Source organism: Sturnira hondurensis, unplaced genomic scaffold, assembly GCF_014824575.4.
Source record: "Sturnira hondurensis isolate 20B ecotype Veracruz unplaced genomic scaffold, ASM1482457v3 Scaffold0021214, whole genome shotgun sequence".
Classification (NCBI taxonomy): domain Eukaryota; kingdom Metazoa; phylum Chordata; class Mammalia; order Chiroptera; family Phyllostomidae; genus Sturnira; species Sturnira hondurensis.
In genome coordinates, this window is record NW_028093845.1 from 7703225 (window position 1) to 7990608 (window position 287384).

At 42.0% G+C, this 287384-nt stretch overlaps 3 protein-coding genes and 1 non-coding gene across 10 annotated transcripts; 1 reads left to right on the top strand and 3 right to left on the bottom strand.

The window, feature by feature from the left end:
* Positions 1–488: 488 nt before the first annotated feature.
* Positions 489–49936, bottom strand: HADH (hydroxyacyl-CoA dehydrogenase). The gene is made up of 8 exons (XM_037031910.1): positions 49695–49936; positions 25934–26062; positions 23010–23167; positions 17399–17525; positions 14252–14341; positions 10376–10448; positions 2490–2606; positions 489–1307 (listed from the first exon to the last, which is right to left on the bottom strand). The coding sequence occupies exons 1-8, from the start codon at positions 49824–49826 to the stop codon at positions 1189–1191; spliced, it is 945 nt and encodes a 314-aa protein (XP_036887805.1). The 5' UTR covers positions 49827–49936; the 3' UTR covers positions 489–1188.
* An 8987-nt stretch (positions 49937–58923) lies between these two features.
* On the bottom strand, positions 58924–91445 carry CYP2U1 (cytochrome P450 family 2 subfamily U member 1). Of its 6 annotated transcripts, XR_005064461.1 has the most exons (7): positions 90792–91443; positions 81666–82301; positions 79576–79737; positions 77704–77871; positions 76775–76949; positions 59859–59949; positions 58924–58938 (listed from the first exon to the last, which is right to left on the bottom strand). XR_005064461.1 is itself a non-coding variant. In XM_037031906.1 (6 exons), the coding sequence occupies exons 1-6, from the start codon at positions 91279–91281 to the stop codon at positions 59943–59945; spliced, it is 1638 nt and encodes a 545-aa protein (XP_036887801.1). In that variant the 5' UTR covers positions 91282–91443; the 3' UTR covers positions 59829–59942. The 6 variants fall into 6 exon arrangements, 5 of the variants coding, with proteins under 5 accessions (XP_036887801.1, XP_036887803.1, XP_036887800.1 ...); XM_037031906.1 differs by lacking the exon at positions 58924–58938 and having other exon boundaries at positions 59829–59949; XM_037031908.1 differs by lacking the exons at positions 58924–58938; positions 59859–59949 and adding an exon at positions 69917–69935.
* On the top strand, positions 73122–73227 carry LOC118977190 (U6 spliceosomal RNA). The gene has a single exon (XR_005064470.1). It is a non-coding gene; the product is annotated as a U6 spliceosomal RNA (small nuclear RNA).
* Positions 91446–107885: 16440 nt separating the features above from the next.
* On the bottom strand, positions 107886–191677 carry SGMS2 (sphingomyelin synthase 2). 2 transcript variants are annotated; one of them, XM_037031856.1, is made up of 7 exons: positions 191449–191677; positions 163814–163950; positions 130164–130851; positions 126596–126713; positions 121489–121642; positions 113863–114029; positions 107886–112598 (listed from the first exon to the last, which is right to left on the bottom strand). In XM_037031856.1, the coding sequence occupies exons 3-7, from the start codon at positions 130616–130618 to the stop codon at positions 112395–112397; spliced, it is 1098 nt and encodes a 365-aa protein (XP_036887751.1). In that variant the 5' UTR covers positions 130619–130851; positions 163814–163950; positions 191449–191677; the 3' UTR covers positions 107886–112394. The 2 variants fall into 2 exon arrangements, with proteins under 2 accessions (XP_036887751.1, XP_036887750.1); XM_037031855.1 differs by lacking the exon at positions 191449–191677 and adding an exon at positions 191097–191352.
* Between the last annotated feature and the right edge of the window lie 95707 nt (positions 191678–287384).

Consider the following 287384-nt stretch of genomic DNA (forward strand, 5'->3'; position numbering starts at 1 on the left):
AACATTTTTAAAAATAAAAAGGATTTAAAAGCGAACAGTTTACCTTGGCATGGGGATGTGAAGTACAGCACAGAGAATGCAGTCAACGATACTGTCATAACTGTGTGTGGTGCCAGGTGGGGACCAGAAACATCGGGGGAACACTGTCAAGTATGTGACTATCTAACCACTATGCTGAACACGTGAAACTAATACAAAATATTTTTAAATGTGAACAATAATTGAAAAATAAAAGTCTTTTAAAAACTTTAAGAACTAGACGTAGATCATGTTCACATTATTTCTCCTGGCAAAAACCCCAGAGTGACGCCTGTGGTCAGGGCCACAGCGAGTAGCCCCGCCCCACCTCCACACCACGGCCGCTTCAAACAGCCGCCACGCACCGAAGAAGATGGGGCAGAGTCTCGCCTAAATTACCGAACTTTACTTTTATAACTATTTAAGTATATTACTTTAAATTATACATGTTTATTTCATTTCAAAATTTCACAGATTAAAAGAATGTATTTATTGGAGTCAATTTATAGGGCAGTTTGCAGTAATAATTTCTCATGGAAAAAAAGAGAGAGACAGACCATAATTATTCTGATTCCAGGTGTGGATGAGACCTCTTCCCACAATCCAAGCACATGGAAACACTCCTGCCAATCCAGCAGCGCATCTTGACAATGAGTTGAGTAGAGACAGGAGACTTAGGTCAAGCCCAGAATGTATGGGAAGGCCTGAAGCTGCAGGTAGCAAACATTCTCATGAGGCACATACAATGCTGCTCCCTACAGCACTTTAGACAATACCACGGACACGTCAACAGCCATGCCCCCGCGTGGCGGTGATGCACCCGGCACGCTCTTGGAGGAAGTGCTTTCCCCTCCACAGGTGAATGTGTTCAGGCAATGAGTTATGAAAATGATGAGGTTCAAAAAAAATGTTTGCTCCAAGGCACCAAGGGTGTAAAGCTTTTTCGAAAACACAAAGAAATGAACAGACTAAAAAAAGGGCATTCATTTTCAGTGGAGGACTCTGCTATATGTAAATAATTATGTCAGACAGATTATAATCAAAATGCACATCTAACAGACTATGCTGTGTAAGAGAAATGTCTGACCCAAGAGCATTCCCGCAGGCACTTGGGGCAACTGCTGGTACGAGCTTACAGAGTTCTTCTCGAAGCCAGAGAACCTGGACTCGTCATTTGTATTTGTAAAATCCTTCTCCAGTCTTCTTGCCGAGCTTGTTCTCTGCTACCAACTTATTCATGCATGTGCTGGGCTGAAACAAGGGGTTCTGCGTGTCCATCTCATGCCAGCCTGCGCAGAGGAGGGGAGAGGGCTTAGGATGAAGTGCAGGGTTAATTTTCACATCTCAGCATTCCCAGGGCAGGTCCAGAGGCAGGGCTTGAGGGGAAGATTCCTACTTTGATGGGGAAGACCCCCTGGGCACGGTGCCCCTCGGGCCAACTCAGCAGAGACAGAGGGAGGCTGAGCTGGTGCAGGCCCAGGAGGCCCAAAGGAGGAGTGCTGCCTGTCCCCAACCCCCATGCCGCCGAGGCCTGGCTCTGCCTCGATCCTCCTGAAATCCCAGGTTCATCTGCAGCTGTGGCCCTCACTGGCACAAACAACTTGCAGAACATGTCAAATATCTGAATTTGCTGCTACTGGAATTTTACATCCTCTCAAAATTCTAAGGGTCATGCTCCAAGTACAACCTTCCTCACTCCTCCCAAACACGTAAGTTTTCTTTGTGAAACTTGGGAGTATGAGCCACATTCAACTTCAGTGGTGCCGTTTCAACAATTATTTTTACCCTGCCTTCAGAGCCTCTAGAGTAAAATGGACACTTTTTAAAAACTGGTTTAAAAAACTTTTTTTAGAAACTGGTTTTAGAGAGAGGAAGGGAGAGGAAGAGAGAGAGAGAGAAGCATTGATTTGTTGTTCCACTTATGTATGCATTCATTGGTTGACTTTTGTAAGTGCCCTGACCAGGGACAGAACACACAACTTTGTTGTATGGAGATGAAGCTCCCACTGAGCCACCTGGCCAGGGCCTAAAATGGACACATTAAGAAAGATGGTTATGTATCCTGATTGCGGAAGAGGTTACACTGATCAGAGTGTGTGGGAACAGGCGCAGTGCACCGGTGTCCATCCCCTGGTTTCCACACTGTACCGCGGTCACGTAAGATGGGGCCATTGGGCAGTACTGGGAAGAGGGGTAAACAGAACCTGTCCACTTTGTGTTCGAAACTTCCTGTGGATATAATTATTTAAAAAGGAAAAGTTAAAAACAAAAAAGGTACCCTGTGAGCAGACACCAGGCAGTCACATTTTTCCTTCTCCTACCATTTATCTATTAACTTGAAGCTAAGTCCTTTCCAAGACTTGGAAAGTCTCCTGAGACCCTAATAATTTGTTTTAAGTAGGCATTAGAAGTCATAGTGGAGAGAGACTACCTCAACTCGGAGAAAGACAACAGAGAATTCCAAGTCCTACCGTCCATGATGAACTTCGTAGTATCCAGCCCGACGTAATCCAGAAGTTCAAAGGGGCCCATGGGATACCCGGCCCCCAGCTTCATAGCAGTGTCGATGTCTTCCTTGGATGCGTCACCTGGGGAGGAGAGGGCAGCCCTCAGTCACCACCGTCTTTCCCACGATTCTCCTTGTCAAGCCGTCAGTTCCAAAATTACTAGTTTGACATATTTGCACATTAAAAAAATATTCAGAGTCAGGATTTCTAGCTTGGGTAAGACTTTGCCAAATAAGTCGCAAGATTTCAAAGCTATTCCACCAGGCTATTCTGTGAGGTGAACTCTGTCTTTGGAAAGATAAAGCCCCAGTGGCCTCGAAACATGAGTTACTTTCTAATGGCTTGGAATTTTCCAACTCTGGAATAATTTACTAAAATATCATTTAAAGCGAGAACAGATTTTTGATTTATGAATGAACTTATTTTTTTTTAAGTTTTGTTTTTGTATTTATTTTATATGTACATTTGTACTTATTATATACTTATCTTTCCACTCTAGCTTTGTTTTACAAGTGATGAGTATTCCTGCAGAATCATATTGACACAAGCTCATCAGCCAAGATAATATTCAAAGAAAAGTCCAACCCCGATTTCAAATGGCGACGCAAGGTGAAAAGAGTGTTGAGAAGACGAAGACAAGGGCCAAGAGGCATTTTTCTTGGAACTTTATCCTAAACGATTGTCCTTGGACCATAAGAGGTTTTTACAGGGAACAACCTGTCCTCTTTCTCTGAAATCAGGAACAGAAGCGTCTCTAATAACTGGCTATCTAGAATTTTGTTCCACAACATAAAGGGGTAATGATACTAAAATATTAAAATACTCAGAGGTGCCCTACCTAATTATTTGAGATTTTGGGGCATGAGAAACAGGAACTACTTAAACATCTATAAAGGCTTTTTAAAAAGCAGATTGAGTACGAAAGTAATGCTAAAGGATTTCAAGCAGTCCAAGGTGATTAAAATACCAATTATTTAATAAGGGTGACATTATTAGTACTCCACTAATTAGTCAGGAGATCCTGCCTGAGAATCATGATTTGAGTTTTAGGTCATAAGAAGGCAAAGAGAACAAAAATGATCACAGGTATGAGCCTTGTCGGGTGTCCTCACTCACTCACTCCACGTGCAATCATCTGTTATGTACCGGACGCCCAGTCTTAGAAGGAGACAGAGAGAACCAAGACGACCACGCATGAGTATAAGTGCTCATGATACAACGGGAAGACTCAGGTGTCAATCAGACATGTCTCCATAGTAAGTGCTGAAGAGTCACACAGCTCTGTGGGCAAAGATGGAGAGGTTTACTCACATTACCATTACGCTACCAAAACCAGCACCAGGCCCAGGTTCTAAAAGTCCCAAAGAGAATCCTAAGGGAAGAGCAGGCAGGGAAGGGCATCCAGGCAGCAGGAACAGCATGCACCAAGGCAGGAATGAGAAATTCCACGGCAATGGAAAAGTGGAATCTGCTCACAGAATTTCATTAAGCCCCAAGGCGTCTACAGCATCAGAGCCGGAATGCTGGAATGAGGAGTGAGCCCGGTACACTCCTGCGGCTCAGCACCTGCCGCCACCTGGGCCTGGTGCCCAGTGTCCGCAGACATCTGACATCTGCTCAGAGTACCACCTCTCTCCACGCATATAAACCAGCAACTGTCAGGGCTCTAGGCCAGGACTCCTGCCAGATTCCTGGTCACAACCTCACTTGTTGTTATCTGATGGTTATTCACTAGGAGCTGTCTCCTCTCAGAGGAATATAGCAACTTACCTAAATTTATTTAATCAAATCTATATTCAAGGACAGGCAACGAATCCTAGAGGCAAGACTGTAATTCTAGATCCCGAGACTCATTTAACTATTTCAAAACAAAAATCAAACACACACACACACACACACACACACACACACACACAAAGACAGCATATCTAAAAAAATAAAAGGTTTTACAAAGTCAGCTCAACTCTAAAATTTACTCTTAGTAATACAGAGGCAAAGAGGCAAAAAAGAGAGAGAGAGAAATAAATAACACACAAAGACTGGTGTGCCGTGTGGGAATTAAATGTGGTATCGCATTTTAAGAACAATATACTTCCTAACCTTCCTTGTATGTTGCTCAGTGAAGCACATCACTGAGAATCTGATACCCTCTCCAAAAAAAATGTATATACACACAAAATTCTGCATCAACCATAAGAGGTTCAAGGGATCCTCCTACCCATTTACGAGCCCTTAACTCTAGATGACAAAGAAAAGCTTCCTCAGTGAACTCCCAGATCTTCTGCATCATGGGAACCTGGGATCCCAGGACTGGCCCCAACATGGCTCTTGCTGGCTCATCAGCGCCACCTACCAACCATTCTTAGCACTAACAACCACCAGGGTCAGCAACAAGGGGCAGAACCTCTACACAGCCAGCATTCTTTTATTCAGCAACAGTGACCTCAGTGCCGGTCCTACACCAGCACTTTGTGGGATAATAAGACGAAGACCCGGATATTGCCACAGAAAAGAGTACAGAAGACAACGGAGAAGGATAGCAACAACAGATTAGGTCCAGCCTGTGGCCTGAGGACACTCCAGAGGGGCACAGGGACAAAGGTGGGGGAGAGGTGTGTGCTGATGAAGGCAGGGGCAGAGGGTGAGGAAAGGTAGGGGTGCTGTACTTGGCAGGTGATGACAGAACCAGGGAAAGTCCTAAGGAGGGAAATGACAGTGCCAGCAGGAATCCAGTGACTGGGGGCACTCCCAGGGTGTCACCCAAGAAGAGCTAACCATGTGGCCCCATCACCCTGCCCTTACTTGACTGACTTGTCAAGTGGCATCCGATGGGGTCAGCTGTCCCTGCACACAGGATGAGGGCGACTGACCCCACCGATCAGGCCGTAACTACAGTAGGAATGAATGAGGACCTCAAGGGCACTGAGAATGGAGGCTCAGCACAGACGACCGAGGGTACAGAACATCAGAGCATAGGTGAGGAGGCAGTAGAGTGCCTTGAGATACCAAGGGCACAAAAGGGGTGTGGTGACAGCTGTCCAGGATGTTTGAGTAGATGACAGCTGAGATGGCCCCTGCTGTGATGCCCACCCCTCGTCCTGAGCAGCCGCCACCCCCCCCAGGGAGCCCTGTACCAAGCCTGTCTGGGGAGCATTCGCCCCACAGGTCTATCAACAGTGCTTGTTACGGGGTGAAGGTCTGTGTCCCCCAAGCTCAGATGTTGAAACCCTATCCCCAATGCAATGATATAAAAAGGTGGGGCCTTTGGGAGGTGATTGGAGTTAGATGAGGTCATGAGGGTGGAGCCCCCATGAATGGGATTAGAGCCCTTTTTAGAGCTTGCTCCTGGCTCTGCAATCTTCACAGGACACAGGAGTCAGCAGTCTGCAACTGGAAGGGGCCCCTCACCAGAATGCAGCTGTGCTGTCACACTGATTGCAGACTTCCAGCCTCCAGAACTGTGAGAAATAAACTTGTTATTTATAAGCCACCCAGTCCTCGGTGTTCTTGCTATAGCAGCCCAAGCTGATCAAGACAGTGTTGTAGGGCATCCTCCTCAAATGAGTTCAGAAAGGGCTGAGCTACAGAGTCACTGACTTCACTGTGCAACTCTGTGCTGGGCCCCGGGGCTCCCCCAGCTGGGGCGGGGGGTGGGGGGGTAGGGCAGACAGAGCAGGCAGTCTCCTCACCTGCTGGGGCAGCAGGCTACTTTCCATAAGCATGGCAGCTACTTTCCATAAGCATGGCAGTGGAGACCAGTTAGAAAAAGGCCAGAGGTAGTGTGAACCTGTCTGCTGCTTGAAGGAGACTCACTGAGACAGGCTAACTAGCACGGGGGAACTGGGGTGACAGGGAGGAATCAAAAGTGACAAATGAAGAGATGTGACAGGCAAGAAAAGGATGATCCAAAAGGGCTTCAGGTTTCAAAGTCGAAGGGATCAGCTAGTCAGTCACTCGATGCAGACAAGTGGCAACAGGGTGGCGGGCGTGCATCTAAACACACCTCTGAGTTGGCTGAAGGAGGGAGAACCATGAGGCGGTGGCAGGGACGTAGTAAGAAGCCCGAGGTGTGACATAAGGAGTTTAGCCGATAATGTGGCTTGCCGAGAGGAAGCACCCACGCCAGACCCAACACCCCGCTGCTCCAGAAGCACATGCTCTGGCTCGGAGGGTCCAAGAAGGCTGTGGGGAGAGACGAAGGGACGGCAATGACAGGGTGCTGGGGGCAGCATCAAATCAGACCAACAGCAGTTCCCCCACGGGGTCAGATGCCCGCTTCCAGCTTCACCTCGCAGGCCACTAGGGACAGTGAGGGTCAAAGGGAGTCCATCTATTTAGAAAGGGACCACTGTGGGTGAGGGGACAGAGACAAGAGGGCTTTCTACTGACAATCAGCTGAAAGGCGTATGGAAACTCATACTATCAAAGTGACAGTACGTTTCAGGGAGAAAAACACCATTAGGAGGTGGATCACCCACATACTACATTCTAACACATTACATTTAAAAAAACAACCTGCCTTTCAAAGTAGGGCAAAACACTTCCCGCTTTCTCTGAGGTGTAATTAGGCATATTTGCTGATAGATAAACACAGAAGTGTTGGTTTGATCTTGAGCAAAACTGAGGCAAATGCTTCCATGAAACAGAAAAGTTTTAATATTTAAAGCAGATTTTGAGAAAGCAAATGTGCTTTCATCTCTCCAGAAGAGCTGGTATAAACGTTTTGTTTCAAAAATGACATTCTTTGAGCAAGCATTTGTGAAGTAACTGAAAACAATTACATTTGTTTTTTATCAAGTCCTATTAAGGTCTGTTTGCCTTTGAAGCAGACGTGATAGTTACCTCCCCAGAGATGTAGTGGGGAAGGCAGGCAGGAGGATACATGACATTCTGTAACCTGGACCAGGTCCAAAGTCTTCTATTTCTATTGACAAGTATTAAGAAAACATTTTGACCTTTCTCAAGGTCAAAAAGCACCACCCACGGCGGCACCATCAGCGAGGCCAGCAGAGCTGTTAGGCAGGGTCCGTGGCACATTCAGCCCTGTTACTTACTTCCTATCCTGCAGCCTCAACTTTATTTTTTCCAAATACATTTTATTGATTATGCTATTACAGCTGTCCCATTTTTTTCCTTCCCTTTATCCTCCTCTGACTTACATCCCACCTCCCACCATCATTCCCCCAACTTAATTCATGTCCATGGGTCATACATATAAGTCCTTTGGCTTCTCCATTTCCCATACTATTCTTAATCTCGTCTATTATTTTTTTTAAGATTTTATTTATTTACTTTAAGAGAGAGGGGATGGGAAGGAGAAAGAGAGGAAAACATCAATGTGTGGTTGCCTTTCATGCGCCCCCTACTGGGACCCTGGCCTGCAAACAAGGCCTGTGCCCTGACTGGGAATTGAACCAGTGACCCTTTGGTTCACAGGCTGGCACTCATTCCACTGAGCCACACCAGCCAGGGCCCCTTGTCAATTTTGTACCTCCAATTTATGCTTTTTAAAAATTATATTTTATTGATTATGCTATTACAGTTTTCCCAATTTTCTCCCTTTATTCCCCCTCCTTCCCGCACCCCCCAATCCTCCAGCATCCCCACCTTAGTTCATGTCCATGGGTTGTACACATGAGTTCTTTTAGTCGTGTTTCCTATAACATTTTTGACTTCTTCCTATCTATTTAATGCCTATTAATTATGCTTCTTCTTCCCTGTACCTCCCCCCATTCCTCCCCTCACTCCCCCACTGAAAACCCTCCATGTGATGTCCATTTCTCTGCTTCTATTCCTGTTCTAGTTGTTTGCTTAGTTTTTGTTTTCATTGTTTTTTTCTTTTATTTTTTTAGGTTCATTTGTTAGTAATTGTGAGTTTGTTGTCATTTTACTGTTCATATTTTTTATCTTCCTTTTCTTAGAGTAAGTCCCTTTAACATTTCACATAATAACAGCTTGGCGATGATGAACTCCTTTAATTTGACCTTATCTGGGAAGCACTTTACCTGCCCTTCCATTCTAAATGATAGTTTTGCTGGATAGAGTAATCTTGGATATAGGTCCTTGCCTTTCATGACTTCAAATACTTCTTTCCAGCCCTTTCTTGCCTGTAAGGTTTCTTTTGAGAAATCAGCTGATAGTCTGATGGGAACTCCTTTGTAGGTAACTGTCTCCTTTTCTCCTGCTACTTTTAAGATTCTCTCCTTATCTTTAATCTTGGGTAATTATGATGTGCCTTGGTGTGCTTCTTTGGGTCCAACTTCTTTGGGACTCTCTGAGCTTCCTGGAAGTCTATTTCCTTTGCCATATTGGGGAAATTTTCCTTCATTATGTTTTCAAATAAGTTTTTAATTTCTTGCTGTTGTTCTTCTCTTTCTGACACCCCTCAGATTCAGATGTTGAATGTTTAAAGTTGTCCTGGAAGTTCCTCAGCCTCTCCTCATATTTCTGAATTCTTGTTTTCTCATTCTGTTTTCTCATTCTGTTCTGTTTCTCATTTTTGAATTATTGTTTTCTCAACCTCTTCTCGCAGTTGGTGTTTATTTGATTGTTTATTTCTTCCTTCTGCTCCAAACCATTGATTTGAGTCCCAGTTTCCTTCCCTTCGCTGTTGGTTCCCCATATATTTTGCTTTATTTCACTTCCACAAGCTTCACTTTTTTCTCTATTTTGCAACCTTACTCAATCATTTCTGTGAGCATCCAGATTACCAGTATTTTGAACTATGCACCTGATAAGTTGGCTACCTCTTTGTCGCTTAGTTGTATTTTTTCTGGAGCTTCGATCTGTTCTTTCATTTGGGCCATATTTTTTTTGTCTCAGAGCAGCTGTTAGGTTGTAAGGGGCGAAGCCTTAGGTGTTCGCCAGGGCAGGGCAACCCAAGTCACTGTATTGTGTGTCACTATTTGTGACGGAAGAGGTCCAAGAAGGAACGGTGCTGCTTGCTCAGCTCTCTACTGGTTTTCAGTCCCTTCCCCTGCTACCCACAAACAAATTGGCCCTTCTGGTGCTGATTCCTGGGTGGGTGGGTCTCTCCCTAGGACCCCGTGGGTCTTTCCAACGAACTCTCCTGTGATGCTGGGAGTTTCTCCCACTGCCGCAACCCCCACAGATTTTTACCACCAGAAGTTTTGAGGTTTTATTTCCCTGTGCTGGAACCCTGGGTTGTGCAGTCTGTCTTGCTCCCCAGTTGTTCTTCCCGGTTTACCCGCACACAAATGTGGGACCACCTGGTCCTCCAGTCACTGCCTTGCTGCAAGCCCTGTCCACCCTGGCTGGCCTGTCTCCACCCCTCCTCCCAGTCTGGATGAATGTTTCTTCTTTAACTCCTTGGTTGTGAGACTTCCATACAGTTTGATTCTTCTGGAAGTTCTGGTTATTTTTTGCTTTTAAATTTGTTGTTGTCCTTCTTTTCATTGTGCAAGGAGACAAAGTATATCTATTTACATCTCCACCTTGGCAGGAAGTCCTAGGCTGTTCACAGCCTCAATTTTAGAACCTTAAGGAAAAGTGAAGGTCATCTGACCCAATGATTTTTACACTATTACTATTATTTTAAGTGATAAATCTTTCAACCAAAAACAGAGACCCAGGCTATAAACCCAGGCGGGAAGTGCAATCGCTCTAGCTGGGACTACAGTGGAGGGTCCTAGAACCGTACCTCAAAGGCCTCACAGGGAACTCGGGGATCCCTGGGAACACAGTGGCAAAGGCAGCAGGGCCCAGGGCGAGGCCAAGTCACGCAGCCAGAGGAGGGAAGCAGGCCCCCTGCCCGCACGGCCCGCCCTTCCTGCAGACCCCGCATGAGGACTCCCGAGGCAGAGCCTCCCAGACCTGCTCAGGACAGCTACCTCGTTCGAACAGCCGGACTGCTTCCATGAGGTACGGCACCAGCAGGCGGTTCACAATAAATCCAGGGGTGTCCTGCGTTAGGAGACAGAAAAATAAAAGATCAATGAATTTTCACTGAACTTTACCCTTTTGTGAAGTTACCAGGTTGTCCCTTCCCACCCGAGGTTATGCTACCCACATTTACAGAGCTATACATTTCCAAAACTGGTTTGCGTTGGGAACAAGAAAAATAGTCTCAGCCCCAAGGAGCCTGCGTCCCTAGCAAACACCCTGTAAGTTGATTGCCATCTGTTTAGTTTCAAAATTTTCCTTTCAGTTGAGTCAGACCCCACCCTGTTCCCGCGCGCGGGCTCTGTGAGCCAACAGCTAACCGCCACATCTGCTTCTGTGCAACACTTGTTTGCTTGCCCCTATATAAGGACTTAGCTGTAAGCACCGCGCGCGACTCTCATTTGCAGCCCCTGCGGGCACCGTGTCTGCGGACACTTTGAGAGTTCGCCCCTGTGCAGGTTAAACTTGGCCAATAAAGTAACATCTTTGAAACCCTGAAAGTCTCCAACATTTGTTCTCGCGGTTGGTGGATGCAACAGTTTGAAGCGACAGCATGGCCTTACCAGGTGTCTCCACTGCATGGATCCTGAAATAAAGGCCAATCAAGGTAGGGGGTCACTGGAGAGCACATCTTCGGGGCAGGCAGATCGGGGCTCAAATTCTAATACTCTGACCATGCACCATCCCGAAATTCAGTTTCACCATCTGTGAGATGGGAGTAATCGTTTCCACGTGCCAAGTTGGGAAGCTACATCAGGAACCACCCGTGCCGGGCATACTGCCCTACACCCCAACGGTAGCCCCTCTCCTCCTCTCCTCGCCCACACTCCTCTCAGGGATCTAATGAAAGTACTGCTCCATCCCAAACAACCCTCACAGGAGCAGCACTGCTTCCTCGGAGCCATTCCTGGGCCATTCAGGATTTTCTCCTGCTTCCACGCACATTGCAAGATGGTCAACCTGGGAACAGGCTCCTGGACAACGGAGCGGATGCCCTGAGAGCCCGATCGCAAGCCTTCACACACACCACCTAGGACCCACCACCCTGGATGACGCCTTCCAAGCCCCTCCACGTGGAAACGCTTCCTCATCTCTCCCGGAGGCCGAGTGTGGGTGTGGATCCAACTGCGGATCTCTCTTCGGGGCCTGTGGGGCGGGCTGCAGTGATACGTATTTTTCGGTGGTGTTTATGTATAGCTGATTCCATCAAGCTAATGCCACCTCCTCTTTTAATAAGGGGCTGTGACCTTCCTGCAGGCAGAAGCCTCACCCCGTGCCTGGGTTCCCTTTCTAACACACATGAGGCAATCCACAACATCGAGTTACAGGTGACCGCCCTGCACTACTCCGGTAGCTAACCCTACTGCACGCGCGGCGTCCACTGAGCAGCAAAGCCACGGGACTGGTGCTTCCTGTGAGACCACCTCCTACCTCTATCTCCCACCAGGAATACAGACAGCCACAAAAAGCCTTTATCAGTTTAACCAAGATTATATTAATGAAACAAGATGATTTTATAACCAGGGCAAAAATGCTTCACAGCTTCAAAAAGTTTACTGTAGAAACTCAAGACAGGGTACGCAAGTACAGGAAGCACATCACATACAAGGTTAGAAGTAAGAAAGCAGCCTGGGAAAAATATCTGCTCCACTTATAATATACACAGTTTTTACACAGATACAGTTAATATTGTCTACATAAAGATCTTAGGAAGAGTACTAAAATTCACAAAATATTTAAACACACTACTAATTAAAGAAACAGTTACTGGAACAAAATAGCATTTTGCCAGTAAGATTTTTGAGAGTCTTTTCCCCCCATTCAGTGCTGCCACGGACGCTGAGGCAGTTTCAAAACATTAGTGGAATGAAAAGAGACATCACTTATATTGTTCGTGCTCTTATTTATTAAATACATTTTGCTGTACTTACTATGTGCCTGGTATTGTTCTAAGTATGTTACGAATATTAGTTCATTTACTCCTCCTATTAACCCTGTGAGACAAGCACCATTGCTACCTTTTTGCGAGGCAGAGGACACTGGGGCACAGAGAGACGAGGTAACTTGCCCAAGGTCACACAGCCAGTAAGTGCCAGAGGCAAGACTTAAGCCAGGTCAGGCTGGCTCTAGAGTCGGGCCTTCCCTGGTTTACACCTGTGAAATCTCACTATGAAAACAGGCCCATTAAGTGCCATTCTTCTTTGTTGGGTGTTGGTAATTGCCACGGCAATCCTATAGTCCAAAACCTGCTTTGTCCCCTACCTGTTTTTGAAATAAAGTTTTATTAGGACTCGGCCATCCTCATCTCAACGTGTTTGTTAGCTGTGCTCTTTTCCACTCCAACAGCAGGGCTGAGAAGCCACAGCCAAAACCATGTGGCCTGCAATACTCACTGCTGGCCCTTTACACGACAGTGTGCAGACCCCGGTCCTACGTGGTTGCCTTATATTGTCTAGACACCTCACCCAGAGTCTGAATCACTGGCCCACAAAGACTCCCAGAGAGTGCTAGTGTCTAGCTCAGAGAAAGTGTTCTGGACGACCTGACAGAGGTAATTTTATGAGACCAAAGAGTTCCTATCCCTGCATCTGCCGTGGCAACCCCAGCGGGAGACAGATCCTTACTCTCCATGAGCTAACGATTCCGCTGCAGAAGACGCGCACTGGCTCGGCCCCGCACTCCCACTTTTCATAACGAGCTTCCGATTTGCTACACACTGAGGCTCTTTCTAACACATTATTACTATGTGCCACTAACACAGCACAGACTGGTAAGAAGGCGCAATTGTAACATCTGGTGAGTAATATGATTTTTTAAAAAGTTCAGATGATGTAAAACCACAAAAATAAACAAACAACGAATGAGTGTTAAAATGATGAGCCCTCCTAATAACACTGCCCGGAATGGGGCAACGGCACCTATTTGTCTGCTCTCTTCGGCTCCCAGGTCCACACCGACAGACACACTTACTCACATGAATCATCACAACACGAGTCTTCATGGTGAACACAACACCGAGTTCAAAGTTGAGAACCTTTTAGAAAGCACAGTGTGCTATGAAAAGAACCACAACAGTGCAGAAGCTTATGGTCAAAAAGCAGGTGACACATTTATGAAAATGTGTAATGGCATTCTGGGACACAACCGCTTCAGCAGAAACACTGCCAAGTCACGCAGAAGTGTGGCCCCTAAACCTGGGGGACCCAGAGAGGAGCTCCAGCAGCCGAGATCGAGGCGGTCAGAGTGAAGCAGTGGACAGCAAGGGGGTCACTTGACATCTAATGGGCGGGCACCTTAGGAAAGGGGGAAGGCCGAGGCCCGCCCTCCGTCTGACTGCGCATCTCACTGGAAACAACACAAAGCACAAGGCGGCATTCCACTGAGAAACAGCTTTTTTAACGCAACCTAGGGCGGGCGGCTGCTCCTCGTTCACCACCCCCAGGCACGTGCGGTGGTCCGGCCCACAGGGAAGCCGTGCTTGTTTGGCAGGCATGTGTACACCAGGCTGTGCCTGACACACCGGGTGGTTCGGGCTCCCTGCGGCCTAGCAGAAGCTGAAGCTGACGGGGTAACAAAATCCATTTACGGAAACACAGCTGCCCATCAGCAGTCAGCTGGGCCCCATTAGGATCCCAGCCTCTTTATGACAGCCTCGGGCTTCCCGGCTGGCAAGCCAGAGGAGGTGCAGCTCGCTGTCACCACGCAGGGACAGGCCTGCAGCCCAAGCGCCCTATCTCTTGCATCATTCTACAGTGTACGAATTCTGCCTGGAGTAAGTTCGGGTCCCAGGAGAAGCAGCCCCTTTCGACCTACTCATTCCCTACCTTGCAAGAAACAGGATGCTTCCCCAGGGCTTTGCTGAAGTCCACCAGAGATTCAAACGTCTTCTGGCTGGTCATTGGTGTTTTAATGACCTGGAAATGCAAAACAGAAAAGAATTATGACCAAGAGTCAGCAAACAATTTTAATAGAACAATTCAAGAAGCACTAACCAAAAGCATCCACAGAGGCAGCAAAAATAGAAAGAAGGATCTCAAGCCAGAAACACACTGCTTACCAAAATGCCCACTGTAATTCAGTGAGGTGCTGCAGAACACACGAAATCAAGGCTTTAAATATAAACGTGTGTGCATGTAGTAATACGGCTTTGCTGCTAAGGCTCAAACCCCAGGGGCGCCACTTGCTGGCCCCGTGACTCTGGGCATGCTCTGTGAAACCGACAGGACACTGAAATCATTCTATCGCAGGGACCTGAGGTGAGGACGTAATTAGTTGGGGAGGCAGAGAATTACGTGCAGCCCCTAACAGGTCTGAAGTGCTCAGGAAATGCTGGCTTTCGCTGGTGTTTTACTTGCTACTATTCACTGCTTTGTAGAGTTAACTGGAAGCCTACCAAAGTAGGATGACTGTCCCAAGAACTCGGCATGGAGTCCTCCCTTCTCTCAGTAGAGAGAAGGAGCCCCAGAACATTGAGTGATTTGGCCAAATCACAGGCCTCCTGGCCCCTGAGTTGAGTGTCTCCCCATTATTCCACCCTCTTGTGCACAGATGCCCCAGAGGCTAAAGGCTCCCTTTGCTTCAGAACATGCTCATCCCAGAGGAGGGGCTCGTGGCTGGGGCCTGCTGCCCACCAGGCACCTCAGGAGGGTGCCCACAGTCCTGTGAGCCCCCCAAAGGTAGCGGGCAAAGGTCCAGCAGCCGGCTGGGATCTACAGGAAACGGTACCATGCCCTGAGTCAGCCCTCAGGAAACAGTAAGATTTACCTGTTAGGAATGAGATTTTGACAAATGGAGAGAGAGCCAGGCAAATGTATACCCTATATATAATTTAAATGCCAGTTAGGAAATTTCAATGAGAGTCAAAACAAACGGGCTTGGCTTTGGCACCAGGCCCTTTCTATGAGCACAGGCAGGGCAGACCAACCCTCCGGCCTCACCTCTCTCCTCTGAAATGGGAGAATGATACCTGACACGTCCTCATAAGAGCACTGGACGGCTTAATGAGCTGGTGTCTGTGCGAGATGAAAGGCACTACACACACGAAGGGCATTATCATTCGCGTCTTACTGTGATCACAGCACGGGGTGTGGCGGTGTGCTCTGGCACCAAGGGAAGTAAACGGTGGGAACGGAGCACAGCACCAGGAGGCAGAGAGCAGCACTGGGCAGCACCGGCCAGACCCTGCTCTGCAGGCGTCAGGAACCGACCGACCGCAGGCCAGGAGTTGCTCCCAGGAGGCGTCAGAAGCCTCGATCAGAGCTATGCAGATGGAGCGGGGGTGAAGGCTGCTAATTACGGAGTTTTAAAAATAATTTGCTGGTTTAAAGAAGTCAATGGTAAAGGTTTTTAACAGAAGGGCTAAATATTTATTCATTCAACAAAGAGCAACATGCTACAGATAATCTGCTTATAGCTCCAACAGATTCTGAAAATATACACGTAGTTCCAAGTAAGAAAGAACCACTCAGACACACGTGCAAGCGCTGAAGTTAAAGAATGAACACTGAACAGAGGAGAGCACTTTTAGAAAACATCTCCTAGAAAATGCTAACATTCGCTAACAAGCATTGGCTATTAACAACCAATGCTCGACATTTCCAAAGACACAGACATTATCAGATAAACACACAGTTGAAAATGACATTATTAGAGTATGAAGTAAATCTACAAAATGTCTTTATCTCCAAAACACATATGCACATAAGATAGTAACTAAAGAAAGTAATTAGTCCCCAAGTCCTGAAATGTTAAAATCCCATTCCACTTCTTTTGCTCTTTTCTGCATAAAAGAGGATAAATGTGGTTTCCTCCACTCCCACGCTTCCCCTCCACTTCATTCTTCAAATTCTCCAAAAACAGCCTTAGGGAAGGGAGTAAACTGGAAGAAGCTGGGGAGCAATGTCAACAGAACAGACGGAGTCCTATCCCAAGAGTGGTCAGAGCTGTCACCTGACAGAAAACTAAGGGAAAATCGTCATCATTAACCTAGAAGGTAACGCTTACGGGGATAAAGGAAGGAAGGGGGCCTGCAGGAGAAGGCAGCAGTGGAGAAAACAGATCCCCAAACACCCTGGCAGGGAGGCCCTCGGAGACCGGGGCCTGCTCCTCGGCTCCCATCCCCCACCCCCCACCGTTGGCAGGTCCCCCACAGGTGGCAGACCAATAAACCCTCAAACTCACAACAAATGCTGCTGTAACAGCTGCTGCTCCTCAGACCCTGTAATTAGCCGCCTGTAAAAGGCAAGCTGCCACATTTCAGGTGCAAACTGTCTATCGGGACTCCATCTCCCTCACGCCCAAGTCTCCAACCAAGTAGAAGCGGCCCAACCAGGAAGCTTCTACCTGGGCTGGGGCAGCGCCCCCTGGCCACTCTCCTCCACCTTCAGGTTTGTGGTCAGGAGGTTTAAGGTTATCAGGAGCTCTTTAACTGGATCACAACACCTAAGAGGTGTGCCTCATCTGGGCACAACACTGAGGCCCTATTAAATGGGGCCAAATTCACCCCAGGAACGGCAGACAGGTGGTACAGTGACTCTCGTGCAACGCCAGGCTGCCTGGTAAGAATCCCACTTCCAGCCTGGAGCAAACTGCCCTCAGCGAGACCATGTGAACACGTGAAGCTCCCCCGAGTCTCATCAAGCCAGGGGTCTTCAGTGCTGCCTTCCCAGTCTGAGGCCTTTCTCTGCACTGCCCATCAGCTATGGCACAAACAAGTAAGTGACATCCACAAAGTTAACAGCCCCCCTAGACACCACGGATCAGAACAGAGGGCTGTGAAAGAACAAAGCACAGGGGCCTTCCACTGGTCCTAAAAGGACAGGCCACGGCCAGAGAATCACAGCACCAGGACAACCTTCCTCCCATTAAAAACCACCCAGTGCAATCCCCAGCGGCAGGGCAGGAGCGAATCAGAGACGCAGGACCGAGAGCTCGCAAAGCAAGCAAACACGCATGAGCGGGCACCCACTGACCTCCACGAGCTTCATCATGGGCACTGGGTTGAAGAAATGGAGCCCGGCGAATCGGTCCTGTCTGGTGGTGGCGTTGGCTATGCTCGTGATCTGCAAAGAGGAAGTGTTGCTGGCAAAGATTGTGTGTCTGTGGAGAGAAAGATGGTCAGTACTGGAATGAGTCCCGTCTTTGGAACGGTCAGGACAACTCTCGGGGACGCTGCGCAAGGCAACTGCTTACTGCCCAGATCTGCAGTCCCGACCCCCGAAGGAAGTCAGAGAAAAGACACTTCTTCCTAAAGGAAGCTGAAATCAAGTGACCTGGTTTGTTTCATTTTAGACTTTCAGATTAAGTGATTTAAGTTACCTATTCCAAAGGTGTATTTAATCTTTGACAATCTTTCCTTAATTTTACAGAGCAAAATTTCTCCTCTCTACTAGTATAATATTCGTGTTATGTCAGGAAAAAAGGAGGCAGCTACTTAACCAACCAGTCACAAGATGAAACTGTAAGTGATCAAAGACTAATGAAAGAACAAAGGGTGCGTCAAATGCACAGAAAATTGTAAAGAAACACCTGGGTTCTGGTAGGCAGATACACTTTGCGTCCCCGTGCAATGAAAAGTAGGAAAAAACAAATTTAAAAACAAAAAATAACCAGAGCTGCCAGAAAACCAAACTTTATGGAAGTGTGAAAGCAAAGGAATTGAAGAAGAAACATCCACACAGACTGGTAGGAGGGGCAGAGACAGGCAGCTGGGGTGCAAGGTGGCAGCTGGCAGGCCCAACAAGGAGGAAGCTTTATTATATTATAGCTTTATCTACACGCTATATTTATCCACACACTAATATATCCTATATATCCTATATTAGCGTGTGGATAAATCAGGAGAAACAACTGGGGAGCAAGACAGACCCCCCCCAACCCAGGGTCCCAGTGTGAGGAAATAAAGCCTCAAAACCCCTGACTGAAAACACCTGAGGGGGTTGAGGCAGCAGCGGGAGAAACTCCCAGGCTCACAGGAGAGTTCGTTGGAGAGACCCACAGGGTCCTAGAATGTACACAAAACCAGCCACCCGGGAATCGGCACCAGAAGGGCCCAATTTGATTGTGGGTAGTGGGGGAAGTGACTGAAAACCAACAGAGAGGGGAGCAAGCAGCACTGTTCCCTCTTGCACCCTCCCCCACAGACAGCGCCACAACACAGCAATGTGGGTTACCCAGCCCTAGTGAACACCTAAGGCTCTGCCCCTTACTACACAACAGGCACGATGAGACAAAAAAAAAAAATAGCCCAAATGAAAGAACAGATCAAAGCTCCAGCAAAAAATACAACTAAGCAACAAAGAGAGAGCCAACCTATCAGATGCAGAGTCCAGAACACTGGTAAGCAGGATGCTCACAGAATTAGTTGAGTACGGTCATAAAACAGAGGAAAAAATAAAGGCTATGAAAAGTGAAATAAAGGAAAATGTACAGGGAACAACAGTGATGGGTAGGAAACTGGGACTCAAATCAATGGTTTGGAGCAAAAGGAAGAAATAAACATTCAACCAGAACAGAATGAGAAAACAAGAATTCAAAAATATGAGGAGAGGCTGAGGAACCTCCAGGACAACTTTAAGCATTCAACATCTGAATCATAGGGGTGCCAGAAGGGGAAGAAAAACAACAAAAATTAAAAACTTATCTGAACAAATAATAAAGAAAAACTTCTCCAATCTGGCAAAGGAAATAGACTTCCAGGAAGTCCAGGAAGCTCAGAGAGTCTCAAAGAAGTTGGACCCAAGGAGGAACACACCAAGACACATCATAATTACATTACCCAAGATTAAAATGAAGGAGAGAATCCTAGAAGCAGCAAGAGATAAGGGGACAGTCACCTACAAAGGAGTACCCATCAGACTGTCAGCTGATTTCTCAAGAGAGACCTTACAGGCAAGAAGGGGCTGGAAAGAAGTATTCCAAATTATGAAAGGCAAGGACCTGCACCCAAAATTACTCTATTTAGCAAAGCTATCATTTAGAATGGAAGGGCAGATAAAGTGCTTCCCAGATAAGGTCAAGTTAAAGGAGTTCATCATCAAGCAACTCCTTATTCTATGAAATGTTAAAGAGACTTAGCTAAGAAAAAGAAGATAAAAAATATGAACAGTAAAATGACAACAAACTCACAACTATCAACAACTGAACCTAAAAAATCAAAAACAAAAGTGAACCAAGGGAACAACTAGGACAGGAACAGATTCACAGAAATGGAGATCCCATGAAGAGTTATGAGAAGGGAGGGGGATGGAGAAGAATGGGGGAAAAGGTACAGGAAATAAGAAGCATAAATGGCAGGTACAAAATAGACAGGGGGAGGTTAAGAACAGTACAAGAAATGTAGAAGCCAAAGAACTTACATGTATGACACATGGACACGAACTGCATGTGGGGGAATGATGGTCAGGGGACGGGTACAAGGCAGAGGGGAATAAAGGGGAGGAAAAAATGGAACAAATGTAATAGCAGAATCAATAAAACATAAAATAGAATAAAAAAAGAAACGCCTGAATTCTCAACTAGAAACATCAGGTAAGAAACATGAATGAAGATCTTTCCCCCTCAAGTGAAAAGCTTTCCTTCCCCACTGAATGGAGACGCAAATGAAAAGAGAAGAGAACGACCTGGTCCAAAAGCAGCTTTAAGTTAAAGGTTACACAAGTAGAACTGGGGAAGGAAAGATACGCGCAAATACATAGTAACTATAGTTCAAGGTAGTCTACTTCTAAAAAAGCAGCACCATTTTCTCTTGTACATATAAAATATTTTTAAAAATACACACTGACTTAAACTGAATTTAACTTTTAAGACCACAATAAAGCACAGTGCCAAAGGCACAACAGGCAAATCTCTAACAGGCAAGACTTCTAGACTTTCCTATGGCGCCACCTTGTGGATGAGTATACACAACACAGCCTGATGCTAATCAGGACCACCAAGGCACCCGTGTCACAGTACAGGAGGCCAGTTGTCCCTTATTGAGCACCTTCGGGGGTTCCTGCTTACTGAAGAGCAATACTGCAATCGGCCTGAAAACAGGGGCAAGTGGGAAGAGGGGCAGGGGAAGAAACAAGTAATCTGGAAAGAGGAGAGTGAGGAGAGGAGAAACCAGTGTGCTGGGTGGCTGGCCAAGAGCCTGAGGGAGGAACCACTTCCCTTTAAAGGCACTGTAACACCCACCTTTTCCAAACAACTTCCAAGTTGGCCAATTTAAAAGCTAGGTAGAGGGGCTTTCCTTTTAAGAAAATGACATTTTTCAAGTTGTTAAATTCTAGCAGTCAGTCAATGGAGGAAATACTGTGAACTACTGCCTGCTATGGAAGGTACTAAGAAAAGACCCCCTACGGTAACAGTGAGTGTGGCCCACACAAACCAGCACCCTGAGCCGTGGCAGCGGGCCTTGTGGGGCTGGTATGACTGACGGGCGACCTGCTGCAAAGGGGAAATGAAGATACACCGACTGGGGGGCACATTTTGTGAAAGGATGAAGTTAAACCACAGCCCAGTCCCATGTGTGCACAACCTGGGGCACTCCCAGCACACTTTACCCGAGGGGAAAATGTCTCCTCCCAAGAGACCGCTACACCGCCCCCTCCAAATCGGTGGAGCTGGCTCTGCTCCTAACAGTACCTCACATGCCTTCTTTCAACTTCATGTGCGGACACAGTACATATACACCCTTGCTGTTTCCCTGAAACACTTGACTTTCTCGGACCACCTTTTGTTTTTCTCTTTCTGACACGCAGGCACATAAAAACAAACAAACAACCACAAAAAGACCGTACTTTTCTCTTAAATATACTGGTAAGAAACCAACAGCATAAGCCTAATAATCATTAGCAATGCCTGCAGGCCTCAGTGTGGAGAACTGTGAAACAGCGGGACCCTGGAGGAGGACTCCCTGGCTGCAGTGTAAGAACTGCAGGTGCAAAGCTTGGGTGAGGCCCCTGCAGCTGAGCTGAGTCCCAGCTCTCCCTCCCCTTCCCGCTCTCATGGATTCCCCGACCCACCCCAGTCCCCACCACCCCCTTTTGTCTTAGACTTTCCATCTGGAATGTTATCACTGGAACGTATTTTGATCTCCGGTTGTAGGGTCTAACTGTAAACATGGCAGTCGAGTATATTTCAATCAAGCTCCTCAGAATGAAAACAGTGCAGAGAAGGGTGGCTGATGCCCAGAAGCAAAGTCACGCGTGCAGCACGCGTAGGTGCCACCACTCCTAGTTGACAGGTTACTGGGGAACCTAGTCTTAGAGAGTTAGAACTGGGATGGTCTCAGAAACTCTTCACCCTTAACCCCTCAACTTAAATGACAGACAATAAAACAGAGCTGGAAGGCTTCATGACAGTCCGCAGTCAGAGGGAAGTGGTGGCAGGTGGCCCCAGGCTCCCCACTTTCCCTATAGCCCTTCCATTACTCAATGGTGACAGAGAGGGCAGTCAGACCAGCCACTGTCACTAGGGAAGGACCAACATTTTGATACAGGCCAAACTCCCGGGTTACACATGCTCCCTTTCCTGGGGCAGATGACTGGTAATCTTAGAGGGCTCCCTGCTGACCTGGGACCCCTACCAACAACAGGGTCTGCGCCTCCTGTCAGGTGTTTCTGTGGCCCCTAAATGCCAGTGCACAGAGCATGAGCATGCAGACCAGCACCGTGCTGGACGGGTGACAAGAAGGTAAGTCCCTTCTCTTTGTTAGGGGCAGGGCCTCTGCAGACACCAGACCATGTAGCTCTGAGGGTTGACACTCCAGCAGAGTGGCTTGCAAGTCTCTCTTTAGCCACTGCTCACTGGTGGCTGCTCCTGAATGACTTTTGTCATATAATCTTATTCTGACTTTCCGTTCCATCGAAGAAGGGAGAAGTGCGGCCAAGCAAGACAGAAGGAGAACATGAATGACTCAGTCAGGTGTCACATTCACCAGAAGCCAAGAGGCAAACACAGCACATGGCTCCAGACTCTGAGCACTTGAGCTGCATGGGTGAGCAGGTTTGCTGACAGTGCACAGGATCCTGAGCCCCGGATACCCGAATGCCTGACCTTCACGGGCTGGCTGTCCTCTCCTGCCCTTTGCCAGAAGCCTAGTAAGAACTTCATGTTCCTTTAATGCTCACAAGACTATTTCAATTTAACACAGATAAAGCTCAAAACAGGAGAGTTCTGGGGAGCTCTGTGGGGACACAGACACCCCCTTCACTTACAACCATTCTATCTGTTCCACCCAAATAAATGGGCACATGAAACTACCCCAAGGTTCCTCAGCAGACACTGAAGGACTGGCCCAAGCCTCCTCCATCCTCTGCCCTGGAAGACCCAAGACCCAGATGCTGCAAGAGACAGGGGCCTGTCCCATGGATGGACCCTCCATCGACTACAGGCAATCCCACCCTGGCTGGGGGACCCATCAGATCAGGAGAGCTCCAGCCTCGGGAAGCAAACTGGGAGTCAGGAATGGAGAGCAGGGCAAAGAGCTGTGGGCTAGAGAAGGGGAAGTGGGCTGCGTGTCAGAAGATGCCTTCCTGGGAGCAAAGCCGGAACACGGGACGGAGCCCTGACCCAACGAGAACATCAGGGGCCACGTACTCAGCAGCAAACTTGTCCAGCCTCTTGAAGAGCTCGGTCTTCACGTTCAGTTTCTCCACAATGGCCTCCACCACCAGGTCCACGCTGTGCACGACAGACGCCGCGTCCGTGTTGGTTGAGAGATTGCTCAGGGCCTTCCCCACAGACTCATCGCCTGCCTATTGCAGAAGGAGAACATTTGCTGAGCTCACTGGAAAATGGTGTGTGATTTGCTGCTTAGGCAAAAGGAGAGAGGAGGGTGAGAACAGGCCCACACAACCCAGACACAACCAGAATGCGAACTGCAATTCTGAGAAATTAAACTCCCCGTGTTTCTGCTTAGGAACAACAGCATCTCCATGTACTTCAGACACCAAGGCAAAAACTCAGCCTGTGAGCAATCCCAGCTGTTGGTCAACCAGCATGTCAGGGATGGGGTGCAATCTTCCGAGCTTCTTGCCAGGGCTGCTCCTGTGACCAAACTGCCTGTTCACGGTACCTGTGTTGGTGTGCTGTCCCTGCTCTCAGAATGACAGACTGCTGTGTTCTGTTCCGTGTAATCTGTCCTCCCAGAAAAGGGTAAAAGCTTAGCCTGAGACCATCCATTAGTCGGGAGGTGCTGGCTATTCCCCTCTCACGGGAGGGAGGGAAGAGCTGAGCAAGGGCAACAGAGAGGGTAAGAAAGCCCAGCTCAGCAGTCATTCATCAAATAATCATCGCCTATCACACGCCAGCAACTGGTGTTTCAAAAACACACCAGACACAGCCTCCGCCTCAAAGGGCTTCAAGTCCTCGGTTTTCCTCGCTGGGCCTCCAGGCTCCACGAACAGCCTGAGGGCAGAACCGGACAATTTCTCTACAATTGCCATTTGGGTTCAAGCTGTAACTTGCCCCACTGGGCACCCAAATGGTCATAATCAGCACAGGCTCCCAAATCCTTGCGAAACAGCCAACTATCCAGAACTGTTCTAAAGAAACATAATGTGAGATGATAGGTAATTTTAAAATATCTATTGGGCCACATTTTAAAAAGGGAAAACAGGTAAAAGTTTTACTGAACCCAATATATCTAAGATATTATCATTTCAAACTATAATATTTTAAAATTTTAGATACTTCATATTTTTCCTATTGAGTCCTTGAAATCTGGTGTTTATTTTACACTTTCAGCGTAACTCAAATCGAACTAGCCACAGGTGACGTGCTCAACAACCCCCTGTAGCTGGCGCTGCTGTTCTGGTCAGCGCAGAGCTACGTGAACATGGTACTCGAACCAGATCAGCCGAAGGCGACACCACGCCCCTCCTCAGAGCACGCCCCTGGCGGGGTGAGGACTCCTGAGCAGCGACTCTCCAGGGGCCCAGTGTCTGCTCAAGGGGGACGGTCTGCAGAACTCCGCAGAGTGAACAAGGGGCATGCAGGTTCCGTGTCTGGGTTCAGACTCGCGGTGAAAACCACATCCATCCCTGTCGCTCTGATGTGTGAAGAGTGACTAGATATTAATAAAATGTCATGAAATAGCACTTTCACACCTGCTATGATGGCTTTTATGAAAACAGATGGGAAATAAGAAGTGCTGGCCAGGACGCAGGGTATCTGGAACCTTTGTGCACTGCTGGTGGGAATGTAAAACAGTGCAGTCTCTGTGGAAAACAGTGTGGTGGTTCCGTAAAAAACAGTACACACAGCACTTCCACAGAACCCAGCAATTCCACCTGCAGACGCACAACTGAAAGGACTGGAGGAGGGACTTGGACAGAGAGCACACGTCCGTTCACTGAAGCATTATCCGTAACAGCCAAAAGGTACGAACAACCAAGTACCGCTGACAGATGAATGGATGCGCAAAATGGGGTGTGCACACGCAGCGGAATGTTATTCAGTCATACACAAGAATGAAGTTCATGGATGAGTCTTGACGAACTATACCAAATGAAAGAAATCTGTCAAAAAAGGACAAATATTGTACAATTTCACTTATATGAGGTCCCTAGAGTAGGCAAAGTCAGAGAGACAGAAAAACGAGAGGTGAATAAGGACTGGGGGAGGAGGGAATAGGGGGCTATTGTTTAATGGGCGCAGTTTTTGTTTGGAAAGATGAGAAGGTTCTGGAAGCGGCAGTGATAGTCCTACGAGTGTGAATGCAATTAAAGTCACTGAGTTAAAATGACTAAAATGGCAAATTTTGTCATATATATATTTTACAATAAAAAGTTCATTAAGGTGACTGGACACATCCCTGCGGACACCTCAGAAGAAAACCCGCACCCTTCTCTGCCCGGAGAGGGTTTCCATTCCAGATGCATGGCAATCGATCTTAAGCAACTTTCACAAGTTGACAGGGGCAAACAAAAATTCACTGGGGTGACTTCTGCAGTATTTCTAATTATTTGTGAAGGTCCAATGAAAAAGTCAATAAACCAGAGTCCCGCACTTCTGGGAGCTCCTCGGGCTCCTGCACCTCTTCTGCTGCCGGCGGTGACGGGACTCACTCCGGGCCTCCCTTTCCAATCAGCACATACACTGCAGGCGGAAGCCCCTACCTAAGCAATCAAGATCTCCACCTAAGTAAACTTTTTATTGTTTCATTCCCTTTTTAACTTGCAAGTACAAAAGTCATCCTCCTGTTTCTCCCTCATCCATCCCTGTAACAAAATAGGTGTCATTCAGTCCCACACTCTCAGCAGACAAAATGAGTTCCCTACCCACAGAAACTCTCTCCTCAGCCTCAAATCCTGCCCAACAATGTGACTATTTACTTCTCCTGTTTTATAACCAGTGTCCCCTGTATGTTTAGTGACTATGTTATATTGGTCTAAAGTTATGGAGAGATGGGTTTTACATAAACGAATAAAAAAAGTAAGCCAAAGTCCAGCCTCTCTCCTTCCCAAGAACGTGAAGCGGTTGGAGGACTGGTCTTGGGGACGCTGATAACAAGAAACTACCTTGGGGTTTTCTGCGAACTTCTTCTTGGCTATTCTCCTAAGGCTCTCTTCAATTCCCTTTTTGGCTTTTGCCAGGATGTCCTCTGTCTGGTCTACCAACACGACTGTGTGGCCAGTTGTTGCAGCAACCTAAAGCAAAAAAAAGAGTAATTTTGTTTAGAAAAGAAAGAAAATATAAAAGTTGAAAAACAGAGGTTCATACTCCACATGAACTTTACCACCGTTCTATTCAACATACTCAGTAAACTTAATAAGCCAAAATTAACCAGACACACAGCTTCTGCTAAGAACACAGCTCTCACCAGGCACTGCTCTGAACCCTTCACACGAATGACCACACATTCCCAAACCCTGTGGTCTAAACCGAAGTTCTGAAGGCCATGCTGCATCTACTTCCGGTACTACCCAGTATAGCATGAAAGCCACTGGCAACACGTGGCCACACAAATTAACTGAAATTAAGTAAAATAAGGAATTTAGTTCCTCCCCCAGCTGCTGTGGCTCAGTGGATTGAGCACTGGCCTGAGAACCAAAAGGTCACTGGTTTGATTCCCAGTCAGGAACAAGCCTGGGTTGCAGGCCAGGTCCCCAGTGGGGGCCACATGAGAGGCAACCACACATTGATGTTTCTCTCCGCCTCCCTCCCTCCCTCCCTCCCTCCCTCCCTCCCCTTTCTCTGTGTCTAAAAAAAAAAAAAATCTTAAAAAAAATGTAGTTCCTCTGTAAAGTCTGATTATCTAATCACTATGTTGAACATCTGAAACTAATACAAAATAACATTGAAAATAAAATGTAATTGAATTTTTTTAAAAATTTAGCTCCACAGCAGCACTAGCCATGTTCCCAGTGCTCGCAGCTGGTTCACAGGGTGCGCCTCCTGCCACCCCCTCATCAGAGCCAGAGCCCCCCGCACAGCTCTCTTCTGCAGCCCTTCAATCACTAAGAGGTAAATGGCACACACAAAAAAAACCTCTTGTCCTCAAGGGTTATCAATGACAAGACTCCCATGAAAGTAGGTCTTCTGCAATCGTCCAATTTAGGGGGGCAATTCTCCTCCCTTCCCCATACTCATCCTGGCTGAATCCTGATGGCACATTTAGTGCCACGAATTTACTTGTAACCAGCTTAGTTTAGCCACCATCAGTGACCATTCAATCCCTGTGTCATCACAGTCTGCCCATGGCTTTGGCCAGGGCTACGGAATAGTGGGTGTGGCTAAAAATGGATCTGGGCACATTGCAGGCAGGTGTAAAAGTGAGTCAGTTCAAGCCTTAAGTAGAGGCACATGTGGCCTGATACAAACATGAATAACACAGGAGGCCAGACACTGAGGTGCGCTTTGGGTCTGAGAAGCCTCTGCAGAACCCGGTGCGTAGGAGAGGGGCACGTCGGAGAGGGGCACGTCAGCTGGAACAAATCTGCCTGGAGATGACACTGAGAAGTGCAGGGGACCTCTGAACAACACAAGTTTGAACTGCACAGGTCCACTTACGTGTGGATTTTTTTTCAATAAATACTGCAAATGTATTTTCTTTTCCTTATGATTTCCTTAATACTTTATCTTACTTATTTCTTACAAATAGAGTATGTAACACATCGGACATATAAAATAGGTATTAATCGATTGTTTATGTTATTGGTAAGGCTGACAGGCTGTTAGTACTTAAGTTTTGGGTGACTCAAAAGTTACATGTGGATCTTTGTGCCAGATTGGCACCTCTAACCCATACACTGTTCAAGAGTCAACCGTATGTGACTTTGGGCCAAGATGGAGGCGAAGGTAGATTCACTGTGCCTCCTCACACAACCAAAATAAGGACAACAAATAATTTAAATATAAAAAACTCCAGGCCTGGCCTACCTAGTCCCAGGTCCACAGCTGCCTGTCTGTGCTCACACCCGAGACACCAGGGATGGAGCGCCACCCACCTGGCCCCTGCACCCAGAGTTCTGCAGGGCCCACTGGCTCTCTAGGAGAAAAGCCCCCCCAGAGGGGAGCTGCAGTCCCCAGAAAGTCTTGACTCAGTGAGGGGCTGAACTACCCGAAAGGGGTGATAAGAGTCCCTAGCATCTAGGACAGCAAAGAGCAAGAAGGTGGGGTGTGAGTTGCCCCTAACTGGTACACCTCAAGGACAGCACAGCTGGTGGACTGAAGGCCAGGGCTGGGTGCAGAAGCGCACTGCAGAACTGGGCTGGAGGCGGGACAACTGCAAAGAATGCGCTCAGGAAGGGAGAAAAGGGCAAACAACCCCTCCTCAGCCTGACACAGGCAGGAAGACCAGCAGCAGAACTGGCCTGACCCGTTTAAAGCCAGCAGAAGGCTTTTTTTCCCTTAAATTCCTTCTTTCTTTCGGTCCTTTCTTTTTTTATTCCTTCTTCCTTCCTGTTTCTTTTATTTTAATTTTTTAATTCCTTCTTCCTTTCTTTCCTTCTATCTTTTTTATCCCTTTTTCCTTCCTTCCTTCTTTTCCTTTTTATTTCTTCCTTCTTTTTAAGAATTCCTTCTTCCTTTCCTTCTCTCTCTTTTTTCTTCTTTTTTTTTCTTCTCCCTTCCTTTCCTTATTTTTTTCTACTTCTTTTCCCACAGGTAAGACAATAAAACCTGGAGTCGAGAAAAGACCAACCATAGTTAGACCTGAACAGGGATCATCCCAACAACAGAGACAGTGAGACAAATTTGACTTTGCTACTCCAAAGAACTTTCAAAACGGGAGCGATGAACACCAGTCCACCTGCTAAAAGAGGAAACCCACCAACAAAGGAACCACCAACAGAAAACAACGGAAGAAGGTGAAGGAGGGAGTGGAAGCCATACTAACCTCAATCTAGGACCAAGAGCAAACAACTGAACAAGAGTGAGAGAGAAGCCTCAAAACCTGTACACACAGAAGAATCAGCTTCAACACAACCTGTCCACACCTGTACAACAGAATACAAGACATGGTAGATGGATTGACCTTCAGTTAACCAGCTGGAGAAAAGGATCTACTAAAGAAAGACACAACAATCAAACCCAAAGACAAATACAGAGCCAACATAAACGACAGCCCAAGACCAGCAAGCTCAGGAGATCAAGGAGACCTCACCACTGAATCTCACAGATCTTCTACTATAGAAGTTCATACCATAAACTCAGGGAGTCAGAACAGATCAATATAAGAAGCTGGTGCAAGCCCTGGCTGGCGTAGCTCAGTGGATTGAGCGCGGGCCTGTGAACCAGACGATGGCGGTTCCATTCCTAGTCAGGGCACATGCCTGGGTTGCAGGCCGGTTCCTTGCAGGCTAACTACCAGCAGGGGACACACAAAAGGGAACCATACATTGATGTTTCTCTCCCTCTCTCCTTCCCCTCTAAAGATATATAAATAAATAAAATCTTTAAATTTAAAAAAAAAAGAAGAAGAAGCTGGGGCAAACAAAAAGAGTCTCACAAACACTGGGAAGACCAAAAAAACAATCAAACAAAAAAACCCACAACAGTCCCCAAATGAAAGAAGGAAGCCTCAGACAGAATGCTAAATGAAATAGAGGCAACTCAACTATCAAATATTGAGTTCAAAGCAATGATTATTAGGAAGCTCAATGAGCTCACAGAGAATTACCAGAAACTACAGGGAAGTTACAATGAACTCACTGCAAACTACATCAACATGAAAAAGGAAACAGAAACTATCAACAAGAGCCAAGAGGAAATAAAGAATACAATTTCTGAGTTGAAGAACACATTGGAAGGAATGAAAAGCAGGATCGATGAAGCAGAAGATCAGGTCAGCGAACTGGAGGATAAGGTAGAAAAAAACACACAGAAAGAGCAAGAAAAGGAAGAGGCTCAGAAAGAATGAAGAGGGATTAAGAGAAATACAATATGAAACATAATAATATCCGAATAATAGAGATACCAGAAGGAGGAGAATAGCAAGGGATAGAAAACCTATTTGAAAAAGTAATGATGGAAAACTTCCCTATTTTGATGAGAGAAAAAGTCGCACAAATCCAGGAAACACAGAGAGTCCCAATCAAGAGGAACCCAAAGAGACCCACTTCAAGACACATCATAACTAAAATGGCAAAATTCCAAGACAAAGAGAGACTCTTAAAGGCAACAAGGGGAAAACCGGAAGTAACATACAAGGGAGCCCAAATAAGACTTGCACTTGACTTCTCAATGAAAATGCTCCAAGACAGAAGAGAATGGCAAGAAATATTCCAAGTAATGAGAACCAGAGGCCTACAACCAAGGCTACTTTACCGAACGAGGTTCTCAATTAAGATAGAAGGCCAAATAAGAACCCACACATTTGCTGCCTACAAGAGACCCACCTCAGGACAAAAGACCTACACAGACTAAAAGTGAGGGGCTGGAAACAAATTTTCCAAGCAAACAGACAAGAAAAAAAAGCTGGGGTAGCAATACTCATATCAGACAAAATAGACTTCAAAAAAAAGGGCCATAAAGAGAGACCCAGAAAGTCACTTCATAATACTCAAGGAAAGAAGCCACCAGGAAGACATTAACATTGAAAATATATATGCACCCAACATAGGAGCATCAAAATATATAAGGAAAATAAAATCTTAGAGGACTTCAAGAAAGATATTGACAGCAAAGCAATTATAGTAGGGGATTTTAACACCCCGCTATCAAAAATGGACACATCTTCCAAACAAAATATCAACAAAGGTACTGCGGCATTGAACAATGTCCTAGATAAAATGGACTTAATTGATATATATAGAGCCCTTCATCCCAAAGAAGCTAAATACACATTCTTTTCAAATGCACGTGGAACATTTTCAAAGATAGACTACACGATAGGACACAAAACAAGCCTCAACAAATTCAAGAAAATTGAAATCATACCAAGCATTTTCTCTGACCACAAGGGACTAAAACTGGAAACCAACCCCAAAGGAAAATACCCCAAACACCCAAAATCATGGAGATCAAATGGCATGCTATTAAACAACAAATGGGTCAAGAATGAAATTAGGGAAGAAATCAAAAAGTTTCTGGAAACAAATGAAAATGAACTCACAACAATCCAAAACTTATGGAACACAGCAAAGGCAGTCCTGAGAGGGAAGTTCATAGCAATACAGGCTTACCTAAAGAAGATAGAGACATTTCAAACAAACAAACTAATCCTACACCTACTAGAACTCAAGGAACAACAACAAAGACAGCCCAGAGCAAGTAGAAGGGAGGAAATAACCAAGATCAGAGCAGAATTAAATGACATACAGACTAAAAGCACAATTCTAAGGATCAATGAATCCAGGAGATGGTTTTTTTAAAAAAAAAATAAACAAAATCAACAAGCCATTAAGTAGGCTCGTCAAGAAATGAAGAGGACACAAATAATTACAATCAGAAATGAAAAAGGAGAGATTACAACTGACATGACAGAAATACAAAGGATTGTAAGAAATTACTACAAAGAACTGTATGCCAAGAAATTTGAAAACCTAGGTGAAATGGACAAATTTCTAGAAAAATATAACCTTCCAAAACTCAGTGAAGAAGCAGAAAGCCTAAACAGACCAATAACAGCAGACAAAATTGAAGCAGTAATCAAAACACTGCAAACACACAAAAGCCCTGGACAAGATGGTTTCACAGGGCAACCATTCTCTTTGTAGAGAATTCTACAAAGCATTTAAGGAAGAGCTAACCCCATCCTTCATACACTATGCCCAAAAATAAAAAAAAAAAATGGAAGACTCCCCAACTCTGTATGAAGCCAGCATCATCCTAATCCCAAAACCAGATAAAGACACAACAAACAAAGAAAACTTCAGGCTAACATAACATCGCTGATAAACATAGACACTAAAATCCTTAACAAAATATTGGCAAACTGCATCCAGCAATACACTAAAAAGATCACACACCGTGACCAAATGGGATTCATCCCAGGGATGCAAGGATGGTCTAACATTCGCAAATCAATAAACATAATACATCACATAAACAAAAGCAAAGACAAAAGTCACATGATCACATTAACACATGCAGAAAAAGCATTTGATAAGGTACAGCATCCATTTATGATCAAAACACTCAGCAAAGTGAGAACAGAAGGAGCATTCCTCAACATAATAAAGGCTACATATGAGAGACCTACAGTCAACATTATACTCAATGGGCAAAAACTAGTATCTTTTCCACTAAGATAAGGAAGACAAGGTTGTCCACTTTCACCATTTCTATTAAATATAGTATTGGAAGTCCTAGCCACAGCAATCAGACAAGAAAAGGAAACAAAAGCATCCAACTCGGAAAGGAGGAAACAAAACTGTCATTGTTTGCAGATGACATGATAGTGTACTTAGAAAATTCTATAGACTCCGCCAAAAAACTGCTCAACCTAATAAATAAATTTGGCAAAACAGCGGGATACAAAGTCAATATCCAGAATCAAAGGCATTTTTGTATACCAACAATGAAACAGCAGAAGCAGAATCAAGAAAAAAATCCCATTCAATATAGCAAAAAGAAAAATAAAATACCTAGGAATAAACCTAACCAAAGAGGTAAAAAACCTATACACAGAAGACTACACAACACTGAAGAAAGAAATCAAGGAAGACACAAACAAATGGAAATATATACTGTGTTCATGAATCAGAAGAATTAACATCATCAAAATGTCCATACTACCCAAAGCAATTTACAGATTCAATGCAATACCTATTAAAGTACCAATGGCATATTTCACAGACATAGAACACTTCAAAAATTTATATGGAACCATAAAAGACCCCAAATAGCAGCCCCAATTTTGAAAAAGAACAAAGTAGGAGGGATCTCAATACCTGATATCAAACTGTATGACAAGGCCACTGTAATCAAAACAGCCTGGTACTGGCACAAAAACAGGCACATAGTCCAATAGAACAGAACAGAGAGCCCAGAAATAAACCCAAGTCTCTACGGTCAACTAATATTTGACAAAGGGGGCAGCAACATAAAATGGGACTAAAAATAGCCTCTTTGAAAAATGGTGTTGGGAGAGCTGGACAGCTACATGCAAAAAAATGAAACTCAAGCACCAACTTACACCATACACCAAAATTAATTCAAGGTGGATAAAAGATTTAAATATAAGTTGTGACACCATTAAATTCCTAGAGGAGAACACAGGCAGGAAAATCTCAGATGTTTCACACAGCAACATTTTTACTGATTTGTCCCCTAGAGCAAGGGACATAAAGGAAAGAATAAACAAATGGGATCTCATCAAAATAAAAAGCTTCTGCATGGCTAAAGAAAACAGTATTAAAATAAAAAGAGAACCAACTGTATGGGAAAACATATTTGCCAATGATACCTCAGACAAGGGTTTAATCTCCAAAATATACAAAGAACTCACACGACTTCACTCAAAGAAGACAAGCAACCCAATTAAAAAATGGGCAAAGGACTTGAACAGACACTTCTCCAAGGAGGACATACAGAGGATCCAGAGACACATGAAAAGATGCTCAATATCTCTAGCTATCAGAGAGATGCAAATTAAAACCACAATGAGATACCACTTGACACCAGTGAGAATGGCTATCATAAACAAAGCAATAAACAAGTGTTGGAGAAGTTGTGGAGAAAAGGGGGCCCTAATCCATTGTTGGTGGGATTGCAGACAGGTACAATCACTATGGAAAACAGTATGGAATTTTCTCAGAAAACTAAAAATGGATCTGCCTTCTGACCCACCAATTCCACTTCTAGGATTATACCCTCAGAACCCTGAAACACCAATCCAAAAGAACCTATGCACCCCAATGTTAACAGCAGCACAATTTACAAAAGCCAAGTGCTGGAAGCAACCTAGGTGCCCATCTGTAAACGAACTGATCAAAACACTATGGCACATTTACACAATGGAATTCTATGCAACAGAAAGAAAGAAGGAGTTTCTACCCTTTGCAACAACATGGATGGAACTGGAAAGCATTATACTAAGTGAAATAAGCCAGGCGATAAAAAGACAAATACCACGTGATCTCATCTTTAACAAGAACCTAATCAACAAAAAAAACAAACAGGTGAAATACAACCAAAGACACTGAAATAGAGAACAGGCTGACAGTGACCAGAGGGGAGAGGAGAGGGAATTTCAGGGGAAGAGTTTGCAAGAACAAGTATAAATGGCACATGGACAATAACAAGGAGGGGGTGGAAATGGGAGGGAGTTGGGGAGGGCTGGAGGGTGGGGGTGGGCTGGGATGAGGGAAAAAGGCAGAAAACTGTACTTGAACAATAACTAAAATAAAAATAAATACACAATAAATTAAAATAAAAAACAACCAGAACTGACAGAAAATTGAACTGTATGAAAGTTAGACAACCTAGCAATTAAAGAAGAAACATTCATCCAGACTGGTGTGGGGGGGGCAGAGACAGGCAGCCAGGACAGAGAGCATGAATGCCAAGGTGGCAGCTGGCGGAACTGGCGAGGTGGTGGCTGGTGGACCAGGTGGTCCCACATTTGAGGGCCGAACAACTGGGGAACAAGGCAGACCCCCCAACCCAGGGTCCCAGTGTGAGGAAATAAAGCCTCAAAACCTCTGAAAACACTTGAGAAGGTTGAGGCAGCAGTGAGAGAAACTCCCAGCCTCACAGCAGAGTTCACTGGAGAGACCCATGGTCCTAGAACACACACCAGACCACCCACCCAGGAATTGGCACCAGAAGGGCCCAATTTGATTATGGGTAATGGGGAATGTGACTGAAAGCCAGCAGAGTGCTGAGCAAGTGGCACTGTTCCCTCTCAGACCCTCCCCCACATACAGCACCACAACACAGCAAGGTGGGTTACCTGGCCCTGGTGAACACCTAAGGCTGTGCCCCTTACTACATAACAGGCATGCTGTGACAAAAAAAAACAAATAGCCCAAATGAAAGAACAGATCAAAGGTCCAGAAAAAATACAACTAAGCAACAGAGACTCAACCTATCAGATACAGAGTCCGAAACACTGGTAATTGGGAAGCTCACAGAATTGGTTGAGTGTGGTCGCAAAATACAGGAAAAATGAAGGGTATGAAAAGTGAAATAAAGGAAAATGTACAGGGAACTAACAGCGACGGGGAGAAACTGGGACTCAAATCAATGGTTTGCAGCAGAAGGAAGAAATAAACATTCAACCAGAACAGAATGAAGAAACAAGAATTCAAAAAGATGAGAAGAGGCTGAGGAACCTCCGGGACTACTTTAAATGTTCCATCATTTGAATCATAGGGGTGCCAGAAGGAGAAGAGAAAGAGCAACAAATTGAAAACTTACTTGAAAACATAATAAAGGAGAACTTCCCCAATTTGGCAAAGGAAACAGACATCCAGGAAATCCAGGAAGCTCGGAGAGTCCCAAAGAAGTTGGAACCAAGGAAGCACACACCAAGGCACATCATAATTACATTTCCCAAGATTAAAGATAAGGAGAGAACCTTAAAAGCAGCAAAGAAAAGGAGACAGTTACCTACAAAGGAGTTCCCATAAGACTAGCAGATGATTTCTCAGAAGAATTCTTGTAGGCAAGAAGGGGTTGGAAAGAAGTATTCGAAGTCATGAAAGGCAAGGACCTATATCTAAGATTACTCTATCCAGCAAAGCTATCACTTAGAATGGAGCAGCAGATAAAGTGCTTCCCAGATAAGGTCAAGTTAAAGGAGGTCATCATCAGTTAAAGGAGTTCATCATCACCAACCCCTCATTCTATGAAATATTAAAGGGACTTACCTAAGAAAAAGGAGATAAAAAATATGAACAGTAAAATGACAACAAACTCACAACTATCAACAACTGAACGTAAAAACACAAAAAGTAACAAAGCAAACAGCTAAAACAGGAACAGATTCACAAAAATAGAGATCACATGGAGGGTTATCAGTGGAGAGGGGAAATCAGGGAGGGAGGAGAATGGGGGAAAAGGCACAGGGAATAAGAAGCATAGATGGTAGGTACAAGGATAGACAGGGGGAGGTTAAGAATAGTATATGAAATGGAGAAGCCAAAGAACTTATATGTACAACCCATGGACATGAACTAAGGTGGGGAAATTATGGTGGAAGGGGGGGTGCAAGGTGGAGGGGGATAAAGGGGAGGAAAAAAAGGGACAATTGTAACAGTGTAATCAATAAAATATATAAAAATTAAAAAGTAAGAAGTGTGGGGGGGCACAAATATTCTTAGCCACCTGATGCTGGCTGTCCCTTTCCCACCAAAGTCCTTCAATTCCTGGGTGGCACAGTAGCATGCGGAGCAGGAGTTCCAGACCTGGACTTCCTAGGTTTAGACCAGCTTAACCACTTACTACATGACTCTGGGCAAGTGATGCACCCTCTCTACCTATGGTTTCCTGACCTGTAACAAGGGTTAATAACAGCACCCATCTCAGAGGTGTGTTGTGAGGACTAATGGATCAAAGTGCTTAGACCGGTGCCAGGCACACAGAAGGTGCACAATGCCTGTCAGCTGATGCTCTCGTAGTCACTATATTAGGCACTTCCGCTTTCTCCTGAGCCTTGCCAATTCATAAACCCTAGTGACACAGTTCCTCCACCACCACTGCTAGAGGAAACTAATCACAGGTAACTCACCAACAGTCTTCTGATTGCTAACATCAAGGCCTGTTCTTTGGCTCCGTCCTGTACAGCCTGCACACTGTCAACCAGGGCTTCATGTCTATTTATCTATTTGTTTGAGCCATAATAACTGACTTCTCTTAATCTTTTCAGCCTCTAAACAAAGGTATCCTTCAAAGTTCTGCTTTCAATATTCTTTTGTCTCTACATACTTTCCTTCTGGAATCTCAATTATCGTCAAATTCCAGCTGTGCCTGAAACCAACATATTCTGTCCTAAGCTACAGTCATCATCTTGACTCTGGAACCCATTCTTCTTGACCTTCGTAAATGGTGCCACTTGTCTGAGGGTCAAATCTGGCTGAACAACACTTTTCTTTCAACCTCACCCTTACTGTCAAAGAAAGTCTACCCATTATTCAAGGCCCATTTCAAATGCTACACTCCCCAATGCAGATTTTTTTCCTCTTGAAATGAATGTACTCTTTCCTCTTTCTAAAACCTCAAAGCTAGATTTTTACTGCTGTTATTATGCTACTTTACACCAAAGTAAACTGTGCCATTTAGATCTTTTTCTAACGCTCTCTGCTCTTAGATTTAAAATCCTGTAATGGCAGGAATTATTTGGTCTTTGTGTCCCCCAGGACTTATCACACGCCTTTCACACCACGGCTGTCCAATAAATAACTGCTAAATACCAAATGCTTTGGCAAGTAGGAACCTGAGCCCGCGCTCTTCTCCAGACACCCCACACTTCTCTCCTCTGCTAGTCCACGGCTCCTCGCCCTGCCTAAGTGGTTCCCACCACCAGGAGGCTCCTTGTCCCTCGGTGCTGCCTCTCATAATCCAACACAGGCTATCTCTGCTTTAGTGCAACAGTGTTCACTTCCTCTTGTGCCTCTACTAATTTACAGATACAGCAGGTCTTTCACACCGCACTTAAAATGCTGAAAGAAAATAAACAAGGCACGGGAGCTGGTGTGAGCCACCAAGGGCCACTCAGTTATGTAGTAATGGTGGCCTGATCCCCAGGGTGTGAGTATAACCACTACTCCGTCACTATCTCACATTGTAAAAACCCACAACCTCAGCGAAAAGGTCATTAACCAACCAGTATGGAAAAATTCTAGCAGTAAAGAGGAAAGATGGAATGGTTGACTAATATCAAATTTTGAGGATGAACTCAAGATAATACCTGGAAACTTTTCCAAAACAGCTGTTACATCATCCACTTCTTCAGAATCTGGAGTTGCTGCTACCACAAATCCCAATGTACTGTGGTTCTGGCCCACCTCTCTCTGTAGCCCACCAGAATTTCCAGAAAATATAAATGTCATATACATATATGTAGTACAATATATACATGTCTTTTTTACATATACTTCTTAAATATCCTTTTCCTTACTATAAAAAGATACACCCTATATGTACTTACATCTTAAGTGCTTAGAGTCTTATCTTAAGCTATTTAAACCAGCAAAACTTCCATCTGACAGGCAGGCAGTCTGTGCCTTTATTACGATGAGCTCCTCAGGAGGGGCAATCCCATTTGATCTGTCGTCTAGCCCAATGTCCAGCACATGGGAGACGCTTGAGAATATCCATGAAAAGAATATATGGATAATACACCTATTTTTTAAAAACCTAAACGCGTAAATCATTTTAGAAACAAGTTCTCAAGGAATCATGACAGGTTTTGTTAGGAATGGTAACAAATTTTATACAACTTTCCAGTCATTTTAGATTTATGAGAAATCACATTAGCTTGAAAAGAACAGAAAGACAAAAGTTAATAACCAAAGTCTTTAGTCAATTACCAAGTGGAAAAAAATCCTTACAAGTGTCTCGGTTCTTCTGGTGATCAGTTGGCTGAATGCCAGGCAGAGGGGAAACTGGAGGGCAAGGACTGTGCAGTGTGACGGCTCCTGGGGCTTCAAAGTGGATTCATGCTTGGTTTCCTTCAGGGTGTGAATGTGTCATAGACCTTTGTCTAAAGGGACTGTGGGTGAGGGCAGAGGCATTCAGACCCTGTGTCTGTGTCCCTCTCTGAGGGCACCTGTCTGAACAGGTCAAGGATTAGCCACAGACCCATAAGCTCACTCCCTCCAACACAGGTTTGTTCTGTACCACACTAGGGAAAGTGAGGCACCTTTGTTTGTCAACCACTGTAATGTCAGAGATGAGTAAAAGCATTTATTGTTCATGTTTATTAGTTAAAGTAATCAAAACCATCAACTTTGCAAGCAGGAAGGGACCATTCAGTGCAGTGGCTTTTCAAACTTTCTTAGCCATAAAATTTTTCTTCATAGACATTCAAAGAGAAGAGCAATACAGAAAACAGAGGTCAGGGAAGGGAAGTTCCGGAACCATCAAGGAAATTCATGGAACCCCTAAAGTCCATAGAGCACCTTGTAAAAACCTCCGATCTACTCATATCCATTAGGATGGCTATTATTAAAAAAATAGGAAATAAGTGTTGGCAAGGATGGAAAAACTGAAACCCTTGTGCACTGCTGATGGGAATGTGAAATGGTGCAGCCACTGTGGAACACTGCATGGCAAACCGCTTCTGGGTATATACACCCAAACGAATTGAAAGCAAAGCCTCTACCAGGTATCTGTACACGCATGCTCACAGCAGCATTACTCACAACAGCCAAAAGGTAGAACAACCCAAGTGTCCATCAATGATGAACAGATAAACAAAATGTGTTATGTACACGCAATGAAATATTATTCCATTGAAAATATTCCAGTGGAATCTTATTTCCTAAAACTGGAAGAAAAAAAAAATCTGTAAAGTTGCAGGATACCAAATCAATACACAAAATGTTCCATTTCTACTACATCGGTAACGAACTAGCAGAACGACAAACTAAGAAAATGATCCTATAATAACTGCAACAAAAAGAACAAAATGCCCAGGAATAAATTTAACCAAGGAGGTAAAAGACCTCTATACTATAAGACATAAGAAAACAATAAGCATTGATTAGAGACACTGAAGACACAACTAAATGGAAAGATATTCCATGGACTGAAAGAATCATACTGTTAAAATATTTATACTACCCTAAGTAATTAATCGGCTCAAGCAACCACTATCAAAATCCCAAAAGCAATTTTACAGAAATACGACAAAGAATCCTAGAGTTTTTATATGGAACCAGGAAAGACCTCAAAGAGCCAAAGCAACTTTGAGAAAGATGAACAAAGCTGGAGACATCATCTGCCTTGATTTCAAAACTACAGTAATCAAAACAGTACAGTGTTGGCGGAAAAACGGAGACACAGATCAATGGAACCGATAGAGCGCCCCAAATTAAACCCACGCATACACGGTCAATGAATTTATGACAAAGCAGCCAAGAACACTCAGCAGGGAAAGGACACTTTCTTCAATAAAAATGATGTTGGGGAAACTGGACAGCCACATGCAAAAGAATGAAACTGGACCACTAACTTACACCACTCACAAAAGTTAACTCAAAGTGAATCAAAGATTTGCATGTAAGAACTAAGGTCATTAAACTCCTAGAAAAAATGTAGGAGGCAAGCTCCCTGACATTGGTCTTACTGATGATTTTTTGAATTTGACGCCAAAAGCAAAGGCAACAAAACTAAAATACACAAGTGGGACTGTGTTAAACTAAAAAGCTCCTGCAGAGCCAAGGAAACCACCAACAAAATGAAAAGACAGCACACTGAATGAGAGTCAGCATCTGCAAATTATATATCTGATAAGGGGTTAATAGCCAAGATATAAAAAGAACTCATACAACTCAAGAGCCCCTCCCCCAAAAAAAGGAAAGAAAAGAAAAGAAATCTAATTTAAAATGGGCAAAAGAATTGAATATTTTTCCAAGTCAGACATAGGATGTCCAAGAGGTAACTGAAAAGGTGCTCAACATCACTTTATATCTTCAGAGAAGATATAAAGAAAAGACAAGCCCTGTGCTCTGTTAATGGGAATGTGAACTGGCGCAGCTACCATGAAAAACAGCAGGGAGGGTCCTCAAAGTATTAAAAACCGAACTACCATACAATCCCGCAATTATACTTTTTATTTAAAAAAATGAAAGCACTAGCTAGAAAAGATGTATGTACCTCCATGTTCATTGCAGCACTATGGAAGATAGCCACAATAGATGAGATATGGAAGCAATCTAAGTGTGCATCGATGGATGAATGGATGAAGAAAATGTGGTGTATGTGTACGTACACGCGCACACAGGAATATTATTCAGGCATAAAAACGAAGTAATCTTGTCATCTGTAACATGGATGGACCTTCCAGGCATCACGGTAAGTGAAATAAGTTAGACAAAGAAAGACATACCATATGATCTCACTTACATGTGGAATCTAAAAACAAAAACACGGGTACAGATTGGTGGATGCCAGAGGCCAGGGAGGTGGCAGTGAAGGGGGTTAAAAAGTACAAACTCCCAGCTATATAGTTAATAATACTCTATTGTATATCTGGCAGTTGGTAAGAGAGTGGGTCTTAAAAAATCCCATCACAAGAACAAAAATGCTGTGAGAGATGTCAACTAAACTCAGTATGGCGATCACTGCTCAATATGTACAAATACTGAACCATGACGTTGTACATCTGAAACTAACATAATGTTATATTGACAGTTATATCTAAAATTTTTATAAAGGAAGGAATTATGACACATGCTACAAAACATATGAACCTTGAAAATATTGTATCATGTGAAATAAGCCCATCAGAAAAGGATGAATACTGGAGGACCCCACTTATACGAGGCACCTAGCATAGCCAAATTCATAGACAGAAAGTGAAGCAGTGTTTGCTAGGGGCTGGGAGATGGGGAGTTACTGTGTTTAATGGGTGTAGAGTTTCAGTTTTGCAAACCAAAGAGCGTTCTGGAGAGGAATGATCATGACAGCTTCACAACAGTGTGCAGGTACTTAAGTGCCACGGAACTGCATATTTTGAAATGGTTAAAAGAATAAATTTTATGTTATACATGTATTTTTTACAATTTAAAGAAAAACAAATACCTCTGTTCTAATTCAACACAATACCTTCATTTTACCAAGAAGAAAATAGGAACTAACGCAGAAAAATTATTCACCTGACATCACATGCAGGCACTAGTGAATGCACTACCTGAACGTAACTCTATAAAAGGTAGTTTACTGCTTACTCCATCAAACTCATCAGTGGCTCCTAGTGACTGCAGGATAAGACTGAAGTCCCTACACCGGCATGCAAGGCCCTCCAGGACGGGCATCCACCTCCTCTCCGGACACCCTATCCACTGCTGCCTGGCACTCCAACACCACGAGGCCTGGAGCTCCCCACGTCTGCTGCTGCCTCTCTCACCTCCAGGCTCTGCACTGTCCACGCCTTCTCCCCAACTTCGCCTGATTAAATAAACCTGAATATCGCCTCCAGATACTAAACATCCTCACCCCAAGCTCCTCTCAGCCTCAGATAGGTGTCCCTCGTGCTTCTATAGTACCCCACATACCTTACCACTGCACCCATCACAAGGCGTTATGATCATCTGTTTAAGCGTCATCTCCCCTACTCTTACTGCAGGCTCCTGACTAAATGTCTTCCACCTTTGTCTGCTGAGTGTCTTGAACCCAGATGGCTGTGACACAACTTCAGGAAATGGTGACTGAACAAATACATCCGGTGGAAAAGCCACGGTCCAGGGTTCTTTCCATCAGGGTAACTGAGGGCCTCCCCTCACGAAGTGAACATAATTACTGGTTGAGAGTTCTTACCTAGCAAAGAATTTCATGTGTCTTAGATGCAAAGATACCAATCCCACTCCTTCCTGAATTATGCACCCAAGTTATTCCAACTTTCTCAGGAGACAGCAGTGGAAGAGAGGACCACGAAATGTAAACTTTTTTCTTCCTTCTATAAACACCCATTATTTTTACATTAAATAAGGCACTTTATTTATTGGCACTTTAACTTGCGCAACCAATTTAAACCGATCCATAAAGAACTCATTTTATATGACAGGGACCTACACCCTGTAAGATCTTGAGGATAAGCAATCTGCAATGGAAAAAAATTTATTTAAAGGCTATGTCGTCAGCTCCCTAACTTCTCTAGCCTTGGTAGAAGGCAGGCTTAGCCAGAGATAAATATTTTTAGGCAGAGTAATTCAGAGCTATAAAAATAGACCCAGTGAACAGCACACTAGTCAAAGCCCGTGAGTGGTCTAGCCACAGGGCCAAGTGAACATGCCAAGTGGAAACACACTGAATTTACATTTTTACAAACACCAGATTGGAAGTAGCTTCTCTGAAGCACGGTGTGAAGTGTGAATGAGTAAGAACTACGTCACCTGATCCAATGAGCCCCAACACTATAGCGGGGCTGTTTCCTCAACATTACATTCTCCCAGAAAAATCTCAATGGTGTATGAACTGTCTGCCACACCAGAATTCCAACTTCCTCCTGACCCCCAGAAGAAGTGTGTCTAATCAGTGCTCCCCATGCTAACTGTGCCTTACCAGCTCCTGTGCCTTGCCAACAAGGCCTGGCTTCAGGCTCTCGTGATTTGATCCAGGGAAGAGAAAAGTCATGCATCAGTTACATCTCTCAGAGCTGGCAATTCTGGGAGTGTGATCATCCCTGGTTGTGCAATACTGTAAACACTGCCATTGGCACAAGTTGTCTGCAGGAACTTGTGCAATCAGAAAAAGGCATTCTGTTGAGGCTTTCGACCACAACTTGCCACTATGACCAGCTGCCTTGTTCTTAAAACTGTTAAATTCCCTGGCTGGCCTCTTTATATAAACCAACAGTTTTATATTTCAAAAAGTATTTCTAAAAAGCCGACCAAATGTGTCTCTATTTTTAGGTAAGAAGTCTGTTAAATACACAATTTTTTAAAAAATTCAGTAAGCATTTAGGTTTAGTAATGTAGAGGAGTTACTGGTAACTTCCTTCCCAGGGCTCTCCCCCTGCAACCCCATCTCCCACAAATTCTACAAAGGAGAAGGGACAATGGGCCCCACTGACAATCCCAATCAAGTCCTAGCTAAATTTAAGACTTTCCAAAAGGTGTTACCGTGATGGACACTTTCTAGGAAGAGGAGAGAGCTACAAGTTCACACTGCTCCCTAGGAGGATTAATACGGCAATGCCTGTTAGGCAGGAGTTTCAGTGAGAAGGACTAATTAAGAGGCTCCCACAACAATCCATGTAACAACACCTGATCCATTAATTGCAAAGGAAAACACAGGGGAGAACCTTCCTCATAGAGGAAAGCCTCAGAGCCATTTGCAGTGTGGAATAGACCTGACCATGACCCTATCTTCAAAGTGTACATGGCCAGAAGAACAACAATGGCAATAACAAAAGGAGGAAACTCTAGAAAGGTTGAACTGGGTTTTGGCAATGGACTCTGAGTCTATTGACAGAAAGATGGTGGCAGAGCAGCCAAGTGGAGACCATCAGCAGGTGACTCTAATTTTGAGTCTACAGCTGAGGAGAGGTCAAGCTGCTCTCTGTGGATTCCAGAGAGCCATGAAGGATCCCCTTGTCCCTGGAGGCTGTACTCACAGCTCCCCATAGACAGCAGAGCCAGAGGTGCAGGCAGAATGTGGTTATCTTGGCCTCTGGGATCTCGAGCCAGTGGAACGGGAGTTAAGAAACCAGAGTTACAGCCCCAGCTCTGTCTGACCCTTGACCTCAGTACTATACCTGCAGGAGAGATTATTGATGGAAACATCAAGTACTTTGAACAGAACAAAGTATCCTATTTGTAGAGTTTTTTCTTTTTAAGTGTCAGTCTCTGTTGTATATGTTTTATGAATAGGGACTATTATAATACCCCAAAATGTCTGGCAGGGTTGCCCAACCTGCAGTCCACAGGCTGCATTCTGCCCACAATGGCTATGAATGCAGCCCAACACAAAATTGTAAATTTACTTAAAACCTTCTTTTTGCTTACCAGGTTAGTGTTTATGTATTTAATGGGTGGCCCAAGACAACTCTTCTTCTTCCAGTGTGGCCCAGAGATGCCAAAAAGTTGGACACCCTGATGGAGCACTAAGATTTTTCCCAACAATCCACATAATTAGTCTTGACATTTTTAGAATTGTATGAGCTCCCCATATCTCCCCTATCAAATATCTTTAAAGACAGTTAGAATAGCCTAAAATAAGAGTCATCACCAGATTAGATCTGATGGAGCTATATAAAAGTATTTATTGAATAGTCACTACCGAACACATTAGTATGACTGTAAGCACTTAGCTCATTTAACTCGCATAACACTGTGAAGCAAGCATCCTAATTCCCAGATAAGGGAGAGAGGCAGCGAAGGGTTAAAGGTCTCCCCCAAGGCTCCCACAGCCAGAAAAGGAAGGGCTGGGATCCAAACTCCAGCAGGCAGCTCTCGGCCTGCTCACCAGACACAGAACACAGAGCAGCGGCATTATCTTCCTGAGGTTCCAGGAAAGCTGGGCAGGGAGGGGTGTGCCTAAGGCAGAAACGGAGAAAAGAGAGTAGGGGGAGGAAAGGAAATTAGAAACTCAAGCAGGGGACAGATAGCAGTGAGGCTGGATCTAGCACTTGGCAGAAGAACTCCAAATCTGAGGGGCCATCTCTACTCCACCATGTCCAAAGGTATTCCATGGCATTCGTTTTATGCTGGCCAGGGCCGCTCCAATTCTAAACACTAACTTGCTAACAGTAGCTGACTTACTGCCCCAGTGTATCACAAAGAGCAGAGAGCAGCCCAATCGAGAAGCGAGCAACAGTACAGGAAAGGAGGGAAGCACCTGTGACAAACACATCCCATACCCTCGAGGAGGAAGTTAACACCTGGGAGGAAAACTATCGCTCCCCTAAGAAAAGTCAAAAGACAGATTATGCCAGTCTTCTGTGATTCCAAAACTTCTCCCAGGCCACTGCACTGTTTTTAAGCAAATTCCAACAGAGAAGAACCCACTGTAAAACAGAGAGGAAAAAGTTAAACATACAAAACAACTCTGGTCCCTCTTCTATTCGGCATCAGAAGTTCAGAGCTGAGGGCAGAGAAAAGTGAAGGGTACACAAAATCGGTGGCTGGGGAGAAGCTTTTAGGTCACCTGAGTCCTCATCAAGTCACAAATATCGGGGAAATGTTCATCTGTAGCTTAGAATGTTGCCCCCGCTTTTGTTTTAACAGCCTAAGGAGCTCTCCCCAGAAGAAATGAACCTTCTTTGCTCTTTAAGAAAGAAAGGGAGGAAGGGAAGAAGGGAGGGAGGTCAGGAGGGAAGGGTAAAACACACTTTGGGAGAGAAGAACCCAGCCGAAATTCAGCCTCTGAAAGGTCATGCCCAGGGAGCTCACTGACTCCTCACCAGTAACTTAACAAACCCTACAAATTCTCTGGGCTCTTTTTTCCCCTCCTTTATAAAGCAAAAACACAACCTAAATCCCACTCAAGGGTCATTTGATGCTGCAAGCCTCTTTGCCAGCCTAAGTATCCAGCTGATGACAAATTAGCAATCAGAACCAAGTCAGAAGTATATAATGGGCAAACACAAAAAACGAGTTAACCTTACTCAAATATCAACCTGCAGCCTAAGCAATTTTTTAAAATTTCAGACAAACAAAAGAACAATGACAGGCAAAGCAGATACTCTTGGAGAGTACATATGTACAAATGACCTGTGCTCTGATCAACTGTAATGAAAGCACAGACCTCACTCGTCTTAAATTGCTTAATTGCTCAAGAAATGCGTCAGACTCCCACAAAACCTGCTTAATTTGTTTTCCAACCTACTCAGCACCAACTGGAACATATGCCCAAAATGATAAATTTTTAAAAATTAAGATTTTAAACAGAACTACAACTTAATTAAAATTAAAACTATTTCAGAAAGTTCAAGAGAGTGAAGCAAAATCTGAATTAACAGCCAACCTTAGATGCTAGTTTGTTCTTGTTTTACGAGGATTAACAATACAATAGGGAGAGAACAGGAAGTGCCTTGCAACTTTTCAGAGATCCCTGGACAAACTGCAGTATCAGCTGGCACTTGCCTTCAGCATTAAGCAAGATGAAACAGAATCACAACCAATACTCTCCATCTAAACATTACAGGCCTACCTCAGCAGCAACAACCAGAAATTGGAATAGTATGAGGGGAGAAGAACAAAAAGACAAGCATTACTGCAAAAAGATAATAATTACAGCCCTGGTCACGTGGCTCAGTTGGTTGGAGCATCATCCTAGGCACTGAAGGCTGCAGGTTCAATTCCCAGTTGTTGGGGTTCGATCCCCGGCTGGGGTGTGTGCAGGAGGCAACTGATCAGATGTTTCTCTCACATCAATGTTTGTTTCTCTCTCTTCCTCTCTCTCCAAATCAGTAACTATATATCCTCAGGTGAAGATATTTTTAAAAAGATAACCATAAAGGCAGTTAACCCTTTGTGAGCTCTTAGTAGGTACCAGACACTGTGCTAAGTGCCTGACATGCTCTAATTCATTCAATCATCTAGATCCTCCTGAGGCTAGTACTAGCATTAGTCCTACCTTACAGATTAGCAGGCACAGAGGTTGAGTAACTTGCCCATGTTTACACAGCCAATGTGAGGGAGAGCTAGCATATAGGCCATCCAATTCCCCATACTGAACTGGATTGACAGTCAAAACACGTCAACTATTGTCTGTGGCACTCAATAAGTGAAACAGACTTACCCTGTACCAAAAGCTGTATAGGTCAAGGAGCATGAAGAATGAGGCAATACTGCTTACGACTGTATGCCCAGCATGCACTGCAAAAATGGATCAGCTAAACTGCTGAACCCAACCAATCTACTGGCTGAGAGTGGCAGAGATTTCTGCAGAAAAGCATGGTTCCCCTCCACAGGATCAGAGCTGTCATCTAAAGCGGCTGAGGTTCCTGTAAACCCTGTTCTGTAAGAATGAAATTACTGCTCCTTATGACTGTCCGCTATTTAGACTTCTGGTCTTTATCAACTTTGGAATGACAGTTCCATTATATTTCCAACCTGTGGGATAAACAGTTCTCTCTTATTCCCCCATAAGTTTCAAAAGGCACTCCCTGGTCCAACTACTCAAGGATTTCATCCACAAGTCTGTGTTCTTACCAGTGTCCGTCTCCTCCCTCCTTTCTCATATGAAAGCTCCAACACCATACCCATAATTTTATCAGGTGTCACCTCTAGGCCTTTTTGTGCAACATAACACACTTTTCCAACCAATAATGTATACAGCATTCCAAGAACTGAGCAATCTTAAATACTGCTTTCTTCTTGTTTTAAGTTAAATTTGTTTTTTTTAGAGAATTTATTTATTTTTAGAGGAGGAGAAGAGAGGGAAACAACAATGTGTGGTTGCCTCCCACATGACCCCCACTGGGGACCTTGCCCACAACCCAGGCATGTGCCCTGACCGGGAATCGAACTGGCAACCCTTTGATTTGCAGCCTGTGCTCAATCCACAGAACTACACCAGCCAGGGCTCTACTTGGTTTTTAACTCTCATTCATTGATGTCTCCAAGGCAGCACCAACAATAGTTTCTGGACCCATCTCCTGTATTGGTACTGGTGGCTTAAGGCCCTAATACTTTGTCCTTAAAATGTTGTTTAAACCCCGGCTGGATAGCTCAGTTGGTTGAGAGTGTTGTCCCCATATGCCAAGGTTGAGGGGTTTGATCCCAAGTCAGGGCACATACAAGAAGCAACCAATGAATGCATGAATGAATGAGTGAAACAACAAATGGATGTTTCTCTCTCTCTCCCTTCCTAATAATCAATACATTAAAAAATTTAATGTTCTTTAAATGTTTTTAAACAAATACATTATTTTACACTTTCCCACAAATCTCACTCTCACATTGTGGAAGTTTTTGGTGGAGCAGGGGAATACAAGTGCACTCAAGCTAAAATTTCTCTATACTATAATGCAGTACAATGTTTGGACTTACATTAAAGGGACTTACTCCTCACATACCTTGCAGACATAGATTAGGGAGACACCATAACCTAGCAGCCAAAGCATCCACACAATTAAATGGGCAAGGTTATGTCCAGAAACATGAAAAACTGTAAAAGTGGGAAGGATAAAATCTTAATGAAATATTGATTTTAGAATAAAAAACAATCTAATATGTTGCAAAAAATTCACGGGGACAGGAAGATTATGATATTTAATAATAGTAAAAGGTTTTTAAAGATCAAGCATGGATGTGTGGGCCTGATTTGAAGGACACTGAAAAATAAACTCTTTCATGACTGTATCCAATGCACTCAAGTGCATGGAGAAAAATTAGTCTCCCCTTCAACATTACAATTATATTCTGAAATGCTAAGAATATAATCAACTAGGAAGTGAAAATCAAGGTTCTCCAATATGAGCTGGAATTTGCTAAAAAATAAATGAGGCAAGTATCACAGTATCCGGGTAATCAACTGTACAACTGACCTTGAGCCACATGACCCCGGACAGTCTTGAAGGTGTATATTGAGATTGGAGACCTTCCCGCCGCTTTATTTTTCCCTGCCACTTCTCCAAACCCTTAATTGTGCAGGTTTTCAACACAGAGGGCACTGCGTAAAAGGTCAACTTTGCGTTAACAGCCTCCCTTGGACTCACAGGGCCTCTGGTGCAGATCAGATAACTTTATATAAAGTTCTACAAAAGTGGTAACTATTATTATCCTTTGTAACCCAGCAAAGGAGCACACGGGGCTTAAAAGGAAAACGTTTAGGAGAGCAGAAAACTACTCTTACAAAGATTGTATGATTCTGGAAGATCCCTGGTCTCTGAAAGCAATCTGGCTGTAAGCCAAGAAGAGAGCAAGCACTTTAAGTCTCAACTTCGGACACAAACAATACTACCTTCTCTTTGCAAGTCTTAGTTCCAAAGTGCATTCACCAACACGCTCCACCCAGCCCTCCTCGGGCCTTGGGGGCGGCTGGAATTTAGAGACTAGCAAACGGGCACCGCCCCAAGACACTGGACCTTTGGGGAATAAACAGTCACAGGCCCACACCCGAGACGTTTCAACTACAGTGGGGAGAGCGGGGTGAAAATTCCCCGGCCCTCCCGTGGACCCCGGCCTCTCTGCGAGACACCCCGCCAGGTCGCTCCCTCCAGCGCTCTCATCTCAGGTAGGCAGCAAAGCGAACCGGCTGCAAAGCCACTGGGCTGCTCACCTGGGCAATGCCCGCACCCATCAGCCCGCCGCCGATGACTGCCACGTGCTTGACGACGATTTTCTTCGCGGAGGCGGAAGCTGTGGACGTAGAGGATACGGTGCGCACGAACTGCCTCGTTACGAAAGCCATTTTGCAGAGATGGAAACGGAGGCGGTCAAAGCGATGGCTGGTAAACCCTGAGAAGAAGGATCTGCTACGCCGAAAGAGCAATCAGCGGACCGCCCAGGCGGCCCCGCCTCCCTGCGCGCCCAGGGCGTGCCGTGACGTCAGCGAAGATGGGGCGGGGCCCGCGGCTAAGCTCCACTAGCCGCGAAGGAGGCGTTCGAGCGTCGTGACGGAGCTCCTGGGCCCGAGTGGGCTGGCGCTGCTCGCCACCTTCAGCGGTCTAGCTAGGGGCTCAGCGGCCAGGCATCATATGGAACCTGAGGGTCCCAGCGGCGTGGGGCGGGGCGGTTTGGGCTCCCGGAGCGACCGAGAGCGGGCCCTTCCCTTCCTCGGCCCCTGGTAAAATGAAGAGTAACGTTAACTGGTTAAATCGTTGCCTTTGATGCTGGTGTATACCTATGGGCTGAGTTAAGACGTCTTCTTTGACGCTGGTGATGAAGAGACCCAAAATGAGCATTCTTGAGTCATGTTGCCAAATCAACTCTAGGGATTGTTTTACTCCTGTGGATAATGAGTGTTTCTGCTAAAACGGAAAGAAACTACTCACCAATATAAATATCTAATGGCCTATGAGTTCCTATGTAAAAATCAGGTTTAGACATCTTCATATAGGGTGCAGCCAGGGAGGCCCCAAATAGGGATTTGTAATGGGTTCCAGAACTCAGGGTGTCTAGGAAATATGTGTGTGTGTGTGTGTGTGTGTGTGTGTGTGTATGATGTCCTCGCCCCCACAAGTCTGAGCTGGGGGATAGGACACATGGAGCAGGGCCATTGAGAGCTGTTTTGCACAGCAACAGTTTTGCAGCTAACCTCTGGCATGGTCATTTAACACGTCTATAACTTTTAACTGGTTTCATGGATATGTTAAATAGCAGTGGCCATGATTTGAGCCAGGGAGATGGGAATGACTTCAACCCATGACATAACTGGGAAGGAACTCTGGTCATGGGGCCTGTGTGAGAGCTTGGAGATGATTGGCTTGCTGCCATGGGGCCATGCCTGCTGCTGGAGATTTACTACCGAAGCCCAGTAAAGCTGGAAAAATAGGGAATGCTGGCAGGTGTAACCGATTGTGGGAGGAGTCGGAAATGGGGCTGCAGAGGAAGATTGGTGCTGGGATTTAAACCTGGGCATGGCAGCTGAGCAAGGGTGGGGTTGGGGGAGTCACTGGGCTTTGGGGTGCTCCCTTTTGCCACGGAGCTTAGGAAGCAAGCGAGACCTTTCTGGGAAGAAAAGGGGGGAAGGACTCTCGGAGTGGGCCATGGGGAGGTGCCACATGGTTTTGTATTAACTGGAGATTGCAGCAGTGACACAGAGGATGGTGCCAGGTGTAGGGGACCGGTTTGTTTTAGTCTGGCAAATGTGACTCAGCCCTGTATGGAAAACCTATAGAAGGGAAGTGGTGGGCAGGAGCCAGACCTTCAAACTGAGATTTCCCATGGGAATCAGGCCTAGAAAATGCACACAGACTGGCATGGCTTGCTCTTGCTAAAACTCCATCACCCTGGTCTATAGAAAATGCACACAGACTGGCATGGCTTGCTCTTGCTAAAACTCCATCACCCTGGTCTAATACAACAAATGTGTCTCGTCTATCTTCAAGCTAATTTCCAAAGCCTGTATGAGTTTTCCCAAGGACAGAGCTAATCAGCTCATCGCCATTCCCCTCTGCATGTTATTTTCATTTCCTTGATTGTACCTAAAATGTAGACAATAATATTCTATGCAATAGGTAATAAATCTTTCTCTGATGTAAGACCTGAGGAAATCAATAAAAGCCTGTCTAGGCAAGGGCTGGGGCACTCCCCTCCTGAAGGAGTGGCCAAGGCATCCATAGGCACTCTCCCCTTGAGAGAGCAGTCGTGCCTGTTCCCTTTTTCCACACAGGATTGTTGTCGCCTGTACATTGGTTCTCCTTGTCAGCCACAACAGGAGGACTCTGCTGGATGGAGTCCACCACATCTGGCACCCAGGAACAGGGACCCAAAGGCTACCAGCTGTCATTGTGGTCAACACACCAACATGGGTGGAACGCATGCAATGGCCCAAGTAAGAGCTGACGACCCCGAGTGCTTTTCGGAGGGTGTAGGGTGTATTTTATTTTAGAGAAAAAGGGTATCTTTCCAAGGTCACCCTCTCTCGTGACCATACTCTCTTTAGTAAGCAGAAGCCTTGCCCTCTCTCTCTCTCTCTCTCTCTGGCAATCGCCGCACCCTGCAGGCACAGGTTGAGCATTTAAAAGCCATAAGGGTGCTTGGTGCAACAAAGCTACCTGTGACAGGATGAGTTGAAGGTGAACCAGGAAAGAACACTAGGTTTACTGCCAACTATAAGCAAAAGCCCACGCAATGAGAGGCACACTGTAAAAAACACAAGCCTGTCCTCACAGCACAACTTCCAGTCAGGTTTTAGGCTTGGGAGAAAGAGCAATGAATTTTCCTTTCAATTAGCTTTTTTTTTAATAAGCGCCTCTGCACATTCTTTCTTTAAAAGCTGCTTCTTGCAGCCCTTTTGATTCTGCCTTTTCCCTCTGCCTGCCTGTGAACAGAAAAACAGACAGTAAATGAGTGTTTCAATTTCAACCGACTCCAAAGATTGCTTTGAGAACTCAGTTAACAGGGTTGTTTATGAGTGTCTCAGCTCCTTGCTGGAGCACCAAAGATAAGAGGCATTCCTCCCTCTGGCTTGAGATCTCAGGCATTCCTACGTGAGTAGGGGCCTTGCTGAGGTGTCTGGGGGTCAATCCCCAAGATGTGCAGGGGCCTCATAGGGAATTCCAGTCACAGTAATTTAACTCTCAGCTCGGTCAGGGAGCGTGATATAAAGGTTGGTCACCTGGTGCTTCAAGCACCCCCCCGTCTCGCAGTCTTACACTCATGGGAAAAACCTGAAACCCGTAAGTGGGGTTAGGGTACCCTAGATACCAGGCAGCCCTCCCTGACGGTTTTCACCAACAGTACATTTTTGACCCACCACACTATGCTCCCTAATAGCTAATTAGCTAGAGTTTAGTACGGGCTGTGGAAGCTGAAAGGACAGAAATTGAAAGTAAAAACAGAAACCTTTTAACAACAAGAATGGGCTCTAACTTGTCTAAAGAGCAAGAAGTCTACCTGCATGTGTTGCAGCAACTCCTCCGAGGATCGGGATGTGAAGTAAAACAACAACATCTTATACAGCTTTTACAAACTATAAAAGAATATTACCCTGCTTTTCCTGATAAGGGAACCTTAGATATTAGGGTTTTGGGAAAAGCAGGTAACAAATTAAAGGCTTTACAGGATAGTGGGTTTCCTGTTGGGGTTCAGAACTTAGAAACTTGGGGACCAGTCAAGACTGCTCTCGTGCCTATATGGACTAAGAAAAAGGAGCTAGTTACAGAGGAAAAGACAGAGTCTAGTTCAGATGAGGAAGCTGTATAGGATGCAGCAGAGGAACAGGCTACGGGAGTCCTACCTACAGCTCCACCAGAGAACCTGTCTGACAGTAGCTGCTCCTTATCTCAGTTCTGGGAGTGTTCCTCCCCACTAGATCAGTCACCACCAAGAAAGCCAAAAAATTCAGACAGGTACCCTGTTGGGGTTATGAGACAATGCCTTCAGCAAGCAGCGGAGGATGGTGATTTAGATGCCCTTTTGGCTTTTCCCAGTACAGTCAAGGGTCAAAGGAATGTCCATGAGCCCCTTCCCTTTTCTCTGTGTAAGGATTTAAAAAAGAGTATTAAAGAAAATGGGCTTCAGTCTCCTTATACTAACAGGATATTTCAAACCATTACTGACAGTTACAAAATGGCACCTTGTGACTGGATCGCCCTCGCCAGGACTGTTTTGACCCAGGCTCAATATACTGTCTGAATTCAGAATACTCTCAAATTGTCGGCACCCAAGCTGCGGAGAATGCATGAATAAATAATCCTGTCACCCTCCCTATGCTGCTTGGGTCTGATAACTTTGCTACTGCTGCGGCTCAAGCTAGACTTGATCCTCATGCTTTTGATCAGAGTGCTGGAGTTGCTCTCAGGGCCGTGAAAGCTGTACCCGATGCTCAGGGCAGGGAAATTTCTTCCTTTGCCAGTATCCATCAGGGTGTTACAGAGGCATATATTGACTTTATTGACCGCCTCCGAGAAGCTATTGACAGGCAAACAGATAACAATAGAGCAGCTAAAGCTTTTCGTGGCAGCTAGCTCATGAAAATGCTAACAAGGACTGCAGGGCCATTATCGGAGCCCTGCGAGCTACCGCCAAGGGCATCAGTGAGTTTATCAAGGCTTACTCTCCAACACACCAGTATGGATTGATCAGCGGTCACTTAAAGGAGAGCGACTTAAACAGACCCAGTTTTTAGTCAAACAACAACTAGAAGCAGGTCATGTTGAACCCTCTAACAGCCCATGGAACACACCTATTTTTGTTATACCAAAGAAGTCTGGCACATGGAGGCTTATTCATGACCTAAGGAAAATGAATGAGTCCCTCCAGCCTATGGACCCCCTACAGTCAGGGGCCCCAATCCAGCTTGTATTCCTAGAGATTGGCTGCTTTTAATCATAGATTTAAAAGACTGTTTTTTCACAATTCCTTTAGCAGAAAAGGATCGAGAGCAGTTTGCATTTTCTCTCCCTGACATTAATAACTCTCAGCCTTTGCAGTGATTTCAATGGAAAGTTTTACCTCAAGGAATGTTTAATAGTCCAACCGTTTGTCAGCATTTTGTTCATACAGCAATTCAGCCAGTGAGGGATCAATTCCCTGATTCAATTATCTATCATTATATGGATGATATTTTGATTGCAGCTCCCTCACAAGATATGCTAGCAAAAACTACTTCCTTTCTTAAAAACTCCGTAGCCTCTGCTGGACTGATAATCGTTCCAGAGAAGATCCAGCATTCAGGGCCTTGGAAATATTTAGGTTACATCCTTTTCAACAGGACAATTCGCCCTCAAGTCCTTCAAATTAGTCCACCCAAGGATTTAACCCTTAATTGCCTCCAACAACTTTTAGGAACAATTAATTGGGTGCAACCCAGCCCTGGAATACCCCACTCAGCAGTTAACTCATTTACTTAATATCCTTAAAGGAGACCCAGATCTCCATTCCCCTAGGGAATTGTCTTCTGAGGCCTTGCAAGAGTTAACTATAATAAATCAACATATTCAATAATGACAATTAACCAGAATTAATCCACAACTCCCTGTCTGATTTTTCTACTTTCCAACCTTGGGTACTCCAATGGGACTTACGGGACAACCGATGCCTCATTTAACTATGATAGAGTGGCTTTTTCTGTGTCGTCAGCCACAACGCACCATTACCACCTATATAACCGTGTTGTGCTAGCTCATAATAAAAGGATGTGAATGAACACAGAAGTTCACAGCAGTTGGGATATGATCCTTGCTTTATTCATATTCCCTTAACTCAGGTTTATTTACAGCAACTAACAACTCAGCCTTTAGAATTTCAGGCTGCCACAGCTGACTCTGTGGGAGGACTAGAAATTAATGTGCCCTCAGACAGACTGCTTCAAAACATTCCATTCCTTCACATAAGACTAACAGAAAAATCAGCCCAGTACCAATAACAGGAGCAAAAACTGTATTTCTTGATGGGTCTGGAAAAACTGGACAGGCTACTGTTGCCCAGAAAGAAGGCAATGGCTGGAAAGACTTTGCTATCCTCGGGACATTCCTCTACTCAGAGGGCTGAGCTTTTTGCTACAATCATGGCCCTGCAGCAATGGCCTAAAGAAACTTTAAGTATAGTTTGTGACTCAGGATATACTGTCTATACTATTCAACATTTAGATCAGACATTAATTAAAACTTCAATTGGCTCAAATCTGCTTAATTTATTTCTGGCTTTACAGTCTCTCCTTGACAAGTGAGAACATCCCCTCTTCATTATTCACATTCAATCCCACTCAGGCCTGCCTGACCTCTGTGTGGATGGTAACAATAAGGCAGATGCCTTAGTCAGCGTCTGCACTGCTTTTCAGCAAGCAGTAGCTTCTCACCAGTTTTTTCATCCAAACAGCCAGGCACTTCAAAGACAATTTGATATTCCCCGTTCTCAAGCTAAGCAAATTATTAAAGAATGCCCTGACTGAGGCACCTTATTAAGCCGCCTTAGTGCCCTTAGCAAGTAAGCCCTTACTAAGTAAGGCACCTCCATCCATGGGAGCCAACCCTCGAGGACTAAGTTCTCAAATAATTGGCAAACATATGTCACTCATTACACTCCCTTTGGAAAATTCAAATACGTTCATATTTCTACTCATACTCACTCCGGTGCCCTACATGCATCTGCTTTAACAGGAGAATCTGCTAAAAATACACAAGCCCATTGGTTTGAAGCCTTTATTCATTTAAGACAACCTCAGCAAATTAAAACTGATACTGGCCCAGGATATCTTGCCCATTCTGCTCAAGCCTTCCTTCAGTGTTGGAATATCCAATGTAAAACAGGAATACCTTATAATCCAACCGGTCAGGCAATTGTTGAACAGGCACATCATACCTTTAAAAATCTTCCTAAAAAACAAAAAAGGGGGAATCAGGATTCTGCCCTCCAAAATTTGACTATGTTGGCTCTGTTTACTTATAATTTTCTAAACTGTGATGAATCACTCTGTACTCCAATTGAGAAACATTTTCAGAAGAAAGAACCAAAGTCATCTTATCCTCAAGTTCTATACAGAGATCCACTGGGAGATGGTACTTGGCAGGGCCCTGCAGATCTCTTAACATGGGGAAGAGAGTATGCATGTGTTTCCATCCCTACAGGTCCTGTCTGGCTTCCAGCTAAAAGGGTGAAGCCTTATCATGAACATCAAGCTCCACTGCCTGGAGATGAAAGCCGATCAGCTGACAGACCAGAGGCCCCAGCTGACACTGAACAACCAGAAGGAACACAGACACCCACAACGTCACTCACGGGTTTGGATTCACCAACAAAGGGGGATGCAGACCACCTCAATAATGGGGGCTGAGGCTCAGATACCTCTGGTAGAGAGTAATAATCTTTCAATGCCTCATAATGTTCCTCTCAGACATGTCCCCACCCCGGGGGGGGGGGGCGGGGACATTAAGACTCTTAATACTCAAGCTGAGAAAATTCTTGTTGAAACTGAGGTAGAAGACACCCCAGAAAATAGGTTTATTGGTTACTTAGCAGTGTTGTCAGACAATTCAGCTAAAATTTTCCTTTTAATTGCCATTATACTCTGCCTAGGGGGGCAGGGCCTAAATACTGAAAGTAATTCCTCTTATATTTACTGGGCTCATGTTATTGACCCACCAATATTTAAATTGCATGCCTGGTGGGATACTGAACCTCCCTTTTCCACTAATGACACTCAGTGGACGGGAGGAGTATGGATGCCCCCTGATGGCCCATTAGAAGAAAACAAGCACTGGATGTCAGTGCCAAGATATACCATTTATATTGCTGAATACTTACCAGTTTGTTTTTCTGTTCTTACTGACACTTCGTGCTTACCTATAAGAGAAAAATTTTATGCTGCAAATAAGGAGCAGTACAGTGATTACTATCAGCTCTCTATGGTAACCGCAATTGGTCTATGTACCCAAGAAAGGATTTATCACACTCTCAATCCCCCTCCGGTTCCTCCTTGTACTTTAGACAACATCCACAAAGACTCAGTCTCTTGGTCTTTGTGCAGAGGACTGAATGCTACTGTTGCTTTTCTCCCCAAAAGACCTTTTGTAGTGGAGAATTGGGGAGCTAATTGGAAAGTACTGGCTAAGCTTGACATAACAATAGTTTCAGCTCTGCCTCAAGTCCCATATACTATGTGGTGGGAGGGGCCCAGTACTGGGGCACCTATTATCAGAATTGTTTCTCCCAACCACACCAGCCCTTGGCATTACAATTCATGAAAAATGGGCTTGCCTTTTATTGCTACAAAACACCTATCTAAAAAAAATTTTTAAAGCTTCTGTCAGGATGGCCCTCTAAAACAAGGTTGGGTCAAAGTTTGTACCTCTCACCCTTATTTATTTTTGGCAACTCCAGGGACAGCTCAAGTCTTTTATAATAAATCAGCAAAAATGTATTATTTGCCGGTCCCTGCAGGCTCCATATATGCCAAGTGTCTTACTCATCTAACTATTACTCAGTTAAGCCTCACTACAGTTATATAGTTAGAAGACAAATTCAAATATGGGTGCCCGTTAATGTAACCAGAGAATGGGGAGATCCCCATGGCATAATAGCGCTTAACAATGCACTGGCCTCTGTAAGAGTCCGATGGTTTGTTGGCACTTTAATTGCATTTATTGTCTCTGCTATAGTTGTTGCAGCTACTGCAGCCACAGCAAACACTGTCCTCATTGGGTCAGTTCAAACTGTTCATACTGTTGATGTTCTCTTAACCAATTCCAAGAAATGCTTCAGCAGGCCCAGATTGATCAAGAAATCCTGACTCGACTTTCTACAGTTGAATCAGTGCTCAACTGGATCAGTGAACGCCAGGATGCGCTAGTGACCCATCAGCAGCTGACCTGTGATCCTGGTTTCTCCAAAATGTGTGTCACCCCACTACAATGGAACTCCAGCCGATACTCCTGGTGTGATATTCAACATCACCTAAGAGGAGCTTTTTCTACTAATTTAAAGGGACAAATCAATAAATTGCAACTGGAGTTACACCAACAGTTACAGAACATTCAGTGCTTAACTAAGCAGGAGATTCTTCAAACCCTCAATGATAATCTCTGTCATTAAAGCAAAAACACTGGTCTGATGGACTCAACGTAAGACTGTGGGTCATGGGAGCTGCTGGTTGTTTACTGATTTTAGTAATGTTTTGTATATCAGGATAAATTTACAAATTATTTACCCAGGTTCACAAAAGAGACCAGCAAGTAGCAAGTCTTGTGGGATGTGTCACCACAACAGCCTTAACAAAATGAAAAAACAGGGGGAATTGTAGGGGACCGGTTTTATTTTGGTCTGGCAAATGTGCCTCAGCTCTGTATGGAAAACCTACAGAAGTGAAGTGGTGGGCAGGAGCCAGATCTTCAAACTGAGTTTTCCCATGGGAATCAGGCCTGGAAAATGCACACAGACAGGTATGGCTTGCTCTTGCTAAAACTCCATCACCCTGGCCTAAAACAACAAATGTGTATTGTTTATCTTCAAGGTAATATCCAAAGCCTATATAAACTTTCCCAAAGACAGAGCTAATCAGCTCATTGCCATCCGCCTCTGCATGTTATATTCATTTCCTTGATTGTACCTAAAATGTAGACAATAATATTCTGTGCAATAGATAATAAACCTTTCTCTGATGTAAGACCCGAGGAAAACAATAAAAGCCTGTCTAGGCAAGGGTCGATATGCTCTCCCCTTGAGAGAGGTGTCATGCTGTTCCCTTTTTCTCCACAGTATTGTTGTTGCCTGTGCATTTATTTGTCGTCAGCCACAACAGGAGGACTCTGCTGGCTGGAGTCCATCACAGCCAGGAACCAAGAGGCTACCTGAGCCACAGACCTCTACTTCTTTTTCTGAGATATGGTACCTGGACTGGGCAGAGGGAGAAGGAGGGACTGCGTGTGTTTGTGGGTATTTTAAAGGACTTCAGTATTTTAATGAAGACATTAAGTCATTACTCTAAGTCTGTGTAACTTTTTGAATAAATAATTCCTTTCCTTTTCACCAGTCTCTGGCATTGAGAGATATCATTCCCTGGTGGCGGGCAAGGTGAACCTAGTACAGGGCGACCCTGGGAGCAGAAAAGGTGGTCCATTTGGTAATAGTATATCATTCTCACCCCTGGGGTCTGTTCTGTAACAATCTCATTTCGGCTTTACATATCTGATGGTTTAAGGTTAAAGAGAAACCTCTGTGGAGTATTTGATATTGACAAGGCCAATCTTCTTCCTCATGTGAGTAATGTCTAGTTACCATACTTCAATAATAAAAATTTTTAAATTATTTTAAAATATGTAATAAGGACCCACAAACTCACCATCAAATCAAAAATAGGCCTCCTCCTATGTGAAGTAGCTACAATAGTGAATCTTGTGTTCACCATTCCTTTGCTGTGATCACATCAAATTCTGTAAAAACACAAAGGAAGCACTGCTGATGAGCATGTCAGACTTGGGACAGTACTAAAGAGAGATAGGGTCACATCCAAATAATAAAGTCCGTTAAATGCTAGCATGTAGCAAATGCAAAACCTGATGGGACTAGAAATGGAAAAGGAAAATGACAGAGAAGCCTAGTAATTTGAAAAATGAGTATGTGTATGAGAAAAAGAAAAGAATACTCAAGCCAGAGGAAGCAGCACACACGAAGACAGAAACAGGAAAATGTTGGCATGGGAGAAGGGAAAGGAATTAGGTGTGATGAGGGTGAAGAAAAGATGGTAAATGAGGAAGATATTAAACTGATATAATAATATAGAGAACCCAGAAATAAACCCAACTCTCTACAGTCAATTAATATTCGACAAAGGGGGCAGTAACATAAAATGGGGTAAAGATAGCCTCTTCAGCAAATGGTGTTGGGAGAACTGGACAGCTACATGCAAAAAAATGAAACTCGAGCACCAACTTACACCGTACACCAAAATAAATTCAAGGTGGATAAAAGACTTAAATATAAGCCGTGACACCCTTAAAGTCCTAGAAGAGAACATTGGCAGGAAAATCTCAGATATTTCACGCAGCAACATTTTTACTGATATGTCCTCTAGAGCAAGGACTATAAAGGAAAGAATAAACAAATGAGATCTCATCAAAATAAAAAGCTTCTGCGCAGCTAAAGAAAACAGCATTAAAATTAAAAGACAACCAACTGGATGGGAAAACATATTTGCCAATGATACCTCAGACAAAGGTTTAATCTCCAAAATATACAAAGAACTCACAGGACTTCACTCTAAGAAGACAACTAACCCAATTAAAAAATGGGGAAAGGACTTGAACAGACACTTCTGCAAGGAGGACATACAGAGGATCCAGAGACACATGAAGAGATGCTCAATATCGCTAGCTATCAGAGAGATGCAAATTAAAACCACAATGAGATACCACTTTACACCAGTGAGAATGGCTATCATAAACAAAGCAATAAACAACAAATGTTGGAGAGGGTATGGGGAAAGGGGGACTCTGGTCCACTGTTGGTGGGATTGCAGACTGGTACAACCATTATGGAAAACAGTATGGAATTTTCTAAGAAAACTAAAATTGGACTTGCCTTTTGACCCAGCAATTCCACTGCTAGGATTGTATCCTAAGAACCCTAAAACACCAATCCCAAAGAACCTATGCACCCCAATGTTCAGAGCAGCACAATTTACAATAGCCAAGAGTTGGAAGCAACCTAGGTGCCCGTCAGTAAATGAATGGATCAAAAAACTATGGTACATTTACAAAATGGAATTTTATGCTGCAGAAAGAGAGAAGGAGCTCCTACCTTTTGCAACATCATGGATGGAACTGGAAAGCATTATGCTGAGAGAAATAAGCCAGTTATTGAAGGACAAATACCATATGATCTCACCTTTAACAGGAAGCTAAACAACAAAACAAACAAGTAAGCAAAATATAACCAAAGACACTGAAATAGAGAACAGGCTGACAGTGACCAGAGGGGAGAGGGGAGGGAATTTCAGGGGAAATAAGGGAGGGATTTAGAGGAACCTATATAAAGGATACAAGGACAACAACTGAGAAGGGTGGAAATGGGAGGGAGGGGGGAGCATGGGGGGTGAGATGGGATGGGAGTAATAGACAGAAAACTGTACTTGAAAAATAATTAAATAAAAATATTGGGAAAAAAATAAAAAAAATAAATGAGGAAGATACATGGATGATTCTTTAGGTGGATTTTTAACCTTCCATTCTGTTACAAGTTGTGTCTAATGCAAGGCTAAACATATTCTAATGACACATTGTCACAACATACATTTTTTTAATGTGTGTAATGTCAAACAAAATGCCTGAGAACGGTGCGTTTTCAGATCCATGAGTTGTTTTCCGTAGAAAAGAAAGACTAACCAGTGCTGTATTTTGTGAGCGATTCTCTAATGTGAAGCCATCAGCATTATGTAAACGTCATGTTGAGAAGGGAGCACTGGGAGGGGGCCTGGCTCCGCCTCTGGTGGGCAGTGTGGCCATATGCAGACAACCCCTTGGGCTCTCGTGCCCTTGTCTGTCAAAAGAAGCAGTCAGACAGGTATGGTGCAGCTGTTTCCCACTGAAAGTCTAGCCTCCGTTTAGAGTCTTACGAGGCAAGGGCCACCCTGCCCTGATCCCTGCCCAGTCCTAATCAGATGACAGTTACAAGCAGACACATTCTTTTTTTCACCAGGACAGCTAGTTTCTTTCAAGTGCGGCCTTGGGCTTTCGGGTTCCCAGTAACAATTTCTGGGGCCCTTGCCTTGCACAGTCACCCTGTGCTTGGGGCCATGCTTCCTCTGTCTCTGCAGAAACAGTGGAGTGCCAGGAAGCATGACCCTAGTCGTTGCACCAACTCAGAGACGGCAAAGGAAAGTTAAGTGCTGGCACAGAGAACTGAGTAAGTAATGACTGCTTAGTTTTGCCCTATAAGTGGGCAATTGTAATGTTTTAAAATAGATATCGAAGAAGCATTATTTGAAAACATACATGGTGGTGGGCTCTGGGAATGGCAGAAGGAGAGAGTGCAACCGGCCCCTTGCCTCCAACAGAATGGCGGCATAGGAACAATAGCAAAGCCTGCTCCGCTTTGGGAGGTAGGCAGGCAGAGAAGGCTGTCTTCACACTGTCCTGTGATAGTGACCCAAGGACAGGGTGTGTGAGCAGCCAGAAACATTAATGGGGAGGATTCACTAGGTAAGTTGGAATTTTCCTTCTGGTTGTGGGAAATTAATGCTTTCTGGCATACTGGGGACACTGTGTTTTGTGGAGGGATTTTTAGATTTCACGTGGCAGAAAACCAGAAGCTGTGGCTACGCAGGGTGGCCCAACAGCAAAACCCAGAAACCCCAACGAAAAGCTTACCTGCAGCAAATTAGGGTTGACATTGCCACCCTTACTGGGAAAATTCATGAAATCCTCACAAAACCCCTATTTTGTAAGAACTAAAAATACTCCTCTTTTACCTGTAAGGAAGTGGAGGCCCAGAGAAGTTCAGAAACTTGGTCAAGGTCACATGTCTAATGAATGGCACAGGTAGAACCCAAAACCAGGACAGTCTGTTTTCAGGGCTCATGTTCTTGACCATTAGGCTCTTTTGCCTCTCTTTATAACAGCCCAAAGTCTACCACTGCTGTTCTCTGAAGGTGAAGGTTCCAAACAGCTAAAACATTTATTAAATGTAACCCAGCTAATAACTGGCTGGGCTCAGATTTGAACCCATTCTGACCTGGTCTTTGTCTTTTCATACTTCCCTACTCAGAAAGTTCCCTAGCTGCTAAAAAAAGGGGGGAGGGGGTTGGTTACTGTAATCGTTATATGTGTCTACATTTGGAGCTTCAACTGTTACACTAATATTATAAAGGTTAAGCAGATTAATTTTTTAGAGTCTTCTTAATACACCCCAGAAGTCCCAATTTCACAGTGATTCCCAGTGTTTACACCTGTAGACTGTTTAAGAGCTATGTTTTTTTTCTTTTTAAATTACAGTTGACATACAATATTAGTTTCAGGTGTACAGCTCTATGATTAGACATTTATATAACCTCTGAAGTGCTCACCCTGATAAATCTAGTGCCCATCTGACACCATATATAGCTATTACAATACCATTGACTATGTTCCCTGTGCTGTACTTTACATCCTCCTGACTGTTCTGTAACTACCAGCCTGTACTTCTCAATCCCTTCCTTTCTCACCCGTCTCCCCAACACCCTTCCATCTGGCAACCATCAAAATGTTCTCTGTATCTAAGTCAGTTTCTGTTCAGCTTGTTTGTTTTGTTTATTAGATTCCACATTTAAGTGAAATTATCTGGCACTTGTCTTTGTCTGAGTTATTTCACTTAGCATAATACCATCTATGGTCCATCTATGATATTCAAGATAGCAGTATTTCATTCTTTTCTATGGCTGAATCATCTTCTCCTGTGTATATGCACCATTTCTTTACCCATTCATCTATCGATGGACACTTTGGTTGCTTCTGAAGCTTGGCTCTTGTCAGTAATGCTGCAATAAACATATTAATGTATATGTCTCTTTTTTTGCAGTTGATTTCCAAATACAGAGAGAACACTGTGGTGGGAAAAATATGTTACCTATGTTTTCAATCTTCTTAAATTTGATGAGGCTGGTTTTGTGCCCCAACATATGGTTTAGTCTTGAGAATATTCCATGTGAACTAGAGAAGAATGTATATTCTGATGTTCTGGGATGAAAAATAGTTAATGTCAATCATCTCCCTTTGGTCTAATGTGTCATTTAAGGCTAATTTTTTCTTTCTGAGTTTTGTTTGGATGATTTATCCACTGCTGCCAGTGATGTAGTTAGGTCTCTATTATAATTTTGTTTTTTGCCAATTTTCCCCTTTAGTTCTGATAGTACTTGTTTTATGTGTTTTGGTGCTCCCAGATTGGGTGCATATCTATATGAATGAGTGTTGTCTTCTTGATGTGTTCCCTTATTTATCATTATAAAATGTCCACCTTTGTCTCTTGCTATCTTTTGTGTCTTGAAATATATTTTGTCTGATGTAAGTACAGCTGCACTCTGTTTTCCCTGGACACCATTTGCCTGATGCACCATTTCCCTCACCCCTCACTTTGAGTTAGTATGTCTTTGCAGCTGAGATGTGTCTCCTGAAGGCAGCATATATTAATAGCTGGGTTTTATTTTTTTACCCATCCTGTTCCTCTGTGCCTTTTTTAAATTCACTTGAGAGACAGACAGACAGACAGACACAGCAACCTGCTGTCCCACTTACCCATGCATTCACCAGTTAAACCCTTGTACATGCCCTGACCCAGGATCTAACCTGCAACCCTGAGCCACCAACCAGGACATCCTGCTCCTTTGTGCCTTTTAATTAGTGAGTTCATTCTATTTGCATTTAGGTGATTATTGGTATATGAGGATTTCTTATAGCCTTTTTATCTTGTGCTTTCTGGTAGCTCTGTGTCTGCACTGTTTCTTTTCCCTTATGTATCTGTTATTTTAGTTTGGTAGTATTCTATGTTTTTTTCTCTGCTTTCTCTTTTTTTATGTGTCTCAGTTCTAGATGTTTTGGGGTGGTTACCATTACGTTTATGCAAAATAAATTTTCATACATATACTAGTTCTTTTCTTCTGATTACTACTCCATTCACCTGTGCAAGTTCAGTCCTCTCTGCCTTCACTTTTATGTTTTTGTTGTCATGAATTACTCCTTTTAATGCTATGTTCATTTACAAATTACAGAGGCTGTTGTCTTTTCTAAAATGTTGTTACCTCCTTTAACCTTTATGTTAAAGTGTTTACTACCCTGTTCTGAACGAGGGTTGCAGTTTCCTGCTACTGTCTGTCTGTTAGTTATCTTGCTAACAGTTTTGTATCATTTTGTCTTTTTTTTTTTTAGGTAGAAGAGCACCTGTCAGTGTTTCTTATAATTTAGGTCTTGTGCTGGTAAATTCCCTCAGCTTCTATATGTCTGGTAAAGTCTTTATTTCACCCTCATATCTCAAGTATATATCTTTACAGAATACATTATTATTAGCTGGCAGTTTCTCTCAATAATTTGAATATTTGATTCCATTCTTTCCTAGTCTGTATGGTTTCTGCTGGAAAATTCAATGATAATGTAGTGGAGTTTCCTTTCTAAGCTACCATTTTCTTTTCCCCGGCTGCCTTGGGAATTCTTTTTTTGCCTTTAATTTAGACAATTTTAATATGCCACTCAGAGGGCCTTTTTGGATTCAGATAATTAGGTGTTCTGTTAGCTTCTTGAATTTGTGAATGCAGTTCTTTCCACAGATTTGGGAAGTTTTTGTTGATTATCTCTTTGAATAGGCTCTTTGTTACTTTCTCCTCTTCTCCTGGTGTATCCATTACTCTTAAATTGCTCTATCTAATGAAGTCAGATTGTTCTCATAAAGTTCATTCATCTTTTTACTCTCAATTCTCTCTTTAACTCCTGCTGGGTCATTTCTAATTTCTATCTTCTATACCACCAATTCTTTCTCCACCTGGTCTGCTCAGTTTCCTAAGCTCACTAATTTATTCTTCATCTCATTTATTGAGTTTTCCCTCTCCAGAATTTCTGTTTGGTTCCTTTTTAGAGTTGTAGTATCTTTGGTGTAGTAATCCTTCTGTTCATCAATTTTACTTCTGAGCTTGTTGAATTATTTTTCTGACTCTCCTTGTATCTCATTGAGTGTTTCTAGAACTGTAGTCTTGAATTCACTGCCATTTAAGTCAGTCTTTCATGTGTTTATTTTCTAGAGGTTTTTCATTTTTTTCTGAATTCCCTTGTTAAGTTAGTTATTCATTTGCTTTATGGAATATTTCTCTACCTGAGCATTTGTGGAAATGAAAACTTTTTTTTAAGCACTTGCCACTCAGTGTTTAACAAATTGGTAAGTAGAGGTCTTTCATTTGTTTTCCAGTAGGTGGTGCTAAATTGCAAGTTTTTTATTTTCTCCTATGGTGAACTGCTAGGGGTTCTGGAATCTCTGTGGGGTGGTGCTGCCTCAGCCAGAGAAAAAGCCCCTGGCGCCCCTAGGAGATGGTTGTCCCCTTTCTGTTGGTTGCCTTGGTCTCAAGGTATCGCTACTGTGGATTCAGAAGTCGCTGGGCAATGAGTCTTTTGTGTGTTCCTCATGTTACCACTTTTCCTGTAGTCAGAAGCTGCCAGCTCAGTCTGGGTTGATCCAGCTGCCTCTAGGATGCTGTGCTGTGACGGGTGGGGAGAAAGGTGGGTTCGCATATCTGGGGTACTGTTCTCTTTAGTGGACTTAGCTTCAAGGAGTACAAACCACGTAGGCTGGGTCTTTTGCATCTGCCAAGTGAAGGTTTTTACTGCCAAACAGGCCACAGGTGGACAGAACGGGCAGGTTCCCAGCTTTGCAGAATCCTTTGTCTGGTGCTGGTGGGTTAGGGAATGCTAGGACCCTTTATATTGCCACTCTACTCCTTGGTGCAACCTCATCGTTTGCCAGCCACTCAGGCCCAATTACTGTCTGTGCTCCTCTGGTTTACCCAGTGGGGGTTGCACCCTGAACTGTCACTGCAGTCAGTCACTGCTTTCGTGTTTCCTGGGGTCAGGGTGAGCACCAGACGGCACTTGGCTTCTGTGTCTGTCCTTCCCTCACCCTGTCCATCAATGCTGTTTGCTCTGATATGCCCAAGTCAGCTGCCAGATGTGCTGGAGTGTGGAGCAAGTAATCCTTTGTAGAATTATAGCTGTCCAACTTCAAGGGGAGAGACCTGGAGATCCTCACTCCACCATGCTGCTCACATCATACAGTGATTTTTGATTTACGGAAAAGATGTAGAGATGGTGCTGAGAGTTCACATGTACCCTCCATCCTGTTTTCCAGTTTTGACATCTTACATAGTCATGGCATATTTGTTGAAAAAACAAAAAAGAAATTAACCATGGTAAATACCATTAACTAAACTCCAGATTTTATTGGGATTCACTGTTTCCCCCCAGTTACTGTAGTATTCTTTTCTGGGTCCAATCTACATTAGTACAATACTATTGACTGAACTTCAGACTTTATTGGGATTCATTGTTTTTTCCCCTTAATGTAGTAATTTGTTCCAAGATTCAATCTAGGATAGCACTCATTTGGGAACAAATACTGTCAGAATCTTTGTACATATTCTTAACTTTTATCCAGAAATGTAGTTCCAATCTATATTGCCGGTAACAGTTTATGAGTGCATCTCACTTAACAATTCTTGGTATTTTCCTTTATAAAATTATTTTTAAATTTCAAAAGTAAAAATTACTATTTTCCTGTTTTACGCATTTTTATTTTATTGATTCTGCTATTACAGTTGTCCCATTTTTCTCCCCTTTATTCCCTTCCGCATTGTATACCCCCTCAGTATTCCCCCCCCCATAGTTCATGTCCATGGGTTGTATATATAAGTTCTTCGGCTTCTCCATTTCCCATACTATTCTTAACCTCCCCTTGTTTATTTTGTACCTGTCATTTGTGCTTCTTATTCCCTGTACCTTTTCCTCCATTCTCCCCCTCCCCATCCCAGCTGGGCCCTCCATGTGATCTCCATTTCTGTGATATTGTTCCTGTTCTAGTTGTTTCCTTAGTTTGTTTTGTTTTGTTTAGGTTCAGTTGTTGATAGTTGTGAGTTTGTTGTCATTTTACTGTTCATATTTTTGATTTTCTTTTTCTTAGCTAAGTCCCTTTAACATTTCATAGAATAAGGGCTTGATAATGATGAACTCCTTTAACTTGACCTTATCTGGGAAGCACTTTATTGGCCCTTCCATTTTAAATGAAAACTTTGCTGGATAGAGCAATCTTGGATATAGGTCCTTGCCTTTCATGACTTTTGAATACTTCTTTTCAGCCCCTTTTTGCCTGTACAGATTTTTCTGAGAAATCAGCTGCTAGTCTGATGGGAACTCCTTTATAGGTAACTGTCCCCCTTTCTCTTGCTACTTTTAAGATTCTCTCCTTATCTTTAATCTTGGGTAATTATGACGTGCCTTGGTGTGCTTCTTTGGGTCCAACTTCTTTGGGACTCTCTGAGCTTTCTGGACTTCCTGGAAATCTAGTTCCTTTGCCAGATTGGGGAAGCTCTCCTTCACTGTTTTCAATTTCTTGCTCTTCCTCTTCCTTTTCTCCTTCTGGCACCCTATGATTCAGATGTTCGAATGCTTAAAGTTGTCCTGAAGGTTCCTAAGCCTCTCCTCATTTTTTTGAATTCTTGTTTCTTCATTCTGTTCTACTTAAATGTTTCTTTCTTCTGTTCCAAATTTTTTATTTGAGTCCGTTTTCTTCCCTTCATTGCCCATTCCCTGTATATATATATATTTTCACCTTGTATAGCCTTTACCTCTTCCTCTATTTTGCAACCATGCTCAATTTTTACTCTGAACATTCTGATTACCAGTATCTTGAACTATGCATCTGATAGGTTAGCTATCCACTTGTCACTTGGTTCTATTTCTAGAGTCTTGATCTGTCCTCTCATTTGGGCCATATTTCTTTGTCCCGGCATACCTGTTATATAGTAAGGGGTGGAGCCTTAGGTGTTTACCAGGGTGGGGCAACTCATGTTGCTGCATTCTGGCACTGTATGTAGAAGAGGGGTCAGAGAGGAAACACTGCCACTTGCTTGGCTCTTGCCCTATTTTTGGTCACGACCTCGCTACCATCAAGCAAATTGGGCCCTCTGGTGCTGATTCCCAGGTAGCCTGGTTTGTGTATATTCTAGGACCCCAGGATCTCACCAAAGTCTTCTGTGAGGCTTGGACTTTCTCCTGCTACAACCTGCACAGATTTTTACAACCAGAGGTTTTAAGGCTTTACTTCCCCACACTGGTACCCTCGGTTGCAAGGTCTGTCTCATTCCCCAGTTGTTCCCCCCAGATTATATGCACACAAATGTGGAACTGCCAGCCTTGCCTCTCCTAACCAATCCTCAACCTTCTTCCTTGCCACTGGTCCTCTCCACCCCTCCTACCAGTTTGGATCAATGCTTCTTCTTTAACTCCTTGCTTGTCAAACTTCCACAAGGTTGACTTCCTGGTAGTTCTGGTTGCTTTTTGTTTTTCAATTTGTTGTACTTCTTTTGGTTATGTGAGGAGGCAAGCATATCTACCTATGCTTCCATCTTGGCCAGAAGATCTTTTGTGCATTTTTGAAGGGTTTAAATACTATTCTATACATTGGTCACTTGTATTTTCAAACACATGTATGGAGGTTTTTATATATGAATTTTGGGGCTACACAGATACACAGTATACAGCAGGGAGGTCTTAGGAAAGGCCACTTAGATAGGGCTTTGGTTGGAGGCCTCCATGATGAGGTGACCTCTGAGATGTGACCTACATGATGGCAGGGGGCTTTATCTATAGGCAAAAATCCATAGGTTGAGGTATTTTAAAAATATCTTCTTCTTCAGCTGAAAAGCGTAAGAGAGACAAGCACTCAATACTTTGCCACAAGGGGATGGGACATTCAGTAAAAATGTTGGAGTAAACTTTATTCTCTCACCCCCTGACAGGAGCAAATCAAAATGATAACTAAATTATAGAACAACCATCACTGAGAACCACCTGAAGACTAGCTGAATAGAATTCCTATAAGGATATAAAGAAACCACATCGAGACTGCTAAGGAGAACCAGGGAATTGCAGGTCCCCCACCTGTGGTGTCTTGATCCAGAGGGCTATCTTGGCTGTACCAGCACTCCTTGGGGCGTGGCAGTTTCCAGCCCCACAACTGAGCTCCCCAGACCAGGGAACCAGTGCTGGAAAGAGGAGTCCCTATAACATCTGGCTGTGAACTCAAGCAGAGATGGTGCCCAAGAAAGACAAAGGGCTGCTGGAAACTGAGACTTGCTGCTCTTATGTGGCCAGCATACAAATTCAATTGCTCACACACACACTTGCTCTAAGCTCAAGGACAGTTCAAGGACAGCAGCTCAAAAAGCACCAGGGACATACATGAAGAAACTAAATTGACCAACTTCAGGGTGAAAAGTGGAGGGGGAGGGGCTGGAGCAATTCTCTTTGAGGACAGAAGCGCAGCCACAGTATTTCTCTGTTGAGCTCTCCTACCACCGGGCCAGCCCAGTGCTGGCAGCTGCCAAATCTGTGCTCCTCATTTAACTGGCTACCACCATTCACCCACCAGGGTATTTCCCTGAGACCACACTCTACCCAACTTGCTCTCTCGGCCTGAAACTCTTCCAGCAGCCCCTTCACACCAGCAGCCAGACTGACGCATCCTGCAGACTGTCACAGAATCAATGAAGGTCCACAAACCCCATTCTTTTCAATTGCACGTGAAACATTTTCCAAGATGGGCCACATTATAGGTCATAAAACTAGTCTCAATAAATTTGAGAAGAATACAATCATATCAAGCATCTTTTCTAATCACAATGGTAATAAACTAGAAATCATTTAGAAGAAGGGCACTAAACACACACAAACACATGGAGGCTCGACAGCATGCCACTAAACAATGAACTGGGTATCAACTGATCAAAGAAACAATCAGTACATACCAGGAGACAAATGCAGATGAAAACACAAGAACCGCAAATCAGTTGGACACAGCAAAGGCAGTCCAAAGTGGGAGTAATCATAGCAATACAGGCCTACCAGAAGGAACAAGAAAAATCTCAAATAAACAATCTAATGTTACCCCAAAAGGAACTAGAAAAAAACAAGAACAAACAGCCCCAACACAGTAGAAGGAAGGACACAATAAAGATCATATTGGAAATAAAGGCAATGAGTTCTAAAAAAGAAGTCAAGATCAATACAACTAAGAGGTGGTTCTTTGAAAAAATAAATAAGAGTGACAAACTGATAGCCAGATTCGTCAAGAGAAAAAGACAGATGGTCCAATTAAGTAAAACCAGAGATGAAAGAGAAGTGACAACCAACACCACAGACATACAGAGGCTAAGATAATGCTACAAACATCATGTGCCAACAGACTGGACAACCTGGAAGCAATGGATAAAGTCCTAGAAATACACAATCCTTCCAAGGCTGAATCAGGAAGAAACAGAGAATCTGAACGAACTGAAAACTACTAATGAAACTGAATCAGTAGTTAAAATAGTCCCAAACAACAAAAGTCCTGGATCTAATGGCTTCCCAAGTGAATTTTACCAAATATTCAAAGAAGAATGAACAGCTCTCCTCAAACTATTCCAAAAAATTGCAGCAGGTGCATGGCTTCCAGACTCATGATACAGAGCAGCATTATCCTGATACCAAGCCATACAAACACACTACAAAAAAGAGAGAAATATAAGCCAACATCCTTGATAAATATATGTGCAAAAATCCTCAAGCAAGTATTCGCAAAATGAATTCAGCAATCATTAAAAACATCATACACTATGATCAAGTGTGATTTATTCCTGGGATACAAGGATTGTTCAGTACCCACGAATCAGTTAATCTGATATGCCACAAAAACAAAATGAAGGATAAAGATCACATGATCATGTAAGTAGACCCAGAAAAAAAATTTGACAAATCCAACCCATTTATGATTTAAAACTCTCAGCAAAGTGCAAAGGGAGCATACCTCAACATAATAAAGGCTTTCAGAGACTCCTAAGGATTCTAGCAAAAAACTATTAGAACTAATAAATGAATTCAATAAAGTAGCAGGATACAACATTAATATTTAGAAATTGGCCACACCAATAACAAACTATCAAAGATAGAAATTAAAAATCAATCCCCTCTACAATTGTATTGAAAATGAAATGCCTATGAATACATTTAACCAAGGAGGTAAAAGAGCTATACCTATAAAATTATAAGACACTGAAGAAAAGAATTGGAGATGGAAATAAATGGAAGCATACACTGTGCTTATGGATAAGAAGAATTAACATTGTTAAAATGCCCATACTAACCAAAACAATGTGCACATTCAGTGCAATGCATATGAAAATACCTAGCATATTTGACAGAACTGGCACAAATAATCCTAAAATTTATATGGAACCACAAAAGACTCCAAATAGCCAAAGTGATATTGAGAAAGAAGAACAAGGTTGGAAGTAAATCCCACCCAATATCAAACTATACTACAAAGTTGTGGTAATCAAGCCATCATGGCGCTGGCCATAACAGACACACAGATCAATGGAAAAGTACACAGAGACCCCAGAACTAACCCATGCCTATATGGCCAAGTAATATATGACAAACGGAGCAAGCATATACAATGTGGTAAAGCCAGACTCTTCAGTAAGTGGTGTCGGAAAAACTGGACAGATAATGCAAAAAAGAAAAAGAAAGATAGAATAGTAACTAGACTACTTCCTCCTACCATATACAACATAGATTAAGCACCTAATGTAAGACTCAAAGGCATAAAACTCACAAAACAAAACATATTCAGTAAATTCTTTGACATCACTCTTACCAATATTTTTGTGATATGTGTCTTCTGGCAAAGAGAACTAAAGAATTAATAAATGAGACTACACTCAACTAAAAATGTTTGCACAGTGAAAGAAAGAACAAAACAAAAGTACAACCTACTGAATGGGAAAAGATATTCTCCAATTATACACCTGATAAGGGGTTAAAATCTAAAACATTTTGGAGTGCTCGCTTTGGCAGCACATATTCTAAAATTTGAATGATACAGAGAAGATTAGCCTGACTGTGATCAATGATGGCATGAAAATTTGTGAAGTCTTCCATATTTTTCTAAATAAATTAATTAATAAATAAAAACACTAGGACTTATATAACTTACAACAAACAAAAGAACAATTTGATTAAAAATGGACTGAACACCCGAATAGACCTTTCTCTAAAGAGGACATACAGATGGCCAATAGACACATGAAAAATTGCTCAACATCACTAATCATCAAAGAAGTACAAACTCATACCATAATGCGTTATTACCTCACACTTGTCACAACGGCTCTCATCAATAAATCAACATGCCCTGGCTGGTGTAGCTCAGTGGATTGAGTGCAGGCCTGCGAACCAGAGGATCGCAGTTTGATTCCCAGTCAGGGCACATGCCTGGGTTGCAGGCCAATTCCCAGCAGGGGACCCACGAGAGGCAACCATACATTGATATTCTCTCCCTCTCTCCTTCCCTTCCCCTCTAAAGATAAATAAATAAAGTCTTTAAAAAATATGAAAAAATAAATCAACCAACAAGTGGTGGCAAAGATGTGGAGAAAAGGGACTTCTGGGCATTAGTGGTGGTACTGTAACTTGGTACAGTCACTTTGAAGAACACTATGGAGATTCCTGAAAAAATTAGGAATAGAACTACCACTTGACCCAGCAATTCCACTTTGGGATATTTATCTGAACACATCCAAACATTAATTTTAAACGATTTCTATACCCCTATTGTTACTGCAGCAATTTTTACAATAGCCAAGATCTGGAGGCAACCTAAGTGTCCATCAACAGGTGAGTGGATAAAGAACATGTGGTACATACATGAAATGCAGTATCACTCAACCATAAAAAAACGACATCTTCCTATTTGCAACCACATGGATGGAAGTGCATTCTCCTAATTGAAATATGTCAGAGAAAGACTAATAACATAGGATTTTACTTATGTGGAATGTAAGAAGCAAAATAAATAAAACAAGCAGACTCGATAGTGGCCAGATGGGAGAGCATTGGGGTGGTGGGTGACAAAGGTGAAAGGGATTAAGAAATACACACCGTCAGCTATTAAAAAGTCACAGGGAGGTAAAGTAGAGCTTAGGGAATATACCCAATAATGTTGTAACTTTGTGTGCTGTCAGGTGGATACCAGACATACTGGAGTGATCACATTCTAATGAATATAAATGTCTAATCACTATGTTGTATACCTGAAACTAATACAATGTTGTATATCAACTGATATTGAAAAATAAAGAAAAGAAATTGAAAACAACATTTTGCCAAAACAGCTTGTTTAGACTCATCCCTATTCTCAAATAACGCTAGTCTTGACATGGCAAATAAGAACCATGGGCTGGGATACCATCCTGAGAGCAACTACTGTCCGAATTGCTTGAGTAACACTGTGGCCATCTCTTTCTTTTTGGAGATCTGCTCCCTCTTCCACGTCCTAATTTGACATCTGGTGCAACAGAATTTTGTGTAGCAGTTAAAATGAAGCAAGAAACAAAAGGCCAAAACTGACACTATCAAAGTTAGAATAAAATGTTTAATGAAAGTATATAATTATGCTAGAGGAAAAGACCAAAATTATACATTAGGTGGATTTATAAAACAAAGTACTATAATTTAAGTACTATAAAGTACTTATTTTCACATTTCAAAGAAATCATAAAATATAAAATTGTAAAATATCAGCATACGCAAGGAAAGTATTAACAGCCCTTTTGGTGACTTACCATATAAGGCTGTTTTGAAACTGCTACAGGGTGGTGTCTTATATTTAAGAATTGAATAAATGTCTGATTTCAACAGTCTCACAGAACAATTTTTTCTCAAGTAAGCTGCAAACTTTCATAGGAAAAGCTGAAATTAAGCATGTGTAATAGTAAGGAGTTATAAATTTGCTAATCCCAAATTATCAGAGCAATTCAAAAGCACATTAGACTCCAGATTAGGATCAAACCGTGTTACTCAAGGTGTACTTTAATCCACACATGTATCTCATTTCACATCCATGCAACAGCCTCTCCATTTACTTATAGTCTGTTCCCGGGAATTTTGTTTATTAGTTTTCTTTTTAAATACACAAATCTTCAAGGCACCTAAAGGTTCGCCTGCATGTCACTTGTCCATGCGGAAAACGCAGAGGGGCAGACTGCTATGGGATTAGGCAGTGGCAGTGCGGGGAAGAGCTTTAGAAAGACTCTGCAGACACAAAAACACGGGTCAGTTTGAAATGAACAGCGGTGCCTTTTAACTAGGTGCCTAAACATCTCTAAGCTTTGGTTTCATCAGCTACAAAGTGGCATCCCCTTAAGACAGTTTCTCTAAGAGTTTTTATGCCTTTAAGTAAAGCATTAAATGTGATGCCCGCAGAAAGGGAGGCTCAAAAATACAGTTGTTTATATAAGTATCATGATCACTCCTTTACAAGGAAGGAAGCATGGGTAAACAAAGGAAAGGCTAACCCTTCTTTGGACTGGGATTTCACTAGGAGAAATATTGGCATACTGGGCAGGACCATTCTGGAACAGAATTGCTCAGACGTTCCTAGCCTTAAGGCAGCAAACAGCCAGTAGCAACCCCATCACTATGGTAACAAAAAATGCATCCATTCCTTTCCAAACAACCACTGAAAAGGTCATTTACCTTTCTTGACAACATTTTTCTACAGGGCCCTTCTAAATTAAGAAACAATAGAATTTTCTTGAGAAGAATGCCTTTCTGTCTTTGAGAGTGGTATTTAAGAATGAGATACATGAGGCCTAGTTGTGGGAGAATAGGAAAGAAATGTTCAGTACAATCTGAATCCTTTCTTGATGAATCCCAGTACTGAAATCCCCAGGCTCACTCTTCAGGGCTGCAGTCAAAAGCAGAGCTGTGTCTTTGCAAGTACACTGGCCAGAAAGGAATTATGCCATGAAGCTGCTTCTTCAGCCAGGCTGTTTATGTAGTTGACATACAAGGTAGACACAGACATTGAGACCTTTCCTAGACATTAGTGGACCAGGGTCCACTTTATCTCACGGCTGTAGAAGGTAAAAACTAAAATCATAAACAAAATGACTAACAAGAACAAAACAAGGCCCCCCAAACTGACAAAGGATCTGTGCCAAGAGAGCTCCAACTCAGCTTAACTCACCTCCTTCTCTGACAAGGTATTTAAGTCTGAACACCACTTTCATTTTGTCACAGGTCTGAAACAGGCAAGTCTTCTTCGATTCCTAATTTTTCTCTCCAGAATTTAACAGTGTTTTGGTGATGTCAGAAAAGACACGGGGCATTTGACCTCCGTGAGTGCGGAGAGGCAGAAGACAAGTTGTGTTACAGGTGAAATGACTAAGGCACTGGGAGAAGAGAGGGAATGCTTATTGGTGGAAGCCACTGGGAGTAAAATTCAGATCTCCTGTTTCCCAGTCCAGGACTTCAGTCTTACCCACTAAGTCACAGACAAGAGCACAGTCCATGATGAAAGCTCCGTTTCGTTCTACCTTCTTCTTAGTCTCTACTCTGAGCCTCACCTGGCCCTGCTTGTCAACTGAAGACAGAGTTTAGAAGACACATATTTATATTCTGTTCACCATCTCTTTTTGGAGATGTCCTTTACCTCTTTGAAATGATTATATTGAATGGATGTGGGGCTAAGGTTAGACCATATCTTCCAGTCAGGCTGGGCCTCTTAGAATCCTCAGGTAAAGCAAATGTGAAACTCTGCATTAGGCTCACAAACATCAGGAACAGTTCCATCTTTGCCAGCTGCTCTCCCATACACACCCGCTTCCCTAAAATGAAATCAGGAAAAAAGTAAGCATTATAATGCCACCCCGGTTCCTATCTCAAAAGGACAGTTCCATGAAATATCTGAGTTGAGTGTTTTAAATGCGGATATAGAGATTTAAAATACAATTGCCACATGCACCACATGACCTCTGACAGTCATGCTGATCAGAATGTTTGCAGAGGAAGTGCGCATTCCAACCCCCTATGCATAAAAGCTAACCTCACCCTGGACAGGAACTAGAGACAGATCCAATGTGGTGGCCACCTTGTCCCCTCCTGCTTACCACGTACCTACTCATTTCCTTCCTGTGCTCTTACCTGGATCATTAGGGAGGAAATAATCAGGTGAAGACTCTCTGGAGCCCTCCTTTTCTCTACAAAGAGTCCTACACATCCTAATGTGGGAACCTACACCAGGGAGTGCTGAGAACAGAGAAGCCCCCTCTCATCCACCAGCCCAGCAGAAGGTCGGGCATTGCTCTTAACTCCAGCAGTTCCCTGTACTCAGTCACCTGAGTAGTTCACAAATGAAGGTTTCTGGGCATATTTAAAGACTTAAAACCAAAGTGCTTTTATATGGTTTTTAAAATCTGAAATGAACCAGTAGAGATGCAGCATCTAAATATTCAGATCCTCTCTTACATTAGCTTGCCAGGAAAAATATTTTTTTAAAACAGTATCATGAAACAATGAAAGATTCTTTTGATTCTACCTCAATTTAAATTATGCCATGAAGAAAATAAAAGTGTAACTGACCTATCCCAAAAGGAATAAATGTTTCTTTTTTAAGTAGTTGTCCTTCATCATCCAGAAATCGACTAGGGTCGAAATCCTCAGGCTTCTCCCAAATGGCTGGGTCTCTGTGCACTGACCACAGGTTGGGCACTATCACTGTGCCTTTAGGGATAGTGTATCCTTGGAGCACTAAAACAAACAAATAACCCAGTGTCACTCAACATGCTTTTTGCTGAACAGTTCTCTGTAAACATCACCATCAAAAGATATCTAGTTACATATCCAGCTTCTTAATTTGCTGAGACTGAACCTCTAGTTACTTGCAGGCAGGGGCAAGACATTACCAACTGACATCCTTTCCTCCATATCACCCCACGACGCAGGCTCAGAGTCAGTCCGACAAACCTTGAGGTAATGAATTGGATCAATTGAAAAACATTATAATTAAGAGAAAACACTAAAACAAATTCTAGTGCATACCAGATAAGCTATATCAAAGAACACCAATTCCTGGTCTTGAAATATTTGTATAAAACTTTATACATTTCAGGGTCCTTTATGTCTACACAATAATACAACAAGAAAGGTAAACTAAGGTAAACAGATGTACAGAGAAGTCAGCAATGCCTCCTGAGCAGCTGAAAATTTCCTATGCACTTTAAAGAATGCCCAAAAGATGGTGCTCACACAGTGTATCTAATTCATACCAAAGAAATCGTTGAATGTCGTTTATAAGTGATTGCTGCCTTCAAGTGTCTCATGACTAGATTTAAGCCTCTTCCATGGCAGTCTGTCTCCAGAGGGTAAATTTCTTGTTGTTGGGAACAAGAAAAATAGTCTCAGCCCCAAGGAGCCTGCGTCCCTAGCAAACACCCTGTAAGTTGATTGCCATCTGTTTAGTTTCAAAATTTTCCTTTCAGTTGAGTCAGACTCCACCCCGTTCCCATGCTCGGGCTCTGTAAGCCAACAGCTAACCGCCACATCTGCTTCTGTGCAACGCTTGCTTGCTTGCCTCTATATAAGGACTTAGCTGTAAGCACTGGGCGCGACTCTCATATGCAGCCCCTGCGGGCACCGTGTCTCCGGACACTTTGAGAGTTCGCCCCTGCTCAGGTTAAACTTGGCCAATAAAGTAACATCTTTGGAACCCCGAAAGTCTCCGACATTTGTTCTCATAGTTGGTGGATGCAACACTTGTGAGGAGGGATGTTTACAGAGTGTCTGGCTGCCTATACATGGTGGGGCACAGTAGGTTTACAGTTCTGACCAACCCAAACTATGTTTGTACTATTATTTATTCATTATTGTACTGTTTTCCATGTGAACAAGTGTAAACCTTGCATTTACACTTGTGTGTCAAGTGGTACACTTTGTCCACCCTGCGTGTCAAGGGCATGACCAAAAGGACACACTTCATTGTGAGGGGTCTAAACAGGTACCCTTAGAATCAGATGGGGTCTTCTAACTCTTCACCACTTACGCTTCAGGGGCAGAATTGTAACAATTGACAGGCTAGTTCCCAGTTAAAGTCCTGAATTCCATATTTAGACCAGCTCTTCTACCTCTGAGGGGAAGACACTGAGGCAGGTGCTTTGCGAATTCTAGAGTTTCTTCTGTCAGTGCGGCCACTGTAAATGGCAGCACAATCCGTTTGACCAGGGAGAGTGTCTGTGCTCTGAAGACTAGAGAGCTGTTTACAAAGAGAAGCTGGGCTGGAATGCCAGGCAATAAATAATGAACAACTAGGACTGAAGCATCCATTTGATCACCCATGTCACGAGACTAAACCATTAGAAGGATCAAGGTAGGTGAGGGTCATCATACCCTTCCCTCAGCTCTTCTGGATTAAGGGGCTGGGCTTCCCACAAAGGCATTCAAAGGGGGAAGACTTGCCTGTCTTCTCTGAGGTCATGTGAGGAATGGCAAGCGGCACTACCATAGTCAGCCTCTGCACCTCCATGATGGTGGCTTCTGTGTAGGGCATCTGGGCCTTGTCTGTGAGGGAAGGGGCTCGGTCAGCCCCAATGACCCTTTCAATTTCTTCATGAACCTTGTCTATACAAAAAAAGCAAAGAGTAAACCAGGAGATAAGCCGGGAGTGAGGTGAGACTGCACCCCTACGCCCACTTCCCATCACCATAAATCCACAGATAGTGACTTGGCAGTACAGGCCTGAGCCACCCTGAGAGAAGTGAAACATTGGTCAGAGGGTCCAAGTGCAGCCAGCTGGTCCAGGGACCCTGCACCACTCTGGGACTTTGACGGATAACAGAACAGCTGCAGGGCAAAGGAGGAAGCCCTCTGTATTCAGGAGCCCTCTGAATCCTTCTCTCTCATGAACGTCAGACTGGCTCTCTAAGCTTCTGTGGGTGACAATGTGTGGTAGTCCTATGTGGCCCTCAAAGACCTCTGAGTACCTTGGTTTACACATTCTTATGCTGTCCCCTCTCTCTTTGTACCAAGTTGGTCCAGGTGACCAACAGAATGAGGGAGAAGAGTTGGCATGTCAGTTGTGAACTTAGGTTATAAAAGACACTGTGGCTCCTGTCTTGGCCATGCACTGTCTGGGGCCAAGTCAAGCAGCTCCATAAAAAGGTCTAAGCGCTAAGGCCTGCAGCCAGTAGCCAAGTGGGTAAGCCATGTTGGAGGTGGATCCTTCAGTCCCAGTCAGGTTTGTAGATGACTGCAACCCTGGCCAGATTTGACTACAACCTCGTGAGAAATCTTAATCCAGAGCATCCAGGTTAAGCCACTCCTCGATTCCTTATCCTCAGAAGCTTTGTGAGATGTTGCTGTTTTAAGATGCTAAATGTTGGGATAATGTGTTACTCAGCAGTAGATTAACTTCTGGGACTACAATACCATCTATTCTATGAAAGAACTGCCCCTTTAAAGATATCCACAACCTCCTGGCTGGTGTAGCTCAGTGGATTGAGTGCCAGCCTGCGAACCACATGATCACAGTTTGATTCCCAGTCAGAGCACATGCCTGGGTTGCAGGCCAGTTCCCAGCAGGGGACTCATGAGAGGCAACCATTCACTGATGTTTCTCTCCTTCTCTCTTTCCCTTCATCTCTAAAGATGAATATATAAAATAATTTTAAAAAGATATCCACAACCTAATATCCTGAAACCTGCAAATAGTAACCATACTACCTTACCTGGCCAAAGAGTCTTGGCAGATGTGATTAAGTTAAGGACCTGCAGATAAGGAGATTATTCTGGGTTGCCTGGGTATGCCCAATCTAAATTACTTGGGCATTAAAATTAGAGACGTTCTCCCAGTGGACTTTAGAGTTAGCAGGAAATGCGACCATGGATGAGTGCACAGAGAGATGCAACATTTCTGGCTGCAAAGATGGAGGAAACTGGAGTGGATTCTCCTCTAGAGCCGCCAAGAAGGAATGCGACCCTGCCAACATCTTGATTTTAGCCCAGTGAGACACGCATCAGACTCTTAATGAACGGAACTATAACAAATTTGTGTTTAGATGCTAAGATTGTGACTATCTGTTAGAAGAGCAATAAGAACTAATATATTATCCTCCCCTGGGCTCTCCCACTATGAACAGCCACTGGCATTCACAGCATATTGGTATTGATGTGGTGGAATTAGCTGTGTGAACTTGTGAAAGTCACATAACTTCTCTGGGCCTCTGTTCTCCATTTTCAAAACAAGATGAATGAGTTCCAATGACCAGTATGATCCCCTCCAGCTCTAAGTTGTTACTCCTCTCTAAAGTTCTCTCTTCATCACACATTCCACACAGTCAGGCCTCTAGAGATTTAAAGCAGTATGATACCATCAGAAACTTGCAGTTTCATTGCTAACACGGTACCAACTCCATATGAGATGCAAGGGTTTCCATTTTGTTTCCCAGACTGCAGACATTGCTTAGCTCTAGGAACCACAGCACCACCAAGGTGCATGGTCCTAATTTCAACAAGCTGGTTTTGCCATCAACAAAGGGAACATTAATTACCTTGTATGTCAGGGTTCAGTGACATGTACAGAAGACACCAAAGCAGAGAGTTAGTTGTCGTATCAGTCCCGGCAATAAAGAGATCCCCAATGATATAAAATAAGTAATCTTCATTAAAACTACTATTGCTGTTATTTTTCTTCTCTTCTTCCACATGGAGAAGGTACATATCTATGAAGTCCTGAGGGTTCTCAAAGTCCAGAGATTCTCGATGATCTCTGATGATTTTCTTAAGGAAAGTGGTAATATCCTTTTCAATTTGTCTTAGTTCCTTAAATGGTCCAAAGGGAAGGTAGTAAAGCCAGGAGCATATGTTAACCAGTTGTAGCTGGTCATTCAGACAGATTTCTAAGCCTCGTGACATAAAATTAAGCATTTTCTTAAACTCACTATTGGTGTAATCAAAGCGCTGTCCAAAGCACATAGAGCAAATGATGTTAGAGACGGCATTGTTGACAATGGGGAAGGGATTGAAGGGGTCTCCTCCATGCTTTTGCATTTCCTCTTTCACGTATTTGAACTCCTCGATAACCTTGGGCTCCAAGCTAAGCTTTCCTAAGCCAAAATGACGAAGAGTTGAATGAGAGAACTTCCTCTGTTGTCTCCAGACTGGACCATAAGGTGCGAATACAATCCCTGCAAAAGGACACACAATGACAAAGGTGAGAGAGAGAGAACAATGTCTGATAATACTCACCAGAACATAACAGGAATGTACTGTGCATTTCTCATTCACTTGTGCAAAGTTCGTATAGAGATAAAGATCACCAGCCAAGACAAATGATTAGCAAAGTATAGTTGTCAAGATAGCATATATTTTTCTAACAACAAAAATCACATGCAATTTGAATACGGAAAAGTTTTGCTGTAGAGCTTATTATTATAGACCCTCAGTTTCTAGAGTTAATGTACATTTCAAAATCTTATTTACATGAAATTGAATCCAGAAAATATTTCTGGATTTAGTTAGAAAATATTTCAGGCTGGATACATCCATATTCTGAACATTCCCAGAAGGATCAATATGGTAGCAGATTGCACAAGAGGGCAGAAAAAATATGTGACTGTGCTCATCATCAAAATCCAGCTTCTGGTATAGTGCTGGGCACAAAGCAGGAGCTTGTTAAACATACGCCAATAGTCCACCTGGATTAGAGCACTGGACATCAAAGTTTGGAACGGAAAAACAAGCAGGTGATCTGAAAAGTCTGTTGTTGGCAACAGCCTTGATTTAAAATCACCGGAACTCAAGGTCGTCCACAACTACATCTTATTTGACCCTCACTTATGCCATACTTCTTCCTTCTACCATCAAACCCAACAGTATTGCTCTCAGATATTCCTTGTTCGCTGTGACTTATTTCATCCTCCTACCTTCCAAAGTTTGCTTTACTGTTTCAGTCAGTTCTTCTCCTTTCTCACTTTCAATCTATTCCATTTCTGCTACCTTCAATGACACGCTTCATTCACTTAATAGATATTTCGGAGTTCCTACCATGTGCCAGGAACTGGGATGTAGAACAATAAAAGTAATTACTCTTACTTTATAATAAAATATACAGTATCTTTATAATTAATCTCTCATGGAGATATTTCCCTGCCCTCCCCATCACCACCTCCATACCCCCATGTCCTTGTTTCAAATTTTTTTTTATCATTCTTAGCTCTTTACTCTTTTATGAAATTAATCATCTGGTCAAGTTATATTTTTTAAAGTGCCTTTGGAATTTTGATTGGATTTAATTGTTTTAAAAATTCATATTTGTGAATGAAAATACCTATAAATTTCTCATACTGTACTTGTCTGGATATACTTGCCTCCTAAAATGAGCCAGGATATATCCTTTCTCTGTGGAATTTGTCTAAAATTACATGTTCCTCTTTTTACCTTTGAGTTAATTTTTTTTGTTCTTTTTTGGATATATAAAGTTGTTCTTCTAAGTCACTAATTTTCAGACCATTATCTTAATAAATGAGTTAAGGCTCTGCTATTTGCCTCTGGTACCTCTTAAGCTGAGTCCATGAGAACTGTTTGCATGTATTTTCATTACAGTTTAGTTTGAAAAACTTTTTCTGTTATGATTCTCTTTTGACACTTAGCTCAATTTGTCTCATTCTGATTTTTGACCCTGATGAGTTTGCTTTTTAGCCTGGTATGTGATTCATTTAATAAAGCTTCTAAATAGTTAAGAAGAATTTTTATCCAAGCAATTTTGAGTATAAGGTTCTTTATATGTCCAACAAAGAAAGTCTGATAACTATTTGACTCAAAAAATTTTTGAGTCCCTACAAAATTTTTATCTCCCTGTTCTCTCAACTACTCAAATACTTATGTTAAAACACTCTTCTATAGTGGTGTTTGTCAACTTCATTTTGCATTCTGTAAGCTTTGTTATATATAAATAAATGGCATAGCTGTTTTATATTTCTATTCATGAATCTGTCTGTTGTTAGGTACATATATACACTAGATAATATTGCTAGGCATGTTTAAGTTTAGAATTATTCTGTGTTCCTTGTTTAATAAACATCATCAAGCAATACCCTCCTTATTCTTAACAATTAATCTGATAAACTGTATTTGGTCAAAACAACATCAGCTTTTTTAAAAAAAAGTATTTTCTATTTAAAATTTTTATTCGTTTGTTTTTTATCACCATTTAGACCCCCTATACTCTCTTCTACTTCCACCCACTCTCTTCCCATCATCACCACACTATTGTCAGCACCCACGAGTTCTCTCTTTTTGCTTAACGCCTTCCCTTCCTAGACCTTTGCACACCCCATCCTGGGCTGTCAGGCTGCTCTGTATGGATGAGAATATCTCTATCTTGCTTGTTAGTTCAGTGTGTTCATTAGATTCCACATATCAGTGAAAATATACTTGTCTTTTTCAAGTATAATTTCACTAGCATAATGTTCTTTTCCTTTCTTTTACCTTGAACTTGAACATATCTTTGTATTTGAGGTATGTCACCTTTTTGGGGGGATGGAATATCTCTTTTAAAACAACAAATATTTGGATTTTTCTTAAAAAATCCATTTTGGCAATCTTTGGGCCTGTAGGTATAGGCCTTTTACATTTAATACAACTACTATTCCTAAAACCATTTTGCACTTTCTATTTGTCCTGCTGTATCTATTCTTTTCCTCTTTTTTCTTGTCTTCTCTGGTTTTGAAAGAAACAGGTTGAGTACTTACCTTAAGTTTTTAAAAAGATAACTCAAAGTCTAGTACAGTGGTTAGCAAATCAGAGACCAAAACTCAAATTCAACCTGTCCCCTCTTTTTTATTGCCAAAGAGCTAGGACTAGCTTTCACATTTTGACAAGGTAGGGAAAAATCCGAAGAATATTCTGTGGTATGTGAAAATGATATGAAATTCAAACATCAGGGTCAATAAAGTTTAACTAAAACACAGCCGGTTACTGAGTCACAGTAATTCATTTACAATAGTCTACAGCTTCTGTACTAAAATGGCAGAGTACTTCCGCCAAGATGGAGGCATAGGTGGAAACACTGTGCCTTCTCCCACAACCAAGTTTGAATACAACAAAGGTTTGGAGAACAAAGACACAGCCAAAGAACAGAAAATTGAATTATACGGAAGTCCAACAACAACGAACCATTCAACAGGGACGGTAAGAGAGGCGGAGCCAGCAGTGGAGCAGGGTCGGGCAGGACAGATCCTCCGACCTAGGCCGCAGGCAGCCCGGACCCAGTCAGGGTGCGGGGCAGACTGACCGTGGTCGCGGGCGCACAGTGAGACGGGCCACGCAGCCCCAGGGGGCAAACCCAGTGGAGGGCTAATGGCGGTGGAGCACTTGAGTGCAGCGGGATGAAACGTGCGGGCCCTGGTGATGGTGGCAGCTGCGGCACCTGTGGGGGCCACGGCAGGAGGCGGCAGATGGGACGCCATTGCTCCTCTTTGACCCCACCCCCACATACATTGTCACAACCCAGCAACTGAGTTGCCCTGCTCTGGTGAACACCTAGGGCTCCGATCCGGCTACATAACAGGCACGAACAGCCCAAAAGATGGCGCAAGAAGAACTCAAAGTCCCAGAGCCAATAACTCTCAGGAACCGAGAAATTGCCAGCCTCTCAGAAGAATAGTTCAAGACACTGTTTATCAGGATGCTCACAGAACTGGTTGATTATTGTCACAAATTAGAGGAACATATGAAGGCTAAACTAATTGAAATGAAGGGAGATGTCCAGGAAACCAATGGTGATGGAAAGGAAACTGGGACTCAAATCAATGGAATGGACCAGAAGGAAGAACAAAACATCCAACCAGAAAGGAATGAAGAAATGAGAATTCAAAAAAATGAGGAGAGGCTTAGGAACCTCCAGGACATCTTTAAACATTCCAACATCCGAATTATAGGGGTACCAGAAGGGGGAAAGAAACAGCCACCAGTGGAAAACTTATTTGAACAAATAATAAAGGAGAACTTCCCCAGTCTGGCAAAGGAAATAGACTTCCAGGAAATCCAGGAAGCTCAGAGAGTCCCAAAGAAGTTGGACCCAAGAAGGAACACACCAAGGCACATCAGAATTACATTAGCCAAGACTAAAATGAAGGAGAGAACCCTGGAAGCAACAAGAGATAAGGGGACAGTCACCTACAAAGGAGTTCCTATCAGACTGTCAGCTGATTTCTCAAAAGAGACCTTACAGGCAAGAAGGGGCTGGAAAGAAGTATTCCAAGTCATGAAATCCAAAGACCTACAGCCAAGATGGCTTTATCCAGCAAAACTTTCATTTAGAATGGAAGGACAGATAAAGTGCTTCTCAGATAAGGGCAAGTTCAAGGAGTTCATCATCACCAAGCCCTTATTATATGAAATGCTAAAGGGACTTATATAAGAAAAAGAAGATGAAAAATATTAACAGTGAAAGGACAGCAAACTCATAGTTATTAACAACCACACCTAAAACAAAAGCAAACCAAGAGGACAGCTAGATCAGGAGTAGAACCATAGAAATGAAGAACACATGGAGGGCTAGCAACAGGGGAGTGGGAGGGGGAGAAGGGGGGAAAAGGTACAGAAAATAGCATAGACAGTAGGTAGAAAATAGATGGGGGGAGGGCAAGAATAGTGGAGGAAATATAGAATCTAAAGAACTTGAGACATGTGGTTATAAACTAAGGGGGGGGGGAGAATGGTGGGGGAGGGAGTGTGCAGGTGGAGAGGAATAAGGGGGGAATAGAACAACTGTAATGGTATAATCAATAAAATATATTTAAAAAAATAAAAATAATAAAAAAATAAAATGGCAGAGTAATTGCAACAGAGATTAGTTGTGGGGAAGAAAATTTTCTGTGTCAGTATTCAGGACAAGAAGAGCAAATTTCCTTGTTTTCTTTTACTGGTGGCCAGGTTTGTTGGGTGTTCATTGTCTAATTCACTGAGTTAAGCTCTTTAAGGGTCCTTTCTTTATCTAGGGGTAACTTTTGATCTTGCATGGTACAAGGCCACAGCCCTCTAACCTTGCTTCCTCTACTCTGCATCCTGAGCTGGCTAAGCATTCACTAAAACCCAAGGTTCTCCAGAGCATGTGCTTTTTATTTTCTGCAGGGGTTGGGGTGGTAACAGGAACTCCTCTAAGTACTACGGTTTATAGGCATCAAACACTGGCTGTTTTTAGCCCACTGACTGACCCTTGTATCCAATTCCTGAGCCTTTTGAGATGTTCTTCGAGGTAAACTGTTCCATGCCTCACTGGTACTATCCACTGGAGACACTTAAAGGTTGTCATCCTTCAGTCTATGAAGTCATTTGCCAATCCTTTGTCCACTTTTTTGTCTTCACATGCTGTGAAGACAGCATGGACTGTAAAAACCTTATATTTGGACTATAAATCATAGACCCCATTTGGGATGAAAATGGGGTTAGGTCTTACAGTCCAAATATAGCTTGCCTGGCTCCAGGGACAGGGGGGCGGCAGCCTATGCCACTTCTGTTATTAAATACTTTACCACATTTTTTGCTTCAAATTTTTTTCCCTATTTTCCTCCTCTAAAACCTAAGTGCGCCTTATGGTCCGATGCATCTTACAGTCCAAAAAATTCAGTACATTTCATCACTGATGGAGTATATGCTTCTGTTAAAAGTCCCTCTGGTTTGGTTTGTGATTGTCAAGACAAATGTTTCAACAACTCTTCAAAAGAGAACTCTGCCTTTGTTTACTAAAACTCCATAAATTATCTTCTAGGCCACCGTAGCTTAGTCACTCTTCCTATTTTTAACCACGGCCAAGTCTTTTGCTGCAGTCAGCATTCATTAAGTGTTGTTGGGCCCCCTCTTTTCTTGGGAAGATATGGTCTTTCACTCTAACTTCAGGATTTGATAGTTATTCTAACTACCTTTTCATCACTTAAGATATTACATATGACAGTTCTGCCTTGTCCTATTACTCAAGGAATTTTATTTTTGTTAGGCCCTCAGTCTATATCATCTATGCACCATCTTTTAAATTACACATTTGAATTTCAGAAATACTTTAGCAAAATGCCCTTTTCTATCAGTTTCCCAAATATTTATTTAGAGTCTCATGTGCTAGATACTAAGGGCAGAAGGATTTAGAAGACACAGTCTCTGTTCTTAGGATGCTTAGTCTTGTGAGGAATGGGGTAAACCAACAATCCTAATACACTGTTGTATGTTAGACTGTATTGATGTTGCATGTTGTATTGAATGTTATATGGTGGAGGTGTATAGAAGTTGCAATGCAGAGAGAGGAAGGAACACCATGTCAGCTGAGAGAGGGCAGTGCTTCTCAGAAGAGAGGTCATCTGGGCTGATAAGTCATTTGTTTATGAGATGCATGAAAGCACTTCTTAGCATAAATAAATTTCAGGAAAATTAAAGAGGGTGTTTCAAGAAGGGCTACATTGCCTTCAAAAGGAAATAAAGTTTAGACAAGGCAAAAAAGTGGAGAGAACATTCTTGGAAGTGGCTAATATTTGATCATTGGGTTTTTAAAAAAATTATTGATTGATTTGAGAGAGGGGGAGAGGAAGAGAGAAAAACACTGATTTCTCATCCCACTTATTATGCATTCATTGATTGATTCTTGTATGTGCCCTTACCAGGGACTGAAGCTGCAACTTTTTGGTATAGGTGAGACGACAATCCAACCAAATGAGTCACTTGGCCAGGGTGGTCTAAATATGATAAAAACTCAAATATAATATATAACCTCCCCACATTCTAGACATTTTTGATAATGTGTTAACTATTTCTAGCCTCTCTATGCATATTACAGTTTATTCAACATTTCCTTTCCTGCTGATTTTTAGCAGCAAAATATTTTAAATATCTTATAATAAGTATTTAATAATGTTATTGGTTTCTAATCTCTAACATCATGTCTCTTTTCTAACAGTCTATACATCTTATTTCTGGAAAATTTCACATTTTATAATTTTGCCACTGGAAACATTTAGCCAAAAGTGGGTTGGGAACTCCTCAAGTCTTGCTCCATTGTTAGCTTCAATAGGTCTCTCTTCTTCAGGCAGATTAACTATCCATTTCTTGTCCTGTGAAATCTAGTCAGAACTCACCTGCTCTTTAATTCTTTGATGGGCATCTAGAAATAAACTCATATTCTCCTCTTTAATTCTTCATCTTGAAAAAGTTCCAATAAAAAAAATCAAATGATCTGTTCTCTATTCCAAGTGAAGACCACAAGAATTTTCGTTGTGACACATGGTTCTTCCTCTACCTTTTCTTGTCCATCATGTCCATCAGCTACAGAAAATTTTCTCATTCTTTCACAGCACATTTCATCCAACACACATCCACAAAAATAAGGGCAGCATGGCCTAAAACATCCTTTCTCTTGGAGAAAGGAATGCTTTAGCTGAGATACCAAAACTCCTAAATTTCCCCAGGCTCCCAGTGCTTTCTTCAATAACGAGGGAGCTGATAATAATCTGTGATCCAACTAATGCTCAGAAACTGTCTTATTGTGAATTCTTGGCCAAAGTACACATCCACCAAGAAGGACCTCAAAGAAGAAAATCTAATTCTTACCCTGAAAAATGTGCAGGAAAAGACAGACGTGCAACACACATTACAAAATGATGTGGTAAGTGCGTCAACAAATGCTTGAATGCACACATTCATTCACTCCTTGATTACCTACTCTGTGCAATTAGTGGGGAAACAGTGGCTACCAAGATGAACAAAATCTCTGCCCTCACAGAGCTCACATTCCAAAGGTAGGTGGACTTGGTAATAGGCTAAATACTTTCCAAGTGCTTATCCTATAAAGTAAGAATGTGAAAAAGAAAAAGTTGTGGTGCTGGACAGTGCCAAAAATAGGGCCAAAAGACAATTGGCCTGAGAGATGATGAGGAGTCAGTCATTCAAGTAAGTTACTCTGGGTTCAAGGATGACAAACTCAGTGGCCTGAAGCAGACACAAGCCTGGTAGGAATCAGCTTACTGTGCCTAGAGCAGGCTGAATTGTGCAAGCAAAAGAGAGTGGAAAGAGGGAAAATCAGAAAGGCAGGTAGGGTTAGAGTAAACCTGAGATTCTATTGCAACAAATAAGGTGTTTTCTAACCCAGAAAAGTTGCCCAAATTAGACTCCCATGGGCAGGAATCACAGCTGCTACAAACCCAGTGTATTGAGTTAGCCAATAGGCTCGCAACGTGTTTTCTGGACTTTTCATTTTAGGGGGGAAGTATCTTAAACTCTCGCACGCAAAACTCACAAGGTGAAAAAACACGACCCCCCCCCCCCCACCCTTTCTCACTCATCTCAGGTTCTTCCCCGGACACCGCCCGAAGAGTGAGGCTTGGTCCAGGGAAGGAGAGCACACCCCCGGAGAGACGCAGCCGGAGAGACGCAGCCAGGCTTCACCCGGTGCTGTCGCCCGTTTCCTCCCTCCGCACTTTCTGAGTTTTCCCATGCGCTTCCTACTTCTGATCTTGATACGTGAATGAGTTACTCCTCAGTCACTGCTGGATGGCATCTTCAAGACCCGGGAAAGGGTGGCGCCTCCGCCGTGTGGCGGAGGGGCGCGGGCGGATGGAGGGGCACAAGCCCTGCAGCCCTGAGCGTTCCCACGGCCCGCGACACTCCAGGCTCCCGGCCGCGGCCCAGCTCACCCTTCTCCTTGGTCACCAGGGAGACAAGCGGCACCCGCGGGCGGTCGCTGAAGACCTCGGCCTGCTGCACCAGCGCCTCGCGCACGCTGTTGAAGTCATTGAGGACGACCACCAGGTAGTGGCCAATGAAGAAGCTGTAGATGTTTCCGTAGACGCGGGCCAGGTGGGTCAGCAGCACCTGCGAGCCCACGCAGTCAGGGTGCAAGCCTGCGGCCCTCGCCTTGCGGTTCGTCCAGCTCTTCCCGCGGAGGAAGGGCGGCACCAGCACGAAGCCGAAGTTGCCGACCACCGGCCAGGGCGCGGGCCCGGGGGGGATGCCCGGCGGCCGGAACCGCCTCAGCCAGCTCCAGCCGAGCAAGGCAGCCAGGCCGAGCAGCAGCAGCGCGCCGCCCGTGGGGTCCTGCCGCAGCAGCCCCAGGGGCGCGGGCAGGAGACTCCGAGGCCAGAGCGCGCTCTGGGCAGGGGGCTGCGGCGGCGCCGGGGCGTCCATGGCTGGTGAGCCGGCGGCCTCTGACTTAGCGTCCAGTAGAGTGCACGCAGATGTGGGCTGCGGCCTCGGTGGGGAGCCTGAGGCGGAAGGAGTGGCGGTGGGCGCCCAGGATTGGCTGTTGCACGCCCCCCTTTCGCCACACCCCCTCCAAACGGCGGCTCTCATTTGGAAACCCTAACAAGCCCGCTAGTCAGCAGATGAGATCCAGTGACCAGGCGGGGTGCGCTGTCTGCCATTTTGCCCGCTAATTTCCATCGTCCCGGTCTTCTGAGTCTGCCCGGCAGCAGAGAAGCAGGCAACGCATTCTTGCGCTCTGATTGGCTCCTGGACTTTGTGGTGCTGCAGGAGTATAAATCCTGCGGAAGAGACAGGTCCCTGGGGTGACTGAGCCTCCACCTCAGCAGTTCCACCCTGAGCTGGGAGAGTGGGGTCCCCGACCCACCCCTCGATAGCAAAAGGACAGGGCTACTTCTTTATCCAAATCGGGATTCGGAGGAAGAAAGGCCTCTTCCCTCCTCCCAGAGACAGGAGGATGGCGGAAACGCAATGTGTTAAATTTGTAGGCGTAGGTGGCCAAAGCTGCAGAAAGGCTGGGCAGCGGATGGTGGCGGGTAGGGTGGTGGAGTCAAGGTTTTAGAACTCGCCAGAGTCAGGGAAACCTCAGCACGCGGAGAGTGAACGCTCAGTGTCCATTTCAGCCCTTGGCCTGGGTAAAGCAGACTAGTTCGGGAACTTGCGTGGAAGACTCAAGTAGCTAATTATATATATATAAAATATTAATAGGGTGATAGTATTATTATTGACAGGAGACCAAACCTGAAGTGCTGAGGTTAAGATTTATGTGAATTGTATAACAATTTTAAGACAAAAGTCCCTTTCTTAATCTTCTGTCATAATGGCTTCCAGCTGCTTCCCTTTTTCCTCACCTACAGGCTAAATCCTCTACTTTCTCTTTTGTTGGGTTGACACATAGAATTGTCGATACTAGACCATTTCTTTTAACCTCCTGAGAGGCCAGTTTCATATGAATCATCTTAATGGATCATAACGAACACGTTTCCCTACATCTGATTATTTTTTATTCTTCTGCACATACCACAAGTTTGAAGACCATGCTGTGCTTACAGCAGTGTGACCAAAGCATAGTGAGCCCTGTTTATTTGCTCTGTGGTCCATTCTGATTTTTATAAACTGATGCCAGGAGGCTCTGCTAAGTTTAAAGTCTACACTGTTCTAGAATAATTTTTGCCGTGTTCTTTGTAAGTTATTTTAACTTAACAAAAAAACCCTTATATATTCTATAACTAATCACTAGTTAGATTATGCTTCTGATTGTTTTGAATTTAGAGAATTTTTAACACTTAAACTACTGTACTTGTTTGCAGATATGAATGTCAACATGTCATCTGATTCTCTTCGTGGTCCTGTTCTCTAAAATGGTAGACACTAACATCTTTCCTTACAAGCAACTTAAATTCACAGATGATTTTGGAGTAGTAGTAGATGTAACTAATTTAACAACCCAAACAGACATCCTTTTGTACAGGATGTAACTGCACTCATAATGTTTTCCTCGCTAGTCTCTTACTTCGTCGGGTCTGTGATGTGGGTGGGAAGTGTCATGGGCTGATTTGTGTTCCCCTGACAATTTATATGGGGAAACATACCCCCAGTACCTCAGAATGTGACTATATTTGTAGACAGGGTCCTTAGAGAGGTAATTAAGGTAAAATGAGGTCATATGCGTGGAACTTAGCAGGGATCCGTACTGGAGTCGGGATGGAGAGTGGAGAGTGGCTTTCACGCACAGTGAAGGACCTTGTAGAGTCCAGGTCAATTGACTGTCCTGAGGAGCAGCGTGCTTGGTGTCCAAAGGCTGGCACTGCTGGCCAAACTGACATCCTTGTCATATTCGGGGGGGCAACAGATTTGGCAAGAGGGTTAGAAGGCAAAATTAATACCGTAACCACTAAGTGACAAAGACACAGGCCAGTTCTTCAGTGTTGCACGTTAGCAAAAGAGTGACTTTGGAGGAAGGTGTGCAAGGTGTGTCACACCTAGCCAAGGCCCTTTGGCCACTACGCTTAGCTTGGGTTGAGGGGAATATTTTAGGATTTCCCCATTTTAGACCTCTGAGCCCTTTCTGTCCAAGCCGTTAGGGCAGAAAATGAAACCAGTTTTAAAGTGAAGCCCACTGATCGCCCCATACTTCACCAACCCAGCCACTTAGTTTAGCCAAACTGTTGAATTGAGATGGTGATGATGCTGGTGGGCTTCTTAAGCGAGGCCTGTTGTGCCACTGATCACTCAGATAATGAGCTCTGAGGCTTATACCCTATTAGAACAGAAGGAAGAACACACATGATAATTCACACAACCCACAGATCAGTCGCTGAGGCCGCAAAACTGTATTTTGGGAAGACATCCAGGTGCAAGGCCTTTGCTGGCGTGACATTTAACAATGCCAACTTGACATATTCTTCTTGCCTGTAAATTGAGTATATCTGGTGCTATCACAAACCCAGTTTGAACTTCCACATGAAAACAAACTTTAAAGACAGTTAGCTGCAGTGCTCTAATGTCCACTACTAAGCATTGTGATTTTCCTCGAATCACAATTTTTCCAAAATCACCCTCATTGTCATTAAAGGACTGCATTAAATGCAGTTTTAATTTCACCTGTTTGTTTGAATAAGCACAATAAGCAACAATTGATTACATATGATCTTTAAGTCTGCTCTGCTGGAACTTACACAAGGAACCTTTAGATTGACTCTGTGGTCCTCCCTTCGGGGCACAGAATCTGAGCCACACACCTGCATCTGGCCTTGCCCGTACCACCTGCTTCTCTCAAGTCCTCGAGGTTTTCCATCATGTTTTAGGGTTCCTTCCTTGCTACCTTTCAGGAAAGCAACCTGTGTTCCTTCCCTGGGAAGACTGCCATGAACCGCACAACCAATCAGGGTACCAGGCTTTTTCTCGTGGGCTTTCACTGCCTTCGAAAGTCAATTCCAGTTCCTCGGGGCTCTTTCTGGTGATGGCCGGACCACCAGCACGCCTCCTTCGGGCATGGCATTCCAGTCAAAGTCTTGGTTGACAAAACCACCATTAGCAACAAGTCTTATTGTTTTTATGCAAAGAAACCTCATATCATCACTTACTTCACTTACTTACTGCCAAATTCTGGAGGTATCAAGCAGGGTGAAAAACACAAAGCATAAAGGAATATCCTTGCCCTTCAAATACCCACCAAGATTGCATCTTCCTACCTTATACCTTCTATTGCTAAAACCATACGATTTCTTTCCAAAATTTGCATAAACTTCTACAGCCTTCTATTCATGTTTACAAACCTTCTTACTTTCAGTACTAAAATTACATTCCCATGCCTTATACCGCCCCTTGTTCACTTTCCCACATAGTGTGAAGTTTTAAGTCTTCCTGGGAGATCTCAATTTTTCTTAGGGAAATCTCACCCAAGAGCTGAGGTTTCATTTCCTCCAAGTTTAAAACTTTCAGCCCTGGCTGGTGTAGCTCAGTGGATTGAGCGCGGGCCTGCGAACCAGAGGATCGCAGTTCGATTCCCAGTCAGGGCACATGCCTGGGTTGCAGGCCGGTTCCCTGCAGGCCAACTCCCAGAAGGGGATGCACAAAAAAGGCAACCATACATTGATGTTTCTCTCCCTCTCTCCTTCCCCTCTAAAGATAAATAAATAAATAAAATCTTAAAAAAAAAACTTTCATAACCTTTTATAGCCTTTATGACTTTCCACAGATGTTCTGCAACATTCACAAACTTTCTGTGTACCATACTCCTTCAGATTTAACCATACTCCACTTTCAATCCTATTCTTTTCCACACTAGGAAGGACCGTACTCAAACTCATTATCTGGCAGCTGAAGGCCCCTAGCTTTTCAAGCACATGCATAAAGTTAACAGAAACATTGTCACCCTTGGATCCAATTTATAGCCTTCAGAACCAGGACAATCCCTGTTGGACACCAGTTTATGGCCATCAAGACCAGAGACATCCCTATCAGAACCCAGTTGCACAGAGAACCCTACTGGTGCAGTGCCCAAGCAGCGCACAACCTGAAGATTGCACCGAGCCCACTGTTTTGCCCAGACCCCAGATGGAGGTACCCTCACATGCTGTATCATCCAGGATGGCAGAGCAGCCATCTGCCACCTATAAGATGGTGGCACGCCCATGTGATTCAGCCTCCATGGGGGAGCACTCACGTGATTTACCAAAGTGGTGGCATGCCCATGGGGCTCAGCGTCCGAACCCCAACATGCACATAGGTCCTGCTCACAGAGCCTAGAGGTTCCTTCCTCCCCAAACCTGTTTCCTTACCCCATTCTGGCATTCCTGGTGACTGGTGCGTTGAGCTTGGGTGTGGTGCAGTTTGTTGAGACTGTGAAGTCCCCACAGCCCTTCTCCAGGGGTCTGTCTGTCTCATGTGGCTGGAACCTGACTACAGGTTCCTGCAGCCCCATCTGGGCTCACCGAAACCGTAACCGAGCAAAGAGGGGCCCATCCATGTTGTGCCTTGATGCGTGACCCACTAATTGGTGTGGGGAGAAGTGGGTTTTTATTCACCAGATTCCAACCTTGGGGGTGCCGAGAGCACTTATGCTTGGAGCCCTGTCTTTCCCTGAGACTTAGCACTTCCCTTCCTCCCCAAAAAGCTAAGAGAGTAAGCCAAGCCCATTAGTTCCCCATATCCTTTCTGTGCTTAATTCAGCTGCGCAAACAGTGTCACAGCAGCCCTGTCCTTCAGAATCTGGGGTATGTGGTCATCAGCCTCCATGTTATAGTCCAGGAATACATGTGCCATATCACAATGGATCATGGGAAAGTCCAGGAAAGGAACAAGTCCCCAGACAGTGGCCTCTCTGTGTGTTCCAAATCCCAAGAGTCCAGAAGAGACTAGGCCTCCAGGGCAGCAGGGCAGCATCCTGCAAGTCAGGGTCCTGGATGGCTTGCAAGTCAGCTATAGCAGGCACGACAAAGCAGCAGCATGCCATTCTCTCCCATACTGCACCAGGCTGCATGGGCGAATCCTAACTACAAACTGCCTAGCTGCTACATCATGACTTTTCCTTCTCTACACTCACTCCACCCACGTGGCTCCTATCTCACTACTGGCAGCAGGGTGAATCTCCCTCACATGGCTGCCCTTTCAACTACAGACCAGCACAGCTGCTCCCTACTCTCTAAACCCTCTTGTTGGACCAGCCTCCCTCTCTCTGCCAACCTTTAGTTTAAGTCCTGACCCAGAGCTCCCTACGTGACTCCCGACGGGTGAGGGTGAGCTACATTTGCCAGTTTCCTTATCATTTACATTCTCTTGGCTGCCCCCCCCAGTCAGGGCAAGAGTGACTCAGTGACCCAGATGGCAACCACCTCTTTGCCTCTTGCGAGGGACTGTACAGACCCTGGGCTATGTCACAGTCATGTACACACCCTACACCCTGAGCAGTAGCACAATTGTCGTCTTGTCTTTTGTTGTGCAAAGCACCCCAAATGCTCTGTCATCTCTTCCCCTACACCCCAACACCCAACCACAGGCTCTGGGGACTTTGGGGAGACCTCACTGAGTACCACGTTTCACTTTGTCGTGGCAGCGTTAGCAAACTAATACAGGAAGCTATATTGTTCACAGTACCACCGATAAACTACATTAGACATGAAGGCACTTAGCTCATCCAGGGCCACTTAGGGATGAATTTACCCAAACTGTATTCAGGACTTTTTGACACAAAAGGGAGTACTTTCTGCTCTGTCCTTCGTATTTAAATAGGAGAATAATACAGTAATCAGTAGCAGTAAAAGAAGAGAATACTAAACAATCTTTGGAGTGGGTAGAGAGGGGAAGGGAGCTAAGGAGAGCATTAAGGAAAAAATATCATTTTTAAATAAATCCCCAAGGTCAGTTTAAAATCATTCCGTTTCCCACTGAAATTCTTTTTTGCCATACATGGATTTGGGCCAGAATTGTTGGTTAACGATATATCCAAAATATCAAAGTACTTATTATTTTGTTATCAAGAGTGCTGTTAAATCACTCCATTTGTAAAACCAAACTGGTCCAGCTGGCCCGTGATTCCCTGGGAGGCAAATGCCACGCACTACACCCATTCAGATTCAGTGAGCCAGAACAGAGGGGGCTTATGGCTTCAGAAGAATTTCATGCTAATGAAAAGAGACGGTAAAATGCTATTTATATTACTTTAGTTTCGCCACTAGCAGGTTTAAAAATTAACCCCTTCATTTTCATTAAGTCCCTGTGATTGCTCCATGTACACTCCTTTGAGTGTGTTTCTGATGTTCTCCTTTATGCACCCTTTGACTGACCATGTGCTCTACCTGAAGTTGGGATAATAAGTGTACCTACCTCAAGCATCAGGATTAGATAAAAATAATTAGCACGATGCATAGCATTTAGTTAAGGGTTCATGATACAAGCTGCGATTATAATAATTATCATAGGGGCACCAGTTATGCCTTAAATTCTATAGGTGGACACTATTGCTTCCCCCTCTTGGTGGTAATTTGTAACATTTCTGTAAGTTTCCTTCCACTTTTACAAAATATATTTATCAATATTTTAAAACTGTATAAGTATTTCTATTTACAATATTCACATATCTAATAAGTACATGAATAAGCATACATAATTAACATTTTCTATGTTGTTGTCCACAAATGACTCTCAATTGCTGTACTCTAGTCCAGGGGTTCAGCAGCATTTTCTTGTAAAGAGCCAAACAGTAAATATTACAGGCTTTGCAGGCATATGGTCTCTGTCACAACTATACAACTCTGCCATGGGAGTGGGAAAGTAGCCATAGACAGAGTAAATAAATGGGCATGGCTGTATCAATAAAACTTTATTTGTAAGAAAAACACAGCAGCTAGCTTCAGCCTTCAGGCTATTTGCTGACCTGAGATTTAAAAAATCTATTGTTTAGGAACATTTCAAAACTTATCTGACCAATATCTGTTTGTTGACACATAAACTAAGTTTGTTTCTTTTTCTTTTTTCTTCTTTCTTTTTGCAATTATGAACAGTACTGTGACATTTTGATAATTTCAGCAGAATAAACTAAAACAAAATTTTGGTACTAGGGCTATTTTTGAGTAAAATGAATCGCACATAGATGCACACACACACAAATGTACATGCACTTTGCCTTTCCACCTCTCGGAGGTAACCTCTGTTAAAAAGCATGAAAAATATCCTCTCAGATTTCTCATATTCTTACATACATTTCCACCCTCACCCGATGGCATTGGTTCATTAACCTGCTCTTTTGATTTATTGGTATTTTTTGAGAATCCTGCTGTGCCACTTAGTATTGATCTGCCTCCCTTATCTTGTTTAAGCTGTCTGGTGTTTCATTAAATGGACTCATTCAATAAATATTTACTGAGCACCGAGTGTCCTGCATTTTTCTTGGCTCTGAGAATACTATGTGAACAAAACAAAGTACTTGCCCTTCCAGGAGTTTATTCACTAGTGGGAAAAGACAGATAAAAGATGAACAAGTGTATTATGTGTCAGGGGTAAGTACTGTGGGGGAAAGGAGACACATAAAGAAAATGGTAGAGATTGCTATCTTTGTTTGTGTGAGGGGAGGGATTGTGGTCTTACATCAGGTTTCAGGGAAGGTTTTTTTTTGAGCAGATATCTGATCACATGAGGGAAGCTTGCAGATACTTGAGGGAAGAGCGTTCCAGACAGAGGAAGGTGCAATCGCAAAGGCCCTGAGGTTGAATTGTCCTGAGTTTTCCAGGAACAAGGCTTCCGTGAAGAAGGCAAGGAGAAGGGAGGAAGGTGATGAAATCAAAGAGGCAGCCTTGCAGAACACTGGAAAGGCAATGGCGTTTACTCCAAGATGATGAGTCATAAAAGGGTTTTTGAGAGCAAATACCAACATTTGGCTTATGTTTCAATCGAATCACTTTAGCTGTAAAAGGAGAGAGGTGAAACCAAGACCATAAGGAAATTCATCTAGGTATGCCACAATCTATAAGCAAGCCCTCTGTTAATGATGTGTAAGTTACTTCCAGTTTTTTTATTTATCGTGCTAAAATTCGCATAACATAAAATCTACCATCTGAACCATGTTTAGTGTACAAGTCTGTGGCATTTACATTCATAATGTTGTGTTTAAGTGAGATCACACAATATGTGTCCTTCTGCGTTTGCCTTACTTTGCTAAGCATAATGTTTTCAGGGGTCACTCATGTGGTACCCTATTTCAGAATTTCATTCCACTTTATGGTGGAATACTACTGTATTGTATGTATATAGTACATTTTGTTTATCCATTCATCCATCGATGGCCAGTTGTTTCCACTTCCGGCGACTGTGAGCAACGCTGCTGTGATCATTGGTGCACAAATACCCGTGTCCCGGCTCTCAATCCTTTCAGGTACCAGGGTTAAGTAGCTGTATCATATAGTAGCTCCATGTCCAACTTTTGGAGGAATCACCACACTGTTTCCCACAGTGGCTGTACCATCACACTTCCTACCAGCAATGATGAGTGTTGTAATTTCTTTGTATCCTCACCAACAATTGTTACTTTCTGTTGTTCCTTTTTTCCCCTTTAATACCCATCCTAATGAGTGTGAAGTTGTATCTCATTGTGGGCTTGTTTAAATTTTTTTAATAACCAATGATGCTGAGCCTCTTTTCATATACTTATTGGCCATTTGTATATATTCTTTAGGTAAATATTTACTCAAATCATTTGCTTATTTTTGAGTTGGGTTATTTTTGTTGTTGTCGTTCAGTTGTAGGAGTCTGTTATATATTCTGGATACTAATTACTTACCAGATAAATGATGTGCAAATATTTCATCCCATTTTGTGATTGTCTCTTCACTATACATTTTCTTTTGATGCACAAAGGTTTTTAACTTTGAGTCCAATTCATCTATTTATTTTGTTGCTTGTGCTTTTGGTGTCATGCCTAAAAACTATTGCCTAACCAATGTAATGAAGATTTTCACCTACGCTTCCTTCTGAGACTTTTTATAGTTTTCAGTTTTAAGTTTAGGTCTAGCCCTCACAGTGCAGCTCAGTTCATTGGACTTAGTCTCATAAAGGGAAAGGTCACCAGTTCAATTCCCGGTCAGGGCACATGCCTGGGTTGCTGCCTTGTCCCCACTTGGGGGTGTGTGAGAGGCAATTGATTGATATTTCTCTCACAAATCAATGTTTCTTTCCCTCTGTTTCTCCCTGTCTTCTCTTCTCTTTAGAAATAAACAAATAAAATCTTTTGGGTTTTTTAAGCCCATAAGATGACATCATCACTGAACAGAGTTCATTTTACTTTTTTCTTTCCAATTTGGATACCTTTTCTTTATCTTTTTTAATTGTTCTGGCTTAAACTTCTAATACTATGTTGACCACAAGTGGCAAAGATTTGCATTTTGCTGTCTTCCTGGTCTTAAAGCATTGAGTGTCATGTTAGCTATGGATTTTTCATATATGGTCTTATTATGTTGAGATGGTTTACTTTTATTTCTAGTTTGCTTAGTATTTTTATCATGAAAGGGTGTAGAATTTTGTCAAATGCGGTTTCTGCATCAATTAATATGATCGTATTTTTTTCCGTGATTCATTCTGTTAATACAGTGTAAGATATTGCTTGATTTTCACATATTGAACCATCCTTGCATTCCAGGAATAAATCCCACTTGGTCATGGTGCATAATCCTTTTAATATGCTGCTGAATTTTGTTTTCCAACATTTTATAGGGGATTTTTGTGTCAATATTCATAAGGGGTATTGGTCTTGAGTTTCCTTTTCATGTCTTTATCTGGCTTTGGGATCAGGGTAATACTGGCCTCTTAGATGAGTCAGCGAGTGTTCCCTTCTTTTCAGTTTCCTGGAAGAATTTGAGAAAGACTGTTGATTCTTCTTTAACTATTTGGTAGAGTTTACCAGTGTAGCATCTGGTCCGGGGATTTTCTTTGTTGGGAGGTCTTTGATTACTGATTCAATTCTCCTGTTAGTCCTATAGGTTTATTCAGATTTTATATGTCTTCATCATTCATTACTACTTCATTTGTTTCTAGGAATTTATTTCATGTAAGTTATTCCATTTGCTTGCATACAATTATTCATAGTACTTTTTAAAAATGTGTAAAATCATTAGTGATACCCATATTTTTATACTGCTTTTTACAATTTTAACTTTTTTTTAGTGAATGTAGCTAAAAATTTGTCATTTCCCTTTGCAAAGAACCAACTTTATGTTTCATTGATCTTTTGTTTTCTATTCATTAACCTTAACTAATACCTTTATTTCCTTCCATCTGCTAGTTTTGAGTTTGGTTTGCTCCTCTTTTTCTGGTTAAGATGTGCTGTTATCTTTCTTCTTTAAAATTTTTATTTATTTACACAAATTATATTTGATCTTTAAATTGAATTAATTGGGGTGACATTGGTTAATAAAATTATACATGCAGGTTTCAGGTGTACAATTCTACAGTATATAATTCATATATTGCATTATGTGTTAACCACCCCAGGTCAAGTCTCCTTCCATCACCATTTCTGTCCCCTTTCCCCTTTCCTAACTCTACCCACACCCCTGTCCCTCTGCTAATCACTATACTGTTGTCTGTTACCTTTTTTATTTAATGTATGTATTTGTAGTTATAAATTTCCTGTTAGCACTGCGTTCCACATGTTTTGCTTGCTATTTTTTCATTGTCATTTGTCTGAAGGTATTTTCTAATTTCCCTTAGGGTTTCTCTTTTTACCCTCTAGTTCAATGTGATTGGGTTAGTTTCCATATATTTGCGATTTTTCTATTAGGGCAGTATCATTTTAAATAGCGCCAGCAGAAGGTTTCTCATCACTTCCCTTGGGAAGGCTGATGTGTAACAAAATGAACTTTAACAACTTTTTCTGCTTTGAGCTCAACTCTCTTTGATATTTAATCTCAGCACCCCTGTGAGCTTGCCCAACCTCTGGTGTTCCCTGGGATAGACAGGCAGGTCATTCAAAAGTCAGGTCACTAGAGTAGTTACTGGTGAAAGAGAGTAACTTTCTTGGTAGTACAACACTGTACCAGACATACTACCCCCCCCCAGCCCCCCGTGATAGACCAGCTATGACTACTAATGACTGGGACAAAACGATCACTCTCAATCTCATGGTCATGGGCTGCAGGACCAGGATTAACTTTATTAAATGAATTGTCCTTGTTTTATTGGAAAAAATATTTCCACATGAGTAATTCATCACTCACTGTTCTGGATGTTTCTGGAGAGAGACAGTAAAACCATGCAGATACCTTATGACTATACAGAAAGTGGGGAAGGTATGCAGAGTGAGGTCTTTGGAAACATAAGCTTAAACATACAACATTGTTATCAACTGATATCCAAAAGCCTGTACAACAGTACAAACATTTGTATCTTGTATTAAAAATGTTTCATTTAAAAATCCTTAAATTCTTACAATTAAAAAATTCTCAAATTCCTTATAATAATTTGAAAAGCATTTCTAAAATCCCATCAATTTTATTCAACTTTAGCATATATTAATGAGTCAGGCAGTATGTAATTCTTTCCTATGTGTTATCTCTAATCTTCAACACGACACTGGGAGCTGGTTTTTTCACTCTCATTTACGAGGGGACAAAATGACTCAGATACGTAATTTGCCTAAGGTTGGGTGGCTGGGAAGCAACTGCCTTAGCAATTAAACCTAGGGGCCAAGTCCACAGTGTTTCAATTTTCCAGTTCAGCCTTTTCAATCCACATTTCTGGCCAAAACACATATTATATCATTGTTACTGAAACATTTTCAAGTTATAAACATACAATGCTTTGGTAAATGCTTCAATTAGTTTAAAGTATTTGGTGGCATGATGGAAAATTTCATTTTCATTGAATATTCATAAATTTTCTTAAAATACACAATACATTTTAAAATACTCATTCAATTAACATTTGGTGAATAACTGTATGTAATAAGAACTTTATTACACACTGTAATAAACATTAAGACAGTCTTTTCTCTTAAGTAACTTTAATTTAGTAATAAAAGAGGATACATTTTTTAAAAGGTTTTATTGATTATGCTATTACAGTTGTCCCATTTCCTCCCTCCACCTTGCACACCCCCTCCCACCCACATTCCCCTCCTTCAGTTCATGTCCATGGGTTATATATATGTTCTTTGACTTCTACATTTCCTATACTATTCTTATCCTCTGCCTATTTTCTACCTACCATCTATACTACTTATTCTCTGTACCTTTCCCCCCCCTCACTCCTCTGTTGGTAACCTTCCATGTGATCTCCATTTCTGTGTTTCTGTTCCTGTTCTAGTTGTTTGCTTAGTTTGTTTTTGGTGTGGCTGTTAATAATTGTGAGTTTGCTTTCATTTTACTGTACGTATTTTTTACCTTCTTTTTCTTAGATAAATTGCTTTAGCATTTCATATAACAAGGGCTTGGTGATGATGAACTCCTTGAACTTGACCTTATCTGAGAAGTGCTTTATCTGCCCTTTATTCTAAATGAAAGCTTTGCTGGATAAAGCAATCTTGGATGTAGGCCCTTGCCTTTCATGACTCGGAATACTTCTTTCCAGCCCCTTCTTGCCTGGAAGGTCTCTTTTGAGAAATCTGCTGACAGTCTGATGGGAACTCCTTTGTAGGTGACTGTCCCCTATCCCTTGATGCTTCTAGGATTCTCTCCTTCATTTTGGTCTTGGCTAATGTAATGGTGATGTGCCTGGGTGTGTTCCTTCTTGAGTCCAACTTCTTTGGGACTCTCTGAGCTTCCTGGATTTCCTGGAAGTCTATTGCCTTTGCCAGACTGGGGAAGTTCTCCTTTACTATTTTTTCAAATAAGTTTTCCACTTGTTGCTCTTCCTCTCCCCCTTCTGGTACCCCTATAATTCAGACGTTGGAACATTTAAAGGTGTCCTGGATGTTCTTAAGCCCCACTTCATTTTTTTGGATTCTTGTTTCTTCATTCTTTTCTGTTTCTTTCTTCCTTCTGGTCCGCTCCATTGATCTGAGTGCATTTCCTTTCCATCACTATTGGTTCCCTGTGCATTTCCTTCATTTCACTTAGTGTAGCCTTCATTTTTTCACCTAATTTGCAACCAAAATCAATCAGTTCTGTGAACATCCTGATCACCAGAGCTTTGAACTGTGCATGTGATAGGTTGGCTATCTCTTTGTTGCTTAGTTCTATTTTTTTCTGGAGCTTTGGTCTTTCACTTGGGCCATTTTCTTTGTTTTGACGCACCTGTTTTGTAGTGAAGGGCGGAGCTTTAGGTGTCCGCCAGGGCAGGGCAACCCAGTTGCTGGGTTGTGACACTGTATGTGGGTTGGGGTCAGAGAGGGAACGATGGCACTTGTTCTTCTCTCTCTGATTTCAGTCCCTTCTGCCACTTCTCACAAGCAAATGGGGCCCTTCTGGTGCCAGTTCCCAGGTGGGTGGGCTTGTGTTGTTCTAGGACCCTGTGTGTCTCTTCAACAAACTCTCCTGCGAGGCTGGGAGTCTCTCCCCATGCCTCAACCCCACAGGTCTTTTCACACAGAGGTTTGAGGCTTTATTTCCCCGTGCCGAGACCCGGGATTGTGCGGTGTCTTGCTTCCCCTTTGTTTCTCCTGGTTTATCAGCGCTCAAATGTGGGACTGCCCGGTCAGCCAGCTGCAGCCTCGTGGGCCCAGCCACCGCCTTGCTGGGGGTCCTCTCTGCCCTGCTCCGCCCCTCCTACTGGTCTGGACAAGTTTGTCTTCCGTAACTCTCTGGTTGTCCTTTTGGATGTGCGAGGAGGCATAGTGTGTCTACCTACACCTCCATCTTGGCCAGCTGTTTTTTTTTTAATCTTAAAGTAGTAACTGCATCTCACCTTTTGGCAATTTTTATGTGTCTTTTAGGAAGGAGTTCAGAGAATAAGGTAGAGTTCACAAGAGCTAACACTTCAGCGGAACTTTCATTACAGGCAAGATCTGGATATATATTAATAATTTCAGTGCTAGAACTATGGTACCTAAAATCTTTAACTGAACTTGACCAACATTTATTGAATGTATCTGGTAACAACAACTTTATGGGACATGGACTATTTCCACCTTACAGATAAAGGTGAGGCATGGAAAGGTCAGGCAACTTGTTGAAGGTCTTCCACGAACCACCAGTACTGTAAGGAGTGAGATTCACACCCAGAGAGCACAGGGCCACCAGGTTGTTTCCTCCTCGGGAGACAGGTGATATACTGGGTGGGGAAGCGTATCACCTGATAGGACCACTACAGTGCAGAGGGCAGGGACAAGAGCAGTCTGGCCAGGACAGAGGGCATTGCTGGCAGAAAGCAGGGGAAAAGTGCCTTTCATGGGTAGGATGCACACATTAAGAACCACGAAACCCAAAGAGCTACAGACTTCGCGCTATAAACAGTGCACTTTGCTTTAAAAACATGTTTATACAGGGAGCATATGAGACTCACTGGGCACAACTGCCATGCATGTAAGATGAGAGAAAACCTATTATCCATGCCTCATGTATGGGAGCTTCTCAAAAGTAGTGGCTTCTTTCCTTTTCACCCAAACCAATACCTTATTTAAGGAACTTTGACAGAAAAAGAGGTATGTGCCTGGATCTAAGACCTGAAGAAGTATCACGTGCCCAAACACTGGGCCAGAAGCAAGCGCACATATTGGTTTGGCCAGGTTTTCAGTACAGAAATCTCACCAGTTTGTGCCAGGCCAAACAGCACCATGACTTCACTTTGGTGCTGGGGGGAGCCCAGAATCCATCCAGAATTGACCCCAATTCTCGTTTCCTCAGAGCCGTGCTGCCCTTTGAAAGCAGGTCCTCGTGGCTTTCCTTTTCACACTCCCCTGGGAACAAGTCCTGAGAGTCATTTAAACATAAAGCTTTCTGCATGGTCATGTCGCCCGTGTTAACCTGTGTAAGGCTAGAAATGCATAGTCCTGTAAGTCAGGGGAGTCCAACTCATTTTCACCGGGGGCCACATCAGCCTCGTGGTTGCCTTCAAAGAACTGAGTGTAATTTCAGGGCTGTATAATTGTAACTACTCCTTAACTAGGGGCAAAGACCTTGGGGCTGCCACAGGGGAGAAGCAAGGTGCCAAGCCAGACGAAACAAAGTGGAGGGCGGAATCGGCCCACAGGTCTTGTGTTTGCCACCTGTGCTGTGAGGGATACTTGCAATGAGTTTGCTCCAACAAACTTGTGAGACAAACACCTGGGGATCTTTTTTTGCCCTAAAAGCCTTGACTTCTCTGCCCTCTGAAATGTCAACTATGTTCAAATGTCAACTATGTTGAAATGTAAATTGTGACTGTAAGAAAAATCAGTAACATTTGACATAGAAACATGTTCCAAAGACCAGTTTCTCTCTTAATTACTTGGCTGAAAAAGGAGTAAACTCCCCTAACAAATAAACAACAAAACTTAACGAACTGCGGTGGCAACCACAGTAATTAGGACAGAGAGGCAGCAAAACGGGAAACAAAACTCAGGCTCCAAACTCTGACACTATGAACTCTTCCATTTCACAAAAGGTCCCCACCTGTAGCTCTGTGAAGATTAAAGAATGTATGTCAAGCATAAAAACGATTAAAGAATGTATGTCAAGTATAAAAACTGTAAAATGCTACGCCTCATCACACATGCCATGCATGAATTAAATATGCATTATGTAGACACACAGTGCATAAGCCATTATTATTCTAACTTATATCAGTGAGCAATCTAAAATCATGCTTCTGAGACTCTTGTAGATTTTATTAGCACAGAATAGAATGTTAGATGTCAAGGCTTGTGACGCATTGCATCGGTGCCCTGTGTAATGCACTCTGGGTAAAACAGTCTTTGAGGCTACAGCCAACAAAATCAGCATGCTACTGTTTCAAACAGGAGGGTGGGAACATCGCTGTGGTGAGCTTTTCAACCAAAGCCTGAGTGCAGGTGGCAGGAAGGCTATTTTGATCTATACTCTATCATTTCCAGATAATCCAAAATAATCTTGACTACATCCCAAAACTTAACCTTTGAAACATTTATCTTATTCTAGTTCCCCTCATTCTACTCACTTGCTGTTACCAATAGGTCTTGGGGGTCACAGGGTCTAAGAACAACTTGCTACAATCTACTGTTGCCGTGACCATCCTGTCAAGGTTTGGTCGAGGACATCACCCTGGTGCCTCCCTTGTGAAGGAGGGAAGGTGACATTCCACCATCTACTGGTGGAAGGGACCCTGCTGTCCTTGAAAAGTTCATGGTTTTGCCTGTGAGAAAAGAGAATCAGAATTATGGAGTGGGTAACTGATCTTTTTCTTCTCCATGAATGACCTTATGTTTTCATGAATTATTTTTCACCCTAAATCCAAGGGCAGGAAAACAGCACACAGTTTATTTACAGTTCCATTCATTGAAGATTATCAGCTTATTTCAAAAATAGTGCTTGAAAAAATAACCCACTATGGTTTTCATAAGTACTTAAGACAAAATATATTTTTAAATCTCTCAGGAAAATACCTTTTTTTGATGGAAAAAAACAGTAGTACTGATTTTGAAAAAGACTGTTAATGTCACGGTGGTTTATTGGGTAAATACAAAGTATAGGCTCTTGTTTTTTAAAAAATTTTGTAAAGCAAAGCCGAAGAGATTAGAAACCAAGTACACATAATCTCTTGAGAATAAAAACATAAATTAGTTTTAACTAACAATTAGGCACTTAAAATGTAAGTGTAAAACAGCATTTTGAAGTACAAACTATAGTTACACTCCTAAATTCCTCCTGAAATGTTTTTACAACCACAAAAGCACAAGCATGTAAAATATATTTCTAAACAAAGATAATTTCCTCTTTTTTTAAAAAAAGAACCTGAATTTAAATCCCATATGATAAACCAATGATTAAGGTACTGGTGGGTAGAAGAGAAAAGAGCTTCTGAAATGTACATAGATTAAAACACAAGCACTTAATAAAACTATTACAATAACATACAGTATATATCATGATGAAAAATATATGTCAGGAAAATAATGCATTCTAGGCTTAAAATTTTACTTTACAACAAGGCACTTAACACATTGAAACAGTAGAGTAAATCTCTGAAAGAATACAACTGGTTACTACTCAAACCTGGTAATGATATATCTCTTTTGTGAATAGACCGTAACATAACCATTTATTCTGCAGCATTAATCATTGCATAGGAGGTAAATTAAATAATGAATTCCAACTTGGCAACTAGGTTAGCTTATGTAGCTTCTTCTTTCTCTTTAAAAAAAACATTTTAAGTAATCCCAGAACAAAGAACTATTCTCATTCATGATTTAGAACATAGCACAATTACATTAATGAATAATAAAATAAGCCACAACTTATAAGGTATATATCTGTATAAAGACTTATCTTTGGGTACCTCTAACATGATTTTTAATGTTTAGGTACTGAAGTCAAGAGCACTTCTTAAGAGACAAAATATTTTCAGCAAGTAACTCAAATGAGTTAAATTATTGCAACACAATAACATTTAAAAAATACCAATAATCTTTATACACACAAACAGAAAACCTTCAACACATATTACTTTTAACATGCTTGATCTAAACACTGCAAACTCATTCATTAAGAAATTCCTTCTTACACTTCCTGTACACTAAAGAAGTGTGTTAGGACCGGCTTAAATTTTTAATCCATTCTACAGTGCAAAATAAAAATAACAATAAAAAAACTTTGTTAATGTTGAAAATATTCAAGGAACAAAATGTGAACTTTCAATGAAAAAAGAAACTGCCTGAGTTCTAGCATGTAAAAAAAAAGGCAGCCAACTGGTGTTTCAAAGTAAACAGTGTCGGTAGTTATAAAGGGAGACATCAAAGATTGTGAGGGGGAGAGGTAAAAACGGTCTGCGAATTTTCTTTGATCAATGGATTAAAAGATTAGAATTGCAACACCCTGTGATCCAGTACCTTCCCCCTTTGGGAAAGGTTTAAAATACCTTAAAAATAACTCCTTTTGCACTATGCTTTCAGATTATTGGCAAAATGATAAGAAACATGTCTTTTTAAAATACACTTTAAATAAAGTGGCAAGTTTGTTTTCCATGTCACATTTCCACAAGGGGGTGCTGGTATACAGCAAGGAACCTGATGCAAGGCCATCCACAAACCAGACTAGACGCTGGCCCTCCCTCAAAAGAGCCTTCCTTCCACAGCAAAACTTGCTTCCCAAGATGCCCGTGGATTAACTAACCAATTCAAAAGTACTTCCAGTGGAATTAGGAAAGAATGCTTGATTTTCAAAGTTAGTGGAGGAGCCTAAAAAATAGAATCTGAGAGGAATTCATTTCCATCTCAAAAAATTTGTTTTTAAAAAGTGGTATAATTTATGGGAATTATATGTTACAGGTACTGCACAGAGAACTAAATTATAGCAAAAGTTTCCAACAGGAGTAGTAATTTACAAAACAAGAATAATTGATAAGAATCATATCTTTATTAGCAAGGAAAAGGAGCTCCCAAAATTTGTCTCAAAGATTGAAATTTTTTTAAAATTGAGATATAATCTACATATTATGTTAGTTTCGGGGGTGCAACATAACAATTCACGATTTCTATATACTGCAAAATGATCACCACAATAAATCTAGTAACTGCTATTATTTTATATTCCAAAGTGGCATGTTGGGTCAAACCTCAAGTTTGCTTTCCTGAATGTAAATGTAAGAGATTCACTATTTCTCTTATTTTCCTATCTTGAAACTTCGAAATTTCCGCTTTTCACCCTTCTTTTGACACCACGCACTCCCACAGCCTCTCCCAGAAAGCTAGGACACACTCTGTCAAGCAGACGGCAGCGACAGTGTCCGTCCACATGTGGGGCCACAGATGTTTCTTCAAGTCCTTTAACAGGTGATGGCATTATTTAAAAAGATCAAACACTACATGACTTGACTAAAATGCAATGTTTACCGTTTCAAGGGTTTCCAACAAATCGATGCACCATGATTTTAAAAGTTGAAATACATTTCCCATTTAATATGAAGAAGAGTGGGTTATCTAAGATGGAGCAGAACAAGGGTCTAAGGTATGCGAGGTTGTCTTATTTATATTACAGGCTCCATGTCCCAGTGTCATAGAGCAAAACCCAGGCTTCGGGGCCAGATGTTTTTCCTCACGATCAGAAAGCAGGAATTTAAAACCGGTGTTTTCAAGCCGAACATCTTGTTTCAGCACAACTATCAATATTTAATGAATGAAAGGGGAAAATTATGTAGAATGATATCTAAACACCCCAGGTAGGGTATAGATGTGTCTTACTGGTTTAATAATAAATATTGGAGAAATTTCTTGCATTTCAAAACCTGCCAAGAAAGTTCAGGGTTTGATTTCCATTTTTAAATAATCTGTCTTTGAATTTGACCACCTTTCCTTTAGTGATTCTTCTATTACACAGAGCAAGAACCACACTGCAAACACACAGAATTTTAGCACCAATGGATAATGAGCCTTCTGAACACATTTAAGTTTGTATTGTGCTTCTTTTGAGCATTTTAAAAGTCAATTTTGTATATCAAATCAAGGCTGATTAGTTCATAACAACATATTTAGGGATTTTTTTTTTCATTCTAGGTGGAAGGAAATTTTTACCTTCAATATAAATGTAAAAGGCCTCCCTGCTCTCTGGGTCGACAGTTTTGAAATCTTAAATCTTTTTGTAAGGTTACTAGAAGTCTTAAGAAATTAAGTAAGAATTACCCACGAGAACCAACAGCATTGAACAATACACTAACTCTGATAGCATTAAATCTGATCAAGTCCATCTTTTTATTTTTGGCATCACCTAAAAGAACTTAGAAATGATAAGCCCCCTTGACCGACTCGCTGTGACGGCCTCACACCCTGACTCCAACACTAGCTTGCGGAGCAGCAACGTGGTGTGACCTCGAGGTCAGAGTAAAACGACTCAGTTGTGGTGTCTCCTTGGTCCTGCCTATAAACACTCAGTCTATAAGAAGCTGGGTCTCTTGCAAACAGGCAAGGATGCATTAAACTTTTGGACTCTATCTTGTTTTTTTCCATAAAGCAGAAAAAAAATGGTTTTCAGTGAAATGGGACCAATTATATTTCTGCGTTTCAATAAGCAGCTCTAAAACAGATCTCACACAGGGCAAGAACTGGGAGAGACACACCAGCTCCTTCCTCGTGTGCAGGAGAGTCGGTTCACACATGTGTATTCTGCCTGTGCTCAGGAGCTGACTGCCCAGGGCACCAGGTGCAAATCCACCAGGCAGACAGCAGGTAAGTGCAAACCAGGCTGGCTGGGAGCAGAAACAGCCCTATGTTCCCTGTGTGTCTGTCATAGGGATCTTAAAATTAAGCCTTTTCAAACAAGTAAAATCTGTGGGGTATGTCAAATGCTTCCATATTTACTTAGATCATGTTTCTTCCATTTTAAAATAAAATCATCAGTTTAAAAAATAAAGTAAAAGTGATAGATAGCACATTGGGCGGTAGCAGCAGTACATATTCCCAGGCCTAAACTTTTCCTTCCCCATGAAAGGGTAGAGATGAGCGTGCCCCAAAGCTTGCTCACAACCCGTGAGTCTACCCCTCACTAACAGGCCTAATGCTGAAACCCACTCTCAACATTAGGTTACTCTATTTACACAGTAGCTGTGTCTGTCCAGAGAATTTATTTAAAATATTAACAAATTCTTCTGACCTTGGAGGGGAAAAAAACCCTGAAAAAATTCTTTAGTGGAGAAAGACTAAGGAAAGGTGTAACATGTTCTTTGGCACCGCTTTGACAAGCTCGCTAGTAACATCCCAGGTGGACGGCTTGTCACCAATGAATGAAGAGCCACAGGAGAATGTAACTTTCTCAGGATGAATTAAAAAAAAAAAAAAAACAGTCAAAGAGTAACACTTTGTTCACCTTTCTAATCATTTACCCCAAATTTGGTCCACTTCTTCATTTACCAGTCAGTTCTAAAATAAAAAACAAAAACAAAAAACTACACCTTTGGTGACAGCGACACCTCTTTTGGTGTAAGAGCTGCTGCCTTTGTTTCGTGGCTCAGGTAGATTTCTCATTGTCTTCGCCTGTCTTCTGAACCCGGGAGTACTGTTTGCATGATGATTTAAAGCAGCCAGGAGGCCAGGAGAGCGGCCAGGAGAAGCAGCAAGGAATTGAGCCTTGTACGTTTTTCTCAAAAAAATAAAAGATGGGGAACCACCATGCACGAGACAGGAAATTAGTCTGTGAAGAGACCTTCAAGTTCTGTAAAAGGTAGGGGAAAAGTCAAGTGAGACATATTTTTCATGATTCACATCCTAATTTTTTTCCAATTAAACTGTCCATGCTGTAACTTAGCAGGGAGAGCAGCAGAATCCAGATCACAAGGCAGTCTTTACCCTGTTCCCTAACTCTGATGTGACCTGCCTGCCCCTTCGCAATCCCCCCTTTCCTCCCTGTTTGTAGCTTGTGCAAATCTTCTGGCTGCAACTGCAATGACAATGGAGACCTAGGGAGGCCCATGACAGTTATCCAGGGGGAACAATTTCCAGTAAGTGTGAATGGTCAGATCTGAGGGTCAAGGAAGACAGAAGAGGAAAAGGCTGAGCTCACAAGGCTGAGCATGTTTGAGAGGAGAGATGAAAATTTGGTTAGTGGTATCAGCAGCCAAGTAAACAGAAGACAGAAGTAGGAGACTGCAAAACAGGAAATAGAGCTAAAAGACAAATAAATGCATAGAAAGGGCATTTGTTAGTGGACACCACTAAATGAGAGCTAGATTTAGGTCCGTTGGGAAGGACACATTTCAGTCTCTCACAAATTCTCCAACCATGCTATGTATCAGACAGTATGACAAGACGACCTCAAGGTAAGTCAGGTCACGGCACACAGACTAACTCTAGCACACCAAGGACACACAGTAGGGCTAAGGAAGCGCAGAGAAAGGGAGAACTGATTCTATCTCAGGACTAGAGGCAGAGAGCAGGAGTTCGGGAAGGCTCCCCAGAAGAGGTGGCAATTGAGCTAGTGCTTTCAGAATGAACGGGAGAAGAAAAAAATGTTTATCTGGAAATAGGGCGAAGCAGAAATAAGAATAAGAAGGGAAGCTAGATACCACAGCATCTCCAAAAAATGTACTAAATCCAGTTATTCATAAGTGATTTACTTCGCCTGACTTTCAAAAACAGTTGCCATCTTGTTCTCAGAACTGAGCTCCCCAAGGCCAGGGAGTGCCTTACCTAGTGGCCCACAACACTTCTACAGAGAAGGTTCCTAAATTGTAATGTAGCATAGATACTGCTTCGATTCTCACGGAAAATAGTCAAATTAGTAAAACACTGTGCTCTACAGTTATACAACATACTTATCCTCAAATGTCATTTACATTTGTGGTGTTCTTTATTTTAAGAAGCCATGAAGGATGTAGGTTTAAGAAGTGAGCTAAATTAGCCAAAGTCCCACCATATGAAAAGTGCCCCACTACCCTGAAGGGACAGAAAGTACCCGAGGATAATTTCACCACTCTCACCTTTTCATTGGCCATTGAATGGTACCACCAAAACAGCCGAGTTGTGATGTAATAGGCAACGATGACGTCAACAGTATAGTGTTCGTGTGCCACCAGAATGCAGACGATCCCAGCAGCGCTCAGCAGCCAGCAGATTAAATGATACCACCAGAAGTGACGAGGCGAATCTGGACAGCAGAAAAAGTGTTGAGGTAGGAAGATTCCACAGGCGAACTTAATGATTGGAATAATCATTGGAATAATGATTGGAATAATGTAAGGTCAACGAGTCACGGGAAGGAGAAAACTAATGAACCAAAATAAGTCACTGTGAACAGCCCAGGACTTGCTCAGGTCGGGGGGGGGGGTGCGGAGAGAAGGGGGTGCCACTGGTAACAGGTCTAACAGTCACTCCCTGGGGAGGCTGGTCACACTGGACACTCGACGCCTTCCCCCCAGCTCGGTTGTTTAATACAGAACTGAACAGACTGTGTCTCACTAGGTTGGGTGGACTGGCTCACACAGGGATTCCACCAGAAAGAAAAACACCAGGGGCCAAGGGAAAGGTAGTTGTCAGTGAAAATGGGGTGGGGGGTGAGAACGCCGGAGCAACGCTTTCAGGTCTCACAGAAACTTACTTCGATTTCCCCAGGGGGAGAAAAATGGCATTGTGGCTAACAATATTCTGATTCTGAGCAATTTTATACTGCTACTATTAAACACTCCCTCTGTAAAGCAACTATTAAACACCCCCTATGTAAAGCTTAGGATTCTTGCCCATTCACCGATGGATTTTAGCCTTCCTAGTGAAGCCACTAAGAAGTCTGCCACACTGACCGGTTGGACGACGAGAGTCGTTCTCAGATGGGACAGGAGGCCCCACCACATTCCCACACAAGAGTTAAGGACACCCGTGAATGGGGCCAGTGTTCGTTTCCAGCAAGTCTTCTTTTTCTTTAATAACTTTCTTTTTTCTATTTTAAAACTTTATTAGCTCGCAATGTTAATAATCTAATAGACTACAATTTATTTCATATTTGTGTTTACATCTATAGTGATATTTACTTTCAAGTGTGGAAAAATGGTTGAAAAGCAAAAGTCTATTTCCAGAGCTTTAGATGAAACACTAAATCAGGTATCATTCAAATAAAAGTTATTTTTTGGTAAAACAGCTGTTGCTCTTTTGTTCTCAAGTATAATATTTGCATCTGAAAGTCTGACCTTTTAATTTTGAATGTGCAACTCAGTATTTTTCATATGGTTCATCCTGCTACTAAATCCTGGCAGAAAACTCACATAGTCCCAGAATTTTGAAGCTGGGAGAGGCCTTACTCCTGTAGCCTGGGGGTGGGGGCAGATCCAGTCCCCATGACTCTCCTGGTTTGTTCAGCTGTTAACATTCTGAGCCTAACACTTAGGAACCCAGAGGTTTCACATTCTTCAGTGTCACAACCCTGACCCGTCCCTACAGTCTCACACCTGCTTCTTTTGCTTATTATGTCATCTGGTATTTTACCTCACAAGTTCAAAGTCTGAGTAAACCAGACTATTTTGTATCTGTTTATCCAAAAGAAGCCAAGCCAAGGTAGTGAAGGAATAAGGAGGTGGCCTGATGGTCATTTTACCTCCCACGGAATTGAAAATGAGGTTTCAGGATAGGGGGAACCCTAGCACTGATTTCCCTTAAAAAGTGCATCCTCTGTTACACTACCACCCTGGGACCTCGGCTTTTTAACTGAGAAATAGGAATGGCCAAATGGTAATCCTCTCTGCTCTCTGGTATTACCCAGCGGGATCACATCGAACTAAAAGTAGATAACATAAATATTAATAACGCCACTGTCTGTGTGGTGTCCTAGCTGTTATCACTGAATAACAGAGACAACACATTCTGTGTAGCAGCAAGGTGAAAAAGAAGATGTTTTCTCGACTAGCAAAACACACACATGGTACTGGGTTGGCCACTAAGTTCATTTAGGTTTTTCTGTAAAATACAAGACCCACTTTTCATTTTCACCAATAACTTACTGATATGGATATTTTGAGTATGTCCACTAGTTCCTGATATTGGCTTCTAATGGGTGGAAGCCAGGGGTGCTGCTAAACATCTTCCAATGCATAAGAATTATCTGGCCAAAGAATTATTTGGCCGGAATGTCAATAGTACCAAGAAACTCTGTGAACGACTTTTGACAAGTTTGATCAGTCAAAGCACTTTCCCGACACACTGCACAAATATTTTTTTGTATTTCAGTTGCATTTTTACTTCCTTGAAATAATAAAGCATAAAACACCAAAGATGTGCATTTTCTTCCAGCTTCAGTATTAGAATGGCTACACAAAAATTCACCAATTTTAGTAAGTTTTTTTTTAAATGCACGATGATATGACAGCTGTCACAACACAATTTAACAAAATTGTTTCAAATGAAGTTAAAGACAACTAAGCACTACCAGAAGCATCATGTGGAAAAAACTAAACAAACTTTTTGGCCAACCCGATGCGAGGAGCCAGGCTGACTTCTCCAGTCTCATTTTGTAAGAAACCTAGACCCCAGTGATAATAACATTTGCATGGCTGTGCGCAGCCTCTGTTAACCTCCAAGGGGTCCTGGTCCCACATTTTCATCTGCTCTTATGACTAAATTCAGATCCACTCGTGACAACAGGGCCAACAAGGAGAGGGTCCACACTGATCAAAAGGCAGGAAAGCAAAACATATACAAAGCAAAAATACTTCTAACTCTACAAGCAGAGTGCCCCAAGGAACCCCTGGAACCACTGCTCACTCATACGGTACTCTCACCCTTATGCCACAGTAACATATGGTACTATTTAGACAGTGACTGTTTCCCAATGGCACAGAAAACAGGCCGAAACATGGAATGCTGTGTTTACATACAGAACTAAAACAGGTGAGTTATATTTAAGCATTATGGATTTGCCATTTTACTTCTTACCAAAGGCTGGGAAGAGCAGAATGTACTTCTTCCCTTGCTGTATGTAAACTTACGCAATTTTAAAAACCTCAGACCAAAATCATATCTGGGGGAGAAAATGTCTCTGCGTACTGCATAGTCTTCGTTAAGGCAAAAAATTATCGTAAGTTGCCCTGCTATCGTTCTGAGGGAAAAGAAAGAACAATAACGAGCCATGTCCTCACTAGTAATTTTATAAAATCAGACAACTTGGGCTTCTTAAAATTCTAAACAGAGCCCAGAAATTAACAGCGTCACTTCTAGAGTCGATCTGCTTGGGCTTGGATAAGGTAGCCTTCAATTACTAACTGTGGGCCACGGTCCCGCCACTCACCTTCTCCGTGCTTAAGCTTCCTCTTTGAAAAATGAGGAGAAACAGTGTTCCCTCCATGGGTGGTTGCAGGATTCAACAAGTTAATTTACATCAAGGTGTTAGAAGGGTGCCTGACACAGAGGAGGTATTATGTCTGTCTGCTGCTATTGTTAACACCATGTGGCCTTTGCCTGTTTTATAAAACTTTCTCTTGCGTCCCTGGAGTGTTTTCTTTTGATTCGATTATGGTTTTCAACTCACAGTGGGTTCACTCTTAACATGCAATTCCCCCCGATTCTCACCCTCATCTTCTCTAAGCTTTGTATGATGCTCGGGTGAGAGAGACGATCCTTCAACTCAAATGCCCCTTTGGACTGGAAAATGACTGATCTTACAGGCAGACAGATGGAAGTTGGCTTGATGTAAGGTTGTTCATCAAAAGCTAGAGACATAAGCTACACACATCGTTCCACCTGCTTTGCAGAACCAATAATAACTAGGTATTAGAAATGTAGTAACTACGAGGAGGGGGGGCTGGGCTGGGAGTAAAAGACAGAACAATTATTTTAATTATTTTATTATTATTATTATTATTTATTATTTTATTTTAATTATTGTTCAATTACTTGAACAATAATTAAATAAAAAAAAAGAAATGTAGGAACTAAAACGTAAGGAAGAAACGATCTTTTGATATTGGTGCAGAGACAGACCTAGGTTCCTTCCACCACAACGTCCCGGAGGGCATGAGCAGAAATCAGGGGGAAGGTGCGGACGGCACTCCGCCTTAAAGTCGAGTGTGGACTTCTGCTCCAGATGGCAGCCTAGGTAAACAAGGCTTGCCTCCTTGCACAACCACATCAAAATTTCAGCTGAACTATAGAATAGCCATCATTTAGAAGCATTAGGAATTGAGCTGAATGGAAGTTCTCCAACTACAGAATTAAAGAAGAAACCACATCATGACTGGTGGGAGGGGTGGAGGTCCCACACCGACAACTGGCAGATAGAAATCAGGAAGGGTATCTCAGGAGCGAAGTTTCCCAGCCCCACACCAGGCCCCTCAGCCCAGGTTCCAGTACCAGGAAGATTAAGTCCCCACAACTCCTGGCTGCAAAAACCAGTGGGGATTGATGCTGTGGAAGATAGAAACTGCTGGACTCCCTGGCAGTTCCTTGTAAAGGAACAGACAGACTTACTCACTCCGTCTGAGCTCCAGTACGGGGGCAGCAGATTAAAAGGCACCAGAGACACATATGGAGGAAGTCAACTCCAGCATCAGGGTGGGAGAGGGGGCAGCCTCCTCCCAGGGAGAAGTGCTGGCAGAGGCCACTGTACCTCTTCTGAGCCTTTCCCCGACAGAGCCACAGAGCCATCAGGTGGGCACCATATCTGAGACTCCATCAACCTGACTCACACTGTTTGCTCTACTCTAGTGATTCCCTGGGGTTCTGCCCCACCCAACTTTCAGGCCCACCCAAGTTGTTTCCAGTGGCTTTTCTGTAAGAATGGCTTATCTTGGCCTATGCTCCATACTGTCCTAAATTTTCTCAAACAGACTTTGGTTTCAGCAAGCCCCCGTACTTCTTGCTAAGTTGGACCAGTTCACAGCCTGGCCTTCCCGGGGCACCTCTGAGCCTAGCCAAAGTAGCAGCCATCTACAGACCCTTCTGTAGCTTATGCTGTGTGACCCTGGACAGAATACAGGCAGTGGCTGACCTTGGGTGTGCCGAAAGCAATCAAGGCTAACTACAATAGAGGGTGTACACAGCCTGGGTCCTAGGGGAGGCTGTGCCCCTGGACCCTACATGACACCTACTAAATCAGGCAACTCTACCAACCCTGGGAGATGTAGCAACTCGACCTAATACATAGAAACAAACACAGGGAGGCTGCCAAAATGAGGAGAAAAAAAAACATGACCCAAATGAAAGAACAGAACAAAATGGAGATAAGCAATCTATCAGATGCAGAGTTCAAAACACTGGTTATAAGGATGCTTAAGGAACTTAGAGAGGACCTCAACAGCATAAAAAAGATCCAGCCAGAAACAAAGGATACACTAATCAAATAAAGAACAATTTACAGGGAAATCAACAGTCAAGTGGATGAATCTGAGAATCAAATCAGAGATTTGGAATACAAGAAAGCAAAACAACCAATCAGAACAAGAAGAAAAAAGAATCCAAAGAAATTAGGACCGTTACTGTAACCAGTTTCTGGGACAACTTCAAGCATACTAACATTCATGTCATGAAGGTTCTGGAAAGAGAAGAGAACAAGAAATTGGAAACCTATTTGAAAAAATAAGGACAGAAAATTTCCCTAACTTGGTGAAGGAAATTGGCATACAAGTCCAGGAAGCAGAGAGTCCCAAATAATATGAACCCAAGGAAGCCCACCCCCAAACATAGCATAATGAAAATACTAAATGTTAAAGACAATGAATCTTAAAAGCAGCAAGAAAAAAGGAGTTAGTTGCCTACAAAGGAGCTCCCATAAGATGGTGAGCTAATTTCTCAAAAGAAACTTTGCAGGCTAGAAGGGGTTGGCAAGAAACATTCAAAGTGATGAAAAATAAGGGCCCACAACCAAGATTACTCTACCAGCAAAGCTCTCATTTAGAATCAGAGAACAGACAAAGAGCCTCCCAGACGAGAAACAGCTACCAAACCAGTATTATATGAAAAGTTAAAGGGTCTTCCTTAAAAATAAGATAAAAAATATGAACAATAAAATGGCAACAAATACATATCTATCAACAATTGAATCTAAAAAAAAAATAAATGGACAAGCAGAAGAGAAACAGAATCATAGATATAGAGTGAGTTTTGGTGGCTGCCAGATGGGAAGCGGGCCCGGGGTATGGGCAAACGGGTGAAGGAATTGAGACGTGCAAATTCATAGTTACGAGACAGCCACGGGGATGCACGATACAGCGTGGGAAATAGAGCAGCCAAAGCACATATATGCCTGACCCATGGAGAACGGTGTGAGGATGGCCTGAGGGAGTGGGGGCGGGGTGGAGGGCGGCAAAGGGCGGGGGGGGGGGGAGTGGGACAACCGTAACAATATAATCAATAAAATATAGTTTTAAAAAATTTTTTTAAAGTTGAGTGTGATGAAGGCCACATGCTCAACACACTATTCTCCCTGTTCTAAATTCATATGTAGCATTTACCAAGGAAACAACTCAGACGCCACACAATTCTCACCAAAAAGAAAAAAAGACTTTACTGCAGAGGATCTCAATACTTCGTCATACTGCCTATAACGCAAAACTTAAATCTAACACTCCAGGCAACCTATGGGGCAAGAATTCACGTTTCCACCACTGGAAGATAAACCTCGGTATCCCTACGGCCAGCAGATGACGCCAAACCCATTTGGATTAATGACTGGCCAAGACAGGAGGGAAGAGGAAGGAGGGCAGAGGGGTGGGCTGCCCTCTGCTGGTCTCTGCAAAGCATCTCCTTTACAATAGGATAAGAAAGTGCAGAGAACTGAGGTAAACCTCTGCAAAACACAGATACACTGGGTATCCTGGGAAGTAAAGATGGAGGTCATCACAGACCAGCTGTGCAAAAATGGAGGGGACACATCACAGTTTCACAAGGGATTGAGATAATAGGTCTAAATAGACAATACCTCAGAAATCCAAGAACGGGATCTGCTAGGCAGCTAAAACCAAACACAACCCACAATAAACCAGACACTGTTCCAGCCACTGAAGTCGCTGAGACACACTAGGGTTTTGTATAATGGATATTTGATGTATCAATCAGGAAAGATACTTCAAATTCTTGCCTCCATAATGCTTCGTAAGAAGAAAAAGATCAGTATTGGCAGAATGTTCAGTGAAGGCACCCATTAAACCATAGAAGTCAGCTGGAAATGATGAAATTAGAATAAGTTGGGGCAAGGAAATGGTTTAAAAAGGAAAAGAGAAAAACAGTAAGTAAATTATTTGAAATGATGGAATGGAAGCTTCATACACGGTGGTAGTCTCCCTCAGAAGTCTTTTATATTTTTAGCACGCACTGATTCTTTTTGCAATAAACTCGACAGTTGTTCTTGGTTCCAACATTAAAAAGCTTTTCATACCTTGAGAAGTACTAACCCAGGAGGAAGACATTTTGGAGGTGTGCTAACTGTCAGAGAGAAGCCAGGGCCACGTTTTAAGCCTCCAGGGTTTAAATCACATATGACTAGCTGAAGTGAGGGAAAGCTGACTACCTCTCTGTCCCTCCCCGTTGTAGCCATCGATTCTAATAGAACAGGAGCTCCCACAAGTTTCGGGGCCCAGGGATTCCCCTCAAGCCAGCAATCAATCACGTGGGAATGAGTCGGTGCTTACATTCTTTGATGAACAAATAAGTCAGTGTCAGCACAACCGTGTGGCCACTGAAGAGGAAGTCTCCACACAAGATGTGCGACCCAGTGATGGACAATCCCCCACCGGAGATCAGCCTCAGGATCCGTTGCACTTTGGCCCGGGAGTCTCCGTTGAGCTGGAAGACACAGGATCAGGGAGAAAATTTACAAGCTGATAAACTCATACTTCAACCTAATTTGTGGGCTACTCAGAAAGGTCAGCAGGCTGTGATTTTTGTTTTTCTTCTTAACTTAAAAAGCCAAAAAGAACTCCAGGGGGGACGTTCCTTAGACTGGGCTTTATACATTATTATTGGCCAGTTTTAGTGACACATTTTAAATTATTCAATATGTTACTAATAATAATGTGTTTTGGTGATGCTGTGTCCTTGGGCAAAGCTTTTAAAAATATTAATAACCAATGACCTCACCACAGCTATGTGCTAGATCAAAGCTACGTTCTTTCCTCTTTGCAGGGGGAAGTCAGGGTTTCGGATGATTAATATTTAATTCAGCTGCATACCACGTTGCTAATATTGTGCAGTGTATTCATACCTTGCGTTAAGTGGGCAGCCTGAAGTGTACATATAGCTGTCTTAACATTTGATCAAGCACAGTTAGAAAGGGAAGCTGCAACACATTAAATACTTGAAGTAAGTTTGGAAATAACTGATTAGCAAAGTGCCTTTGCCTTGGCTTTAAAAACGAGTAGCTCTGATCAGGAAAAACATTCCCCAAAGAAACAACCCATGTGCGATGGCAGGGGTTCGGAACAGAGCTCCCTTGGACAAGCACGTGGAAGCCACCAGAGGCCGCCACCATGACCCGGGAACAATGATGGGCTGGGCAGGAGTCTGAGGGAGTAGTCAAAAGTTTATACCCCATTAAAACTTCCGCCTATAAGAAGGAGAAGTGGACTGAGTTGGTCAAGATGGTAGGCACGGGGTGCTGCAATACTGTACTGACAGACATGTTGGGAGGCCACGTGGAAGATTTAAGATCGATCTAGAATAAACTCACTATGCTTAGAAAATTAAAGAATGATACAGAAATAAGGTTGGGTGACAGAACACAGGAGAACAGAAATACAGAAAGACCATTAATGACTGTTCATTTGGGACCTGAGGGGGCAGCTGTGTCATATGCTGCCTCTTATACTCAATGCTGAACCACCTGGGCGGCTGGTCCCTGAAGCACGGCCAGCTCAGCCCAATGCTGGTTAAACTGTTCAGTGGTGAAGACAGGTATTGTCTTGTCCAGGTGGATTTATGGCGGTGAAGGAGGGTGAGAAATGTACAGATGGGTGGGAAGAGAGTTTCGGAGAAGAGAAATTAAGGTAACCTCCAAAGCACACGAAAAGCCACCCTACCCAGCACAATAAGGACTTGGGGCAGGAAGGAGTCCTTGTCTGAAACATCGCATTGGGGTATGTCAAACTCTCCTGAATAGTAACTACCTCATGGCTCTGGACAGCTTTCTGGTATCTGAGAGACCCTTGTGAAGAAAGCCAACACACCATGGCTGCTTAGCGGCTGAAAACAGGTCTCCAATGGAAAATGGCATAAGCCAGGATTCCAGGGCAGGGGGAGAAGCAGGGGGTTTTGAAGAAACAAAGTCTGCTTAGGGCAAACCTGGGTGACAAGAACCAAGAGAACGTGTGTGTCTTAGCAAGAGCTGACAGCCCATAAAGCAAATGTGCCGAATAATAGGTGACCCATCTTGAAGAGACAGGCTCTAGAAGGTGGCCGAGGATCCGCAGCGAGGGAGGTGAGTGCTGTTGACAGAGTTGCAGGACTCTTGCAGGTGCAGCTCGAGAAAGGCGCACCGCCAACTGCATGAAGGATGTGCTGTGCCCTGACGGGAGGGCGGGATCTGGCCTCGCGCTTTATCAGATGACCCACAGCCCTTCAGGAGCCTGTTGTGCAGTTGGTACAAACAACTGCTAACAGCGAGATCAAATACAAAGGTATGTATGCTCTGTCCAACCACTATGTTCCCAGTTTAAAGGGACACAGTATTCTTTGTCTCAAAACCACAATTTTTTTTATCCACTACTCATCCCAAGTCAATACTCTAGTTTTTTAGGGGCAGAAACACTTAAAGCCATCAGCCCCTTTACTTGGGGTTGGAGGGATCCAAAGACATAAAAAAACTAGGAGCTAAAATAAGCCAGCCATTTTTCTTCTCCCCTCTTTCTTTCAGCAGCCCTGGTGAATACAGACCTGAGAGCACTCGATTCACTGTGCCTTTACAGAGAGGAAGGACTCTCTCCTCGCTGTGTCTTTTCTCCGTTCTGAATTCCTCAACCTTGCCATTGCTACCCTGAGACATCCAATTATGCCTGGTAAAAATGCTAAATAAAACCTCAGCTTGCGGGGAGCAGGGAAGAATAAAAAGAGCATAGAAAAAATACTGGGAAGTGGGGGGTGGGGTGGGGATAGAGTTGGGAATGATTGAATTGCCTTCTAGTTCTGTTGTACTTCACTGGAACCCCCTATCACACACCGCTTAAGACCCTAGTTTCTCTTAATTTCCTCATTTTTCAGACATCAAAAGATGTTGAAAGCTAAGAGAAAAAGCATCAATCATAACAGCCAAAGCAGACAGGACTCGGTATTCCTAAGGGTCCCTCAAACTATGACCACCAGACAATATTCTCTCTCTTTTAAAATTCTTCTTCTTCCAGAGACAGGGGAAGGGAGGGAGAAAGAAAGGGAGACAAACATTGATGTGAGAGAGAAACAATGACTGGTTGCTTCTTACACATGCCCTGACTGGTTCGGTCCCCAACTGAACCCACAGCCCAGGCATGAGCCCTGACCAGGAGTTGAACCTGTGACCTTTCGGTTTGTGGGATGACACCCAACCCATTGAGCCACACCAGCCAGGGCACCACATTCCATTTTCCACAAAAATAAATAAGGTGCAAGAGAGCCCAACTTGACTACTGCCAAACCAGAGACCATACCATCCACACACACTATCCCTTCAATTGAGGGGAGAAGTCCTTTGGACATCTATGGGTGGGGAATTTTCTCAGGGAAGGGACTGTATCTACGCCAGCCCAACATTCTTGTATGCAGCAAAATGGGTTTAAAAATGGGTAATTTCATGTGCAACTTAGTTAAACATACTTTTCAGAACATAGATTTTGTGCCTGCAAACAAAAGCTTGGATTGGTGGTTTGGAGGCAAATCACACGCAGAGGACTGAAGGGAAACAAGAGGATAGATAAGGCGGAAGGCAGCTGGAAACTGTGAAAGCCAAGGATTTCAGCAAGGGTCCTGTGGTGACCACATCCGGTGGGTGACAAGTTGTGTTAGGCATCAGTCACTAGATCTGACACTCTGCCATAGAGAGTGGTTTCAGTACACACAGTTCTGTCACTGCTTATAGTCACGACATTCTACAGAGCAGGCAACAAAGGAGACAGGCAGACTGTCACCTAATAGCCTTGTAACCACAAAATCTATGGGGCACTCAAAGCCAGCAGCCAGGCCACATTTAGAATGCAATTCTGACTCCTGGAACACCACACTGCTTCCATCCAACAAAGTGATGGTGTGTGTGTGTTTTACTGAATCATGACTCAGGCACCTTCGGCCTGCTCACACTCCAGGAAGCCGCCCCGACACCTGAACGTGGGAGCTGATTAGTAAGGACGCTCCCAGAGCTTCCACTGTATTTGTAGCTGGGTTTTCCAGGAGTATTTTTACTGATGTGGCTTCCGAAAACTGCAACTCCTCCGTGGAGGATACTTTCTGTAATCACAGCCATTCACCCCTGCAAACCTCATCCACTACCAGGATGAGCTTGCCTTTCTTCCTGTGGCCATTTCTCTGTTTAACACGATGCACTAACCCCTTAGAAGTGTTTATTATGTTTCTGAACTTCTCCCAGGCCTTAATTTAGCTTCACGAAAAATCAGCCAAGGTTTAAATTCAATATGCACACTGTTTTAATTACAGATACTTTCTGCTTTGGTGGCTTTGGAAAATTACAGCGTCTCCAAACCACACCTATATTTGGTGAGGGAGACTGTCGACTTCTTTAGAACAACTCTCTTTTTCCTTCCACTTTGGACATCTGCTTAGTGTCCAGTGAAATAGGATGTTAGACTTCATTCCTCCGTCCAGAAAGCACAGGATTTGTAAGTTTTCCTTTTTATAAACCAGGGTATGCCGGGGTCCAAGATGATGAACAGCTCTCTCAAGAAATGGCTCTTCCTGGCGAAGCTGTGAATCCTGCTTTAAGACAGTTTCGGCATCCATCCACACACTGTCTCAGCGAAAGGCCACTCGATCTTTCCAATTGCTAAAAATTGGGCTCATCATTGGCTTCTTTCTTTTAAGCCCAGATCCAACTTATTAGCACATCCTGTTGGCTCTATCTTCAAAATGTGTCCCGAACTGAAACACTCATTTCTTCCTTACTTGCCACCACCAAGGTCCAAGTTCCTACAATGGCCACAAAGTCTTAAGGGATCTGTAGCTGCACCACCTTCACACACACAATTCTACCGCGTTGGTCTCCCTGCTCTCCCTTGAACGCACTGTGACTGAGCTCCTTTCTTGGCCTGGAGCTCTCACCCCATCCACATGGCTCACTCCCTCATCTTGATTTCTGCCCAAATGCTTTCTTATTAAAGAAGCCGTTCTGACCTCTGTATAAAACAGCACCTACTCCATTGTCCCTTTCATCCTTACTCAGCCTTACCGTTCATCTGACAGCCGCCTGGCGTATCACCGTGTGACAGGTTACACATTTATCACTTGTCATCACACAACAGAATATAAGCTCCAGGAGAAGAACCTGTTGGTCATTGCTGTCACCTCAGTGCCCGGAACATCGCAGCACTTGTAGAATGAGTGCGTAATCGAGTACAGAGAAGGTAAAACAGCAGAGGCAAATTTCAAGTCATAATTTTCAGTTAGCAGGAAATAAAATTTCTGTGCCCAAAGATATACAAACAGAAAATATGCTAGATTTCAGTTCAACACATGAAAGTATACTGAAGGACGTATGACAGAGTGCCAATGCTTTATGCTGGTTTCTTGATTTCCTGCACGTGGTCACTCAGAGGTGCTTACCTTTGGAGCACACTGGAAGTGCATTCCGGGCACGGGCAGGGTGGTGACATACATTGTAATACAGCGATACAGGTATAAAGTTCCAATGATGAAAAAGAATCTGCGTCCCACTATTGACCTAATGGAGTAACAGGGATGGGGAAAAACAAGTTTACTGATTGTGTCTGTTCCTAATGCAATATAAAGAGTGTTTGACAGAATAAAAAGATGACACAGAATGGCATGAACAGACTGCATGGGGCAGGGGGCGGCCTCTGAGCCACCGTCCCCACGGTTCGGGGAGAGGCAGCACTGAGGGCTTCGCCTGGTGCAACGAGTCTGGGTGGGCTGGCCCACGAGCGCTGCGCCTGTGGGCAGTGGAGGAGTTAAAACTGACTGAGGGCTCTAGAAAACCACCTTCCCTAAAAAAGCCTCTCTTTGTGAGAGAATTCAAGGAACCTCTCTACGTTTCCAGTCAACTCAGAGCACTAATACAAGCCTCTCTTGAGAACATTTCAAAGGTATAAGCAACCCATGGTCACAGAGGAATCAACTAACGAGCTAAGGTGATGCTATATAATTGGACACATAGGGAGATGGGATAACTCCTCAAACCCGTTATATAATAAGCAAGGTTTATTCGGGGACCATTCAAACGTATTTTGACGATCTGGGCGTGAACTATTTGGTCTAAGACTACACTACAGATTTTTCAGAGAATATTTTGAAGAAGTTTAGAGCATCCTGGTACATTTAAGAATATTTAATAGTGAAGTTATAAACTGATCATTTTACCCTTATTTTATTCAATCTTGAACAACAACAATAAAAAAAATCAAAGCCCCGCCCCACTCACAAGTCCTTTCTCACTTTTTATTTTTTTGGTGAAGATAGTTGTCTTGACTAACATTAGTCCCTGTCCCCTACCACTCATGTCCTCCATCTAAGGCAGTGGGTCCGAGCTGTTGACCTTGAGCACACCATCCTCCAAAGGGAAGGGCATTGCTCATTTGCACCACCTCACGGGTACCCTCGGCGGGGGGGGGGGGGGGACACCGAGTGAGTGTTCTTGGTTCTGGTTGAAGACAACAGCTCCTCTCTGCTGTTCGGTCACAGGGTGGGTCTACAAACTTGGGGCTCTCGGGATTAAGAAATGAGCGGGACCCAGAGAGCCCCTTGAACTACGATGTGTCGCTTCCCTAGTGCATTCACTCTATTATTCCAGGTCTCCCGTTTTCAGACCTATCAACTTCCAGCACTTTCCCTCACAGACTTCTGGGAAAAAACAGGCAGTTTGGGGCATGGGCCATATTTTAAGTTTTCTACAACACTGCGGTCTAACATGTACCAGGGTCTAATTCGGGTAACTGCTGGACTCCTAATTTAAAGAATCGTGTGCAAATGTAAGTTTAGACGCCCATTTCCAGTAGCTATTTTAAGAATATTCCAGCGCTCCTGGGATGGAAATAGAGAGAAACACCACCCTGACTAGTTGACGAAAGTACGTATTTATTTGTAAGGCTCTTCTACTAAAGGCTTCCCGGTCAGGCCTTGCTCTTTCTAGCGCTAAAGAGGAACAGATGACGAAACAGCGCCGAATCTCTCAGTTTGGTTACGTGAAACACAATTCACCTTTTGATTCAACCCCAGGCCTCCAAAGAGTTCTGAATTGTGCTCCACGTGCTAGACAAGGTGAAGTAACAAGCAGGAATTATTCTGAGTCAGTTATATTCACTCCAGTATTTTGAGTTCAGCAGTATAGAAAATTAACTAAGAAGGTGCCACATGCATTCTACAGCCTTATTTAGAAAAAGAGCTACTACTACTGACTTTTCCCCATGGCTTTGAAGGAGCTTTTGAGAGAGAGAGAGAGAGAGAGAGAGAGAGAGAGATCTTAATTCAGCTGAAATTTTCAAAACAGGTTATGAAAATTACTCCGCTAGTTACCAAAATATAAGCTCCAATCCTACCTCAGAAGTGAAAGAAAAATTAGTGTGATTTCCCCAACAAGTTTTTAATGATGAGTTCTGACCAAAACAGTAGATGTCACTAAAACATGTGCCATCTATGTGACCAGCTATGTGACCACAAGTTTTGACATGGTAAACTCTAAGGTAATGCTGAAGAAGCAGTCAACAATTCTCAGGTGAGGATTCAAACAAATTGGGATTGTACTTCAGGTTGGAAGCTAGAAAGTTTCTTTTTTTTTTCACCCATATATGAATAAAACTTGGCTCTAAATTAGAGGAGAACGCAAACATCTTTGGCCCAAGCTGTCTCTCTATATTCAGTGTGAATTCCAGAAAAAATTCCATGAAAAAGAAAAATGCTGAAGTTCAACAAATATAATTCACTTTTAGCATAAGCATGCCATAACTGACAACTTTAGCAGCAAAAAGTTACACTAAGCAAAAGAAAATTGATAGCTATTTTACTTACACATATTAAGGAAACATATTAAGAGAGATACTTTAAGGAAAATACTTAGGGGACTCGTTAGCCAAGAAAAATAGATTGAATTCTTCTAACCTCACAGCAAAAACCAATGGAAAGAACAATATAGCATAAATTCTCTCTTCTAAAAATGATCTTGAGGCATTAATATTAAAATCCTACCGAATTTTGAATTTTTGAGTTGTATCGACTAAGTCGGCATACATTTTCAAAAGTCTCAGTTTGGGATCAATGTTTTGATTAAACTTATATTTCAGTGACTTAATTACTAGAATCTTAATAGAGAATAAATATCTGAATGATGGATGAGATGAGAAGGGAAATAGAGGGGATTTTATTTTTTAGGGAATTAACGGGAAAGCAAAAATTACCACTTCAGAGCTATGCCCTAGTTTTTAGTGTCATCAAAGCAAAAGTACCTGGTTTAGTACGTCCTGATTCCTGCTACTCGGAAAACAGGGAGACCAGGGAGACGGGGAGCAGGGAACTGAGAGCCCCTTTGTGGTGCCATGGGGGAAACCAGACAGCGTATTTCCTTTAGAAATCTAAAACCAAAACCGCATGGACCCAGTTCTAAATTCAGTTGCTTAAACAGATTTTTGTGTCTGGGTTGCCAATAGACAAATGGAAAAGAAATGTAAATTGAGAACTCCTGAATAAAGGCAAACCTCAAAGCATGCTAATGTCTGTAGACTAACAGTCATCACGCTGTGAGTAATGGAGAAGCAGGCTCCCCGGCCTCCCCCTTTCCCCACCTGTCACGAGCCTCAAAGAACACCAGCATGATGAAGTGAATGGCATTACTCTCCAGGACTCTTGATTTATCTGCAAATACCATAGTGCCAAGTTGCTTGAAGTCACAACTGCACCTTAAATTCATGAGCTCTGAATCACCCACCACAGCCTTTCTGTTCTTTCCTATTCCCTTGTCACTTTCACACACATTGCTCCATACATGTTTACTGAATGGTGACTGGATTTATCCAATGTGGTAGACCTTTTTATTGCTCCATCAAATGCCCGAATAAGACTGAATTTATGAGGTAAAACCAAGAAAGGCGATTTCAAGTACACATCTCCTGACTTAAATACAAACTAAGGGCAACTCCCCCCCAAATATGTTAGGCCTACTTACTTGTATCTCAGAAACAGCCACTGCGTGATCCACAATCCAACTAATATAATCCCATTTATTTCTGATACAGAAAATGCCCATGTCACCCGATCAATGTAATCAAAAAACTTGTCTGGGAGCGGAGGGCTGAGCTCCTTGGGAGGGACCCTCTCGTGCACAACTGTGATCATGACGGTGGTCAGGACGAGGTTGAAGAGGGCGTACACGAAGGCGATGCCCGTTTTCCACCACTCCAGGGGAAATTTGTTCCTCGAGTCAGTGGGCATAGCGATTTGGATGTAGTCCGGGTACTTTTTGGTGCCCTTTCGCAACCCATTGGATAAGCTCTTAGGTTTACCGTTGCCATTTTTTTCTTCTTCTTCAGCAGGTTCAGCAGGTCTGGTGTAAGTATTTGCCGGATCACTGGTTTGATTTTCCATGTGTTCTTCAAGTTTTGCTGTCTCTATAATGTCCATTGTCTCCCAGTCTTCAGATCAAAAGAGAGGTGGTAAAGTTCTTTGTAGAAACGGTTTTTAATCCTTCTGTTTCCAAGATCCGCATGGACTCTTCAACTGGTTCTGCGTCCTGGCACAAAAGGCAGAAAGGAGCCGCCTGAGGACCGTCCCTCCCATGCAGCTCGCCGCTGCGCATCCAGCACGCTCGGGGCAGCGGGCCTGCTTTCTCCTCCCAGACAGTTTCACTGTCCCACCTGTCAAAACAAAACAAAACTGTGTTCAGAAATCACGCCTGTCCAATTGTCAACCATCCAAAACATCATCGAAACATGGAAACAAATACCAAGTGCATTTGCTTTATAAATACACTGTCAGAACATAGAGCTGCTGAGATGAGTTTATTTAAAAAATATTGAATTGTTTTATCTCGGAATTTTTCTGTTTTTGAGCTGATGTCAGCATATCAATTCCTTTTAAATTTCTTTAAATTAAAGTCAGGACCCAACATTGCAAACGCTTCCTCCAACACTACTTACTACCTGTTGCTAACCATGAAGTCATAATAAGCTAGAACCTGTCCGGGTCACATCATTCTCTCCTAAGACTGTGCCTTTTCTATGAGCCTTAAAGAGTTCAAAACTGTGATGAGTTGATTATATGCACTGAATAACTGTTCCTCTCAGCATTTGCCCAAACAGCTCTATTCCCTTATCAAAAATCTGGAATCTTTTAAAGTGACCACTCCAGAATATATTCAAGAAATGGAACTGCCTCAGTTTACCCTTTTATATTCAGAGATGCAGGCCATACACTAGGAAAGCTGACAGCCTCTGAAATAACACAAAGCCTTAGTCACACAGAGCCTTAACTATGTCTCTTGAGCCTTAACTAGGTCCCTTAACTATGTCTCTTTGTAGAAAAAGAGAAAAGCTCTTTTTCTTTTTCTTTTGGAAGGATAAAATAATTTTCTACAACTGACATGGTACATTAGTAACGTTCTGATGCAGCCACAACAATTTCTGGGAAACAACAGAAACTGGCAGTCAGAGGATCGGCTCTGGGCACTTACCCACCAGGCCCCCGGTGAGGAAAGGGTGCCTCTAGCTGGAGCTCCCAAGAGCAGAGGCTTCTTCACAACCCAGAGCGCCAGCACAGGCCCTTTATACTTGCCGGCAACACGGCCCCAGCTGTTCTCAATTTAGGAAAGCAGTATTTTAGTCCTGCTACAGAGCCCAGCCACCTGAAGAGGTTTTCAGACCTTGTAATTAGTCTCCAGCCTGAGTACACTGCACAATTTAAGTATAATCCTTTGCAGTTTTACAGGCTGCTCTTTCAGGGTAACTTTGGGGGAAAAAATTAGCAGGAGGAAAAAAACTCAAAGCGGTGACAGCTAAGCCTTTATTTAACGAAAGGAAAAAAATGTTAAAATGACAGTTAATAGGTAAAGGCAATATTTGCTGACAGCTGTAGATGGCCAATAGAGCCACCACAAGTGTTTATTGTACACCTAGATGCCCCAGTGATGAGGGGTATGTGGGGACAATTAAAAGGAATTAAAAAAAAAACAAAATGACACCGACCTGAACATTCACCCAAAAAGCTCACAGTCTAACTGAAAAGACAGAAAGAACTTAAACCACCCAAGTATTTGAGAAGACTGAATGGCGTACTGTAAAAGAAGAAGGTGATCGCTAGATAAAAACAGCTTTACTTATATTCCTGCTCCCCTGACAAGACGTGAGTTTCCAGAGAGAGGCACTGTTATTTCTGAGGAAGCAAAAACAAGAGGCAAGTCAGCCTGGCAGGGAAACAGAGGGTCAGGTCAGGATGGAAACCAGCTAAAACTTTCAGACATCGCACTTTTGTTCCTGTGAAAACCCCAGCTGCTAACACATTGGACTAGGATGAGAAAGAAGCAGCATCCCTCTCTGTAAATCGGGCTTCACAGAGGTTCTCTGTACGACCTAGCCCAATGCTGGAGGAAGAGTACATGTGACGAGGAGATGCCTCAGGAAGGCAGGTCAGAAACAAACCTTCGACACCATGCATTACTACTTCTAATTGAGGCACGGAAGCAGTAACTCAGCCGTTACCTGTCTCTTTTTACCTGTGGACTACACCGCTCACAGCATCTTGCCAAACTACCACGCAAATCTCCTCCAACTTCACTATTCCCCATCTGCCTCAAGCCTCGCATTTGTATGTGAAAGAAGCTTGTGATTTTAAAACCTAGGCCCACCAACTGACCTACAGATGGTCTTTATAAGGTAGCTACCTGGTTCTAGAACACAGAATGTAGAACAGAAGAAAGTTCAATTAATTACTTCTTTTTTTCTTTTTTTTTTTAAAGAGGAAGCGCTCAGCCACCCACCTCCTGGGACAACCAGCAGGATGACTGAAGTAATTAACCGTGAAGGGCCCTGTGCCCATGGGAGTGAGAACACTCTGTGAGAGCAAAGCCCATTTGCCATCATTAGCAGCTGGATTGATATTTTCCTTGGGATTTCATTAAGAAGATTAAATACATAAAGCCCGTGTCAATCAGCCTTGGGCTACACTGTTTGACGTCACGATGATTACGACATATGCGTCCCTTTGGTGATCCTTCCTGACCAGTAAGTATCTGGGAAAGCGACCAAAGCCACGATAGTCCTCTCCAAGGACCGCAGTCCCATTAGTGCATTTGTTTAGGGGGCTATGCAGGAGCACAAAGCAGCTTTCCAAGTCCTCTTCCATTGTGAAATATCAGAAGTTACCCTAGATAACAACATTTAACATTTAAGGAGCAAAAGATCTCTACAGACTAATTTTCCTCTTGAAGGCAAATGCAAAACTCGGAAACTTTTCAGTACACTGATATTGTTTCATGACTGTTTTTTTTTAGAACAGGGTGTGATTAATTCCAGAAATGCAAGGAAGGTTTCAAATTAGTAAATGATCATGATAAAATACAAATGCTTGTAGAAAGAAGATAGGATCATCCTGAGTGCAGTCAGAAAGGCATTTTGTAAGAATTCAACTGCACCCACGTGGCTTTTGGAAAGTTTTCGACAGGAGAAATAAAGGTGCACTTAGCCACACCCTTTGGGTGCCAGCGCCACAATCTGACTGTGTAATGCGGGTACTGCTGCTCTCTTTTTATCTCTAAGAGAACTTTAGAAGCCTTTTTTGGTCAAAGTACAAGAAAACACATCATTTTGCTTCTATGTTTTACTTCTATTAACTCCATTATGTCGTAAAGGGCTTGATACTACCGTATTAATATAAAACAACATTTTCTCTTAAAAATCCCTAGGATTGTTTCTTAATTTGATGAAATGATTCTCAGCTTCACCAGGAAGCAGACGGGTCCATCAGTCAAAGGTTTGCACCAGTAGATACTAGACTACATCACATCACGTCACTAATGCTGGGGTAATGGCACCCAGTTATTCTATTTTGTGAGTCCCCCAAAAGAGATAAGGATATGCAGAAGACTATTTCCATAAGAATGCTTGAAAACTGGAAGCAGCAAAATATCCAAAGACAGGGTATTAAATAAATTATGATTATCTTATTATAAAATAACATGTTTTGATTCAGCAACTATGAAACTGTGAGTCAAGTATATACTGAATTAGTAGAAGCCTAGATTTGAATGGATGTAGAATCTCAGCAATTCATAGCAGAGGTTGCAGTTTACAGAGGGGAAGGAGCCACATGACACACACTCAAGGCTGTAAGAAGAGGTACAAGGGTGAGGCTCATGGCCCCTCCCACCGCAGCTCTGGCCCCTCCCACTGCAGCTCTGGCCCGGGCTCTGAGCGTCTGGCTGAAGGGCTGGGCCAACTCTGCTGCCAGATTTGCATGTTGGTGTGGTTATATACTTGAAGTGTTCAAGAGGGCAATGTATTAAATGTGTAAATATAATTTAAAAATTAAGGAAATGTCTAAAGTTTGTGTATGGGTTTTACTATAATCTGTTACATGTATGTAATCCGTTGAAGATAGAAGTTAAACACTGAGCAAAGAAAATGTGTTTCTAACATTTACAAATTGGAACAATAAATAAAAGAGATTTACACAATGAACCTCAAGGTTTAAGAAATCTAGGTCTTGAAACAGAATTTACTGAATTGACTATCAACGAAAACAAATAGCTGATGAGTTTCTCAGGCCTTAAAAAAAACTCACTAGTCACCAGAAAGCCTTTAAAAAGTCAAGCTGTAGAATAAAATAGACACAAAGTAACAGTTCTCAGTAAATGTTACTCATGTGCCAACAGTGTACTCACTGTGCTTTATGTACCATCTACCGTAGTTTTCAGACTATAAGACACATTCCCCTGCCCCTGCCTCTTGTGACTCTGCTCCATGGCCGCCCCCTCCCCCCCGCCCCCCCCCCCACCATCCAGCCAGGTAAGCTACATTCGGACTACAAAACGCACCTCCCCTTTCCTTCCAAATTTGGGGTGGAAAGTGCGTCTTACAAAAATACAGTGATTAATCCTCATACCAACCCTAGGAATAATTTAAAAAAGAGAAACTGAGATGAAGTGAGATGCCCAAGGTCAGACAGGTAGAAAGCCCAAATTTGAACCAGAAATCTGACCTCAGGAGCTCCTGTTCTTAATGGCAAACTAGCCCCTCAGGGCCCTCCAACACATGTTACAGGTGAGCAATACAGGTCAGTAGAAAAGATGGAAACAATCAACTATAAGCTTTATTTTCTGAAAAGAGATACATAAATACACAGGAAAGCCCTCTGGATAACACTACGGGCATTTTTCAATCTCTGTAATTTCTGCAAAAATTAATATATACTAAGAAAAATTTAATATGTAATTCAACCCTCTTTGGGGGAAGGGGAAAAAGTCTGGAGAATGTTTCCCTGTTACCCATATGTGCAACTTAATTCTAGTGACTGTTACTAATAAACCACCATGTTAAATTTATAATACAGGTATATCACTTTATGTTAACAGGAGTCAGTTAAGCCAAGAAATTTTATGCCCATAAAGTTTTTTTCTGAGACCAAGACATCTTAGCTTTTCCTTATCAAGATTCTCAGAGCTTAATTTGTTCATAAAAACCTCCCTACCTAAACCTATTAGGTACTAACAAACTTATGGATGCAAGGGTGCCCGCCTCGTGAGTCATGAGATTCCCCCTGCAGGAGCCCCCACAAATTGTTAAATATTTTTACTAGAAAGTTTCTGAAAACTGAAAAAGAAGATCCACTGCTCACTAAAAATTTATCATGTATATTTGTGAAATACTTTCTCAACAAACTAGCACAGAAAAAGAGTCCTTGAAAGAGCATTACATGTTTTTCTACTGCCACAAGCCCCACATTTTACAGCATGACGGATTTAAAGTAGGGAGATGAGCAGGCTTGTGAGGTAGCTTGGTGACACAATTCAGAGGACAGATTGAGGACAAACACTTTTCAATGTAAAAGACAGAACTGAAAAATCAGTTACTAATGACTGCCCTTCTGAACTTTGGGAGAGACATGCTCGGGCAGAGGACAGACCTTTTGATTTCTGATACTTACTATCCCATATGAGAGCGCGCTCTGGAAGTTAGTTCTTTATCCCGTCGTTCTATAGGAAAGATACACCTATCCACAGTGGTTGCCTGGGCCGGCAGGTAGGAACGAAGGGCAAACATGTTGGTTTGAAGTTTCTTTTTGGGGGTGATGAAAACGTTCTAAAACTAGATATTGACAATGGCTGCCTATTTCTGTAAATTTACTAAAAATCACTTCATTGTACCCTTTTAAAACAAATGAATTTTGTAGTAAGTTATAACTTACTAAGCTGTTAAAAAGAAGATAGCACCACCTGAGGCAAATGGCTTCTCAAGAATTAGAAAGTCAAGGAGTACCCCATCCTCCATCATAACCCAGGATCGCTTACCCCTTTAAGGTGTCACGCTCACCAGCTGAGCACTTTTTTAGCGGTGACTCCGAAGTAACACACAGTTCTACATTTTCTACAGACAAGACCAAGAACCAGCCAATGAAAGCCAAACTGTTTGACAAAATTTCTGTAAACTGTGCTCCAAAAATAAACGTGTAACTAAATAATATGAAGTGACAAAAAACAGATGGGTTTCCTAAAAGAAACTCATCAAAATTTGCTATGAGTTGGATTAAAAGGAAAATGAGACGGTCTGTCGTCTTTCTCACGAAGAAAAAAATCGATCACTTTAACAAGCTAGGTAGACAATATAATACCCGTTGAAATGAATGCTTGTTTACACAGAGCAAATACTGGCTGGGCAACTTCGCAAACAATTACTTGTGAGAACGAGGTACGGGTAGGCGACTGCGGAGAAGGTGGGACAGTCCTCGGCCAGTATCAACTGTCTCTGATTTAACTACGTTTGATACCACAATAAGGTATCTTCACTAAAATTCGACTTGAAAAATGTTCCACAGCATGTTTCAAAATTGGGCATCTATCTTCAAGCTGTTCATCTTTTTGTTGGTGGCTGGAGGATTGCCACCAACTGGATGATCAGATCTGATCACAACCTATTTTTGGAAAGACAAAGCTGCAACCATAGCCTTGAAGGAAAGAACACTCTCCTGAGGGGGGAGAGGAACCTTCCAGAGAGGTGGAGTCCCAGGGAAAGACAATTTAACAATACACAAACAGGTCTGGGGTAGGGTAAATGGATAAGTAGATTCAAGTGAACGAGTATACGGATTAGACAGACAGGGACCCTGAAGGAGGAAGAGGGTGGTAAAAACGGGGTCAAAGATGAGGGAATATTGAAAATAATCCTTCTGATTGCCTTTGGGATGTTGTAAACCAGAGGTTCTCAGGGTTAAGGGACAGAGCGGGACACATCAGGCTCCTTTCCCCCAAACTGGCTTCTGCTCACTTCTGCCCCACCCCCCCTTCTCCTGGTGTCCAAAAGAGCTTGGAGAATTCCTGGAGGGTGGGGGTGGGGATTTGCCAAGCAGTTTCTTCCTCCTTTAGGTAAGCATTTTCAGTGTTTAGTAAAAGAACTAGGCTGGGATTTTTCTCCTTCCCACAGTTTCTGAACTTACTGCCAGTGACACAGGATATACCACGGGCTTCTGAGAATAAACTGGGTTGAAGGCTTATCTTGGTGTTTAAAGACTTACCTACTTTAGCAGGTAAATGAAAGACACCCCCTGTAATTTACACAGACATAGGTACTTTGAATAGTCCAAGCTGTGAATTCTGTTATTTCATGAGACTTGGGGAAGTTCTGCAAGGTGGGCGTCTGGCCACTAGAATTACTCCTTACAACAGACGTGACTGGCTCCCTGTTCAGTGGTCAAAGGAAGGCAGCCCGCATTTGTTTGGCATAAACGCCCTGGTGGTTTTATCAGAAAGGCTACATCTAACGGCCTAACTGAACAACAGCGATAATTATCTGCTTCTTCATTCTTTGCTGGCTTTCTATGCCCCAAAGATTTACATACCTAGAAACTGATTCACATGGGTTTTAATACTTATTGCGCTGGGATAGGCATCTGTGAAGGTCACCTATTCAAGGGAGAGGTTTCCGATAACCACAAAAAACACTCCATTTAACATTTTTAAAAGATATTTAAGTCTGATATAGGAGCTTATATTTTCTCCTAAGAATGGCTGGACGAAGAAAGAGAGAAGCAGAAGCTGGATCTAAGATTTTAACACCATCCCCCCAAAGCACATGTGCTCTGACTGGTGTTAGAGACCTCATTCTCAGTAAACAGAGATCACACTATCAGAGTCCCAGCATATTTCCTTGTCAACAACAGCAAAAAATGTTTTTAGATTTGGAAACACGTATCTTACTACAGGAAAACATGCTAAGGAATAAGAAGAAAAAAACATTTCCTTAAAAATAATTTCAGGCCCTGGCTGGTGTAGCGCAGTGGACTGAGTGCAGGCCTGTGAATCAAAGGATCGCGGTTCGATTCCCAGTCAGGGCACAATGCCTGGGCTGCAGACCAGTTCCTGGCAGGGGACGCACGAGATGCAACCAAACGTGTTTCTCTCCCTCTCTCCTTTCCCTCTAAAGATAAATAAATAAAATCTTTAACAAATAATAATTTCAGAATTCCCTGATTTTACAAACAAAGCTCCTTTATTCCATACCCTTCAGATCATTTAGAAATATACCTATTGACTTCTCCATCTACCACATGGTGACCAAACTGAGTGTCTATTTTACACAGTTTCAAAAAAGTTTGCCTGTAATAATACAAACAGGCTACTTAAGTGGGTATCTTAAAAGAGCATCTTAAAACTCTGCTTGCTGTTTACTAGTGTATTAGGAGAGACTTCTACCACTTTGTTTTGAGATTTAAGTGAAATCATCTTTACACAAGAATCTAAAGAAGGGAATTCGACAATCCAGCTCTCGCGTGGAAGCAAAAGCAGAGAGCCTTCAGGAGAAGCATCTACCAGGCGCCGGCGGCTGGTGCATGCCATGGTTCCGGCAGGGGCAGGTGTCTAAGAACAAGAGGCGTTCTCCCACAGTGCTGTTGTGGGAATGACTCAGAGCTACACCACTTCCTTGCAGAGGTCTAAAGTCTAGAATCGGACATTTTGATATGTAAAGTACAGTGGGTTATTATTATATTTCTGCTTAGTGTCCTGTGTCAACCACATGCATTCAAAAAGTAACTTAATAAAACCTGAGAGATGTAGGGGGACACTTCCTGATAGACAGAATGAACACTGAAAAATTAAGGAGAAGGGCGGTTCCAGAATTTGCACTTTCAGCAAATTGACCCCATCTGCTTGTTGCAATTTGCAACAAGCCAATGGGGTGTGGTGTTTTACTGGCCTTGGTAGAGGGTAAAGGAGAGTAGGGGGCTTGAAGAAGACCAGATGGCTCTGTGCATCTGAAAGTCCTGTGCTTCAGCCCACCTGGGCCCTGGCGACAGAGCTCGGTTTTCACTTGAAGGAAAGGAAAAACCACGAAACGAAAGGGACTGTGGAAGACTCAGAAAGCCCTGTAAAAGCCTACATTTCTCATTCTCTTATGCCAACCACAAAAATGTTCCCCAAATAAAGTAATAAAGAATGTGTTCTACTCACATAAGGTATATGCTATTTTCAGCTTCCATCAAAAAAACACAGGGCTGTGTATTTTCTAAAGCTGCTTTCTCATGACTGGCAAAATAAGCCCTCGCTTTCAAGTGGTGTAAGACTATAAAAAGTAACTCCAAAGCCATGAAGGTCGGTGTATTTGCCTCTAGTTTCTCCCAGAATTTAAACTATGTTGTATTTAAATAAATTATTTCTTATTTGACCAATGCTTCCAATCTAGGCTTTGGTTTCTGCAAATAACCTAAGAGTGGTGCTTTATATTTCTTAGATTTGGGGTTGTGAAGGGGGACCCAGATGCCCCAACCCAATCCAACACAAGGAAGACCACAAAATGGGGAAGAGGCAGCAAAGGTAACTTCCGAGATTAAAATCCTGAGACTAAGAGAATGCCATTTTAACAATGTACCTGGATATTCAGAATGACAGCTAACAAACATGTGCTCTGTGAGGGGAATATGAGACTTTTTAGAACTAAGTCCTGATGTCTTTAGCAAGAACAAAGAATCCAGGAAGCTTCAGTGGTGTCAAAATGCTTTGATGCATTTGTCTCTTAAAACAGGGAGAACAGCTCACTCGTCTTCTGTGACCCACCGTGCTGATTCACAGAGTTGCAAAGCAAAGGTTCCCATAAACAAACATGTCTTTCCCTGTTCGCTCTCCTCACTATCCCGTCTGCAACTTGAACACTCCCTGCCCCGTGCCCCGCAAAGTGTAGGCAGCTGTTGGTATAACAAAGACCACAGAATGGATGTCTGCATACCATTTTGTAACGATCCTCAGCCGACTGTCATTTCCTTCAAGCAAAAAAAATCAAGAACAGGATATATAGTTCTTGTTTTGTGTTGCTTTTAGGAATACCATGACATGAGAAATTTAGTTCCAATACAACATACCCAAGCAGTCCTTCTAAAAGATAATTGGGGGTGGGGGGAGGGGGAGGCCCAAACATGGAAAAGAAAGAGATACAATAATAAATAAGAGTTTTTTACAGTGAAGACATAAATAGAAAGAAATATAGAAAAGTAAAGGTAACATGATTGCTGCACCTAAATGGCTCTTCGGGGCCCAAAGTAAGACATATTCTGGAAAAGAACAGCTTACAGGCTGAGGAGCACTGAGAGGTGATGGAGCTGAGCATCAGCCTTTGTCTTCAGAACCAGGAGAGCCCTGAACATTTGGATGGAAAACCGAACTGCAGGGGAGATTAGAGGTAGGTATTGTTGCACAGCAACACAGTATTCCAAACCTGGAGATGACCCACACAGAAACATTGGAAACATTTCCACGGTGGCAACAGTAAACACAACTACAATTGAAATTAATTCTGCATGTCAAAAGTTAGTCTATTTAGTTATTAGTTACTATTAGTTACTATATGTAAACAAATAGATATAATTAAAACATAAATATCAATACATTCTACCTAAATAATATACAAAGTATATTATAATTATGATTATTTATTTAATCAAGGCTTTCATGTGGGGCCTTGGCTCTCCTCTTTCTTTGCACATTAAGTCAGTTTTTTCATTCTCTTATGCTTTGCGGTAAGGGCCAGTGAATTCCAGGAATTCAAGCCTTGAAGCCATCCTCATAAGACATTGGGTGAACAGGGGATGAGACACAGCACAGGGAATAACTTCTGCTGAGAGAGCCATGCCATGAGTAGAGACTGGGCAGCAAGGAAACAGAAGTAGGGGATAAAATTACAGTGGCCCAGTCTCACTTCCTTGCTTTCTGATGGAGCTGATCACCCCTTCTTTCTCCTCTGTTGACAAATCCTGGGGACAGAGTTCCTATGAGTAAATAGCTTCCAATATTTAGGACAAAAACTTCCTCCAGAAGGTCTTATTGACAAATTAACACACAAGCTTCTACCTCATTACAATCCACTGACGGGGACACTGAAAGGTGACCTTGAATCAAAGCCCATTAAAATGCAATTTCAGCTGTAATGGGAAAGCAGCATGAAAACTGCAGTGAACTGCTTGCTGGTGGCATCATAAATCGGTACGATCCTTTTGAAGATCTGTGTCTNGCCCAGTCTCACTTCCTTGCTTTCTGGTGGAGCTGATCACCCCTTCTTTCTCCTCTGTTGACAAATTCTGGGGACAGAGTTCCTATGAGTAAATAGCTTCCAATATTTAGGACAAAAATTTCCTCCAGAAGGTCTTATTGACAAATTAACACACAAGCTTCTACCTCATTACAATCCACTGACGGGAACACTGAAAGGTGACCTTGAATCAAAGCCCATTAAAATGCAATTTCAGCTGTAATGGGAAAGCAGCATGAAAACTGCAGTGAACTGCTTGCTGGTGGCATCATAAATCGGTACGATCCTTTTGAAGATCTGTGTCTCTTTTTTTTTTAAACATGATTTTTAAAAATGCTTATACATGCCCCTTGACATAGTAACTTTATGACTGAGAATTTTGGAACATGTCTTAAATACAGAGAAACATTATCCAAAAATACATTCAGTAAGACATTAAAATGATCTAAAAATCTCCAACAGGGGACTGAAGTATCCATGAAATACATTAAATTTATTGTTTAAAAACAGCACTATATTCTTCTGTTCACAATCATGTAAACAGATGCACTAAAACAGACCAACTTAATAACTATAACAAAAGAATATTATGCATTAATGCTGGTAGTAGGGTTTACCAGTTATTTTCATTTGCTTTTGTACTTTCCTATTTTCTCCAAATTTTCCGTGATAAAAGTATCTGCCCTTGCATCTGCTTACAGAAGTATTTTCAGACAGTTTCTAAAAATTGTGTTTAAGATTTTAATGACAAGGGAACTGCAGTTAAGATTTCAGCGATGTAGCCCTAACTGATGGCTCTGTGGGTTGAGTGCTGGCCTGAGAACCAAAGGGTCACCAGTTCAATTCCCAGTCAGGGCACATGTCTGGGTGAGGGTCAGGTCCCAAGCTGGGGGTGCGTGGGAGGCAGCTGATAGGTGTTTCTCTCATAGATGATGTTTTTCTCCCAACCTACTTCTCTCTAAAAATATATAAGTCAAATCTTTAAATTTCTGAAATGTAAAGATATATTATATATATATCAAAGAGAATCTGAAGAAAATATACCAAATATTAATACTACTTGATGAATTTATGGGGAGCATTTTTATTTATTATGGATTGTGTTTTCTAAATTTCCACATTAATCATTCTTATAATCAGGTAAATATTAGTGGCTATCTTAACTCTACAAGCACTGACAGAGTTAACAGGGAGAATGTGCTTTTTTAAGAAGGTATTGTGTTTTATACAATTTCAAGTATGTAAAAAATGCATGTACTGAGCAGTCAGAGCCCAAGTACACCAAGCAGTAGGAGGATGAGATTTTTTCCTTCCTACATTTGTGTACAGTCCATATTTTTAGAAATTTTCATTGTAAATGTGTTATTTATGGCTAAAAGCATCATAAACCAGGTATAGTTGTTACTGTTGCTTCTACAGAAGCATCTGCATTTATCAATTGCACTCTCTATTTCATGTTTTCAACTCAGCCCCAAGCAACTGCAATAAAAAAATACAGAATGTTGCATTTTGGAAAAGGCTGCATCAATGCTGCTGCTTGAGAAAGCCTAATAAACTAATAACCACGTGGGTGCTGCGGCCCTAATCGGAAGTCCAAGCCATCAATGAAGTTGGCCTTGATTTAGTGTTGACTTTCAAGAAGAGACTTAATTGTGCTCAAGTGTGATGTCTTTTCTGCAGGGTTTACGGGCAAGAGAGGAGTGAGGACTACTTTATAAATGAATCATTTCCATATGATGGATGTCACTTGGTGTTTCACAGAACAAAACCAGTCCCTGGGGAACCAGTCACTTGTTCCCCTGAAAAACACTAGCTGCCAAATTAGCAGAGAACCAGGCTGAACTGGATTTGATGGATTTTCATTCAGTCAAAAACACAACCCCCACGCCTTCTTCCGCAAATACTGGTAACTGTTGTGCACCAAGGATGTTTTAATAAGCTTGTGTATTTGGCATTTTTTAAACTTTTTTCCCTGATATTGGGTGAATTCTTGCCTTATGGCACTCATTATCAACTAACAGTTTCTGTCCTCTGTTCTCTGTGACAATAAAACTTTGGATATAAGCTAAAATTACCAAATAATTCAATAAGGTATGACTTCAAAAGAATACGTAGCTTATATATAAAAATCATTTTAACTAACTGAAAGAATGACTGGAAACATTAATTTAAACACATTTGCAAAAATACATTAAAATATTACTGAATAACAATCCCAAGTATTCCAAAATTCTAATTCCATATTTTTAGGTTAGTTTTCCCCCTAATTTCAAAAGCTGTATGTTACCTTTATCTTTAAGCTATATCTTAAAGATAATGGATAAGCATGAAAAGATTATTTTCCAAATTCACTAATTAGAATTTTTTGGAAAAATGCATTTAAAAAGTCAGAACTTTAGACTGCAGAAAGATTCTAGATACATGCACCATATATCAGGTCACACAGCTCACCACCACCACCTTGCTGGATTTGGCAAACACCAGATAATCAAACATTAATATACCTGAATGAGACAGCTGGATATTCACTAAGATGGATGAACAGACTATAAAGAAAGCCTGATCAGTTCAAAAAGGGTGTGGACATCAAAGGTTATCAGGGAAGGTCAGATTAGGGAGGGAGGGAGGCAGGGAGGGAGGGAAGGAAGGAGGAGCCTTTTGCTTTTAGTGTAGATTCTGAAATCACAGAAAAGTGATTCTGGACCTATTAAGGCTAAAACCATCCTGACCATCAAGATGGGTCTAGTCACATTAAAAATACGTTTTACTTGCGCAATGAAACACTACCACACAGTGTTAGCTGGGGGAATTAAGTTGCAAAATGGGGAGGCCTGCACAACTCTTCACTGTGGGGAAAAGTTGTGCAACATATTACTATACATAAATTTGATTATGTATATTAACCAAACTTTCTATAAATTTGGTTACATATATTAAAAACACTAATACATGTAACCAAATTTATGTAGCTATGAATATACATAACTAAATGTATGTACATGTGAATATACATAACCATCTTGTTTGATTTATATATAGTAATATATACATGGTTAAAGTGCAAATGTGAAGTTATATGGAACACTTGTTTTATTTTTTTTTAACATTAAAAAAATAAGCAGTAGGCTTTGATTTTACTGCCTACAAAGCCGAAGATTATTCACTCAACAATACTTAGTGAGTACCTACTCTGAACTCGGAACTGTTGTAGGGATTCAACAAATTTTTTTAAATCTTTTTTAAAGATTTTATTTATTTATCTTTAGAGGGGAAGGGAAGGAGAGGAGAGAAATATCAATGTATGGCTGCCTCTTGTGAGTCCCCTGCTGGGAACTGGCTTGCAACCCAGGAATGTGCCCTGACTGGGAATTGAACCGCGAACGTGAGGTTCACAGGCCCGTGCTCAAGCCACTGAGCTACACCAGCCAGGACGGGATTCAACAAATTTTAAAAAGTCACTTCCCTCATGCTTCTGCTCTGTTGGCATGGAACAGGAAAAATAACAACAAAAGGATGAAAAGTGCTGTGAAGAAACACAAAGCAGGATGGGGCAACAAAGTTACAGGAGAGCTAGTCAAACCACGACCAGGTTTATGAACTGACACTTGATTCAAACATTTTAAATGAACACTAGCTGTTGGAGAAAAACATTGAAGTACCATCAAGTCAAAAGAATATCAGGAACATCTATCTCTGTTCCAACCTGCAGAGACCCAAGTAAACAGCTTCTAAAAACCTATATAATGTTCTGAAACTAAAAAGGGATTCCATTGAAAGTGTCCCCATACTTAATTATAGATTTTTGCCTTGAGTTCTTTTCCATTTCTTTTTTTTTAAGATTTTATTTATTTATTTATCTTTAGTGGGGAAGGAAAGGGGGAGAGAAAGATCAATGTATGGTTGCCTTTTGTGCGTCCCCTGCTAGGGGCTGGCCTGCAGGGAACGGGCCTGCAACCCAGGCATGTGCCCTGACTAAGAATCGAACCGTGATCCTCTGGTTCGAAGGCCTGTGCTCAATCCACTGAGCTGCACCAGCCAGGGCCTCCATTTCTAATAGATCAAAATAATGGGTGTCTGCATATAATATTCTAATTATACTGGTCATAGTGGACTTTATTTAATTGATCACCCCAGTGCTGTCTTCTAAGAAATGTGTAATCTACATGAAGCTTTTAAGAAAAGGTTAAAGATGCAATATTATAAATGCAGGAAGGATAAAAAGAAAGACATCACATGGGGACAGAAAAGCTGAAGCTATCAAATACCCAATGAGGTCTCAGGATTCAACTGGACTTTCAGCGAAGAAACTTTATAATTTATCCTAAGCATGTGGGATAAAAATTACCAATATAGAAAAATTTTTAAACTGTATCAAGTGTAATGAAGCAGAACCACCAAACTCAAGATAAGCAGAGCCTGGGAATTAAATATGCAGCAACTGTTCTAACACTGGAGACAGCCTGGACAGTCAGGCAAATTAACGGACACCCATGGAAGACAGAACTACCTCTGGCCTTCCGCCCCGTGCAGATGGGGCCTGGGCGCTAACCACCGAAGCTGGCAGAGAAGGCTGGCTCTGGCTCTCATCCTCAAGGGATTTTTGACTAAGTAACTTTCCCCTCTTTCCAACCAAAGGTCACTTAAAAATATAATAAGCAATGAAAACAACTTTCATAAATTACAAAGGAGCCCGAAAAAACACTGGGAGTTTAGTAAAACCATACACCGGACAGAGGTAAAAGTAAAACGAAAATTCAAATAATGAACATAAAACGAGGTGGTGGGAGTGGGGGAGACTGAGTACATACCATTTAGGAATTTTGTAAGTTTAGGGTGTATAGATGAACCTGAAAATGAAATTTTTAATGCTTAAGAATAGTCTCTATTTTTCCCAAAGCCTTTAAAATACGCCAAGCTCCAAAAATCAGCAGTGAACAGAAAAGCAAGGAAGTATGAAGTTATCCAGCTCCGGTTAGCACTGGCCTATGCTTGGGAGTCAACTTTAGTCACAGCTGTTTTCTACAGAGCGAGGCAGGTTTATAACAACACAGGATGACTAAAAGCACTTTCTCTAAACCTGGACATCATGCCAAGAGAGAGTCAGGAAACACTACAAACTCAATGTCCAATTAGTATCAGGAAGCTAAAAGATGTAATTCCATATTTAATCTTATTTCCATTAAATCCAATTTTCATTGATGACTCTATATAAATAAAAGTATATGACTATAAATAATCACTTGCAATTGGTTTTTAAACATACATGTGCTATTTTTCAAAAACCAGTATTTCAAACAAGTGAAACAAAGTTAACAACCTAGAAAATGAGAAGGTATTTGTTTTCTGTTGTTTTTTTTTTAAGAGGACTTAAAAAAATTTTTTTGCTTCTACAACATCTGTATTAGGAGATCGAATGCCCAAAGCTTGTACTGAACAAGACCAGAAATACTCTGGTTAACATGTACCTATACTTTAGGGGCACATCTGAAGAATGCTAAAATGGATTATGGATTAGTGGATAGGGGGTAAAGAAAAGAGTGAATTCCATCTGAAGGGTCCACAGCCCTAAGAACAGAAAAAGCAGATGCTTAGAACTCACAACCCGAACTGCAACTGTCATTTCCCTAAACCAGGCGAATGCCTCCTCTTCTGCTTCTTATCTCAGTAAACTGTCCCGCCACCCACGCAGTTACTCAGGGCAAATAAAATCTTAGCTGTCACCTCAGCTTCAAACTCCCCACTCTGCTCCCTTGACAAACAGCCCAGGTCCCATTCTAATCTCCCATCTATTACTCACCTCCATGCTCTCCAGCTTATTTGTTCAGTTCACCAACACCTCTTACTTGCAGAGGGCAGGAATTAGCCCAAACATATCAACAGACACAAGAAATTAAATCCATCCACCAAAAAGATACATTAACATTATTATTTTTTAAATTTTTTAAAACTGATTTTTGAGAGAGGAAGAGAAAGAAAAACATCAATTTGCTTTTCCATTTCTTGTTTTAATATTTTATTTATTTTTAGAGAGCGGGGAAGGGAAGGAGAAAGAGTGGGAGAAAAACATCAATGTGTGGTTGCCTCTCATGTGTTCCCACTGGGGACCCGGCCTGCAACCCAGGCATGTGCCCTGACTGGGAATCAAACTGGCAACCCTCTGCTTCACAGGCCTGTGCTCAATCCCCTGAGCTACACCAGCTAGGACTTGCTGTTCCATTTCTTTATGTGTTCATTGGTTGATTCCGGTATGTGCCCCAACCAGGATTAAACCTACAAACCTTGACGCCTGGGGACAACACTCCGACCAACTGAGCTATCCAGCCAGGGCAACATTATTATTATTATTTTTAACAAAAAGAAAGCCAATATAATTCTAGGAGCATCAGGCTCTTCTAGTATTTTGTACTACTGGAGTACAAAGTGAACGTGGTAAGAGAAAATGGGTAATAGCACACAGTTCACTGACAAGAGATAAAGTCACGAACATTCTTCCACAAGGAGAAACCGAGGCACCACGATCACTGTGGGGAAAGACCGATGGGGTATTTAGCGCAGCACTCCTCCCTCCCTGGTTTTGCTCCCAGTCCATTTCCTGCTGTATTGACCTGATGCCCTTAAATGGCTCCCGATGGTCAAAAGTCCATTGCTTATTTTGACTTAAAAAAAAAAAGTTTAGAAAATTTCAAACATGTTATATTGAAAGTAGAGAGAATAGTATAGTGAACAACCTCATCAGGCACAACACTTATCATGGAAAATCTTTTTCATCTCCCTCCTACCTGGAGTTTTTGGAAGCAACCCCAGAGATCATACCATTTCATCTATGAATATTTCAGTATGCCTCTTTAAGATAAAGGCTCTCTTAGAAAAACCTTTAATGCCATTGTTACATCTCAACAAAATTAACATAATTTCCACAATAACAGACATCCAGTCAGCTCACCTTTCCCCAGTTACCTCACTCATTTTTTCTCCCCACTGCCTCTTAGCTGGGGGTGCGTGCACCCTTCTGGTGTTGCTTACAAGGGCCTTCCCAGTCTGGCCTCTGCCCTCTGCTCAGGACCCATTTGTGGACTTTGTTTTCTTTTCCTTAAATCCTGTGCTCCCCTCCATTTTACTTAACTTCTGCTCTCTTTTACTAGGCCTTTATGTATAATTTTTTTAGAGGCCTAAACCTCTTCTCAGGCCTACCCTCTGGTTTCAGATCTCAGCTTAGATGCGAGTTACCCAAGAAACCTTGCCTGCTACAACTCCTGTGCCAAGAAGTGAATGATCTCACACAGCACTCGCTGCCCTAATGGCCCCTCTCCCCAGTTCCCATTTAAAAACAAACGCCAATTTATAACTTCTGCCTTCATAGAAACTAACCTTCCCCTCTGGAGTGGTTTGTGCCCAACACTTTCAGGGTAAAGTTACTATTTTTAATGATATATCCATGCACAATTACTATACAAACCTCCTAAAAATGGTGTTCTACAGGTGTAAATCAGACTTCAGTTCAAAGGTTGTAAATAGTAAGAAAATCCAGAATTACTTCAACACTATATTCGGTCGTATATGCGGTGAATGTGAGAGTGTGACGAAGACAGGGACAAAGCAGCTAGTGGAGAAAGGCCCCGGCTCTGCAGCAGGGCTCTGGAACCCGCTTGTGGGATGAGCAGAAAACCGCTGCATCTCACCCTGAAAGCTGCACCTACTCCTAAAGACAAAAAATGCACCCATCAAGGACAGCGGTACTGTCCTTCAGAGGATAACTGCCTGACTAAACAGACTTTCTCTACAGAGATTTTTCACCCAAGTACAAGCAGAAACCTACATTTGAAGACCACCTATCAAAAAGAGTTTAGGAAGAAACGTCAATTAACCAAGTAGTATAACTTGCCTTATCGTGAATAATAACCACGGAGAAGTGAAAATTTCTCTGGGGTCCCAGTCTCATTTAGATTGTGAAGCCATGTGATTATTATACTTTTGGCTTTGGTTATTTTTAAGAAAGCTTTTGTTTGAAAAAGTACTTATAAATATATGCTTTAAATACTAGATTGGAATATTTAGGCGTTTTAAAAACGTTACTCAGTATCCCATTAATGATTTAAATGTATATATATGGCTTAGATTTAAGACTTAGAGCTACAGCTAACACTGATATAGTGGTCATTATTGCCGAAACACTATGCTAAATACTTTATCTTGTTTGATCTTCACCACAACTCTACAAGGTAGATGTTACTACTACCTACATGTTACAAATGACACGGAGGTCACATGAATTGCCCAAGGTCACCAGCAAGTAGGTGGTAGGGCCAGCATTTGGTACTTTGGTAGTTCCTGACTGAGTATGTCATTCTACCACTCCATGGGACAAGCATCTACACATGAGCACACAGCTTCAGGACAGATTCTTACAGCAAAGAAAAAGGAATGGGGTAGGGCACCCCTGCTGAGTCAGAAGAACCAACCTTGGAGATCAGTGGCTCCGCATAGCCAGACTGCCCCTGCTGCTGCTTCTGAACCCACAGCAAAAATGTTCCGGGTCAACTGGGAAGACCTGCCCTTCGCTTTATAGCTCTGACTTCCAGTCTGGGTAACTAACCTCTCCCAACTTTTCCATTGTGTTCACTTTCAGATATGGGGGACAGAAGTGCTCCAGAGAAGCAGAACAAGGCCAGGGTTAGTTTGACACAAGGGGATAGGAGAAGGGCCACACGTGTCACCTGTGCTATGACCCACGTTGAGAAGAGGTCTGCTACACGGCAGCACCTCGGGGAGACTGTGCGGACATGTAGGCCATCTTACTTCCACCAGTCAAGCTCTGCTTTGCTTTCAATTCTGGAGGGTTACCCAAAATCTCAGCTGAAATATGGGTTCCATGGCCAAAAAGTTTAAAGATTAATGACCTCGATGCAAGACCCCAGATCAGAAGTCAACAGGCCTCAATCCTCATCTATATTTGGCCACAAAGAGGCTGTGATTGATCCTACGTAGGTAATTTAGCAACCTCAGGCTTCAGTGTTCTCACTAATACACCCCTGCTATTTTACAGGTTTCTAATACATTTAGCCATAATAAGACATATATAGGGTGGGGTAAAGCAGGTTTATAGTGAGAATATATGAAGCATAGAGTCTATTCTTACAGTATTTTCCATATAAACAACTGTAAACCTACTTTTGCCCCACCTTGTACACACTTATCATTCTATGAAAAGAAAGCAAAGATATGTTAGTGACCTCACCAAAGAGAGTTAAAGGCGGCAAATAAAAAAATCCCACTTCTCACAGAAAGAGAAGTAAGGTAAGGCAACACTGATGAACACCAACCGTCGGATGCTCTAGGTGTTTCCTTGTAATGCACAGGACCATGAGATTGGTCCTGTGTTGTGGGAAGTCGAGTCCCCCAAAGATAAAAATGTTTAGTATTTTAATTTAGCTTGATGTAGAGAACTGATGGGTAATAGCTCCATGTGGACCCAGGTTCTAACCCTGACTCTTATCACTTGATAAAAATTAAAGCAATTTCTGAAACATCACCTGTACACTGCACTGTGTCTTCTTCCATCACCATGTATGTACCAGAATTGTACACTTGAACTCTACAATCTTATTAACCATTGTTACCCCAATAAGTTCAATTTAAAAAGAAAAGGAAAAGACAGAGCAGAATCCTTGGACCTCAGTTTTCTTCTGCCCTACCTTTCTCACAGTTCTCAAAGGGCTATGGTAAGTGACTGGCCATTAGCATATTATAATTATAAAAAACATGGTTTATCTTTTTTCTTTATTTCTCATGGTCAGAATAGGGCACATGAAAAAGGAAATAAATTCCCAGAAGCTTCGTCCATTGGGTTCCATTCACTATTTAGGCATCTGAATGGAGTAAGGAGACTATTAGGTGGGATCTGATATGAATGCCTTTTCCACCAGGGCTGAACCAGTTAAATAACATCTTCACGAAGAGCTCCGGATCTCAGTCTTATTAGAGGGGGAAAAAGGCATTAAAACTAAAAAGTAGTAATTTCATAAGGTTGAAGGTAAAAGGTCCTATGTCTTAGAACAAGAGACGGCTAATTAGATGCAAGGTAAATGACAGAAAGTTACTAGGTGAGTTCAGAGGTCAACACCAAAGGACAAAAGAACAAAGTATTATACTTAATTATACTGATAGACCATTATACAAATACAGATTCAAAGTTAGAAAATAATATGATACAGATTAGTATAAGCTATGTTTAAAATACTTAGTGTTTAAAAAAGATCTTTTCTGAAATATTTAAAATTAAAAAATAAAAATATCCCAAACAATCTGAAATTTAATATCTTGATTTAAAAAGTTAATCCATTTTGCTAGTATTAATGTTTAAAACAGACAATTGATACTATTAAACAAGAATAGGTAATGGATTAGCAATCCTACACATATTTTTTTCTGGGTAACAGGCTATTCCATTTTTAATCCCAGACATGACAACAATTTTTTTGAAAAGCAGCTGATCATATGTTAGCAGTCTAAAGCATTATTTTATGGCTTCTTCTGTTTTTGAATATATAAATTGTTCTCTATGAATAACGATTAATACAGTTTAGATTAAGTACAATAAAGATTTCCAATGAAAGACTGAGAATTTAAATGAATGGGAAAACTCTAGCTTCTTGATAAAACAAACTGAATTTAAAAGCATTTCTCCTAAATTGGTGTTCTAAACTCACAGAAAGTTATTCAAGTTAGAAGACTGCATTTAAAACACGGATTCTACCATCAGTGCCGAATTTGGAGAAACACTATCTATGTGGGTTTAAGGAAGATCAGAACATTTTAAACAGGTTTTCCTCTTACTTTTTATAGAGATCCAAAAGCTAACCATAACTCAGTAGGCTATTATTTTGGCAATAAAGAAATCTTCACGGTTGCTCAATAAAAAGGTCATATACTTATTTTATACCACTGACCAGGGCTTTTAAGCATTTTTCAATTAACTCTAGTACATAATACTGAAAACCTTTGGAGAGGTTCCTTAAATGATGCTATAATCACAATTACTGTAACTGCAGCCCTCAAAGTCACAAAAGAAGAGATAAATCATTAGAAAGTTCTTACCTATCTTGGGTCTTCCTTCCGTCCTTCCTTCCCAGTTCTGCCCCCAGCGCTGAGGGAGTAGTGTGGGGCGTGGAGGGCATAACACTTCCCCAGACCTTACGATAACAGACGGGTGCTTCCCAGATATTAACATATTAACATGCACAACACGTGCCACTTTATGAGGCAGGTACCCTTATCGCCACCATTTGAGGTATGAGGAAGTGAAACCCAGAAATGCAGACCCAGAGTTTGTGTTCCTAGCCATTATGCTATGTTGTGATTTTCTGAGGTCTTGGTCTATTTTTACAATTAGAGATGTACTATTTTTTCCCCCAAAGGGCCATGAATTAATTTCCCTCCCCTGTGAGTCATTCTGTGGAGGGATTCCACTGTTCCCCCCATCCCACTTCCTCCCCAGAGTTTCGATGCAGATTATAATCTGTGTATGCCCTGTGATGTAACTTCCTTCCAAATACTGGCCAGCCCTACCGTCTAACACATGGTTACCAGCTCCGACTCATCTGATACCTTCAGTGCCTGTGTGGATCTTTGTCCCACCCCAGTGATTTATAAGAGGGGCATTTCCTGGAAACACTGAAGATGGACATTTCACTGTAGTGAGGTGTTTAGCATCTGAATCACTTTTGTTGCCTAGAAACCTATTTGTGTTTGGCAGGAGGAAGGTGACTCAGGCATAGGTACAGTCAGACGTAAAGCAGACATTTGTTAAGCACGACCTCCTCTGAGCACTACACTGTTGATTTCATGCTTAACTTTGACAGTGTTCTTTCCCATGTTCTTTTTAAGTCACGGAAATTCAAAAGGCCCTATACAGTGCATGGTACGGACAGATCTTTTTCAGCTGAAATATATGCTACATTATTTTACTTACTGAATTCTGAAGAAAAGCTTTAAGATAAAAGATAATTACATGAATCATATATATATATATATATATATATATATATATATATATGGAATTAAAATTATATGGTGTCATAGAAGTAACCTGCCATTCCCATAAGAATTAGTTCTCTCTCATAAATTCAGTTAATATAACATATTCTTAAATACCACTGAGTTACTACTTCTGACCTCAGAGTCAAAAAAGAACTTTTCCCAGGCAACTAGAGGGTTGACTCATTTGGTAGGCAACATGCAGGCCAAAAAACCTGTTATATCTTTCTCTGTCTCTCTTTCTAAATTTTTTTGGGGGAAGGAATAACAAAAAAGAATTCACGACCCCATATAAGTAGCTTCAGAAATGAGGCGGTTCATCCTCACATAACATCATGAATATAAACATGTCACAGTCGGCCTAAGGTCAATTTTGCTGACTTTTACCTTCAAATTTAAGTTAGCACACATGTGTAAGTCACTCGAAGCCAACAATCTAAAGAGAATAAAACACTCTAGAGTAAAAGAATGCTTTGCCTTCCATATAAATTCTCTACCAGTTATTGCTATTCCTCTTATATTTGGGGGCACCGCTATTTTTCTTAGTCACTTCTATGCATTAAATATTCAAAGGAGGAAAACTACTTTAAACAAAAGCAAACACATACACATATACCAGACACTGAAGTTTTCTCGTTGTCCTTGTTTTTACCCATACCTGCTAAAGACACAGAAAGCAAGACCTAAGAGTGTGCCTAAATGTTGCTTTACCTTTATGGGAAAGTCCCGACTCCTAAGTTTAGGTAATGCTTACACATTGAAGGATACAAAGTAATTTAGAAATTTTTTTCCTTACCCTTTCCAAATAATATCCATCCGAACACAAGGGTTCCGGTAAGCCTGACATCTATTCAGTACTGTTAAAGGACCGACAGCTGGAGTCTTCCAGTCAAGATGGTGGGTGGAGCGGGTAAATGCCGTACTCACCTCTTCCCACGACCACAAAACTACAACTAAACTACAGAATGGCCATCATTGAGAACCACCTGAAGTCTAACTAAACAGAAACCCTATAGCTAAGGACACACAGAAGAACCACATGAAGACTAGCAGCAGGGGCACTGGTTGGAGGGGCAGAGACACAGACTAGGCTGGTCCCATACCCACGGGTGGCAGGCAAAAATCAGGAGGGCCGTCTTAGCTGTGGAGGTACCCCCAGAGAAGCGAGGGGTCCAAGCCCTATACTAGACTCCCTAGCCCAGGATCCAGTGCTGGAAAGAGAAGTCCACAAAACTTCCGGCTGTGAAAACCAATGGAGGTTGTGGTTTACTGAGATGGAAACCTTCTGGAGTCTCAGGTGTCCCTCTTAAAGGGCCCATGCCTGGACTCACTTGCTCTGAGCTCCAGAACTGGGACAGCAGCTCAAAGGGCTCCAGGGACAAACACAGAGGAACTGAATCAACTGGTTTTGGGGTGAGGGCTGGAGGGTAGGCTTTCTCCCAAACAGGAGTACTGGCAGAAGCCACTGTTCCTTTGCTGAGCCCTCTCCCCACAAAGCCAGCAGGTAGGCACCATATCTGAGTCTGGCTAACACTGTTCACCCCACTCTGTTGATTCCTTGAGATCCTGCCCCACTCAACCTGTGGACCTACCCAGAGCATTTCCAGTGGTTTTTCCATACAACAGCCCGTCTGGCCCACCAGGAAACATAAAACTGAAGCAGAAACATAAAAAGAACCAATGGAAAATAGAGACTACAATAACTGCAATGAAGACTACATTACAGGGAATCAATAGTGGGTTAGATGAAGCAGAGGATCAAATCAGTGATTTGGAAGATAGGGAAGCAGAAAACACCCAATAAGAATAGCAAAAAGAAAAGGGAATACAAAAAATGAGGATAGTATTAGGAGCTTCTGGGACAACTTCAAGTGTACCAACACTTACATCATGACAGTGTCAGAAGGAGAAGAGAGAGCAATAAATTAAAAACCTACCTGAAAAAATAATGATGGAAAACTTCCCTAACCTGCTGGAGGAAACAGACATACAAGTCCTAGAAGCACAGAGAGTCCCAAAGAAGATACACCCGAGGAGGCCTATACTAAGACAGATCGTAATTAAAATGCCACAGGCTAAAGACAGAGAAAATATTAAAAGCAGCAAGAGGAAAACAGTTTCCTTTTAGGGAGCTCCCCTAAGACTGTCAGCTGATTTCTCAGTAGAATCTTTGCAGGCCAGAAGGAACTGACAAGATATATTCAAAGTGACAAAAAGCAAGGACCTACAACCAGTATTACTCTATCCAGCAAAGATATCATTTAAAATCAAGGAACAAAGTCTTCCCAGACAAGAAAATGCCAAATGAGTTCCTTACCACCAAACCAGTATTATAAGAAATGTTAAAGGATCTTCTTTAGAAGAAAAAAATAAAGTAAAAAATATGTATAATAAGTCCTGGCTGGTGTGACTCCGTGGATTGAGTGCCAGCCTGTGAACCGAAAGGTTGCTGGTTCAATTCCCAGTCAGAGCATATACCTGGGTTGCAGGCCACATCCCCACTTGGGGGCATGAGAGAGGCGACCAATCACTGTTTCTCTCACACATCATGTTTCTCCCCCTCTCTTTCTCCTTTCTTTTCCCTATCTCTGACAAAAGAAACAACTGAAATCTTTTAAAAATATGAATAATAAATTGGCAATAAATATATAGTATTAACAATTACTTAAATGCAAATGGAATAAACGCTCCAATCAAAACATACATGGCTAAATGAAAAACAAAGCAAGACCCTTACATGTGCTGTCTACAACAGACTCACTTCAGACTGAAAGACACACACAGACTGAAAATAAAGGAATGGAAAATGATACCTCATGAAAATGGAAACAAAGACCAAAATGCTGTATAGCAGTACTTATACCAGACAAAACAGGCTTCCAAACAAGGGCTCTATAACAAGAGGCAAAGAAGGAACCAGCAATTCTGCCTCTGGCTCTTCCTCTAAAGAAACCCAAAACATTAAATCAAAAAGACATATGTACCAATATGTTCACTGCAGCACTGTCTATAATAGCCAAGATATTAAAGCAATCTATGTGCCCATCAATAGATGAATGGATAAAGACAAACTGGTACACATATACAATGGAATATGACCCAGCCATAAAAAAGATCGAATTCCTGCAATAACATGAATGGACCTAGAAGGCATTATGCTAAATGAAATAAGTTGGACAGAAAGAGACAAATAACATATGATTTCATTTATACGTGGAATCTAAAAGGAAATTAATGGACAAACAAAACTGGAACAGACTCATAGATACAGAGCGCAAACTGACAGTTGCCAGATGGGAGGGGAGTTTGGGGGAGGGATGAAAAAGGAGAAGGGATTAAGAAGTACAAATTGGAAGTCACAAGATGGTCATGGGGATGTAAAATGCGACATAGAAAATATAGTCACTGATATTGTAATGACAACGTTTGGTGTCAGGGGGTACTGGATTTATCAGGGTGAACAAGCTATAAGTTACATACATGTCTAATCACTATGTTGCACACCTGAAATTAATGAAATATATGTCGAGTATAATTGAAAAATAAGTTATTTTTTAAAAAGCCTAATAGATGATAAAAATTTTACTTTGTCCTTGGCAGCTATTAAAAGGGCATATAGGTAACTTTACTTACCAAAGATTTTCATCTTAAACGTATGTCAAAATGATCATCCTCAAAATACATACTTTTTGAAAGGCATGCTAGATGGGGAAAAAATGCTTTCCATGTCTAAAAAGTTCCTGGAATCCACCAAACTCTGTAATAGCTTTAAGAAAAGTGTATTCTCATTGTTTACAGCTGGTTTATTGTTGATTACTATTACTATTGGCAAGCAATATGGGGGTCAATTTTTCTCCAAAACATTTTAAAGTCCTTAATCCTATCTAAAGACAGTTCCCCCAGGTTGGGGCTCACAGATGATAAGCAGACCTGCGTCAGCCTTATGGAATGCTTGGGCTCGTGCCTAGGGATACAAAGCTTCGTCCTTCAAATTTCCAAAATGGAGTTCAGTCTTGGGAAATGAAACTGTCGGCAGAAAGCTTGGGATTCAAGTTCATGGATCTGCTGCTGATCACCTGCTTAATGCAAGTTAATAAAAGAATGCCTGTCCCCAGGCTATAACTAAAGCTTCCTGATACTCACATGGGAGCAAGGCCTGACCTGTGACAGCCAGTGTTGCCTGCCTTTGTGTACTCTGAGCGCTAAACTCCCACCAATCCTGTCTCTCCTTCTGAAACCTTACTTAACCTTCGCTTAGCTATCTGAACATCTGCCATGGCCAGGTGAACCAGACAGACCTCATCCCTGCCTTCAGAGAGCTTGAAGTCTAGTTGGGGAATAGCTGTGACACGAGGAAAAAGTGTCTGGATAATTAGAAGTCCATGGCTTTATGGAAACCTACTGCCAAGGCACACCCCGCCGTCCAAGAAGGTCCCAGAAGCCTTCCTGGAAGAAAGGGCCTCTCGATTCACATCTGCAGGGTGAAGTGGGGTTGGGCAAGTTGGGGTGGAGTCATTTAAGGCAGAAGGAATAGTGTGCAAGTACCAGTAACCATGTGACCCTGGAAAGCAGAGCGACTTAAGAACTCAGCCTCTGAAGAAAGATGAGCTGAATTCAAATTTTAGTTCTGCATGGTGCTAGCCAATCATTTAACTCTGGGCAAGTCCGTTAAACCCTGTGTCTCAAATGGGAGTTAACAGTAGCAACCTCATTGAAATGAGGTTGAAAATTAAATGAGGTTGAAAATTAAATGAGGCATGTATGTAAAGCACAGCACCTGCCACAGTGGCAATCTTATTTATTATCATAAAAAATATACCAGTCAACTGTGAGCATGAAGAACACCACTCCGGTCTACATTTAACACTTTAAACCACATAAATACGAACGCTTCCCTTTAGATGCCATCTAATTCTTTATGAAAGCAACTTGGACTAATCTCTATGTTTAACACATTTCTCAGTTTTCTATTCGAGTATTTACAAATTTCAGATGAGATGCTAATACAAAATTATATGAAATAAAAAAACTTTATTTCAAAATCTTTGGGCCTTATGTCTCATCTAGACAAAGGCCTGCCATCCGGGGCGAGGTTTCTGGGATCACCGATTTGCGGGTGAGCTTTGGAACCAGAGCATAGTTAGACATCCGGCTGCCTAACTAAAATCCGGTGGCTGTGAATCCAAAGGAATCTGACTGAACCATGTAGCTAATAATCACATTACAGAAAATTAAAGCCAGAAACTTTTAAACCTAAAGATGGACATTGGGAGGACCCAAGGACCAGATGTGGATTGGTCACTAGCCCTAAAACCATTCCGTGCCTAGTAGCCTTCTTGTTGCCTCCATGTGTAGATACAAATGTTAAATCCCTGTTCAGAAATCTCACAGATTACACATCTTACGATAGAACACAGACTGCCAGTCAAGATATAATGCCAAGGGTCAATTAATTGCATGCGAAAAATATTTGTGTTGCTCACCACGAACACTGCGGACAGAGTATTCAAATCTTTGCAAAGCGGATTGTGTTGAGTTTCTGAAACCACTTCCAGTTCAGTGATTCACTGGGAGGACTCCCAGGACCCAGCATACAGTTTCTTCACCTCTATGATTTGTTACCACAAAAGGACACACAGTAAAATCAGCCAAGGAAAGGGGCACATGGAGCAAACGCCACAGGCGACCAGCAGCAAGTTTTCAAGGCTCCTTTCTCAGGGGCGTCACGCAGGACAGACTCAGTTCCCCAGCAATGAGTGTGACAACACCTGTGAGATGCTGTCTGACAGGGAAGCTCATCAGTGACTCAGTGCCCAGGGTTTTTATTGGGGTTGCTCATACAGACACCTGCTGCTGGGCATGTCCCCAGATTTCCTCCCAGAATGCAAGCAAGCATTCCCCGTACACCATCATGGTTGGCACAGACAGTTCAGGCACAGCGACATCCTGATGGAAACCCTCCTCAAAGCTAAATTCCCAGAGGCCAGCCGAGGCCAACCCTACGAGCAGGCCGGTGTAAGGACGGCAGTCCAGGCCTGCTGTGGTAACTCATTTGTACAGTGCCCCACTTCAATCAGCTACATAACACAGCACCAAACTACAGGAGAAAGCACTTACAATTAGCAGGTTGCCTAGGTCCATCATGGGCCCAAGAGACACTTTTATCCTGTGTGTTTTCAGTATTTAAAATGTAGCATTTTTAACCTGAACACGGATTATTTAAGTTACCTAACAGAAGACTTAGGATGGCCTTTAATAGTTGCCTTACATAATAAAAACAGCTGAATTCTAGTCCTGTTTAGCTTTCTGAGCATTTTATTCCTTTGAAAAAAATACACTGAAAGTTGTGAACAAACAATATTCCTATACTGAAATTATCCTGAGACACCATACACCATGTAGCCCACGGAATGAGCAAAAACTCCAGACCCTGGTGACAGTTCACCTCACAAGTTCCTAGCAGTGGTAAGAACAAGAAAAACCCTCTCTGGGAGGCGATTTGACAATATCTATCAAAATCATACACATGCTTTATGATGAGCAATTCTACTGTGCCTACTGTATAAACTGGTAGGTATCACTTGCGCACACGGTATCCTTGCAGACATGCAGAGTAACCTGCGCACAAAGTAACTTACCGCAACACTGCTTAAGAGCAAGGACTGGTTGCAACCCAAGTGTCTGTCAATAGGTCACAATCTAAATTGCGGTACATCCATACAATGGACTATCTGTAACGACTGAGGAAAAAAAAAAAGGACAAGGAAGCTCTCTTGGTACTGATGTGTTAAAACCTCCTACATTACGCTAGGTGAAAAAACATACATTGCAGAGAAGTATAGTTTGTTATCTTTACAAAGGGGGCAAACATGAGTTCCCATTCATAGTTGCTTGTCTGTGCACAGAGACACAGGAATGATGCATTCGACTCTGACAAAGAGGCTGGGGAGGGGATGTTAGAGGCAGAATTTGGGCAGAAGCTATAAACCTGAAAAAAATGTCCTAAAATGGTACACTTGAAAAGTAACTCCTCTTTCNCTGCGCACAAAGTAACTTACCGCAACACTGCTTAAGAGCAAGGACTGGTTGCAACCCAAGTGTCTGTCAATAGGTCACAATCTAAATTGCGGTACATCCATACAATGGACTATCTGTAACGACTGAGGAAAAATAAAAAAGGACAAGGAAGGCACAGAAAATAGCATAGATGGTAGGTAGAAAATAGATAGGGGGGAGGGCGAGAATAGTGGGGGAAATATAGAATCCAAAGAACTTGAGACACGTGGTTATAAACTAAGGGGGGAGAAGGGTGGGGGAGGGAGGGTGCGGGTGGAAGGGACTGAAGGGGGGGAATAGAACAACTGTAATGGTATAATCAATAAAATATATTTTTAAAAAAAAAGGACAAGGAAGCTCTCTTGGTACTGATGTGTTAAAACCTCCTACCTTACGCTAGGAGAAAAAACATATACTGCGGAGAAGTATAGTTTGTTATCTTTACAAAGGGGGCAAACATGAGTTCCCATTCATAGTTGCCTGTCTGCGCACAGAGACACAGGAATGATGCATTCAACTCTGACAAAGAGGCTGGGGAGGGGATGTTAGAGGCAGAATTTGGGCAGAAGCTGTAAACCTGAAAAAAATGTCCTAAAATGGTATACTTGAAAAGTAACTCCTCTTTCTTTTCTAAGCCACAGTGACCACAACCTGGCATCTTTCTGTTTGTTTGTTGTTTTAATAAGCTTCTATAGTTTTGCAATGATTCAAGCAGAACATACGGTTATTTTCTTTCTAAATCAGGTTCCAATAACCTTCTTTTCCTTTTGTGCCTGGCTGCCGTCTTCAGGGGGTTTTCCCCATGACACCTGAGCCAAGTTCTCTGTACCTCCCTTCTCCCATTTGTTTGCTGAAGATATATGGGAGTTTTTTTTTTAAAGCTCCATGAAAGCAAGGATTTTGTCTTGTTCACTGCCCTCTTTGCAAAACTGAAAAAAGAGTGTTCAATACACAGAAATTCTTCGGTCTTTGTTGAATAAATGAATTCTTTTCTTTACCTGGCCTAAATGGGAAGGACAACCAGGCAAAGGGAGAGACATCACGGGGGCCAAACATTGAGAAATAGCTGTCACCCCCGGTATAGTAACCGAGGGATCTGGTCAGACTGCTGAGGGGCAGGGGAACCCCATCCAACAGACAGGCTGCACGTCCCCAGAGAAGGGAAGAGTTACAGGACACCCCAAGGCTTCCCGATTTTAGCAGCAGCTGGTAAAAGAGCCTGCCTTCCCTGAGAAGGGAGGGAGCCCTGAGAGGGGCTGGGATGTGCAGAAGGCAGCCCAACACTGAAACCAGAGCTAGGGCTTGATAGGCTTCCATATCCCCAGGGAAAAGTAAACAACTAAGCAGCTCATGACACAGTTTGCAGGGAACCTGCACAGAGATGGAAAGATCGAAACACACAGGGAACAAGGCGACGCCCTCCTTGAGCAGCTAGAAAACCCTCCTACCTGCTTCCAGATCATGGCTGTGGGGGGACGGGCCAGGGCACAGTGTGGGGCTGATGTGCACGGTGGACGTTAGCCCGAACTGGCTAACAAACTGAACACCCCCCCAGAGCGTGGGACTTGAGGGTGAAAGATTTAAAATGGAGTGGGTGTGAAAGCTGGCTCTCTTTCCTTCCTTCTTGTAAGCCTAGCCAGGGTTGGGGGGCCATAGTGTTCCCAGGCCAGCAGGCACTGCAGACCAAGAGAGGTGCCTGAAGCCAGGCTGTGACCAGGAACCAGTTAGGCTCCACCCTGTGCACAAAGCAGTGGCGGCAGCTGCTATTGCACAGTCCTGCCTGGCCAGGCACACACAGGCTGGAGAGAGGTGCCTAGAGCCAGGCTATGACCAGGAACCAGCCAGGCTGCCGGGACAATCATGCTGCAGCGACCTGCATATCCCAAAGAACAGTATTTTTAGTGGGAGAAGGGATTCCAGGTGCATCCTTGAACAGAGCTGGCAAGAGGTGGAGGGGTTATTTGCCTTTGGGTGTTTTAAAGGGAATGGGCTTTGAGGCAGAAGCCTATTACTCTTCCAAATTGCATAAGCTTAAAAAAAAACAACTCTCTTTAAAAAAACAGTGCCACTGGAATCTGTGGGCATCGGGCAGCAGAACCCATGTGGCTGTTCAGTAACAGTGTCAGCCCAATATAGGCATCAGAAGCCCGGGAACATTCCTAGAATTACTTTGAATTTTACAGAAAACAAATAACCCTACAGAATGCTACGCTGAATAGTGACTCAAATATTCATAAAAACTTATTTTTAATTAAGTTGGGACTCCATGGTCCTGGGGTCCATCTTACAGCTGAAGTCTTTTTAGGCAAACACCACGCTAACAAGTAATGACGAAAAAGAATAGCTACCATAAGAGTCAAATGAGCCCCAGTCACAAGGTGCTCAGATATGTAGAGGAAAAAAGAGAAAATATTTTGTATTAAAAATGCAACTGCTACCTTTATTTTCAAGAATAAAATTATCACTGAAATTAAATTCAAATTAGCACAGACCGCGGGTTGCCTTGCACAATGTCAATCACAAAAGAGAAAACCGCCTTCCTCCTCACGAGGACAGAATAGGTACAACTACCACGCTGCTTCCACCTTGGTTTAAATAACCAACGATAAACAGAATAACACTGCTAATAATAGTTGTAGTAACATTGCCAAACAGGGGCAGAGCTGACTGATGTTTCTTTGAAGATTTCTGGTGCCACACACTTTTCCAAGTGCATCACTAATGCAGCTAACTGAGTGCTATTTCTTAGCAGAAATGGAATGAGGTTCAATGTTTTGATGTTGCCACTATTTCTCTTGCTGGCATGGAAGACAACAATCCAGCAAGTAAGGAAGCATCCTCTTACCTGAAACAGCTTGAAATCTAACCCTTTTCTGATAATAAAACAGAAATTCTCATTGCCGAGGCATTTATGAAATGAATGTCTTAACTGGAAAGAGAAGCCAGCAGAGAAGTTGCAAGACAACTGGGAGGCAGCCAAGCTCCTGTTGATGGAAATTATACTTACAATACAGCGCCAGGAGATACCAGCTCTACTGTGTGCAGATGGTGCCCAGTGATCCCATGCTGGTCCTCACAGCAGACAACCCCAGTCTACCATCCAATACCTCTCTGCAAAGAGCAGTGCAGGGCAGAGGACAACCGCTGTAAAAGGCAGAAGAAGTGAGAGGTTAAATAAGAATGATGCTTTCTTGTAATATTTTGTTGGTTTCTGGGGGTGGAGGTAAAATCAAGAGCTATCCAATACTGTCCCCAGGAAAACACTGGCTCTAACAGGTACCAGCAGGAAAGCAACTGGACCCTTCATTTGTGGGCATTTCCTTAATACATGACAGGCCCAATGCAGAGACGGAGCAAATTCCCTTCGCTCATGATGCCCACGTTCTCACACAGGAACAAGCTACAGTAATAGGTTAACAAAAATTGTGATGTCTCCTAGAGAAGTCAGTGAACAATAGAGCAAAGCTAACGTGGCTGGTTTAGAGCAAACAGTGCAGGAGTCTGTCTGAGAAAATGCTATTTTCGTTAGGACAGTAAGTAAAACCTGGGTGGGAGTAAACGTATATTGCCACAGTCCAGAGGTCTCCAGCTCACAGAACCACAATGTAAATACCCTACGGGCACACCCTGAGATCAACTAGCCAACTGCAGTCTTACACACACAGTAGTTGATCTGTGTCTTTTAACCGCCTAACAACCCGCTGAACAATCACAGGACATACACCTGTCTGCAGCCAGAAGCTGATTTTCAGTGAAGATGCCACTTTCACCAGAAATATTCAACTGTTGGAAGAGGCTCGAGAATGAATGTGTCATTCCTAGGTACAGACCCAAGAAAAACAAAAACATGAGTCCACACAAAAACTTGTATGAAAATGTTCACTGCAGCATTATTCATAAGGGCCAAAAAGTGGAAACAGTCCCAGTGCGCATCGACTGGTGAACGGATAAACAAAATTTGGCGTATCTATAAATAAAAAATATTTGGCAATAAAAAGAAGCGAAGTGGCGATACATGCTTCAACATAAACAAACCCTGACAACACCACGCTAAATGAAGGAAGGCAGTTTCAGAAGAGCACATGTTATATGATTCCATGTATGTGACATGTGCAGACAGGCAAATCCACAGAGACAGGAAGTAGGTTAGCGGTTACCAGGGCCTGGGGGGCAGAGGCAAACAGGAAGTGAATGGCAATGGGTTTCTGTTTGGAGGTGATATAAATGTTCTAAAATTAGACTGTGGTGATGTTACAGAATTCTGTAAATACACTAAAAACTAGTCAATTGTCCTCTTTACAAGGTACTATTTATGGTAGGTGATTATATCTCAATAAAGCTGTTAGGAAAATAAAAGCCCAAAAGTACATGTGAAATGCAGTACAGAAATAAAACAAACCTCTACTGGTCAAAAATGCCATGTTCCGGTAAGGCCCATAATAAGAGGTAAGCAGCTTAGTTTTCTACTTCACTTACCTACAATACCCTCATTGGGACATGCATAATAACCCTTTGGGAAGACCACTCCACCCTTGGAGGAGGTTTTTCTCATTTCACTTGGAACCTTACTCCAGCTATGACCCTCCCTCCCGACTTTACTCACAATCCCCACTAACCTGACCCTACTTCCAGCCACTGCCCGATTTCCCTGGACTACAATAATCTCTTCGTTAACCCCCACCCCAATTATCCACAGCAGTCTTTCTAAAATTTTACTCTCCTATTTTAAACCCTTCAGAGGTTCCCAATATTAAGACACTTCTACAGCACAGAGGTTATTAGGAAAAAACGGTGTACACTCATATTCGGTCACAGGAACTGAAGGGGTCACGTGGCTCCTGATGTCCAAGGTGCTCACGCATGCAGCCTCCAGGTGGCCCCACACAGAGCCTGCCCCCGTCTGCAGTGGCGGCTGCAGCGTGACCACCTGCCAGTGTCCTCACTGGGCTTGTTATGTATCCGCCAACTTGAGTGACTCACTCATAAGGATCAATTTAATTACCCATTTATAAAGTCAGGCGAAATTAGCTTAGAGCAGCAATTTTCAACTACTGTTGAATTTTTAAAACACACAATACCTGACTATTTAGTCAGGGCCACTGACCTCCTTTCCCTTAGATTGTCCATTTTTTTAACTGCCAATAGCCAATATGACAATAGTCCTCTGGTGTGTGAATGAATCAACACTATACCTATTTTTTTTGTCAGATGGACAAAAATATATATTTTTGGTGTGCCACAGAATGTTAGTAATTACTTCATGTGTGACACGAAATGAAAAGATTCAAAACTGCTGGCTTAGAGAAATCCTGATTAAATGAGAACTAGGCTAACAGAGATTTGTCAAGGAGATGCATCCCGAAGGTCCAACGGCTTTCAGGTCCCTACACACAGCCACACGGAAACAAGCCAAGTCTAAAACTGGGAGAAGCCAAAAGTCAAGTAGCTCACAAAACAGCAACATCTTGTTTCTTAGGTGGGACGCCTAAGTCAAAAGAAAGAAAAGCAGATAAGTTGCTCTTGGTCCGTAACTTAAGTCTATAGACAACGGCAATCGACTACAACATGGTATTAATGATGTTAATAATGTCATCAGCTCACACATTTTATTCAATTACATAGCTCAACATGACTTTCACCTAGTCAAACTGAAAATGTGTGCCCTTTTCAAAAAGACTTAAAAAGGGGGTGCATGGTAGAAGAACCCCACTAACTTAGCTGGGTGCTTTAACAGTAAAATAGTATCATGAACTCGCACAGTGTTTTCTAATTATAGACTCTCACATTTAAAATATCTTGAAAGGTCACTGTGTACTTTCCTCTGCCTAATACAGGCTGCATTCAAAACATCCTAGAAACAGGACTTTTTTTAAAGCTCAGAGAGGAAGGTTGAACAACAGATTAGAAAACCCTGTGCCTGCAACCTCCACTTCCTACAGTTTTTCTGTTGGGTCTTCCATGAAGAAACAACGGCCAACCTAGTTCTTTCCTTCATGACACGAAGTTGTTACTGTTCCATCCACACTCCTGAAACCCCTTCACGGTGCAAGTCATAAGGAATGACATGAAGGTCACATACTATCATAATCGTGAAACTTAAATAATTATTTAATTTCAGAAAAGCTGTTCACACCTTCTGCAACAACCGGCAATAAACCCTTTATACCTTTACACTGAAACTGAGAAAGTGTTTAGAGCTGCTCTCCAGAGCTGCTGTAACATACATTCCTAGTATTTTATAAGTGCCCTAAGAATGTGACAAAGATGGAGCTCTGAGTCCTGACGCTGTTACAAACACCGAAAAACTGGGAACGACTGTGTCCCAAACTTGCAGACCACTGAAATGAACTGTGGTGACAGATGCAACGGAACAGTGAAATGCTTCTTTGCCATGTGTGGCAGAGTGTGACAACTTCATGACAAAGTCATGTGTATGTGACCCTATTTATCCTGATTTCTTAAAAGCTGAACAGGTAAGCGTGCACGTGCTGGGAAGACAATGTGACAGATATAGGGATGACTTAAATTCTCCTTTTGCCTCCAGGTTTAACATTTCCTAAAACAAACTTGAATTGTCATTGTCACTAAAAAGTTAAGAGAGCGAACCACACGATTGCGGTTCGATTCCCAGTCAGGGCACATGCCTGGGTTGCAGGCCAGTTCCCAGCAGGGGACTCACGAGAGGCAACCATACATTGATATTTCTCTCCTCTCCTTCCCTTCCCCTCTAAAAGATAAATAAATAAAATCTTTAAAAAAAAAGTTAAGAGAAAAGATGAGTTAAAAACTCCCAAGGCAAATTTCCAAATATCAGCTACTTTATTAACAGTCTCTAAAAAAGGCTTGTTGTGATAGGTACCTAGTCTGTTTAAATTATGTACTGAGGATAAAAATAGTAAGCCTCAATTTTTCATTTTGGTCACTAGGGGTGGGCTGAGCAAATAACACTCTGCCCTGAAAACTTAAAAGTTTTCTTTCCAGCAAGGTGCCATTTGTGGTGATGCAGCACCAGGTAGCTAAAGGTTAGTCTCTCCTGGTAAATATAGCATAATTACATAGTTACATAAAATTAAAGTAAAAAATGTACATATTTACTGTGATTATTATTCTTGCTCAAACAAAATTCTCTTTAAACATAAACTAGAAAAATGAAAGTAGAGATGGATAAATATGAGTGAAAATAGAAACAAATTTGGGAGGGGGGTATTATTAGAAATAAGGAGAACCCTGGCTGATGTAGCTCAGTGGATTGAGCATGGGCTTGTGAACCACACGATCGCGGTTCAATTCCCAGTCAGGGCACGTGCCTGGGTTGCAGGCCAGTTCCCAGCAGGGGATGCTTGAGAGGCAACCATACATTGATATTTCTCTCCTTCCCTTCCTCTCTAAAGATAAATAAATAAAATATTTAAAAAAAAGAAATAGGGAGAAAGTTCACCTCCGGTCAGTGAGGGAGGTCACATGCTGGGAGGCAGGGTTACTCTTCAGGACACACCTAAGCATTGTAGACCTAAAGGCCCCTGCAGGGTATATGACTGATCAGATCACCAGAACGTGCAGACTAGTTCTCATCCGGGTGATTGAACTTGCACCAACTCTTCAGCTCTTGCTTAGGAAGTTTCCTTTAGACTCCCTGCCATCCAGTCTCTTAGTTCTGTAATACATTTCCTCAATTTTTAAAAAAACTTTTCTCTCTCCTAGTTTTTCATTATCTTGAGATTTCTAAGAGGCTGCTTACTCGAGCCTCCTCACTAGTTACCAGCAGTTTGTTTCTCTTGTGAGAAACTTGTTTTAGAAAATGAATAATCTGTACATACTTTAACTCTTAAGAGTTTATTTGGTTACTACCCATATCAGACACCATCACCCCAGGTTTCCAACATTTCCTCTAAGAAATTCAAAGCAAATTACACATTGGCATATTTACATAATTCCCTACTTCACACAGCAGCATCTCTGGCGATCTTTTAAGTCTTGGATGAGGTACGATGTTTAGAGAACAAAATGACACTCAAGAAATAAACATTAGTACCCCAAAGAGCTATTTGGTATCCAAATAAAGGAGCAATTGAAGTACCAAGAGTTACTGAAAAAGAGGAAGAAGAAAAAAGGAAGTGAAGAAAGGTCCCACAAGTTGAAGTTTGTGCAACTGAACCTTGAGCAAAATGAAGGAAGATGAAGCAAAGTACCCAAATGCCTGATATGATAAACACATTTTAGGGACAGGCATCAGAGGTGAGTAGCAAGACTGAACCCAGAGGTCCTGCTGGTGGAACCCGAGGCATCATTCCGGCTCTAATGAGCTGTCACCAAATGGATGGTGATGTTGACCAAGTCAGTCAGTCAGTCCCCTGCTACACCTGAGGACACAGGAAGGAACAGTTTAAGGAGTAAGCACTTTGAATACCATTATTAATAACCATGCTACTCTCTTGCTTTCGGAGTACAATCCACAGGCTTTGGATACTGAGATTCCACCAGGATCTCAGAATATGGTGCCGTTAAAAGAAGGGTGAGCTTTGGCAGCACAGGGAAAAAGAACCCTTGAGGTCCTCCACCAACTAACTCCCTAATGTGTAAAGCTTGTTACAGGGAAGATTAAAGAGTAATTCCTATTCATCCTCACAGAAAGGTGTACAGAGAGTAAATAATCCCACCACACTTCTGTACAAACAAAAATGAGTAAAGCAAATGCAAGCAAGTATACCCTCCCCAGTGAGAAGAGGCACATTCATTTTTCACTTCTCACGGTACCTCGGCTAAACTGTAATAATGCATTACTTGTTCAGCTGCTCAAATTGGGAGTTATGGGAAATAGGATAAAGATAAGTAAAGGGGCTTTAAGGGGGAAAGAACACTGGCAAAAGAACATTTTATTATAATCAAGAAGTCTGGTTTCAATCTGAATTCTGATGTTGCTAATTGTGAAACTTTAAAAAAGCACTTTAGCAGATGCAACAAGCGGAATATCAGTAAAGATATATAAAACTCAACAATACAATCAATCGACTAGATTTAATGGACATCTACAGACTACTTCATCCCAAAACAGTAGAATTACACATTCTTCTCAGACTCACAAGAAAATTCACCCAGACCCCTGACTGGGTGTGGCTCAGTGGGTTGGGCACTGTCCTTCAAGCTGAAAGGTCGTCCGTCTAATTCCTGGTCAGGGCACATGCCAGTCCCTAGTTGGGGGTATACAGGAGGCGGCCGATTGAGGCTTCTCTCATAAACTGATGTTTCTCTCTCTTTCCCCTGCCCTTCCTCTCTTTCTAAAAATCAATAAATGAAATCTTAAAAAACAGAATAAAATTCACTAAGACAGACCACATTCCAGGCCACAAAACACACAACAAATTAAAAAGAATGGAAATCATACAACGTCTCCTCTTAGACTACAATGGAATTAAACTAGAAATCAGTAAAACAGAAAGTTAGCTGGAAAATTCCAAAATACAATACTTGGACATTATATAGTCCTAATTAACCCACACAGGGCAGTGAAGAAATCTAAAGAAAAAGGTTAAAAATAATTTGAACTAAATAAAAATGAAAACATAACTTTTTAAAATTTATGATGTAGCAAAAGTGGTGCTTGAGGACAATTTATAGCAGTGAATGCATATTTTAGAAAAGACAGTCTAAAATCAATAACCTAAGTGTATACCTTAGGAAACTAAAAAATGAAAAAAGCAAATTAAGTCCAAAGTAAGTAGAAGAAATAACACAAAATTGGAGCACAAATCAATGAAATTGAAAACAGAAAATCGATGGAGAAAAATTAATGAAGCCAAAAGCTGGTTCTTTGAAAAGATCAATGAAATCAATGGACCTCTAGGTAAACTAAGTAAGAAAAAAAGAAAGAGAATACAAACTACTAATATCGGGAATAAAAAGAAAAGACATCACTACAGATCCCACGGATGTTAAAAGGATAATTAAGGAATACTATGAACAACTCTGTCCACAAATTTGGAAATACAGATGAAATAGACCAATTACTTCAAAGATACAATCTGCCAAAACCCACACAAGAGACAAACCATCTGAATAGGCTACAGCTATTAAAGAAATTGAATCAATAATTAATAAGCTTCCAAAGTAGAAAGCACCAGGTCCAGATGGGTTTACTTAATGAATTCTACCAATATTTAAGGAAGAAATGATACCAATTCTCTATAATCTCTTTCAGAAGATAGAACCAAGGAGAATATCTCCTACTTCATTCTATCAGGCCAGCATTACCCCAATACCAAACCAGAAAAATCTATTACAAGAAATCTACAGACCACCATTTCTCATGAACATAGATAGAAAAAACCTCAACAAAATAACAACTGATTCCAATGATGTATGAAAAGAATGATATACCATGACTAAGTGAGATTTATACTAAATACGCAAAGCTGGTTACACATTTGAAAATAAATTATTGTAATCTATCACACCAAGGGGCTAGGGAAGAAAATCATATGATTATATCAATAGATGCAGAAAAAGCATTTGACAAAATTCAGCATCTACTCATGATAAAAATTCTTAGTCAACTAGAAAAAGTAGGTGGGAACTTACACAGCTTAATAAAAAAATCTACTACAACAAAAAAATCCTGAAGCTATTATCCCACATAATGCTGAGAATCTCAAAGCTTCACCACTAAAATCAAGAACAAGGCAAGGATGTTCCCTCTCCTCTGCTTTTTAACATGAAACTGAAAATCTGAGCTAGTATGATAAGAAAATGAAAGAAAAGGTATACAGTTTGGAAATGAAGAATTTTTTTCACAGAATACATGATCATCTATAGGAAAAACCTGAAATAACTGATTAAAAAAACACCCCTTAAAACTAATTAGCAAGTATGGCAAGATTGCAGGATACAAAGTTACTATACAAAAGTCAATCACTTTTTTATAAACCAGCAAGGAACGAGTACAATTTGAAATTTAAAACACACTATTTGCATTAGCAGCCCCCCTCAAAAATGAGATACTTATGTTGAAATCTAACACAGTATGTGTAAGACCTATATGAGGAAAACCATAAAACTCCGATACAAGACATCAAAAAGAGCATGCAGAGATATTCCATGTTCACGTACAGAAGACTCAATATCGTCAAGATGTCAGTTCTTCCCAACTTGAACGAGAGTCAATGCTATCCCAACCAAAATCCCAGCAAGTTACTTTGTGAGCACTGATAAAATGATTCTAAAGTTTGTATGAGGGGGCAAAAGACCTTGAATAGTCAACTAAATTTTGAGAAAGACTAAAGTCAGAATGTTCACTAGCTTCAGACTTACTACTGTTTAAAGCTACAGTAATCAAGACAGCCTAGTGTTTGTGTAAGAACAAACAAGTCAATGGAACAGAACGGAGCACCCAGAACTAGATCCCTGTAGACAAAGTTAACTGCTGACAAAGGAACAACAAAAACACCATGGAGCAAAGACAGTTTTCCCAATAAGTGGCATGGGAACAACTGGTCACACATGAGGAAGAAAGGAGAGGGACAAGGACGGGGAGAGGGAGGAGAAGAAGAATTTAGACACAGACCTTGAACCCTCTACAAAAATTAACTAAAAATAGATCATCGGCCTAATGTAAAGTGAAAAACTACAAAACTTCTAGAAGACAACATAGCAGAAAACTAACTGACCTTGGCTATGGAGGTGATTTTCCAGGTGTAACACCAAAAGTACAATCCATGAAAGAAGTAACTGACAAACCAGACTTTACAAAAATCAAAACCTGTGCTCTGTGAGTGGCAACTTTGCGAGAATATCACAAGCAACAGACTGGGAGAAAATATTTGCAAAAGACACATCCGGACTATAATCTGGACTAAAATACACAAAGAACTCTCAAAACTTAACCACAGGAAAACAAACATCCAATGAATAAGTGGGGCGAAGGCCTGAACAGACCTCATTAAAGCAGATATACAGGTGGCAAATAAGCATATGAAAAGAGGCTGCACACGTATGTCACGGGGAAATGCAAATTAAAACGGGAGCAGCACCCCCATTAGCACAGCCAAACTCTGGAACAGTGCAGACACCAAGTGCTGGGGGGGGTGTAGAACAACAGACACCCCTATTCACTGCTCGTAACAATGCTATATGACACAGCCAGCGACATACACAAACTCTCTCGACTTTCTGATCCAATTTTCTGTAAACCTAAGGACAGGTTGGCAGTTTACTATGAAACAACTTATTTTCACTGTATGATCTAGCGATCATGCTTCTTGGTATTCAACCCCAAAGAGTTTGAAACATGTTAACACAAATACCAGCACAAAGATGTTTACAGCAAGGTTACTCACAACTGCCAACACTGGCGGCGCCAAGATGTCCTTCACAGGGTGAACGAATAATCAAACCATGATACATTATACAACAGAATGTTGCTCAGTGATAAAAAGAAATGAGTGATCTCAAGCCACAAAAAGACATGAGGGAACTGTTAATGCAAAATGCTAATTTAAAAAATAATAACCTAAAAAGGCTACAGATGTATGATTCCAACTATGTGGCATTCCAGAAAAGGCCAAACTACAAGAGACGGTAAAAAAAATCAGTGTGCCGGGGGAAGGGAGGGATGACCAGATGAGGCACGGGGGGATTCGTAGGATGGTGGAAACTATTCCGGGTGGGGCTGGAACGGTGGACATACGCCACACATTTGTCAAAACCAAGACAGTCTACAGCAGAGTGAGCCCTGATTGCAACTAAGGCATTTATCTAGTAACGGTGTAGCGATACTGGCCCATCAACTGTGACAAATGTACCACACTGATGCAAGACGTCAATGATGGGAAACTGGGGGAGGAAGGGACATGACGGGCAGAACTCCACACTCTCTGCTCATTTTTTCTGTAAACGTAGAACTGCTCCAAAAAATAAGACTGATGAACTTACCAAAACAGTGCTCCTCAGAATTACATGTAAACACAGTCATACTTAAGATAATATTTTTTTTCAAAAATAAAAATAAGAAATACTCCAAATATCGTGATTTAAGCTGTCAAGCAACACTCGAACATTAATGGCAGAACAGCGCTCAGTTAACAGCTTGAGGAACAACGAAAGTTTGCTCCAGCACAACCATTGATCTAAACTTGCCTTATAGCTCCAAAGCACTTGAGGCTTCTAAATGTAAAGCACATTCTAATCACTGCTTAATGTTGATGAGCCCCTCGTTGCCACCACAGGCCGTCACACTCTACACACACACACACTCACTCGTTCCAGCGGCCAGAAGGTGGCACTCTAGCTGCCCTACCGGCAGGATGCATCTTTTGCCTGCTGAAATTAAAGGTCTTCAGTGTGCAGCATCACACACACAGGTGGGGGGCTTAGCACAAATGTGTAACGTCCCATTTTCAAAGTTGTGCCCTGATGAGAGTACACCTAAGACTTGCTTTGCTTCCAAAATGACCTCTTTACAACATCCCTTAAGAATATTCTTGTAGCCAAAGACTCACTTTCATGGGGNACACACACACTCACTCGTTCCAGCGGCCAGAAGGTGGCGCTCTAGCTGCCCTACCGGCAGAATGCATCTTTTGCCTGCTGAAATTAAAGGTCTCCTTCAGTGTGCAGCATCACACACACAGGTGGGGGGCTTAGCACAAATGTGTAACGTCCCATTTTCAAAGTTGTGCCCTGATGAGAGTACACCTAAGACTTGCTTTGCTTCCAAAATGACCTCTTTACAACATCCCTTAAGAATATTCTTGTAGCCAAAGACTCACTTTCATGGGGCCCCTTAAGTGATGGTGTCCCAAGCTGTGGGCCTCAAGGAACCCTGCCACCAGCTAAGAAAACGAAGTTGACAGGAAATGTATCTGCCAGTAAGACAGAAATTTGACTACGACAGGAATAATGGCCAGGTCCCAAAAGATGCTTTTCTGCCATTTGCAAAATTCCATGTGAGTTGTACACTGTGATTTTTAAAGCAACTCAACTTCAACCAGCCTCCTTAAGGCTTTTGTGGATTACATCTACAGTTCATAATTACACATGCAACCTGGGTGGTCACCCTGAACACCTTCTATAAAGTAGTGTTTCACTGCACAATAATTTTATTCTTCACTCTTAATCCAAAAGGTACAGGATCTTCGAGCCTCTTCCTGTAAAAGCAGCCTCAGAACGGATGTGGACCCTGAGGACTCTGGACCTCAGAGCGCCACCTCCAATTCCCCTTTGTTGTGGTCACACCCTCTGCTGCTTCTGTTTCCCACTGAAAACTGTGTCCATGGCAATTCACAGCTGACACTAGACTACTTTCACACTTCCGCTTTCAGACACAATATTTAGAAACTGTTAGTAACCCTTGTGGTTAATAAACAAATAGTGAATAATATAGCTGGCTTATCAGACAGTGATATTTATTAAATTCTGGTTATGTTTAGGGAGTCAAAGCAAATTTCTTTTTAGAATATAATCTAATCTCATTTAAATGAACAAAGCTGCTTTTGAGGACAAGTGATTCAAAAACAGCATTTTGTTAACATTTTCCTTTTTTAGTTTTGTGTGGGAAGGGATCACAGGGGCCTTAGAATTCCAAAATAGCTAATTAATTAGGTGTCTAAAAAAGTACGTATGCAACCCTAAGACTGTTTTCCAAATAGCATTTTGGAGGTAAGGTTCAAGTACACTATTTAAAACGAAAACAAACGAGAAACCCAGCCTTACATTCCATAATGACGTGGCAGAGTGAGCAAGGGCTCCATGGCTGTGTGAATGGGGCAGAACAAACACCGAAACACCCAGAAATAAAATGTAGGCACTACCACTGTATGTTAATTACCTTTATTTGTTTTAAATTAAACCATTTCCGAAGCACTTTTACAAATTTCAGCCTTTTAGTTATTGTTTCATAATTTTCCTGCTCCATGCTCGTCTACTACAGGTGATTGACTTGTTAAGAAGGAAAACAACAACAAAAAAAAACAGATTAAAAGAGGGGAATCATACAGGCTTACATTATACTACTGGGTAAAGAATACTGGAAAAAAATGAGGGTCTACTGTACATGTGACTAGGAGTCGATGAAGAAACAATAAAAGGAAGCAATCACTGCGAAATTTGTAAAGTATGTTTGACAGACTGAACCTACTTCTAAAATTCACTGAGGCGCAATTGAAAAAGAGGACAGTTCATTAAGACAGGTACACTTCACTCCTGTCTCCATCACTGTTTACCAAATAACCAGAACTAGCTTCATCTAGATTTCTCTCTCACACACATATTAACACAGAGAGACATACATGGACGAAGATACAGATTAGAGTGTCCTTCAAATACAGAGTCTGGCAGGAGTAATGCCTGTTGCAGTGTGGTTGGTAGGGTAACAATACTGGTGTAATAGTTTGCAGTTTTAACTCAAACACTTCACCTAAAATGTCATATGGTGTGCTTGAGTGTGATATCGTTATGGTACAGAATTACATGCTTACGATTTTGTAATAACAGATTTTGTAATAAAAAAAGGGACATTATTTGTGCTGGACCCTGTATATTTCTGCATTCCCTCTAAACCTAAAATATGTAACGTCAATTACCCTTAATAAACCTGTGCCCTTTACACATACATAATCTCAACTGACAATCTTAATGACAAGAATCTCAGGGATCAAGTAGTTATATCACCCCCTCAATCCCCTTCTCTTAAAAGCTACTAGTCTAGTTTACTTCCCATCTTGATTCCTATAGCTCTTTGCAGAAAGTCTGCGGCTGCCGAAGCACAGAAACAATTATTAAGCAGACTCTTCCTTTTTGTCCCTCGTCCTGGCTACCATCACGCCTCAGAAAGTACGGGAAGTGTTCCTAATCAGCCTTCCTAAGGCTGCTGCTGTGTGCACACCCACATCTTTCAGGACACCCAACACACCCACAAGTCCTCCCCAGACAACCACCTTCTTCCTGGTCCTGGAAACGGCACCCCATTGGATTGGAGTCGATTAATCTCAACTTTCCTAGTCAGCTTAGTTCCTCCATCTAAATACAAAATCATACTAACTAAACTACTTCAGGATTTTTCATAGTCTACTTCCAACGTTTTTATTTCATTTCTCCCAACCTTATGGAAGACTTTTTTAAAAAGTGTCACATAATTGGCATCTAGTATTGCTGTTGTTCCTGCTAGAGATGGTCTGAAGCCTCACGGAACTTAAAATCTAGCTGAAGATCCAAGGACACTAGATTAAACCTAATAAAAGCCAATTTCTGACTGTCCCAAAATGAGCCCCACAGACGATGACTAGAAAGAGTGTGCATTCTCAATAGCAAAATCACTGCTCTAAGGGTGAGTAAAAAGGGTTTGTGGGCCAAACTGGGGGGGGGGGGTGCGGGGAGAGGCGAGACGGGGCTAAGAAAAACCTGTCTAGAAAGACAAGAAGGAAAATAAAAAGTTGAGAAACACCGACAATGGAATCCACAGGGAGCTTTACATTTGCCCGCTGGCTAAATTCCCATGACCAAATTCCTTAACCTGGTCTCACCTTGGTATACCACCAACAGCACGGGTTTTCTGCTTGGATTCCAAGCACATCTTCTCACCCTCCATTCAAGATTAATGCCGTTTCCTCAAAGGGGTCCTTCTCTGACCACTGTCTAACATACGTCTCCCCTCTTTTCCTCTCTCAGATCCCATCCCCTTTTACAAGGTGTAGTTAAGAACTCGTTTCCTTGTTTGAATTGGATGTCTCCCACACTGGGTGGCAGGTTCCAAGGGGCAGGACAGTGTCTGATTGCTCACAAGAGTATACCCAGCCTGACAGGAAATAGGTGCTCGCTGGTTCTTGCCAAGCCCTTCCTCTTCACCAACTGTATCCTCCTAACACACTCAAAGGTGTGTCAGGACCGTGTTCTAGAGATTAACCTCAAGGAGGGTCTCCATTATAGCAATTCACTAACTCTTATTTTCATTTAAAACCACTTCAGGTGTCCCCTGCCAATTTTCTCAAAAATATTTATCAATCATAAAAGTTTTAGTATGATTTTTAGAGATTTGACAATAATACATTTTATATTAAGGGGAATGGGTTGGAGAAGGAATGTGCATATGTTTTACATGAAAGCCTGAGTGTCAAAATGGCATTTTTTACTCTTCAAGATGTCCAAAAATTTAAAAGACCTTCCCTTCCTCATTCCAGTGGCTGCTGATGTACTTTCAGGTGTGTCAGTAACTGAGCTGCTAATAAAGAGACGAGGCCAGGTAACAGTCTGGGACATTCACCCATTCCACATGCGGGGGGGAATCTAACATGAGCAAGCGAGCAAGTACACTGGGCAGAAGGAAATCAAATCAGAGATACGGAAAGTTGTTTCCAGTCAGAACAGCGAACATTTGCACCTTACTGACACCCTGAAAAGAGGCTTCTGCCCATTTAGGCGGAGCCAGGTTAATCATTATTACAGTGAAGTGCATCTTAGTAAAATATAGACCATGAGATCGGGCAGATGAAAGTTCTCTTGACTTGCTTACAACAACGAAAAATACATCTCTATAGCCTCCTAAAATGTCAAGACATTTGGCAAGTGTTAAACTCCAAGTTTAGTTGGAAAGAGCAAAAGAAAAAGTATATGTAGACTTATGTGTATATGTAAGTATGTATATAATTCACTTATATCCATATATATATATCTATACATAAAAGTCACATGGATTAAAACAAAAAATATTTAGTTCCCTCAGTTTTCTACTGAATGTGGTCTGTAATTAGGGTGACCCTGTACTTTAACATCCTCACTAATAATTACACCACGACAAACAGACATACACTGGGACATATATCTAGGATACACAATCACCATAATTATAATACAGTTCATGAAAAACTTCAAGGTTTCAGGAAATAAGTATCAGATGAACAATGTCTCCTTTAGTAAAGTTTTTAAAAAAGGTTTTAAGAAATGAATTTTAAAAGGGCAAGTCCACAAAACATTTTCTAGGAGGCAACATCCTATTAAACAAAAGATATAAAAGAATCAATATTCAATGATTAAGATATGGAATTAATCTCTAGGAGGACCATCAGCTTAAACTAACACTTTCTTTAACTAAGAAAACCATTCCTTTCTAAACACGTAAGCTGGCCCCAGAGTGTCTCGGCACCCCACTCTCTAGCATCACTTGGTTACTTTTGTCTCTAGGAAACATCTGCACAAAAACAAGATGAAAATTCTCCGCTTGCTTCTATTCTCCACCGGAAGGAGTAACCTCCGTTATTAGCAATACACTTAATATCTCCACAGCAACTGAAATAATTGGGGTGTTGCAACAGAAGGCTTAACGAAGTGGAAAACAAAGGGATAGTAGCGTAGAATTAAACAACGCTTCCACACAGCCTTGGTGGGAAAATAACGACCAAGGGGAGAAAAGGAAAACTTGCTCACAAGAACCTTTTTGAGGATGCTAAGGTCGGTCACTACGAGGCCTTTTAGATATTTAAGTATGCAACGGGGCAAATCAAGTTTCAAAAATGGCGAAATGTACAGAGTCACCACAGTGACTTCACCAAAAGAATGCAGAGATGGGAAGGGAGAAGGTTCTGAAACGCGTAAGTGATTTCCATAGGTTTTCACATGCGTCTCCTAAGAAGGTATACAGATGTAATACAAACGGAAAAACTATTTGAGAATACTCAACTCATTAATTCAGAAACATGTATTGAGTATCTGCATCATGCTACAAAATACCAAAAAAAAAAGTATACATTTTGTTCTCAAGAAGCTCAGTCTAGAAGGAACACAATTTCAACAGAAAGATCATATTACGATATGGTAGCCCAGGGACAGAGAAAGGCGGAAGTATTCTGGGACAAAGAGGAAACACCTAGCCCCGCGAGTGCAATGCAGAAGGGAAGGAGTTGAGGAAAGCCGCCTACAGGAAGGCCGAGATCAATCCACTTGTGCTTTAAATCACTTCTCTAAACACTGAGCAACAAGATCCCCACCTAAAGGAATCCTGCACATTGCAAAACCCAGAGAACACTGTGTTCTCGTCCTGCTCAACTCAAGAATTTACAGCAGAACTGAGGACTCCACCCTGCTTTAAACACAAGATTCAGTTGTGCATCTGCGACTTGGTTCTTCTGGCCTCCGCCTGCCTCACGGGTTACCTCACCGTCTCCCACCTGATCTGCTGATTCTGTTACTCCTCAGGGTCTGATCTCTATTTCCCTGCTCTGCCTGCAATGTCTCTCTAGGTGATTCTAGATTTCCCTAAGCTTACATACCACTTCTATGCTGACACAACTCTGGCCCTGACCTTGTCCCTGAATGTAGGTCTCTCAACCACTGCTGGCCATTTCACATCCCTCTCCATTAGATGACTATGGGGCAACTCTATCTAGCCAAGGGCCAAAAAGAACTCTACTCCCTACAAGCCCATCACCCACCAAAACACTAGGAGTCCTGTTTGACTTTCCTGTTCTCTGGTCACCCATCCGAACACCGTAAGTTTTACTGATCCTACCTCCAAACTTCTCAAATCCACCCACTGCCCTCCACCTCCAATACCACCACTCAACCTCTCATGACAAATGTTGCCAATAGCTTCGAAATAGCTTCGAAACGGACCTCCTTGCTTCTCTTCTTGTCCCTTTCTACTCCATTCTGCCCAGCAGCTAAGCTACACAGTTGTGATAGACGCAACTCAGATCATATCCCTCTCCTCCCCGGCTCACTTCACAGTGCCTTCTCACCGCAGTTGGAATGAGATTCACACTGCTAAAAGGCCTGCAAGTGCCCCCCCAACCTGGTCCTGCCCACCTTCTCAAGCGGCTCTCCCCTGCCCAGATGCTGCAGCCACACTGGCCTCCGGCCCTCTTCCTGTGTAACCAAGCTCCTCCCCTCCCCGGGCAGATAAACATTCTGTTCCCTCTGCTGGCTCCTTCCTTCACATCTTAGGGCAAGTCTGACCTCTTCCAACAAGCCTTTCCCAACGGTGCTATTGCAGGTGTCCCCAGGCACTCTACTGTGCCAACACGTTTCCTTCAAAGCCCAAATCTGCATGCACTCACCTGGTTTATTGGTTTCACCTACTTATCATCTGCTCAACCTCCCTTTTCAACACCTTTTCCTCTCTGAACACATAAACACGAACAATCTCCACTAGGATAGAAACCTGCTGACCACAGTTCACTGAATCCCTGGGGTCAAAAACAATTGTCTAACACAAAGCAAGTACTCAAAAAAGTTGTGTTGAATGCATGAGTCAATTTCAGAAGGAATTAGGAGGGCCTGGAGGCTGTTTCAGCCAGCTGCGCAAGGCTGGTCAACACATTTATGAAGTCCAAGAAACCTATCTTGAGAACGCTGTGAGAACAGTGGCTTGCTCAATGGCCGGGGGTATTTTCTGGTATGAAATCCACTGTGATGGGTTCTTACAGGATGGTTACATCCTGGGGGCAGGTCGGCCGCTGGTCCCAGGTCTGGCCTCTGCAAGCTTAGACACTATGTTGCCAGTTCGCCCAGGAGAGAGAAGATCTGGAGTTTGGTCTGTACTGATGAAGATGCAACAGAAAACACGGAACCATTAATTTATGAATGGCAGCTGGGAGATGACTAGTGAAGGTACTTACTTGACCATGTACACAGCCAAGACATCCTCATTCTGCTATAGAGATACCAGCTGGGAAAAGCAAGCTATCAACCAACACTCGCTTGATGAGGATACAATGCGAGCAAGGCAGTCACGCAGGGCGTTACGCCCACAGAGCCACATCTTGAGAGCCTTCTAGACAAAAGCATTTTAGAATCCAGATCAAAACTTTCCTTCACTCACATCATTTGATTTTTTTCTACCAAAAAATGATGACTTTTTCCTACAAAAAATGTTGCTCACATCATTTGATTTTTTCTTCACATTTATAAGAGGAAATTGATCACTGTATGTATAATAACACTTTTTTGTTATAAAATATTGTATTATAAAATCATAAGCATGTGTCCTGGCTGGTGTAGCTCAGTGGATTGAGCGCAGGCCTGCAAACCAAAGGATCGCGGTTCGATTCCCAGTTAGGGCACATGCCTGGGTTGCAGGCCAGTTCCCAGCAGGGGACGCACGAGAGGCAACCATACATTGATGTTTCTCTCCCTCTCTCCTTCCCTTCCCTTCTAAAGATAAATAAATAAAACCTTTTAAAAATCATAAGCATGTAATTCTGTTAACATAACAACATCACACCCAAGCACACCATATGACATTTTAGGTGCAGTTTTACTTCAGCCATATGACTACCCACCAACCACGCTCACACAAGTGATCCTTCTGTTGGACGCTGTATTTTCCCCTAAAACAACAAAGCAATTCCAGCTCTAAAAGGGTATATTTAAAAGAACTACAAATATGAAAACACCTTATCCCATGGTTTTAAGTTTTTTATATTTGTATACTTCTACACAAGAGAGCCTATTCCACCCCTTCCCAGAAACTGCTAGGCGTATATTTATACCATCCAGCTAACTTGCCACCCTATTTCCTTAAAGTTATTTTTTTAAAATCCTACATTATCCTGCATTTTATTTCCCAAGACAAGAAGATTCTCAAGATTTTATTTCTCACTCTGTCATATCATACAGATTTTATTTCTTGCTCTTTCTACAGTCCCCTAGGTACTTACTACAGATGACCCCACGAATGACAGATAACACCTTCTATTTGTTTAATTCATTACAATTCAGGAAGCCCTCATGCCCTTGCTTTCAGAGAATTCATGAGAATTTTGTTAGACAAGCAGAGCACATAAAAAGTTAAAACAATTTAAAGGGAACCTGCAGTCAAAACCCCAGTGATAATCTCCACCACCGCATTTAGGCTACCATCTTATCCCAGACAAACGCAAGGCTTTGACCACCACTCCATGGGTGCGACACAGAACCACATTTCTGTCAGGCAACTCTAACGAAAAAGGCCGACACGGCCCCACTCACTCCAGAATCAGTAAGACTGTTTTTTGCTGAAATCTTGGTACTGTCATTTTAAATATTTGCTAGTTGTAAGAATGTATAGAATTACTAAAAGTTAACAACTCCCCTTCACACCCTTGCCCAGTGTTTAATTCTGTATGTAAACTAAACAGCCTCAAAATATACACACTCGCTCTGCCCCGTGTGCCCGTAACAATGTATCCTGAGATCAGGTAGCCCTTTCCCAGGGCTGGCTCAGGAACGAAACCTAGACTGGCCTAGTAACTCTGTATTCGATTCCTGTTGCTGCTGCAACAACTTACCACGGATTTTGTGGTTTAAAACAAAACAAATTTATTTTCTTACAGCCCTGGAGGTCAGAAGTACAAAGCAGATCTCACTGGGCTAAAATCAAAGTGTCAGCATAGCTGCATTTCTTCCTGGGATCCAGGGAAGAACACATTTCCTGGATTTTCCCAGCTTCTAGAGACTGTGCATTATTCCCTGGCTGGTGGCTCCTTCCATCTTCAAAGCCAGCAATGGCTGGTGGAGTTTCTCTAGTGGTGCCAACTCTCCTGTTTGGACTCTTCCTCCTTTTTGTACTTAAACAAGGACCCTTGTGCTTACACTGGGTCCACCCAGAAAACCCAGGATTATCTCTGTATTTTAACATCACCTGATTAGCAACCTTAATTCCCTTTTGTCATGTATTAAAATAACAGGTTCCGGGGATTGACATGTGATTCTGCTTACCACTGCCTTCAATAGTAATTAGGAAACGGCCGAATAAACCTCATGTGTACAAGCTACTCTCCTCAAATAAGGAATTTAACGGTTTTAATTTGCAACAGGTGAAAGCCCTAAAACCAAAAATAAAAACCATTACGAATAGCAGGGATAATTTGCAGCTCTTCTTGCTGAGCTGAGGGCGCTGAACAGTGAAATGGAGAGAGAATACATTGTTGCTTTCCCAGACCTGACAGTGCACTCAGGAGCTTTCAGAGAAAAACATCTGACAATACCGTATGGAAATGCTAGCGTCAATATCTTTCAATAACAAGAAGGAAATACACAGCCTAGTTGCAAGCCTCCACATGGTAAGTCATAAGGAGCTGACGACCTAAAAGCAGTTCCGACGGATGTGCCTTTTCCTTTGGTAAAGCTGCAAACTTAAGGACACTACTGGGGCCCACACTGGGAGACACTGGCCAGATTCCACGGGGAAGAGGGCAGCAGTCGGACTACAGCCAGACGGTCTGCTTCAGAGCCCAATTCCGTTGTGTGACCTTAAAAGCAAGCGACTTAACCTCTGTTTCAAAAAGAACCCCTAGAATGGGTATATCTGCTTCACAGTAATTCAGGAAGAATAAATGACGAACAGTACTCAAAACAAATCCAGGCACACAGCATTGTAAGTATCTGTTAAGTAAAATTTTAAATGTTTCTGCTTCCTGATCGTAACTGGCCAATCAAGCTGTATTCCAAGGGAATGTCCTTTTCAGCACTAACTAATCTCTCGTAGAGGATATGACCCTTTATACACACACACAATTTAACACAAACAATGCCCCTCCTTGCTATTGATGTTCAGTAGCAACTACAGGGGTAGTAATAACTGGATGGGCAAGCAACCCAACAAACAAATGCAAATCCAGAAACAGGAGCAGTTGTGTTTAAAAAAAAAAAACTGTCTCAGGGCCTCCTACAGAAAGATGCAGAGCACTGGCGAGGACAGTAGGGTCTGTGATTCTTAATGGCCCCAGCATTTTCTGGGACAGTGGTGTCCATGGCACAAAACTCAGAAGGCTGAGCTCGGCAAGGACAGCAGCGTTTGTGCTACACTGACTTGACCAGCATCTGCGGAGAGGCCCGGCATACCACGCTTGGGGCTTTCAAAGCTTTTCTTAGAAGGACAGCTGACCTTATAAACTTCTTATGAAAGTTCCCGAATTTCCAGTACAGACAAGATGTGACAAATACATACTCTAACCTCAAAATAAGCCATTTTAATGAGAATAACAATTTGATTTTCAAGATAAAAGGACTGAACCCTTTGTTTTCAAAGTTAGTGGTGGAGCTTCTACGTAAAGGAATAACAAGAGCTGAGACACTCAGTATTTACTCCGAGTCGGGCATTATTCCCCATGTCTTACCCACATAAAGTCATGGCGTTCATACCGTCACCTTATGAAGTAAATGCTGTTTTATTTCCATTGTTCAGCCAGGGAATGGAAGTTCATCTGGGAAAGTTGCTCAAGGTCACCTAGTGGTGAGTGATGGTAGTGCTGGGACTCAAGTCCACACGCCCTAACTCATCTCTGGGCCATTACTTCATGACCTCCAGGCAGCACAGGCCAGAGAAACATTCCAGGAGATGGGGTGGTAACATACAATCCCATGCCGAAAGCACATCCCAACATACCTGCCATATCTCGGAGAGCAGTGGAGACATTACAGGAAGCCAGGAAGGATTCTGGGCCACTCGTGGGCACTAGAATCCCCTGCCTCTGGCTTCAAATCCCTGCTCCACCTCCTACCAGCTCTGCAGCCTTGAGTACATTAACCTTTCTTTGTTGTTCCTACCTCCAAGGGAGATAATGCAATTTCTATTTCGCAGGCCGTCTGAAGATGAAGACAGCATTTCATTTGGTCATCACCATCCAACCTCAGAGGACCTGCCATTATTTAACCCTCAGTTTCACCTCACTGCCTCCAGCTTTGGGTATGATGAAGCTTGGAGAACTAACCTGAGCGTTTGGCCTCTCTGGGGTTTTGTTTTTTTTTTTTTGAGATTTTACTTATTTATCTTTAGATAAAAGAAGGGGAAGGGAAAGAGAGACGGAGAGAAATATCAATGTACGGTTGCCTCTTGTGTGTCCCCTGCTGCGGGCTGGCCTGCAACCCAGGCATGTGCCCTGACTGGGAATTGAACTGCGATACTCTGGTTCGCAGACCCGCACTCATTCCACTGAGCTATAGCAGCCAGGGATACCCCTCTGTTTCAAAGGCTTACCTTCACTTCCAACTACTGCTGCCAGTCTTCCTGAAAGGTCTCCACAACTCTTTGCAGACAGGTGCTATCTGAAGGTATCCCTCCTAGGAACTCCTATTAGTTAAGCAGCCCAGGACCCAAAACCACTTAGTCTTTCGTTGATTCTCTTCCCTACCCCTAAATTTAAAAAAACAAACAAACAAAACCCAGCCCTGGCTAGTGTAGCTCAGTGGATTGCACATGGGCTGTGAACCAAAGGGTTGCTGGTTTGTTTCCCAGTCAGGGCACATGCCTGGGTTGTGGGCCAGGTCCCCAGTGGGGAACACATGAGAGAGAGGCAACCACACACTGATGTTTCTCTCTCCCTCTTTCTCCCTCCCTTCTCCTCTCTAAATACAAATATATAAAATCTTTAAAAAATAAAACAAAAAACCAAAAATCCCTCATTCCTTCCTGTTTTCTCTAGGCATTACATCAGACCACCTAACTGATATACTTCCCAAATAAAGAAAAGTACCCTTGGCTTAATCCAGCTGGGTGGGCTGTGTTAAGAGGTGGCTTCCCAGGAAGATTCTCATTGGAGAGTGAGAGACACCTGACACACAGTCTAACCCCTGCCAGGCCTTCAGGGATCATACACACGACCTCGGTTCCAACAGAGGAAGCCAGTTCCCAGCAGGCCTTGAGAGGACGTACAGCACTCCGGGAGCACAGAATCTGCCTTTGGCATTGTCCCATCTTCTCTCGGCAGTTCCTTTCCCACCTTCAGGGACACCGCTCCCTTCAGTCCCTTCTAGTTTGTGGAAAGGATTTTTAAAAGTTTAATTCTTATCATGTATTTTGCATTTCTAATCATCTTCATGAAAAGTTATTGATGTCCGGAGATAAATGCTTATTCCCCAGTTTTCAATAAATACGATGTTTCCAGTTCCACGGTTTCAGCTGGACAGTAATTCGCCTTCATTCAGATAACCATGGTGTGCCTTCTTGGTGTGGGCAGGCACATTGGGTAAACTTAGAATTGAGAATGCTTAAGGTGGCTATTTTAGCTCCCACTCAGTTTTGCCTGAGGCTGGCCCTGACATCTGGGCACTTCTTCCACGGTGAAAATGTGTCACCACACGCGAGCCTCAGCACAGGCACTACCAAGCAGCGCAGTGGGGCATACCCAATGGGCCCTCGGATACAGTTTCACCAGACTTGAATTTGTTACTTTCCATCCCCTTTCATTGCCCTCTACTTTAATAATTTTAGCATGTGATTTTACTTCATTTTTTAAGAACAGCACAAAGGGGTATTTTGAGAGAAAAGATGTATATACCAGATACTCAATCCAGTTAATGTGTCTTCAAAAAAAAAAAATCTAAGAATGTGCACAAGTTTGGTTTGGAAGTTTTAAGCAACACTATCAAACTAAGACACAAAAATCTTAAGACTGAGTTTTGAATTGTAAGCAAATAATTAAATTAGGGTTTGGAAGTAGGGAAAAACAACCAGCAAATAACTGATTATCCTATTTACACATTACTACTGCTTTTTAAAATTCTGCTTCTAATTACAAGTCATTATGAGAGATTACTAAAGTGAACTGGTCTGGATTTCTACAGGAAAAGGCTGAACTTGAACTGAACACTCATATTTCAACGCCTTTATCATATCTATCAGGATAAAGTAACCAGCATTGGAAATGGACAAATAAACCCAAAGCAAAATTAAAATTTTGACTCAGGGCAGCAAATAAAGTATGATACTACAGTGTTGGGTTGGCAAAAAACGTCCATTATTGTCTTCCATAAAAGACATGTTTTTCATTTTCACCAATAACTTTATTGATTCAGGTATTTTAAGTATATCAGCGATGTCCCGCTATTGGCTTCTTAGTGGGTAGAGGCCAGGGTGTCACTAAACATCTTCCAACGCATAAGACAGCCCACAGCAAAGAATTATTTGGCCAAAATGTCAATAGGAACTTCGCAAACCACGTTTGACCTGTTCAATCAGTTATAGAACCTTCTCCATACACTGCAAAACTCCTCTTTTGTATTTCAGTTGTGTTTTCACCTTTCTTCAAATAATAAAGAATACGTTGAAAATGTTACACATCTTCTTCCATCTTCAATATTAAAATGGCTGCACAAAAATTCAAATTTTGATGTTTTTTAAAAGCATACTGATATGACAACTGTCATAATACAATCCAACAAAATAATTTCGAATGAATTTAAAGACAACTAAACACTACTAGAGCCATTGTATGAAAAAAAAAAAACTAAACAAACTTTTTGGCCAACCCAATAAAACTTAAGAATGTTTAAATCAAGTTATGCTTTATACCTATAATGAAAATCAGCTAATGGAAATTTCTTGTACTTTCATTAAATCAACCCAAAATGTCTTACCAACAATATACGTTTCAAAAAAACAAAATCAAACAATAGATGTGTAAGGTTTTCTTTTAAAAGGTGACCTATTTAAAAGTGATTAAGCCTATTTAAAACCTAGTGATAAATCTGGTACAGGCGGTATCTGAGAAATTTAACTTACCTATCTTACTGGGCACCTAAGGAAACAAATTGAAGAGTAAAATTTATTCTAGAGAGCTGCTTGGCACAATTAGCTCTGCTCCATTCTGCTCTCCTTCCCCATGAAAGAAGTTTGCTTTGGGGCTAATAACACTTATACAAACAAACAGTTCTTTAAGAAAGCCTGTGTGCTCCATTTTCATCAGATAAACCCCTTATGCAATGAGCTACTGACCTATTGTGCAGCTCCACAGAGAATGTTGATCCTATTGCTGAAACCTTATGAGAAACACTAAAGGTACACAGAAATTAAAACTCAAATTTTAAAGAGGAAGGAGAAACTTTTTAAATTCTCAATATAGTTTTAAAAAGGGCAACTAAATGAAACATTATAAATCACTTTTTAAAATGACTATAATAATCATGGACGTGCAGAGATACAACTGGAAGAATATTTAATGCAAAGTTGCTTAAAATGGTGAAAACTGGAAACAAACTACCAATAGGAGACTGAGTCAAAATGCAGATATGTAACAGAAAACTACAAATGATGTTGTATGAATATTTTAAAGATATAAAGATGCCCATGCTTGGGTGGGAAAAGAGGAAGTTAGAAAATACTATGCAGAGAATGAACCCAGTTCACTCCAGTGTCTCCTTCTTCTTAGCATCCATAGCACCTAGCACAGTGGCTGGAACAGTAGTTGTTTACTAAATGTTCACCAACAGAATGAACTGAATAAGTGTCTGATAACAGTAGTTCAGAACAGACGCTTCAATTTCTCCATAAGAGAACTGAACAAAGGTAGGTAGGCTACCGTTAGTCTGAAACTGTCTAGAATTCTTAGTAGTTGTTTCTTAAAGTAAATAAATAAATAATCGCCCTCCAAAGTATCACTTCTTTAAGAAAAAATTTACCCTGGCTGGTGTGGCTCAGTAGATTAAGTGCCAGCCTGATAACCGAAAGGTTATCCCTGGTTGGATGCCCAGACAGGGCACACGCCTGGGTTGTGGGCCAGGTCCCCAGTTGCAGGTGTGTGGGAGACAATTGATTAACGTATCTCTCAAACAATGATGCGTCTCTCCTTCTCTTTCTCCCTCCCTTCCCCTGCTCCCCTCAAAAGGTCAATAAATAAAATCTTTAAAATGGAAAGTCCTCACTTGTATTCCATTGCCTATTTTAATGAATGGAAGATTAGTTCTATTTTTTCCTTATTTTTTTTCAAGTCCCATAAGAATCCCGGAAAGTTTAAATAACTTGTTCAGAGTAACTCAGCTAGTGAGTTACCACCCAGACAGCCTCAGGTATTCTGGATGCCATGCAGTCTCAAGATCTCTCTACAAAGGCGCTGAGGGAAAACCCATGACCCTTAACCCTAAAAGTTGTCATGGATAAGGGGAAAAAAAATGTTTTCAGTAAGACCTGAACCAGTGCTCGGGCTTCTTTGGAATATTTCCTAGGGCTTTTATGAGACTCTGGGAGAAGAGAAACTGAAGACTGGAAGCAGCAATGCAAAGGTGTCCAACCGTTTTCCTCCAGGTTCAGAGGTCAACCAGCTTTACTCAAAAACAAAACCAGAGAAACCAAATTAAATATTAACTCATTAAAAAAAACACACTTCAACCGGAAGACTACTGTGAAGTAAGAGTATCATTAAGCCAAGGGAATGTTGCATAGCTTTTTTTTTTTTAAAGAAAAAAAGACTTAAGGATAAAATTAGAGAGTTTTCCACACATCCAGTCTTCCTCCAGATTCCAAGTTTTCACTTTCAGCAACCCTGACTTTGTTTAAACACTGAACAGCAGCTTCCTCAACTTGAGGTGGAAACCAAACACCTTTCAGGTACACACACTGAAATGTTTACCTTCCTGAAGACACTCCTTCTTATTTGGAGGAACTTGCCGAAGGATTTCACATGCAAAACCTCAGTCTACCAAATGTGTAAGTGGGAAAACTTGTGGAAATTTAATTGGTCATCACCTGAGCCAGCTGGAACACCCTTATTATTTATATATATATAAACAGTTACAATCTGTTGGGGTCTGCCGTGTGCCAGACATTACAGGTCTTTTGCGCTTTAATTCTAATCATCTCTGAAGTCCTTATAGTACCATTTTACTGAATCACAGTGTTTAATGTAACTGAGAACCCAACCGTTAATATATGGGAGGAAGGGTGAAACAAAGATTTATTTATAGAGAAGTTTAAATTCCAAATTCGCACCTGACCTAAGAGACACTAAACAGATCTCTCTGAAAATTTAAAATACATGCCAAAATGATTTTAAGGTCATATCAGAGCAGGCAAGATAAAATAGAAGAATGACACAGACTGATAAATAAAAGAATGCAGGACAGGACACCTGAAGTTTCAAGACAGCTGCGAGTTATTAACAACTACCCGTATCTCAAAAAGATATACTGGTCCTTTCCCATTAGCGCTAAGAAACCAGGGGCCGCGAAACGTTGAAAGGTTTCAGTATGGGCTGCCCAGAGCCTCTCAAAAAGAAAAAAAGAATCGGTCCCTCCGTCACCACCTGAACTTCATTCAGCCTTGACCTCCGAGTGCCTCTAAAACAACCTAAGGTTTAAAGCGTCCTTTCAACGCCAGGACCCAGTTACCCGAAATGGTTGCAAATGAATGAGCTGAATGCTCAAGGCAATGAGACTGAAGCCACCCGTCAATCTTCTTTCTGGCAAAACTGAGGCGGGATCCCCTGGGGTGGAGCTCTCGGGGGCCGAATTCGAGACGTGTTCCGGCAAGCAGTCTGTCTACCTTCCCCTTCTCCGCGCTTCCCAGGACGTGCGGCTTCCCAGCCCATCCTCCTCCAGCCCCTCCGACTGCTCCTTACCTGCTCGGAGCCGAAGGCACTAGCTCCCCGCGGAGGACTGGCTAGCGGACAGAGCCCGCTGCCGCAGCCACCTCCGTAGCCGAAGCCGCTAGAAAGTTTGCTCGGGGTCTCGCCCTCCCGAGGCCGCCGCCCCCGAGGCGGGTGTTGGCGGCGCTGCAACGCGGACAGCCCTAGGGTGGCTCAGTGCGCGCCGAGGGCGGGGTCTCCCCGCCCGTCTCGGCCAGCGGCGCAGCGCAGGGTGTTTACCGCGGCCCCGCGGCCCGCTCTCCCCGCCCGCCGCCTTGCGCTCCCCTGACATCATTCATTCTCTCACACCCGCGCCCGCCCACTCCATGTCCAAACAGTGACTCACCGCGGGCCGCTCGTGGCAGCGCCAGCTCCCGCTGTTGTGGCTCTCCAGGCGCGGAACGGAGCTAGAAAAACCGGTGCGACTTCTTAAGACGAAAACCCCGGCAGACACTCCCCTTTCCCAGCCATTAAAGGTGCAGAGAAGGAGGGGCTTGGCCGGAGGGGGCCGATTGGCTCTGCGCGCAGAAGCTCTGAGCGCCCGCCGGGAGCGGACCTCCGCGACCAGTGACTGAGATTAATCTGGGAAAGTTGTTTGTTTAGGTGTCACTCCCAGATACTTTCAGGGGTGGGGCCGGGAAGGGATCCCCCACCCACGCAACCCGTCTAATTCAGGAACTGCTTCTTGACGTGGCCGTAAGTGGGTTTGGGGACACCGGCGGTTATTCAAAGGGTGTTGCCGGGGCCTAGGTCTGAGAGGTGAGTGCCCACACTTCACAGTGTGGCCTGGCAGGGTTAGTCATCAGTCCGTACTGTGGCAACTCTAGGTGCGAACTGGAAGGGTGCTCCAAGTTAATGAGGCTAATAATACTTTCCCTTCAGTGACTAACCACCGTGTCATTTGTCCTGTTAATTGACTCACTTCTCTTAAGGATAAGAAACCGTAACCAAAATAAACAGTGAAAGAGTCTTTCTTTGCTCAACTGAGCACTGCACTTTGCCACCGCTTTTGGGGCACAAGGCAGTCACGTGTCATTTCTTTGATGAGCTCAGCAATTACGTTTTTAGAAGGGGTGTTGCCTTCTTAAAAATGGTTAGGGCTCCACAGTTTTGGGTGTTGCTATTCATACACATCTGCTTGGCAGTGTTCAAAGTAAAGGATGGCAGCCCCAGAAATTCTAACTAGTATGAATTAGAGGGGATTTTGCCAAATCTGTATTGAATTTAATTAACAGAAATGATTTGTTAATTTCTACCTGCGGACAGGGTAATTGTGTTTTTAAGAGTTAATTGTGTTTTTAAGAGTGGCTTATGGGTGATTCCATATAATCAACAAAAATAATCCAGAGGCATCTCTGGGTGCCTAGTGGAGAAATAATATCGGTAAACAATCATTTGTCTATGGTAATTAAACACAATGGTAGCAGGAAAAAAAAAAACAACATGCAGGGCAGTTGGAAGCAGACAAGTGTGAGATGTTACTAGAAAAGTCTCCCTTGAATGAAAGTGCTCCCGAAATTAACCAAAGGTTCTACACCATGGCTGTGGGAAATGCACTCAGTAGAAAACACCAACAACTGAAATTTATTTTCCTTGGGTCTATTTTTTCATTTCAGTAGGAGTTCATTTTTAATTTTACAAAGCCCAGGCATTTTGCCCAGAAGGCAATAGCAAATGGATTGGCTTGCTAGGGTGCAGTCCAAGCAAATGGAAATTCAAACCAACTCTAAAATAAAATCTTTTAATCCTCACCTGAGGATGTGTTTATCGATTTGAGAGATTGAGAAGTATCAATTGTTTGCCTCCCCAGCAAGCTTAGCCGAGGATAAAAACCACAATGGAGGTGTGTGTCCTCACCGGGAGTCGAACTTGCAAACTTCTGGTGCACTCGTTGCCAACCAACTGAGCCACCCAGTCAGTGCCAAGCCAACCTATTTTACTGACCATCACAGATCTAATCAGGATCCTGGGTGTCCTGTCCACGAGTAACACGGAAAGACTGGATTCAAAAGGGCAGCCACAGGAAAGTTTGGGTGAATATCCTCCATACTTCCTTCCTACTCTATGGCCCAAATATTTGGAAATTATGAAAATATGTGTAAATAAGACTTTCTATAGATCTTAAAAATGATGTTGTGGGGCTTTGGGGCCTAAAGACATGGGTGAAGTAGAAAAGACCAAAACAACCCCTGGCATCCTGTCTGCATCATCACGTGACGTAGATCCTGCTGCTCTGTCATGGGATCTCTGTCTGGGAGGCCTACTGGGCAGTTCTGCATTTGTGGTTACTATCGGGCTTCAGTTTAATATTGTGAAATAAATAATTAGGTCGTTTTAATATACTACCTAGATATCCTCCAATAAAAACAACAGTGTAATTGTGATTGAGTTGCCTGAAGTTTTTACAGTCTACTCAAGGTCAACATATAAGACATATTTCTTAATTTCTGTTTTGAAAAATAGTGTCTTGCCCATCTCACAGAGGCGATTTCTTTTTTTTCTTTTTAACAGCAGCTTTTTGTTCTTATAATGTGTCAAAATTTACCAAGTCCTTGTTTAGTCACCTTCCAAAAATAATAATGCTAAGTGTTGTAAGGGAGAAAAAGGCAGACAGGTATGTTCTTGTTGATTAGTTTCCTAGACCATCGACTACTGCACATCAAGTTTTACAGATACTCATTTGGTTTGATTAAAACATACTAAGGTAGGAAAACTTGTATCTGTTGTGTCTGTCTCCTTTTATAGCAACTCCTGTTCTGGATATACCTAAGTCATTCCCTCAACCAACAAATGGTTATTGAGTTTCCACTTTGTGCCCACGTTGTTTATCTAAGAATCCCTATGTGCCTATTCTAAACATACATCTCAGCAATGGGAAAGTTTGCTTTTCAAAAAATTTGCATAAGGATTTCTATTGCAGCATTATGTATAGTTTTCCTAGGATCCATCATGGTGCCTACCATGTAATTACTAAGTGAGTTTAATAAACAAATGAACAAGCCTTAAAGAACAAACCAATGGTGAAGTAACCCATGTAATGGAATTCTACGTAGGCAATTAGAAACAAAGAATAAAATTGTCTCATAGGCTCTGACTTAGAAAACGGTCCTTGTTAAGTGAAAAATACTAGCAGCGAGGAGACACGCAGGACACACACATACCATATTTGTGATACAGACACCCTGCCCCTGAAAAACCCATAACCAAACTATATATTAACTCTTGGCATGAAATTCAGAAGAGTAGAGTGTGAGGGGAAGCCTGTATTTCTTGACAATTTTTCAGTGAGCCTGCATTGCGTTTGTAATTAAAAACAACAACCAAAGCAATATTGGAACTGGAAAGGCAGTAATATTGGTTGGCCAAAAAGTTTGATTTTTTTCTGTAAGATGTCTCTAGTAACACTTTGTTATCTTTAACTTCATTCGAAACAATTTTGTTAGATTGTATTGTGACAGCTTTCCTATCAGTGTGCATTGTTTAAAAAACATCAAAGTTGGATAATTTTGGTGTAGCCATTTTAATATTGAAGATGGAAGAAAATACACAACATTTTCACCCTTTTATGCTTTATTTTTCAGAAAAGGTGAAAACACAACTACAGTGTAAAAAAAAAAAAAAAAAAAAAGACAGTGCTGTGACTGACCAAACACGTCAACAGTGGTTTGTGAAGTGTCATGCTGGAGATTTCTCACTGAACACTGCTCCAAGGTCGGATAGACCAGTCGAAGTTGATAGCAAACAAATCAAGACATTAATTGAGAACGATCAGTGTTATATCATGCAGGAGATAGCCGACATACTCAAAATAAATCAATAAAGTTATTCATGAAAATGAAAAATGTCTTTTATTTTTCAGAAAAAAACTAAACAGAGTTTTTGGCCAACCCAATACAATGAGTCCATGACTTAGGGCAGCTTACCACCTCGTTGGGGAGACAGTAACTCCAGAACAACTAGAGATTAAGGCTGCTCACCTGTCATGGACCCCTCTGCCTGGTTTCAGGAATTGTAACTCTACCCCTCTGTGGCTAAGGATGAGCGAGTGACCTCCGGAATGTGAGCCACAGGAGACAAAGCTTGTCTCTGGTAGCAAACACTGCCTCAGTTTCCTCTCCCTGCCCCCAAAGCTTGGTTGGAAGTCAATGACGGGTAAGACCCCTCACATGCAGGGTGGGGGGAGGGTGGGACAGAAGCCAGACTCGATCACTTGGGAGGCCATCATGGAAGGACTCATGTGGGGGGGGGGCTGCAACAAAGAGGGAGTGATGGACCCTTGCCCCCCAGCTATGTGACATAGCCTGAGTTTCCGTGTCCTCTGGGAGAAGCTCTTCCTGGCTCTTAAGCCTGAATACTTGATGGGGAGGGGTGCAGCTCCTAGCCTTGCCAGAGCAGATCTGGGGGTGGGAGGGAATCTGGCATCACAAAGAATTCCTTAAAAACCTATGAAACCTGCTCTGCTAAGAGTGTTTTCATTCATGTGTTAAGGGTCCGAGCAGGAAACCCTAAAGTTTCTGCAAAACTCTCTTCCTGACAAACTCTGACTCAGACTAAGCCCTCAGATTTCTTTGAAATGTTATCTACTGTTTGATCCTTGCCGCCCTGTATTCCTGTGTATTACAACCCAATAAAAGCCCTGGAGGTGGGGGCTCGAGGCCTTTTTCCTCTGAGAAGCTGGCCACCTCTCCTCCCCAAGCAGATCATGTCTTGGTGGTGTTTACTTTCATGTGTGGCAGACAGGGGGACTTGCGGGAAAAGTCACCCCCACAGTCACCCTGTGGATTTGGGGCTTCAGGTATTCATCCTGTGCAAGACCAAACACATAGCATTTATTGGGAACTTATTGTATGCCAGGGACTATGCAAACTGATTTCCCCGCACTACATCATTTAGTCCATTTAGCATCCTTCTTAGGTAGGTACTCCTACTGCTCCTCTCTGCATATGAGATAACCAAAGATAAGAGATTGCCAATTTCTTGAGATCTCTCTCAAATAAGGGACACTCGTCTAAAACCAGGAGGTCTGGCTCCAAAGTTTATACTTTTGACCCCCATTTCTTAAATTGTATCGTCTACACTGATGTAACAATAATCTTACTTATTTAGTTTTAAAAACATTCGTTTTAAACTTTATCAAAAATATAAGGTAATGCTGCCATGTTATAGAGCAAGTGGAAAATAAGGAAAAATAAAACCATCATTACATTTTGTTGTCTGATCTGCATTCTTTACAATTCTATTGTTTCAGATAATTTCAACATCATATGATTTTTATCCTGATTTTTTAAAACTTAGCACTGTACAATGTGTTCTTTTCTCATAATTATTATATTAGTGGGTTCTGCTTATGCACCTGTGTGTATATTGAACATGATCTGAAATCTGGTAGTCCAGTTATATTTGGGGAGAAGTTTAACATAATATTTCTATAGTTTTTTATTAATGGAAAATGTTGGACTACCTTTTTTTAAAGTTAGTACTACGATACTACATATACAATGCTGTAATTAAATACAAGTGTTTGGGGATGCCCAGAAAAGTAAATGAAAGGTACCATGTGTCTCATGTTATTAATATTATTGTCCATACTTCTGGACTGGAGCAGGATGGGTGGGGGGCGGGGGCATGTAGGGAGAACAATAAGTGGCTTTGTGGCAGTCCAGGTACAAGATGGCAGGGGTCTAGGTTGTGAGAGTGGTGATGGGAATGTAGGAAGCAGAGTAGGTTTCAAGTATAATGGGCAGAATTTACAGATCCATTAGATATGGGAATGGAGCCCAAATAACTCCTGCTTTTTTTTCATTTGTTCATGTGTGCACTTGGGTGGATGGTGGTGCCTTTTACCAAGCAATAAAGAGAATGCCAAGACAGGGACAGGTTTGTGGAGGAAGAGGCTGAGTTTAAAACATGATGAGTTTGAGATGTGCAATGACTAAGGGGAGATGTAAGTGGACAGCTGGTGGTATCAGCCTGGAACTTAGAAAAGAGGCATGAACTAGTGACATGAATTTGGGGATAGTCAGTATGTAGATAACAAGGAAGTCATAGGAAAAAATGAGGTGGCCTGGAAGAGTACAGAGTGGGAAAAGGAGAGCTCAGAGACGGTCCAACACTATAGGTCTGATAAAGGAGAACAATGAAGATATGAAAATACAAAACTAGAGAGAGAGGAAGAAAACCAGGATAATGTAGTGTCAAGAAAACCAAGAAAAGGGGAGGTTTGAGAAAGGTGGAATGGTCATTTATACCAAATGCTCCTGAGAGAGCAAGTAAAATAAAGACTGAAAAAGTCCACTGGATCTGGTGGCAGGGAGGTCTGTGTTGACTGTAACCAGAGGGAGCGTGGGTATGCTGTGGGGGAGGAGGACCCTGATGGGGGGGCTCAGGGGGAGCCTGGCAGGAGGCCATTGAGTTGGCTTCCTGAAGTGCTGACCTATAAGGGATGCTAGAGTAATACCACAATAAATTTACAAAATACAACTTGGGTTGGTGGGAAATGAGGAGTGAGTACTAAGGGTACCAGGTGTTCTAGTGATGAAAATGTTCTACATGGAATGCCAATGGGAAGGAAGCAGGAAAGGAGATGAGAGAGATGGTGGGGATGATAATCAAAGGAGACAGTTCAAGGAAAGTCAGGAGGCGATGGCATCCAGAACACAGATGAAAAAAATAGCCTGAGAAATGAGAAGGAACAGCTTCTCCAAAAAAACAAGAGGGAAGAAGAGATGAAGGAAAGCATGGGAGTGAGGCAGTAATGTCTGCAGACTGCTTGCAGAAAGTTGAAATCACTCCTTCTGGTGCTTCCATTTTTTCGGTGAGTTAGAAGGCATGTATTAGTTTTCTATTGCTGCTATAACAAATCACCAAAACTTACTAGTGTCCAACAACACAAATGTTGTGTTGGCAGAAGTCCTACGGGCTCCTCAGCTCCAACTTTTACAAGGCTGAAATTGGGGGGGTCGGCTCGCGAGGCTCTTAGCATCAGGCTCCAGCAGGACTCCAAACTCATTCAGGTTGTTAGCAGAATCTACTTCCCACCAGGAGCAGAACCAAGTTCTCTATTTCCCTCCTGGCTGTCAGCTGTGGGCCACGCTTAGCTGGTAGAGGGGTCTGTCCCAGAGCCAGCAACAGTGTGTTGAATCCTCACGTGGAGTCTGTCGGACTTCCTCTGCCTCAGTTGGAGAAAATTCTGTTTTTAATGACTCATGTGATTAAATTGGGCCTGGATATTTTGGGCTGTTTTGCAAAGTCCTTTTGTAATGTAATATATCACGGGTTCCAGGGGTTGGGATGTGGACATCTTTGGGGGCCTATTCTGCTGACCACAAAGGAACATCATCAACTGAGAATAAAGAAGTGGAACAGGTGAAAGGCTGTGGAAAGAATGGGAACCGTGTGAAGTACCCCCACTGGAGAGTTAGAACATGAACTGACTAGAGAAACTTCATAAATCTGACACATGGCATTGAAGGCTGAATGGAATTCGGGGCCATAGTGTCTTTCTCCAGCAGTACTCAGCCACTTAGGCATGGCACAGAGAATGGAGGGGTAGGTGGGACACAGGCAAAGGAGGGAGGGAGTCTGGGATCGTGTCAATAAAACAATGGACTCAGAAAAAAATTGGTCAGGGAGAGAAGAGAAGAGGGAGCCAATCAGTAAAATACAAGTGAAAAGATCAATACCTAGAGATCTGGAGATGTGGCAGAACCTGCAAACCAGGGATAATAGAGGGGAGAATTTGGAAGAATAAGAGATCAGCTGGTGCCTGGCTGGTGTAGCTCAGTGGATTGAGCACAGGCCTGCGAACCAGAGGATCGCAGTTCGATTCCCAGTCAGGGCACATGCCTGGGTTGCAGGCTGGTTCCCTGCAGGCCAACTCCCAGCAGGGGACGCTCGAAAGGCAACCATACATTGATGAAAAAATAAAGAGAGAGATCAGCTGGTAAGATTCATGAAGTGTTTACCTGAGCAGTTTGAGCCAACAGCAAGGCCGTGGGATGTGGCTGTGAGTGGGTGAGTGTGGTGGAGGAAAGAAGAGAAAGAGGTCACTTCAGAGTTCAGGGCATTAAAAGAGTAATTCTCATGGATGTTGAAGTCACCCAGAATAAAGGTCAGTCAAGACATAGAGGAGACTGTAAATAAGGAGCCAAAAATTAATAATAGTTGGGGTAAGGAGAGGAAGAAGATGGTATAGAAGACATGAATGCCTCAAAGGAGTGGGCATCTCACTAAAGCCTGGCATAGCCTCAGATCTGAAATATCACTAAGAATCAGAGGGACACAAACTTTCCCTTTCAACTCTAAGGTACATGGAGTGTGAGAAGATAATCAGATACCCTTCACAGGCTGCAGAGAATGTGTGTTCCTAGATTTTGATTAAGGCCAACAAATGCAGGGAATATTCCAAGAAACGACTGAGCCTGTGGGAGAGTCTGTGATCATGAATTAGAGGTAACAGGCAGTCAGGGAGGTCAGGGGAAATCAATGAGAGTGTTACGGAAATAAGTGAATGGGGATGGAACAAGCATGTGAGTGGGGTGGGGGAGGTTTTCTTCCTAAATCCCCACCCCCCTGCCTTACCTGGATTGATAGCTTGACCCTTTCCTAAAGCCAGGGTGGTAGAAAGTGGTTTTGCATGAGGCTGGAATGGAGACATACTTCTTCTTTTTTTTTTTTAGCATAATATAACTCGGGAGATATGTCAAAAAGGAAGTGATCTTAGCACAAATGGTCTCTTTCTATATCAGCTGTTTCATTCAGAGGCCAAGCATCTATGAGGATCCCTGGTCCAGCCTTTTTCCTTCAGATCCAGAGAACACTAACCACTGCTGACCAAGAGAGGAAACCACAGGTCTCTTAGGAGAGTATACAGCTTTGGTGGAGCAGAGGCAGAAGGGCAGTGAACTTGACCGAGCTAGAGAGAACGGTACCAAATATCCATCACTCTTGGGGGGACCTGGTTGGTTGAAATATAGCACCTGAACTGGAAGTAAGGGTTGGTTTAACCCCTAGGGTTCTGTGTGTATGCTGGATTGACTAACAGTGACATTGTTTGTGTTTTGCTGTATGATGTTTGCTTCCAACACACAGGGTTAAGTTTTGGGGCCACATGAGAAATGGCAGATAAAAGTTCTGAGAGTCCCCTGGAGGGTAGTGGGAACAAGTGACTTGGAATACTCAGCAGCAGCTAAAAGGAGGTCCACATGAGAACAATGATCTAGTGTCTAGATAAAGTAGCCTGGAGTGGCATTGCCCAGATGTGCAGGGTTTATGAGAATCACCATCACATGAGGCTCACATGAACCTTTAGGGGAAGAAGCCCAGACACCACTTAAAGGAACTGGCTGAGATGATTCTTACATTGAAAAAAAATTTGGAAAAGGCAAAGTTTCTCTACCTTTGTTAAAAAAATAGAGAGTTGAGCAAATTATACCCTTCCTAAAGAAATATTAGCCATAATTTTAGTCATGACATCTTGGAAGGGGGCAGCAGAATTTTAAAGGTCTCTTGAGCTGGGTGAGAGGTGTGTGGGTGGAGAGGATAGAAGGGACTTAAGTAGCTTCAAACAGCTTCCCCAGAAAGACTGAGGACCATTCTCAATAGGGAGGGTCATTCCCCACCACCCCACCCCAACCCCTTCCATCTTGGATAGTCACTGGTCTCAGACGAAATCTACTCTAGAGAAACAGAATTCACTAATGAACTTCACAGTTACATCCTGGTGTTTAAAGTGTTCTGTGACTAATTCTTGTGAGTCAGTCTCTAGAAGGCTGGTCACCTTGCTTTTCTAGCACACTTGAATTTTTAGGCTTAGTAAAGAGAACTAAAGGCCAGAGTTCATAGACTGGTGCCCACACTGGGAAACTGACTCCCTGTAAAATGCATCTGGGCAGCCTGCTGGTCTCCCAGGCCACACTCACTTTCTTCATTGGCTTCCTCCCCACTCGTTCCCCCTGGTTCTACTGCAAACCGAGTGTGTATGCACGCATGTGCTCCTCCACACAGTTTATCAGGGTTCTGTAGACGACTGTATCACCTCACCCAACCTGGCCCTTCTGTAAAGGCACGGGGATTGCACTAAAAACTAAAGCAGACTATATTTCTTCCTAATTTAAAATGTGAAGAAGAATGAAGGACTTCTGGCCAAGGCGGAGGTGTAGGTGGAAACACTGTGCCCCTTCCCACAACTAAATTTAAAGGCAGTGAAGTTTTAGAAACAAAAACACAGCCAAAACAGTGAAACTTGAGCTGTATGGAAGTCCAACAACAACGAACCACTCAGCCAGACTGGTGTGAACAGACCAAACATTATAACTCAAGAATAGCTCAAAACCCCAGAGCCTATAATTCTAAGTGACCAAGAAATAGCCAGCCTTTCAGATGCACAGTGCAAAACACTGGTGATCAGGATACTCACAGAATTGGTTGATTTTAGCCACAAATTAGAGGAACATATGAAGGCTAAACTGATTGAAATGAAGGGAAATGAACAGGAAACCAATAGTGATGGAAAGGAAACTGGGACTCAAATCAATGGAATGGACCAGAAGGAAGAAAGAAACAACCAAACAGAAAAGAAGGAAGAAACAAGAATTCAAAAAAATGAGGAGAGGCTTAGGAACCTCCAGGACATCTTTAAATGTTCCAACATCCAAATTATAGGGGTACCGGAAGGGGAAGAGGAACAGCCATGAGTGGAAAACTTATTTGAACAAATAATAAAGGAAAACTTCCCCAATCTGGCAAAGAAAATAGACTTCCAGGAAATCCAGGAAGCTCAGAGAGTCCCAAAGAAGTTGGACCCAAGAAGGAACACACCAAGGCACATCATCATTACATTAGCCAAGATTAAAATGAAGGAGAGAATTCTAGAAGCAGAAAGAGATAAGGGGACAGTCACCTACAAAGGAGTTCCCATCAGACTGTCAGCTGATTTCTCAAAAGAGACCTTACAGGCAAGAAGGGGCTGGAAAGAAGTATTCCAAGTCATGAAATCCAAAGACCTACATCCAAGATTGCTCTATCCAGCAAAGCTTTCATTTAGAATGGAAGGACAGATAAAGTGCTTCTCAGATAAGGTTAAATTCAAGGAGTTCATCATCACCAAGTTCTTATTATATAAAATGTTAAAGGGACTTATATAAGAAAAAGAAGATAAAAAATATGAACAGTGAAAGGACAGCAAACTCAGAGTTATTAACAACCACACCTAAACAAAAGCAAACCAATAGGACAGCTAGATTGGGAGCGGAAACATAGAAATGGAGATCACATAGAGGGCTAGCAACAGGGGAGTGGGAGGAGGAGAAGGGGGTAGAAGGTACAGAGAATAAGTAGCATAGATGGTAGGTAGAAAATAGACAGAGGGGAGGGCAGGAATACTATGGGAAATACAGAATCTAAAGAACTTGTGACACATAACATGAACGAAAGGCAGGGGGAATGGTAGGGGAGGGGTGTGCAGGGTGGAGGGGAGTGAAGGGGGGGAATGGGACAACTGTAATGGCATAATCAATACAATATATATTTTTAAAAATGTGAAGAAGAATGATATCATAGGAGGACATGCTTACTTTATGCAGCCATGACGTTTCAGCCATTAGTTCAAACAAAAATGTCTAACAAAGAAGGGACAAAGTTCGCCTGTTGATCTAAGCCGTTTCTTTAATGGAGGGGAGGCAGTAAGCGGACAGTCAATGGCATCAAACATATAATAAATACTATGTCAACCACCTTTATAGCTGCCTAGTAGTTAAATATATTCAGGGATAAAGATACGTAGAACATAAGTGGTAACAGATGAAAACCTTTGACTTCTCAGTTTTTTCAACCCTTCTAAATCTTAGGTGTGTTTTCAAAATAAATTTCTATTTAATTTCTTAAGATCTTTCCCCCAACACACACACACTCAACCTGGCATTCTTCATTCTCTTGCCCTTGCCCTTTTTTATTCAGTTCTTATAAATTAATCTTGTCCTTTTAACCCGCTCCTCCTTTGGTTTAGTTCATTTCTTAGATTTACTTTTCTTCTAATTAAAGTTGAAGAAAGAAATTTATTTTTATTGTATATAGTCTATGTTTCTCCACTTAGCAACCTGTTGCTACTCAATAAATTTGATTAATTATATTTTCACCCATTTTGAGCCCGTGTAGTCCATAAATTTTATCGAGTACTACCTACTTTTTGCTAAATTTTGTGAGGGAGACAAGGGTGTAGCACATATCTCTGATTTCAAAGTGTCCTCAATACAGATGGGGAAATAAACAAATGCACTACCATTACATCCTCACAGTGTGATCATATTTCACCTGGAATTAACTTAAAACTTAATGGGCTTATTTGACATTTATTTTTAACGGGTTTTAACCCAACTGATGGACAACGTGCCCATCGGCTTAGAACCCTGTCACGTAGCTACCTTCTTCTTTCCCACTGCCCCTTCATTCCTAAGGTAACACGCTTTGAAACATGCTAGATAATTTAAGTTGTAGATAACTAAAGAAATAGAAAAGGCTAAGAGAAAAGCACAGAATAATAATAGTAATGATCTTTACCAAGATGCTGAATAATAAGCATATGGCTATACCTTTACTTATACAGACAAGGTTGTAGCAGGAAAAAGACAGCATATCCAAGAGTTTGTTTTTGTTAAAGATCTAATTGGCTTTCTTAAGTGATTCATGAATCAGGCAGCATCCCATCTAGCAACTAGAAGGGCACTCCCCGGAAGAGTTTACCTAAAAAGAGTTTAACGAAGGAACTGTTTATAATAGAGTCTAGTCAGACAGGCGAGTACAAAGATAAAATAAGAAAGATGAGGCACCCAGGGACCTTGGGAAGCCATGTCCACCTCTAGGCCTGAAGTGGGAAGGGAAAGATGTTTCCAGGGCCATATGAGGAGCCAGCACCGTGGAAAGGAGCTGCCAAGAAAAGGAGCCAGGGCCTTAGGGGGAGGGATGCAGCAAGAGGGAAGAGAGCGAGAACAATGATTCGGACCTCCCTCCTCCTGCCCTCAGATTTCCTGCCCAGGACTCACCCTGACCCACAGCTGATGGGCGAGGAAACCCCGATGACAGCATGGGTGGAGATTCAGTGTCCAGGGGTACAGAATAGGCCTGAGTAGGGGCAGAATGTACCTGGAATGGCAAAGGGAGAATAACCAGCCCAGCTCCCTGTAGAGTTTTGAGAGTCCATTACAGGTGGGTTTATGATAAGGTTTTTCTAAGGATGTGACCTTCAGCATCCACAGCCCATTTGAAAATCATGATGATAGGGCAAATTAAAGATGCCAGTGACCTCAAAGTTTAGTGTAATCAGTCACTCTCTCAAACTGTTTCCAAACTACCACACAGCTTAGGTGTAGCCAAGGTGTTAACATTCCATCCCCTCTTATTTTGGTGAGAAAATAAAATGCTCTTTTGTCAAGGACAAACCTTATCTTCATAGTAAGGGCCAAGTAGGAGAAAAAGAAAGGCCAATATGAAGTAAGGCAAACAGTTACACAGGTTTGCCCTGGACAATCCCAAGTTAAACCGCACACAGGACAAAACCACCCTCACGTTCGTCATGCAGGGGCTCTCTAGATGGCCTGTCCTAAGAAAAATGCAAATAATCCATGCCTAGAATCTTAATTAGAATTAATTTGTGAAAACATTCTAGAGGTACACTAATATACAAAATGATTCTTGACTATCACAATTTACCGATTGTTTAGTCAATTAAGACTCTGGTGTCCTTGGACTATAGCAAGTGACCTTCTCTGGCCACGTACTCTGACCCTGGAGCCCAGGCACTGCCTACTGATGGCAGAGGTCTCTTAAACACCTGGGCTTCAATCAAGCAGACAATGAAAGGAGGGTAGCCTGCTCTTCTCTCCACATACTTCCTGGCCGCCATTCGCACATTATAGTGAACAAGCTGTGGTCATTTTAATCAAAGAATCCCCATGATCAATACACTCCACTCTAGAATGGATGTGGACAGAGAAGCAAACATTGCATTTGTCAGTGAAGTCACAGGTGTGTCCTTTGCCAGAGCACTGTAGGTAGAGCAGAGCTTCCCACCCAGTATGCCTAGGTGGGCTGGTGAGCCATGAATATTGCACGTGAGCTGAAGAATAAACTGCTTAAATTCCTGACACTTCAGGAGGGATTAGAGTGACCTTGATCTCTGTCCTCAGGGTGCCACATAAATATGTGAATTTTCTTTGGTTGCCATGAAATGAAAAAGTTTGGAAAGCACAGCTGCAGAGTGACGTCAGTGGAAGTCAAGTCAAAATTTGCGAGGAGTAAGTAGAAAAATGGGGGTTGAGGCTGCAGGCATAGAGAATTCTTTCAAAATATATATATATCAGTGAAAGAAAGGAGAGAGAGAATAGACAACTCTGAGAGGCTTTTTAATAGGCAGATGTTTGAGCACATTTGTAGAGAGGAGAGAAGGATCTGGCCATAAAGAGAAATTAAGGATATAAGAGAGAGAGAAAGGATATTTAAGTTAAGGTGGAAAGGAGGGGTGTTGAGGGAGTTCACTACAATGGCTACTATTTTCTTTGTTAGATAAGAGGTTGAGTCACTGGCTAAGAGTGAGAGCATGAGAGAGAGTTTTATGAGAGAGAGAAAGACTTGAAATATTTGCTATCAGAAATGAGAAAGGAAGCTGGCCAAAGATAAGTAAAAATTTGTCAGTGATGAGAGCCAAACTTAGAATGAAGCTCATAAATTTATAAGGGAACTAATCAGCAGAGTTATATGTTCAATACAACTGAGCCAGGACACCTGGGTGCTTGAGTAGAGACAGTGGTTAGTCGGTTTCATCTAGAACCAAGGCCTGGAAGAGCAAGTATGGTAGAAGGATCAGCTGGCGAGAGAATTCAGAGGGGGAGTAGAATCTGAACTTGTTCTAATACAAGCCCTGCCTTATTTGTCTTGTTCATTGCTGTATCTCCATTATCTGGAGCAGTGACCCTTAACTTTATCTGTGGATTAGAATTACCTGGAGAGCTTCAGAAATTCCTGAAGCCTAAACTGCACCATAAACCAATTAAATTGGAATCTCTAGGTGGGTCCCAGGCACAATATTTCTTAAATGTCTCTGAATGATTCCAGTGTATACAACCAAGAATGAGAATGACTGGTCTAGAATAGTGTCTAGTATGAAGTAGAAACCTAGTAAATTTAGTCCAGTGAAAGGGAACGGAATTCAGGTCAGGTTACAGGGGCCAGCCCTAAAGCTAGGAAGGGCTGAGATTGAGAAAAGGGTTGGAGACTGAAGTCTCTGTGAACTTGAAGTGCAGGCCATTGTTTTCCAGGACAGAGATTGATACATTTATTATTCTGAAGTCGGCACAGGTCTAACAGCTTTTTGGCCAATTCTGGCCAAGAGATTTTTGCATAAGTACTGTGGGGTTGACGCTTGCTCCCACAGTGGCAGTTAAAGATCTGAGGTCAGGATGTTGTGAAGTGAAATGTTCAAGGTGCACAGGGCCAGAGGGCAGGAGGGGAGGAAGACTTGCTGTTAGCGGCTCTCAGACTGGACACAGATCTCAACTAAACCAGTTCTGACTTGCGCTTCTTCCTGCTATTTTCATTACCCTAAATTCGTGTTTTTCAGAAAATTCCTCGGGCCCTCTGAGACCAACTTTGCTTCTCTGGGACTGGACCCGCCTTAACCTAACAGACCCACACTAAAGTCTGGTTGTGAATTAGTTCATTCATTTTCCTGCTTCCAAGAGAGTGTTAGATGAAGGTGTTGGAGGCTGGGAATGCAAAGAGCAGTGAAATGTGGGAAATGCTGTCTAAACTCACCTTATTTACTTATAATGTTGCTTGAGGCTATTTTGATCAGGGCTTCTATTGAGCACAAATGACCACAGAAAACTCCATAAAACTCCTGACACCCCAGATACCATAAGGATTTAGGAGGAAAATAGAGGGTCCAATGAGTTCTAAAATGGCATTTCTTTTTTTATTTGAAGAGGATACTTATTCCTCGTTTATTTTGTCGCAACCCACAACCCTATATTGGGTCATGAGTCCCGTTGAACTCTGATGGTGGCAGGTGATCAGGGCGGGCTGGGCTCTCAGGAGAGAGTTTATGTCCACCCTCCCCACTGCGCAACAGCCACGTCTTTTCCAAAGAATAGTTGAGTTAAGTATGGTGAAGAAGCTTGGAACTCACCATTTTATGAAGAAGTACTTGTATTCCTTCTCCCAGTGAGGTAAATATTAACCTTCTGGGTGGAAACCACCATCCTTGTCATCTTGGAGGCACTGCGTCCTGTGGTATATCTGGGGCAGCTCCAGATGGCAGCGTGTCAAACAAATGGTACAGGCCCCATGCAATATTGAATCCAGAATTGTTCTCTTCAAGGGAGGCAATAAGTCCTTGACCAGCAAGCACTGGTGAACTCTCCTCCAGCTACATGGCAGATGTTTGGGGGAGTTTCGGAAGGAAAAATAATACCCCTTGCTGCTATAGGTGAGAAGAGGTGAGCCGAAGAAATGGTCACCTTGGCACTTGCATGGGAAGAAGGAAGAAGCCAAAGGGAACACCTGAAGCACTCACCGAGGCAGCAGAACTGGGGAAGGACACACCTGGTCTCCCCATCCCATTGTCACGGCTCTGTCCAGGTCACCATCTTCCAGCCCTCATTCAGAACCTAGAACAGCCTGGAGTTCCCCCAAAGGAGCCCTGTCTCCAGCCTTGGCCTCCTCCATGCCCGTGCACGTCCTGCCAGCCAGCAGGCTCTTTCTAAAATGCCCCCCTGGCTTTATCATTCCCCTACTTAAGCCCATGACACGGTTTCCTGTTTCTCCCATCTCTCACAATCAAGTACAATTCCATGTAAGAATATGGTTTAAAAGGTCTGTTATACCTTAGTTTCTGCCTACCCCTCCGTTTTTAAATTATGCCACTCCCAGCTCCCATTCTTCGGTACATTAAGTGTCCGTTTTTTTTTAAATTGGTGAAGCGCTCAGGTTTCCTCTTCTGGGAATTCACTGCTCCTTCTTTTTCTGGTTACCTCTTTCTTAGTCATCAAGACTCAATTTAGATAGCCTAGTGGGTGCTCCTACAGCACCTTAAACTTCTCTGAGCATAAAGTGGTCTGTCTCTTAGGCTGTTTTATTATCTCCTGTCTTACTGGACAATATTAGTTCACATCGAATGCTTAATAATCACCATATCTTGTTTACGTCTTTTCCTTGTCATATGTCATGTGATTCCCATAAGGATCCTGTGAGAGAGACACTCGATTACAAATAATTAAACAAAGCTTATGTTAAATCATTTGCTTATGTCCCACAGCTCTAACACTCCAAGGGGCAAGATGGTGTCAGTCTTGCCTATCACTTGATATCCAGCAACAATTGCATACCTAGTCCTTAGGTGGAGCTAGCACTTATATTGCACTTAGAATGTGCTGGACATATCTTGATCTTATAACAACAGGATGGAGAAACTGAGAGAGATAAAGATTAAGTGTCCCGCTCAAGGTCACACAGCTAAGAGCAAGCAGCCGGCTTCAGAACCACTGTACTTTACCCAGTGTATTGATCTTCCCTTGCATAAGCAAAAGTGCTTCAAATTGCAAAGGAGCTAAGGAAACATATTTTCCTGCTTTATTTTCAACAAAATAAAGCAAATTGTGATCACCATTTAATGAGGCGATTTATTAGGCCTTCAGGCTGCCTCCCGTGAACTCTACCACAGTACGCAAGACAGAAGGATGGGTGCATACTTCCTGCCAAATGAAAACATGTCGGAATCGTTTTTTTTTTCCTTTCAAATCTGGGAGCATTCCAACTTCACTGAGTAGTAATCAGTGATAAAAAAAAGATTCAACTAAAATTTCCTTTTTGGCACTGAAATATGTACTCAAATCACATTCTCTGGAGAAAATGGGGAGAGAAATCCAATGGGATTATGGTGAAAAGTTGAACAAAACCAGCTATATTAGAAGGAAACTGCTGTGGTCTGGGAAAAAAAGGAGAATGGAAAAATCCTTGTAGTTCCAAACATGGCAAAAAAAGTTTAGTTTGGCTTTGTCAAGTACAAATAGAACTTGGGTGGCAGAGAGAAAAAAAGCAAAGGATCGCTTTCAGAATCGTGTTTTTCTCCCTTCCCCAGATGGAAAATTTTATTGCTGTTTCTTCTGATTTCTGTATTGTTCTCATGGCTTCCTCCACAATGAATTGTTTTAAAAGGTCATGTTGGCACTTTTTTTCTTCTTATAAAATGGAAGACATTTGAATAATTAACAGGAATTTTTTTACTTTTCGGAAGATAGGTGGAGGATGACGATTTGCAGAGTGTGATGGAAGAGGATCTCTAAGCAGTAAGGAGCCCCTGTCACCTGAAGGTTTGTCCCCCGTAGCTGTCATAGCTCCAGTTCAGGAGACCCCAGTAATTGCCACAAATGCCAGAAGCTTCTTTGACTTGGCTGCTGCCTTTTGTCAGAGATAAGAGACAACAGTTATTGGCCCCAGGAGTGGTAGCTTGGAGGTGGGGAGGAGCTCACAGAGTAGGGATGGGATTTGTTAGTGGATTTAGGGAGAAGCAGGTGATAGAAAAGAAGGCAACTCATAGATCTCTGACTCTAGCTTTTGTGTGGAGCCAATTTTTGAAGTAGGGAAGTCCTTGGAGAAGAATAGATGAAGGGGAAATTTTTTAAAAATTTGATTTTACACATGTTAAGTTTGAAATGTCTGCACTAGGGCCCCACCTTCTCTCCCTCGTTTTACCTGCGCATTATAGTTTCTATTCACTGTGCCGCAGCAAAAAGATCCTTTCAAATTATAATTCGAATCCAATGACTCCACATTTAACTCGGAGTAAAAGCCAATCAAAGTCATTATCTTATTTCCACACACCTCCTTGGTCATTCGGCTCCAGCTGTCCTGGCCCCCCTGCTGTCCCTCGAACATTCGAGATACACTCCCACCTCAGGACCCTTGTAGTGTCTCTTCTTTTTCTTCGAATGTTCTCCCTACCGGTATCATAGATAGCTTCCTGACCCCGCCTCCTTCAAACCTTTGCCTGGATTTCATCATCTCAATAAGGTCGTGCTGACCTGCTTAAAATCACACCTGCTCTTCCACCCCAGCACTCACTTCTTTTTCCTTTTCATTTCTTTTCTTCTCTTTGGTTTTCTTTTCTTTTCTCTTCTGTTTTGTAGCACATCACCTTCCATTATACTGTAACTCTTTATGGTCGATTGGTAATCTCTGTCTCCTTCATGGGAATATTAGCAGCATGAAGGAGAGAGATTTGATGCTAATATATGCTTAGAACCAAGAATATTTCATGGCACATAGTAAATACACAACAGATACTGGTTGAATGAGTAAGAATAATTATCCTATGTCTGAGAAATGTCAAATAGATTGCTGACTAGATAAGTCTAAAGCTCAGAGGAGAGAAATATTAATCTGGGAGTGGATAGTAATTAAACCTATGAAAACAGATAAAATTACCAAGTGAAAAAAATGACTAGAAAGGAGAAATTTTAATATTAAGACTTGGGAAATGCCAACATTTCAACATCATGTAGAAATGGAGAAACCTATAAAAGATTCAGAATTAGAATCAATAGTGTAGGTGAAAACCAGGAGATGCCCGTGGAGAGGGTAGCAGACCTCAATTACTTTGCAAAATGGGGATCTTTGCTCACCTTGGTAATAACGGTTTCTGGGGAGATGAAAACTGAGGTGGAGTTTGCCAAAATGGCTTAAGGATATACTGGGTCTGCTCTTTAATATACCCTCACTAAATAAGAACAAAGGAATAACAAGAGATAATACCTCATAACGTTAACACTAATAGAAAAGGAGGCAACGACAGATAAGGGATGTCAATCCATTTTTGGAAGGTAGAGAGTGGAAGTAGAAGCTGACTTAACTTAAAGGGCAGAGGGGTCCTTTGCACCTGGGGGCAGTGCGGGGTTGAGGGATTTTGATGAGGAACAAGTCAGTTGGCAGGAGTTCAGCGTTTGGATTCAGCAAGTATTGCCAAAGGTGGAGGTGACGTGACTGGATGAAATAGAGATGGTGGTCGAACAGGTTTGTAGAATGATTGAGCTCACAGACCCCTTCCTTACATGAACCAGCCAGAGGACAAGATCTCTTTGTCCCTCCAACCTGCCCAAGGACTTTCAGTCTCTGGAGTGAGAGAGAGATTCTTGACTTTTAGACACTGGGTCTGGCACAAGCGTAGGATGGGCCATGGAGTCAGAAATGCGGGGATTAAGTAAGAATGTTCACACTGAATTATAGTTCTTAGACTCTCTTCCCTTGAGGGACTCCTGGAATTATTTTGAAAGATTGGGTAGTAGATCAGAGAAGACTGCCCTGGAAAATCTAAATTACGTCTGAGAAAAGGCTGACAGATATTGATATAGTCAGACTGAACCGATAAAAAAGGTACTGTCTTAGTCTGTGCAGGCTGCTATAACAAAACCCCATGGACAAAATACCAGACATTTATTTCTCACAGTCTGAAGGCTGGGAAGTATAAGATCAAGGTGCTGAAAGGTACAATGTCCAGTGAGAGCCCTCTTCCTGACTTGCAGACAGCTGCCTTTTGTTGTGTCCTCATATGATGGAGAAAGACAACTCTTTCTCTCTTCCTCTTATTCTAAGGCTGCCAAGCCTATTGTATTAAGTAAGACCCATGCTGATGACCTCATTTAGTCTCAATTACCTCCTAAAGCCCTTTCCCCTAATCCAGTTACACTGGAGTTAGAGTTGCAACATACGAATTTGTGGGGTGCAGTGGGGCAAGAAAGTGACCTCAACAGTGCGTCTTTTTAGACATTTGGGGATCTTTTTACAATGGCATTACCCCCTCCCACCTCGTTAATACAAGGGGATGCAGCAGAGGAGCATAGTGATGAGACAGACATCGTGAGGCCTTGCTGGAGGACACCCCACCTCTCCTGCCTGGAGGAGGAGAGAGCTGGTGTTTTTTAACGTTTGGGAAAAATTATTGGTAAAGGTTCAGGGGATCTATGAAACATGTAGAAAAAAGAAATAAGTGATAGACACATGGGAAGCCAAGCAAAGGCAGTTTCAATTCCAGGGAAAACCAAATGTTGTATGACAAGAAAATATTCATAACATGCAAGTTGGGTTGAACAATGAATATCCATCGGTCACGGTAATGTAAGTGGCTGCTGACTTACCCAAAAATTAGAACAAGGCTATGAAAGGGACCAAAGTTTTGCCGCCCCCAAAATATGCTTTTTGTGATATTGATTTTAAGCTGGTTGTTAAGAAACAGAAAACTGGAAAAGAATCTTTGATGCTTTCCACCTTACTTGCCTAAAAACATTCGGAGAGAAAAAACCTGGTCACAGGAAGGGAACCTCACCCTCACATCCTCCTGTAATCAGAATGGGGTGGGCAGGGAGACATACAGCAAATCCTGGGTTCCCTCCGTGTTCCACTGTTTCTGGGGGGCCCAGGCAAAAGTTTTACCATATTTGCTCTTTCTCTTCTACCTGTAGGTGGCCTCCCTTCCCGTTCTTCCTGTTCAAATCCCAGATTCCTTCCCAAATAAGCCTGAACCGCTCAGTGCGTCCTTGGGTCTCAAATTCTATATAACCCTCACATGCACATCCATAATGAATTTTGGACATTTTCTCTTGGTGATCTGTCTCTGTTGATTGGATTGCTAGCCCAGCAGAAGAACTTAGAAAGGTGAGGAGAAAGGTGATTGTTTGTGCCCCCACAGCTATATTGAGAGGATGAAGAAGGAAAGGGAAGTTGCGTATGTGTGTGTGTGTGTGTTTGTGTGATGATATACTTTACCTTTGATAACAGGAGGTGCATAGGAAACACTTAAAAGAGATCAAGAAATAGCAGTATAATTCTATAATTTTAAAACATGTAAATAATTACCAGTAGACAGAGTATAAACATTGAGAGTGTTTCCCACTAGAAGAGGGGTTGGAAGAGCAGGATGGTAGACTGAGGAGGGGAGTGTTAGTTTTTTCTAAAGCCTTTTAGTACTAGTTGAACATTTAAAAATTATTCGGGAGCCCTGACTGGTGTGGCTCAGGTGGTTGAGCATCAGCCTGCAAGATCACTGGTTCAGTTCCTGGTCAGGGCCCAGGACTGGGTTGCAGGCCAGGTCCCTGCTCCAGGCACATGCAAGAGGCAGCTGGTCGATGTTTCTCTTTCCCATTGATGTTTCTGTCCTTCTCTTTCTGCCTCCCTTCCCCTCTCTCTTTAAAAATAAAGTCTTTAAAAAAATTAAAAAGTAAAAGTTATATCGGATAAAAGTCAGTTACACATTATTCCTTATTTAAATATATTGTACAGGAGATGAAAAACAGGGCCCAAGAGGTGTGGGCAGCTCGTTCAGGAAATCTGCCTGCAGGGAGGGGCAGCAGCCCGAACGCTCAAGGGTGGATTTAAATATTTTTAAAAATGAAAGTAGTAATACCTAGTTAGCAAATCAGATAATGCTGGGTTATGATAAAAAGTAAAATTTCCTGCCCCACCCTTTGCAACTCATAACCCCATTCACTGATAAGCATTTAAATGTATGGCTCCTCCCTGCAGCAGCGTGAGCACAGGGGTCGGGGATGGGGTAGGGCGGGGGAGGGTGGGGGAGAGTGGGACTGAGGGGGCGGGTCGGGCGGTGGCTCCGTGTCCAGCCCTGAGAGACAAAGTGCAGACAGGATTCTGCAAAGGGAGAAGGATGTTGAGCAGCCCTCTGGCTAGCCGAGCCCCTCCCGAGCACCAGGAGCCGTTTCAAAGCGAGGATTGCCCAGTGGGGAAGCTAACGAGGCACAGTTAGGGCAGTTCTGTGCTTTTCAGAAACCTATGGTCTCTCAGAATCACAGTGTCTTCTCTGCGCTTAGAAAAATGCTTGTGCAAAGAGGGAAGGAAAAAAACCAGTTGTATCTGCAGCGCATCTTAGAGCAGCAATCGAGGGAGTAAACAGAGTGCTTCCTATCTGGGCCCTCCTTGAGAAGAAAGGGTGAGAAGAGGCTTACAAAAGCTTTCTGTGGGTATCTTGGTCCAGATCGTGTGTCACCTTAATTATGAAGAGGCATAGAATAGTTCCTGTGGCCACACCTCTACTGAGAGTTCTGTAGGTAGGGATGCGTTTTATTGTACTCAAGTACCTCTCATGATAACGGTATTTTGTAAACATACTTTGAAAGTGAACATGCAATGTTTATCTTCTGGACGTTGATGAGACAACCATATTAGTACAAAAAAAACCAACCAAAACTATGAAAGATTTCAAAGCAGACATAAAAAGCCCCTAAGGAGAATGACTTAACTGGCTTGCAGATCATTATTTAATGATTTTTAAAGATTCCATTTTAAATATTTTGGTATGCTGTCCTTCTCTTTTTCCCAGAATATTTAAGAGAATGACAGCTCGGCCGAGTTTGATGTAATGTCATCCGTTATAAAACTACCCAACCTGAATGCTGTAGGCAGGACTGCATACAATGCAGGCTGCTGCCCTGCCCTGGGGATTCGTTTTGGAGGGAGGTCATGGTAATTACCTTGGGACGAATCATCCAGTCGTTCCCAGAGGAATATTTCATAAGTATTCGCCTACCTAACTGCTTGATGTCTTCCATGATACTGTCCGCCGTTGTCCTGAAATGTTCATAAGGGAGAGAAGCTGCCACACCACTTAGCTCTGTCGTGTTGTTACAGCAGCTTAGAAGAGGGAAGCTCAAATGCCATCAGGGGTCCTACAGGTAAGGAGAATGGGAATAGTGGTGGGACCCAGGAGGGCATGGATTAAATTAAAACTACATTTATATGTACATATAGACAGATGAGGTCTGTCTGGAAAAAGTCCAACCATTGTTAATATAACGAGAATGCTTTGCACAACATGGGTGTAACCTGGCAGCCAAGGAGAGTGGACGCACATGGGTGAACAGTGATGACTCCACTGTACTAGTCAGAGGGGGTGATAGACACAGTGGTGTCTGCTCATGTGTACTGTGTTGCCATCACATTCAAAGTGACTGAGCGAGTAAAGCAACGAATCTGCATCAAATTTTGCAGTAAGCTTGAACATTCCTCCACAGAAACTATTCAGATGATTCAGAAGGCCACAGCCATGGGCAGCTGGTAAATGGCAGCTTCATCCTGACAACACGCCCACTCATGCATCACATCTTCTGCAGAGTTTTTTTGTGAAACATCAAATTACCCAGGTGACTCAGTCCTCCTACGGCCCAGGTTTGGCGTCCTGTGACTTCTGGCTTTTCCCAAAACCAAAATCAGCTTTGAAAGGGAAGAGATTTCAGACCGTCAATGAGGTTCAAGAAAGTACAATGGGTGCTCTATCACCAATCACTGATGGCGATTGGGAGAACTGTGTGAGGTTCCCAAGGGGAGTAAATCATCATTGTCCTGTGTGCAATGTTTCTGTATCTTGTATCTTCTTCAATAAATGTCTCTATCTTTCATAGTGTGGGGCTGGATACTTTCTAGACAGGCCTCATCGTGTACACAACAGCCACACCTAGCTGGCCAAATAAAAGTCTGCTGGTCACCTCCTTCCTCAGGGCTACCAGTTTATGATCGCTGCTTAGCTGCAGAAATAATAGCACTATAAAAATTCTAGGATCCTAACCCATCTCTAGAATCTTCAGGGTTTCCCACTCCATACTGGAGTAGAACGAATTTAGGCCAAAAGTAGTTAATTCAAAATGACTGCCTGAAGTCCTAACTATCCTTCCAGGCCTGCTCAAACCCAAACTCCTCCATAAGTCACTTCTTTCTCCCTCTGAGACGGAGCCTCACCTTCGGCTGACCTTGCACTGCTGCGACAATTCCATTATCTCACGTCGCCATGGCTTGGGAATGCATCAGCCTCTGCCCCTGGATGGCAAGGCCCAGCCTCGTCTGTGCATACCCATATCACTCTATAAAATTTGGATACCAAAATTTCTGAGCATTTTGATTGGCATATATAAATTATAAAAAATCCTATAACTACTTTCAAACAAAAGCGTTTCTGCCACCCAAAGTATTCTCTCCGTGTTTCCCAAGCTGGTGTTACTAAGAACAGGAGTCCCAAGAGATACCCCCGGAAAAGGGCTCTTCCACCCAACGCAGCACTCCGTGTCCTGACAGACTGACAAGGCACCAGGGCATTGGAAAGGCTCTGAAAAGATCAGGGGAGATTAAAGAAAGGTCTACTTTTTCTTTTTAACCCAGGTTTCTCTTCATACATGAGGCCCGGGGGTTCTTTTCATAGGACCGTTTAATGGCTTGCTGCTTGGAACGCAGCCTTTGCAGAGGCAGCAAGGACAGACTCTGGCCCCCCGGGCCTCCGCATTCACTGCCCTTGGGTGAGTCACTTGACCTCCTCATGCCTTCTCATCTGCAAGGTGGGCATCATAGCAGGGCATAACTTTATAGGGCTGTTACAAAGGTTACATTACAAAGGTTACGAAGGTTATTACAAAGGTTGATACCCGTACTATGGGTGTAGACTGGACTTGGAGTTTAGGTCAAAACATCGGGCCCCTCTCTCTACTTCAAGTTCAGAAATAACTGAAAAATAAGATAATGATCAAACTATTGGCTTTGCTACCAGTAAAAGCTATTTAGAGGAGACTCTCCAGTGGGTTTGTTAGTGTGACCCACTACCTCCCTGCTTCGCTCATTTCAGCCCCGATCGTGCCAGGCCTCTGAGACACAGGCTGAGGTAGACACACGGGCTTGCTTCGCAGGAGCAGGTCATTTGCAACAGAGCAGAGAAAATGTTGTCTTGTGTATTAACTTGACAGAGCTGCTGTAACAAAGTACAGTACGTCCTCAAATAATGTTTCGTTCCATGGCATTTCCTGGTGACGTTGATGAGATGCAGTAGGAATTTAACTTTTGTGTGTATCAGTTAGCCTATGGTAAATTTGATTTTGTGATACTCTAGGTCATTTAACTTCAGGTCCAAGAGCCTATCAACAACACTGAGGATTTACTGTGCCACAGACACGTTGCCTGAGAACAGAAAATACTGTTTCACAGGTCTGGAAACTAGAAGCCTGAGATCGAGGGCCATGCTCCCTCTGAAACCTGTAGGACAGCAGCTTTTCCTTGCTTCTTCCAGTTGCAGGCCCAGGTGCTCCTTGGCTTGTGCGGCGTAAATTCCCGTCTCCACCCTCATGGTCACATGGTACTCTACCCGTCTCTTCTTATGGTCCTCCTTCCATGCGTGTCTGTTCCTGCGTCTAAATTTCCCCCTTTTCTAAAGACAACAGTCCTATTGGATGAAGAACCACACTGGTGACCTCATTTTAACTTGATTACCTCTCTAAAGGCCCTGTTTCCAAATCAGTTTACATTCTGAGACACTGGAGGTTTGGCCTTCAACCTTGTATTCCTCTTCTAGGGGATACAACTCAACCCCTAATATCCTGAGACCAGTAATATTCTAAAGGAGGGAGAAAGGGACCGAAGACAAGCTCTGACCCTCCTTCCCCGCATCACTGATCGGGGGCGTCATTCCTCTTTACTTGGGAAGGACTGAGGGGGGGCTAGGAAAATCCAAAAGTGCTCCTGGTTCTTTCTCTTCTCCTAGGGCTGGGATTTAGAAATTTCATTCTCTTCCTTTGGAAAATGAGGAAGCAGGGAAACATCCCCACCGCCAACCGTGAAATGTAGCCAGAGGATGGCTTCAGGGTTAAATTGGGTTTTAAAAATTCCGTGGTCTTGCCTTAAATTTTTTCAGCTAGCATCCCTTCATTTCTCCTGGAGCTCATGGTATACCTGTGTGTACTGAGTACCTAGGTGTTGGGAGACTTGAGTGGTCCCTGGTGTTGTACTTGAGGCCACTTCCAACTGCTTATGCCCTTGGGACCTTGGTTCTTTCAAGCCTGACCTTTTTTTTTGGCGGGGGCCGTGAGCCTTACTTTCATTAGTTTTGAAAACAGCTTTTAGCAGCTAATGTATAACAATGTGTATTTAGATTTTTAACGAAGATTTGGGGGAGAGGAATAGTCATTCAATAATGAGGGGGAAAATGAAGTTACACATGAGACAAAGGTAGTGTTTCAAATAGCAATGGATAGAACAAGGCAGGTATCTCAGTTTGGGGAGAGAAGCTAACAGGGGTTAAGAATTTACCAAATGATTGACAAGTATTAGCTCATCAAAACCTCATACCCTGGGAGTCTTGATGTTGGGTTGTGGGGTGGGCAAGCTGTCATGAGTTTGCACCCCTGAGCGGGGAGCTAAAGAGGCTGCTCTTATTTCTGCCCCGAGAGCCGATTGTGTAAATACTTTCACAGCACTCAATGCACTCAAAACTATTCGCTCTCTTGATTGTGAGCTCCTCCAGGACCGGAACTGGTCCACACTCACCACTATCACTTAATTTGCTACCTGTCACCTTGTAGGTAAGTTTTCCTTAAATGAATGAATACATATACTTACCAAATATATATATATATACCAAAGAGCCTTTTGAAGATTTCTCTGACCCAGAGTTATTAAGAGGCTTGAGAGTACTATGATTTGTGAATTGTGATTTTTCACACCCAGAAACAAAAATGTCTAGGCTTAATGATGTATGGGATACTATGTTGACCATTGTTTTTCATTACTCAGATCTTTCCCCACCGTTTAGGTGGAGAAAGCCCAGTTAATTTCTGGGTCTCTTTGTGGAGATATGCAGGGAATGGTGCTCAGTGCTCAGTGGCTAGAGTTTTCAGGGAACCTGCTGAGTGGTCACTTACAAAGACTCTTCCTAGACTTGGTGGGATACGAAAAGTAGCCTGGTGCCCCATTCAAACCTGGAGTTTATTTACACCTCGGATATCAGAGCAGGAGGTGTTGACTGAGCTCTGTGTTATGTTCTACTCTTTGGGAAGCCCCTGATTTCTGGACCTCCTCAAGCCTGGGCTTGGTCTAACAAAATCATGGAAGGAAATGCATATATTAGAAAATCTCAAATCAAAACCTAATGGTAACTAATCTGTGACTTGCTTTGGCAAATGGAAGGGGAGGAAGCCCCAGCTAATTAGCTGCTTATTAAACCTAACATGTAGTCCTTATGTTACTACTCTAGGCGGTTTTTTTTTTCATACAAAACAAAGGAAAAAGCAAAGGGAAATAATGTTCATAGTAAAAAAGCTATTGGAGGCTGCATGGGAGCCAAAATGGTAGACCTGGTGGCAAAGAGTATGTTTCTTCTGTTTTCTAAACCCAAAGAACAGAGTGAAAAACGGATGTTGCTTCTCGTTCTGGTGGTTGGTCTCTGGCAGCCTAGATCTTCAAATATTTGTTTAGTGGCTTTTCTTTGTCTCTTTCTCTTTCTCTCTCACTCTCTTCCTCTCTCCCTCCCTCCCTCCCAGCCTCCCTCCCTTTGTCTCTTTCTCTCTTTCTTCATTTATTAATTAACTTATTTAACAAGAATTTTATTTTGTATCAACTGTGTGCCAGGCACTCAGTAGGACACTGAGAATATACAGATGAATAGACCTATTGCCCATTCTTCAGAGTTTGGGGAAGAATTTAAACATGGATGTGGAGTAGGCTGAACACACTGTGAAGGCAGAGGTAGAGACTTATTCATCACGATAACACCAATACCTGACATGGTAACTGACACATATTAGGCAGTTAATAAAGTTTATTGAATGACTTGATGAAATTATTGGTCATACATTTACTAAACAATTATCACATTGTATATAACCTACCCAACATAGATAATATAGTCAAAGACTTCAATAAATACCAAAAAGTGACTTGCATGGTACGTGGTAGCAATTTAGTTTGATTTTAGTTAGATTTGCTGGTTGGAAAACATTCCCAACAAAATCTATACAGTATTCACTCTTAAATGTGTTGAAATGTCAGCTGTGCCTCTGTGCTGCCGAGTTCTAACTGTGCTGTAGATGGTTGCTCATCGTTGAAGGTCTCAGGGCAGCGAACTCTTTCCTAACACTAGCTGGTGTTCCATTCAGCTGTGTCTCAACCTGAGCAAAACAACTGACATAAAAAGGACATCAATTGTTCTGCTGGCCTCTGTGAAAAGAATAGCGTGGCAGAGGCCGACGGTTGCTGGGAGGACATTCATAATGGTGGGTGTGTTTATATTCTCTATTGATTTCTGGTAGGACTTTTTTAAATAGAAGCCATAAATTATGTATGGCCCAAACCTATTAGGAACTGCAAGGGAACCACACTTAAAACAAATGGTGGCAGAGAGCTGTAAAGTCAGCTGGCTTAGAGCAAGAATTTCTAACAATAATTTATTTGTGACCGCTACTAGTCATGTTCATGGCTTTGGAGGATGCTAAGGAGTGTTTCCAGTGTGGCTACAGCCACAGGCAGGTGCCAGCTGTGGAGAGGGCACTCAGGGCCTGGTGCTTGTCTATCAGCAGAGGACAAGCTATTATGTCTAGTGCCTCTGGGACTACGCTTCTCTCCACAGATGGCTGCCCACAGAGGGCCACCGAGTTCCTCCATGAGACTGTGTCCTTTATAGCTGGGCAGCACTCTCTCACGTTATGGTAGGGACAGGAGTTATAGAGGAACATGAGGCGCTGCATGTGTTTGATATCAGATCCAATGACGCTGCTGGCTTGAACATGCCTAGCAATGGTTTGTCCCATAGCTGCACAAGGAGGTCTCGAGGCAACAGCTGTCCTGCCGAAAAGTGGTGACACGCACATTAAGTTCTCCTAGTTAGAGAACTCTGGAGGTACAGGATTAGATTTAGCACTTACGTAGTCTGGTCTCCTTGGCGTTCGGGCTAACCAATACATGGCAATCTAATCTGAGGAATTACAAAAGACAATATTCTTTAAATGATGATATTTGAAGACATAAAAACAGGTATTGGGAGTGCTTTCATGCCTTCTAACTGTGCACATGGAGGAAGATGTCCAGAAAGAAGTGGGGAAAGTGGATGGACAATCTTTGTGGAGAACACAGGGAAGCACACAAGAAGCTTCTGGTTGTCATGCACAGGAACTCTGTGGCCACCTGCACCTGGCCTTCTACCAGAACCAGGCAGGGAGGGAGGTGGCTGTTGTTTCAAAGGATAGTTGAGCAACCAGAGCTAGTTAGCAATCTCTGGACATAAGTCAGCTCTGTTACAGTTAAGACATATCTTAGTACTTTTCAAATCTTCATCATAAGATAAGGACCTAGAATCTGGGAAATGCTTGGCCCATGTTCTGAGACCTTTCCTTCTGGTAAGCAATGCGGAAGTGAAGTTTGTTCTTTCAGCTAACATTTATTTACTGAGCATTTGTTACATGCTAGTTGTCAGGACTACCATGGTGAGAGAGAGACCCAGACTACCTGCATGGAGTTTATTATTAGCCTAGTGAGGAAAAAACAACTTTAAAACCAAGTCACAAAAATAAATATGTAGTGTCAATACATATTTATTTTCCCAATATGTATATTCAAATAGTGACAAAAAGAGAAATACAGGATAATTTGAGCCATTGTCATAGGACCGACTAATTTAGTGTAAATGACATTAAGCTGAGAGTTGAAGGCTGGAGTTGGAGTTAGGGAGAGAAGGTGGGCAGGGGTGGAGGCAGAGACAGCGTGTGGGCGTGTGCGTGCATGTGCCCATGTGTGCGAGAGTGGGAGATGAATGCTGGGGAGATGGCAGTATCCTGAGTTGAAGGAACAGCAAAGGGCTTGTGGGCAACACTTGGCACTTGAGAGGAACTGAAAGAAAGCTGTGGTGGTTGTCATGTGGTACCTGAGGCAGCAACTGGTAAGAGTTGAAGTTGGGGGTAGGCAGGGGTCCTCCAGCACAGGGCTTTGTAGCCCAGGAGGAGCATTTGTGATTCGATTCTAAGGGTAGAATGTGTCTGTTACTGACCTGCAGTTGCAGATGGATTGGGGTTTTCACCCCAACTACTGACCTGAATGACAATGTTTATCAGCAACAGTTCTTTAAAGCAAACAGGGATTGGAGTGTGACCTTCAGTGCGAGGCCAGAGAAACAGGGCCACATTTCTTAACACATTTTGTAGGTTATCAATGTTGGCGATAACGCTTTATCAAGGTTGTGAGAGAGCTGTACAGTCAGTCACACAGGAAAATACTTCATGTTGACTGGATCAGCCCCAAGCCTCAAAGGCCATGATCACAAGTGGCAAACATCCACGGAGGCAGAGCTGGTGGGCAAGGAGGGTCCCTGCCCAAAGGGGGATCTGATGGCAATTGTTCCCCCCACGTCCTGCCCTTACAGAACATCTCCTTGTGAGCTGCTCTCTACTGCCTCTCAGCTCGAGAATAGGAGGTGACTTTAAGTAAACTCACTCACTGGCCCCTTCTCATAAGTTAAACACTTTTTTCCTGAATGTTTTTTAGGAAACAGTCACCCAAAATACCAACCTGCAAAACCTCTAACCGTACAAAGAATGCCCTTGGTGCTGCCCACATGGGCAACGCCTGGGCAGGAATTCTTTTTTTCATTAAAACCCTAGTTATAATCCCAAGGAGAATGTAGCTTATAAAGTTCCTTTGGGGAGTATGTAATTCAACACGTTTTGCATTTCATCTGTGAAGCGATTTATTTTTCTTTTACATTTGGTGCAGGGAAACCAAGAGGGAGAGTGTAAGCAAGGGAGGGAGGTGGGTTTGGCTGGGGTGGGCTGGGGGGGAGAAAATGCAGACAACTGTAACTGAACAACAACAAAATAATTTTTTAAATTACATGCTAACAATAAGAAAGAAAAAAATAAAAATAATTAAGTGTGGTGCGTGGAAAGCAAATGTACAATTTAAGTGTCAAAACCTACAACCCCAATGCACCAGTGGGAATCTTACAGATTGGTAGAAAGAAGGCTGCCATTTCAAGTTATGTTTTCATGAGTTTAACCATCAAATATTTAAAAAGTTGTTGGTTAAAAGCATTATTTATCGACTACCAGATGGATTATATGATCTACTGTTTACAGATGTATTAGGTCAGAAGAAGAATAAATTCTTGGTTGTGAGAAAATACTACAGATCACAACCATGACTGCTACAGAACGAATATGAGTGGGTTGAAGAGGCCATGGACTAGTTGTGTCAAAAGGCTGAGAATGAGAACAAAAATGTACTGGAAATGCACGGCATATGTGAACTCCATATACCGAGGAAGTGCTGGGAGCCACTCTGCCTGGTTTCAGGAATTGTAACTGCCTCCCGTGGCTGAGGATGAGTGAGTGACCTCTGGAATGCGAGCCACAGGAGACAAACCTTGTCTCTGGCAGCAAACACTGCCTCAGCTTACTCCCCTGCTCCTAATGCTTGGTTGCTTAGTCTGTACGATCCCTCAGAGGAGGGGCAACCTAAGCCAGACACGATCACTTGGGAGGCCCTCAAGGAAGGACTCGGGAGGCTGCAACAAAGAGGGAATGATGGACCCTCACCCCCCAGCTATTCTGACATAGCCTGAGTCCCCATCTCCATCTGGGAGAAGCGCTTCCCGGCTCTAATCCCCTTAAGCCTAAAAACCTATAATGGGGAAGGTGGTGCAGCCCTGTGCTAGAGAGGGCGGGTTCCCCAGGGTGATCAGGCCTAATAAAGAATATGTAAAAATCCCGTGAAACCTGCTTTGTTTAGAATGCTCTCATTTAAATGATAAAGGTCCAAGCAAAAGTTTGTTCCTCAAAGTTTTATGGCTCTTTAGCTATCTGACCCTGACTGAGAATAAGCCCTCAGAGTTCTTTGAATGCTATCTATTGTTTAATCCTTACCTGCATTCTTGTGCAAACGAACCCAATAAAAGCCCCTGAGGAAGGGGCTCTGGGCCCTTCGCCTTTGAGGGATTGGTCACCTTTCCTCCCCAAGCAGATCATTCTTGGTGGTGTTTACTTTTCATCTGTGGAGGATGGGGCGGGGGACGATTTTGTGGTCAAAGTTGCCCCCACAAGGAAGTAAATCTGAGATAATACTTTTCCTCTTAGTTGCTTTATTTCATAGAACAGTGACTTCCTGTCTCATTTGTATAATCTTAAGAAAAGTGGAAATATAATAATAACCTACTTAACAGCTAGAGGTATGGCCATAAAGAAAAATGATTCTAAAGCCACTGGCAAATGGGGACTAGATTCACAGAACTGAGGAATATGAGGCTTGAACAAATATTTATTAATTTCTATTTGCCACAGGATCACAAAGTTGGCTTCTAGAGAACATAGCTAGGCCATTCTTCTCCCCGAGCTGGTCTTGGACCATGGGGAATGGATATAGCCAGCTAGACTAGACAATTTAACTATAAAATGTTACATAAACAAAACCACCACAGACTCAGTGCTGCATAAATACTTCATTACTTTTATTGATCCTTGACTGCCTATTGAGTCCCCTTTAAAAAATTCAGATTATTTCATTCAAGAGTATGAGGAAAATGTGCACTTCTCAGTGGTGAAAATGTCCTGCTTTTGCCAGCTGCCATCATCCGAATACACTATGTGGAGCACAGTGAAACCTGGAGGACAGGATGTTGACTTGTGATTGTTTTGTTGGATTCTTTGGTAGAAAATTAAACTCACTGTGTAAAGTGTCACAAGTTCTTTTAGTGAAGCACCAATAAATCTTATTGATATAAACCATGATTATTTTTCAAGTACTTAATACATTTTATTTGCCAAAAGGGTATGCGTCATTAACAAATACCTTTTCTGTGTTAAGTTTCTATCCTGAAGCATAAGAACATAAACTCTATTTGCTAACTGCGGGAATTAACATCAATTCATTAATTTTACAAGACTTAAAAGGACTTAAGATTTTTAAAACTTTAGTAAAGGACAATAATGTGATTTCTGGTTTACTGATTAGTTTCAATACCTGAAATTATGTTTGCTGTACAGCTCTGTGCTTGGACTTTGGATTATAGATTTTCCACCCCACATAAACCTACACTGTCTACTTCCCTAAAGGTTATTCCATACATTGCTATTAGAAGGGGGAAAGTTCATTTATTGTTTTATTTCAGGAGTTCTAGTAATTGAGAAGATAAAAATAAATAACTCAGAAACAAGTTTCTTTTATTTTACTATTTCAGGGGTTTTCAGCCAAACTTCCTTTTTACCTTCATTCTTAATATTATTTCTGCGCAACTTCTGAAGTTTGCACTCAGCAATAAAACAATAAAAGGGTAAGATATGGACCACATGCTCTGGGAGTGTCTGTCTAAAGCAAGTAGCAGGAATATCTGGACTCGGCAGAGCCTTCAAATGGGAGTTGCCTCAGCCATGTTTTAATGAGAAAACTGGTATCAATTGCTTGTATAATACTCTTGGGTTTCACACTACTGAACAGGTCTATCTTCAGCCTGTAATTTACTTCTAGGAGTCCAGAGTGGGTTGAGTTGTCATTCTGGATGAAATAAGCTGTGTAAATTGTTGGCTTGAGATTGCTAGCTGTCTACCAAATTCCATTCCACCCTTCTTCTACATTATAAAGTTGTAGGTGGGCCCATGGCTTTCAAGCTGTGAGTCCAAACCCCTGACAGCTAGATATGGCCAGGTTTCTAAGTTCTCCGTAATAGAATGTAAAGGGAACTGATGTGTGCCATTTCCAGGTTCAGACCCTGAACCACGTGTACACTCCTCAGTGCTCTCTCCCACTTCTGGTTGCTGAACACGAACCATCATTGGACCAAGTCTCAACCAAGCAGGTAAGAAAAACCCTAGAATATGGAGGAGAAACCAGATTCATTCATTTTGCATCTAATATTTACTGAGAGTCTACTCCATGCAAGCAACATTCTAAATCCATACATCAGTGAATAGAGAAGCCAAAATACCTCCCCCTCTTGAGCTCAGGGGGACAAGAAAAAATAGTAAGTAAATATAATGTAGAATTTGTTAGAAATAAGTGCTAAGGAGAAAAATTAGCCCAGGAAGGAAGATTTGAAATGTTGATTGGCTATTTGGTATGGGACCAAACAGCAGTGTAGATGAAGTAATGAAATGAGGAGCTGTTGCATTCTGGGTGAATGTTGAGTAGAAAGCCACAAGTGAAATAAATGGTAATGGAAAATATACACTAAAAAGTAAACTATTTAGAAAAAGAACTCCCAAAACCTGAAAAAGAAATAAAGTAGAGAGCCCATAGGATTTGCTGAGAGACTGGATGTGGGGTGTGAAGGAGAGAAGAAAGAAGACTCAAGGAAAACATCACAATTTTGGCCCGAGAAACATGAAAGATGGGGTTTCTATAGTTTAGATTGGAAAGACTATAGGAGGGTAATGTATCTGTAACTCAGTTTTACAGATATTTACTGTAACTCAGGGAAATATCTGTAACCCAGTTTTAGACAAGGTAGTGATGCCTATTACATTCCAACTGAGATGTTGGGTGACCAGTAAAAGTATGGGTCTGAAGGTTAGAAGAGGAATCCAGACTAAGAATACTTACTAAGAAGTGATCAATGTAGTTAGTATGTAATACCACAATACTGAGTGAGGTCACCTAGAGAGTAAGTGATATTAAAAAAAGGAACAATCCAAGGACTGAACCCTGTCCCTTACCCTTTAGAAGTGGTATGGATGAGGGAGAAGTAGCTCTCCCAAAACGAAGGAGTGGCAAAAAGATAGGAGGTGTGCCAAGCGAGTGTGATGTTCTGAAAGGCAAATGAAGTAAGTTAGAAAGATGGAGAGACCTCAGATCCTTGAGTTACTAGGTGGAGCAGAGCAGCCTACTCATTCACCCTGTGGGACTATTAAATGAGAGAAAAATAGACTTCATTATTTTTAGTTCACTGAAGTGTTATTTCTTTGATACAAAATTTTAAACTTTTACCATAATACCAGGTAAGTAGCATATAGTATTATCAGGTAAATCTTTTTTTTTTAGATTTTATTTATTTATTTATCTTTAGAGGGGAAGGAGAGAGGGAGAGAAACATCAATGTATGGTTGCCTTTCGTGTGTCCTCTGCTGGTAGTTGGCCTGCAAGGAACTGGCCTGCAACCCAGGCATGTGCCCTGACTGGGAATTGAACCTTGATCCTCTGGTTCACAGGCCCGTGCTCAATCCACTGAGGTATACCAGCCAGGGCACTAGGTAAATCTTTAACAACAACAAAATTAACATTTATAAAAATTATCAGATATTAATTTACAAGTGGAGTACATGTATGCATGCTCAAGCGTACGTATCTGGAAGAGTTTGATTATTAAAATTTTTTTAAAAAAACACATAATTTTGAGTTGACTCTACCACCACTTTTCTGGTCAGCCTTCGAGAAGGACTTATTTCTGGATAAATAAATTCTACTTATCTATACCTATTAAACACTTCTGCCTTTATTTTCTTGATACTATCCAGAGGGAAAATTGGGAGGGTAAGAAGTAATTTACTGTAGAGCCCTTTTTGTGATCTTTGACCTTAGTTTTACTTTGATTTTGTTACATTAATTCTCTTGACTTTCAAGGGCCAAAGGGTCCGCCTCCTCAACCAAGTTCTACTTATGGTTCTGCCTGAAGGAATGAACATGGAAAGATAAACTCATTGTGATACTCATGAGTTTGTTATGCAGTAGCTTTCAAATTGTATTTCTGTGACTAGGTATTTTACAATGGGCACATATCCACAGCCCAAGGACTAAATATTACATGAGGAAACTATGATTTTTAGACAAAGTGTCTTTGCTGTTATGCTTTTCATTCAACATCTTGTTATCATCTTTTAACCTAGAGATCATGAGAATCTTTACCACTATTTAAAGCAGTGTAGATTTTATACTGCATAATCATCTCTTTTGCTAAATAATTTCTAGTATTGTCCAAGTGTTTTGCAGCATCTAAATGCTAGCAAATACTCCCTTTAAAAGATGATAGAGAACTTAGCCCAGGAAGGAAGATTTGAGAGAACTCAACAACAACAATAAGAACAAAACAGAGTGAAGTGACAAGTACAAAGCTGACTTTATCAACTGTATAGTAGGCAGATCTTGAATAGGGGCCACATATTTAGATCTGGTCAAAACGGAGATATCCTAACACAGAGAAATAAAGAGGAAAATAAAAAGTACTCTAAGTAGTAGATTGCCAAATTTCTTAACCTTCTATCCCAAAACTTCAGGTCTCTAGAGTTTAAATGATGTCAGGTATCATGAGTCAGAAGACCTGGGTTCCAATGTCAGCTTAAACACACACCAGCCGTGTGCCTTAGGCTTCAGGGAAACACTAATATCAAAGAAGTAAGCAAAACTGGAGGCCACGGTGGGAGCCCATTCAGTATACAGGGAATTGGTCTCCGTCAGGTTGCCAAGGTTAAAAGGCAGAAGCATTTCACAAAGGTCAGCTTGTGTAACCAGAAATGCGAAAGTCAGAAGACACCAAGGACAGCAGTTGAGTGCAGTCAAGGAGAGAACATTCCAGGGAAATTGTCCAGGTGCTTGCCAGGGACCATCATGGGACAATTGTGGAATGGCCCTTGGGTGGGTGCATAGTTTTCATATGAGACAATAAACCTGTCCCACTTGTACATCTATTCCTTCACTCATTCAACAAACACTTCAGTGCGAAAGACACAGAGGTAGGCAGTGGACACAAAATGGTAAGCAGAATAGACTTGATTTCATCTTATCCTCACAGAATTTATAATCTAGTAAAGACTACTGATTTTAATCAAATGATCTATTTACCTTTAACTTACAAACACATATTGCTTAGTATTTTGCCAACTACATTTTTTTCTGAGCACTTTGTAAATAGTAACTTATTTACTATGGCCTGTGAGATAAGTGCTGGGACTATTCTTGCTTTTATAGTTGAGGAAACTGAGTGTAAAGAAAACTTGCCCAAGGTCAAACAGGTAGTGTGCGTTGGAGCAGGATTTGAATCCAGGCAGTATGGCACCAAGGTCCACGTTCTCAAGCATTTATTTGCAACTTCTAATTAGTGCTCTATAGGAAAAGTATAGGGTGCTGTAACAGGTTTTAATGAGGGGACCTAATCTGATTTAGGGGGAAGATATGAAATTAGATCAGAAGTTCAAAATAAGGTGGTGTCATTTGTGTCAAATGCTGGAACTAGTTCAAGCAATATAAAATTAAAAACAAGGCATTGATTTGCATTGATTTTTGCAATGGGGAGGTCAGTGGCAGACATAGTAACAGCCCCAGAGGATACGGTGTTGTCAGTTTAGGGTTAATTGTTAGAGCTGCCCAAGGAGGAATGGATCAACTGCTTTGGGAGATGAGGAGTTCCTCATCTTGATGAAGAGTCTGGAAACCACCTCCTATGGGCTTGACACATAGTACATGCTCAACAAAAACATGCCTATATGTGGGGGCGACTTACCACGCAAGTCCCCCCAGTTGCCACGGATGAAAGTGAATATGACCGAGACATGATGTGATCTGCTTAGGGAGGAGAAGTGAGCAGTGGCCAGTTTCTCCGAGGAGAAAAAGGCCCCGAGCCCCCTCCTCCAGGGCTTTTATTGGATTCTAATACACAGGAATACAGGGCAGCAAGGATCAAACAGTAGATAACATTTCAAAGATATCTGAGGGCTTACTATGAGTCCGAGTCTGTCAGGAACAGAGTTTTAGGGTTTCCTGCTCAAACCCTTAACATATGAATAAAAGTACTCTTAGCAGAGCAGGTTTCACAGGTTTATCAGCAAGTCTTTGTGTGCCAGATTTTTCCCCAGGACACGCTTTAGCAAGGCAAGGAGCTGCACCTCTGCCCATCAGGTATTCAGGCTTAAGGGGATTGGAGCCAGGAAGCGCTTCTCCCAGAGAACATGGGGACTCAGGCTATGTCAAAGCCGGGGGTTGAGAGTCCATTGCTCTTTGTTGCAGCCCCCTGAGTCCTTCCATGAAGGCCTCCCAAGTGATCGAGTTGGTTTAGGTTGCCCCCCTCTGTGAGGGGTCTTACCCATCACTGACTTCCGACCAAGCTTTGGGGGCAGGGAGAGGAAACTGAGGCAGCATTTGCTACCAGATACAAGCTTTGTCTCCTGTGGCTTGCATTCCAGAGGTCATCCCTCGCCCTTAGCTGCAAGGGGTCGAGATACACTTCCTAAAACCAGGCAGAGCGGTCTACAACACCTATATATGTATATGACGGATAGGGATATTATAGAATGTTGAATGGTTTAGCCTGATAAAGTTTGAGATCTCATCCAACCATAAAACTCTACATTTTCACTAATTCTAAATTTGTGATAACACAGTGGATTTGGTTATTTTGTCGATTGTGATATTATGGTTGTCCCAGTTTCCCCCTTTGACCCCCACCACCTCCCACTCCCTCAGGCAATCCTCTCAATCTTTTTAAAAATCATTAAACATTGTTATTTGTTACAGTTATCCCAACGTTTCCCCCTTGCCCTCCTCCGCCCATCCCACCTCCGACTCCTACAGTCAATTCCCACACCGTTGTCTATGTCTGTGGGTCATTCGTACATGTTCTTTTTCTGGTTCCTTCCCCTTCTTTCTACCATTATCTCCCTTCCCCCTCCCCTCTGGTCACTTTTAGTCTATGCAGCAGAAAGAAAGAAGGACTCCTACCTTTCGTGACAACATGGATGGAACTGGAGAGCATTATGTTACATGAAATAAACTACTTAGTGAGAAACAAACACCGTTATAATCTCACCTATAAGAGGAATCTAATGAACAAAATTAATAAATGAACAAAATAAGAGTCCACTCATTCTTAAAATAGAAATAGTTACTTGTGAGGATTAAGTGAGATAATATATAAAAATGCTTAGCGCCTATTAAGGACATGGTATGTATATAATAGAGCCCAGTGAATTGTATAATCATTAGAATCATTATCATTACTAGTAGTGGTGATGGCAGTAAACACCTTATATACACATAGTAAACCATTGCCATGGTGTTATGTAAGAACTCTTTCAGGTGACTCCTAATTGAAAAACTATTGCAGTCCTCAGGAAATCAAGTACAGGAGAGTAAAAGTAAATGCTACAGGTTTCTCAAAAAGAATGCTTTTTTATACACAGCCTTTAAATAGAGATTCACTTTAAATCTAAGGAAAACTTCATGTATTTTTAATCAGTATCTTGTTATAGTGACGTATACGCTCCAGATTTTCCTCATGAAACATAATCATTAGCTCTTACTTTGGAATTGGACACATATATGTGACTGGGGGTCATAATGCTGCACCAATGTTTATGATTTGGGTATTCAGATAACGTCCAGGATGTTGTTTATGCTTTTTAAAAATCAATCTTTCGCTTTTTGTGAATGGACCTCTTTATGGATCAAATTCAGGTTTTTTAATTCATTTATTAATAATCTACAAATAATTTCACTTTGGAGTACGTTTTTGTTTTCACAACGGAGTAGGGGCTGTTATGATTCGCTAGCATTCATATATTGAGAAAAAAATCTTATTAAATTTATGGCTGAGGAAGCTGGGGAGTTTTTCTTACTGTTAGGGTGGCCAGTGACCGATGGCTGTGAAAGATGCACAATGAGAGGGAAATGGAGAGAGCTTTTCAGGGAAGGAAGGGGATAGGCCTGCAGAAAGGCACCAGCCCTGAGGAGTTAGGGATTTGAGCTTTTATTGGGTTATAAAGGGTGAGGGGGTTGTGGCTGGGTAATTGGGGCGTTTGCAGAGCAGGATGTTTCAGTTGGTCTTCCATAGGCTGCAGCTTGTTTGGATGTCATCTGAGGCTTTTCCGTCCGGCTTGCCCTGGAGCCTCTGCACCTTCAGGGCGCTTCCAGTGATTTTTCTAGTCCTGAGAATGGAGACTCATAAAACAAGAGTCAGTCATGCTCTAGGGGATCCAGCTAGCTCTGGCAAAGAGCGCCTGAAAAGGGGGCTTTTACCCTTTTACTTAATATTAATCGTTCAAAACATCTCATCACTTCAATTTTTCTACTGGTGGGAAGAAGCCTCCTCTCCGACTGTCACAAAGCGCCAGCCCGAAGTGCCCTCTCAGCGGCTCCTGTTTGCAGCCTGCTGTGTTTGGTTATCTCCTTTGTGTGGAGAGAGGTCCCTGGGCTTATTCACAGTTCAGCGATGGGCTACTTGGGATTTTTCATTAAAAATGCTTTTGTATACGTAAATAGTGTTAATGTTGTGTTTTTTCTTTTTAGTCCTTATATGTACATCCATATATATACACTCTTTAAAAGTAAATTTGGGATTATAGTAAAAAAAATCATCTTTTAACTTAATTATATAGAGCCCAGCACAAATAAAGCTCCCTTTTTATTACCGAATCATAAGCATGTAATTCTGTAACATAACAATATCACACTAAAGCATGCCATATGACACTATAGGTGAAATGTGCAAATTAAAGCTATAGATTATTACACCCATATTATTACCCTACCAACCACACTCAAGCAGGTGTTAACTTCTGGTGGACCCTGTATAGTGAGAATTTCTCGGTGTTTGTAAATAGTCTCAGAAAATACTCTTTTCAGTGTTGCAGTTCTTTGCTATTTCCATTAATGTTATAGTGAACATTTTTGTACATAGATTTTTAGAGAACTAAAGATGTTCATATTTGAGTATCACTGAAAGTCATAACTATATGTAAAACTAGATACAGAAAACACATTTTTAAAGGTTCTACATTGACCTTTAAAACATCTATTATGAAATTATTTATAATCATTTAAAAGGTCTGTGGTGTCTGACTGACAATGCATAAAATGCTGTAAAACATTTATTAAATAAAAATGTTATTCCAAAAAAGTTGATATGTATAAATCTGAAAGGAGGTTTTTGGCCATCTACTTTAAACTCACGATTCTAGTTTTGACCTGAAACTTGAGCCATTAGTCTTTATTTTTTATTAGTAAATGTTTTAATTGTTATTGTCATTTATGTTCTTATTTTTCAAATTATGGTTTGTTTTCAAATCAATCTTGGGGTTTTAAAGAGTTTATATCATTGGAAATACATGTTGACGTATATAGCTTTCTCCTGGAAAAATCTTCTATGGGGAAAAAAGGTAGAAGATTTTAAAGACCACTTTTTTAGAAATATGAACTGCAGGTATACTATGTAGTTTTTAATTTTCAAACATTTTTGTATCCCTAGAGCCTGACACAACCACTGGCACTGTGCAGGCCCTCGGTGAGCATCTATTGGTGCTAAAGCGATTAGGGCAGAGGCCTGCCCGGAGTATTTACGTGGTAAGATGTGGATCTGTGTTCCCTCCTGCCATTAAAGCCATCTATCTGGCTGATTTAAAAAGAGGCCAGTGCTCGGGCGTCAGAGCAAGACAATTAAGTCAGAATCTCCGTGAGCTGGGGCCCAGGCATTGGCTATGTTTTCAAAGTTTTCCAGATCATTCTACTGTGTACTGGGGCTGAGACCACTCAGGTCAAATGTTTTGGGGGGAGAATTTCTAGTAACTTTTCCCTAATTAATTTTTTTCATTTTACAGTCATTACATTAATATCAAATAACCTAGGCTTCCTTCCTGTGAGACTTAATGCAGGTATTTGCCCAATCTTTTACAAGCTGCCCCCCTCTCCAAAATTTTCTAACTTTTTTTCCTTTCCACTTTTATTTAGTACATTTTAATATTCAACAAAAGAAAGATAGAGATCTTGAAGTTTGGTAGGTAATGAAGTTTTGCTCTCTTAGCCTTCGTTCTACCAATTGGGTTTATTATAACCTAACCTTTTAATTACTGGTACGGAAATTGGCCTTGGAAATGGTAGCTAGCAAGTATGTGTACAAAGTTAGTGAGGGGCCTCTCTTACAAATGCTATTTGTAATCCAATGAATAGTGGTTTGGGGACTTGAAAAATTCAATGAGAGGGTAGAGTTAACTTTTAAAAGCTATTTAAAGTTCAAGGAGTTTTTGCCTTCAAAGGCAAAGCAAAGTTAAATTAAGGGGTTTAAAATCATAGTTCTGAGTGTGATGTTTTTAAAAAGACATACTTTTATAACTAGTTTAGGGTACAGTTTTGCCTAAGATTATAAACACTGCTTTTTAATCTTTTTTTCTTGTTTTTATGACTCATGGGTAAGAACTACCAGAATTAAAGGCCTTTTTGGTGTTCTTTTGTAGTAAAACGCTGTATTCTTTCCATAGTAAATAAAACCACCACAAAAACTATGATTCCACTTGTAAGTTAAATAGATGGATAATTAGGGTGGTTTTAAAAAGAACTATCCCACACAACAACGTAAACAAGAAAATGTTAGTTTAGTGGATAAAAAATTCAGCAGAACATATAATTTGAGAAAATGTTTGTTCCAGAGGAATTAGCATTCCTAGAAAAGCATGAAAAAGATCTCACTTCAAATTATAAACAAATACCTGTATAATAAGTTTATTAGTTATAAAATGAAGAGAACACTTGACTGTTTTACTAAGGGAAAATCAAGTCAGTCAAACGACATCATTTAGACCACACCAAAGTACTCGAATTGAATTTAAGTTAGCAAAATTATTACCTGCTTTAAATTTATTTTTACATTTTATCATATTCTCATCATTCTTTTTTATTACTATGTATAATTATAATTTCACTATCCACTAAATAATTGATTTCAAAATTTAAAAGTATATCTTAAATGAAATATCTTATTTCATGTTAAGATTATAGAACTTTTAAATGAACACATTAAACTACCTAGTTGCTTGGTCAATATGTACCCAAGGAAATACTTTAAGGTAAACAAACTTAACAACTAAAGTTTGAATTAGTCTGTCTACATGAATTTATGCTTTATTCTTTGTTGTTCCTCATAATTTCAACGTTTGTACATAAACTAAACAAACTAAATTCTTTAAAATTTTGGGAAGTTAACCAGAAAGCATGTCTGCTGTCATGTATCCACCCTGCTGTGATTGTACATATGGAATAAAAGTATTAAGTGGTAGATTTAGAAAAAGAACAATCATGTTACCTGTGAAATTAACAGGAGAGCTCTATTCCCATGATATATTATTACTGGTTTTCTACTCCTGAGTATAAATTTGTAGTTTTACTCCTTTTCTTTTCTTCCCTTGGTTCCTCCTTTCCCCTCCTCTCTTCTCCCCCTTTTTCCCTCCCTCCCTTCTTCACTTCTCTTTCCTTTCCTTCCCTCCCTTTCTTCTTCCATAAAACATGTAGCGAGTTGATGCTATGCACTGAGTATTGTGTCAAGTCTGGGGCCAGGAGCAAGACAGACCTTGCTTAAAGACAATTTTATATTCTAAGTTAGATCACTTAGAAGAAAAACTGGGAAACTCAAGGAGGAATTACAATACTAATAAATAGTAATTATAATGACGATCACGTGTTTACTAGGTTTTGGTAATGTTCTAAACACCTTATTTCCATTTTCTAATTAACCTTAACAACCACCCTATGAAACCAGCAGCTTTGCTTCCCCTCTTCTATAGGTGTAATTGAGGTCCTAAGAGCGTTAAATAACTTGGCGGAGGTGCAGTAAGCTGTGGGAAGTGCAATTCAAATTCTGGAAGTCTGACTCCACAACCTGTATGTAGTCTCAGCCACTAAACTGTCCCTCACACTAGAGAAATTCTTTAATTGAAGAGAAGGAAGGAAATTAAACAGTTTGGTTGGTTTATTTTGACCATAAAAATAAAATAAATCTTTTTCTGTGCTTTTTATATAAACATAATTTTAACCTAGCTGAGCAGTGAAGCTTTCATCTTGACTATGTGGTTACTATGGGTTGTTTTACTAAGGTTTTAGGTCATAGTTATCTTTTTACATATGGGATGCAGTTTGGATTGAAAATATTTTGACTGCAGAACTGGAAGTTGTCTTGACTGCAGCGTAGATTGATCCACTAAACCTTCCCATTGAATGGCTCTTCAAATGGGTTTGGCAAAGGATATGTACACAATGAAGATCAATGTAATGTGTAAGCATTGATTGGTGCAGTGTTCTCTTAGGAGAAATGGTTAATATTGCACAATTAGCATTTCCCACTCTAATTTTGAGATAAATAAGGGAATCTTTCAATTTGGGAGCTGATGTGCTATTTATGGTTATAGCTATAGCCTTATCCAGCAGCCCGTATTTCAAATTCTAAAGATAGATGCTTCACTTACTGTGTGTGGGTATATGTATTATAGATGTATCAAATGGTTTCTAAGTTTTTCTCACATATAAATGTGCCAAAAATCCTAGAGAGAAAAAAGAATTCTTTGTATATTTTGGATAACTGCCCTTTATCAGATGTATCTTTTGCAGATATATTTTTCCAAACTATTGCTTATCTTCTCATTCTCTTGACATTGCCTTTCACAGAGTCCAAGTTTTAAATTTTCATGAAGTCAAGTTTATCAATTATTTCTTCATGGGTTGTGCCTTTGGTGTTGTATCTAAAAGGTAATTTCCATACCCAGTGTCAGCTAGGTTTTCTCCTATCTTACCTTCTAAGAGTTTTAAAGTTTGCATTTTACATTTAAGCCTACGATCTATTTTTTTTTGAAGGGTGTGAAGTCTGTGTCTAATACATTTTTGCATGTAGATGACCAATTGCCTCATACCATTTGTTGAAAACATCATCTTTGCTCCATTGGCAAAGAACAGTTGTGTTTATTGATAATATGGAGTCTTCTTATGCATGAACATGGAGTACCTCTCCATTTATTTAGTTATTCTTTTATATCTTTTATCAAAGATTTATAGTTTTCCTCATATAGATCTTGTACATATTTTACTAGATGTACATGTAGTTAATTTTTATTTAATAGATGTTAATATGCTTTTTAATCAAAATAAGATTTTATTTATTTACTTTTAGAGAGAGGGGAAAGGAAGGAGAAAGAGAGAAGAGAAACATCATTGTGTGAGGGGTACATTGCTCTTTTGCCTTCAACATGCCCCCAGCTAGGGACCCGGCCAGCGACCTAGGCATGTGCCCTCCTGGGAATCAAACCAGTGACCTTTTGGTTCACAGGCTGCTGTGCAATTCACTGAGCAACAGCAGCCAGGGCTAACTTGTTATTTTTAATGACCATGTAATATGTAATATATAAGTATACCAAAGTTTATTTAGCTAGTACTCTATTTTTCATCATTTAGGGCAACTTGTATTTTTACTTGAAGACAATACAGCAAATAGTACATGTGTGTTTACACATTTCCATAATTGCCTCTCAAGCACAGATACCAAGAGATGGATTTGCTGGGTCAGAGGGTGTGTGCATTTTAAATGTGATAAGCATTGTCAGTTGCATGAGTGAGTGCCTATTTGTCTACAGCCTACTAAAAAAAATTGGAAAGACTTGTAAATGACTAATGACAGAGACACAAATAATTATGGTACTGCAATAAACCAATTTTATAAAGCTATTAATTGACAGCTTATTTCATAATATTTAAATGTTAAATATAATGGAGGTTTTACATGAAATGTTTATAGCATAGTACCAAGAATAAAAAATAGAATGCTTTGCATACAAAATTATGTATATCTAAAGATGAGAAATAAAAGAATACATGGAAAAGTAGAAACAGGTTGAGTGGTAGAAGTAGAGGTAACTTTTTGCTTTTTGTTTTTTGATATTGTTATTATTATGTTGTTTGTGCCATAAATACAATAAAAACAGTAATCTTTATGTAATAAACAGGAAAGATCAATATAAAAATACTTATCAGATTTATTGGCTTGTCTCAATCCAGACTTGATTTGTTATTAATCCATCAAATAGACAATGACAGATTATATGTATGATAGAATACTGTTTGGCCACAAGAAAGGAAATCTTAGCTTTCACGACAGCATGGATGGAATTGGAGAATATTATACTAAGTGAAATAAGCAGTCAGAGAAAGACGAATACTATATGATCTCACTTTTATGTGGAATCTAATGAACAGAATAATTTTTTGGTGTGTGTTGAAAGCCGGGGTTGAACCAGGGACTGAACAAAGTCATTTAACAAACAAAGCAGAAACAGAAACATAGATACATGGAACGGATCGACTGCTGTCAGTGGGGAGGGACACAGACAACAGTGTGGTGATAGCCAGAGGGAAAGGGGCTTAGAGGGAGGTGGGAGAGGGCAAAGTAGGGGAAATGGGAATGAAAAGAGACTTTACTTTGGACAGTGGCCATACAGCGCACTATACAGATGATGTTTTGTTGAGTTGTGTACTTGAACTATGTATGGTTTTGTTGACCAATGCTACCCCAATAAACTCAATAAACACAATAGAAAATCAAGCCAAAACAGAAAAAAATGACATGTGTGTTCACATTTTGGGGACTAAGTGCTTTAAAAAGATGAAACTTTTAAAAAAAAGATTTTATTTACTTGTTTTTAGAGAGGGAAAGAGAGAGCAAAAGAGAGGGAGAGAAACATCAGTGTGTGGTTGCCTGTTGAGTGCCCCCAACTGGGCACCTGGCCTGCAACCCAGGCATGTGCCCTGACTGGGAATCAAACCGGTGACCCTTTGGTTTGCAGGCTGTAGCCCATTCCCCTGAGCCACACCAGCGAGGGCAAAAGATGAAACTTCTCTAATGGAGAATGCCATATGCTGACAGAACTACTGGCACATCAGTTGTGAAAATCACTGGTATGACATAGCCTATAGATTTACCACAGTCTCTTGAATATGAATAAGTGTTCATATGTTTAAATTTTTCTTTTGCTTAAAATGTCATAAAGGTTGTCTTTCACTAATTTTTTTTCTCCTTAAGTAGTATTTTAAGTTTCAATAATAAAGACACAGTTGATAAAATGACATTATGCTAAGAAGTACCTTTGCCAATCCTGAAGCAGGCTTTGAAGAACAAGAAGGCTTTGGCCAGGTACGGAGGAGATGAACCCAGGTACTTAGCCATAGCTTGAACCCAAAGATAACAGCAGCCTTGGCCCTGTGTCTGCATGGTTATGAGGGATCCATCCAACTTGAACAAAGAGTGCCTGCGGTGATGTGATGGAAAATAAGGTTAGATAAGCAGAGGGCTGCTATGGAAGGGTAGGCATCGAAAGCCAGGCAGACAACAATTTGGCCAGAATGCATGAAATTGGATTAACTGAAACAAGGAGACACTCTAAGATTCTCAGTCAAGAGTTAAGAAAAAGTGAACAGTTGTCTTCAGCAGGATGGGGAAGCGTGTTCTTATCTAATTCTGGGGTAGGGGGCAGAAAGGGCATGTCCAGTTTGAAAACAAAACAGCATTTTTCTCATTGCTTTAAATTGCTTTCAGTCACAAGGTTTGCTTTATTCTCATCTTCAAATAATGTTAAAGGAATGTATGGGAATTTCTGCGTTTTTTTTTATCCAATGCAGTCATGGGTTAAAAATTGTTGAGAAACACAGATGACAAGCTAATTTAATTAGACGGGATATAAAAATGATGGGATATAACAGAACAGTTATAATTAAAAAAAATGACCCACCTTTCCTTTTGCCCAGTCTCACTCCTCAATTTCTAGTCTGTTTCCAGTGTCTTCTCGTATTTATTTTTATATAGAAAAGTTATGTGTGTATGCTACTATATCTTGATATTATCAGTTTTATACATGATCTATTGACCTTTTGCATTGGTAAATAAAGATTTAGCCGTCTCATACACCCTGCTTCCCCTCAGTCTAACTTCTCAACCTAATTAAATCACATATTTGTCTAAGCTTTATTCTGTATTTACATGATTGCAACTGCATATACATATTTCCTTGCTGATCTAGTAGTATACAGTGATTACACTTTTTTTTTCTTGGAGTTAATAATTGTGTTGATTACTAACTTAGTAGTCTTTTAAATAGGTCTTCACATAACCTACTGCTTGCCAGATAATCTGAGCTCTACTCTAAATTTGTTTCCAGAAACCTTTGCTCTCCTGCTCCTATCTCAGCCGGTCACTACCTGCCCCTATGCATAATATGTCATTCTGTCACTTTCTTTTGCTATTATCCTGGGAATCTCTCTCATACTCTCTCTCTTTGTTGGATCCCTCGTTTCCTGAATCATCTCTTCTTTACTGGTTTTCTCCCAGCTTGAGACTGCATGCCAGCAAGTGGCTTTGAATCTGCAGAGTTCTCAGGGGTTATTCAGCTTCTACACAGAAAGACCCTGAAGTGTTGTGCCTGACTGCAGGTAGGTGCTTGGGGACTTGGCTAGAGGAAGAAGGCTGATGAATGATGGGGCTGTGCTTTCCTGATGAATATAAAAACTTGCACTTCATTCCCTATTTTTAGCTGCCTTTGAGCTTTTCTGCACCAGCTGTCCTTAAGCCCAAGAACTTTTTGATTCATATTTACAAGGAATCAATCTGAATTCTGAGAATTTGGGAGGGGATGTCACCCACTCTTTGAGGTCTGTGTCTTATGCAGACTCTCAAATGATTCTCTTAATTCCAGATCTCTGCCTCACACTCCCTTTTTACAAAACTCATTTTTTCTTTTAAGTATTTAATTCTTTATGCTATAAGAGTTGTTCCAATTTTTCCCCCTTTGCTCCCCTCCACCTAGCCCCCCGCTCATTCCCATATTGAATCCCCACGCAGTTGTCCATGTCCGTGGGTCATGCATCTTTGTTCTTTGACCTTTCACCTTCTTCCAACCCCAACCGGTCCCCACTCCCCACTCCCCTCTTACAGCCGTCAGTCTCTTCCAGGTTTCTTTACCTTTGATTCTATTTTGCTCGTTTATTTATTTTGTTCATTAGATTCCACTTACAAGTGAGATCATACGATATTTGTCTTTCATTGGCTGGCTTATTTCACTTAGCATAATGCTCTCCCATAACATCCATGCTGTCACCAAAGGCAAGAATTCCTTCTACGTTACTGCTGCACAGTATTCCATTGTATAAATGCAGCACAACTTTTTTTGAACTACACATCTCCTGATGGGCACTTAGGCCGTTTCCAAATCTTGGCTATTGTAAATAGTGCTGCTTGTGAACATAGGGGTGCACATATTCTTTTGAATCGGTTATTCAGCATTCTTAGGATATATTCCCACAAGTGGAATCATTGGGTCAAAAGGCAGTTCCATTTTTCATTTTTTGAGTAAACTCCATACTGTTTTCCAGAGTGGTTGCACCAGGCTGTATTTCCACCAAAAGTACACTAGAGTTCCCCATTCTCCACATCTTCACCAGCACTTGTTTGTTGATTTATTAATGATCACCATTATGACAGGCATGAGGTGATATCTCATTGGGTTTTTAATTTGCACCTTTCTGATGGCTAGTAATGTTGAGCGTTTTTCCATCTGTATGTCCTCCTTGGAGAAGTGCCTATTCAGGTGCTTTGTCCATTTTTTAGAAAATTGGATTATTTGTCTTTCTGGGGTTGAGTCATATGAGTTCTTTATATATTTTGGAGATTAAACCTTTGTCCGATGTATCATTGGCAAATGTGCTCTCCCATATAGTAGGTTCCCCTTCTCATTTTGATGATGGTTTCTTTAGCTGCGCAGACACTTTTTAATTTGATGTTTCCCCATTTGTTTATTTTTTTCCTTTTGTTTCCCTTGCCCTAGGAGATAATATCGGCCAAGGTATTGCTATGTGAAATTTCACTGCCTATGTTTTCCTATAGCATTTTTATAGAATCATGACTTATATTTAAGTCTTTTATCTATTTTGAGTTTATTCTGCTGTATGGTATAAGTTGATGGTCTAGTATAATTTTTTTTTTTGCAAGTACTAGTCCCATTCTCCAAACACCATTTAATGAAAAAAAACTGTCTTTACTCCATTGTATGCTCTTTTCTCCTTTGTCAAATATAAATTGACCATAAAGGCACGGGTTTGTTTCTCAGCTCTCTATTCTGTTCCATTGACCTGTGAGTCTGTTCTTATGCCACTCCAGAGTATTTTGATTACAGTGGTCTTACAGTATAGTTTGATATCAAGCATTGCAATCCTTCCAAATTTATTCTTCTTTCTCAAGATTGCTGTGGCTATTCAGGGTCTTTTGGGGTTCCATATAAATTTTGGGGATATTTATTCTAGATCTGTGAAATATTCCATTGGTGTTTTCATAAGAATTTTGTTGAATCTATAGATTGCTTCGGGTAGCATGAACATTTTATTGATGCTAATTCTTCCAGTCCACGAACATCAGGATCCCATTTGCTTCCACTGATTTGTATCTTCCTCAATTTCTTTCTTCAGTGTCCTATAGTTTTCTGAGTACAAGTCTTTTACTTCCTTGGTTAAATTTATTCCCAGGTAATTTTTTTCTTTGTTGCTATGGTAAATGGGATTTTTTTCTTAGTTTCTCTTTCTGATAGGTCACTGTTGGTGCACAAAAATGCCATAGATTTCTGAGTATTGATTTTGTATCCTGCAACTTTGCTGAATTCCCTTTTTAGTAGAATTTTAGAGATCCAATAGGATTTTCTGTGTACAGTGTCATGTCATTTGCAAATAATGGCAGTTTTACTTCTTCCTTTCTAATTTGGATGCCTTTTATGTCTTCTTGGTCTGATCACTGTGGCTAGGATTCCCAGTACTATGTTGAATGACACTGGTGAAAGTGGACACCACTGTTTGTTCCTGAACTTAAGGGAAATGCTTTTAGTTTTTGCCTATTGAGTAGGATGTTGGCTGTAGGTATTTCATATATGGCCTTTATTATGATAAGGTATATCCCTCTCTTCCCACTTTGCTGAGAGTTTTTTATCATCAGTGGGTGCTGTATTTTATCAAATGATTTTTCTGCATCTATTGGTATGACCATGTGATTTCTATCTCTTATTTTGTTTGTGATGTATTACATTTATTGACTTGCAAATATTGTACCAAGTTTGCATCCCAGGTATAAATCCCATTTGACTGTAGTATAATCTTTTTAATGTATTATTTGAACCAGTTTGCTAATATTTTGTTGAGGATTTTAACCTCTGTGTTCACCAGGCATATTGGACTACGCTTTTCTCTCTTTATTGTGTCTTTACCCAGTTTTGGGATTAGGGTAATACTGGCCTCATAAGAAAAGCTTGGAAATCTCTCTTCTTGAATTATTTGGAATAGTTTGAGAAGGACTGGCATTAGTTCTAGTAAAATTTGCCTGTGAAGCTATCTGGTCCAGGACTTTTGTTTGTTGGGAGTTTTTTGATTATTGCTTCGATGTCATTAGTTATTATTGGTTTATTCATTTTCTACTTTGTTCTGATTCAGTTTTGGAAGATTGTATGTTTCTAGAAATTTACCCATTTCACCCAGGTTGTCTAATATCCTGGTACATAGTTGTTCATAGTAATCTCTTACAAGTCTTTGTATTTCTGTGGCATCAGTAGTTACTTTTCTTTCATTTCTGATTTTTTTGAGGGGCCGGGGCTCTGTCTTTTTTTCTTAATGACTCTGGTTAAAGGTTCAGCAATTTTGTTTATTTTTTTCAAAAAATCAACTGCTGGGTTCATTGATTTAATTTTTTTTTAGTCTTTATGTAATTTATTTCCACTCTGATCTTTTTACTTCCTTCCTTCTACTAACTCTGGACTTTGTGTGTTGTTTTTCTAGTTCTTTTAGGTGTATGGTTAGGTTGTTTGTTTGAGATTTTTCTATCTTCTTGAGGTAGGTCTGTAATACTATGAACTTCTGTCTTAGGACTGCCTTTGCTGTGTCTGATAGGTTATAGGTTGTGGTGTGTTCATTTTAATTTGTTTCCAGTTACTTTTTGATTTCTTCCTTGATCTCATTGATGGTCCATTTACTATTTAATAACATGCTATTTCACTTCCTTGTATTTAAATGTTTTTGAGGGTTTTTTTTTAATTGAGGTTGATTTCTAGTTTCATGCCATGATCTAAGAAAATACTTGATAGAATTTCAACTTTTTTGAGTTTGTTAAGACTTGCTTCATGGCCTGTCTTTGAGATTGACTCATGTGCACTTGATAAGAATATATATTCTGCTGCTTTGGGCTGAAATTTTATGTAACTATCAATTAAATTCATTTGATCTGGTGTCATTTAAGGTCACTGTCTCCTTGTTGATTTTTGTCTAGAAGGTCTATCCATTGGTGACAGTAGTGTGTTAAAATCCCCTATGATGACTGTATTGCTATCAGTCTCTTTCTTAATGTCCACCAAGATTTTCCTTATATATTTAGGTGCTCCTATATTGGGCACATATATATTTACAGGGTTATGTCCCCTTGTTGGATTGATCCCTTTAGTATTATGTAGTGACCTTCTTTGTCCCTTGTTAAGGCCTTTGTTTTGAAGTTTGTCAGATACAGGTATTAGGACCCCAGCTTTAGTTTCATCTCCATTTGCATGGAACTTTTTTCCATCTCTTCACTTTCAACTAGTGTAAATCTTTTGTTCTGATGTGGTCTCTTATAAGCACCCTATATATATGGGTCATGTTTTCTCATCCATTCATCTACCCTAGGTCTTTTGTTTGGAGCATTTAATCCATTTACATTTACACTTACATCTACATTTAAGGTTATTACTGATAGTTACTTATTCACTGCCATTTTATTCCTTTATACTTATGCACCCCTGCCCCATATTTCTCCTTAAAGCAGTCCCTTTAATGTCTCTTGCATTGTTTGTTTGGTGTTAATGAACTCCTTTATCCTTTTATTTGTATGGAAAGCTCTTTATTTCACCTTCAATTTTAAATGGTAGCCTTTCTGGTTAGGGTAGTCTTGGTTGCAGATCCTTGCTTTTCATCACTTTGAATACTTCATGCCAATCCCTTTTGGCCTGAGTGTTTCTGTTGAGAAATAAGCTCACAGTCTTCTTGGCATTCCCTTGTAGAAAACTGACTGTTTCTCTCTTGCTTCCTTTAAGATTCTCTCTTTGTTTTTAAAATTCACCATTTTAAGGACTTCCGCCAAGATGGAGGCATAGGTGGAAACACTGTGACTTCTCCCGCAACCAAGTTTCAATACAACAAAAGTTTTGGAGAACTAGGACACACCCAAAGACCAGAAAATGGAATTATACTGAAGTCCGACAGCTACGAACCGTTCAATGGGGACGGTAAGAGAGGCGGAGCCAGCAGTGGAGCTGGGTGGGGCAGGACAGACCTAGGTGCGCAGGCAGCTCGGAACCAGTCGGGGTGCGGGGCAGACTGACCAAGGTCGCACATTCGCGCACAGTGAGACGGACCACGCAGGCCCCAGGGGGCGAACCCAGTGGTGGAGGGCTGACAGCGGTGACACACTTGCGTGCAGTGAAACGAAACGCGTGGGCCTGGTGACGGTGGTGGCTGCGGTGACGGTGGGGGTGGCAGCGGCAGGCGGCAGAGGGAAGCCATTGTCCCTCTTTGACCCCGCCCCCACATGCAACGTCACAACCCAGCAACTTAGTTGCCCTGTTCTAGTGAACACTTTAGGGCTCTGATCCTGCTATGGAACAGGCATGAACAGCTCAAAAGATGGTGCAAGAAGAACTCAAAGTCCCAGAGCCAATAACTCTAAGTGACCAACAGATTGCCAGCCTCTCAGAAGCCCAATTTAAGACACTATTTATCAGGATGCTCATAGAACTGGTAGATTATAGTCACAAATTAGAGGAACACAGTCACAAATTAGAAGAACATATGAAGGCTAAACTAATTGAAATGAAGGGAGATGCACAGGAAACCAATAGCGATGGAAAGGAAACTGGGACTCAAATCAATGGAATGGACCAGAAGGAAGAACGAAACATCCGACCAGAAAGGAATGAAGAAATGAGAATTCAAAACAATGAGGAGAGGCTTAGGAACCTCCAGGACATCTTTAAACATTCCAACATCTGGATTATAGGGGTACCAGAAGGGGGAAAGAAACAGCCACGAGTGGAAAACTTATTTGAACAAATAATAAAGGAGAACTTCCCCAGTCTGGCAAAGGAAATAGACTTCCAGGAAATCCAGGAAGCTCAGAGAGTGCCAAAGAAGTTGGACCCAAGAAGGAACACACCAAGGCACATCATAATTACATTAGCCAAGACTAAAATGAAGGAGAGAATCCTAGAAGCATCAAGGGATAAGGGGACAGTCACCTACAAAGGAGTACCCATCAGACTGTCAGCGGATTTCTCAAAAGAGACCTTACAGGCAAGAAGGGGCTGGAAAGAAGTATTCCAAGTCATGAAATCCAAAGACCTACAGCCAAGATTGCTTTATCCAGCAAAACTTTCATTTAGAATGGAAGGACAGATAAAGTGCTTCTCAGATAAGGTCAAGTTCAAGGAGTTCATCATCACCAAGCCCTTATTATATGAAATGCTAAAGGGACTTATATAAGAAAAAGAAGATGAAAAATATGAACAGTGAAAGGACAGCAAACACACAGTTATTAACAACCACACCTAAAACAAAAGCAAACCAAGAGGACAGCTAGATCAGGAGTGGAACCATAGAAATGAAGAACACATGGAGGGTTAGCAACAGGGGGGTGGGAGGAGGAGAAGGGAGGAGAAGGCACAGAAAATAGCATAGACAGTAGGTAGAAATAGATAGGGGGGAGGGCAAGAATAGTGGGGGAAATATAGAATCTAAAGAACTTGAGACACGTGGTTATAAACTAAGGGGGGGGAATGGTGGGGGAGGGAGTGTGCAGGTGGAGGGGAATGAAAGGGGGGAATAGAACAACTGTAATGGTATAATCAATAAAATATATTAAAAAATAAAATTCACCATTTTAATTATGATGTGTCTTGGTGTGGCTCTCTTTGGGTTCATCTTGATTGGGGCTCTCTGTACTTCCTGAACTTGCATGACCTTTTCCTTCCCCAGGTTAGGGAAGTTTTCTGTGATTATTTCTTCAAACAGGTTTTCTATCGCCTGCTCCCTGTCTTCTCCTTCCGGTATCCCTATGATGTGGATACTATTACATTACATGTTGTCCCAAAGTTCCCTTAAACCATCCTCATTCTTTTTAAGTCTTTCTTTTTGTTGCTCTGATTGGGTGTTTCTACTCTGTGTTTCAAATCACTGGTTCAGTCCTCTTCTTCTTCTAGCCCACTTTTAATTCCTTCTTGTGTATCCTTCATTTCAGATATTGCATTTTTCATTTCCAACCTGTTCTTATTAGTAGTGTCTATATCCTTCTCCCTGCTGATGTAATTCTCATGAAGTTCCTTGTACTTCTCACTAAGTTCCTTGAGTACCCTTATGACCATTACTTTGAATTCTATGTCTGATAAATTGCTTGTCTCAATTTCATGTAGCTCTTTTCCTGGGGAGTCCTCCTATTCTTTCATTTGGAGTTGTTTCTTTATCTCTCTAGTTTTGTTGACTCTTTTTATTTGTTTCTATATATTAGACATATCTACTTTGCCCCCCTGTCTTTGCGGGGTGGCCTTTTGTAGTAGAAGTCCTGTGGGACTCAGTGGTGCAGTCTCCTTGATTTCCTGAGCTGGATGCTCTAGGAATGTCCCTCATTGGGTTATATGGGCTGTCCTGTTATATTTTGGTTTTGATTGTTGTTGGTGGGATCTCCCCTCTGGCTGGCTAACTGTGAGGCTCTACCCCCACAACATTTTGTATGCTGTTGTACAGGTTCTGACAGAGCAAACAAAACCACGCAAAAAAACACTATTAAAACAAGCAAAAAAAAAATCTCCAAAAATAACAGCAAAATCAACAACAGAAGAGCAAAGAATAATAAAAATGGAAAGAGAAATAAAAGAGTAAAAGAAACAAGAAGATGAGAAAACCAAATAAAGGAAAAATGATTATAAGAGAAGGATAAGAAACAATAAGAGTAAGGAATATGAAGAGGAAATCACCAAAAAAGACAAAGAAAAGGAAAGAATAAATAAACAAGAAAAGGAGTAAAGAAGGAAAAAAAAAGTTGAAGAAAGGGAAAGAGTAAATCATTAAGGATATGAAAAAAAATAGAGAAAAAATAAGAAAAATTGAAGAAAAAGAAAAAATAATAAAAAAGATATGCAAAAGAAAAAAATAAAAGTAATAAAAGAAGAACAGAGTGGAATATGTCTTGTTGGGAGTTGCCCTGCCTGGTTTCAGGAGCTGTAACTACCCTCCATGGCTAAGGCTGAGTGAGTGACCTTCAGACCATAAGCCACTAAGGAGACAAAGCTTATCTCCCTGGCAGAAGCGCTGCTGCTGCTACTTTTGCCATAACTGGCCCCCAGTGCTTGATCAGTTAGCCAAGGATGAGTAAGATTCCCCAAGGGGGGAACGACCTAAGATAGGCATGATCATGTGGAGGCCCCAGGGAAGAATGACTTGGGGGCTATGGAGAAAGGGGGTAATGGACCCTTGCCCCTTGACTTTGATGAAGCCTGAGCCCTCATTTCTCCTAATTCCTTGGCTATCTGCCTCCTCTGCCTGATTTAAGCCTGAAACAATGACAGAGGGTGATGTAGCCCTATGCTGGAAAGGGCGGGCTGCCTGGGTTATCAAGCCTGAGAAAGGATATGTAAAATCCTGTGAAGCCTGCTTTGCTAAAAATGCTCTTAGTTAAACGATAAAGGCCCGAGCAGGAAAATAATTTGTTTCTCAAAGTTTTGTCCTTTTATCTGATAGACCCTGACTGAGAAGAAGCCCTAGTAATTCTTTGTATGTTACCTACTATTTGATCCTTACTGCCTGACAATGATTAGTGAACAGTACCTGTATTCCTGTGCAAATTAAACCCAATAAAAGCCTGTTTAGGCAAGGGTCAGGGTGTTCTCCCCTTGATGAGAGTGGCCGGGCCATTCTGAGGTGCTCCCTGCTTGAAGGAGTAGCCATGCCATCCCTTTTCCTCCACAGGACTCAGTGGTCTGTGTGAATTTGTCTCATATCTCATCCATGATGCTGCAGGCACTGTGAGCCGGTGCATGTGTCAATGTCTCAGCAGAGATTAGTGTTTGCCTGTTGAGCTCTCCCTTTGGATAAGGCTACGATGTCTGAAGCTGGTGTAAGCCAATGTCAGATGCTATCCATGTCTAGCCCTCAGCAGCCTGTTCAAAGCTACAACAGTTTGTGGCTGTCACCAGTCTTGATCTGCACCCAGGACAGGCCTCACTACACTGCAGAGCTGGCTTTTACCAGCGCAGAGCCCAGGGATGAGTCAGCAAAGAGTCATAGGCACTATGTGATCTGCCTCCACCGCTGTTAGTCTAGCCACTAACCTGTTTCTGAGAGGGATTCTGGTGGAATGGGGATGATGGACCCCTGGGTCCCCTGTGTGAGGTGCTATTCAGACTTCAGGAAGATGGCGGGTATGTTCCCCCATCCCTGAGTCACAAGTCTGGTCTGTCCTAGATTATTACCCTGAACTTGGCACTCCTTGTAGGGAAGCAGGTAGGGCCACCAGAGCCCAGAATTTGGGTCTGCTGGGAAGCAGTAGGGTGCGTCTATGGCTGTCCTTCGAGGAGAAAGAGCCAGTCTCATTCCCAGGACAGCGTATGGAATGGCAGTGCCCTACAGCCAGTCTCTGACACCCCCTCTGTCTGCCTTTGTTGCTGTCTCCTCAGCAGGGATTAAGAAGCAGGGCAAGGGAAAGTAAGAAAAAAATAGATGCAGGGTGGAGAGATCAGGATGCCAGAGGGTGGGGCGAGTGGTTTCCCACAGGGTAGTTTAATTGTTTTTTTTCCCTGGGAGAGGCTTATTCTTCTCAAGAAAGTGGCTGCTGTGGTGTTGAGGTAAATCCTGGCAGAGGGAACCCAGCAGCCATTCCCCCGTGTCTCTCCCTGAAGCTTCCCACTCCAGGCTGTCCTTAGATGACTCCAGTCCGTGCTGTCCTCACTTTGCCTTAGCCCAAGATGAGTGGCTGTGAATTAGAAGCCTCTGCTTTAGCCCCTTAGGAAGAAAAAATACTGGCTTTGTCACTAGCAGGCTCCCTCTCTCCCAAGCATGGAAATACTCCGCAGCCTTTCACTGTCAGGTGCCACATAGGCACCTGATTCCGGCACTGTTGCTCTGTGCTTGGGGGCCCTGTCTGGGGTCCAGACTTCACTCCTCTGAGCAGGGAAGCTCCCACAGTCCTGTTGTAACCTCGACTTGCTGCCTGTAGCATTGGTGCTATATTCTTTCCCATGCCAGGCCTTCCTACCGGTCTGGAGATTGTTTCTGCCCACCCTTGGTCAAGAGAGTCCTCTTTGGGTAGTCTTCAGTTGTTTATTCTGTGTGGCTGTTCCCCTGTTTATTTTTATTTCCAGTTTGGTTCTGTGATGCAGCATGAGACAGCTCTCCCTACTTCACCACTATCTTGCCTCCTTTTAAAATATTAGGCCCATTCTTGAGCTTTTGCAGAATCCTCCTTGTTCTGAAGAAACTTAGGTTCAGTTTCCTCTGCTTTCCTAAGTCATAAGTTGTCTATCCTCCAAAACCTGTTGATATTTCCTACCCCTTTTGTCTTTTTTCTGTTTTTTTAGAAGTCTTTAAGGCCTATATATTTTAAATATCAGTATTGTCATTTTAACAAGCATTCAAGAGAGAATGGAAGTGATACATCTATTCATAGTCACTGTATTGAGTTAGAAATCCCTATATCTGTTTAAAATCCTGTGGTAGTAGTGTATTTTTTTATCTTTTGTTATGGAATTTGTTTTTCAAAAATATTTTTGGTAGAACTATCATAATGAATTGGGTCATCCTCCTGTGTTTTAACATAGGGGTTATAAAAACAGTAGCATTGTTATTCTTTGAACTGACTTTGGAAATGTGATTTTTGATCTGTCACAGGTGACTTTTTTTATCACTCTTGAAAATCTTTTTCTGGCCAAGATGAAGGCATAGGTAGATATACTTCACTTCCTCACACAACCAAAAGAAGGAAACAACCACTTAAAAAAAATGCCAGAAAATCGAACGGTGTGAAAGCTGGACAACCAAGGAGTTAAGGAAGAGACATTCATCCAGACTGGTAGGAGGGGCAGAGATGGTCAGCTGGGGCAGAGAGGATGTGAAGGAAGGCAGGAGCTGGTGGACTGGGTGTGCAAGGTAGTGGCTGGTGGACCTGGCAGTCCCACATTCATGTGCGGGTAAACCAGGAAGAACAACTAGGGAGAGAGATAGACCACGAAACCCAGGATACCAGCATGGGCAAAATAAAGCCTCTGAACTTTTGGCTGTAAAAACCTTTAGGGGTTGTGGTGGCGGGAGAAACTGCCACTCTCTTGAAAGCAGGGTGACAGGCAAGCAAGTGATACTGTTCATTCTCTGACCTCTCCCCCAGGAGCAGCACCACAATGCAGCAACCGTGGGTTGCCCGCCACCCCCCCCCCAGCTGTCTTCTAAGGCTCCACCTCTTATAATGTAACAGGTGTGCTAAGACAAAGAAAGTTGGTCCAAATGAAAGAACAGATCAAAATTGAGGAAAAACAACTAAGCAACCAGGTGGTAGCTAATCAATTAGGTGCAGAGTTCAAAACATTGATAATCAGGATGCTCACAGAAATGACTGACTTTGGTTGCAAAATGAAGGAAGAAGTGAAGGCTATACAAAGTGAAATAAAGCAAAATATACAGGGAACCAATAGTGAAGGGAAGGAAACCAGGACTCAAATCAACAATGTGGAGCAAATGGAAGAAATAAACATTCAACCAGAACAGAATGAAGAAACAAGAATTCAAAAAAATGAGGAGAGGCTTAGGAACCTCTGGGACAACTTTAAACATTCCAATATCTGAATCATAGGGTGGCCAGAAGAAGTGGAACAAGAAATTGAAAACTTATTTGAAAAAAATAATGAAAGAAAACTTCCCCATCTGGCAGAGGAAATAGACACACAAGTCCAGGAAACTCAGACAGTCCCAAATAAACTGGATCCTAAAAAAAGCACATCAAGTCACATCATAATTACATTACCCAAGATTAAAGACAGGGAGAGAATCGTAAAACATCAAGAGAAAAGGAGAGAGTTACCTACAAAGGAGTTCTTATAAGATTATCAGCTGATTTCTCAAAAGAAACCTTGCAGGCAAAAAGGGGCTAGAAAGAAGTATTCAGTCATAAAAACAAGGACCTACATCCAAGGTTACTCTATCCAGCAAAGCTATCACTTAGAATGTAAGGGTAGTTAAAGTGCTTCCCAGATAAGGTCAAGTTAGAGGAGGTCATCATCACCAAGCCTTTGTTTTATGAAATGTTAAAGACACTCATCTAAGGAAAAGAAGAAGATCAAAAACTGTAGTAAAATGACAACAAAATCACAACTGTCAACAACCAAACCTACCAAAAAAAAAAAAAAACCAACCCACAAAACAAAGCAAACAACTAGAACAGGAACAGAATCACAGAAATGGAGATCACATGGAGGCTTATCAGTGGGGAGAGATAGAGGAGAGAATGGGGAAAAGGTACAGGAAATAAGAAGCATAAATGGTAGGGACAAAATAGACAGGGGGAGGTTGAGAATAGTGTAGGAGATGGAGAAACCAAAGAACTTATGTGTAGGGCCCACAGACAGGAACTAAGGGGGCAGAGTGCTGGAGGGAAGGGGGTACAAGATGGAGGTCAATAAAGGAAAGAAGAGAATGGGACAACTTTAATAGCATAATCAATAAGATACACTTAAAAAAAGACAATTACTTTTCACTAGTGTTTCCTTATAATCAATTTGTTACATTCATTCAAATACAACATTCCTATGTCTCTGTAAGTATCATCCTTCCCCATATATTTCAATTTCTTTAAAATTGCCTATTGTAAATAAAATTAATTATTATAATTTTATATATAGCTATAGTTCTGAAAAACACAGCCGTTGAAGTAATGCTGTTAAAGTAAAAAACAAAAGAAGGGTTAGGTTACCAATTCTTGTACATATCACTCTAAGAATTTTACGGTGAATTTCTTTTAAACTACCTAATATTAATACCTAATATTATACCTGATACAGGGTACAGCCAAGGGGGGAAGAAAAGATTTGGAATGGTGTCCAGAACTTAAAGTGTACAGGAATATTGGAGGAAATATTAAGATGTCCTCACCCCCCACCCCCAGGTGTCAGTTGGGGGGAAGGGATGAATGGAGCAGGGCCATTGAGAGCTGTTTTGCATAGCAACAGTTTTGCAGCTAACCTCTGGAATGGTCATTTAACATATCTATAACCTTTAACTGGTTTCATAGATATGTTAAAGAGCTGTGGCCAAGTTTTGGGCCAGGGAGAAGTGAGTAGCTGCTACCCAGGATGGAATTGGGGTTTGGGAGCTGCTTCTCTGAGACAGAGTGCCTGCGAGAGAGGCATGTGGCTTTAGCAGAGTGAGGACCCCCTCTTGGCCAGGTGAGGAGGAGGGCCACACTGTTTTGGACAGATGTAGACCCCTGTAGCCATTAGGAGGGAGGGCCACGCGGTTTCAGCGGAGTGCAGACCCCCCTCTTGGCCAGGTGAAAGGGAAAACCACGCAGCTTTGCCAGAATGGAGATCCCTGCGGCCAGGTGAAGAAGAAAGACGTGCGTTTTTGGTGGAGTGCGGCTTTGGTAGAAGAGGCCCACGCAGCTTTGGCGTGCTCCCTTTGGCTGAGTGGCCTGGAAACCAGGAGAGACTTTGACTGGAACTTGGTACAAAGAACTCTTGCCAGTGGAAGGTGCCGCATGACTTTGGATTAATTGGAGATCCTGCCTGGACAGGCAGGCGACACAGCTCACGTGCCAGCAACCTGAAAACGGACGTGTGCTCTTTTCCTGATTTACGGTACCCGGAGTTGGGACAGTGGGAGAAGGGAGTGCTGTGTGTGTGTGTAGGTGTATACCCTTAAAGACTTTAATATTTTAAGGAAGGCATTAGGCCTGAATAGTATTAAATAAGCATTTCGTTTCCTTTTCACAAATCTCTGGCATTGAGAGATGTCTTTCCAATTGGCGGCGGACAGAAGAGCCCTATAGATATTAGTGTATCGTCCTTGGGAGGGGCCCCTGTTTTCTGTAGCAGTTTTTGGCATCCCTCGGTGGGCCAAGTATTGCCCCCCCTCGGACCTTTGTTCGGTAACATACCTACCTTCATCTCTGGAATTGCCTTTGCCATTTTTACAGGAGGCAAAGAAAGGGGAAATAAGAGATAAGACTGTGTTATATATCATATTGATATGAAATAAAGGTGATGATAGTTGCTATGTAATACAAATAATTAATATTTAAGAAATTAAACACTGAGTCAGATAACCAAAAGCATTCCCATGGTACATCATGATTCTTTGGCAATGTTTCAAGCAATTTAGGGTGACTGATTATCTCTGCACACTCTCTACATTGGCAAACATTTGTAGTTTGAGATGCCAAACAATTAATTGATATTATTTATTTTCTTCACTGAATTGACTGTTAATAAAGTATAAGCAACATCAAATTTGTTCTACGTTTCACTCTGAGTCTAGTTTCATGCATGATGGGCTTAAATTAGCTGTGTGTATATACTAATAAGACAACACTGAAAAATTAAAAGTCTTAATCAATCGTGGATTGACTTATAACAGCTCCTCATATAGCTCTTAGAGCAGAATCATTCTGAATGAAGTAACTGCTGAATACATATATGTTGTTTTTTTGTTGTTGCTTTATTGTGTTTTTTTTTGTTTTTGTTTTTGTTTTTTTTTGCAATTTGCTTAAGGCTTTTGGTATATAAACAGTGGATAAACTAAAAGGAAATTTGTCCAAACCAGGCATATGTATACCATGTAAGAATTAATTTTTATTGGATGCAAAAAAAGGTAGGAAAGGATTTTCTTACAAGTACTGGAAAATCATTATTCTGCTGAACATGCTTTCATACTCAGTCTCCAATCAATTTAGGAAATTATTAGCTCACTTTATGTCTTCTACTTTCCCTGAACAGTATCTCCTTTCTCAAAATTTTAGAGAAGAGAAAGCTTATTATGTAGGCAGATTCCCTGACCAGTGTAGCTGCCTCACTCTGAACCACCCTTTCTGCGTCATTGACCTCCTTCTAGACCTTCCAACATAAATGATCAGTTTCTGCACCTCCCCCCGCCAACCCCCCCCAGGTCTTACTTCCAGACTGTGGGATGCCGCTTGGAAACAATACACAAAGCTCATTGTATCTATAACTATTTGATGACTTCCAACATTAGCCAATTTTACTTCCTAGATAACTTCCACATCATTGACGGCAAAGATTGAACTTCTGACACTTTTATCGCACCCACCACAGTAGGTATGCTCCCCTTATCTCTGCCCTATTAAAGAAAATAATAGCAGCTGTCTCTTAACGAGTACTTATCGCTAAAGCACTTATGACAAAACTACCCAGTAGATCTTTTATGCCTTTTTTGTAGGTGAGGAGAGTGAACCTTGGAGGGAAAAAGAAAACATGTTCAAGGGCACACAACTCATGCATACACATAGCTCACCAGAAACAGCTGATTCATGCCTTATTGTTTTCCTTTGTTTTTCTGTTCATTATCATTTCAAATGTAATATTTGATATTTATAAAGGTATGCATCTAACATATATAATTGTTAAAGCTAAATAATAAAGTGAACGTCTACTGTTCCATCATCTAATTTAGGAACTAAAATATAATCTTTACTATGTTGTCTTGCTTTTCTCTCCCTCTGGCCTCCCCTCACTGCCAGAGGTAACCACTGTTTGCAATTTGCATTTATCGTTCCTTTGCCATTTTTTTTGTTTTTATTTCAAAATAATTTATTTTTAAAAATATTTCTCTTATTTATTTTTAGAGAGAGAAGAAAGGAGGGAGGAAGAGAGAAAGAGAAATGTCAATGTGTGAGAGACATGCATCAGTTGGTTGCTTCTCACTAGCCCCCAACTGGATATCTGGCCCACAACCCAGGTATGTGCCCTAGACTGGGAATAGTACCAGTCACCTGTGGTTTGCAGGCTGGGATTCAATCCACTGAGCCACACCAGCCAGGGCTATTTTGAAATAAATCAAAGCACTATAAAGCTTAAAGAGTATTACAAAAGTATTCTGTATACCCTTCATCAGATTCAAGAATTGTTATCATTTTGCCACATTTGTTTTCTCATTCTTTTTCTCTGTGCATGTGGTTATTGTTGTTATTTCTTTTTTTTTCATTTTTAAAGATTTTTATTTATTTATCTTTAGAGGGGAAAGGAAGGAGAGAGGGAGAAAAATATCAATGTATGGTTGCCTCTTGTGCATCTCCTGCCAGGGGCTGGTCTACAATCCAGGCATGTGCCCTGACTGGGAATCAAACCACGATCCTTAGATCCACAGGCCGGCACTCAGTCCACCGAGTTACACCAGCCAGGGCTATATTGTTGTTATTTCTTACCCACTTGAGACTAAGTTGCAGATGTCATGCCTCTTTGCCTCTAAATACATGAGTTCATGTTTTCTAAAAACAAGGATATTTAATTTTCAAAATCAGAATATTTAACACTGATACATCAATATGTCTAATCTATAGGTCATTTTGAAATTTCACCATTTGTCCTAATAAAACATCCTTATTACCAACCTTTCACCCCTCCATAAGACACACCCACCCCCAACCTCTCAGAGGATTTAATCCAGGATCTCATATTATGTTTAATTGTCTCTTCAGTCTTCCTTAATCTGGAATAATTCCCTAATCTGGAATAATTCCTTAATCTATTATTGTATTTCTTGACCATGACATTTTTAAACATTTCAGGCTAATTATTTTATAAAATTTCCCTCAATATGACCTTACAATTTTCTTCATAGGATGCTTCTTCGTAATTCAGTTAGTTATGAAATTTTGACCAAAAATATTATATAAGTGAAGTTGTGTCCTTTTTAATGAAACACTCAAGAAACGTATGTCTGTTTTTCTCATTTTTGGTAGTGTCAGCTTTGATTATTTGGTTAAGGATGATGTCTTCCAGTTCTAGCCAATTTAAAAGTACTACCTTTTCCTTTATAATTAATAAATAATCTCTGGAGAGGTGCTTTGAGACTATGTAACTATCTTGTTTTTCATCATTGACAATTTTGTCTGATTCAACTATTACTGCAATGGTTGCCAAACGGTGATTTTCTTTTTTTTTTTAATTCTTTTTTTTTAAAGATTTTATTTATTTATTTATCTTTAGAGAGGAAGGAGAGAGGGAGAGAACATCAATGTATGGTTGCCTTTTGTGTGTCCCCTGCTGGTAGTTAGCCTGCAAGGAACCGGCCAGCAACCCAAGCATGTGCCCTGACTGGGAATCGAACCGCGATCGTCTGGTTCGCAGGCCCGCGCTCAACCCACTGAGCTACGCCAGCCAGGGCCCAAATGGTGATTTTCTACCTTCATCATTCTTTCTACATGAGATGCCACTGTAAGAAAAAACCTTTTTCCCCCCCTATTTATTACCGGTAGAAACTAATCTATTCGTTCAATCTCGGTCTGAACTTTCCTTACTGATCACATTGCCACCTCTGTAATATATCAAGTTTCCATATGTTCTTGGGTCTTTCTGGGCTCTCTCATTCAATTGGTCACTTGCCCCACCCACTGCCAAAACAACACTATTTCAATTATTATGATTTCATACAAGTTCCAATATCTGGCGGGCCAAGTTCCCTCTTTTTACTGAGGAGTTCCTTGCATTCTTGCTTTTCCATTCTTGCTTTAACAGCACAAGCATCAGCTGTTATAAAAACCTCTGTTGATATTTTGATTGGAATTACGCTAGCTCTGTAGGTCAATTTGGGGAGAATTTACTTAAAAAAAAATTGAGCCTTTCTTTCCACAAACATAGCACATGCTCTGTTTACTTATGTCTTCTGAGTATCTTTTAATACTGTTACAATTTTTTCTATACCAGCCTTATACATCTTTTATTAAATTTAACTTTAGATATCTTATTTTTGATATATTTAAGTGAAATCTCTTTTTAAATTGTGTTTTCTACGTGCTTGTTATAGAAATGTTTACTGAGTACTTATTAGATTTTATGGAAATACAACTGAATCCTGCATATTGATTTTATGGTAAACTCACCATTTGTAGTAAGTTGTCTTAGATTTTTTATAGACTATCATCATTTTTAAATAATGAAGTCCTTTGTCTTCCTTTCCAAACTTCTGTCTTAGACTTACTTTTCTTATCTTTCAGTACGAGATTAACAAATTGAGTAGGAGAGCCTGCACAACCATGGGGCCAAACCCATCCTGGTCCCCACTGGAGTTTGGCGCCATCTGGTGGTGGTTGTCCATTCCAGTTTACATTTTTGATGGGAAAAATTCAGGGTCTGTAAGCTGACTGGAATGCAATGATCCCAAGAAATTCCTAGCTGGACAGCACCAGTTTCTTTGGCCCAGTTTGGGAGTATTGAATTGGGAAATTGCCCAGCAAGCAGGATTCCAGCTCCACCTTCCCTCTGGGTTTTTTGCTGTATTTCTCCCCACTGCGTCCTATTTCATTCCCCAACCTCAGATGATACGAACTTTAGCCTCCTTCCCTCTGCTCCGTTTGTGTCGTTGGATGGTTGATGAGAGTAAATCATCCACTCTGTAATCTCAGAGTGCGTGGTATCCTATATGTATTTTCACAAGATTTTTTTCCGTATATTTTCTCCCTCCTATTATAACATAGCTTCGAGGATTTTTATGTTTCATTCATAGCCAATGAATGCAAGAATTCCTAGTATAAGAGTACTCAAAATATGTAGTGAATAAAGTGAATGAATCAATCTCAAAATCTTCCATAAGTGTAAAATATGTACTGGATTTTGAAGTCTTACTATGAAGAAAAGTAAAATGTCTCAATGATTGCAAATATTGATTACATGTTAAAATGATAATATATTAGTATCAGTTAAATAAAGTACATTGTTAAAATTTAAAAAAATCAAAATCTTCCTTTATCTGGTAGATTTCCTAATGTCTTTCTGTAATTCTGTCAACTATTGCTTTATATATTTAAGGCTCTTTTATCAGATGCATAGGAAATTAAAATTGTCATAGCCTCTTGATGAACTCCATTTTCCTTATCTTGTTTATTTTTGTTTTTTGTTTGGTCATGAAACCTATTTCAATACTAACATGCTACCAAGTTTCTTTCAGTTACTATTGGCTTAGTATATTTTTTTCACTTTCACTTTCTTTTTTTTCCCCAACTGTGCTGGCATAGCTAACAACAGAGTTGGCATGGACCAGGCCCAGGAACCAGCTGCTGTTCTCCCAGCAATGGAACTTTGCTTTTACTTTTATATGTACTTTTGTTTTATTTCCTTCTCTTCTAAATAGTACTTAGTTGGATTTTAAAAATATAATCGTGCTATTATTCATTTAACTGGTGAGTTTAGGTCATTTATATTTATATATCAAGTTAATTTCTATATATCTTTAAAACCCATTTAATCTGGTTATTAATTTAATTTTTTAAAAACTTTTTACATTCCAGCCCTGGCTGGTGTAGCTCAGTGGATTGAGCACGGGCCTTCGAACCACGCGATCGTGGTTCGATTCCCAGTCAGGGCACATGCCTGGGTTGCAGGCTAGTTCCCAGAGCAGGGGACTCACGAGAGGCAACCATGCATTGATATTTCTCTCCTTCTCTCTTTCCCTTTCTGTCTAAGGATAAATAAATAAAATCTTAAAAAACAAAAACATTTTTACATTCCTAGAAAATCCTTTTACTTCTTTTTCCAATAAGGTTATTCATCTTAGTCTTGTTTGCCTGCTCATCTTTAATTTCATTGTTTAATTCCATTGTGACTTGAATAATTCCATTGTTTGCTTCCATACATATTCTATTTCTAATCCTCCATTCTACGGTAAAGTTATAATAGCTGTCCAGGTAACATTTATACAGTGTTAACATAATAACTGTCACACGCATTGGCTAAATATACATATGCCAGGTGGTCTTTTTAGAAAAAATTAATATATTTTATTTAACCCAGTATATTCAAAGTGTTATCATTTCGATGGGGAACTCTTACAAAATTTACATGTCTTAACTCATTTAACCCTTATTTTATTCATTAGCCCCATTTTACAAATTAGGAAACTGCAGCAGTGAGAGGTAAAAAATATCCGCCGCAGGTCACGCAGTTAGGTAGGTCTCTGAGCTGAGCTTTAAACTCAAGCTGTTACTATTCTCTCTAATACTCAGTACGGGGAGAGGGAGTACGGGTGAAGAACCAAACACTGTTTTCAGCAAAAGAGAATTTGATTTTTGGTTTTTGAAATGTTTAGTGATTTTCAGCCTCTTTCACATGGCTTTTGCTTTTTCCCTTTAGTTTATTATTTATAACTTTTGTCCATTTTTTGCCTGGGAGTCCTAGATAGTCTTTTGAATTAAAAGATGGTCTCTTTAAGTGTAATGAAATGTCTTTTTTTATGTAAGAAAATGTTACATTAGCAGTTAACATTTTAATTTTCTAGGGGAAATTAAACAGAAGATTTATACAACAATTTCCTTTTCAAAGAAAATACACTTCTGCTCTTCCACATTTTTACTTTTAGGAAATTCCCAGCTATTATTTTCTACTGTTGAGCTTGAATTTCCATAAGTAGAACATATAAAGAAATAAAAAATGTATGTATCTTTCTGTTATATATGTTATGTAGAATATCTTTTCTAGATCTGTGTGAAATTGAATAAAAATTTATTAGTTACACCAAAAAAGTAATTTTATTTAAAATGCTACAAACAGAATTTTAGATAGTTTATAAATAGACACAATTTATATTTTAATGTTTTAAGGAAACAAAATTCAAAAATTTTTAAAAAGGTAAGGATTAATAATCATGTGAGGTATGAAAATGTATACTTTATGCTCCAAAACAATAGACTATAGAGTTCCTTTATGGGGAGATCCAAAGACTTATCTGATTTTTAAAACTAAAATAAGTAAATAAGTAAATAGATAAATTAAAAAAACTAAAGAATCACGCACTTCCATGTATCAATTGCCATGATCAAAACCAAGTCTTAGGAAAATGGTACAATTTAGAAATGTTGTCAGCTAGTGGTCTCCTTTAGAACTGGCCCCATAAAATGAGTAAATTCTAAACAGATTATTTGAAAATACGGTTAAGATCTTGACTCCTTGAAATAGCTGAACTCCTGAGATAGCTGAGCAGTTGTTAAAATTAGGGAAAGAGCCCTGGCCCATGTGGCTTAGTTGGTTGGCGCATTCTTGCATAAGCAAAAGGTTGCCGTTGGATTCCCAGTCACGGCACATGCCTAGGCACACCCCTATCAAGCACAGGTGCCTGCGGGGTCCCCCTACTCCCCATCCTGCCGCCCCTGCCCCCGATGTGTGCAATTCCCCTTCTGGAGCACGCAGCAGGCAATGGACAGGTGCTTCTTTCTGGCATCACTGTTTCTCTCTCTTCCTCTCTCTCTAAAAGCAATGCGGTGAGAATTAAAAAAATTAAATTAAGGAAAGAAAGCTGGAGGCCACTAACCGTATATGTGTATATACATACACAATGCATGAGAAAGCAATGAATGAGAATAGACAGTAGAAAGAGAAAATGATAAATGCACAGGATCCTTTACTGTGAATAAACACCACAAAGAAAAGTTTGGCTTTTTGAAGTTGTAAGAGGATAGTGCAATGGGTCATTGAAATGTACTGGATGGGAAATTTAAAAAATCTAATGTATTGGACATTTACAACGTCCAAATAATTTTTGTTTTAGATAATGAAAGCTGCCATTTATTGAATGTTTGGTGAGTGTTAGGCATTCTACATGCGCTTCCTGTACTACATACTTGACTTTGATAGAATAATTGTCCTGCTAGTTATCCCCAGTTCAAGTTGAGGAAACGAGTACAGAAACACTACAAAGCTGGTGAGTGGCAAGGCTGATTTGTCTAAACCAAGGGACAGGCTCCAATGTTGCGTTCCTACCCGACGTGATGTACTTCCCTTTTAAATTAAGTACAGATCTTAGGTTGGACATACACCATTAGGTAGAGAGTTTGGTCAATTATCCGAATAACTTGACCAAATTTTATTATTTTTATTATCTGTATCTGGTGTTTGCATTGATAAACTCATCCAACAATTGCTTTGTTTTCCTTTTACATCTGCACTATATTCTCGATAAACTCTAGTACCCAATTTGTCTTTCATATAAAAGTATTATAGTACTTGTTTTTATTTATAATGCATGTATATGAACTTTCTTCACTGGTACTTACGGTACATTTTTTCTCTTCAGCTCTTGGTCCTCTTTGCGGTCACGGGCACACCTGTGGTCACTGTTGTGGGTTGGCCTGTGTGCTCCCCTCCCCTCAGTTTCATGTGTTGCATCCTAACCCCCAGTGCCTCAGGTGTGACCATATTTGGAGCCAGGGTCCTTAAAGAGCTAAGTGAATATGAAGTCATCAGGGTGCCATGATAAGAAGAGAAAATTTGGACACTGTCACAGAGGGAAGGCTGTGTGGAGATAGGGAAGAGCTAGCCAGCTGCAAGCCAAGGAGAGAGGTCCCAGAAGAAACCACCCCTGCGGACACCCTCATCTTGTACTCCTAGCTTCCATAAATGTGAGAAAGTACACTTCTGTTTAGATTACCCAGCTTGCATGACTTTGTTATGGTGTCCCTAATAAACTAAGATGGTCACCGTATGTCAACTAAGGTCTTCGTTTACCAAAAAAACTATGCCAAAACAAAATGAAAACCAAAAACAAAAGGACTCCCATTCTTGTTAGTTTAAACAAGCAAACAAAAAAGAAGTCAGTTCTTAAGGAATATTAGCTCAGAGAATCGCTGGAGGGCCCCAGAGACAGGTCGGGAGGCAATGCAGTCTGCAGCAATGCCCAAACCACCCTGTGAGATCGTGCCTGTGGCTATAAATGCCAGGACTCCCAACTTCTGACTATGAAAGGTCACATTTCAGCTGCAATACATTTGCAATACATACATACATACATACATACATAAAATGGATTTTTCTGCAGCTCCTGCCTTGTAGCTCATTTCTGGTTTGACGTCTCCCATGGGTGCGTGATCAGGGGAACCTAGGATCCATGCCTACAGAACTAACTGTGAGTGAGTATGGGAGAGTGTTTTCTGACTTCTGCTGTGGGAAGGTGGATCAAAAGTCAGGAGATGGGCTAGACAGGCAAGGGGTAGGCAAAGGGTGGTGGTACCACAGCAGTATGACGCTTTGACCAGTTTGCTCTGGTGGCTCATTTCTCTGAACCATTTCCATAGTCATTCCCACAGTCCTTAAGCTTTTCTTGAATCCATTCTTATTTCCATTGGATAAAACTCTTCCTTGCCTAGAATTCAAATACTATCAAGAACAAATAGTCGGACCTCTCACCCCAATTTATTGTGTACCTTTGTAGGAAAGAAATGAAGCAGCTTACAAGGAAGAGGTTGCTTGCCGAGCATTCATTCCTCCCAATGCTGGTAAAATTTCCTTGGTAAATCATCCCTTTCCCCATCGTTCCCTGGCGTTTGTGCGTCCCTAACATACCCTACTCTGTTACTTCTGTCCAAGAGTCTGACTTATGTTTCATTTGGTCGGTTAGAACACACACCCATCCCTCCTCCCCAGCCCTGTGATTAGCTCTAGAATAGGTGCGCACACTGCCTGGGACACACTAATGGGACTCTCAGTCCGGGGCACTTCCTAGCACAACAGACTATCTCTTTGACCCCTCTCTCGCTGCTGTGATTGCTAGGCTAGGGTGTAATCCTGGAGTTGCTGCCACCCAAATTGATGGTCCTTGGTAAGAACTTTCCAAGAGTGAAGCTGATACAGAGGAAAGTAGAGCCGAGAGGTAGACAGCGTCATGGTAACCCTTGAGCATCCAGGACCAGCTTTGCTTGAAGTTATGCTGCGTCTTCACTTCCCTGTTTTCTTTTCGAATAAAGTCACTTTGGCTGAAATCCATTAGAATGAGGTCAGTCACTTTGCAACCAAAGACTATGGACTAATTTTATTTTATTTTTAAAGATTTTATTTATTTATCTTTAGAGGGGAAGGGAAGGAGAGAGGGAGAGAAATATCAATGTATCATTGTCTCTCATGAGTCTCCTGCTGGGAACTGGCCTGCAACCCAGGCATGTGCCCTGACTGGGAATTGAACTGCGATCATGTGGTTCAAAGGCCCATGCTCAATCCACTGAGCTATACCAGCCAGGGCCTAATTTTATTTTTTAATTAAAATAAGTATAGATTTCCCCCTAACAATTCTACTTTAACAAACGTTAACAGTACCTCTGAAATTGATGTTCAAATGAAAAAAAAAACTTCTCTGTGATTTGCTCTGAAAACCTAGTATCAGAGCCCCATCTCCCTGTCTCCAATTTATTATGATTATAATTACTAACATCCTTGTAATAAAAATAAAGTTTGTTTTTAGAGTTCAAAAAAACCACTTGGTCTGGTTTTTATGTGTGTATATACCACATGCACAGACAAAGTAAAAATGGAGTAAAACATCAAAGATTTTATTCATCTTGGTTTCCTTATCTTTAGCTAAAATGACCTTATTAAGATCTGATGATCAATAAAACATACTTGGACATATTTCTCCATATTTCTTGCTTTATCCATGTTTACTTTTAAATATAACACAATTATTTTGCTGTTTCTTGTGTCCGAGTGTTTGGAGGTTAGCAGTGGGTTAACTGAATTTGTTTTATTTTATTTTTTTAAATGTGTGGCTTTACCGTCTTCAGGTTTGACTCTTCAATCTCACTCTTATGTCTGACTGTTCCTGGTTAATTGCTGGGGTGTAAACACATATTTAACAGAGAAATATGCCCTGGCTGGCATAACTCAGTGGATTGAGCGCTGGCCTGTGAACCAAAAGGCTGCCGGTTTGAATCCCAGGCAGAGCACATGCTTGGGTTGCAGGCCAGGTCCCCAGCAACCGCACATTGATGTTTCTCTCCCTCTCTTTCTCTCTCCCTCTCCCTCTCTAAAATTAAATAAATAAAATCTTTAAAGAAACAGAGAAATATTAGAATTTCAGGCTGGCTTGTACCTCTCTGTCTTCTGTAAGAATTTATGACCTCTATCGAGTAACAATAGCATCCCACTTTGCTGTGTTTTGCCTCTTAGCTTGCAGTGCCCAGTTTTAACTGTCCTTCGTCCTCTCATCATAAATCAGATCCTACCATACCAATCTTATAAGTAACTATTGTATCGAAGAAAACAGAAATTTAAATCTAAATTTACACATTTAAATCTAAATCTGCTTTGAAGAAAATATTTTATTAAAGGTACTGTATTTCTGCATAAATTATTGATACAAACAGATTGAGACATAAATGAGTGCCCTGGGGACAACTAGGGACAGAAGCAGTATCTTGGTCAGTTCAGGCTGCAATAACAAAATACCATAGCCCTGGTAGGGTAGCTCAGTTTGTTGGAGTGTTGTCCCCATATTCCAAGGTTGTGAGTTCAATTCCTGGTCAGGACACATAGAAGAATCAACCAATGAGTGCATAAATAAGTGGAATAACAAATTGATGTTTCTTTTTCTCTCTGTGAAAAATCAATAAATAACAAAAAATACCACAGAATGAGTAGCATATAAACAATAGACTTATTTCTTTTTTTATGCTGAGGGCCATCTTTCTGGTTCCTAGCTGGACCCTTCTCATTGTGCCTTCACGTAGTGGAGGGCACTGGAAATACCCACGGGGGTTTCTTTTATAAGTGCACATATGCCATTAATGAGGGCTCCACCCTCATGACCTGATCACCTTCCGAAGACCTGACCCCCCAAATATTATCAACTTTGGGGGCTAGGATTCAACATATGGATTTTGGACAGGACATAAACATTCAGAACATAGCAAGCACTGGGACACATCGGCTTAAAGAGTAGAAGCTTCGTCTCTGTTGTTCCATAATGCCTTCTTTTCTTTTAGTTTTTCCTTAACAACATTAACTTCGTGTTTTCCTGGACATAATGTTATTCAGTGTGTCTTTTTATGTTATCTTGAAATATGTTCCCATAATTCCTAAGCAAAAACTTATATATTTAGATTCGTATTCTACAACTCAGCTTTGGTGAATTTCATTTACTAAAATTTCTATATGGAATAATTTCCCAGTGAATATCTGAGAGTTGTATCCAATAAAGCTAACCAAGAATAAATAATATCTAGTTGTATCCAATAAGCTAACCAGCTTTTAAGGAAGGAGGGAAGAGCTGTGATTTAGGATTCTGTGCATTTTAAGTTGCTAGATTGCTCAGGCTGGAAACCAGGTTGCTCATTTTACAGTAGAGATGATGTTGTTACTGAACAGAGATGGGGTCCTGCTGCCCATAAATCCCATAAATCTTTTATTCAAAAGCTGCACAATTTTGGAACAATGGCAGGCTTCTGCCTCAGAACCCATTCCCTCTAAAACACCCAAAGTACCCCCCCCCCCCCCCCCTTTGCTAGGCTACTTCACGGCTGCATCTGCAGTTCCTTCTCCCATTTAAAAATACTGTTGCCGGCGGCGGCTGAGTTGTCCTCCAAGCTGCCTCCCTTTTTCACCATCACTGTCTGGCCTCAGGCTCCATTCTGGAGTCTGTGCACACGTCACCCATGCTGTCACGCCACTATGCCCCTTGCTGCTCCCTGTACGAGGCCCAAGGCTGCTGCTGGCCCACGCAGTTTCCAGGGGTTGCCAGTCTGTGAACACTCTGGCCCCAAACAGGGCAAGTGAGGGGAAGAAGAAGGGAACAGTCTCTCCCTGTGCCCCATTTAAATTTCTCTGCCCCAAATTCCAAGAGCTCTGGAGCACCCCAGCCAATCACATGGGCTTAGACTGGGAGGCCGGCACCTTCTCCTCGCCACCATGTTAACCTTCAGATACCCAGGCCTCTGTGATCTCTTGTTTCCCCTTCAATCAGGAACCTGAAGCGGGTAGAGGGCTAGCCTCTGTCAGTCACTCGCTAGCAGCACTCGGTATCTCTGCCTAGGAAGGGGGCGACTCATCGCACCAGTTTGGTTGCCAGGGCAACGCGACACTGCCGGCTGCGGCTTCAGTTCCGAGGTCTCCCCTCCCTTCTCCACAGCAATCCCTCTGTATCAACGTCTCGCTCTTACAACATAGTAGCAACATCCTGGGCTTCTGAGTGGCTTCTCTGAAATGAAAGCGTGGGTTTCTCAGAGCCCTAGCTCAGAAAACTCACACTAGTGACACCCACCTAATACTTTGGACATGAGGGCGAAAGGATTGGGGGTAAGGGGAAGGCTGGGCAGAAGGGGGAAAGAAAGGTGGAGGAGGAGAGAAAAAGAACTGTTTAACTGGCACATTTTCTCTTCGATGGGGTAAATAATCAGTATCCTCAAGATTGTAAACAACAGGATAATGTTCTCTGACTGAAATAAAGACTTTTTTGTTAGTTAATTATAATTTTCTAATTGTTATTGATATTTATTGCAGGCGAAACAAGCAGATGTGCTCTTAAATTAGATTTTCCTATTATGAACAAATGGAGGTATCAAGTTCAATCCAATTTTTCTTAGTTCCTTATTGCAGGAACGTATTTTAATTTTGTTTACTGCAAGAAATATGCACTACTAAATCGACTTCTCCGTGATTAAATATTTTATAACATTATTTAATTTTTAATTTTTACTGATAAAAGAGCTATTTTTAAAAATAAATGAAGGTAAATGATTGTTGTAAACAGTGAAATTATTTAAGTATTTGTATGTAAATACTTGTGGAGGGAAAAGGAGTTCTATGGAGAGTGACCTCACAGAGTGATCTGGTCCTACGTTCCTTCCAACAGAGCATTGTGGGTAGTCCCGTCCCAGGTCTGGAACGCTTTTTGGTTCAAGGCTTATTTTTGCCTTAAGTAAGCCCCGTCTATTGTTTCTGTGCATCTACGTTGACACACCTTTGAAGGGTCTCTTCAGAAGCCTAACAACCAACCCTCCCGAGAGCACATAATCTTGTCAACTGTCCTGTCCTCCATTTCCCCCCTTGCTTTCTCCCGCCCTGATGTGACCGTCTCTAGGATCCCTCCTTAATTNCTGGAACGCTTTTTGGTTCAAGGCTTATTTTTGCCTTAAGTAAGCCCCGTCCACTGTTTCTGTGCATCTACGTTGACACACCTTTGAAGGGTCTCTTCAGAAGCCTAACAACCAACCCTCCCGAGAGCACATAATCTTGTCAACTGTCCTGTCCTCCATTTCCCCGCTTGCTTTCTCCCGCCCTGATGTGACCGTCTCTAGGATCCCTCCTTAATTCCAAATGCATAAAAGAAGCTGTGGTGCCCTTTCCCTCCCAGAGCAAGCCTGTGTCTTTCCCTCTCCCCGCTGTTCTTCCCTCACAGCCAAGCATCTCCTAAACTGACCCCATAAGACTTGCAACCAGGAGAGCAATGAATAGTGGCCCTTCATGAGTCAGGGAGCCAGAGCAGCCCCATGGAGGTTTCTCCTGTTGCTTCTTCTATGCTAAGCCCTGCCTTCTCTCACTGTCCCTAGCTTTAATAAGTGTCCCTCAACATCTAATAAATAAATAAATAAATAAATAAATAAATAAATAAATAGGAGAAGCTGTGAACTGGCATTCCAGGAAGCAGTTTTCTCAGTCTCTTGCTATCTACTCCCAGGCATATCATCAGTTTAGATCAAATAAAATCTAATAAAAATTCTTGATAGGTTTGGATGTTTTTTATGTCTACATCCTCGAAAATGGGTCATTTCTGAAACACACGTATATTTATAAATATAATTTAGGCATGATATGTTAAGTTTATGTAATAATTTTCCAAAACAGTTCATATACAGTGGTACCTCAGTACTCGTCGTTAATTCATCCCAGAACGTGTGAGGAGTGCCCAAGCTGACAAGTTCCAAGCGATGAAGTGTTTTCTCTTGTGGGGCAGCCTCGTGACTCATACGAGTGCTAGTCAGTGCGATGAGTTCCGAGCAAGTGCCAAGTGCTGAGACATTTTTTGCTTGTCAAAATGCAATGAGCATAGGGTTTGACAAGTTCTGAAGCCAGCGTGTGGAGATATGACTGTGTCTTTTGTTTGCCTATTGATGTCTCACAAACCGCTTGAAAACTTAGTGGCTTAAAACAACAGAGACTTATGCTCTTTATTATGCCTTCCAGTATAGCAGAGGAGTCAGGCCAGGTCACCTGGAGAAGGCAGGGGGTGGGGGGAAAACCCCAAGGCAGCATTGAAGATTAGAAGGAGTCTGCCTTCCTGGAAAAAGGAGGGACTGCAAGAGAAGGGCAGTTGCTCAAGGCAAACTGTAAAGGAAGGCAAGTAAATAAGCCCACAGGCTTTGCCCCAGCAACGTAGCAGCCAGAGCCTTCCCAGCAGGGAGGGGCTCAGGAGAAGACCACTGCCTCAGGCAGCGTCAGGAGCGGCACAGCCAGCATGAGAAGGGGCAGAGAGGCGGAGCTGCGCTCTCCAGAGGGAGACCCAAAAGGAGTTGGGAAACACCAAAGGCACCTTGGGATTGAAACTGGAACTGGGGCCTGCTTCCATCCCCTCAGAGAAAGTGAACAATCAATGCCGCTGGTGACACAGGCTACACAAGCCTGCGTGAGCTCTGGGGGCCAGACGCCCCACCCCTGGTGACTGGAGACTTTGCCCCCTTATGGAACATGGCCACCAGAAGAGGTATGAAGGCACACATGGCTAACATGGCCCACATTGGTTGTAAAGCTGGACACTTCCACTGGCTTCTGGCCCATGTGGGATTTTTGGGAAAGGACTTTTAAACAGAAGGGGGGCAGAAGCTGCTCCTCTTTCCTTGCCCAGTATGGGAAGGAGCAGCAGATGCTGGAAACACTCAGGGCCTAGACCCCGCATGGGTGGAAGTCAACTCCTGGAGGCAGGGTTCCATACTAGGATGCATACCTTGCTAGGCACCAGCTGTTGGGATGCTACGACCCAGTGCAGGAAGGCACATGGGTCCTGGAATGCTTCCACTCTCTCACCCTGAGAGCAGTGCACGGAGACTGGGAGCAGCACATGGAAGCGTGAGCCCAGAAGTTTCCCTGTGGATGGAGCTTCCCCTGCAGGACCATCTGGAGTGACCTGGCAGGGCACCCCAGAGAGAGAGAGAGCGAGAGAGAGAGAGAGAGAGAGAGAGAGAGCGAGAGAGCACTGCTGCTGTGAGGCAATGGTGACTCTGGTAATAGAGAGAGGGGGGCCTGGAGCTGGAGAGACAGAGACTTATTCAAGTATCAACCTTGGGCTACAGATAAGCAATAATGGGAAATTTCTGGATATGGATTTGGACTTCCTGGGGGTGACTGGTTCATCAGTCACTGCTGCTGGTCCTGGCATCACCCACCTAGTTTTGCTGCTTTTCTGGGCCTGGAACTGAGAAACAACTGAGATCTAGATGTTATCTTTAGGGAGGAAAAGTCAGCAGGTCTAAACCACATGACCAGCCATATGGTGGGGGAGGAAATGTCACCCTGGGGGCAAGGTCTTTGTTTCTCCAGTTTTGCCTCTTGCTAAACACCTGGGGCTTTTTGTCTTGGTGACCTTCTGTATCTGGCCCATTGTCTTTGCCCTGCTCATGTATGTCTGCCTATTACACTTTGAGCTCTTGACTCTGCATTATTTCTTGGCCAAACTCAAGAACCAAGGTCCATCTTCACCAGTAACAACAGGTGCTGTTTTGCTACCAACACTGCCAGTAACAGGATCTGGCTGGAACAGTGCTACTGGGATCAGATATTTGGGACTCTGGTTGTCTCTGTAGGTTGGGTTTCTTAGCCTTTTCCACGTAGTATCAGAGCCTTTCCGTCTCCATGTGGCTTCTCCATGTAGTTCTTTTGGCAAGATAACCAGACTTCTTGTCAGTCTTGAGCCTGGAGCTGATACACAGTCCCTTCTGCCACATTCTGTTGGCTAAGGTACGTCACAGTGTCAGCCTGGGTTCGGTGTGGTGAGAACTGCACAAGGGTGTGAATACCAGGGGGTGGGTCAGCAGGGCAGAGGATGCACCTGTGGAGACTAGCTACTACAGTGTAAGTATCTCTTGACAGCTTCACTGCCTGGATCCTAAATTGTAAAATCCAGTGTTTCTCAGAATATATCTTTTGTGTAATCTGAGTGTCTTGCAGCCTATCGAGGTTTGGCAGGTTCACTCTGGATTCAGGCAGACAAGTCATGGAGCCACGAGGAAGCTGGACACGACTTTATTCAGGGGTGGGCAATCCAAACATGCCACAAGCTGTGTGTTCTTGCACACAGGGGGCAGCCCTTTCCTCCTTGTTGGGGACCGCTCCGCCTGGTTTCGGGAATTGTAACTCTACGCCACCGTGGCTAAGGATGAGTGAGTGACCTCTGGAATGTGAGCCACAGGAGACAAAGCTTGTCTCTGGTAGCAAATGCTGCCTCAGTTTCCTCTCCCTGCCCCCAAAGCTTGTTTGGAAGTCAATGACAGGTAAAACGCCTCACATTCAGTGTGGGGGGGGGGGGAACCAAAGTCAGACTTGACCACTTGGGAGGCTATCATGGAGACAAAGGGACTCAAGGGACTGCAATAAAGAGCAATGGACTCTCCCCCGCCCCCCCCTCCCCCACCGGCTAGATGAGATAGTCCCAGTCACCAAGTCCTCTGGAAGAAGTGCTTCCTGGCTCTAATCCCCTTAAGCCTGAATACCTGATGGGGATGGGTGCAGCTCCTTGCCTTGCTAGAGCATGTTGGGTGGGGCAGAGGGGAATCTGGCATCACAAAGAATTCCTGAAAAACCTGTGAAATCTGCTCTGCTAAGAGTGCTTTCATTCACATGTTAAGGGTTTGAGCAGGAAACCCTAAAAACTCTCTCCCTCTCTGACTCAGTCTAAGCCCTCAGATTGAAATGTTATCTGCTGTTTGATCCTTGCCACCCTGTATTCCTGTGTATTACAACTCAATAAAAACCCTTGGAGGAAGGGGCTCAATGCCTTTTTCCCCTGAGAAACTGGCCACTGCTCAAAGCTTTATTCCTCTGGGAAAATGGCCACCTCTCCTCCCCAAGCAGACCACATCATGTCTCTGTCATGTTTACTTTCATCCATGGCAGACCGGGGGATGTGCGGGAAAAGTCACCCCCACACCCCCTTATATACTAAATGCACACAAAGCCAGCAGGGTGCCAGAATACACTGTATGATACAGCAAAATTCTGTGCATGTGAGCCCACTCAATATTAAGGGAATCGTTTACCAGACCCAGTCTCAAGGCTATGAGAACACAGCTTATCTTAGTTCCCTAGACATCTGGGTGAGGGAACCAGACTGCCTCTGTTTACCCGACACTTAGGCTTAAGAAATACTTTTCATAAAAAGAGCACTGATTTACTATATTTGGGAGATAGTGCAAACTATAGCCCTTTTCTTGAGCTAAAAAATAAGGATTTTGCAGTATAAAATCTATTTACTTTGCTCGACCCAGCATTTCCCAAACATTTAAATGCATAGAAGCACCTGCTGGTGTGGCTCTGCAGATTAAGTGCCAGCCTGAGAACCAAAGGGTCACTGGTTCGATTCCCAGTCTAGGGCACATGCCTGGGTTGTCGACCAGGTCCCCAGTAGGGGGCACTTGAGAGGCAATCACACATTGATGTTTTTCTCCTCCCCCTCCCCTGTCTAAAAATAAATAAATAAAATCTTAAAAAAAATAAATACATAGAACTGTGTCTGTCATTTCTCTTATAAATATTTTTTTTAAAGATTTTATTTATTTATATATCTTTAGATGGGAAGGAGAGAGGGAGAGAAACATCAATGTATGGTTGCCTTTTTGTGCGTCCCCTGCTGGTAGTTAGCCTGCAAGGAACCGGCCTGCAACCCAGGCATGTGCCCTGGCTGGGAATCGAACCGCAATCGTCTGGTTCGCAGGCCCGCGCTCAATCCACTGAGCTATGCCAGCCAGGGCCTCTCTTATAAATATTTATTGAATGAAATTTATCACAGGACTATTTTTCCACAAAACAGCCATGGATATAAAAAAATGTTTCCAATGGAAAGAACTTGGGGAAAAACAGGTTTATTCTGTAAGAGAGGAGTATACAATTCTAGTTTCTTTTTGACCCACAACCCCCATGTAGGTGCTTCCTAATGAATTAATTGTTGTACTTTAGGTTACATAAGCCCACTTCCTGGACACAAGTGACTAGATTCTAGTCGGGCATGTGACACAAAGGTAGCTATCTATAGGTGGGCCAGTCACTTAAGAGATATCCTGGCAGGAGGGCTTCTAAAGTGGCCTAAATTGGATTGTGATAGGCAGACCAATGAAGAACCTGTCATTGAAGTAGTCGGAATGTGAGAAAACCAGTCAGTTAGTGGGGAGGGGTAGAAGCTGAAGAAGCTGAAGAAGCTAAAGGAGCAGAAGCCGATACTCAACGAATTCCCCTTCTACGGAGCCCCAGGCACTAGTTCTTCATTATTCTGTGGTGTGGCTGCAGGAAACACTNAGGAATTCCTGAAAAACCTGTGAAATCTGCTCTGCTAAGAGTGCTTTCATTCACATGTTAAGGGTTTGAGCAGGAAACCCTAAAAACTCTCTCCCTCTCTGATTCAGACTAAGCCCTCAGATTGAAATGTTATCTGCTGTTTGATCCTTGCCGCCCTGTATTCCTGTGTATTACAACTCAATAAAAACCCTTGGGGGAAGGGGCTCAATGCCTTTTTCCCCTGAGAAACTGGCCACTGCTCAAGGCTTTATTCCTCTGGGAAACTGGCCACCTCTCCTCCCCAAGCAGACCACATCATGTCTCTGTCATGTTTACTTTCATCCATGGCAGATCGGGGAATGTGCGGGGAAAGTCACCCCCACACCCCCTTATATACTAAATGCACACAAGCCAGCAGGGTGCCAGAATACACTGTATAATACAGCAAAATTCTGTGCATGTGAGCCCACTCAATATTAAGGGAATCATTTACCAGACCCAGTCTCAAGGCTATGAGAACACAGCTTATCTTAGTTCCCTAGACATCTGGGTGAGGGAACCAGACTGCCTCTGTTTACCCAACACTTAGGCTTAAGAAATACTTTTCATAAAAAGAGCACTGATTTACTATATTTGGGAGATAGTGCAAACTATAGCCCTTTTCTTGAGCTAAAAAATAAGGATTTTGCAGTATAAAATCTATTTACTTTGCTTGACCCAGCATTTTCCAAACATTTAATTGCACAGAAGCACCGGCTGGTGTGGCTCTGTGGATTAAGTGCCAGCCAGAGAACCAAAGGGTCGCTGGTTCGATTCCCAGTCTAGGGCACATGCCTGGGTTGTCGACCAGGTTCCCAGTAGGGGGCACTTGAGAGGCAATCACACATTGATGTTTTTCTCCTTCCCCTCCCCTGTCTAAAAAGAAATAAAATCTTAAAAAAATAAATACATAGAACTGTGTCTGTCATTTCTCTTATAAATATTTATTGAATGAAATTTATCATAGGACTATTTTTCCACAAAACACCCATGGATATAAAAAAATGTTTCCAATGGAAAGAACTTGGGGAAAAACAGGTTTATTCTGTAAGAGAGGAGTATACAATTCTAGTTTCTTTTTGACCTACAACCCCCATGTAGGTGCTTCCTAATGAATTAATTGTTGTACTTTAGGTTACATAAGCCCACTTCCTGGTCACAAGTGACTAGATTCTAGTCGGGCAGGTGACACAAAGGTAGCGATCTATAGGCGGGCCAGTCACTTAAGAGATATCCTGGCAGGAGGGCTTCTAAAGTGGCCTAAATTGGATTGTGATAGGCAGACCAATGAAGAACCTGTCATTGAAGTAGTCGGAATGTGAGAAAACCAGTCAGTTAGTGGGGAGGGGTAGAAGCTGAAGAAGCTGAAGAAGCTGAAGAAGCAGAAGCCGATACTCAACGAATTCCCATTCTACGGAGTCCCAGGCACTAGTTCTTCATTATTCTGTGGTGTGGCTGCAGGAAACACTTCCTCTTTCTCTCTCTTCCCCATCTTTAGGAGAAACCCTCACTCACTGAGGTAGCCCATCCGTGTCGCTATTTCTTACTATTTGAAAAAGTCTAATTACTACATGGTGTCAAGGAGAGAGGCCTCATGTTCCCATATTCAGAGCGAGAACACACTCTGTTACTTGTCTAGTCAGGGAAGAAGGGCCACGATGACATGCTCCTTCTCAAGCATGCAACGCCAGAGGGGATTCTCGCTAGGGAGTTCATAGTAGGTGGGACAGGAAGAGGGCAGGTTGGCAAACCAGCTGCTCAGTCAGTGGTTTCAGCTGTTGCAGGAAACTCTTTGGTTGATATCTGCAGAAGAAACTGGCTAAAGGTGAGAATTCTTTAAAAAAATTGCCAGAGATATATGCTGAGAGCTTTAGTTCTGGACACGTTATTTCCCCTCCTCGACTATCAGAAAGGAACAAGAAGAAAGTTAATTGTAGAAGCAAGGGGTCAGGGGGAAGGAGAGAGCAGACGGACAGCAGCGCAGCTGAAACTGTTGCACCCAATTTGGCCAGTTCTGGTTTCTTTTGGTATAAAGCAGAGCTGGCCTAGGGAATAACGGGAAACCAGCAGAACGGTGAGCAGGCTGCTGGCCTAAGTCTGCAGTGGGGAGGTCAAAATGGAATCACTCCCTAGGGCATTTATTATGAAACATTGTTTTTTAATCTCAAGGAGACCGTTTTAAGGAGTGGGAAACAGCACCAAGAAAATTCAGTTAAGTCCACAGAAATGTCAGGCCTCGAATGTCGGTGAGAAGAGACAAAATACTGACATCTGAACACCAGATCCATCAGTGGGTACAGAGGCAATTTTCATGAGATAAAAGAGATTACGTTGAGACGCCAAGAGCAAACGGAACTTGCCTGCTATTGTCTGGACGGCCTCACTGTAGGCTGAACATTGGGGGATTTATCACAAGAGAGAAGCATGTTTGCTTTCAGGTGTTGTGATTCTTTTAAAAAATACTCTTTATTTTTTAGAACAGTTTTATATTTACAGAAAAACTGAGCAGGTGCAGAGGTCCCTGAAGATGGTAAAGAGACTCCCCATAAGCACCACATTCACTTTCCCTACTGTTACATTTCACATTTTATGAACCAATAGTGACACATTGCTATTAACAAAGGTCCTCAGTTTCCTTAGTTTTCACCTAATTTCTTGTGCTCCAGGATCCTAGCCAGGCTGCCGCATCAGACTTAGTTGTCATGTTTCCTCTGGCTCCGCTTGGCCATGCCAATTTCTCAGACTTTCCTTGTTTTTGATGACCTTGGCAGTTTTGAGGAGCGCTGGTCAGGTATTTTCTGGGTTATGCCTCTATTGGGATTTGTTTTATGATTTCCTCATGATGCACCTGGAGTTGTAGGTATTTGGAGGAAGATCAAAGAGGTAAAGTGTATTTTCACTATGTCACATCAAGACCACATATTATTGTGACTTATCACTGTTGATGTGGATCGCAATTACCTGGCGGAGGTAGTGTTTGTCAAGTTTCTTCACCGTGACAATACTTCCTCTTCCACTTCCTCCCCGTTTTCATAATACTGTTTAGAAGGAAGTGTGTGTAGTCCATAGTTAAAGAGTAAGGACGATGCTCCCTCTCACTGAGAGTCAAGTATCTCTATACATTATTTGGAATGCTTCTGCATGGGAGATTGTTTCTTCTCCCCATTTATTTATTTTTTCAATCATTCATTTAATATCAATATGGACTCAGACATTTATTTTATATTTGTGATAATCCAATGCTGCTTTATTCATTTTGTTGCTCGTTGTTCCAGCTTGCCCATTGGGAGCCCTTTCACTGGGCTCCCGAGTTCCTTTGACAGACCGCATGAATCACCACGTGAATGTGGTGCTTTTTTCATTTGTTTGTTTTGTTTTCATTTTTTTTGTACTTCCTTACTTTCTGACATTCCAAGATAGTCTAGGTTTTTCTTGTATATTTATTTGTTAATCCTAGAATAAGCCATTTCTCCAAGAAACCCTAGTTCCTTTTATTGGAAATGGTATTAGAAACCAAGAGCTGGGAACAAAGTGTACTCATTGCTACTGGGGTGTTTGTTCTCTTGAGCCATCTCGTCTGGCAGAGCAAACACATATACGGGTGTATATCCTATATCATATATACATATATATATATATATATATATATATATACATATGTACATATATACACACACATACCTACACATATTCTTATATATAATCATTTTGAGCTATATTAAACTAAACACGAGTTATTACTATTGTTTCCAATACCTATCCGGTACCAGATGAATCATTCTAGCCTCCTTCCAACTCACACCCTTTGCTTACCTGAATCCTACTGCAACAACTGAGAAGCTTGGCTTGCACTTTGTGCCATCCATTCACTTAACTCTTTGATTCCATTACGTATGTACAGCAGCATCAGAATTGTTCACCTGTACCCTCACGGGGGATGACTTTATCGATAAGAGTTCCATGCCTATCTGCAGTTCTTTTTGCCTTCAGTTTTACAGGCTCCACCCAACTCCACACTTACTTAGGTCAGCGCCCTGATTCCCTTTAGTGACAGTGTAAGGAAATGAAAAGGACGGAGGAGTAAATTTATAGGTTGAAATAGTTTTAAAGACATATCATACGTTTTAATTTGTTACAACTAAATTACACTGTCTAGTGATATACATTTAAATGATGAACCTTAAAAAAGACAAAGGAGTTTTTACATAGAAGTAACCTCATAAAAAAGCAACGTCTACTTCTGAGCAGAAAAATATCAGTGAGTGGATGTACTCTCCCACTAAAAACAACTAACAAAAAACCAATACAATAAAACAACAACAACAACAAAAAAACAAAAACAAAAACAAAAAACCAATAAAATAGTATATGACACAATGGTTTTCAGACATTGGAAACCAGGCCATACATGACAGTGATCCCTGAGAAATGGAGATGTAAATGAGATAAGCCCTACAGTCGCCTTAGCTTACTATCTGAAGAGAGTTTCCAGGCTACAATGCAGGGTAGGGGAACCCAGGCAGGGGACAGTGGTATCCTGAATTAAGAAGTTGGAGCTGGGAGGCTTGAAGACAGGGTAGAAGACTGGAGGGGAGAGAGAGACCACAGAGAAAGCCCCAGAGATGGCAGGAAGTCCACCTGGCAAAAGGCAGTGAGAAAACAAATGCAGGACAGCGACACAGTGTGCACAAGAAGCAGGGGAAAATGCCAGCAGCTCACAACTGGCAGTGGACAGACTTTGTTCCCACTAGCTAGTGTGGAAAACGCTGGTAATGAGCAAAGTACTCAAAATGGTGTTCTGCATGGTGGGGTACAATTAGTCATGGACTAACAGCTGCTTGGATACTGCCTAATAATGCCCAAAACAAGCCTTGAAAGGATTAGACTGTTTCCAAGTAACTTAACTGTGACCCAGAATGAAGCTTGAGAGTATAAATAGAGGGATATTAAAACATGCAGCATTCAACAAAGTAAAATTGACAATATCAGGGGTCTGTTAGAGAGGAGGAGGAGGAAGGGAAGATGTGATCCACAATGAAGAAATGAATCTATACAAAAAGAGATGTAAACACAGGTAATAGAATTAGTAGATAAAGACATTAAAACAGTTATGTTACATATATTCAAAAATATTTTTGATATTCAGAATAATTTCATATGAAATGAGGCATAGAAATATATACATATTTTTAAAAGACCCACATTGACCTTCTAGAGATGAAAAATAAAATGTTTGTCTTGAGACATACAGACAATTTTCACAACTCAGTAATAAGAGAATAAATCAGAAAGTGGACAAAGGATCTGATCAGACACTTAATCAAAGAAGATACATAGATAGCCAAAAGGCACATGAAAAGATATTTAATGTCGCAGTCTTTAGGGAAGGGCAAATTAGAACCACAATGAGGCACCACTGCATACTACTGCAGTGACTAAAATGGAAAAGACCAGTTGTACAGTGTTGGCAAGGATATACAACAACTACAACTCTCTCACAATGCTGTCAGGAACGTAAAATTATAGAACCATTTTGGAAAATGATTTTGGCAGTTTTCAAAGAATTAAACATATGCCCAGCATAAGGCCCAGCCATTACCCTCCTAGGTACATACCCCAGGGAAAGGAACGCATATGTCTGTACATACACTAGTATGGAGATGTTCACGGCAGCTTTATTTGCAATAGTCCCAAACTGAAATTACCCAAATATCCTTCAACAGATGAGAAAACAAATTACGGTATATCTATATGTTAGAAGTTCAGTTCAGCTACTCAGTGGTGTCGCTGCTTTGGTGTCTGTTCTGTTTGGCCAAGTGTCTGTGGGAGCCTTAAACTGACGCTAGCCCCCTTGTACAACTGCATACTCTCGTCAGCGATTTTCAGCTGGTGTGCTGTGAGAGGCACACTGGTATGCCACAAGAATTTTGAAACAGGTGACACCTGACTATTTAGTCAGGGGCACCACTTCTTTTCTTTTAGGTTGTCAAATAAGAAAATGACAACAGCCAACACATTAGCCATTTGGTGTGAATGAATCAAAATTATACCTATTTTTTACTCAGTTGGCAAAAAATGTATTTTATTGGTGAGCTGCAGAATTTTAGTAGTTAGTTTATGTGTGCCATGAGATGAAAAAGGTTGAAAAATCTCTGCTCTAGATAATAGCTTGCAGAGTCACAAGCAAATATAAGTTCTGGATATGATTTCCCCAACAGCCCTTGTGATCAAGTCTCCCCTGCCTGCAAGACTTTCCCTTTGCATGTGTTTTAGATAGAGAAGCCCATGCAGTTTATCAGAAACCTGCTCTTTTTAGCTTGAATTGACCGATCTGTTCCTAGCTTGGGATACCCACAGCACTCCACTCATGGATGCTACTAAAGGCATGTGCCCCAGGTCTTACCGCTCTCTCTGTCTGCACCCTGCCTTGACCCCCCAAGTAACCTCCTCAGGTGTGTTTGGGTACCTCTACCAGCACTGTGAGTAATAAACTTCTGTATTTCAATTTCTCTTGTGGTCTGTTGTTGAATAGCAAACCACTATCCAGCATCCTGTGCTCTGCTTAAACATGTTAATTTAACAAAATCATGACATGGTACAATGGAATACTAATCATCAATAAAATGGAATGAACTATTGATATGCACAGCAACATAGATAAATCTCATCATAATTATGCTGAAAAATGTAGGAAAAAGGCTATAAGTTGTGTTTGGTGCTGCTTCGCATTAGTTACTACTCGTTTATTTTAACATATCAAAAAGATTTAACAGAATGTTTTACATATAGTAGGAACTTAAAAATAACTCTTGTCTTAATGAAGTTACTATTTTCATGTAAAAGTGCCATCTAAATTAAGAACCTAGGATAATTTTACCACTGAAAGAATCCTTTAAGATAAATTTACCCAACAAGGACCCACACCCTCAGAAGTTATATGTTTACCTGAGGTCATGTAATTAGTAGCAAACCTAGAATTTGAGCAAGTGATTTCTACTCTGAAGGTCGCCTTTGAATTATGGACAAACCATAATTAAAAAATACAACAATTTTCAGTAACTGGTCTTATGAAATTCACTATTTGGGAGATTTTTTTCTAAGGGAAAAAGTGACAGTGATAACTACGGGAAATGCATGAGATGACGTTTGGTAAGCCATGTTTCAGGGATTTTTTCGGCCCTATTTCTCTTATCTTATTCTTTATTCAACGAAATGCCTCAGTGGGGAAGACATGCCTTTGCAAAGCCTCATGTATCTTCTCCACCTATGCCAAATGGGGAGCAATGGTACTGCCCTGACTAGGGGGGTAGTTTTCCCTACAGACTGACAAGAGATTTAAAGTAAGTAGGAGAAAAGAAATTTTCCTGAATCTGTAGTGATTCCTTCCAGAAGGAAATCCCTGTCTGTTTCCAAGTCATCACATCAGGTTCTCAGCTGCTGCAGATTTGACAACAGGGAGAATAGCGGGTGAACGACCATTTACCTCTCTGGCTTATGTGACATTTTAAAAATTCTATTGGCCCCAAACTAACTTCTTCTTTTTTTTTTTAATAAATTTTTTTAAAATATTTTATTTATTTATCTTTAGAGGGGAAGGGAAGGAGAGAGGAAGGAAACATCAATGTATGGTTGCTTCTCATGCATCCCCTGCAGGGAACTGGCCCCTGCCGGAAACTGGCCTGCAACCCAAGCATGTGCCCTGACTGGGAATCGAACCGCGATCGTCTGGTTCGCAGGCCCGCGCTCAATCCACTGAGCTACACCAGCCAGGGCCAAACTAACTTCTGACACAGATGCTATGATAATGCTAAGGTAAATAAATGGCTTATAATATTATCAAGCTTATTTACTTATTTATTACCACCTTACTGAGAATACCTGTGTACCTGAAGGGTTAAAATATACTTTGCTCTGGATTTCCTAATTTTTATAGCTTCTCAGTTTAGCTTAAACTATTTAATTTGCTCTTTTCAATTTTGATGGCTTTTGTAGTATACAGTTAAATAATGAGGGAAAAGACCTCAGTGCCTAAGCTTATTTAGTTCTAGGTATTTATGAATGCCCATTTGTTGTTTAGAACAGTAGATCTGAAACTATGCTTCTTTCCCACTAATGGCCCTGCCTCATGCTTAAGTGGGTAAATGAAAATCCTCAGTGGAAAGTCCCTCATTGTCCCACCAGCTATACCAATCAGCTAGCATCTGTGCCGATCTTCATTTACTTTATTTTGCAGGAGTTACCTTCCTCCTTTCAAAGGTCCATCTTCACCTGTGCTCTGGATTCCAACCCTCAGGAACCTCCATCTATCTGTTACCCTCTTGTGTCGCGTTGAGTCATCGTCATTGGCATACAATTTGTTCTAGCTTCTTTCTTTTTAAAACATCTTGTCTTAATTCTGTATTTTCTTGCAGCTATGTCTCATTTCTCTGCTCCATTTTGAAGCTAAATACCGTAAGGATTGTTCTCACATGCTCACGTCATTTGACATCTAATTCACTCTAAAAAGCGTATGTATGTGTGTGTGTCAAAATTATATATCTGAATAATTCTATAAGGAATTTAAAGACAGAGAGCAAAGCCCTGGTCATCTTTCCCTTCTGCCCCAATTTTTCTTCCCTACAGGCAACCACTCTTAAGTCTATTAGCTAATTTGCTTGATATGTATTTCCATATCTTGATATAGTGAGTATATTGCTATTTTTGGTCTTAATGTTTTAGGCAATATCTGTTGGTTTCTTACTATCGAAAATGGGGATTTATCCCTCTTTCCTCTTCTATCACACACACACACACACATACTCTTCATCCCCTTAACTTCTCCATCTAGCCATGCTACAGTTTTATGATTTATATTCATAGTTTCTAGAGTTATGACTAAATATTTGTGATTGAGAGCTGAGCCATGTAGTTAAACTATTATCATCCTTTCTTTCCAGCACAATAGTTTCCCTCTGGAGATGGTTTCTTTTCCTTCCTTCCTTCTGTGTGGGTTTGTTGTGGTTTTCATCATGGAATCTTTCTTTTTTTTTGCTGCTTAGAAAAAGGTACTTTCTCACACAAAAAGGAAGGAGTACAGAAATACATCACTGCTTCTCATATTCTAGAGAATACCTCATAAATGGTTAAGCAAACACGGCTGGTTTCCCATTGAGATCCTTTCATTCCTTCCTGTTGTGGAGTACGCCATTCCTGACTGTCACCTGTGAGTACACCTCTATCGGTTCCTTTGGGACCAGCATCCTCTCTACCTATTTGCATTGCCATCCAAAGTACCAGGGACGAACACCCCTGGGAATAGTCCTTATATAATGACTGACGGAAGTCGTATAAATACCCCAGCTCTGTGGTCTCAGGTAGTACACTCTGAAGGACATGCTCGACACTTTCTCAGAGCTCCCTTTTAGGATTAAGCTCTAGTTGCCCACAGTGCTGCTTGATAACACACTCTTTATTGACTTCCTGTTCCTGTACCACTTCACATTCCACTAATGGTGCTTTTGGATCACCTCCCAAATAAATGACTTGTACTTGAATCCTTCTTCCAAGCCTGCTTCTTGAATGAACCAAACTAAGACAATTAGTGGTGAGTATTTCTAATGGTATCACACTTTAAGGTACATAATATCGGGTGTCCCAGTTTTCTGATTGTCCCAATCAAGCTAAGATTGATCAGTGGATGCAGCTATTATCAGCCTGATGCCTCCATCATAAAATTCTTTTTTCTACCTGTATTAGGATTCTCAGGAGAAATAGAACCAATAAATTAGATAGAGATTTATTATAAGGAATTGGCTCATAGGATCATGGACATTTAGAAGTCCCAAGAGCTGTAGTCAGCAAGCTGGAGACCCAGAAAAGCTTATAGCGCACTTCCATTCCGAGCCCACAGGCCTGAGAACCAGGAGACCTGATGGTTGAAGTTCCAAACGGAAAGCCAGTATACTTGAGACCAAAGGGCCAATGTTCCAGTTTGAGTCTGAAGGCAAAAAACAAACCTAACAACAAACCCACCCACCCAAGCAGCCAAACAAATAAAAACCAATACCTCAGCTCCAGTCAGTAAGACAGGAGTCATTTTCTCTTACTTGCCAAAGAATCATTTTTTTTGTTCTACTTAGGCCTTCAACTGATTGGATGAAGAGCACCCACACTAATGAGGACAATCTGCTTTACTCACTCTACTAATTTAAATGTTAATCTCATCTTGAAACACCCTCACAGACACAGCCAGAATAATTTTCAACAAAGTAGCTGGGCACCCTGTGGCCCAGTCAAGTTAACACATAAAATTAACTATCTTACTATCTTTTACCTAATACTTCTAGCAGCTACTAATGATTACCTCATCAGTACATCAGTCATTAAAATGGTGATTTTTAAATGCCAATATTCCTTCTGCATTCATTAACCTAAAATTCTGTCACTATGAAATTTCCCGCATCAGCTATTTGATTCCCTTGAATACAATTTGTTCAGAATGGGTACGATAAATGTGTCCTTTGTGATGATGTCGTTTTCTAAGTAGTTGCCATTGATTTAATTCCAAACTCTGTCAGTTGTCCAGATAATTTTCAATATGGTCATTCCCATCAGATGCTTTATAAATTTCATCTGCCTAAAAATGCTCTCCAAGGACCTTCTGACCCCTTGCAAAGGCATCTAATTATTCTCCAGACCTGGTACATAGCAGTCATCCTGGGATCTCCCGTTACCAAATCTGGGAATTCCCTTTGGTTATCTCCTGTGCAGAAACTCCTGTTTCCTGGATGCCATGGTTTTTTCTTTCCATTTTGGTGAAGCATGTCCTCCAATACTTCCTCGAGAAAGAGCGTATGATAATTTCAAATTCTAAGTTGGAAATACTTTTCTTTCAGACCTCTGAAGATATTGTTCCATTTTAATGTCTTCTGGCTCTCAATGTTTTTTTTTTCTTTTAAAGATTTTATTTTTTTAGACAGAGGGGAAGGGAGGGAGAAGGAGAGGGAGAGAAACATCAATGTATGGTTGCCGATTTTGCACTCTCTACTGGGGACTTGGCCTGTAAACCAGGCATGTGCCCTGACTGGGAATCGAACCATGATCGTCTGGTTCACAGGCCCGCGCTCAATCCACTGAGCTACACCAGCCAGGGCGGCTCTCAATGTTTTTATTGAGAGCTTCAATTCATTTTTATTCCTGGTTCTTTGTGAACTCTCCTTCTCCTTGGAAGCTTGCAGTATTTCCAAACAATTTCAGAATGCTGGGGAATAGTGTTGTAAAATTTCATAGTGCTGTGCTTTGTGTTTGCTTTTTATCTGTTGAGCTGGATATTCAGGGAAGGACTCAAGTCCTTCAATGCTAGGGCATTTTGGGGGGAATAATTTCCTTGGTTATTTCCTCCTGTGAGTTTTCTCTTTATGGAACTCCTAACATTTGGATGTTAAATTTCTTGCACTGTTTTTTTAAAAAAATTTTTCTTAATTTTTCTTTTTGTTTGGGATTTTTACTCTGCATTCTAGGATATATCTTCACTTTCTTTTTCCCCATTCTTGTTATCTTGTTTTTAATTTCTGAGATACCTATTTTCTTTCCTGAATACTATGGACTTGCCATTTTGTTGATAAATCTTTTATTATGTATCTCTAATTTAACCTTTAAGAATATAGTAACAATACTATTATCTATCGCACCAAAACATGTAAGATTTTATTATCGAGAATCTAGAGATTCTTTAAATTTTTTTATTTCTACATACATTTTTAAGGTTTTTTGATTGAATCAGTGTTCAAATAAATTCCATATACTGCTTGATATTTCTCTTCAATTTTATTTTAATCTTTAGTTCTTTCTCATTTCTTTTTTCCTGCCATTAAATTATTAAAGAATCAGATCATTTATGATGTAGCATTTTTCAGTTTGGATCTGGCTGTTTGCATTTGTGGTCATTTTACATCTTCCTCTTTCCTCTGTATTAACTGTAAACTGATAGACCCAAAGGCTTAATTAGAATTAGATTAGATTTTTTTTTTGTCGTTACTACTTCATCCGACGGAAAAAAAGTTCTGATGTTCTTTATTTACATATTAGTAGCCATTGAAGATCTTTTTTAAATCCACTATTTTATTAGAAGTTGTAAAATGGTGATATTATAAGTCTACATTTTCTTCTTTATTTTAGCTGTACTTCTACAAAGAGAAACTTCTCCTCATTAACTTTTAAAAAAAATTTTTAAAGATTTTATCTATTTATTTTTAGAGGGGAAAGGAAGGAGAGAAGGAGAGAAATATCAATGTATGGTTGCCTCTGATGTGTCCCCTGCTGGGAATTGGCCTGCAACCCAGGCATGTGCCCTGACTGGGAATCAAACCTCAATTGTCTGGTTCGCAGGCCCACTCTCAATCCACTGAGCTACACCAGCCAGGGCCAACTTTTTTATTACCTGACATACTGTTAGTGCACGGAGTACAGAGTAAGTGCTTAATCATTTCCCTTTATCAGTTTTTAAAAATAATAAGTTGGTTCACTAACATCTTCCATGAGTGAGAACGAATTCTTTTAAAAATATCATTATTTTGAAAACCTAGATTTAAAAATATTTGATTTGTTTTAATATCTTTTAATTATTATCCGTTAGTGCTCTAATTGTACCATTTTTTGACATGGGAAAGCCTTTTCAAGTTGACACTTGAGTCCTTTTGACATAATTCTAGTACTTCTTGATAATTTCCTTGTTTCTGGTTTGACAAGGTGTTTCAGGCTCATTTACATGACCCATGTCTGCCTGGAATTATGAATTTGAATTGATAATATCAATGCAAACTAATGATATAATTTACTTTAAAAGTCTTTCATTAAAAAGACTAGAAAGGTAGACTAAGTCATAACCAATGAGCACTCCTAGAGTGCAGACTGTGATACCTAATTACCATTTCCTTCTAACAATAACCAGGACTCCTTGGAGAAATGGCTGATTCCAAATGTGGTAGTGTGTTTTAATCTGAAGCTTGTTCCTGTCATTGGAAGAATTCAGAATTTACTGAGATTCAATTAAGTGTACAGACCTCTGACTAAGAATCCTCTCGAAAAAGCTGTAGGGAAGTATTGACATTTTACCTGGTTTAATAAGACAGAATTTCAATTTTAGGAATACCACTCTGACAGAAGTTGCAAGAAAGTTGTGGGTGGAAGGTGTGTAGAGAGCAGCTACACAGGTGGGAGGATGTTCAGTTTAGGGGCTTAGTTGTGATTCAAGTTGGATATGGGAAAGGCCTAATTTGAGACAGTAGCAGTCTTGTAACTAAATTGGAGACTTATTTGCTAGCTATCAAGAGGTAGCAGCTTCAGGTCTTAGAGAGCATGTGTGTGTGTGTGTGTGTGTGTGTGTGTGTGTGTGTTTTGAGGGGCGAGGGTGTTGGGTTATTGGAACAACAGGCCTTCTAACAACCCTCTTGGTGCCAGGGGCAAGCTGTGGAGAAGCACTTACAGTAACGGCAATAGGAGAGGTGATAATGCATGGAGAAAACTCCCCTATACTCTCCAGCTCACCCTCCTGTGAATTAGCCCTGGAATAACTGGGTGAATTTGAAAATGTCCTCCACAGGTGAGCATTCTACTCTATGGCAACCAGCGCCCTCTTAAGCCTGAATTTCAGTCCCCTAAGGATTTCCCGAGGAGCTACTAATACAGAGGCTCTCTTTCAGCCTAGTCAGTGAGAATCACTGGACAGAAATTTCCTGACGTGAAGAGAGGTTTCCACGTGGGTGTTAACCAAAGAAGAGGTTCAGACTGCAACAAGGAAAAGTCATTTATTGGAGCAAAAGTTTTGCAATCTGAGACACTCAGATCTGATAGCAACCCAAACTGCTCTGGAAAGAACAAAGGAGGGAGAGGTTTATAAAGGCAAAAACCAGTGCAATTCTTCCACGCAAATGAAGGATAGTTTCACAGGGATTGGTTAGTTCCACTATGTAAATGAAAGCGGGAAAAACTACAAGGAAGAAAGCAAAGTGCGCCTATTGCCAGGCAGCAGATGCTCTTCTAGAATGTTTATTGCTCCACCTTGAGCTCAGTTTAGCAACAGGTTAGTGACTTACTAGCAGCTCTGAAAACGGAGGCAGATACGTTCATAGGCCCCACTTCCTTAATAGCTAGCCTCCTATTTTAAGTGACTGTCTTAGCGACACTTATTCCATTACATTTCCCCATTGGA

Coding starts and splice junctions, on each gene's coding strand:
- HADH (XM_037031910.1), bottom strand. CDS start 49,826: ATGGCTTTCGTAACGAGGCAGTTCGTGCGCACCGTATCCTCTACGTCC. Junction 14,342..17,398: donor CCATGATGAAGCTCGTGGAG/GTCAGTGGGTGC, acceptor TTGCATTTCCAG/GTCATTAAAACACCAATGAC. Junction 2,607..10,375: donor AGTCCGGCTGTTCGAACGAG/GTAGCTGTCCTG, acceptor TCTCCTCCCCAG/GTGACGCATCCAAGGAAGAC.
- CYP2U1 (XM_037031905.1), bottom strand. CDS start 91,281: ATGGACGCCCCGGCGCCGCCGCAGCCCCCTGCCCAGAGCGCGCTCTGG. Junction 82,302..90,791: donor CCTGGTGACCAAGGAGAAGG/GTGAGCTGGGCC, acceptor GTCCTTTTGCAG/GGATTGTATTCGCACCTTAT. Junction 73,789..76,774: donor AATATAATCATTTCAAAGAG/GTAAAGGACATC, acceptor TAATTTTTTCAG/GAATCTCCATAGTGTTCTTC.
- SGMS2 (XM_037031856.1), bottom strand. CDS start 130,618: ATGGACATTATAGAGACAGCAAAACTTGAAGAACACATGGAAAATCAA. Junction 114,030..121,488: donor TTATTTGTTCATCAAAGAAT/GTAAGCACCGAC, acceptor TCTGCTGTCCAG/ATTCGCCTCGTCACTTCTGG. Junction 112,599..113,862: donor ATTCAATGGCCAATGAAAAG/GTGAGAGTGGTG, acceptor TACCTTTTACAG/AACTTGAAGGTCTCTTCACA.